The 274,194-nt window shown below is 42.1% G+C and overlaps 1 long non-coding RNA gene across 1 annotated transcript; it reads right to left on the bottom strand.

Moving 5' to 3' along the window:
* Positions 1-97,571: 97,571 nt before the first annotated feature.
* Positions 97,572-249,608, bottom strand: LOC142026883 (uncharacterized). Its single transcript, XR_012648942.1, has 3 exons — positions 249,589-249,608; positions 100,560-100,593; positions 97,572-97,667 (listed from the first exon to the last, which is right to left on the bottom strand). It is a non-coding gene; the product is annotated as an uncharacterized LOC142026883 (long non-coding RNA).
* Positions 249,609-274,194: the final 24,586 nt, after the last annotated feature.

Raw genomic sequence — 274,194 nt, 5'->3', positions numbered from 1 at the left:
ACAATTACTCTCTCTGCATTTTATTATGCCTTTGCTGAAACATCTGGTCCTGGTTACTGTCAAATCCAAGCTGCTGGATGGATAGCTGTTGCCCCAGCCTGGTGTGGGAATTCCTGTGTAAGCGTCTTGCCACTGGGAGAGGAAGAGAGGATGCTGCTTCTCTCATCAGTTTTAATTGATGGTCTGGGAGTCGAAAAGTGGCTGGCTGGGACTTCAGCTGTTGTGCAAATTCCTTGAGTCCCCTAACATCAGGCAGCATCTTATTTTGCTCACCTGTGTTTACAGTAAAACTTCTGGCACTTGAGGAAGGCAAAGGCAGGAAACAGGTGGCCTCTACATTTAGGTATTTTAATTGTAGAAAATATTTAAACTATAGGCCAGTATGGTCTCAGCAGGTGCTCTTTATAACAAGATGTATTATGCACCCCTGAACTCTGTCCATTATTTAGGCATTTCTTAATACTTAGCAGAATTTAAATGCAGCCCCAATGAGACTCAGCCATTTTAGCAGGTTGTGTTTTCAGTCATTGTTAGGCATATATTAATGATTTGTCTTGGTTTTTAATTAGAAAAATAGATTCAGAAGTTCTCCGTTTCACCTTTATTACATTGTTTTGAAGTGGGCTTATTCACAAGGCCTGTTGTTTTTATTTTTAACTCATCCCATATATTGTGTTTTCTTTTTGCCATGCTTCTCAAGGCATCTTGCCTCTGAAGGCTCAAAATCGAATTTAGTCATTCATTTCAATGTTTAAATTAAAGGAGAAGTTGCTGTACCACAAATCTCTGCTGCACCAGGCTGGGCTTTCTCTTTGTTTTTTCGTCCATCATTTAACAAAGGAGGTTTTTTTTTTTACTGTAGTACCTAGACAGCATTTTCTCCTTAACATTGTTGTATGCTAGTGAAGCTGTCATATCTAATGACTTTGACAGATTTTTAAGGGAAACTTGCAAAAAGCTTTTTTTCAGCAAATATGTAAAAATGGTAAAGAAGGAATTATATGAAGGGCTCAAGCTTACAGTGGGCTGGATCCAGAATCTTGGATTTATGCATTCAGTCGTTTACAGAATGAGGCCAGAATAAAGCAAATGCTTCACTTGGCTGCTGTTTTGAGTATTAAGGTAAACAACACAGCTACATTTTGAAGAGATTTTTCACAAAGGTCTTCCATGTAATTTTCAAATGACTAAATTAAATACAGATTAGGCTCTCAGCAAAACTCCCCAAAGATTGTTTACTAAAGTGATTAAAAAAAAAATCTGTTAATGTTTGCCATGTAAGGAACATGAATCATTTTACTTAGAGTGCCCTGTGGGCTGCATTAATTTATATGCCACCCATTTAGGTTAAAAAAGCGAGTAAGATTTTTCACTGCTTCTTAGTCAAGTAGGTGAAAATTCTGTAGTAATATACCATAGTGCTGGTAAAATAATAATCATGGTGGTGTTCATTCAGAGAAAAGCAAAGAGGCTGTGCTGTGGTAAGTAACGTATACAACTTGCTCTGACTGAATTTTGAAAGCAGAGTTGCAGATGAGGCAGTTTTCCTTATGCATTTGATGACAAATGGGGAAATAGCGTGACTGCTCAGATACCTTCTAATGATTATTCTGTTTGAAAAGAATTGCAACCCCAAATTCTTCCCATCCAAAGCCTTCACTGTGCCCAGTTTCTATTAGAGAGGCTCCCTTTGGCAGGATGGTGTGAAACCAGAGTGTTTCATTTCTTCAATATAAAGGAAAAACCTCAAAGGATAACCTTGCTGGCATTAATCTAAAGTGTTCTCATTAATACAATTTGCTCTGCAAAACTGCCTCAGACAATAGACTACTGGGCTTCTTGTAGCAGAGCACCAAAGACTAAGAGGACTGTGGAGGAAGTGTTTTGTGGGCCATGGTGTTGGAATGGTCCAGGTACACCATCTGGGAATGTCAATATTTTTCACTGCCATGTAGTGCAGTGTTGGCAGCAGCTCTGTCCAAGTCAGTTGTTGGCTCCCAAATTCCCAGAGAGCTATGTTTCCTATCCTGGGGATCAGCTATGCAGAAGTTTCTTCCTCTTCTCCTCGCTCGCTCAGGCTCAGGCTCAAGATAAGGATGTGCCCACCCCTCACATGGAAGGACTCTGCCACAGGAGGGTCTGCAGCACCTGCTGAATGCTGAGGCTGGGTCTTGAAATATCCTGGGTGGACACCAGGAGGAGAGAAAAAAAGCATGAAAAAGGCACTCTGGTTATAGAGAAGGCAGGAAGAGTGTCCCCTAACATGGGATGTTTTCTAGGCTCCTTCATGGAACAAGCTTTTTTATTCTGAGAAAAAAAATCAGTAATTATTACACTACTTATTGTTTGTTAGACTGATAATCTGAGAACTGGTTAGATGCCATATTTTTTAAATCCGGTACCAGATGGAGCAAGGATCAGATATTTATGAAAGTGACAGTGAAGCATGCAAGTTGAAACAAAGAATTTCTCCTATGGAGGCTGCTTAACAGACCCAAGGGAACTTTCTTATCAGCTTTCTTTAAAACTGCCAAACTATGCCTACAGGAGTTGTGTAGAGGTGTGACCATTTCACTAACCCAGGTTAACACTGCTAACAGCAAAGCCCTGCACGGATGAACAATCCGATGAATGGAAGACGACTTGTCAAGACCAGCATGAGTCCCCCACCCTCCTATGCAAGTGAACAAATGGGACGCCTGCATTCCCTGTGTTCAGCTCAAGCCGTAGACCTACTTATGCTCCTCTTGAGTAGTGCAAGGAACATGAGACATTGGTGTCACTCTTGGTTAAAGTAATGCCTCCCTTGAAATTAAAATTTTCCTTTTTTCCTACATGCACGTAGTTGTCCTAGCACTGCTGAATAAATGCTCCAACAAGCCATTGTAGGTCAATTATAAACTCATCAAATCAAGCCCAATCCAGATACAAAGGCAGCCAAGAGGACAAAAATAGCTTGAAGAGCGCTGACTGAGCATCTCCTGCTTTCAGTCAGCAGAGAGTAACCATTCTCATCCTCTCGGGTCCCTCTCCAGCTTTTGATGCTATTGACTACGTGCTACTGATGTCCTGTATGTGTAAGAAGCAAGGTTTCAGAGTGATGTACTCAAATTGACAGTGAGAAGGAAAACATCAGAAGGGATGAAATTGCCTCTCTGGTGATGTTGCTTTCCTTTGCAGAGTCCCATGTGACCACATGTGGTCTGATTTTAAACCTGTGTGCAGCCACTAGGTGAACTGACAAGGTGGCATGGACTTCATAAAATTATCTCCAAGTGCCTGATGCTTGATTAATATCAAAACAGCTTGTGTCTCAATGAAGGCTGGACAATATCGATGCTGCAGGCAAAGGAAGGACTTTGAGGATCCAAAGCTAAGGTGTGGCCTCCTTTGAAGCACACATCAAATCAGTCATTCACTTTGAGATCTGGCAATGCCTCTAGGTGCCCTATGGACAGAAAAAGCTGGCATATAGCTGTATCTGTGGGTAAGATTCTCTTCCTTCTTACAGATGGTTTGAAGACTCTGTCACACCATGGAAATGATGTCCTAGCCTCAGCGGATCTTCATATGATATCTAGACTGCAGCCATGCAAAATATTGGGCCAGTAAGTCATGAGACTGTAGGAAATCCTGTTGCTGCTGTTGAACACTATGGAACACGCCTTAAGCATGTCAGACTACCTTCCAGTTGCTGCCCAGGCTTTCTATAGGAAGATTTATCAAGGTAATTTTCTTTAGTTTTAAGTCCTCAGTAAACATCTAGAGCTCCAGACTAGAGGGCATGGTTGATATTTTTCTATGTCTGGCACAGCAGAATTTTTTGCCATCAGGTGAAACTCGGGGATATAGGAGGCAAAGCTTGCTTGTGGCTGATCCACAGACAGGGTTTGAACTCCCTGAGAAACTTCAAGTGCTTGATAATGTTGTAGGTGAGCTACAAGGTGTGTTCCTCCGGATGGCCCTTAACAGGAACAGTGGGTGCGGAGGGAAGGGTTCCGGCTCTGGGGCTAGTACATGGCTGTCAGCTGGATGGTGCTGGCAGCTTGGTAATCCAGAACACCTAGCTGTGGGAGGACCAAGCCATCCGGTGCTGCTGAAGCTCCTGCCACAGGTCGTGCTGGGAGCTGGCTCTGTGTTCAACCCTGCTTTGCCACGCAGTGGAGTGCTGGGGCCCCAGGAGAGCCCATGCACCAGTCAGGTCACCCCTCTGCCTGGCTTTGATCCCTCCAGTACCTATCTTGAAGCTGAATGGTTGCGTGCAGGTTGTGAGAGGTGGCGTACAGCCCTGGGAAACCATTCTTGGCATGTGAAATGAATGGTGAGTGCTGAAGGGTATTTCACAATATGAAGTAATTATTGACAGAGGGTAGGGCGCATCTGCTGTTTTACTGGAAATCTTGGTTTGCACAGCAGAAAGGGTTCCATTTCTAATTCTGACTCCAGCTGTTCTCATTTGATTTACAGCATAATTCTTCAAAGAGATCAGGATAACAACTTCCAAGGGCAATATATCAACATTGCATGAGACCGCCAAAAAAGGGGAAGCAGTTTAATTTATTTGTAAGGGGTTAGTCACTTCTGCTTGTCCCGCAGGCAGGACTGTGTTGGACTCTCATGAACTAAAAACCCCATGAGATGGCTGGGGCTCCAACATGTTTCTTGACTATTCTGAACATGACTAACAGAGCATGGTTTACAGACATCAAACTCAAAATATTCTTCCTTGTGGGAAATTGGCAGCTCAGAACATCTGGGCAATGGAAATTCCCCAGAATACAGTCCTTCCATCTATAATTTCAATTAAATGTAACTCAATTAGTGCTCACCACTTAATTTCCTGATTGCCCTCTGATAAGCAGAAACATTTCCCTAAATGTTGCTCAGATATTTCCAACCTATTATTTCTGCAACTTCTGTCAGTGATGCTGGGGTGATTACAGAGATGGGCCTGAACAAAAAAGAGATCTGAAGGCTGTCAGATATTTGGAACACACAAACCTGAATCCAAGCTTGAAAGACTCAGACAAAATGCTCCACATGATGTTTTTCAAATTCAGATTATGAACTGTCAGACAAAGTGATACAGACTTAAAAATAAGTGATTGGGGAAATAAACAGCATAAGGAATATTGGAAACTGCTTCTTCTGTACATTGTTCAGGCAGTTACTGATGAAAAAATCCATATAGGCATTCTATGAAATCACATTATTATAACAATAATTTGTTATTATTTGATTGGGTTTTGTTAACTGGGCTTTAGTATATAATTAAATTACTGGGTAGCTCTAGTGCTGAAAGTGAAGCTGAATATGATGGACTGGGTTTAATATGGTGTGAGAATTCACTAGCCAGGTCGGAGGAAGGATTATCTCCATCCATGGAAAGGCTTTTCATAGGTCGAGGAGCCACAACGGGCAGAGCAGGTGTGTGAGATTTCATTGTCTGGTCTCGTTGGAGCTGCTAAACTCTCCTGGGGGTGCCAGGTCTTGCCTCTAGGTCCATCACTATGCTGTGATCAACCCCCCCCAGCAGAAAACCAGGATGCTCTGGGCCCTTTCCAGTAGGCATCTGGCCAGGGTTCTTCTCCCCAAGGGTGGAGGTGTGAGCATGCGGGGAGCTGGCCCACAAGTCTGGCCCATGGTGGTGAGGATGGTTTCTCCATGCTTCCAGTGCCTCCTCTATGCTAAAACAGGGATTTCTTCTGTATTGCAGAGTAGCTGTGTAGTACCCATATCAGACAAGCAGTTTCTCATATATTTGGTGCTCTCTGTTATGTTGCCATTTCAGCTACTCTTAAAAGACATTTGACAAGAATATGAAGTAGTGCCTTCTGAAATGCAACGTCTCTGCAAAAATTCAAAATTAATTTAAATTTTTACAAAGCAACAAGGGTCAAGTATGGTTATAAAAACTAACAACTTGTGTGTTGTTAAATCTTCAAAGCAAATTTTACCTTCAGAGGTCCATAATTTACTCAATAAATATTGTTCCTCTTACTTCAAAAAGAAGCAATAATTAGATTATCCCTGACTCAGATTAGCATTTAATTTGTACATGCCTTCAGAGCAACATAGTTATCTGCATACAATAGCAAAATAATTCTTTTCAACTCTGTGCGTATGCTGTCAGTGTTTAAAGTTGTAACTTAATATCCAGAGGAAAGATACGGCAGTGTATGAGATGCAAACACTCAGAGGCTTTCCAAGCCAACGTGCCCTCCATCCACTTGTCACTGGTGCACAGTCATGGCCTGAAGCCGCCTGCTCCTGCCTCCTCCGCACCTGCTGCTATACCCAAATCCTTTCTCGAGTCACTTGTCACTTTTTTCTTCTTACACAGGGCTAATTTGTGGGTTTACAGGATGATAACTGGCGGGTGTGATTCTGGCCCCATGCAGCACCCTGTTCCAGCCCCACCAAGGGAGCCTGGCCTGGAGGTGCGGGGGTCCTCTGCCCACCCCTTCCCACAGCCATCCCTGGGGAAGGGGCTTGCTGGGCACGTGTGAGGTGGAAAACAGCAGGAACAGCTCATGCTTCCCTCTTTGAAGCTGGCCTAAGAGGTTTTATCCAAACAGCCTCCCAGTGCCATGCTGCTTTTGGGAGAGGCTGCACTGGCCATGGGTTGCTCCTGGCCTTTGGCCATCAGGACTGCCTTCGCCGGGGGGCTGAGACGCGCTTTTCATTCCCGGGAAGCGGGGGTCCTGCCACCTGGCTGGCAGAGCAGCCTGACGCCATCGTGGTGGCAACATCCAGTCAGGTGCCTCATTCAATGTAGGTACAGTGTGGCCGAAAACCGAGAATGGGGGCCCCTTGCCCACCCAACAACTGAAATAAGCAGCTCTTCCATTAGCTGTAACAGCCGTTGTTACTCCAGCCTCCATTAAGATTTAAATAATGGGGATCACACCTTGCCAAAATGTGCTTGGAGCCTGAGCCTAAGCTGATAAGATAGCAGGACTAGAGAGGTAGGAAATAAACTGAGAAAATACCTTTTTGCTGTTGATATTTTCATAATTGCCTTTATGGTATGAGTTGCAGGTGCAGCACTGCAAAATATTCCTATTCATTTTCTGAAGGCCCAGAGTTTCTTTTAAACATAAAAAATTGGTAATGGCCTTCTTTCTAGGCTTTGAAAAATAGCGTGTCTGCTTTAATGTGACTTAGCTTGAACACCATTATACATTTTAATGAAGTAATGCATGAAGAGGGGTCAAGTAGAGCAAGGACTCATTCTGTTCCCATCAACACTGACACCACATTGCTAATGCAGAAGTAATTCTGTGGCCATAATTTGAATAAAATATGTAGCGTGAGATACTCTATTGAATATTCCAAGTCAGGGGAGTTTGTTGAGCATCGTTGCCATAGGGACCACAAGAAGGTTGGGTTAATTAAGGCCTGAGCAGATGCTATGGAGTATGTATTGTCATTTGTGCTTTCTGCTTGTAATTAACATGCATTTGTGTAGGGGTGAGAAACAAGGGAAGAGAGAGATACCCACCTTAATTCGTGTGTGACAGCTTTTCAGGTAAACTGAATTATTGGTACATGAAAGGTGATGCCTCTACACATGCTAAAATTACATATTAAAAAAGAAAGAAAAAAGGAATTATCAAAATCAGCATCTAGCTGGTTCATTATGTTTCACATGAAAATGCCGGAATCAAAGACACAAGCTTCCCTCCTTGTTCCTACAAAATTCAGGAATTCAGAAAAGCAGGTTCACCTGTGAAATAGATTAAGATTAAAGAGCAGCATTTAATGTTAACCTAGAAAGCTCAAACATATCATAGCTTTTGGGGACATTTACATGCATACATAAATTTATGCATGCAAAGAGAAAGGGGATAGCTTATACGCATGCATGTGCATGTAAAGTTTATGCCTCCTTGCTGTTTTATTGACGTCTCTTGGGTACTGCTGAGCTCAAAGGAAGCACTGAAACATCTTTTCACACCCCTTTCCTCTCCCTGTGCTCAATGAGCATTTGCTCTATTGCTATAGCAGGGCTTGAGATCTTTAAGACAGCATTGAATTCTTTCCTCTTTGCATAACTGTGAGGGAGTAGTGCCCACTTCTCTACTAGTGCTTCAGCACATGCCCTGAGCTTCACAGTGAAGGTCTTTTTGGACAGAAAGGACCACACATAGGGGCGGCACCCTCCAAAGAGGGAGGTGGACTTGGTGGTGGGAGTCTGCTTTTCCACTGCCACTCCTGTTCTCCCTCCATCTTCACATGGGGAGGTGGGCAGTCCCAAATTTTCAAAGCCTCACCCGAAAACAAGAGGGAGGAAAAAAGTCATAAGCTATCCCATGGAAAAAACATTACCTGAACTCGGTCTTTTGAGTCTTTAGGAAGTGGGAATACAGTACTCTGGAGCAGCTGTGGCTGATTTGTGAATGACTGGTTGCATTGGGACTGCAGCTGCTTGAAGAAGAAATGCAAAAAGTGCTCACAGTGTTTCCTAAGAGCATTTCATTGAAGAGAAATCAGCTTCTCAGAACTGCACACATTTTCTACAGTGAAGGAAAAGTCTGTGCAGTGTTTCTAGGTGAAATTTTGCAAAAGCCCAACAGCTCCATGTTTTAAGAGGACAAGTGTCCAGCATTTCTTGATTAGAAAATGTGTTCCTACGATTCCCAGTAGTAAGACATTTCATCTAAAGAGGTAGACTGCAAGAGCAAGGATATTAGCTTGCTGAATGATATTAAATAAAATATTTCTGTGGCACAATTCACATCCTGGATCATGTTTTTAAAAATTATTTTCTAAGCACTTTTGGCAAAATTTCATACCTGAGTCTGCTGCTCATATAACAATCAGGTACTTGAAATACCATTTTTTTTTTAATAGAATTATTTGTACTGTAAAACTCTCTGAATTGTCTGTGTGGCTGAGGAATGAAAAGCGATGGATGTTTTTTTCCAGATTGCGAGAAATAACAGCCCGTCTAATGAATGCTGAAGTATGTTTCTTTTCCAGGTGCTCAATCCTCTCTTTCTCCAATTTGCCTGCTAAATCTGTTGCATTTTCCGCTCGTTTCTTAATATTCAAGGATTATCTCAGATGCTCTCTTGGGAAATGTGGCTTCCTTAGGTTTATGGAAATAATTAGAAAAGATTACAGCCTGCTTTTTGAATAAGTCTAGATTTATTTCTGTTTTTCTTGTTGCTAATGAGAGGCTTGCTTGTTCTTACTTTGATTTAGAAAACTTTTTTGCAGAAAGAAAAGTACTATCTAATCCACAATGTGAAAAAATAAATCTTTGAGAAAAAGTTGAAAAATCAACAGAAATAGCTGAATGGTTTTGATCAAATGAATGTGCTTAAATTAAACATAGATAACCTTTTAAACAGAAAGGGCTGAAAGACACTAGAAGTATTGATTCAGCTACCGTGTCACTAGGAAATGTCAGAAATTAAATGAACTATCTAGCAGGAGTATCCCCAGATTTGTTATGAAACTTAAGTGAATTTAGTTCAAGTATATTTACTCTTGCCTTTGCCCCAATCCTGAACCTGTAAGCAAATGAAACCTGTACCATTTCTATAAGTACATGTAGACTTGTCTCTTTAGATACGTAGAACAGTTTCATCCAGAGCATACTTTCCTAATATACTAGTCCAGACTTTCCTTATACAAATAGTTTCTGAACACATGTATTCAGTTACCAGATACTTGATTTCAATGGCAATTTAGATGCTTTCTCAGTTTTAGGTAGATTACCAAATACCGTTTTGCCCCTGGTCCCTGCTTCTTGGTTCTGGGGTTTGTATGTTGTTGGCTGATCTTACAGTTATTTGCCATCTTCTTCTGTCAAGAACCATTTTTCCCTTTCATTAGTAATACACAGAGAAATGTTGCTATGTTTTTGTATTTACATGAAAACCTTCCTACAATTCCTTATTAGATCACCTTCGCGTACCATTCTCCCTTCCTGGCCCTCAAATTAATGATTATTTTCACTGAGGTCCTTAATTGTCTTCCTTAATGAAATGATAACTGAATGATAACTGTTGAAATGATCTTTTGTATCTGAAGTTTCTTGGAATACGCCTACACCAACCGACACCATTAAGAGCCTTCAACTACGTATAAATCAACTAGCCGGGACACTAGAAAAAAATGTAGCTGTGATAACCTGAAACCCCACATGTGCTAAACTCCTTGGCAGGGAGAGTGACCTGTAGTGAGTGCCATGCAGGTGTATCTGAAGTATTTGTGGTATCCAAGCTAACTTGCTGAAATAGAGCATGGACATTGTTAAGGTATTTTGCATCTTCCATGTCAAAAAAGCCCAGGGCTTTCTCGGGAGTTGTTTGGTGCTAAAACTATTGAATAGGGCAGGGATAGGCATTCATGTTCTCTATTTATACCTTTATTTCTCTCCCTAGCACTTTACTACTGAATGTATGATTCGACTTCTTTAGCAAGGCTTTTGATACAGCCTTCCCTATCACTCCTGAAACCAAATTGAGCAGGGTATTTGTCAATAATTAAAAAGTCTTGTATCTGTGCTGGAGTAATGCTACACAACAGCAGAGGCTGTAATCTGGGAGATCCAGACCCAAGGGACCTGGAGACCCAGAAAAGGAGTGGTGGGCCCCAGTGGACAAGTTTTGCTGAGTCAGCAATGCATCCTTGCAGTGGGGAAGGCAGAGCTGCAAATTCAGTGCTATTAGCAAAAGCATAGCCAGCAGGTCAAGGCAGGCACTTAATTCACTCCACTGGGTACTTGTGAGGCTCTTTCAAGGATACCATGTCCAGCTTGGGGGCCCAGCACCAGATACTTATTGGAAACTGGAGTTTGGGGGTCCAGAGTAGGATGGAGTGAACGCCATACAAGGAGATTCTAAGGCAATCACGATGGCTTAGTCCATAGAATTGAGAGCTGAGCTGGGATCTTACTGCTGCCTTCACCTGCCTAATGGGCGATATAGAGGAAAAGAAGTCAGACTTCTCTCAGAGTTGCTCAGTGAAAGGGCAGGAGGCAGCAGATGCGAATAGCAGCAAAGGCTGTTCCTACTGCATGTAAAGGAAAAACTCTTCACCATGGCAGGGGACACATGCTGGGACAGGTAGTGCAGAGAGACTGTGGCATCTCCATCCTTGGATATTTTCAAAATATATCTAGCCAAGACCCTGAACAACCTGACTTAACCAGGAGTCAGACCTGCTTTGAGAAGGAGGTTGGACCAGCTACTTCTAGAGATCTCCTTCAACTTAAATTACTCTCTGATTTTGTAAGAATTACTATTAAGTCTATCCTGTCTCATCCCATCTACCAGCATATAAAAGCTTTATTGTCTGCATTGCTCCACTAGAGCCTTGGTGTTTCATTTGGATTTTACCACCTCCTTCATTCTGATTCTGACTTAGAAACCATATAGCAGATACTTACTGCTGTGAACAGGCAAGTTTCTGCTCTTATTTCAAGTTCCACACTCTGCAGTTACACAGAATTATTTTCTATCAATACAATTCTAGTGGTCACCATTCTTTACCCTGGATTTTATTACACACTTGCTGCTCTCTGTAGGGGACAGTATGTAACTGTGTTACCTTAAGTATAGCACTGAAAAGCCGTTTTGCTTCTCTGGATTATTTGTTTTGTTTCACCTTTAGATTAGCTGATCTTCTGCAGGTGGTAGGTTCAGGAGATGGGCTGGAATATTTTTCTTAAAATATTCTTCTTGAACTGAAGAACAACACAAGCCTTGGCTTCACATGCTGTCTAGAAATAATACCTAAGGCTACCAAGGATCTGAAACATAATAAACATCAGTCCACATTGTTTCAGTTGTTTATCAAAGTTACAGAATAAAATCTTAGCTAACATAGAATTTGCTGCTGAAAGCCTGTGATCTTAATAGGTATTTTTGCACAGAAGCTATGATACATACTCAAAGCAATTTGTGTCTCTTTTTTATCATTTAAATCCTACTAATTATTTTTAAAACACAGAGGATTGAATTTCAAGTTCTTTCACTTGCACTGATGCGTAGTTTGAGGTTATGTGGGGTTTTCTTTAAGCTTTTTAAGAAACCCGTTTAAATGAAGGGTAAGACTTGCACTGGCTTTAATGAGCTCAGGACAAATGCCCATGTGAGTGTTTGGGAAAGGTGCCAGCCAGATATGAGGTGTCCCTTTATTTACGAGGGACAGAAGCACTAGTGGTGCAAAAGCCATTGCCACACCACATGGTGTGTCACCCATGGGGGTGACAAAGAGGATAAGGGCATTGGGTCCTCCTTCTACTGACCTCAGTGGGGCTGCCCAGGACTGCCTCCCACAGCCACAGCTCCGGGGGAGGCAAGCAGCTGCCTCCCGGGAGGGGCACGGAGACCCCCAGCTCCCATCCAGAGCTGGCAGAAGGGGATGGAATCGTATTATTTAATGACCAGCTCGCAGAGTGTGAGGCATTTCTTTCTCAAGGAGGTTAAAGCATTCGGCCATCACTGCTGGGGCTGTTTCAGAAAGGCAGAGCCTGAGAGCTGGATCTAGCACCCTGCTGCAAAAGGAATGCCAGATCCTTCATGCTGAGTGTTAAGACAGCTTCTAGGGAGAAATTTTTTAGACTCCTCCTGCCACAGCGTGCACCTTCTACACTGGGAGTTAAGCATTGTGAGATACTGCTGAGGGTCAGGGCATGCCAGCAAAGACTCCAGAATTTGGGTACTGCGCGGTTCATAGCTGATGGTTTAAGGATAGGCTGTAGGAATGGATGCAGCTGATTAGTATATAATTGCAGAGAGGAAATAATAAGCTTTCTGACAGATCGAGAGCAATTAGTAAAATTTCTTGGAAAATCAAATCACCTCTGATACTCCTTGGTACGAAGAGCAGGATGTGAGGGCTGTGGTGACCTGAGATGGTGTACTATTAGATATTTTCAATATGTTTTTTCTCATTGATCATGAAAGTTGGCAGTTTTTTTCAGCCTTGCTAAAGGCGAGAGCAAAGGCCAAGGGGGGGCTTGTCTGGCATCTGTCACATCTGAGGACAATGTACCCAGTTGTTCAGTTTCTTAAATGTCACTGCTTCTTTTGATATTCTAGTATGAGGATCTGAGTGCCTTTCCCTGTTGACAGCCAGGAAAAATTATTTGGAAAACAAAAGCGAACGACAAACTTTAAAGATTCATGGGAGTCTAGCCAACATAGCTGCACACCTTTCTGCTCCAAGCCCAAGTGGATTAAAGATGTGATAAAGGGAGAAAGTTGGGAAACTGGTTTAGTGATGGGGTGTCATTCAACAAACCATGTGCTAGAGGGAAATGAGGGATCTCATGTTTTCAGTCTTCCTGTGGCTGCAGAAGGGCAAGGAAGGGAGGCGTCTGCCTCATTCCTGGCTCATTCTGGCCGTTCCTCATGCGACCCTTCTCCCACCACCAGTGCTCTCTGCCTGCAGGAAATAGGGGGTGTGATCAATCCCCCTTCAGGTTGCAGGGTTACCTGGACATCTTGCTGCAAAGACAAACTGGGTGCAACTGTAGGAGCAAGGGAAGCTCATTTCCATTTTATGGCTGGGAGTTGAGAAAGCACTGATTTACTAAACCAAGCAGTGACAAAATTTCCAGCAGCACCCATGACCGAACTCAGAGGCCTGGTCATATTCATGATATGGCCATGCAGCCAATCCTTCCCAAGTACAGAGGCATTGGGAGGCCATGAATGCTGTATGCTAGAAAAGCAAGTGCCCGGAAAATTTGTAATGGAGTTCCTGAGGCCACTGAAGGGCTAGCAGCCAGGAATTCCTCTGTATGGATTTCCCAAGACTCTCCTATCTGCCTGATCACAGCCTAGCTCTTTGGCATGCCAGACTGCAGCAATTTTTCAGGAAGCACAGAGATAAGGTACTCTCTGGGAAACAATGCATTCAAAGTCCAGACTGAGGAAGTGCAGCTGTGTCCTTTCACAAAACCAGGTGCATTTTACTTATATAGAGGGAATACATATAAACACTGCCCCCCGAATTTGGGGAAAAAAGCAGGCTCACAGCCAACATCAAGCATCCTGTACATCCACCAGCTGCAAGGGTTTTAACCTGCTGTTTGCGGAAGAGGGCTGATGCTTCTGACTCTAAGTGTTCACCTCTCTGCTAATTCAGGTCAGCATTGCACTGGATCAGCTGGACCTGCTGGCAGACAGGGGGCATGAAAATTTAGTTGCATTGCTCTATCTATCTATCAATGTCTAAACACATCTGTATTTGCTTGTCTGACCATATTTCACTGAGCAGCTATGGGACAACTGTCTTGATCATGCTGGTATAAGCCCATAACTGTACCTTTGACCTCAGTGAGTTTATACCCATCTACAGCTCTGGAGTTGAGAGTGAGATTTTTATCCCATTAATTTGCCACTTCTTAAGCTATCTCCTGTCATCCCATGTGGAAGACATGAAATAGTAGACTAGTATTTCTGCCATGCTGCTCTCCCTTAGTAAGATATCGCTTGGGGAATTTATGTCAGGCTGCGGAAAAAAAATTAACAATAATTGTTTCTGTTTCAGCAGTTCTTAGTTTTGTTGCCTTTGAACTGTGTCTGGAAACAAATACCTTTCTTCTTTATTTTCCTCTTGGGACTGTCAGTAGATCTGCTTTCAGGTGCTTTAATGAGAAACAAGCCTGTGTTGACAATGTTTAAAGAACATGAATAATTGCTTGAGTTGAGGGCTGCAGCGTGCCTCCATCTTATACCTAGAAAAGCAGGAGTCAGGGGCAGGACTGTGCCCTTTCAGCAGTGGGGCTGATCCTGCGTGCAAAAAAATCCCAAACATCTCCCCCTACACCATCGCAAACTCTAAGCTGTGGCACTGCAAACAGGCAGCTACTGCCCTTTTCAGATCCCATCCCCACAATCTTCTTTTGCAGATTTGCCACCTGGATGTTTCTTTGTCTTGCAGACTTGGAGCTGCAGCTGCATTCTGAATGTTCAGGGGAGGGTGCACCAGGCACTTTGCAGCAGCCTAGCCTCAGGGAATTGAAAAGCAGCTTAAAAATCCTGTCTGCACAGAGAGAAGACAGGGTCCTTGGTGCTTCCAGCTCAGCTGAAAGGCAGGCGGGGAGGCTCAGATCAAGGGCTATAAGTCTACATGGGTTCAGGGATGAGCTGAGTAAGCTCGTGGTCCTTCCTCACCAAGATGTGAGGCTGTGTTTCTGCTCAGGGCTGGGACCCCCTGGCTGTGGGATCATTTCTGTTTGCTAAAGCAGGGTTTGGCACAGCCCTACAAATAAGTACCATGGCAGCAAAGAAGCCTAGCAGGTTTGCCCTTCTCATCAGGGTAACTTAAGAGACTAAAAAATCCTGGAAAATACTAACTGTAAGTTGATGATCATAGAGCCTTCAGGACATCTCTTCTACTCTTGCTTTGTTGATGCATGATTTTCTTGATTTCCCTGAGGTTGAGGAGATCCTGTGAAAGCCTTAAGAAGGATCCTCAATGATCCAGAGGCCTCTTTCCTCCAGCAATCAACTCCTCTGAATCCATAACAAAGATTTTCCACACACCAGAAGCCAAGTCAAAAGTTCTGGGATGTATTGGCAGGGCTTGAACATTTTCTGACCCATCTCCTCTCAGCACGCATGCCTGCCTTGCACCTTGGCATTTTCTTTCCATATGGGTGAGCACTCTTTAAATCCATTTGTCAGTTTTCCCCGTCTCATGACAACACGACAAAATGGCTTAGTGCTTGTATTTGATTGCTGGCCTAGAAAATGAATGGCTGGTTGTGATGCTGCTGGGTTAAAACAGTGGCCTCAGATTGTCAGCAGAAACTTTGCCACCCATTTCCATAGGGACCAAGTCTTTGCCATTGCCTGAAAGGGAGTGATAAATCCTTGAGCTGGGTCTGATTGGCTTCTGGTTTTGCAAATCAGCTTCCAGTCCCTCAAGCCAGGCCAGGTTTGTTCCAGGCTGGGGAAGTAAATGTCCCTCTCTGTGCTACATTGGGAGCTGGAACTGAATCAGAGCAGCACTTCCCAAGCAAGAGGAACTCCCAAATGAGGTGGATAGATTGAGAAAATTGTAATCCCCCTTGAAAAAAATTGTAGAGAGACAGGTTTAGGGCAAAAATCTCCGTTTAGTGCTCTGCACATGGTTAAGTCATTGTAAGGTACCAGGACACGAGTCTTTACTTTTACCATAACTCTGTTTAGTTTTCTTAGGGCCAGTTGGAAGCAATGTAGTTGTTGTCACCACACATATTCTGCTTCAGGGAAAAAAAAAAGAAGCAATAAGTCTGCAAGGATTTGCTGTTATTCACATTCGAATACTGGATGGACAGCATAATATGGTGTTTAAAATGAATCACCTTGGCCAGCTTGAATTGGGGAAATGTGCTGAAAAAGGGGCTACTCAAAGGGCAATATTTCTCTTTTGCCATGCTGGCACTTACTGCTCTGGAAAAGCAGGGACTGTTATGAGGGAAATGCAAAGGCTGAGAGCTGGCATGAAGTAAGCAGGGGAAAAAAACCCAAGCATTGGGTCTGAGGGAAAGGTGTGGCCAATACACTGTGTGTCTCAGTTATGCTGGATTAATTTACCCTAGTGTCTTATTGCATGGTATTTTAAAATTGGAAATTATATTGCAAATGCTGCTGAAGCAGGCAGTAGGTTGTTTGGAGTCAACTATCAAATTTGCTTCATTCACAGGGCATTCATTAAGACCTAGGCCTGCAGTAGTGCTCCTTAGATACTTATATCTGATTCATTCACCTGATTGTATCACACAGAGTTATTTACACATTTGGGAAGAGAGAATGCTGTCTGTAAAACACGCCACATCAGACTGGTAAGATTTTACATTAATTCTCTTCTTTCATTGCAGATGGACTGCAGAAAGCTCAGAAAACAAATCCATGAATATATATATTATTTCTGTATGAATTATATCCCCTGTAAATGCTATGGCATGCTTACAAAGCTTTGATTACTCACCCCACCCCAAGCTGAGAAACTGCTGATCCCCACAGAAAAAAGGGAAGACTTTGAAGTCTACCAACATTGGCATGTCATGGAGTGAATGAACCTGAAAGAGAAGTGCAAGCCCTTACTTCTGATACAGTAGGAAGCTGGCAAGTTCCTACAGATTTTTACTCCTGGATGACATCAGTTTCTCCCTGGCAACTTGCAGCTTGTCTAGCACTGCAAGGTAAATATAGCCATGCCATGCAGTGCTAGGACAGTGCTCATCATCTCTGAGAGTGTCTTCCCGTTTTCCTGTTCGCAGTCCAGGAAATCAGCAAACTGCAGAGCAGATGATGTATGAACCTGCAAGGGCAGATCTGCAACCAGTGTGCATTGGCGTATCTCCCACATAGTGGAGACAGAATTTATGCTGATTTATACCCTTTGAGACTCTAGCCCGAGGTAATGGTGTGTTCCCTTCTGACTTCAATAGGAGCAGGCGCTGGTGTAGGGAGCAAGGCTTCCTTCCACTAGAGGAAAAACACAGCTGGAGCATGAAGTCCAAGGGAGAGAAACCTCAAAAGATGCCTCAACAGCAGTGGTTAGATTTAAACACTGTGCGCACCTTTAATGTTCCTAAGAGCCAGGTTTCAGATGTGTAAGTGCATTTTTTGTCTGATGCCAAGAAAACAGATGTGAGAGTTATTTCCTAATAGCCACAGGCAGCGTCACATGACTAATTCAGCATCTCTCAAAACTGGGTGCGTGCCTAGGCGTGTGATGAAAAGGTGGGAGGAAATCGTCTGGGTATGTACATTCCTTGCGGTAAAGCAAATTTAGCTCAGCAAAGCCCATGACTAACAAATACCAAGCACTCAAGATCTTAGATTATAAAAGCACAACACCTTGAAACCTGTTGATAAGCTTTTACAAAGCTTATAAAATGTGGATGAAAAGGGAACATTATAGGGCTCAGAAAGAAAATTTCATGTTGGCCATGTTGGCCAATAGGTGTGTACCTTAGATGTTCTGTTTTGGGATTAAGCCATAGAAAAATCTCTCTTAGAAAGTAACTACATTCTGCCATTCTAACTGGTCTAAGTAGTAATGCTAAAAATAAGTAACCAGCTTCTCTCTGCAGGTTATTCTCTGTTTTGTAATTGCCCTGAAACTGATGTGAGAGTATCTGATGGTACCGCCTGCTGGCATGGAACTCCGGGAGGAGATCACACTCAGAACAAACTACCTCATAGACCATTAAACTAAATTTTTTCATTTTAAGAAAATGTCTTAACACTAATGATAGAACTAGAACATATTCCTCTGATTGCCTTGTAATTTGTCATCCCCTAATTACCCAGGGAGGTACATCCTTCAGGGAACGGTCCTAGCTGCCTTGTCAACTTTCTGCAGTACTATGTACAGCTCTGCTGTTGGCTGCCTTCTTGTTTCTCCCTATCTCTTATCTCTGAGAAGTCCTAGCCAGGAACATAAATTTAGCCCTGTCAGCTCTGCAATGTTTCCTGAGCTACGTCTGTGCTGCAGAACCACGACCTTCAGTCCAAGCTAAAATTTTGGCTAGACTTCTTTAAAATTCTTTTTTTCCATGTTGTCCTGCAAAGACACGACAGTTTTTAGGTTGCCAGTGGGCCACAACCAGTGTATGTGATATTGACCAACACTGTCTTCTTGTTTCTCTGTGCCCAGCACCTATTTCAATGTCTCTTGTCTCTTGTTTTTATATTTGGCTTGCCCAGTCTTTGGGATAAGGCTTGCCTGTGCTAGCTTTGCCCAGCAAATGGCTCTTGCTTCAAGATTGCAGCTTATAAGTGCTACAATATTACAAATAGCAAATAACCATAGAGTAATATTAACAATGCAGTTGAAGTGTGTGTATCTAATTTGTATGTCAAACTCACACTGGAAAGTTTGTTGATCTATATTTATGTAAAAGACAATGTACTTTTCACTGAAACTCATTCCTGAAAAGCCTAGTCTATACAAAGTGTTATATTATGCTCACAGGCTTATGGGCAAAAATATCTCACCTTATTGCAAGAGTAAAGTTAAATGCTTTCACTTTGCTTTTTTTCATTGTGCAATAAAAATGAGACATATATTCACAAATCAAAAATACACCTGATATGATCTGGCAGACCCACACAAATAGCTGATAATAACATGGCAGTGGCTTCAGTATTTTTCACTGATAATAGACTAAAAATTCATGTTCCTGTAATGTCTTTCGGTCAGCTAGCTGTTGAACTGCCTGTGGTGTAGAGCTGTGCTATCTTTTTTTTTCTTTTTTTAATTTACCTTTTAGTTATACCAGTTAAGCTATGTAAGTCCCACTCGAGAGGCAAATGGAAAAGGCAGGCTAAGAAGTCCCACCCATGTCTGGAGACTGTGGCTTTTTAGGCAGAGATGCAGTTAATATGCCAGGACTGCTGTGGCAATTTGGGGAGCCCTTTTATACAGCTGGTGGACCCTGACAGGTACAATGAGATTTTTGCCCCAGGAATTGCCGTACTTGTCACTGCATAAGTAACCTGCACAGACAGGCAAGCTGGGCCAGGTCTGCCCCAAGCCAGAGGTGATGGTGTGAACTCTGTCTTTACCTACAGACAGTGAAGGGCTTGGGAACGGTGCTTTTGCCACAGCTGGGGAGAAGCGGCCCTTCCTGTTGTCTGAAGGACTGGAGAAAATTAAAAATTACCAACCTCAAGACAGAGAGAGGCAAACTGAAAAGTATCACTGGGAGGGACACAGGGGAAGCTAAGGACAGAGGCAGGTGTGCCTTGGTGACCATGCAAACTTGGCTTAGGGTATCATTCTAAGCTAGAGAAGTCAGACTGGTAGAGTCCCAGGGATCTCTGAGGAGAGAGTAGCTGGGCTGGGGGATTTTACTCTTAAGGGGTATGCTATTTTTTCTAATGACATCTGATATCTTGTGGTTTATTTTGTAAGGAAACACAACAGTGTCTTTACACCATCTCTGCAAAGGCTATTTATATCTGTATGTCTGCTTGCTCCTCTCTATCCAAGGCTTCATAAAGATACTTTGCAGGATGGAAGATTCAGCCTTTTGGGAGAGGATGTGCTTACACTCAAGAGCCAGGACTGCACCTGAGGAACAGAGCATAGGAAAGGGGCTGCTGGGCAGAATTTGCACTGCGGTCATATTCCAGAGGCCCCAGGGTTAAAAGGCAGGTGCCTAGACATGGGCTACACCCTGGATGCCCACAGATCCCCTGGGAAATGGGTTGGATCTCCTAGTAGTTAGGTGATGAGCATTAAGGACATTTGGACAGATACTATCACAGCTGCCTCATTCCTTGCAAAGCTGAGTTGTTACCAGTCTCATTATAAAAGTGGCTACTTCAGGAGCATGCACAGTTTTATGCCATTTAAATAAGCAAACCATCATTTGAAAGCAATTGTAGCTGCTTGAGTTCTTGCCCTTCCACACCATTGCATATCCAGTTACAACCGTGATGTGGTAATGTGCACAAGTCAAGTGGTCATTTGTGAAGAAACAGACTGTGCTGCTGTTCAGCAGCTGTCATCAGTTAGTTGTATCTTGCAAGAGAGGGGAGACCGAAAAGCAAAGCTTGTCAAAGGAGAGGTGAATGTGGCATTAACATCCTCCATGATTCCCTTTCCTGTCTTTCCTCTTGGGGCCATCTCCTCAGAGCTGTCATGTTAGCATGGACACTCTGCAAAGGAGCATAGGGTGGTCTTCTGTGTCCTTCCCAGCTCATAGCCCTCCATACCCTTCTCGGAGCCCTGACAAGGGAGGCAGCTCTTCTGCAAAATATCCAAATGAGTTAGCTAGCGCCTTCTCTCTTAAGTCCCTTTTAAAATATGTTCATGGGTGATAGAACAATAACTCACACATGTTTGATGTAACCCTGGTGGTCTAAGCAGGGCTTAGGAGAGATAGTACAATGAGGTTGCCTTGTAGGAGACTTTCAAGTGAATAATAATTTTGATTAAACACAGAGATCACATCCCACTGGGTTTTACCAGTAAGTCTGTTTTAATCCTGAAAAAGAATAAATCCATAGAGAAGCCTGTAAGTGTAACCAGTACCATTTGTTGTATCTTGGTCCAGAAGCATGTCATTCTTTTTAAAGGAGATGCCTTTATTTTGGATCAAAACTCAGAGGTTTCTTTTAAAAGTACTGCAGTGCCCTTGTTTAGGTAGCAGTTTTTTCATGCAGTGTGTTTCATCATTTCCATTCTCATGCATCATTTTTCAAATCTTCCCTGATCAAATCACCACAACTGTAGGGGTCCTGAAGAAATGAGAGTAATCACTCACTGTAATTAAATGTTTCATATTTTATTAGACACTGCATGCAATATGCAGCATGGAGATCTCATACGAAGCCTGCCATATCTTTATATATCTCTCGTATACACCTGATTGAATCAGTCCAGGCAAAGGTCTATTTCCCTCACAACTTTTGTGTTGCAGAGATGATGCATTGTATTGTGCTAGGGAGCCTTTGTCATCCAAATTGGCAGCTGCCAAGTATGGCCTCGTCTGCGTCTGAGGATGAGGGAAAGGAAGATAACACAAACCTGTTGTATTAGAAATGGCCATCTCTTCTTACTAAGATGGAGATAATAAAAAAGGACTGAGGAGAGGCCCACAAAAGTGCGGACCTTTGCAGTGCATCCTGCTATGGCCAGCAGTTTTCAGTCGAAGTTCTGAACAGCTCTAAAAGGGAGCTTTTTTTCTTCATCCAGGGCTCAATCAGCCAGGCCAGGCTAAATGATTATAATTGTGCATGTAAGTCTCAGAAAGCTGTCAAGAAGTTAGGAGTTTGGCATTAAATTGTATCACTGGGAGGACTTTGTGGGCTCAGCTTTCAAAGCTGAGGTGTCATTAGTGAACTTATGGGGGTACTTTGGACGGCACTTTTCACTATTGAAACATCAATTATTGAGAAGCCTGAAAGAACTAGCTCAGAAATAAACTGAGTAAGTGCCCACAACCAGCAACTCATAAAGAAAGGAGAGAGAGCGATGCTAGCTATAAACGCCTCATCTCCTCTGTTGATCCTGAAGGACCTGCTCAGGAGTTGCTGGGAAGTGATGCTGTTGCTCCAGAGGGAATGAGGTTCTTTCCCACGTTTACTTATCTCTTTGGGTGTATTCTTTGCTTTCCAGATCTATTTTTCTTTAACTCCTGGGTAGAAAATAAAAATGGAGAAACACTGTAAGAGCCATGTGAGATGTATTTATTGAAACCCTGATCTCCAGAGAGAGATAGAGGAAATGATGCAAGCCTCCCTGCTAAAAAAAAAAAAGAATAATTTAGTAAGTTGCAACAGAGCAGGAAGTTCAACAACAACAAAAAAAAAAAAAAAAAAAAAAAAGGGAGCCACAACTATGAAATTCAGAATGAAAACAAAGAAACCACATGAAATACTTATTCCAGCACCAAAGAAGAAATAAAAAGGGGAAGAAAAACCATAAAGGAGATATATTAAAAATGACCTTAAACATAATGTTGAATCTGTACCACTACACTAGGTTGCTTGGGACCTGTATTTTGAGACATCAGCACATTAAGCTCCGGATATTGCGTTGGAAACCTGAGCTAGCGTTGTGTACTTGGACAACTGTGTCCACGTCATTGCTCCTGAGGTCAGTGTGTGCTAGGAAGAGGGTGAGCTTTTTCCTCCTTGTGCACTGCTGAAGTTCTCGGTCCTTCTTTGCAGCAAAGGAGACAGTCATCGTTTAATTGCAGGGGGCTGCTTGAGTTGCAGGTTGCCAGTATCATTAACAAGCTGGTTTCCCATGATACTAAATAGTGTAGTCCTGAGTACAGGGCTAAACTGGGAAGCAGGGAACCTGCCTGCTCTACCCAGGCATGCTGTTGTCCTGTTGCATGACTATGGGCACATTGTGCCACCTCCTTAACAGGATACATGCTATTATTGTGCTACACATGAAACGCACAGAGACATATATAAATATGTTTATGTGTATGAATGCATGAAGTGTTATATTTTTGGCCTTCTTGATGCTTAAAGCAAGCTGATTGTATTAATGGAAAACCAAATTACGTAGTCAATTTTAATTTTTATTTTAAATTTAGTAGCTCTCTTGAGATGAGCAATACTCAGGAGACACCACACAGCTACAGGACATCTCCTAGATGTTGCAGATCTCAGCAGCCACCAGATCATGCTCTCCTGCAGCTCTGATCCACAGTCCTGCCTGTGCTAGTGCCAGCTGGAGGGGATGCCACGCTCCAGTGAGGCGGCACTGGGGCTCATCCGTGCCACCATGCCGGGGCGCAGAAGAGAACAGAGTGCAGTTACCTCTATTGCTCACTCCCTCACAGGTTTTTCACCCAGAGTGAGCCGTCGAAAAAGTCTTTCCCAAGTAAGAAATCCCATTTCCAAAGCCAGTTCCATAATCAGACAGGGGAAAAAATAATCAGTCGCTTCACAGCCAAGGTGCGCACATGCCGTTGTCACCGCCAGCAAATCCACCCCAGGCAGAGATGAGGACTCGTGTTGGGAAAGTTGCTGGGTCAGCAGGTAGTGACAAAATGCTAGTTTTAACCGTTCATCCTTTTTTGAAGCATTTGAAAAATACATTGTGGGCAGATGTCTCATTTGTGTGAGACTGTTTTAATAAAGTCTACAGCTTTGCAGCTCTCCCTCTCTGCCTTGCTGAGCAGGCTGAGACCCAGTCTGGCACATGTTTCTTTCTGTGAGACAAGCACCTAAACCCAGGATATTGTATTGGAAACCTGAGCTGCCTTATACAGCAAGCCTGTATAATGCTTTCCAGAAGAATAAAAGGGCAGCAATAGTGAGGCTGTACGAATAATATGATGAATGCATGTGCATTTTTCCTCTATGTTGGTATCACAACACATGCACAGACAAGTAACTGTGCTAAAGCACATTATGAAGGTTGCTATATCAATTAATCAAAATGTAGGAAATGCCAGAATGAAGATTGCCTGTACGCTCTTACCTCTGTTGCTCTCATACTTTATGCAGCATGCACAGTTTTAAGAAGATCACATATTAATTTTCTGATATACCTATGCCTCATTAAGTGCACAGGGCAGATGAGTTCCTTTAGTGAGCAATTATTTAGTGCTTTATTCCATCCTTGTGATTTAATATGAGGTTTTATACCTTATTTATTACTCATCCCTATAAATCCTGCTGTGAGGATGAAGTTATTAACTGCTTTATAGGCTTTTCTCTGATACTTACCATTATGAAGCCTGAGTGTTTCACAAACAACATGGAATATATCCTCCCACTAGCTTTGTAGGATGATGGTGAAGAGTTATCTCCATCTTAGAGCTGGCAAGCTGAAGCACAGAATGATTAGGATCAGAAGTATTCCTTAAGTTTAGACACATTTTTGAGTATATGGGATACTAGACTATTTATAGCCAGACTTTTTATATTGTTATTGGAAGAACATTTGTTTCACCCTTGACGTTGGTCTATCTTGCACACTGGATGCTGTTGAAAAAAACAGATTGTGACTATGTACCTGAAGTTTGTATTACACTGTAGTTTCTGCCCAGATGTCAACAGGGTGTTCCTTACAGTCCACTGCTTTTGGGTTAGGTTTCTTTTTGGCCCCCTTAGGTGAAAGATGAAATTTTTTATAGCTAGTAGAGGATGATCAGTGAGCATTTACAGCTTAGGGCTTAGACCCTGAGTCACTCATCCCATCTCCACTTTGGAGGCAGGGCTTTTTCCCCATACTGAAACTCCATTCTCTCCCTTTGAGCTTCTCATGCTGGCTCTGTCTTTGCTCAGTCTACGAATACTGATGCAGCCTACAAACGTAGCCAAGAAAAAATACCTAAGCAAGAAAAACACTGTTAAAAGGCAGCATTGGCATGAGAACAAATAGCTACAAACTTCCCACAAAGACATTCAGGCTGTAATTTAAAGGAAGATGCTTAAACATCAGAGAAATACGCAGTGGTCTCCTACCCAGGGAATGGGCAAAGAAAGGTACTTTTAAGATGCAGGTGAGTGAGATCCCAGATGAGCAAGGATATATGTGGTGCCTCCAAGAGCTGGGGTCCCTTTCACTCCTGTGGACACTTGTCCCTTGCTCCTGCCTCAGCAGCAGCAAGTTCCTTGGTCTGATCAGGTCATTTCCATCCCAAGCAGGGTGAGGGGAGGTGCTGAGGTGCATGTAGCACAGCTGGGTGGAGAACAGCTTTTTCAGCTTGTATCTAGTGTTCTAGGTCCCTGGTCATGGCAGGCAAAAGGGAGAGCTTTTTTCCCCTGCTGGATTTGGTCACTCAGCCACTGAAGGTGGATAAACAGGAGACCCAAGAACTCTGCAGGTGTGAACACACCACGATGTGTACAGGGCAGGTGTTGCTTAAATAGTCATCATGATTTCAATTGATAAAATCAAGGTCACCACTCAGCAGGGGTGATTTTTTAAAGTCACAAGCTGGGCAAATTTGGGAATGATTTCACAGCATGGCAGAAGGCAGATGTGTAGGGTGAAAGCAGTCTTATTCACTTGTGAAATCTTTCCCAAAGGTGACAGGACATATTGAGATGCTCAGAGCAAAGGTGTCAAGAATATTTTTTTAACAAAGGCTAAGCAACATATCTTCCCTTGTTCTGTAATTTTAAGTGCCTGAACTACAACTAACTACAACAATTTCTACAACTGCATAAAGCAATACAGCAGAAAACTGATGCAAACATCTGGCAGACGTAAATGTCAGTCCAGGCAGTCAACATTTGGTATATAAGGAACTGAAAACAGAGTCTTACAGTAGGAAGTGTCTGGTAACCTTAAGAATGGGTGGAGCTACCAGCCCTACCTGTAATATTTAATTTCACTGCTCCGAAGCATGTTGTAAGTGCTCTATGTCCTTGCTGCATGTCCTGTCATGTTGTTACACACCAGGAAGCTCTCTCATTCTCTGTATGATCAAGACACTGAAATGGGGATACACAGCTGTATTTCATTTTTGGGGTGTAGTCTGGCTACCAGGTTCACCAGCTGTGCACTGGAGTGTACCTGTATGTGTACAGAAGGAAATGTGTGTGCATGTGTGTGGATGTAGGTACATGTAAGCATGTGTGTGTATGCATGCATGTGTGCAAGGATGTTGGAGATACCACATGACTGATTTAACTTCAGAACTATGACTGTGTCCTGGCATTCAAGAACAAGTTTCAGAGCAGAGGCTTTCACCCCGCTGCCCTGCTCCCAGTAAGGATATGCCCCTTGCTGCTCGGGGCAGCAGCTCCACGGAGCCCCCCACACCAAAGGTGGAGGCATGGCCTTAGGGTCTAGATATTTCCCCCAGGCAAGGAGGCACTGCATGGCCAAAACAGCAGTGCACTGCATGTGGCAGAGCCCGTCTCCATGCCAGCTACTGTTTAGCCAGTGGACAGAATTGCCAAGGGAGAGGGGCAGCTGGACCACACTTTGGCATCACAACACCTGTATCAGAGATGCTGAGATGTGGAAATCCTGCCCATGGGCTGCAGCAAAGAGAGGCAGGACAGCAGCATCATTCAAAGTGGTGCAGGTTCACTGCCAAGCTGAGGACACGGGTTACGTACATCAATGGGTTCTTGTTTGTCCAGTTGATGGGTGAAGGAGGTGCCCCAGTGCCTGCCTGCAGGGCCCCAGCTTTCATTCGGATCTGGAGGGCAGGAGCAGCCACTCTGTGCAGGTCTGGGGCAGGAGTTGTGGGGTGCAGCAGCCACAGCCCGGTGGGGCTGAGGAGCGGCTGGGCAGGCAGACCATCACCATGTGAGCGAGTCCCTGCAAGGTGGCGGTGCCTCAGGCTTTCAGGCACACTGTAGAAACCATCTGTAAGTGCGATCCCACCTTTAAATGACAAACTTGCTGAGAGCCAACTGGCAGGGACATTCACACAGGAAGGGAGATATTGAATACTTTATTCACAGAGGTATGAACCCTCATTTCCCACATCTCATGAGACTGTCCCAGCTGATGTCCCTATCCTAGGCTATAGGAAAACTGATGGCACCCTCCTCTTCCTTGAAGCTGGTGCTGCTGCAAGGCGAAGACACCGAGCTTCACCTGGTGAGCAAAAGAAGAGCAGCATGGTGAGGACTCAGGGAAAGGAAGATACCAGCCTCTGTTGCCAACATTGCTTCTATGTTTCATCAATGGCTGTTCAATGTAAAATGCCAGAATAATGCAAATTTTGCTTAATTTGTACTTAATTAAACTGCACTTAATTAAACTGCACCCCTAAATGCTTTCACTGGATCTGGCTCTGAGTCATATTGCAGATACTGACCAGGTAGTGACCGGGAGAGGAGTTTTTGACAAAATCCTCTAAATGTCTTTTTAAGATAAAAATCAATTTCTTTCTACAAGCAGAGTAAATTACCGGGCTTTGTTCCTGGCACAGTAAATATAAAAATAACCTGGCCATAGTCTCAATCTATAAACCTAAGGCAAATGAGAAAAAGAATTGCTTTAAAGTAGATTTTTTATAAAGCAGCTACTTGGGATGGCCTGAAATGAAAAGGAATTGCTTTATCTAATCTTGCCAGGAAAAGCATTTCAGCACAGAGGAGTATGAAAGTGAATACTTGACTCTCCTTGGAGGCCAGTTTCTATATGGGGTCAGGCAGAAAGACAGCACCTGATGATGGCTGAAGATAAATCCAGGATGAAACATGGAAGCTGACTGAGAGTTCAGGCTTTGTGGTTTATACTTGAGCCTTATCACCGCTGAAAGAAAATTGAAGTGATTATATAGCACTTTGAACTTAATGGAAAGAAGAAAGATAGTGAATGGTTGATTACCTCTCTTCTTGAAGTCATTCAAGTACAGGCCATTGCCCATTAAACTGTTGCCAGGGCAGCATTAGCTGGCAGCTAGATAGCTCAGGATCCTCTCTCTAGCCTTCCTTGGTAAAGATTAACCATATCATCTCACTTGCCTTCATCCTCAGAGCAGGCCAGAGCAAAAAGAACTGCAGGAGGTTTCAGTGCTTCTCCATTGCCTTCAGCCTGTGTCCAGAGCAGGCTGCAATGAAAACAGTGGGATGCTTGGGCTCCCATGGGGATGGGACGTCCTGATTCACAGGAGCATAAGAACAACTTTCCTACACTTCCGTAAAACAAGTTGCAAGCCGCAACTCCACAAAAGTTCCTTAAGAGTAAAATTACCAAGAATGACTGCTTTTTTTAGGATACTCTCACATAGCATTAAGACCTGACTCATGATTGTGAATGCTCCTCCTTGGCAGAATACAGCATGTAAGGGAACAGCCAGAGACATGTGTGTGCTAGGTGCCCAGGGGTGCTGCAGGAAGGTGTGTGGTTGGGACCTGATGTGAGGACATGGCTAGGAAACGGTGGTGAATTTTAGCCACTGCTAAGAATAAAATAAGTTGTCACACAAGTTACATAGACAACACCAATTCAGACCAAATGGGCTACAAACTTGCCTATGGTGGAACTTTAAAAGTCATAATGAAACTGTAGTAGAGCAGAGACACAGCAGAAAAAGTACTGGGATTATAGTGACATTGTGACTGTGATTAAATTACTGCACCTTCCTTTTGCAGGTTGACCCTGTAGGATCAGCTCAATGCCTAATAATGGCACCTGTCATCAGCATTATTTATGTCACTGCAGAAAATGCTGCAGCTGGTCATGAGGTGTCCTCCATGGCTCTGCAGAAGGATTGTACCTGTCTACAGAAAAATGTTATCCTTCTGGGGGAAAACAAAACTGAAGCTTGTGTTGGACTCCATGTCGCTAAGAGCAAAAGCTCTCAGGGTCCAAATGATGGGGTATAGAATAACTCTGTGCTGAAACAAGCAGAGCACTAGTGCTAAAGGTGATGCCTAGACATGTATCAGAGCTTATCATGAGCAACAACAGTGAAGATTTGAGCCTGTCATTCAGAAAGAGCAAGTATGAATGCACTCACTTTCACACAAGGAACTAAAAAGTAGTTTTGATCTTGCTAACATTGGGTTGTATTGTTTGTAAAAGACTTGACCTGGTGCTGATCTACCAGTCAGCAAAGTCCTTTTGCCTCTTGTTTCAAAAGAAGGGCACAAAAGACACTTGCACTACATTTCATGCCAAAAATAGTTAAAATCAGGGAGCCAGTGAGAACTTTATTATTCTTCCACTGCAGAAATATATCAAAAAGAAAGAGAATGCTGGCCTGTATGTAGGGTAATTCCAAGTTTAGCCACAGGAATCAGGTACTTTTATGCTGATCCAACCAACCAGGAAGATGCAGAAGAGGCAAAATTCCTCTTCATTCAGAAATAGAAAAATCACTTCCAAGTGGTACACTCTTCATCTGCTCCCACTAATACTTAGATAAATGGGTGTTTCTTTGGCAGAATAGTGTCTGGGAACTGTTTAGGTACACTAACACTCTCTTTGTAGGGACCGCGATACCATTTTTTTTGCATGTTTACAATGTGGCTAGGTTGTTGCATGTTTCTTACTGAATTCAATGAGTGGCATATGCTAAAACTTAGTTTCAGCCTATGAGAACAGCCTACTCTTACCTCAGAGCAACACCGCCAGTGTCTCATAGCCATAATCCCCAGAAAGGCTCCAGCTCCTTTCTCTGCCCTCTGCATCCCCCCTAGTCCTCCTTTCTCAACTCCTTGCTGTGTCCCACCAGCAGATAGCTGGGGGGCTTGGAGTTCAGGTGGAATGTGCTGGCTGGTGGAGGAATTGGTGCCCTGAAAGCTTGCATTCACTGAAGAAAGTAATCTCCTCTAAGTAGCTACTGATTTTAGCAAAACTAGGAATTAAGACCTTCTGTCCCTCTGTCAAATGTGATTGCAACTGGCAGTGAGCTCAAAAGCTCAGAGGAAAGATGGCCCAAGAGAAAGGTAGCAAAATCTTTCTTAGGAGATTGGTCGAATAGGGATAAAAATAACCAGTTTTGCCTGCTCTTCAGTTGCGAGCTATCAAATGCAGGCATACATCCTGATTTTTAGTTTTGAAAAGATGGCAGTTCTTTTAAAAAGGTGGAAAAGAAATATATATATGTGCATGTGTATGCATAAGCACATAGGAAAAAATGGTGGAATAACTTCAAAACTGTTTAGACAGTGAAGACAAAGAACAAGCTTTCTGGAGGCAAGCTCAAACTAGTCCTAGTGTCAAGTCCTAGTTAGAATTTTTCTGGACTTTATGGAAAAGATGATGCAGATCTAGATGCACATTCATATGCCCTAATTCAGTAATGAACTCAATGTGGCTCACAGAGCATGACATCCTTGATGTGTAGAAAACCTCATGTTTCACCCCAGACAGAAGCTAAAAGTCACAGCACTAAGACTGTGGCTGCTTTCTCATGTTGACATTCTTGGTCTTACAATCACACTTGCAATTCCAGAAAACATTCACAGATCTTGACTCCTAAAAGCCAATACTTACTATCCCTTCTGAAAAAAATCAGGTGTTTGTGAAACTGCCACAGCCCTGGGCTCCGTTCAGTTAAGCAATGTGTTGTAAATACCGGAGGTGTTTCAGGGTGTTGTTCATGTAGCAAGAGCTTCACCTTGGCACAAGAGTCAGAGGAGGCACAAAAGCTCTGTTGCTTAAAACAAACTCAGAAGTACTGCAGGGTGAAAAGTTGAAGAAGGAGAGGTGAAAGATGCTTCTTCCTTCTCTGATGGCACCTTTGCAATGCCAGGTACATCTGTGCCCACACAGAAAGGATTGTGGCTAATCTCTTCCCATCCTGAGCGCTGGGTCGGACTCCCCACAGTATGAAACCTCTGAAGCTGGTACCAGAATTTCCAGCTTAAGTGCTGCTGAGACTTTGCTATTGCTTTTCCTTATCGAGTGTTTTGAGGTGGTCTTTTTTCAATCAAACTCTGTACTCAAAAGCTCCCTGCTGCCTTGGAAAGTGGCCATGCTTCCCACCCCATCCCATCCCACCCCACCTCAGTGGAAGCCTGCAGAGGCTGCCTGTGTGTAGCTTGTACCAGAGGTGTGCGTAGGCAGTGGAGTCACTTGCTGGGGATGTTTCAGTGCAGTGGTCCCATGTGCCCAAAAGGTTGGTTTTAGCTGCATCTTCCCCAGGACTGCTGCATCTGTGCTGTGTCCAGCACAACCTGGGGCAGCCAGGGCTGCCCTCTGGATGCAGAGTAGGCATAAACCCCCATAATTCTCCCTCTTAGCATTTTCCTTGTTAACATACTTCAGCTCCTTCTAAATTATTGATGTGTCCAACAAGCTCAGAATTATTTGGCAATAAGGAGTTAGCTTGGCTTACCTGCTTCTTTATATTTGACTTATTCCCGGACCTGCAGGACTCTGTTTATCTATACATGCAGAGCCCTGTTACACAAATGCAAACAGGAAAATGAGTAGGTGTGTGGTAAGTGAACTTCTGCACCAAACTGGCATTCCTAATTATTTTATCAAGTCATTTCCCAATGGGAGGATAATGGAAAGCAAAGCATTAAAGTTAATGAAAAAATTCAGGTTGAGAAATCAAGGCTTGAAACAGGAAAGATATTCCTGAAGTGAGTGTTGCCAGCTGTAGAACAATGATAATCTCTGTGGTCTTGCTACAAGTTGATGATAAACACTCTCACAGAAAGTAGAAAGATAAGTGGGATAGAATTCTTTCTACAGTGGGACCTCTGATTTGGAAGATTTCCTGGGATTTCAATGTTCTATTTTTTAATCTTAATAGTAGTTGTTTACTTTTATTTTTCTGCTGTTTTAAGGGAAGAAGGAGGGAAAGGAACATCTGAACTACTTGGCACTTGTAACACATACGTTCCATTGGCTTCATCTGATCACAAAGGTTACAGCCTCCGCCAACTGCGCCAGGAGAGCTTGTAAATTTTCTAGGTTAAATGAAGAGATTAGGCTTGCTGAACATGCAAAAATCTGTCATCTTTGCCAATGGAGCTATTAAACACTTTGATCCACAGCTGTTTGGCCTGAAGTCTCTCACAGGCAAGCTGATCTTAATTCTCCATCCTGCATTTTGCCAGGTACCATTCCCAAAAGCATCTGAAGCCCAGAGGAGCCAAAGTCCCCGTGACTTGGATCTTTGTGTGCTAAGGTCTGTACGGTGGGATTTGTCCCACCTGGTGTTAGCGGTCAGACACAGGGTATTTCATCTGAGCTGGCCGTACAGCTCTCCCTGTAACCAGCAGAGATACTGTGGAGACGGCAGGCTGGTCTGCCTCAGTGTGGGACAGGACCCCAGGCAGGAGTGCTGAACCACCTGTCTCCTTTCACTAATCCTCGGGGCACCTGAAGAACTAGCTTCCACTTGATGCCCCATGTTGATCAGGTGAGATGAATTCCACCCGAAGGGCTAACCCAGATGATGGACAGATAAGCTGCCCAGATGGGCACCCATTTCAACACCTGTGTGTGTCTGGGATTCACTAGCTGTGTGTCTTTACATGTAAGTCCTTTGAGGGATGTGATCCAAGCCTCATTTCACCACATGATCTTATGCATAAGGACGCATGTATTTCTCTCCCAGGTCTTCTAAGGAATTATCATCTGTTTGTAACAAAGATCACACAACAGTTTGCATTCCTGTCTGCAGGAAAGGGCAAACTGTTTACTTTAATTACTATTTATTGCAGTTTCTTGAAGGAACAAGGCTTATGCTGTTTGGTCTGTCTATTTATCTTCCTGTCAGTCAAGTCCTCTTAATAAGCTGCATTCCCTCTTGCTTGCTCCCTCCACAGCCTCACAAATATTAAGTTTTCAGATGCCCAGTGACATGGCTTTAATACAAAAGGTGGACTATGTCCGTACCCCAGACTCACCTAAAACTTATAGGTTAGGATGCTCTCTTATAAAATGTAGAAAAACGTAGAAAAATAAGGGTTTGAGCTTTACAGGGTGAGGAGGGTACTCAAGCCACCTCACCCATTGCCTGGACAAGTACTTTAGACATTGAGCTGTTATGTCAAAAATGCCCTAAAAGTCTCCCTACCTCAGTCTCTTAGAATAAGAAAACACACCCTTGCATCTAGTCCTTAATGTAGGATTCATGCCTCCCTCCTTTAGCCCTCTATAAGACAGGCCTCTCATTACCTGTACCTAGAGGGAAGTTTTAGGTACCTAAATCCAGGTATGATGACAGATTTCAAAGCAACCTCTCTGATTACTGCATCCTTTTATCTTAAGGGTGTCTCTTGATCCCTTCCCAGGTGTGATAGGTGAGGAAGTCCAAACTCAATAGAAAACAGGACATGCCTTACCAGAGATGGAGATAGTCACCATCCTGTATACACCTTCCCTCAGGTTGGTACCATCCCACAGATTTCTGAGGAAACTAGGACTAGAAGATGAGCGCTGATCCCTAGGGAGGCATATGTGCGAGGATACCTGCTTTTTGAACCCAAAATGCACATCGGGCTATAACCTCTACTTAACCAAGACATCAGTATTTCAAGCACACTACTACCCTTGATTTGCTAAGCAAGTCAAACTCTCCCAGTCTCTTGACACAGAGTAGGGTTTTTCATCTTACCCCCTCCATATGAATTTCTCTCTCCTGAATGTGGGTTACCAGTCTTGTTCTCAATATTCCAAGTAACACTGATTAGTGTGCTGTGCAAGGCTGTGAACACTTCGCTACATCTACTGGAAGTGCTTTCCCTAACAAAGCCTAGGATGACATTCGCATTTTGTACAGCTGTATCACCCTGGTGACTCATAGTAACTCCTGTAAGTGAATAAAACTCCCTGTTCTTTCTTCTTCTCTGTTGCCTCCCCGGAGTCCTGCAGAAACATGGTAGTGAATCCCCTGGGTGAATCCCCAGACTACTGCAGAAATCCTCCTGTTAGATACTAAAAGCATGATCTTGAAAAAGGTGTTAAATTTCAAACTACTACTATTATTCCAGACTTGCAGGTTATCTGTTTCTACCTGTACTATGTTCAGATATCTTTCTGTGCCAAGTTGTCTCCTGCAAGCGGCTAATGAGCAAATTTCATTAACATGTACCTACTTTTTCAACAATAGTCCTTGATGGAGACAGCTGAAAAGATCTCGGTTCCCCTGGGAAATGCTACCAGTTCTTCAGCACAACCAGTTGCCATCTCCCTTTGAAGCCATTTCCTACTTTCTTCCTACAGTTTGTGTGCTTTTCCTCTTTTCCCCCTTCATTTTAACCAACGATTTCTCATATCACGAGTGCTTCTCTGACGTTCAGACAGCTTCGCTCAGCTGCAACTACCTTCCTTAAAGCAATCAATCAGCTATCTTGCAAGGGAAGGCATTAGGCTGGCCTGGTACCCTCCAGCTGGCAGGCCCAGACTGTTGTTCTTTCTTTGATTTTTCATTATTCATCACATCATTAATTATTCCTTTCCTTTAGAATTCACCCCGTACTCTTGCATACTATTACAATCAAGCCAATGTGCCTCTAGGTGCAAGTTCACTTTCTTAATTAGAGTTACTATATTTACTGTTCTCAAGTCATGTGGATCCCTCTCCTTCATGGCTTGACAAAATTACTTGGAGTGGTTGCCAGGTCTCTGAGTGTCCTGCAGTGAGGGATCTGCTCCTCACTGGCTGAAGGCATATCCAGCTCTCAGAGTTTTGCTTCTCCCCCAAAGAGGTATTTTCAATTTCCTGACATTCATCCCATATCTGTCCTCCTTTTCTCCAGATTTTAATGTTCTTACAGAAAACCAAAGCTGAGTTTCATTTAGTATTTTCACACACCTACGCCAGCCCTAATCCTCTCAGTATAAAAACATAACTTCTTTTCTCCTCTAAAATCTTTGTGTTTCAATAGCTAAATAACTTTTTACGATTTCCTTTTATTATTACTATTTAATTTCCTCTGCAAACTTCTAACTCGGTTTGACTTTTGGCAATGTTTACCCCAGCCCTGTGCTTCCTGGCCTCCAAAATGAAGTTTTCTTTGCTGATTAGCTCTTTCCTCCTTTCCAAATGGAGGCTGTGCTGGACTTTCTAAGATGGTTCGCCATCCATTTCGGTCTCTTGCCCCTTCCTGCAAGTTTTCATCCTTTCCTTGTGAAATGAATTCCAGACAGCTCCTTGCAGCTTTTATTGAAAATAAATTATAGGTCTCCTTCAGCTGAAGTACCGTATAAGTCTTTGGCCTGACTGGCCTCACTAATCAGCTCACCTTCTAAAATCTGTGCTTTCGAAACTGAAAATCCGACTTGTTTTTGTATATGCCTCCGTTTCATCTAAAATGAATCAGCTCAGTTTGGCTAAAGGCTCAGTTTAGCTCTGAAATTAATGTTAGTCTTTCCACTGGCTCTAGAAACTTGGATCTGTCCTGTTTAAATGTTCTCCAGGGCTGAGGGTGTAAACACAGTATTATGGGCCACAGCTTCAGCTGGTTTAAATTGCTAAAGCTCTGCTGGACTCTGGCCAGTCAAGTGGAGTCTCCCTTGTCTAAGAAGCTGAAGTTTTCATCAAAGTATTTTGGAAGCAACTACAGTCTCTTAAATTACTAAGAAAAGAGATATTTTTGCCATCTTTCCACAGATGAAACTGCAATAAAATCTATGTTCTCACACTGTTTATAGTAGACTCCAAATTAATTTACTGTACCTGTCATAATATATTATCAATGCCTTCCATGTGCATTACCTCATTTGAGAGCCTCTTCTTGTTGTATATAGCAAATGGCAGGGAAAATTTAATGTAATACAAATAACCTTTGGATTGACTTAACTTTGCATGCCCAGACTCTTCTAGTCCTCCTACTTGCACTGACTGCAAGTTAGCATTCAGACAGTGGCAGCAATAATGAGAGTGGGAGAGACCAGTGCCAGTCTTCAAAATCTCCAGTGAGTGAAGCAGAGCAGGCTACAAAGGGGCCAGAGGCTAATTACCATATCAAAGTTTGACTAAGTGGTAGCACACTGAATTGGACAGCAAGATTACACAGTCTGAGAGTGTTAGATCCTCATCACTTCTTCCCCTCCATTATGCTCTACCACATCTGTATCACCGGGCACATCTAAAGACACACCAGAGAGAGAAGAGGAGGACAGAGAAGTCAAAAGAACTGTAGCACAAGTAAAATGTGCCAGTTGCCTCCGAGGGCATTTTGTATCTTAGGGTGAAATAATGTATTTCTGTAAGGTTAAGGGTGAAATTGTTCAATGCAAAGTAGTAATGACAAAGCCCATAATGGCTTTCTGCCACCCACCACCCAACGTTAATATTGCCTGATAGTGTGCTGTTACTCATTCAGTAATAATATAGTGTTAGCTGGTCCTGAATAGCTGCAGACACTTGACATGCTTTGAAGTATTTGCATGGGTAGCTCCTCTGTACCAGGATTTAAACAAAGGGAGGCATGAATTCCAGCATTCAACTTGTCCTTTCCTTCCTGCATCTCCCAACTTATACCTGCTCTAAAATACATATCAACCTTATCACAGGCTGCTCGGTTCATTGCAATAGGTAGGCTAAGAGAGCAAACACAGATTTCAGTGATTACCTGCCCAGTACAGGAACACAGGTCTGCAAAGAGTAGCCTAAGAATAAGCCACTTCATTTTTGGCAGGTATTATAGACTACTGAGGAAAACAAACCAGCCCTCTTTCTATTTTTAACTCTCTGATTGACACAGTGCCCACTTCAAACTGACTGCAAGCCCAACTGTTGGATACTGTGCTGATGGAGAGGGGGAATGCTCGCACCTCTGACTGATGTGGGGCAGGAGGAAGGAAGTGGAGGCAGCAGTGTGGGGAGGAAAACAGAGGCAAAAATACGTCCCTCAAAGGCAGTGGCACCCCTTTCAGTGGTGGATGCCTGCTCAAGCTCTCCGCATGCTTCACAATAACATCACTGTAGCCATGGATGAACTGAGGCTATGCTGAAGAGAAATGCTTGAGTCCGAAAATGTGTCCATTTTGCTTTTTTTAGTTCCCTTCAAATTGTTCCTTTCTAGGTATTGAATCCAGTTCAGTGTTAGGCTAGCGCAACTCAAAACACTTGGACCACTCCAACACTAAGCTAAACTCAGCAGTCGAGTAATTGGTCCATCCCCTCTTAGCATATGCTGTCTCCCTGAGGCACAGATCACACGTAGTTTTCTAAACATTGAAAACTCTCAAAATAATGTCACCAAAACTCAAACACTTGCTGACCTCTGTAGTTTATACTGCACTCACTTCTGACATGGATTGTAGATTATTATTAGCCTTAAAGAGCAAACAAAAAAACTCCTCACCCCCTCTTTCTGTCTAACGTGCAAAGCATTGTTTCCGCTTTGGAGGAAAAAATCAAAGTCCCAGATGCATGCACGCAAAGGCAAAAAAAGTAATTGTAGTTTATATTTGTGCTCTAGCAGTTGTTTTCAGCTGTTGTTTTTTGCTTTTTTTTTTTTTTAGTGAGGGCACAGACAACTATATAGCATATTTTAGCCTGCTGACTTGGTCTTACTTTTCTCCATTGCCTTCTGCAGAGTCTGTAGAGGAATCCCACAGATTCCCTGGAGTCTTTGGGGTCCTGAGTTTAAAAAAAAATACCCACTACACTATGCAGCAACACAGAGCTGTGGCTTCAACGCAGTGTGGTGCTGGACTCTGTAATTGCAGCAATGTTAGAAAGTTGAATTCTAAAACCTCTTTGTGTGGGGGCAACCTTATTTAAAAGCTGAGAAGGCTATTGTAGTTGGAAGTTAAGGTTTCTCCTTTTTTCACCAGGAGACACTGGGGGGAAATAGAGAAAGTGATATCATTAGGGCTTATTGAACCTAGATAATTTAGGATAGTGGAAAAGTCTGACAAAATCTATTGCTTAATGTGTTGGGTTTATGAGCTTGGCTACATGAGGTATTTGGGGGACTGTTAGTGTGTAAAACGTGAAAGTGGGAATTTAAAAGCCTAACAACTATTTCTGTTCTTGTGTTGATCCTGTGTTTCTTCCCTCCTATGCCATGTAATCTGCATATAGTTTAATGCATGTAATATTTATGCATATTCTATAGTATGCATAGAGTTTAATCTGATGATCTGCTGCCATGTAGCTTAATCCGATTTGGAAGGGCCAGCAGAAGAGGCTGGAGCTAGTACTGTGCTGGCTGTCCCCCACCAACTATCATGCATTTTCCCCACTACTTTTCAGCCAGAACAAATACATCAGTTCTGCATTTTCCCACAATGGTGCCAGCTGCGGTGTCAGAGAAACATGCAGCTCTCAAGGAGAACAAGTGCATCTCCAAGGCTGGAGGCCCACCAAGCAACTATGGCTGGACGGTGCTACACTGAAAGCTTTGGGGAAGGGTGTCCCCTCCCACCCACTGTGGGAGGCAGTGAGCCCACGGGGCCTGCCGGCGCTCTCGGCAGAGGCTGGGTCGAGTATGCAGTGAGTCCTGGCTAGCTGACTCCTGTCATCTCCTGCCCATGAGCAACTTCCCAACTGTCCTTTCCCCTCAAACGATTGCTTACAGTTTGCAAAGACATGAAAATGTTGGTTTGCTTCTCACATGGTCAGCAAACAGCCTTCCTTCTTTTACAGTTCACACTCAGAAGTGGAGTGGGAACAAGTCACTGCAGTGTAAGGCAGGGTGTGAGCTTGCAGTGAGTGCATCAGCTGTGCTGGGGAAATGCTGCATGCTTTTGCCTGGTGGGTCTGTAAAATATGGGAGGTAGCTTCTCACACTGAGGAGCAGGGCACTTCTTTGTCTTTGTATGTCATGATGTGGGGACTGGAAAGCTGCCTGCAAGCTCATCTGGCCACAACAGCAGTCTGAAGCCTCGCAATCAGTCTCTGATGTCCTTTATTGTCCTTTTCCTACAGCTTGCTGTGTTGCTGTCATTGCGCTTTTTACACAAATGGTCTCGGTGTGAATTTCATTGTGGAAACTTCCAGCTATCAGGCTTGATCTTGACTGTTGTCTCAAATTGATATGCCAGTGCCTCATTTTAATCAGCATCTATTGCTAGAGGGATTTTTAAAGAATGAACAAGTATTTAGATGCAGGCGTTCACTCACTTGTAGAGTAATTTATCTGATAAAGATTTGGCTTGATATTTTATGTCCTTCTTCCTCATGAGGAAGAGTATTACGACTGTAAAATTTGCCATATGCCTACTCCCAGTGTAGAAAACACAGCATCTGAAAGCAGTAATAAACCAACTTTTCCTATCCATCTCGTTAATGGCCCAGTGTTTATTTTTTTAACAAGCCAATAATAATGCTTAATCAGATCCATAGTTCCCAAGCTGGAAACTGCAGTTAGTATCAGTGATGATTCTTCTCAGACTGTTGTCATGTTTTTGTCCCTCCAGCTCACCACTAGAAATGAGAGCTGATATCACAGCATTGAGGCCAGGTTTAAGATCTGACATGATGTTACTTTTTGCTGTCATTGGGCCTGGCTGGTTAATCCCACTGGTGCTGATGAGATATCAGACACTGCAAAATGAAGGATTCACATATATTCACTGCTGTTAACTCTTCAGTGGGAGTAGAAGAACTCAGTCCTTCTGAGTCCTAATCCTGAAGTGATTATTACTCTGCTGGACCAGTAGCTGTGACTGCCTGAGAGCAGTTTACACTCACTCCTGTTTAAATTGTGTCTGCTTTGAAGTCAAGGAAATTCCATTAGCAGGGAACAAGTGTAAGATCAGAATCAAACACCAAACAGTTGTGATCTTCCTACTGCTAAGAGGCAAGCATAGGGATTTCATTTTTCAGAGGTTGCTGCTGTGCAAGCTCACATGTTTGCTTTGCATAATTATGCTTGACTACAGCCATACCCAGGGAAGGGAGTGGTGAAGTTCAGTGCAGGCACATACATACAAAAGCCGAGGGCAGGCGCCTGCAGAATATTGATAACAGAATAATGCTGGTTGGCAGAAGAGTGAATGTGTAGCAGCAAATCTCTGAATCTCGTTCACATGCACTTTGAAGGCCATTGGCACGGCGGGTTATGGAAAAGCAAAGTATTATTACTTCACGGCTCCCATTTGCTTCCTCCTGGGTTGTTCTTTCAGACCAAACACTGCACATGTTCCAAAGTATCTACCTCAAGAAAAGAAATGCAGCATGAAGGCAGGGGTCACCTTTTCACATTTTATTCATATATGAATTGTGAGAGAAAACGTATTGCATGAGGGTACACAAGGGAGGATCAAAGTCACAGCGGCAAAGCCTGAGACAGCATGGAAAGGTCAGGTACAGTGCTGTCTGAACAGCCCATTTAAAAACCAGCAGCTCTAGGATGGTCAGAAGCCTCCTTACCCATCACCAAGTAGCTAAGCTTGAATCCTCCACCACCTCATTCCAGCCCAAACAGCTCCTGGCAGGTTTTCCTCCTTTATACCCGCTGTGGGAGGCAGGAGCACTTCAGGCCAAGACAGCATATTTTCTGGACATTTTATAACTCTGCTCCAGGGATCCCCAGTTCCTGATTGCTCTTCTCCCTTTCCTTAGCCATCCTGTCAAATTTGACAGCTTGGAGATTTGAGGGAGAGCTTTGTTCTGTCTGCCCATATTTTTTTCTCATTTCTTCTCCCCAGAAACTCAAGAAAACTAAATGCTGAGCTCCTCTGCCTTTTCAGTTGACCAGTGCCAATGCAAACACCAGGTAATGGCTTCCTCAGCTGGAGCTCCTCCATCTCGGCAGAGCTGTGGCTGCTCGCTGATGTTCCCCTGTGGGGAGGGACCTCTCCGTTTGTGGGATGCTGGTAAAGCCGTTAGGAGTACCTCGTGCACCTCACTTTAACTCCCCACAAATAGTTTTTCTGTCAACATGGGCAGTGGATATAGGTTAGATCACCTTCTAGATTCTTCCAGGGCTCAGGCCAAAATAGCCTGTTTCAAGAATCATTTGACTGTAAAGAGCTTTTTAAATACCCTTTTTTTTCCCTGGGCTTTGCTGGGGGGCAGAGACTGTCCTTCAAGCTGAAACACCTGCTCCAGGAATTAAGAATGGAGATCTTTATTTTATCCCAGTAGTGTGATGTAGGATTGAGGTTGTCGTGCTAAAATCGGCTCATTTTTTTCTGAATTATGCTCTAGAGCTCCTTATGTTTTCTCACTGCTAAACCCCCTAGTTGTTCTGACCCCTACAGTGGGCATCCTGCTGGCGTGGGTACATGCCATTGCTGCATCTGGTCCAGCCTTGGTGTCATGGTTTAAGCCCAGCTGGCAACAAAGCACCACGAAGCTGCTCGCTCACTCCTCCCCCCTGGTGGGATGAGAAAAAAGTAGGAAGAAAAGCTCATGGGTCAAGACAAGGACAGGGAGGGATCACTCACCAGTTATGGTCATGGGCAGAAGACAGACTCGACTTGGGGAAAAAAACCAAAATCAATTTAATTTTCTACGAATCAAATAAAAACAAGGATAATGAGAAGTAAACCCAAATCTTAAAACAGTCTTCCCTCCTTCCCAGGCTTAACTCCGCTCCCAATTTTCTCTACCTCTTCCCCCCAGCAGTGAAGGGGGACGGGGAATGGGGGCTGTGGTCAGTTCATCACACATTGTCTGTCTCTGCTGCTCCTTCCTCCTCAGGGGCAGGACTCCTCACTCTTTCCCTGCTCCACCATGGGGTTACTCCCACAGGAGACAGTTCTCTGTGAACTTCTCTGGCATGGGTCCTTTCCATGGGCTGCAGTCCTTCAGTCACAGACTGCTCCAGCGCGGGCTTTCCCGCAGAGTCACAGCCGTCTTGGGGGACATCCCCCTGCTCCATCATGGGGTTCTCCATGGGCTGCAGGTGGGAATCTGCTCCCCCGCTCCCCTCCATGGTCTGGGGGGGACAGCCTGACATCTCCCCACGGGCTGCAGGGGCATCCCCTCCTCCCCTGCTCCTCCTCCCCTCCTTCCTCACTGACCTCGCTGTCTGCAGAGGGGTTTCTCTCACATTCCATTCTCCTCCCCCACTGCACGTTTCCCCTCTTAAATCTGTTCTCCCAGAGGCGTTGCCACCTTCACTGATGGCCTTGGCCTTGGCCAGAGGTGGGTCCGACTTGGTGCCAAGGAAGCTTCGAGCAGCTTCTCACAGGAGCCACCCCTGCAGCCCCTCCCCTGCTACCAAAACCCCGCCACACAGACCCAAACATCTGGGGAGGCTGAGGAAGTCCCAGCACCCACCAGGGCTGGGGGCCCTGTGCCAAGGGCAGCCAACAGCCCTGCAGCTGCCGCCAGTTGTCAGGCTTCTGCCTTCCCCATTTTGCAGCTTTTATAGCCACTGAGAGGCAGCGGCTTGCCTTGCGAAGCGTCAGTAGAAACACTGAAGGGGCTGTAGGATGTTAACAACAGTGTGCGGTGTGAAAAATGAGACCGATAAGCACGCTCCTCACAAACCCTGTGGTGCATCGGTGTCATTTTGACTTTGAAATGGGTGATGCTGCAGAGTGGGCCGTGTGCCCCGAGAGCTGGGGTGAGCATCCCAGCCAGGCACCGGCAGCTCTGCCGCTGTCCTGCCACCCACCAGAGGTGCGGACAGGCCAGGGGACGGCAGGTCTTGGCATGGCCTGCCACGGGGGTCTCACCCATCTGGGCTGGCAGCTTTTCTCTCCCGGCTGCATGCAGCAACTTTTATCAGGGAAAGAGCTGCTGGTACAGTGCTAAGGATCTCCCATTATTTACTGGCCAAGGGCTTTGTTTTGTAGAAGCCACAGTGAGAAAGCAACAGTTCATGTTGAAAGAGAAACTGAACAAAAATGATGGGCTGTATTGAATTTGGCACCAGCTTGCAGTGCTTGTCAGGAGGAGGGATCGCAGGGGTTGGCTGTCATTTTGTCTCATTTTCTTGAAGCATGGTACTGTGTAAATGATTGAAGGAGGAGGTATTGACTTACTCCTGCTGTCACCATCCTAAAATATTAGGCCAGTGAGAGGGCTCTCACTGCAATTTACGATCCCTCAAAAGATGATCAAAAGATGATTAAAAAAACTCCAACAACAAATCAGAAGAAAGGGAAGACTAGCTGCTTGGGAGGCAGGCAGTCTCTTTGTACCCATCTCTCTCCTTACAGTCAGACAAATACCACAATCTGACTGTCACTCCTAGACAAATGGCTATGTTTATCTGCAGAACTCAGCTTTCATTATGCAGGATTTTTGTATTTTTTTCAACCCAGAAAGTTTGCTTTCTATGACCCTAGTGATCTGACACACCGGTGAGAGAGGTTTTGCCTTTAGCAAAAGAGTTTCTTTTGATCAAACTGAAGGTCGTCTGTGTCAGCCCGTTCCCATCCAGCATTTTCACCATCCCACACGCAGCCTTGATGGCAGAAGGAGAGCTTCAGAGTGTCCTGCTTCTCCCAGTTCATCCATTTGCATGGAAGTTCCCAGGGTATCTCACAACTACTTGGTTTTTCAACTGCAAGGAGACTTTCTTGCTAGTATGAGTGATAATGGCAACAACACTGGCACTTTCGCAAATGGAATAACATTGAAAAAGTAAAATCCACTATCCAAACTACCTGCAGTGAAATTGATTTCCTAGAATTAAACCACAAGATGATCTGCAGGCATGCAGATAAAGATGGGATTTTAATGATATCCACTATGATATGCATTAGAGATAATAATGAACTCCTGCTCCTAATGAGTCAGCTACAATTTTCACTTGGTGAAATTATCTTTCCTTTTGTACCCACATTATGAGAAAATGCACAGCAAATGCCATGAGGGACATCTGCTTCCTGTACTGCAGAGATCCCAGGAGGCGTCCTCACACATCAGCGACAGAACAGAGAGAATAAACCCAGCCGTACTTTTGCTTTGTGTTACTGGCTACAGCAGTTTGACATAGATTGTCTTTTCTTTGAACTCTTTCTGAATAAAATCAGATTCTTCCCCCAAACATGAGAGTCAAGTGTCTTCAATACAAGACAGCACAAATTTCAGGACAGTGTCAAATCATAGTATTGTGTGCTTTTATACAGATCAGTGGTTCCCAAAATTTCTGGATGAAGAATCAGAATTCCTCCAAGGTCATGAGACATTTTCATCATTAAACCACCACAGCTGTGGTTCTGTGGACTAGCTGCAGACCACCTGTGTTAATCCTATAGCATGTAAAAATCTTTGTCTCCACTTCCATAATTGAATAAGGGACAATATTTACCTGCTGTACTTCCCTTGTGAGTGTTGTAAAAATTATTCATCCTCACATTGTGCATCACTTTGGAAACTGAGATGCTATGTCCACATAGGAAATACTTGAGTACTACCATTATTTTTTACATAAGACAAATTTGGACAATATTTTTAATGGTAGAGCTTAATATGTGATACAATGGAGAAGGTGAGTTGAGGTTCATGGAAAACAGTGCTGCTTCCTCTAAGGGTTCAGGACCTGAGAGTAGGAACTGTAGAAAAACAGAGTGAGGGAGTACAAATGGTGCAAGTACAGGTCAAGTGTAATCTTCCTTTACAGACACTGTCTGCTGAGGACTACAGTAGGTATTGATTCCCAATCATTATTTTGAGCAGCACAATTTACACTATTTTGTGAAACATTACTTAGATTATAGAACACTTGGAGCAGCAAACACCCTTGTGCTGTACCCGAGAGCGCTGTGGAGCCCAGCAGGGTGCCTTCTCCTTGTTTTGACTCCCTAATGACCACTGCAAGTCAAACACATCAAATTATGATAATCATAATAGGATATGGCAGAAGTAGCAAATCCTGTAAAATTCTTTCTATCATCAGGCTATTTTACTGGAACTCATTTTTAAATCTGCTGTTTAGAGCTGAAAGGCATGAAATATCAATTTCATTCCTTTAATTTGAAGATTTCAAAGGAAAAGTTATTGCAGTGACACCAAGGTTGTAAATACCCAGCATGAACTTTCCTAGAGAGGTTACAACATGTAGGGGAGGCTTCCTTCCAGAAAGTAACATGGCATTTCTCTCTCCCAAATGGGACACAGGGAAGGGTGGATAATTGCTCTCCTAAAGGTTCTAATCACAGTGAGACTGGGACCTAAATATTTACCTTGTGCTTGTCATTTTCCAACAATCAGCTAACCCTGTAGGGTCAGGATTGATTATTTTTTGCATATGTGTGCAGGACGAAGTGAACATGGGGAAGAATTTTGTCCTTGCACTTATATCTGTAAGGTTGCCCACAGCCGCAGCTTTGGTATACCCAAGGCCTGAGCCCTGATGGCCCTTCTAAATACAAAAATCCATGCCATACCCCAGAATTTTTTGCATTGGCTGTAGGATATGCTTAGTGGAAAAGGTAGCATATAAAAGATAGTTCAGAAGCTCATTTAATTCTGCGTTAGTAATATCATTGCTCAATCCTGCAGGAAGGCTACAGATCCTGTGCAAGCTCCTATTTCTATGTAGGCACATGCCTTTAAGGGACAACACCAGTTTTTCATCAAAGGTTTCCATATTTGTAAATACTTATTCTGCTAAAGCCAGTATAAATAAGGTTCCAACCATTAAGTTCTACCTAGAAATTTTCACTTTAAATTGCCATCCTAAATTCTCATACTGGTGTACAAGTGACCAGCCTGGGAAACTGCTGAACAACCAGCAGCTCACATGGGATAACAGCAGTTCACGTGGAATGTGATCTGATCTGTGCTGTGAAATCAATTGCAATCTTGCAGCTGCAGTACCATGTGGAAAACACACAAGGATAAACTACTAGTGGCTCTTCCATTTTGTGTCAGTATTTGGAGAAGTTCAAAAAGGTCATCTTCCTTGTGGTGCTGGAAGTGACAGTATTTCCATCTGGGTTCAGGGGATGGGGTCAGGGGATAGGATCATGAGAAGCAATGGCTCCTAAGTTGCAGTGACATTTCCCTATCCCCAAAGTCAGGTGACTGATACTATTTAAAAGCCAATTTACAGGTGAGCAATGCCATGGTAATGCTTTAGGTACATGGAGAAGTGAGACATGGGTGTGTTTTCCTTTGTTCTATTAATAAACAAGGAATAGCTTTGAATTAAACATTTCCTCATACTGTGAGCAATGCCGTGAAGAAGCTATGCTGCTGGCCAACCTTAAACATCAAAGTGAAGGTGTCTTACCTTAATTGGCAGGTAAAACAGACAGCAGGTGACGAGATGCTGCCTGCTTTGAAGATAAAGATTGAAAATCATAGCTCTTTGTGTCAAGCCAACACCCTTTGCTTTACCTCCTCATGACTCTGGTTGAGATGCCAAAAGAGAAGGGTAGGAGCCTTGTGCTCTGACAGCTACATCTGAAGAACATCCCATCCTTCTGCCTCTAGAAGATGAGGAGGCTGCTGTGCAGTTAATATTGGAACTACATGGAGGCAAGTTCATCTCTCCTGCCTTGGGCTTTGGGTTGCTCTAAAAGCATAAGCTGTTTGTTTCCCCAGGGAGGAAAAACACAGATCACTTTTATGTTTTATGACAGGAGGCTATTCTGTACTTTCTTACGAACACACAGCTTAACTGGGAGGCAACTGGGATGCATTAAACCCAGAGGGAGAGATTTTAAAAATAGGTGAACAAAGCTGACCCCCTACACGCAATTTTCTGAAGAATTAACTATTGATAATGAGTTATGAACATCACTGGCAGAATTAGCCTATTGATACAAAGTGTGTTAACCATGGAAAGCCCGTGCCCCTTATTTACTTTGGATTTAATTTATCTCACCTCCAAAAAATACAATCAAAATTCTTCCTACTCTTTGGGCATTTGATTTCAGCTTTCTGCAACACTGTTATGACTAGCAGTAGATACTGCAGCTTCCAAATAGCCTCACACACATCTGAACTATCATAATCCCTAAGGTGGAAACATTTCAAAGATTAGTAGAAATTATCTTCAAAGGGTAAACAAGGAAAAGGACTGTCTTGAGGCACTGAACAGCACTTTCATTGGAGTAGGATTTTACTGCTCAAGATTGCTTTGAAAAGCAACCCTTTATTTTTTTTAATTCTAGCGGTACTTTACAGAGTAACACAAAACGAAGGTCTTAGATTCGTGTTTTTAGGCATAGTTTGTTCCATATGATGCACTTTTGCTGCAGAGTTATTGGCATCAATTATTGTACAGAAATTTTGGCTGGACATGCTAATGCTTTCCAGTTGCACACATGCCCCATTAAGGATCTGATTCAGTCGTGAGGACAGGGCAAACACTTGCATTAACACCAGTTCAAGTGAAGTGTCTTATACTTAGTTCTTATACTGTCACCCTAAGAACTAGGTAAACATGTGAGTAGATATTCTGGTAGCTTGTTACGTGGAATTTAACACGTGAGAGGTACCTATGTCTATTTTAAAAACAGATCCTGCAGGCAACATGTGGAGTACTTCTGAAAATATTGTCTGATTTTCACTTGTGCAGACCCTCAGATCCCACATGCAGGCTTCTCATGTTAATGCCTTCCACAAGCTCTGGTGTAGAGGTCAGGTTATAAAGGCATGTTGTTAGTTTACTTGCACAGTCTCTGCAGAGCAGCTGAATCTGCATCAGAGCCTGAAATGAGTGATGTAAATGATCACACTGTATCAACTTGTCGTGGTTTAACCCCAGCCAGCAACTAAGCACCACGCAGCTGCTCACTCATTCCCCCCTCATCCAGTGGGATGGGGGAGAAAATCAGGAAAAGAAGTAAAACTCGTGGGTTGAGATAAGAATGGTTTAATAGAACAGAAAAGAAGAAAATAATAATGATAATGATAACACTAATAAAATGACAACAGCAATAATAAAAGGATTGGAATGTACAAATGATGCGCAGAGCAGTTGCTCACCACCCGCAGATCGACACCCAGCCAGTCCCCGAGCGGCGATTCCCTGCCCCCCTTCCCAGTTCCTGAACTAGATGGGACGTCCCATGGTATGGAATATACCCTGTTGGTCAGTTTGGGTCAGGTGCCCTCGTTGTGTCCTGTGCCAACTTCTTGTGCCCCTCCAGCTTTCTCACTGGCTGGGCATGAGAAGCTGAAAAATCCTTGACTTTAGTCTAAACACTACTGAGCAACAAGTGAAAACATCAGTGTTATCAACATTTTTCACGTACTGAACTCAAAACATAGCCCTGTACCAGCTACTAGGAAGACAGTTAACTCTATCCCAGCTGAAACCAGGACACAACTGTGTTGGGAAATTTAAACAAAAGTTTTCTAGAATGAAAAATGTATATTTATTTTGCTTTTTACTTTCCATTACAAATTTGTAGTTATTTGTCAATGCTGTTTATTTTAACTGCTGACTGAGTCCTTGAGACTGAAATATTCTTTGCAAGCCTGGAATAGTGAGAGCAGCAGCACAAACCTAAATCATGACAATGTCCAGTAGTTTACTTGATTTATACAAGCTATGTGGCACTTACAGCACATGTAAGAAGAAGAGGCTTGCTCCGAGGTAACCTAAAGCTGCTGTTGACTTACAGTGGATCTGTGTGATCAGACCAAAGGTTGTTCTATAAAAAGTTACAGAGTAATTCATATTGAAACAAGGGAGAGATGCATACAGGAGGAAAAGACACAGCTGATTAAGAAATCTAATGTCCATGTAATTATGGTTCTTGCCAAACTGAGATGTCCTAAAAGACTATCTTCAGCGATACTTCTTTGCTCATTTACTGGACTAACATAACTAAAAAGCAAAGAAAAGGAAACTAGTAATAGAAAAAACTTAGTGGTTCTTTAGGACTGCACAAGATCTTGCTTTGTCTGGTAATATTAACCTACCTGAAAGTGAGAATGTATGGCTGTCACCCTCATACAACAAGGTTTGGTTTTCAATTTCAGTGAAATGCATCTTATGGTTTCTTACACAAAGTTGAGCCCAGGAGAATTACATATGACTGCTGTACCTGATGGCAGTCCTCCGGGGACTCTTTCACAATTAGATACATTTTCAAATTAACTCAAGCAAAGAAATAAGTTAATTTGCTGATATTCTGCAATGCCCTTCTTGAAATAAATTGAACAGATGCCACTCTAGGGTCTGAGTTTTATTAATTGCTTTATAAAGCATGGTTTTCTTTTAAAAATATACTCTCTGCATTGGCCTGCTGACCCTGGGAATTCAAACCTTATTATTCTAGTTTAAACACTTGCCAGTGCTTAGACAGTTAACAAAGCTAGAGCCTCTCCCAGCTGAACACCAGATTCCCTGGGGAATCCAATCAGGCTACTTTATTCTGGTCTTTTTAAAAGTCAGGTCAAATAGCTGTTTGAATTGTAATGATCTCCATGTGAATTCTGGTTTTGGTAGCAGTTGCTGATATCCTCTTAGCTTCCAGACAGACATACTAATTGCATATCTTCTGTCATACGCAGTGCAATGCTGCTGCTACTGCTGCTGATTTTCTACTCACATCCAAACTTTTAATTGGGTAAACAAAATAAATATGATAACCATGAGCTGTGCTACTTTGGTGAAACTGATACCTAGTCTCCTGCTACATTTACTTGAAATTTTAAGACTTGTGACTGGACAGGTGGTTAAAAGTTGCTGTATATATCCAGAAGCTGCAGTTTGGAAAGATCCAGAAAGAGCTCTTGAGTCTTTTCAGCTGCAATTTCCCTAGGCATGGTGTGAAGAGCAATGTCATGGAAGGATTCCAGTATGACTATAGGAACCTTTAAGAGCCTCTCAACAAAATGTAGGGGTGAGAAAGCTTTTCATTCTTCTTTTTTTTAGTATTAGTTATTTGATTATTTTTTACATCACTCCATCTTACCCCTTCAGTGAGCCAGCATGTAATGGAGGATGAGTGGCAAGAGGGCATTCAGAGTCTGAGAATTTTCACTCACTAGGTCAACATTACAGGCCTGAAAACAGGAACAATCTCTTTAAGTCCCTATAGTTATGCCTGCTCCCAGCAAGGTTAAAATTTGTTCACTTTTAAAAAATTATCTAGCTGTCTCTTACAATATTTCCTTTAGCATTTGTCACCATAGTAACATTCTGCTAGATGGGAGTCTAATCTTCTGCAAACAATAAGAATAGCTGCCTTTCTTTACTCAAAAATTCTGCAATTTAAATATAATTCCAGCAATATAATTCCTTCTGAAAGGGTAAAAATAGATATACTTTTCTCTTTTTGCTTTTTCATTGTACTTCGTCTAAATTTTTTCTGGAATAACTATTCTCTTACCTCTTCAAAGGAGTAATTTCACTAGGCCTGTTTGGTTGATTTTTATCCCAAATCTTTAAAACAATGCCAATACATGTCTGCTTTAAATTAAGTAGCTGCTTATATGCTTCACTGAACCAGGTCCTAAATAAGACTGATCATGATTAAAGACCTACTGGAGGAAAACAGTAGGTGTGTAGTTCTCCTCAGGTAGATTTTGTAAGAGTACATAGAACAGTAAGCTGGAGGGCAGTTGTGCATCCCCAAGAGACCACTCCTCAGCAGAAACTGGCACCTGAAGAGTTAGGTACTGGCTGTTACTGTACTGGGGACATTTATGCTACTAAGATGTTTGCTGTATTCACCTGTTTGGAAGGAAGGATCCAGAGCATTCAATGGTTACTTTAAACAGCTGTGCCTAGTTGCATACCAAGATTTGGAAGGCACTAACTTTACTGGTAATGAAATGCCTCATTTGAGGAACAGTGTTACCATTATCCTCGATGTTCCAGAGAAAACCTCTAGCCAATGACATAGAGACTTACACTGAGACCATTGAGAGTGTTGATAATAAATTTATCTAGGAATGTATATGCTGAGTGTTTTCCTAACTCACGGTGCTGCTATACCTTACTTGGAGTGAATTCAGTGTAATTCAAGAAATGTGGAGACAGAGGGCAAAATATATTGTAATGTTCCATTGTTTCATTTACAGTGACCTCATAGATGTTTAATGTGCTTGAAGGGCCATAAAAGCAAAAGTCTCATACAGGAGCATATCTTGAAGGGCTTTCTAAGACTGAGTTAGTGTCTGTTAAATGTAATTCCTGCTGCCAGGGTACATCAGCACCGGCACAGGAAGACCCCAGTCCTTCCCTCCCAGTGCAGTGCAGCCATACCCTACATCTCCTGTGATGGTTAGTGGGCACTGGCCGATGCCTGCCATTCCTTCAGCCAACACATATACTTGCTACACCTCCCTTTTCAGCCCTGGTGCTGCAGACCATGCTGTTCAGAAAACTCAGAGGTCTTGATTCACTGTAATACATGACCTAAATATAGACAGGGTCATAATCTCAGCTTCTCAGCTGGGGCCATTGCATACTCTATATGTCCCTGTTTCCACCTACCAAAGGTCTGTAGGATCCAGGGGTAGGAGGAGTGCAGTGCACCCTGCCAGCCATCTGTGGTACAAGCTGTGTCTTCTAGGGTTTTACACAAGCGTTCTACTTGTGCCACTGTTAAAAAAGAAAAAAAAAAGAAAAAGAAAAGAAAAAGAAAAAAACAGAGAGAATTAAATAGTTCCTTGTCTTATTACCAGCATACAAATGAATTTTGGCTTCCAAGTTAGCTGGTTTGGGAGCAGCAGAAGAGTCTGGACATTCATTTTAGCAGTCATGGATTTCTGCCCCAAAGATTTTGTTCAAATTAAAGCAACTTACTTCTCACCCAACCGTCTGTGCTGAATAATAGTGGCAGATGGAGAGAGGAAGGATCTGGATTTTTCTGCTTTCAAGGAACCACGAAAGCTAATGAGGTAATGTTAATTGTTCTGTGACTGTAACTGGAAAGAGGTCTCTGCACAGCAAGTATGTTGCTTCCTCTTTCTCTTGAGGGTGAAGAGAATAGGGTATGAAAGAAATGCAACTGAGTCATTATGTTAGGGTGTGATAAATCAGATATTCCTGTGCAAAATTATATACTGGAGTAGGAGGTAAGGAGCAATTCTACTTTTATTTGTTCCTATTAGAATAGTTAGTAGCACTGTAAGTGCTGCTTGAATTATAAAAATGTCTCACATTCAAAGAAAAAAGTTTTTTTTCAGATTACATTAGTACATTTTAGCTCTTTTTAAAAGTAATTAAGACATGTCAGAGTATCGGTGACATAAAATCCAGTTCTCTGCCCAGTTTTCACTTGGAGCAATTTATCTATGCAGTGCAGTATTCTAGCCAAACACAGCAGTGAATGTTATTTCATGACAAAAATCCTCATTTCGGTAACCATTTTGCTGTGCCTGCTTTTTACCATGGGTCTGTGAGATGCAGGCCTTTATCTTCTCTAAGGATCCAACAAAACTCATGATACGATAAATAATTAAGACTGATGGGAATGGGCAAGTAACACTTACTTCTACATTTCATCATTTTCTGATCTCTTTGGAGGCATGGTGTTTTATAATGGATGAAGCTTTCACCATTAATAAGCATTTTCTCTGTTGTTTCCTAAAGAGCCATTCACTAGATTAACAAAACAACAGTTACGAGCTAATAAAGGTTTTCTCAGCTCCACTTGAGAGAAGGACATGTTAATGCCCCCAGGCAAAATGCCATTGAAACTGTAATGTCAGAGCTGGTCACAAAGACTTTGACCTGTAATTGTGTCCAGAGAGTTCAAAAGCCTGAGAGTTTGCAGGGGAGGAGAGGAGAGCAGATTTGCCAGAGCATTCACGGCCTGCAATTAGGGACGGGTTTTCAACAGAGCGAGCAGGCACCCACCAGCTCCTGATTGCTCTCAGTGGGAGCTTCTGAAAAGCCTCCCTCCAAATGCCTTGGCGAGCGAGCGGGCGCTGAAGGTGAATTTTGGAGACCTAAGGCTTGACTGCCATTCTCACGTGTGCCTGTGGTGGCCCCCCACAGCTCCCTAGGGGATACCGGGGAACCAAATTAAGGATGAGAAAAGTAGCTCCTTCCTCTCCGTGTGCAGCCATAAAGAATAATGGCCCAGTGTGTTTCGGTTTCCTCAGTGCTAAAGGTTACACGGCATTTCTTATCACCTGGGGATTTAAATCCTGGGGGTTAAGACCAACGGTTCCCATGGAATAAGCTCTGACTGGAATTTGCATGCAAAATTCAAACCAAATGGAACATTAGTAATATTTTAGCATACATTTAGGCTAATGATCCTGCAGTCCTTTACTATACACAATAATTTCAGCATGAAAATGCAGTCAATTCCTGCATAAAATATGGCACTACAGCAATAGTACAGCTGATTTTAGAAAGAAACGGGCTTAAATACAAAGGCAGAAGGAAGGTTGAGAGAAACTGGTGCTCAGTTATAGTTTAGTTTGAACACTTCTACTTGCACTGCAGCAAACATGCAAAATGACTACAGATAAACAGAGCTTTTGTGCTACTTTTTGTGAAAGCTGACATATCCAAAAGCTGTCTTCACTAGCCCCCATGCAGAGATAATGGTCCAATATAAACCTCAAGAAGAGACACCTATTAAACTACTTCCTGCAGTAAGAAACCTAATGCAACTGGGTCTGTGGTTTGCCACTGTTCCTTTTAAGTGCTACTTATTTTTCTAAGCCTCTGTCCATTTCTCCATCTCTTAAAATTACAGTTGGTACAGACACATTAAACTTCACTTCTCCTACTTGTATTTTCTTTACCTTCCTAGCTGGACTGATGCTTCTTTTGTTGAGGGAGAAGTGCATTGTTAAAACTGCAGATTTTTTTCTTGTGTAAATTGCAGCACTGAAGAAAGGTCTGTTGACTGGTTTCTTTCATTGTGCTGCTTGCTGTCTCTGAGCTTGATGGATAAATCTGGCCTCCCAGCAGCCAGCTCTGGTTGGGATACATTTTTGTCCCATTGCTGTGTATTTTTTATGGCATGCAAGTCTGGAGCAATTGCAGTTCATCTCAACAGCAGACTGCTAGAAGTAGAGGCATTACAAATACAAATAATATTTTGTGGGGTTCCCCATCTGTAATGTTTCCAAGACATGCCTTGAAAAATGTTGTTATTCTCTCTTAGACAGACAGATAAGGCAGGCAACCACCTTCTGATAGGCTTTCGAGGTTTTGGACAGTGCAGTGCCTGTTCTTCATTCACAGATTCATTAATCAGCATTGTGTCTCAGTAGCTACAGTTGGATATTTAGAATTACGATCTACAGCTTAGCAATCTACTAAGAGTGATAGAAAGGGAAGATGCATGTATTAATCTGAAAAAGTTACAGACATTTCTGAGTACAGGATGTTACAAACTTGCAGCAGTCAGTTCAAGGATTTGCATTTACCCACATGTGCTCTAGCTTGTAGCAAAATCCTTTCTGTGGATGTGAATTTTGAGGAAACAAAATGTTGAATCTTGGTGACGATGTGCACTGGAAAACAAAGCCATAAATAAGAACAAGTTTCATATTTTCCAATTCTGTCTTGGGAAGTGGTAAAAGTGGTCATGCTCCAGCATGCTGCAGTGCAGTCCATGGGCAGAAGTCTTGACAATGAAAAGTTTACATAAAACTTCATATTCATAAATATTCTAAGTGCAAACCCAAGCTTGGATGCAGGTTTCATTTTCCCTTTAGATTCTTTCCACTCTGAAAGGCTCTGGAAATTTTTACCCCCATCCTCTGCACCTCCAGTCTCTGCCTCTAACGCACACAAACGACTTTCCTAGGATTTGCCAGTAATGACAACAGAGCGTATTTTCTGTGGTGTGCCAGATGGTGCTTGTGAAGACCAGACATGCAGGAGGTTCCTAATTAAAGCTTTAAACCTAGGGATGAGAAATGGCAGGTGCAGTGTGGTGGGTGCCCAGATAGTAGACACACAGGCAGGCTGCATTACAACCTTTTTGTGAGCACCCTCACACCCATCCTCGGGGAACTCATAATGACAAGAGGCAGTTAATTTAAAGATAATTCAGAAATCTCTATCCAGTCTTCACACAATAAAACAAGGTGCCAGACCTCAGCTGCTGTTTGCACCCTGACAGGAAGAGAATGGCCAGAATGGGGCTGCAAAAGCTGCCACCTCATTCTCACCCCAGGCAAACAAAGCAACCGAACCCTTCAATGTTTATGGTTTCAGCAGCACTTCAGCCCATAAATAAGAACGGCCGAGGGGGAGTGCCTGTGGCTAGGAATAGAAATGAAGCCTGTAACTCTGTAAAGGCTGTTTCTTCAGCAGTAAGACCTCGCAGAGCCAAGGGGCTGAGCGTGTGCAGCGCTCTGAATGGGTGCCCTCCAGGACAGGCTGATGCCAGCCCCCCCTGTAGGTAGGAGGGACCCCTGGAGCCACTCTCTAGGGCACTACGATTCCCTCATCTGCTGAAAGCCTTGGGTTTTATCCTGGCCTTGCTGCCCTCTGACACCTTTCCTAGTTTTTCCATGGCAAAGAGTGCTACATTAAGGACTTCTGCTCCCACTGCTTGATGTTTCAAGGCAGCAGAGGAGAGATACTTGCACTATATAACACACAAAGACCATTAAATCCTGCAAAACCAATGTCAGCCTTTCCACCGTAAAGCCAGTCCCTACACTGAGTGTTACCACAAGGAGCTGGAGGGGAGATACCAGCAGAAAGCACAGTGTCTCTATAGCCAGAAGCACTCAGCTGGTTTTGGCTGCCCAGGCGTTCCTCACGACTGCTGCTTTACCTTGCTGCAGAGCAGGTAGATGGCTGTTGACTGCAGGTCTTGACCTGTATCGCTGACATCTGGGGCAGCTCTTATGACACTAAATATGTTGGTCCTGCTCTTCTACAACACTGCACTCCCGAGCACCAGGAGGGCTCTTGGTCCTCAGCCTCACACCAGGGATCAGTTTACCTCTTCAGTTTGTAGCAGTTGATCCTCTGGAAATCCAAGTTGTCCATGAAAGCCCAGCTGGGACAGGTGGCAGGAATCAAAGGGAAAACAGCTCAGGGACTGGTGCTGAATCCATACCCCTATAAACTGAGATTATGAGCTCCAGGGGGACTCATTGAGGGGAAGGTTGTTTAGAGGCATGTAAATCTTTGCTCGTATCACAGTTTAGTTTATGATCCCATATGTCCTTCCTGGGTCTCTGGTCTGCCAGTGAATTTCTTTCCTTCTTGGCCTTTCCTCAGTTCTGCCCAAAGTCACCATCCCTCACCACTATTTTGAACAAACTTTCACATTTGTTAGAATAGAGTATTCTTAACAGATAGTATGTGTACTAGAAGAATTTCCATATCCTCATGAATTGCTAGTTTCTCAGTCCTGTAGGCAAACACCGATTTGCCTAAAGGCCTCAACCTTCAGGGAGAGGTCGCCCATTGACTCCCAAACACATGGGGAAAATGTGAGGCAAAAGGGACTTTTGTCACAATTTTTGGAACGCATGACAAAATCTGAGCTATGTCTCTGCATTGTGCTATGGAGCACTCACAACTGCTGGACCCTGGGTGTAGCTGAGCTAAATCACCAGCGCTTACTATAGCAGAGAAACTGCTCTGTGTAACTGCTTCCCCTGGCCTGACTGAGGGGGTAGCTCCTTATTAATTAAAGTTGGTTTGAGAGATCCCCACCTTTTCCTGCCTCTGGACGCTCATTCTGATCCCTAAATAACACTTAGCCTCACTCCCTGCTGGGCCAGTGATACTGTGGGACTACGTTTGATGCCAGGTCAGGGATTCAGGCTGAATCTTGCAACCCCCTTTTTGTTTGTTTGTTTTGGAAAACACAACATGGAGCAACACTTTGAGAGCAGGATTTTTCTCTTTCTGGAGAAGCCAAATGTTTCTGACTTGTGTGCAAGTCCCAGCTACTGCACACAGATAAAAGGACTGGAATTGCTCGAGCTCCATCTGCTTTCATTGGCTGCAAAACTGACCCTCTTCTCCCACCAAAGTTATGGTCTGGACACCAAGTGTTTTATGAACTGTGAGGAGTAATCCAAGAAGTAGGTGAATGTACTCCCATCCTCATTTTCCCCAGACCCATTCTTTGGCTAATGCTGCAATATTATAGAATTATGGGTGACCTATAAATACATATTACCACAGATACTCCTGCATAAGTGGACCATAAAATATGCTATAGCAAATTGTAACATGTATTAAATTGAGCAAGAGAGAGGAATAGCTTCATTTCTTGGAAGTTTGGAAATCCTTAAGAACATGATGGAGAGGATTTGCAATGCAAGTAGATTCATAAAATCCCTATTCCTATTCTAACAGAGGAAAGTAAATTAGCCATGAAAGCAATATCACAGACCTGAAAAAGAGCCTGTCTCATCAGAGAGCTGTGGAAATGAACAGCAAACTCATCTGCAGCGTGCAGAAAGTTTGAGATTAGTTCGGCAGAACAGGAAAATTTAATTAAAGACATATACAAACAAAATTGTAAAGCATGTATTATTCTGCTTTTGAAGAGCTTGGGAAAAAACCATTAGCAGAAGGTGGGAAAGAAGGTGTGAGAGTTGGGGAACAGCAAGGACTTCCAGTCAGTGGCAATGCTGAGGGTTGATTGCTCCTCCAGGGAAGGCTGAGATGGCTGAGAAGGGTGGAGGCAGCTTAGCGTGTAAGAGGGCAACCGAGGTAAAGGAGCCTGTTCTTACCTGAATTTTACATTTATCACTATTACTGTAGGGCCAACCCAGGTCTCTCAGGGCTGAAGAAAAGAACCCACAGGGGCATGTAGCAGAAGGCAGCAGAATAGTATTTGGCTCCAAGAACACAAAAAGGTCAAGGGTTATATTTCTTAGTTATAGAAATGCAAGCTTATTTGTTTCAGCCCAGTCAAGAGAAGTATTTGTGCCCTACAGTTCAAGGAACTGATTTGTGCATTCAGAGAACACAAAAATTAGCTGTTAAATTTTCCTGGTCTGCTAGGATCTGGTTGTGCAGTGATTTGCAATCATGTTTTTCTGGACACTAATATTATAACTGCTGTGACTGCATTTCAATGACGTCCATACATGGAATGTGCAGAGGGATCAATCCCTCATTTTGTGCAGTTTTACTAGTAATATTTTAAAATGCTAAATTCAGCAGACATTCATTACTAGAAGCTCAGCTGTTTCCTAAAAGGAATGGCACCTTCAACCCCTCTAGCTACAAGACCCAAAGCAAGCACCCTGCCATTGAATGTTCCTCCAAATTTCTTGTGAGTGAAGGGGCAGCGTGTGCCAGGTCAGCTACATTTCAGGATGCAATCCTTCTTGGCCCCTGCCAGCTTTACTGGTTGTTTAGCAGCAGGAATGGCCCATAGGTCATCGCAATTTTGTCCCTTCCAGAGAGCTGACAGGAACTTGGTGACTGACACTGCTGCCAGTTCTTGCATAGGAAGCAGTGTGTGTGGGGAGCCTCCTTATGCAAAGCCTTCCTTATTCTGCAATGAGTTGCTAGCTAAGATTACTAGTGCAGGTCAAGTCATCCTTCAGGTGTCATTCTCATTCAGGAAGAAAAGAACTATGTAGCTGCTTTATTAGTGAGGAAAGAAAATGCTTGATGGTAGCCAAGATAGAAATCTTTTTGGAGTGAAAACTCACAGCTATTTGTTTGTGTTGTGAAGAACAACCCACCCAGAACAGAAAGCAGAGCATTTAAATGCGATGTCAAGAACACAATGGCTATAGAAAATGAAATGTTGTATACCTGAGTCAAAGTACTGAATGTGAGTGAAGGACTTAATAGCTTACTGATGGGTAAGTTAGCTGTTTTTGTGGTTTGCTGTTGGTTGGTTTTTAGTTTTCCCCCCCTTCCACTCAGGAAGGTAAATTGGCTTTCTGCACGTTTTCATTTTCCAAGTGTGTTGGTCCCCAGTAATTTTAGCTTACCTAATATGTAAAAGATTTTGTTCCCAATCTGTTATGTTATCTTGCTGTCACTGCTTTCAGTTCAATAGATTTTACTTTTTTAAGCCTGGCAGTTCAAAATGGGCTGTGTTTTGTCTGGCTGCTGGAGTTCACCTTAAGTTGATGCTAATAGTTGTTATAAAATTGAGGTGTCTGTGTGTATATGCATGAATGCAAATGAGATCAGGAAGAATAAATATACAGACAGATCAAAAAATGCAGGACCTTTTTGGACACAAGTCAGAGGAAGCTAGGGAGAATTTGAACTGATGATTAACGATTTGAGGAGATGGTGCACCATGTGTCAAGCAGAGGAAATGTGGAAAGGGAGTAAAATTACAGTATCAGTCTCTGTAAGTAGCTGGCACATATTGGAAAGGAGAATAATTTATACCAGCCTTAGTGGGCATGGTCTCCCCAAAGGGCATCAGGAAATGCTGATTTCCTGCTGGGCAAGTCCCAGCTACTCTGCTTAGGGCTGGCATCATGCCCAAGGGCAAACAGCTTCTGCGGGGTTGCAGGAGGAGCAGGAAGGAAGGCAGCAAGCTGGGCATGGAAATACCCACCAAACACTCACTGAAAAAGCATGGTTTGGTGCTCTATTCATCCTCACCATCCTCCTCCTGCTCCTTCTCTTTCATTCTGTTTGACACAATCACCTCCAGCCTCAGGCTCATCTCACACACATCAAAACAGAGTCCTGCTCCAAATGAGTTCAGTTTCAGCAGCTTCATTGTCTTGTGTGCTTGAAGACATTAGAATTTCCTGTCAGTGTGGGTGCTGCCAGAAATCTTCTCTGGCTTTTTTTCTGAACTTTTAATTAAGATGGCATAGAGGTTCTTTGTAAAAAGGCTGTTTTCAAGATTCTCAGCAGATGAACAATGGAAATGGTACAGATGGTGCCCTGCAGACTTTGGTTCTCGCAGTATTCTAGGAATTCAAGACTCCGCACTGTCTATATATGGCCCTTTTTTATTTCCAGATGCTCTTGTGAAACACAAGCAAAAAATTACAATCCTAATAAATACAGATATAGGCTTTTTTTTTGGTAAAATGTTTTCTAACAGTGCAAAATGCATTTCCACTTATTCTGATGTGTCCATTTATTTTTTGTGTGTTGCAGATCAGAACTGACTACTTTCTGATCAGAAGACCTCAACTGAAATATCATACCTTGTGCTACTTTTTGTCCACCATCAGGTAAAAAGATTATTAAGAAGGTCATCACAACACAAACACATAATTAATAAAATCTGCCACTTCCCATCATCAGTGAGATTAAAAAAAATCTATTATGCTGTCATTACAATGAGAAAATAAAACCTGCCTGAAGTTTCACAGCAAAACAGATTCAGAGGGTATTCGGAAATGGCTGAAATAGATGGCTGGAGAGAGAAATTAGAACATTCATGAATATCATAGTAAAAGTCTGTGAGATAGGGTGGAGTAATGTCCTAAAATAGGACTGGAAAACATTTCTGTTCCTCTTCAACATTAGGCAGCATTTGAATGAGACTTTGTGCAAGGTTGGTGTAGCTCAGAGCTCAGATGTGAATTCAGACTAAGGCCTAATCCTGTCAAAATTTCAAAATCTGTGTTGTCATATTTCATCCCAAAATAAAAATGCCAGAGAAATTATTGAATTTGTGAGAACTCTGCCATGTTGAGAAGTGGAAGGCTTCTTATGCTTACTTCCATTTTGGTCTGTATCTAAATGAGAGACATACAAAAGATTAAACTGAAGCCATAAACTCAGGAATTTCTGACGCTGATCCAGGCATATTGTTGTGGCGGTAAACTGTATGGAAAGAGCATTTAAAACCTGGTATATTGGATTTGCTTGCTGAAGAAAACTGGGACAGCTGTGAAGTTCAGAACTGCATCTGGATTTTGTCCAAATTAAACTTTTTCTGGCTGGTGTGGATCAGAACATTCTTTGAGGTTAAAAGAGTTCTTTCTTTTCACAAAATACTATATAGGTACTAAAATGTATATGTCTATGCATATTTATGCATATAAAGAAATAATAACAGACATACAGACATTAATGGCATTTCATATAGGATATTAATTTCAGCCATAATTACTAAATAAATTAAGCCTATTTCTTACACTTTTAAAATATTGCCCTTCCTTATACAGCAACTTAAAAAAAAAAAATTTAACTCCTAGCCCAGGATAGAGCTCGTAACAGTGAACCAAACAACAGTGCTGCTGGGTGCTGCAGAGAAGTACTTAGGGAGGAAGGTCTCAAAAAATTAACGCCAAACTTCACGTGGCTACACAAATATAAGCATTGAGCTGTGACACACAGAGCCTGTTTTGTTACTTATAAAGAAACTCTAGTGTTTTCACACTTTATTTCCCTCAACTTTTGATGTAGGCAGAACAATAACCTCCACACAGCTATATAATTAGTTTCACCAGAAGCTCTGAGGGCAATGTCATCTCTTAATGACACTCAACTATTAGCTCAATAATGTTATCATAAAATTAATTACAATCCCTACGAGATGCCCTTAACATTAATTTTGATGGCTGTCTTATTGATTGGCTATTGAACTCCTCATTGTGCTGGTTCACCAAGGTCTCAGCCTGACTCTATGCAGAGCATTTTTGCCCTAGGCTAGCTGCCAATCTACAAGACAAGGCACCTTGAAAAGGTCAGGGCTACCAAAGGCTGGCCAAGGGTGTACTGCCTTTAACTCAACCGAAACAGGACTTCATTAGGACAAATAATACGTTTGCTGAATTTCTTTTCATGAGGCGGTTATTTAGCTGATGATGAGTAAATTCAGGAGACAGGCTGTCTGTTCTTAGCCCTTGTAGGGATTAACACTGAAATTTCATGGCTTGACACAAAAAAATGTGAGCAAGGGAGCGAGAGGAGTGCTGGCTAGAGGAGGTAAAGGCAGAAAGCATGTTCCCAATCATTGGGCCCCACAACCAGACTTCTCCAAGGAGCACAGTGCTTGCAGCTCCCTTTTTCTTCAATAGCAAGTGGCTCTGAAATGGAAAGGAAAGCACAGGAAAATGGTTTTCAATGTGTCAGGCATGGGGTGCAACCACACTGTGAAATGGAGGATGGATGAAAAGGACCAGCACTGGGGAAGACTGAGTGGGCAGGGAGAATTCTGTGGGAACACAGGACAGCATGGCATGGTGCAGGCTCAGCTGTGCAGGACTGGTGCTCACTAGCTTTGTCGGTCTGGAATTCAGGTAATAAGCCTTAATTTTTGGAAGGCTTTATCAGCTTGGGCCATTGCTGGGCTAACGGCCTCCTCACCTGAGCTGGTGTTGAAGGAAGAGCTCTGGCACCTCCACTTCTGGTGCAGGCATCTGCCTGTCCTCCCGGGCACAGCCTGGCCCCGGTGTCTCAACGCCTGGCCTCTGCCTCCCTGCTGGAAAGCACTGTCTTTTTGTGACTCAGTGGGCAGTGCCTTGGTATCACCTCTGCGTGGGGTTACGTTTACCTCCTCTACACTGGACACTGATACTCAAGGGCAAATAGCAGAGCATTATGTCCAAATTTTTTTTGTCTTCAGGACCACACATTAAGAAGATTAAGCTGTCAGTTAAAAGCTATCCTATGCTTTCTATCTCAGCTCTATATAGTATCTGGGGTGTTTTCCACATTATAATTTCAAGCAGCTTCTTCACACAAAATTCCCGTTCTAGCCACGGCATATCCTATCATCAAGTTGCTTCACAGAATACTCCATATGACCCTCCAACTGTTAAAAACAGGAAAAAAATTTATTTCTTTGTACATAGTCCCTCAGTGCTCTGATTTTCCATTACTACTAGGGGTTGTCTTTCACAGTCTGCTGGAAGTTTCTGAATGACCAGAAGACCACAGCCAGCCTGAAAGCCAAACAGAAGCAGAAGCCTACTTGATTATACATGCTGATGGCTGTCAATAGCCATTTGTCCATGGATTTAGCTATTTAGCTGAGGGACCTTGCAGGGTCATTTGGGCCAAAAGAGTGGGTGCAGAAGGCACCTGAATGAGAGGCTGCAAGGAGAGGGGGAGCAGGGGAGGTGCTGGGGGCTGCCACAGCAGGACAAGGTGCACTGCTCCAGGTGGAGGGGATGTGGCAGAAGAGGGTTTTCTCAGTGCCAGGAAGGAAACAAAGGCTGTGTGTTCATGTGTGGGTGGGTGCAGGGGTGGAAGGGAACAAGTCACACATATCCTGTGCCAGGAAGTAATTTCATCCTTTTCCTGGAGCAGCAAAATTCAAATTTTTCTGTGGTTCAGAGACACTGGAGCCCTCCCTGCTAGTGTAATATAATTCAGCGACAGCAGGCTGAGAGTGAGGTCTAGCTATGACAGCAGGACAGCCAAGTGTCATCTTTCCTTTGTAGGTACTATCGGTATGTCAAAGAAGTTTGACAGCTACTGGTCTCATTTGCAGGAAGGCAAGATGAGAGTTAGGAAGTTATTTTTGTAGCAATCCAAGCAAAACGGAAAAGGACATCTGCTTGGTTGCCCTTCCCTAGTATGCAGTGGTCAAATGAACAGCATGGGTTTTCTATTCATCCCTGCATTTCTGAACTTTGACCTTCATTTCATTCTGTATGGAGAGTCCCTGCAGCCCATTTTTCTCTTTACTATTGTGGCATTTTTTTCCCTAAAATTAGAATATTAATTGAAATCTGAATTAGAATCTGATTGCAATCTAAATTGAATCGGGAGCTGTGACTTTCCAGTTTTCTGCAATCATAAAATGACATGGCTGAGAGAGCTAAATCTAATTGTGTGGGGATTTTTTTTTTTTTTTTTAAATCTCTTCCTGCTTCTGCACTTGGTTTTGTGTTCTAATAAGCCCAAACTCAGGAGGCATTTCTAATCAAAAAGCTAGAATTTCATGTCTGATTATGGATGTATGTTTGTAAGAAGAAATAATCTGGGAAACAACTGGGGTTGGAGAAGCATTTCTAAATGATATGTATCTAATTTCTCCCAGCTGATAACATTTTCAGCATTTCTTGGGTCTATTAGTTTTGTATTTGGTGCACAGTTTCAAACTCCAGTGGCCCGAGAGAATACATTACTGTTCTTACAGCAGAGCAGTAAAAATGTCAGCAGTGGGTTTGATATTTAGTACTATAAACAGTGCTTCGTGAGAAAGCCCCAGTGATACTGGGCTTGTTCCAGGCACCAATTTGGTGAATCCTGCCTGTTTTTAAACACACATGTAGTCCTATTAATTTTATGGAGAAAAATGTACTGGAGAAAATCCATAGGAAGGCCCTCAATAGTGTTAACATGAGGACTCATTTTTAAGCAGCGGCTGCATTTTGTAAGGTGTGAAAGTTACTTTACAAAGCCTCCCTTATGTATGCTTTCAGTTTTGTAGCCTGATCTGGACAGCATGGTGTTGGTGACAAAGTTTCTCTTGATTTCATTGGTAGCAGATGACAGTTTAGGTCCTCATCTGAAGTTCTTGGAAAAAGCTTTTGTTGGCTTCAGCGGGTAGACCAAGACTGATCCTCCTTTGCTTTGGTCTTTTAACTGAGGTGCCTATTTTGGGTGTTTGGTGACTTTCAATTCTCTCTTTGAGCAATAGTGAATGCATCTCTGGAGGCTGCCCGAGCCTGCAGCTGAGATGAATACCCTTCCATCAATAACCTGCTTCTCTTGCCTGGGATGGCCAGGCCAGCTATCTGCCTTACTTAGGTGCCTTGGTTTGTGCACACAACTCCAGGCTGAGTGTGGATCTCACATGGGAATCACCAGCTTCATTTGCTATTGAGTCAGGGAGCCCAGAGACTTTGGCAATTTAAAAGGGATGTACAGAGTCCTCCTGGAAGAAGCCTTGCTTGATTTCTGAAGTGGGTACAATGATGTTTACTCAGAGAGATTCTTCATTATTTTTTGAGCTATAAGCTTGGGAAAAAAATTGCCATTGCCTAATGGCACAGACAATATCTGTGTATCAGGGAAAATTGTCAGTTCCTTGTCACTTGTATGCAAATATGCTGTACTCTTACTTTGCCTCATTAAAAAAAAAATTATTAAAAATAGATCTGTATAAAAATATTCTTGGGGCACTGTCTGCATCAGGTGAGAGTCTCAATTCATGCAGATTACAAAGCCACAGAGCTACCTGCCAGTGGAGGTGGAGTCAAAGTCGTTTCTTTGCTGAGCAAGCCTGCTGGTGGTCACAGGCTTTGTCCTGCACAGTTGCTGTTCAATACGGCTCTAAATTGACTGCTTTAGGCAAAGGTCACATTGTGGTATCAATTACTGGCTACTACCTGGAAAATTTAATTTCATGCCCTGCAGTGGGTCTGCTTTCTTCTCTACTATGATTGGCAACTGTTTCCCTGTTGGTAACTAGAATAGCTCATTTACTTGAAGTGATTAAAACCCAGAAGCTCACTGATTTGGAAGGGCAGCTTTGGGTTGCTAGAATAACCCAGAGAGCTCTTGCACAAATGCATTCACATGAATAGAACAAAAGCTACTTCTTGCCCTTTACAAGGCCTCTTAAGAAATTGTATTGTTCGTGATTTGTGTCATGCCAATCCATTCCTTGTCGTCCAGTTGATGTTTAGCTAACGCACTGGGTGTGTTTCCTGCGGGTTAATTGTACTAAATGAAAACCAGAGGAAATTAGTGAACTAAGAAGTGCCCAATTTTAGATAACAAGACATCAAAGTCTTATTAATGTTACTTATTTTTTAACCTAAACACTTTTGCTTGAAGATCAATTATCAAATCTTTTCTGTCTTTTAGAAGCCTCTGAGGAGCTTCTTAAGCAGCTGGTTTGCATTTTAACAGATCTTAGTGCTATTTCCAAGATCCGGAAAACTGGGCCTTCATTTATTCTCAGAAATTGTTTCCTTCCCAAAGGATGTTATGTCATTGATTTTAAAGTGGAACTAGTAATTAAAGGTTTTCTGCTAGAAAATTTTTTATGTCATATAGGCAGTGGCAGGGATTAAAAATAGGCGCACAGGAGTGAATTTGATCCTTCTCCATGTGTCTAGAAGATAGAATCACAGAATCATAGAATGGTTTGGGTTGCAAGGGACCTTAAAGATCATCTAATTCCAACCCCCTCCGCCAGGGCAGGGACACCTTCCAGTAGCCCAGGTTGCTCAAGGCCCCATCCAGCTTGGCCTTGAAGACTTCCAGGGATGGGGCACCCGCAATTTCTCTGGGCAACCTGTTCCAGTGCCTCAGACCCTCACAGTGAAGAACTTCTTCCTGACTTCTAATCTAAACCTACACTGTTTCAGTTTAAATTCATTACCTCTTGTCCTATCACTACAAGTCCTTGTAAAAAGTCCCTCTCTGGCTTTCTTATAGGCCCTCTTTAGGTACTGGAAGGCTGCTATAAGGTGTCCCCAGAGCCTTCTCTTCTCCAGGCTGTAGAGCCTTAACTCTCTCAGCCTGTCTTCACAGGAGAGGTGCTCCAGCCCTCTGATCATCTTTGTGGCCCTCCTCTGGACTCACTCCAACAGGTCCATGTCCTTCTCATGTTGGATTTATGTTTTTACTTATGTGTTTACTTGAGATATGAAGAGCTGTTCCAGCTTCATGAGGAGCAAGGATTTAAAAGAAAATATCTGTGAAGAATATAAGGAATTACTAACTATTATTTAGGTGAAGAGAGGCCTATTTTAAAATAATTAGTGGTTACTATGACAATGGAGTTTTGCTACTCCAAGTACTCCAGGACTCTCACAGTTCAGATTAAAGACAGTTCAAACAACTATAGCATGGTTGGACTGGCAGCTGGCAGTCTGGAGGGGCACTGCAGAGGCCTTCTTCAGAGGACACGTATTTTAGTATAACATGAAAAAACTAAACATTGTTTGAAAAGTATTTATGCTGGATACAAACAATCCTGTGGTGGCAGCAGGATCAGAAACTTTTGATGAGGCAGCAAGCTGAGTTTGGCTAACTAAAGGATACAAGACACTAGGTTGTGGGACCCAGTGTTTCTTTACTAGCTGCCAAGAGGTTCTGCTTGTCTTTGAATTCAGATCAAGTTGTCTAATCACTTCCCATGCACTTTTTCATCCTAGTTGCCTGCAGTACTGCTGGAGTGGTCAGTGTTGCACCACAGGTAGAGTTTACTAAGTAGGGAATGTATACCTACCCCAGGAACTTTACAATACAGAGATCTGGACATCACTAAAACTCTTTAAGAAGGCCTGGGAGATCCACACTAGAATTTCTTTTAAAAACGTTTTCAGTACAAAGTACCACAGAGAAAGGAATGAACAAGGAATCCAACTCTACACATGATCTCTTTTCTTAGAAGTGTACTGCTTCAAAGGGTAACTCAGCTGCTAGCACCAGATCCTGAAGCTCTCCAGTGGCATGGTGGAGGCTAGTGATGATCACCTTCTGTTTCATAAGCCTGCACACTTGTCCATAGTAAGTCTCCAGAGGAAGCAGTAACACCTAGGTCTCCACAGTCCTTTGGATACTTGTTTTGGTGCCTACCCATATAGGGCTTAACTTTGGGCTTTTAGTTTTGTAAGCCTGGCCCAGAATCATCACCCTCAGTAGCAGCCATGAAGCAGCTCCAAGGCAAGGAATGATGAGAGTAGATCGAGTTTTACATTTCCTCCTCTGCCTGTAGGTTACACTGAGCAGGTAGACTCCATACTGGCCATGTGCCAGCAAGGCTGTGCTCTGCCTGCGGCCCTCTCCAGCCTTGCTTCCAGAGGCAGGGGATGCAGGCGTGCATACTGTCAGCCTTCACATGGCAGAAGTTATGGAGCTTACTGCCTACTCAGGTTCTCTCCAAGACAGAAGATTTTAGGGCAGATGACCAAGCATTTTTACACTCGAGATAAAAACAACAACTGTAAGTCAAGTGGTAGCCTAAATGCTAATATGAAGGACATATGTTTGTCCTTTAAAAAAAAAAGAGATTTTTCACATTTGAAAGTACATATGCATGTATGTGCTTTGTTGGATGGCAGCCGAAATCCACCTTTTGCCTTATTTGTTTTTTTTAACTTCTTAATGAGATTGGAAATATGTCTGGCACACACCTGTTACAAATAGTTTTACTTAGGATAATAAGTTAATATTGGTTACTAAAGCACTGAGCTGCCAGAGCCAGCCTTTGCTGGTAGGAATGTAATGAGTTGCTAGTGGTTTGGCATTGCAGGATCATAGACAACCTGGAAGAAATTTGCAGGTCTCAGAGAAATGCCATAGCTCTGGCCCCAAGAAGGTGAGGTAATTCTCCCTTCTTATTCCTTTTGGGGAGGCCACCCTTCTGTCATTTCCAGGAGTTGTTCTCATCCAGTAATGCTTGCCATTTTGTGTTACTTTGCAGTCAGTGTACAGCTGGAAGGTATCTACTCTGGCAAAGCCAGAGCACTACTGCTCACAAAGCAATTTGGCAGTTTCACCACTGATGGTTACTCACTTCCAAACTGTGAAGCATCCCTAGAGCTACCTAAACTGCACACTGCCGGTGTGCAGTGACTGAGATACACTGCCTCAAAAAAATAACAGGATGAATAACAATATAATTTAAGTACAATGCATTAAACTGCATTTATTTACTGTAGATGGTCAAAGAACAGAGATTAAAGCAGGTCCCAAAGTGTATTTAGCTTTTAAATCCTTGGTGCAGCATGTGCCACATCTCATTAAAGATTTAAAGAAACAGATGCTTTTCGTTTTCTCCGTAGGATGAAATGACTTAGACTTCCTGCAAAGTGTGGGCTGATACTTTGGGAACACTCAGCTTCTCTAACACTTCATAAATGTCACCAAAGCAAATATCTGTAAACCTGTGGGCACCTGCCAATCACTCCCTGATGTTTCTCCTCATCTTAACTTTTATATGGATTAATAGGGAAACCTCCAACAAAATTCTAGCACGTAAACCTTTTTGAAAGAATCCAAACATGAACTATAAATTCAGTACTTTGCTGCTGTTGAGAATTTCTAGTATCATAAATCCAGCTTCACATCTGGAAATGGGTTCTTCAAAGTTCATTGGTTATTCATCTAAGGAGAGGTCTCCAGTGGCACAGAGGGGATTTAGGCACTGGGTAGGAAGTAAGTACCCAATTCCCTTTTGTGTCTTTGAAAACTTTTTCCCACTGATGCCTCTGATGAAAAGAATTGGAATAGCAGGCCTTACCACATGCACTCTGTTAGGATACTCCAGGCACTCCCCATATTTTTAACATCCTAGGAAGAACTTCAGGTGGAAGAGGAATTCTTGGATTGTGTGTCCTAAATATTTAGAGAAGAACAAGGATTGTGTTTATTTCCAGGGGGAGGCAGTACAATACTTTAACAATTTCTTTCAATTCTAGTCCTGTTCAGAGTCTCCTAACTCAAGAGTAGGTATTGACAGGCATCCTGCAGTTTTATTTTTTCCAGTCCTTACTTTGCCTTGTCTTTCTCCCCCCTCTGAAAGTCAAGACCCACAGCTGGAGGAAATAAAATGGCTATATTGCAGTGCTTTAAAATTAGCATGGTTCAATTTCAGCTCAGAACTAATAGACCTCTCTGCAGAAGGCATTGAAGCTTTTGCTCTGTGCATCTGTCTCTCTTATAATGGAAAGAACATAAGCAGCTGCCCTATTGAAAAAAATCAGAAAAATCCACCACCTACCTCTTCCCTGCACTCAGCAGCTAGTGTTCTTCCTAGGTTGGTAATGAAAGGTGATTCCATACCCTCAGCATCACATTATCAAGTAGCTTCAGGTTGTCCTTAATCACCTTATTATTTTTCTCTTTCAAAGTTTAGATTAAATGATTTAACAATGCCCATATGATTTCCCTATAAAGACTACGGAATTGGTGGCCATATGCTGAAAGTTAGGACACACCATAATGGGAAAGTTGAACATACTCATTCCACTGCAGCAGTAACAACCATCTCCCTTCCCTCCCCCCTTTGCTCTGCCCTTTGCCAAATCCTCTTCTCCAAAACCACATAACCATATGGCCACGGTTATAAAACATCAAGGCCTCAGTCACAATAGCAATCCCAATAAAAAAGCCAAGGTAGAAGCCTTCACAAGGCTTAACCTTCGTTTACAGCTGATCCCTGGAGTGTCTAGCTCTGCAGCTTTTAAACACTGCTCATATCCCCCATAAAAAATGTTTCCTATTTAAATAATAAAAGATTTACTACATGAACATCCTTCTCCCACACCCCTGGATTACACCTCTCTAGGGACAAAACACCAGTTGGGCTGGGTAAAACACCTGCCTTATTAATACCGTTCATCAAGAAACAGTGCTGAAGAGCCTGACAGCATGCAAAAACCTGGCCCCTCTTTATAGCTGAAAGAGTCCCTGCTGGGCCAAGCAGACTTTAGCTAGGAGGAGCAGGTGCCTCTCCCCCAGACAACGCTTTTTTGCCTTAGGATAGCACAAGAAGCCAGGGGAGCTGCACTGCTGAGAGCCGGTATCCCCCCTCACACCCGGCTGGTGCCAGCAATGCCAGCTGAAAGCATCACCAGCTCTGAGAAAGTCCCTAGAGCTCTGTCTGATGGGGCAACATGGGCTCATCCTCCCAGTCCAGATGGTCCGGATTAAGGAGGCTCCTTAGCATCCTGCAGCCGCACTGCCCTCTATCCCAGGCAGGGCAGCAGCCCTCCTCAGGCAGGCCAGAGTGGCACTGCTGACTTACTCTGTTAAGGCTAGGCCATATGTCTGGTCTGCACTAAGCCTGGCTAAGCATATGCTATGTCTGTGTTAGAGGGTGTTTCGGGCCAGCCAGCATTTTCTTCTGCCATGGGCTCCCTCTGTTACTGGTACACCGATGGAGTTCAATATTACAGTGCTTAAGACGCCCATGTGGTTTATATGGCACAAATCCTTGTTCCAGGCTGCCTGCAGAGAAAGGCAGACAATTATATTTTCAAGGTGTGCTTTGTATCAGCTTGGGCTAGAAATGGATATTATATCCTAAACACTATTGAAAGCTAAAATTAGGCCATTGTGCATCTGAAGGAGCTGGGGTCCTGTGAAGAGCATTTACAGCACCTTTACTTTAATCCAGGTCTAAGCACAAAGAGGGACCTCCAAAAGTATCAGGAGGACTGTAGAAAATCTGTGGTTTTAGATGTCAGCATGAAACTGTGTCTCTACTGAGGCTTACTCACTCCTGCTTTAGAAGACTAGTTGTCCATTAAAAATACATTTTAATGATCCAGTGTCTTTTTTCATTGTATTGATGATTATATTGTTCAGTCTACAAAATCCTCTGGAAATATGTGTCATGATTCAGTAAAAATCTAGCTGTAGTTGCAGACCTATTTTGAAAACTTCCAGCAATGAAGCTCACCAGTACAGCTATAATCTTCCCCCTCATTCCCTTTACTGTAGGCAGCTTCTGCTATTTCTGCACCGCAGTAGCATTTGCTGACATTTCCATGGGGATGTCATATATTAGGTAGCACTCCAGGCTTTGGTTAGCAATACATGATACATCTTGAAGCAGTTAAATTCCTCATGCCATTTTGGAGTTAAAACGCTGTTTCATTTAAAAGCTGGACTCCTGGCTGGTAACTTGTCTGGAATAGTGGGTGGCAGGTCAGTGCAATTTGAAATGGCCAGCACAGAGTAGGAAACCATGAAAAATGGAGCAATTACACTGCAGGTCAAGGTTTGTTGTAGGGTGGCATGGTTTCAATTTGGCACTGAAGCATGGCAACAAAGCTACTAGGCATGTTCATGCATTTTTGTTATCTGCCATTTGCAAGCAATATTTAAGGATGGGGAAGGGGGGGAATGTAGGAGGCCAATACAGCTATGTTGAAGGGCTAGCTGCTTACAAGGCCTTTTTTTTTTTTTTTTAAGGAAACCATTGTTAACCTGAAGGTCAGAATAAAAACATCCATATGAAACTCAGAGAATTGTGAGCTGTTTGCCAAACTACAGATCAAAGGTGCTTGAACGGATTGATACAATTTTTTTTGAAAATAAAAAATGCACATCTGGCCTGAGCGTTGGTCTGCCAAGTTTTAGCCTAATGAACTTTGAAACCAGCCTCCTACTAGCAATCCTCTAGACCAAGGTTTCTAGTAGAGTTGCTGGACAGTCATTTATAGCCAAAAGGCACTTGTATAATGACAATGTTCTGTGCTAGCACCTAATTGACAGACTCTTGATGCAGTGTTGTTTCGTGCTAATGAAACCGGTTTTAATTTGTCCCCCATCATTTATCAGCTGGCACATGAAGCCTGAATGTTAAAATTTTATCACATCAGAACAAGTTAATGTGGCTGTAAGTCCAGCTGTGGAACACACATCAACAGCAATCTGTTTACACAGCACAGCTCTTCACATATTGTACCATTCATTTTGCTTTATGATCCAGACCCAAAATTGGTTGAAAACTTAAAAAAAGTTTTTGCTGAAGCTGGTGTTTGTTGAAAACACCCTTTTGTTCTGCACTTTCCTGATTGCCAGATGGGAGGAACTCTGACAGTCTGAAAGAAATGAAAGATTCTTGCTACACTCAGCCCACAGAGCCAGACCCTCATGAAGAAAGAATTATTTCCTGCCATGACTAAAGTGCAAAGCTTATTAAATAAACCCATTTAAAAAATCATTCACCGTTTGAATCTCCTCTTGAAACTAGATTTCATGATGAGATGTAGTGGCAGTCATGACAAAAGAAGTTTGGAAAAAACTGTTGTTACTAGCTGACACTTGTGAAAGTTCAACCATAAATGGAGCATTTATGTGCACAAAGTTTCTTTACCACCAAGCAGTTGAATATGTGGACGTCCAATAATCCATTTGGCAAATGTCCCTTGTGTGGACCAGCAAAGCTTCTTTGGAAATGTATTTAACTCAAAACCACTTATCTGAACTCTGGCAAACTTCAAGTGAGAAGGTAATTAAGCCTCAGCACCATTTGTTTTGGACCCAGAGGGTTGATAACACACACTGAATCTCTATCATTAAATGATTTCTCTTATTGCTTCCCCACCATTATTAAGGCTGGAAACATCTTCCTCCTGGCTCATTTGATACTAGAACTCTGTATACTCCTAGCTAATCATATTCCTGAATTCAGAGAAGTTAAAATTATCCTGATTCAATTTAGACACTTAGTTTAAGACAAGATGACAAGCACTTAAGACTCCATCAGTTGTACTTTCCAGATTTCCACTGACTCTAAAGACCAGACCCCCTCAGTCAGATTCCCTGATGGATCCCAGGTCAGGTGCAGATCTTTGTATCTGGAGACATTGGTATGAATGAATTGCACCCAAAGGATTCTCATCCACTGTCACTGGTAGATGATCCCCACAGTGCGTGGTCCTTGTGTTGACAGGCAGGATGCACCTCTGATAAACAGAATCCTTGAGTACATCCACCCTTCTCAGAGCTCCAGCACTGTAGTAATTAATTCCCTCAGAGATTCACACCTTACCCTCCATTGATATACCTATATCTTAGGGTTTAAGTGTTCACAGACAGAAGGATTGGGGAACGGGATAATGCTGTGTTCTCCTAGAAGAACTGTGCACTGAAATCATTGCACTTTTTTCCTGCCAACTATTTAGAGCTTGTTGATAGCGTAACATGATGCTGAGTCTGTGCAAGAGAAAAGCCAGGATGTAAGTACTATAAAGGAAGCTAAAGTACTGCATCCTGGTATGCGAAATGTAGGCACGCCGTTCATGTTTTACAGCCACAGCCTTTGCAAAGCGCTGGGTATCTAAGTGGATCACAGACCTTTATACTGGCACTGGCACTACAGTGTACTCTGGCTAGGGGCCTGCTGGCCAGATCCTGTTCAGGTGGTGTTTTCATCCAATGTACTACCTTTTCATGAGAGAAAACAGAAAACAAATATCCAGACAGCAAATGCATGTGGGTGGAAATGTTGAGGGGAGTCATCCCTCTTTCTCAGTGTAGATAACACAGCAGAGAATGGCTCAGAGGTGCTGTTTCTACTTTTTTAACCCAAAAGGAGAAAGGAAGAGAAAAGGAGTATTAGGAAACGGGTCAAAAATCTGTTATAGTTATACTGTCCTGACTACAGTAAAGAATTTATGATAGTGATTTCCAGGTTTTAAAAGATTTCAGCAGAACTGATTCAATTAAACAAATAGTGTAACTTAAGCCAATGGCATTCTTGTACAACCCCCTTTTGTTAATCAATTTTTTTCTTTTCTGAAATGCTGTTGCCCTGATTCAGGGTTTGTGCACGCCAGTGCTAACATCCACATTTTAATATTTATGCTCTTGCCTTTAAATCAATTTTAAAACGAGCAACACAACTGAGCTCCCTGGGCAGAGCCCTATGGGAATGAATTTTCCAAATCTCAGTATGGGAGGTAGATGCACAAATCTTGTTTACAGGTAATAGGATTTGTGCTCTCTCTGTTATACACAAAGAACTATGCCTGGCAAACCACATTTCTGTTGAGGCAAAATAAATGAGTTTCATGATCAGTTGAAGTGACAGTGATGCAATAGCAGGCTATGGTCAGAATAATTCAAGCCCTTTACATCTGTCTCCAGAGAATTGTATTAAAAATAAAAATATTTATCTCCTTTTATCAAAGTTATAAAGTTGTGTGGGTACCAGATGACCAAATACATGTGAAAAGAAAAAAAAATATTAAAAGTTGTCCTAAAGAGATAAAGAATACAGTCCTGCTGCAGGCATGTCCATCTTAGAATAGCTAACATATTAGCATCAGACAGCAGTGTTTCCTTCTCTGTACTGGTGCTCACTGTGCTGAATGGTAATCTCTGTTATTCGCTATCACTTTGAGTATTGCTAACCGCAAGATACTCCTGGGCAAGACAGTGGGTGCAAATGGAAAACAACCTGTTCACATCAGGTATAAAATCTTCCTTGTTCTATAAGGATCTACAACAATGGGCTCCTTTCAGCATCAGTCGCTCAACAGATTTTACATTTAGATTACAGAGATATATGTATATATATTGCAATAGAAATCACAGAAATCTGAATGGCCATCTCTTGCTATATATTGGAGAGTATAACCTACAGTTTCAATTGAGTCTACACGCCACCATGAATACCAAAAATCTGTGGAAATTCCTCAAAGAACTTACTGTTGCCCAACAGATAAGAGAGGCAGATCCTCTGTAGGTGCAGACTAGAGGGAAATGGAGCAATGATGATCTGAAAATCTGCCTAGACAATTTTTCTAACCATTATAAAAAAGAATGATAGCAAAATGAGGGCTGGCAAGAGTGGTTTCATTTTTGGAAACACTTATGGACAGCTGTAGCAAGAAGCAACAACATATTCTTCAAGGGAAAACTGTTCCTATCTTTCAACAAATATTATATCTGAATGCATTGAAATCAAGCAACTGCAACAACTGTGACCATAATTTTCCAACTAGTGCTGAACTAGTTCATGCCCACAAAGCACTGACCTGTTTAAAATCATCTCCATTTAAACTTCTACTCAAAATGTCTCCTGAGAATGTAGAAAACCAGCAGATGCAAGAAGGGTATTGAATGATCTCTCACTCTTCCAGTCCTCACCTTCTCCAGCCCTCACTCTCAACTGGGTCATTCCCAACCCTTGCTGTGTTGTGTCTGATCCAGATTGGAAGCCACCTATGGTCCAGACCTGCTATTTTTTAATTATCTGTAAAGCAACTTGCAAACCTCTGGCTTTTTATCAAGAACAATTAGACAGTTGCATAAACTGACCACCTGGTATTTTAAGGAGTAGCAAGAGATTTAGAATTGGAAGTATACCATTTGCTTTTAGGCAGTCTCCTGCCTGTACTGCTGCTGATATCAACCTTAAAATTTATAGTGACACTGTTCACAGCAGAAGGCAGTTATCAATGCTTTCTAAAGCTTTAGGAGGAATTGCACCAGCCTGTCTTGGAGACACAGACCTCCCTTAATGAATGTGTTGAGGCTCTGGAATCCCCTGCCTCAGGATTGACTCTACAGAGGTGTTGTCCATCCCTTGCTAGCAAGGACCCCCACAGTTTCCTGGTGTGGAGAGGAAGGAACTACATTTCCACCTCCTTCTTGCCTAATTTTGGGAACCTGTCTAGTACAAGATGCATGTGTGGGTGGTGGCTGGGGGTGCAGCATGGGTGGGGACAAAGGGTACATCTCAGCTTTCTCCTCTCTCACCTACAGAGCATGGTGTCATTCCTTCATGTTTCAAGTGTCTTTGAAAAAGCTGGTGAGATAGAAGTGTTTGCTACTCTGCAAGGATGTACATGGTACTGGAAATACCTGCTTCAGGAAATTCCACCTTGTGTCTATAAAATGAGCATCTCCCCAGATGAACTCCCCATTAATATCTGGAAAATGTCACCATCAACTTACACTTAAGTCAAGACGTGAACCTTGGCTGACCTACTTGTGTAGTTCCCTGTAATCCCTCACTTCCTCACAAAGCTGGGTGAATGCTCTGAGAAACCCATGGACCTCTTGGTTAATCATAAATCCACTGGGCTGTTAGTTTGGGGGATTTGAGGAACAGATTTCAGGAAGTAGTGAGGAATAATGATGCTCTGGGATGTTTCAAAAGAGTTTACACATGTTGTCTGTGACTTCCCCAGTGGATTTGAATTTCCTCCTTGGAAGGAACTGACCTCTCTCAGTGTTTAATTTTTGAGTGATATTAATCAAAATTGTATTTTAAATGATAGTGCTCCATAATGTGAGAAATACCATATCTCCAATAAGGAAATAGGCTGTCCATACAAATAAAAGTCAGATCTACTTAAGAAGTAGGCCAGTAGATCTATATTCTTGTCTGCAACATTATTATACCCTTTCATTTTGTCTTCTGACACATTCTTTTCTATACTTCCAAGCTGCAAATGGCTGGCTTGATGTGAAGCATGTGGGAAATCCAGAAAGATATACAAGGATGGACGCACTGTGACACTGCACACATTGGTGTCAGAAGTGTTCACACATTTAGCCCATTGTTACCTGTTGTTTGCAACCATCTCAGGGCTCTGGGTACTCTGGTTGTTAAAGGACCCAGCTGAACAGCTTTGAAAGTTTGTTAACATGCTGTGGCACTTTCAGGCATGTATTGATCAAAACACAGACAGGGAGAGTGTGAGAGCGTGTCTTTTCAAAAGATATCTAGACAGGAAGAGAAAGACAGTGCAGAGAGTCTGAGGTGGCTTTAAATTAACTGGTTAGAAGCTGATAATAGCCTTGTCACAGCAGCTCAGAGCTCAGCTCAGCATAGTTTACTCTGTTAAAGAGCAATAATAATAATAATAATAATAATAATAATAATAATAATGATAATAATAATCTGAAATTGTATTCACCTCCCCAAAGGCTCTCTGAATTATTTGCATCTGATTCAGTATAATTTTGGTCAATAGACGCTTTCTCACCACCTTCCAGAGAGCAGGGTCCAGCAGTGCAATGGCAACACTGGGGAAGGACTTCTCCCTTTAGCATTCACAGCTAATTAGAAAGGATCTGCTGCAACATTTCATCCCTGCGCTGAGGCAGGATTATTTCTGGGGAACAGCAACTGAGTGGTCCTGCCAAAATCACACATCTGCGGTGCTAGAATTGTCTGGGGCCTCCTCTAGAGCTCAGGAGAGGGTAACACATACAATAAATGATGTGGAGAATAACAGATAGATGACAACTGACTACAGAAACACAAAGGGATGTGCTAAAGGAATATCTATCATGCTTCTCACTTAATGAGGTTATAACAAGAAGCAATGGATTTAAGATGCAGCTGGGAAAATCTGTCATTATTATTGGCCAGCATTTACAAAGCTCAGTGGCTAATGCTAAGCTCCTAAATCCACTTTCAGGTATTTAGAGAAAAATTGTTCAGGTTTTCAAAGGTGGTGAAAAGTTGCCTTTCCAGCCCTCCTTTTCTACTGCATCAAGCACAAATCAGCCTAATCAGAAAACTTTCGAAACCATCAAAACCTTCATCTCCTACAGACATTTCTCTCCTTTACACTGGTAATACGCTTCTTGTTCTGTCAACGTTGTCTCATTAAAGGAAACACCTGGGCCAAATCTTTTCTTGGACAGCTCCTGCTTGCTTCCTCAGTGCTCTCCGAAGCAGGAGCATAGGCACGTGGTGACACAACTGGCTCTGCTCTACCATTAAATTGCACTATGAGACACACTAAACCCAAGGGCTGCAAAACTCCCTCCTTTATAAAACCATATCCTATAACCATGTGTATACAATTAGTGTGTGCTGCCAGGTTGTTAGGAACACTAAGCAAACGGAGAGGAAAGTTGCATTTTGGACCCAGCCAGGAGGAGAGTAAGATCCATGGGTGTATAAATTAAAAAGACATTCTGAGGTAACAAAACCCCACACAAGCATAAATCCGGTGTTTTTTTCCGATGTAAACACTGCTGGGCAGCCTTGGCTCGAGGTCACATTGAGCAGGGAGGCCTGTAAATAAAGAGCTGCTTTTTTTTGCAAAGGGTGGATGAATCTTCTTCTCAGGCTGCATCCTGACATGGCAGCCAGGTGGGTACATGCTTGAATGTGAGGGAAGAACACTTCTCGACTGAAAGAACCCTCTTGTCCCATTGATATGTGGCCCAAATCTAGATTATAACACACATGAAGAATTTGATACTACCATCCAGTAAAAGTGATGAGATTTATTCATAGCATAAGCTACAAGGGGGACTTATTTGCAGAACTGGTAAACTAGAGGGCACTGCTTTCATCTGCTGGGATGAACAGTCCCACCCCTGGTATTACAAATGGCTCTTCAGCCCTTTGTCGTGTCCCAAGATTGGAGTGACTCAGGTTTGTGGATTTCCTTTGTCAGAATTGAGGTGAAACAACACCAGGGGAGTTCAACAACAATCAACATTTATTCAACCAAGCTAACCTTGCCCAACTACAAGTGAACTTATCAATATGAACCTTGCATCATCTCATTAAGCTGCCACTTGAAAGGAGAAGGGACATTTAGAAAAAGAAACAGGAAAAAGGATCGTGAAACTACATCAGTAAACTGTACAACATGTGCTAACTGTACGTAAGCCTTACTTATTTGGGGATCAATTCAGAGAAGAAAATAAGGAGACACCTCCCATTGAGTCATGAGATTCAGAGTAGACCGCCTTGCTTTCTAGACTCCTTCTCAAAGAGAAGCCCAGAAGCGGCTAGATCCACTCCTAGTCCAAGACTTGGCCAGTGGTTTATGTTCAAAAGGATGAGGTGTAGGGACTGTGGGAAAAAGAGAGAGAGGGCGCGGGGGGCGGGGGAGGGAGCAGGGGGGAGCCGAGTGGGGAGAAAGAGAGAAGAAAAGGATTTCATCAGTCCTGGGTCCAGCATTGGTTCAGCCAGTCTAGAGATCCAGTTCTGGAGGGTGTGCACTGAGAACTCGTCCTCCCTTCTTTTATACTTAAAGGGTCTGCCCCCGTAGGTGGGGATTTGCTGTTATTGAGAAGCGCAGTGTGAGCTCAGGAACTTTCCAGACATTAGTTGGTGGTCTCGACATGCACAGTTCCCATTCCCGGGATTCTCTGGAAATGGGTCAGTGGGCTTGGGTGGTCATCGGGGAGTTGCTTCTCCCTCCCTGCAAGCATGACCGCTATCTGTCCTTTCCTTCCAGCGCATACATTGTGCTTCTTCTCATGGTCACTTAAGATAAGGAACTGCAGCTTTGGAGAAGTGTGGTCCCACCCCCTGTGGGGCCTTCTCCTCCGGCCACATTTTCCTGTTCAAACAACTCGAGCACTTTTACAGAGGCTGTCTTGTCCACCAGAGTTCGTTAATGAATGTTTGAAACATCAGCTATAATTTGTCAAACTGTCACACCCTTGTGGCCTCCACTAATGCCAGGAAAGGTGCCCACTGCTTCTTTATGGCCTCTGGGTGAAGAGGTCAAGGACCTGTACCCTTGTGCTGCTCTCTTCAGCTGGCTTGCTTTTGTCTGCCTCTACCTGAGAGGTCATAACCCTCATTCGAGGCCTAGGTGATGCCCAGGAAATGGCAAAGGCCGTTTTCCTTTCCTACCCCCAGACCAAACCCCAAACCTGATGGCTCACTGCTGCCTGGGATGAGGGCTGCCCCAGGGCAGAAGAGAGGCAGCCCTTGGGAAGGCCCCACGGCATGGGGGATGGCCACATGCTGGAGTCTGAGGCAAAAACGCAGGGTGGGAGTGGTTCGCACAGCCCTGGTGCTTGCCAGGAAACCAGGCTGAAAAAAGCCACAACCAACAACTCTCACATCTCCCCTCCAGGGTAAATCCAATTGCTTTTAATTTTTTCAGATGCCTGTGCCCAGTGCCTGTCCTTCCTTCCCGCTGTTTTAAATGGGGCCTGTTGTTTTCCACAGCTTCTGGGCTGCTGGGGTCAGAGGGGAAGCAGCATTTTCCAGACGCAGCAGGAGCTGGAGGTCCTGGGGAGGTGACATGTCCTCTCCTCCCTTGACTCCCCTGCCAAGATTGTCCCACTGGTAGCACTTGGGTTTCCTCCCAACAGTGTGTGCATCCCCGCTACCGCTTCTGCTCTCCCTTTTGGGGAGGAGCTGAAAGGGAGCACACCCTGTGTCCTGAGTCATACCTCACTGGCAGAGTGTTGTGTACGTGGAGAAAATGCTGGATATCGGGAGCTCATGAGATTGAGGTTATATTCCTTGTTCAGTTTCTCATGAGACTCTGGGCCAGATAGTGATGGTCTGAAGGCTTTTATGAGCTTGAAGATACTCATCTACACTGAGAAAAATGCCTGGCTAGGGACCTCTGGATAATCTCACCAGGAAACTATCAGCCACTTTAGGGGCTGAAATGCCTTTTAAATGCCAGTCTTTAAGTCTCTGTGCTTCAGCGCCTTTTACAAGGATGATTGCAGCAATGGTTGTAAAACCCTCAGATGCTCCGTAATGAAAGCCATGTAAATGGAGCAGTCTAACTTTGTTCCCTTACATTGCCCAATGTAAGGAAGGTAGGAAGCTTTTTTTTTTCTTAATTTTGGACAAGTTGAGTTTCCTTGCTGTAAAAGGGCTGATTTATATGAAAGGCTCTGGGTACCAAACAGAGCTGGAGAAAGGTCCCAGATCCCAAACCTGTGGTGCTTCTGCAGACCCCATGCCCAAACAAGTGAACCAAACAATGTGCAAGTTATGTTGTCTCCACCCATCTGACCATCCATCACTCTTCCAGAGCCAGGCATAAGAGCAAGGTGCTCCCATGCTGGGAATTTCCCACCTTGCCTATTGGGAATTACTCCATAATCTGCTGACAGAAACCCCATCATCTTCCTCCCTCTGTCCACACAGAGCATAACAGCCTGCAGCTGCTGGCAGCTGCTGGCAGAAGTCAATGCTGAAGATCAAGGCAATCGGTGTGAGCTCAAACACTACATATGTATCTGTGAGAAATCTATGTGTATTGGCCGGCTACCTTGAGTGATTCCTTCTTTTAGGTAATTTTCTTTGCAGTCGTGACGTTTAGCGCCTACTAGATAGGTACAAGGAAAATCTGTGAGATAATTGTGAAGTGTTGCAGTGACTTTATGTAACAAAACAAATGTAAAAGCAGTTTTTCTCATAGAATGAAATTATATTTTATTATTTATAATCACATTTTTATTGAAGGAACAAATACCTGGCTTTAGTATCCTGTTCAGTCTAGCCTTTCATTTTACCAGCCTCATTAATTGATTTTAATAAGGGTGCTGTGAAAAAGGAAAATTCTGTTTATAGAGATGAATATAAACACAGAAAGATAGGAAAACATATACCTACTTTGGTCTTGAAGTATGAAAATGTACTATCTTAAGCAACATATTTACTACAAGCAGACAAAGGACAAGCAAGTGTTTATTGCTTCTATCAGCACTGACGCAGGGTCCTTTTGGTTATTTCTTTAATCCAAACAGCTTCCTGGTAGATCCAAGATGTGAGGCCCTTCTGTAATGACTTGGCAAGAGAAAGCGTCCAGAACTTCTCTGCAAACACAATTAAGTTGTCAAAGACAAGTCCCATATTTGAATTAAAACTATAAATCTTTCATCTGCACCTACTCTACTTCAAATAGCAGGAAAGGAGGCCCTCCCATGTAACAGTCTTAATTACCAGAGCACTGCAGCCTTTGAGCATGACAGAGCCAATGATAGCTGACCTTGTGCTCCAGCCCCAGAACGGGATCAATGTGATGAATGGGAATCCCTGCCTGAAATATCACAGCAAAAGGAACAGCCTCAGATGGCAAATTAAGTGCCTAACACATTGTTGGGGCTACACAAATATATAATAATGCCCTTTGCTTTGATCCGCTTATACTGGAATGAGCAGTATGTTGAAGGATTCAGTGTAAACATGTCAAGCTTTGCCTAGTAATGATGAGCCCTTGCCACCTCCTTTCCCACACAAACACATGGCAGGGCAGTGGCTTTTCCCCTCTCAGATGCCACTGCTAGTTCTGTTGTACTTGGAGTAGGAGAGATAGCCGCTGTGAGTTTGTTAGGGTTTTCATTAATACTCCCACGTAATTCCCCATGGCCCATAGTAGGCAAGATAACTGGGGATCTCCAGGGAGAACAGGAGTTGTAAGGCTTCATTTTCCTTTTCACAGTACTTGAGTAGCAGGTGAGTCAAATGTCATGGCAGTTGGGTGTTCGGTTACCTCAGAGCAGCAGTGCCCATGCTGTGTAGTATGGGTGGTGAGTGGCCCTTGAGGTCCACAGTGGGGTTTTCTCTTAAATTTTGAATGTTTTCAGCTCAAGGTTTGTGAAGAAGAGCCATGGAAGTCCATGGCAAATGCTTACAGTAGTTTGTTGGCCCAAAACTTGGCAAATGAGTACCTCAAGGCAGGGCCACATTTTCTGGGGTCATCTCTGAAACAACTACATTTTAGGATGGGGCTGTGTTGTGGTTTAACCCCAGCCAGTGACTAAGCACCACGCAGCCACTCACTCACTCCCCCTGCCCCCCCAGTGGGATGGGGGAGAGAATCAGGAAAAAAATGGTAAAACTTGTGGGTTGAGATAAGAACAGTTTAATAGAACAGAAAGGAAGAAACTAATAATGATAATAATAACAATAATAAAACAACAATGATAATAATAAAAGGATTGAAATATACAAGTGATGCACAATGCAATTGCTCACCAGTCGCCAAATGATGCCCAGTTAGTTCCCAAGCGGCGATTCCTCCCAGCCCCACTCCCCCCACTTTATATACTGGACATGACGTCACATGGTATGGAATACCCTTCTGGCCAGTTTGGGTCAGCTGCCCTGGCTGTGTCCCCTCCCAACTTCTTGTGCCCCTCCAGCCTTCTTGCTGGCTGGGCATGAAAAGCTGAAAAATCCTTGATTTCGTCTAAACGTTGGTTAGGAACAACTGAAAACGTCAGTGTGCTGCTAACATTCTTGTCATACTGAACCTAAAACATAGCACTATACCAGCTACTAGGAAGATGATTAACTCTATCCAAGCTGAAACTAGGACAGGCTGTCACATCTTCTGGTGTACTGATGCAACCTTTTTGTCCTTCTGAGACATTTCTGAAACTCCTTGTCTCTAATTGCTATATTGACTGCTACTGAACATTTCCTTCCTGACCTTACTTTTATTTTATATCTTAAGGCTTCACAGTGTATTCCCTCCACTAATGGGTCTTGCTAGCTCAGTTATTAACTCTTACATGCAGAAGATACCTTGCTGTTTGACTAGTAGTATCAGTTATGAAGGAGGAGCTGCATATACACTGTAGAAGAACACATCTCAGGTACAGCATATCAGATATAAAGCATAAAATGTTTTAATTGAAAATACATAGAAATGCCCTTTTCTTTTTTTCCTTTTTTCTGCAAAAACCCTTCACAGGAAAGGTATCATGAATTTGCACTTCTGGTGTCATAAAGCTACAAAAATCTGCTTGTGAAAAGGTTCTGTAGCAAATATTTTACCTGGTAGTGAATTCTTCAAACAGTGTTTTCCAGAGCAAAGTCCAGAGTGTCAACAAAAACATTTCTTAGCACAGAATGTATTTGTGCAGGTAAATCAGCTACTCTTATATATTACAATCTTATTGTGTTAGGTTTCTGTGATAAAGAGAATACACTATCTTGTATTATATAAAAACATATCTGTGTGTATATATGTATGCATATATGTGCTTGTCTTTCTATATTTATATCTGTTACATTTCACAAAGAAATAAGTCTGCATTTAGTCTTATGCACGGTAGTGATTATGCTTGCCACAAAACCATTTGAAATCCCCAACAAATGCACATTAAAGCAATAAGGAAAATAAAGAACATTAACCCTGGAGAAAAATTATTTGAGGCATATTTTGAATCTGCAAGGCTGCCAGGTTACACCCACAGGCACTACCCCTATGTCAAAGGGGAACTATTCAGCCTAAGAGCAGACAGGAGAAAAAAAAAAAAAAAAAAAAAAGCAATGGTGAAGTCTGTGCTGTCAGAACTGCATCCTTCACATGTTCCTTGGGAGGTGCTCTGTTCACCTGCTATGTGTTTAGGCAGTGGTGGGTAGGGGGTTGTTGGTTGCTCCAGAGCTGTCCTGGAGGGAGGCATCTCATGATGGATGTTGCATGTCTATAGCCAGAGGTTAAAAGTGCAGGAGAGACTGTGAGATTCAAAGGGTATAGCCAGACCTACTTGCTTTGAGGAAAAATGATGTGACTGTGTTTTAGGGTTATAGACAGACCAGGCTTTCCCCTCCAGTGCAATTAGTGGACATGCTTCATTAGCTTGACAAGCAGAAGGGTGTGGTGGGAATGCAAAAACCCTGATGGGAACTTAGCCTTCCTGAATGCCTGGGAGGCCTGCCACTGACTTTATCACAGGCTGGATTTCTCCCTGTAAGCTTGTATTCTCTTGATACAGAATATGAATAATAAGGATGGGAATGGAGTATACATAACCACATATTGCCAAAAAGGGACACAATCCTATTAAAAGCAATCCACTTCTGGCAGGAGAACAGTTACTATGGAATTTAAAACAGGAAGTTGTATAATTAACTGCACATTTCAGAGCAATATCATGCTAAATACAATAAAAATACAGCATGAAATAAGTGGCCCAGATCCTCAGGATATAAATGAGTAGAAACCCAATTTACTCTAATGCCCCAATGGAACAATGTACATTCATATTAACTCAAGTGATTGCTGTATGCCCTACCCATGCAGCATTTGCAGGACATAAAAGTTGCCCTGCTAGGCACAGCTTCACTCTCATCTGTATTGTGAAGGATATTTTATACTTTGTCTTTCTATAGGCTTTCCCCAATATTTAAGATTTAAGGGCTGAAACAACAGAAGAAGAGTAACTCTACTTTGAAAGCAACTGGCAAAGAAATCCTTAGAGAGAATGAGTGTGACTGAAACTGTAGAGCATAAACAGTCTTCTAGCATCCCTCAAAATCTGTGTATGGACATGTTTTTCTTGCACTTCTTGTCCACACTGCCTCTGTACACAGGTTAGCAAGGTCTGCCTGTTGTGCATGGACGTGATGAACATTGAATTTGTATATGTTAAATGATATTGCTTGTGTACACAAACAGTTTCTAAGTGGAAACTGAACTCTCTGGGGAGATCATCCCCAAATCTGTGTGCACTCAGTTATGAAGAGAGTTGAGATATCAGTCAGCCCCAGTGGAACTTTTGTGCAGCATATTTACCCAGGACTCTTCGATGACAGGTGCATTAGGAGTATTTCTAGGGTTATGAATATGCATGTGTCTGTATTTGCGAATTTTGGAGCTGCCATGTATATAAATCATCCGCATTATGTACATTTCATGAGGATGAAAGTGTTCTCCAACATAAAGGAAATTTCTCTCCCAGCTGTAGCTCTGAGCTTTCTTATGTATTTTGCACAGTATATAGAATTCTTCCACACAAATTGCCAGTGAGCTGCCATCCTTGTTTTCTGTTTGCCTTAGGAAAAAATACTCGAGTAGCTGTAATTATTAAAGGTTATAATTGTTCCACAGGGTATGAAAAATGGTAGTGGTGAGGCTGGACACTGAAAAGTTACAGAGAGGATGTGAGATAAGGAAATCTGAGAGGACTGTACCAAGAGGGACGGGCACTCATAAAAGGGCAGGCTTCGCTGCTATTTAACCACAGTCTGCACTCCTCTTTAGTTTCCATGCGAAAGGGTATTATTAACAAAGAAACTGGAGAAGCGTTAATTTGTTTGTTATTTAAACCCTCCCCTATGCAAGTCCACACATGCTAAGTGTTTGAACAGGGGCCAAGACTCTAATGCAGGCACCCGTCCCTGGGCAGCACGGGACAAGCAGGAGGCCATGCTCGTGGGGCAGCAGACCTTGGTTCCCTTCTTCTCCTCCCCTCCTTGGAGCAGCCCACCAGGCTGCAGATGCCAGCTCTGCCTCCAGTCACAACGATGTGCAAGTAGCAGGCTTGTGCTAATCCAGCTTGCATGGGCTGAAATGTTGAGGGACAACCTAACACTATCAGCTTGCTGGATGGGTGTCAGGGGCCAGGAGCTTCCAGCTGCCACAGGTAGCAGCAACCAGCAGGCAGGAATGGGAGCTGGGGTCAGGTTGTAGAAAGAGGATGTGCAACCACAGATGGGATGAACACCTCTGAGGAGTTCAAAGCCCTCTGCTAGAGTATTGAAACAGTATTTACTAAAATAATGTATCACAAAGCCAAGATGTAGCAAGGCTGCAGTTCAGGCTGCCTAAAAAGCCTTCGTAAAGGCAGGAAGAGGGTACTCTGTCTTGTGTGAACAGCAGACACACAGCATGGAGACCCAGTCATCAGCAGTCATGGCAGACAGAGCATGAACTCCAGCAAATATGGGGTCTGGCCTATGCTGAAGTCTCCTATTCCCTAGGAGTGAAAAGACTGGAACAAACATAAAAGCAGTGATTTTCACAAAGCTCCAACCAAAATTCTTTGGAGGTGGGGAGTAGGAGGGAGAGGGGTTAAAAAATAATCCCATTTTAGTTATCTTTTTCTTAAAACTGGCTATGACTGAAATTGGAAACCCAGACGTACCATCACAAGGCTATTACTATGATGTTTCCATTTGCAACAGAAGGTAGACGCCTTATAGAGGTAGGATTGTGTGCACGCAATTTTCAGCCTATTCTGTATGCTCAAGAGATACTTACAATTTGGCTGCACATCAGAAAAGCAGTCAAGCTGTACAAGAAAACCTTTTAAGTATCACTCAGCACTGTATACTGTTGCATTCAGTGCCCTGGGTAGAGGTTTTATTAGAGCTACATACTTTGTGAAGCAAAGTTTGCCTCGCCTCTTGTCTTTCACTGTGTTTGTAGTGGAAAAGTCAATGGGCAGCCAGCAGAAGCTCTGCCCTCCTGTGCTCCTGGGGACACGTTCTTCTCCCGGTTCCCCAAGTCTCAGCTGTTAAGGATCAAGTCTGAGCAGGAAACTGTGAATTCAACACTGAAAGGCCTTTCACTGCAAGCATTTCTTGGGCTTCTCTTTGACATCTGATGGAGTTCACATTTTCAAAAGGATATTGTCTGTAGATTAGAAAATGGGTAAGGCTTACTCAGTTACTCTTAGTCACTCCAGCTTCCACAGCCAGACCAAGCAACTGCAGAAACCATGCTGGCTGACAGAAAACTTAGTGAGTAAAGGAAAAATGAAAAGTTACCTGGCTCTGTATTAAAAAAGATGAGTTATACTGGCAGCCTGCTTTGGCTCTGTTCTTAGTGAGACCCATCTGTTCTGAGGAAGCTGAGAGTGTTTCAAGTAAAAGCACTTGTAATCTCAAAAACTCCTTTACACTTTTAGGGCAAAATGTCAGATCTTACTTCAACAGATCTCTGTCTCTAGAGTCAAAACGTGAGTCTATCTACAGGACATTAGTCATTTCATACCAAATGCCCATAACTCAGCAATTTCCACCCAAAACAATTGATTAGATGCAATTGGATCCAGGTGGAATGGGCAGATCACCTGTGATTTCCTTTTTCCATTACTTTTTGCTTATTGAATCTCTTTTAGAAAATAAAACACTGTTTGGTACCTAAACAAACCTTCAGCTACAGCTGGTAGTTAGATTTGGGAACAGATGATAAAAATGTGATATGGTCCCTGTTTCAGTTGACAGTGTTTGAAAACTATTCAAAGAGATATGGATTTGTATTCTGATGTTATGTTAATATGACTTACAGTGTTATATTTCTAACAGCAATTGGATCTTGGGTGCCATCTAAGCAATTAGATACTATCTAATCAGAGCATGGTAGTCTCAACACTCATGGCAGTATGTGAAGAAGGAGTCTTGTCTGGTCTGCAAGAGTAAGTTCAGTAGATGGTTGCTCCAAGGTTTTCCATCAGGACATGAAGAGTAAGGATTCTTCTTTTTCTTCCTTAAGCAAAGAAGGAAGAAATCAATATGGGAAAGTTATAAAAGAAGAAAAGGAAATACTTCATAAAAAGTGGAAGATAAGAAAATTGGAAATTACTAAACTTGCCTCCTGGCCATTCCCACCAAAGTGTCAGAATGGCATCTGCTGGTCTTGCTGGAGCTGAGTCCAATCTCACTCTGCTCAGGGCTACAGTAGTGAAGCTCTACAGCAGCTGAGCTTGTAACACAAGAAACAGCCTTTAATACTAGTAGGAATTGAAACAGAGGAGCTAAAGCAAGCTGAAGGGCTTTTGCTAAAAATACAAGGTGTAGGCCCATGAATGAGTCATTGCAGGGTGAATTAGAAGGTGAATTTACAGCGTATCTGCTGATCCACTGTAATTGCTTGTGTACCAGCGCTTAGTCCTCAAACATGACGGAGGCATGCTTCTCTTCAGCTGAAAGATAAGCAACCTGCAATTATCTTTCACTGTGGAATAAAAGCCCACATGCTGGCAGTTAATGGGGGTCATTCTGATGCTCTGTTCATGCAGTCTCATTTTACCCCTACAAACTGTGAACGTGTCTGTACCCATAATCTGGCCATATCCCTGTGCTGAGCCTTCAAGATATTCTAGTCTTTTATACTGCAAAGTTACAGTTCCCAGCCTGTTATGTCCCCTCAGCTTGTTCTGAATTAACTAATCCATTAACTGTGCATTAAGGGAGCAGGGAAAGCCTAGGGGTGCTCATTAAAGTAGCCCCTTTATAAACAGTGTCCCACTAGGCACCACAAAACACTGACCATTTCCCAGGCAAATTTGTTTCAGCTCCCCAGAGGACAGAAGGTAGAGCCCTTTGAACAGAGTAACCTTCTTTCTCAACAGGCCAAGAGCTTCCATGGCCTGGGAGAGAGGGTGAGGTGGGAGCTGTGCTTTTGGCAGACCCTTTCAGGCTTCATCCCTTAGATTTCTGCTAAGCAATGCTGGCTGGCAGGGAAGCAGGATGAAAGCAAAGAGCGCTCTCTGCACCTACCACAAGCCACTCTACAGCTTCTGTGAGTATGTCCCCAACTCTTGCTGCCCAGATGCTCTCTTACCTGTTTTGGTTTTTTTCCCTCTGGCTGCAAAACAGATGGAAAATAAGAGCAACTCTTTCCCTGTGAGTGAATGCTATGTAGTGAAACACAGGCCCTTCCTCCTTTGCTGAACAATGGCTAAATTCACAGCTTCTCTGCAGCTAAAAATGTATCCCGAAGGAGATTTTTACTTTTTCACTTGAAGCAAAGGTCATATGTTAAACCAAAGTGACATAATCCAAACACAGAAAGATTTATTTCCAATAAGTCTCGAGTCTCAGGAACTTGTTTGTAGCAGGCTATCAAATGCAGGACACAAGGTGGGCTCATTATATCAGCACAGGACACTTGAAATGGACTGATGTGAAACCCAAAAATTGGTAGTGAAGGACTTTTACCCAGAAATATCTCATGTGTTTAGATTCCCTCTTCAAAATGTGTCACATGCACTACAAAAGCTCAGTAGGTCCTAAAAACAACATTCAATCATTAGACAGAAAATTTATTCTTCTTTAAAACAAGAACATTGATTAGAGAGACCAAGCAGCTTGCTAAAAGACAAAACATCGCCCTTGCCCAAACAACTTTTTCCTCTATGCACTGTGAGCCAAATCATGAGCTTCTTTCCTGGACCCTGCAGAAGTCCTTCCTGAAAACCCATGCCAGGATTAATTCAATCACTTGCACAATTAATACTGTTAAATCCCAAAGAAAATTAATATTAACTTTCCAAAATACAGCCACTATGCTTTTCAGAGAGTGACGGGTTCTCTATTCCTACAAAGGACTTGCTTTTCTCAGTGTCTGCATAAAAAGTCAGGGTTTGGCAGTTTTAGAGTATACAAGGGCTCAATTGCTCACTGTTGTTCTGAACTTAAACACTGTAGTAGGTGCATAAATCTGCCTGAAGCATCACACTAGTCTGAGTGTCTTCACACCTTGACCTTTTTGTTACACAGCTACCTCAACTGAGACAGATAACAGAATATCTAAACTGACTCCTAGTCAGCTTAGAAAAGTTTCCCCTTTCCTTCTGAGCAAAAGCCTGTTCTTATTTGACAGTGTTGCATTGCTGACAATGCACTTTCTGAGAAGTGTTTTCTATTTTGAGTGAAGATGTCAGGCTTATTTCCAACAGATTTTTTTTTTTTCTACTCTCTCTCTCTTTCTGACTGTTCTAATTCTGTGAATCTGTCTGGTTTAGTCATACCTCTTAGTGGGAAGACCTCTGAGGAGCTGAGCCTCTGGCTTGGGAGTTCCTACCCCCCCAGCTTATTATCCCACCAAAACTCTGTGAAGATTGTGCTGTACTCTGTTGTTTACCGCAGGAGAACAGAGCTTGTTGCTTAATTACTGCTTCCAGGAAAAAGTCTTTCATTACTGTTTAATTACAATAACATTTCTGTGACAGAGCTCCTACAATCATAGAATATGCAATATGAACAAAAGGATAATAAAAACCAAGCACTAAATTCCCACCTGAAATGCAAAGTAACTTCTGCATCACACTGACATTCATGCCTACCACAACAAGCTGGAAAATGGAGACCAGAGTCTCTGGCTCTCCTGCTGTGATGTTGTTGTGGCAGGACTGCCTGACAGAATAAAATAAAGAACTGAAAATTCACATCTCATATAAAACCATGCCATTACTTATCATTCTGCATTTCAACATATTGCCTTGCCTGAGTGTGAAGGAACAGGTATATAATGCAGGAAAGGGTTATATACATGTGTATTCTTACAGGCCTATGGAAAGATATGATTATCCAGATGTATAGGCATGGATAAGTAATTTGCCTAGAAGCAAAGTAATTTAAAAATGATGGACATAGTAGGATTCAAAATAGGCACACACATGGATTAGAGCGCTAGATTTTTTCCACATGAACAGTAAGGAAATATTGTTTATTCTCCATCTTTTGAAAGAGATGAACTTTCACTGGAGTCTGAAGCTGAGATTTGGGAACTTGTGGTCATTAAGAGTCTCATGGTGATCTATCACATGCAAAGCCTGGCTGAGCCAAAAGCCTGCTATCAGCTTGAGTAATTCACTTTGGACTAACTAAAATTCCCACTGCAACTTCAAATGGAGGTCTTGGATATCCTCCTCTCACATCAGTATGAATGCTCACCATGTTAGGCAAGAATGAAGATAATTTTTTTTTTTAAATTTTATTCTAGGTATGACTGGCTACATGAAGTCAAGAGTCCTGGTTTTAGTTATGTTTTTTTTTTGTAAAAGCAGACTGCAAAACAGGGAAATGTCAGAGCTGGATTTCACTATGAGCAGTGAATGAAAGTTCAGAGTGGCTCAGATACAACGTTTTATCTTTATAACATAGTGTGCAAACCAGTGTGGTAGCTTTGAAAAAAAATAGTGCCCTAGCAATCTTGGAATTAGAAATAATTCAGATCTTGATCCTTTTTAATCCAAATCATCAAAGCTTGAGGCAACAAATGGGACATTTTAAAGAACAGCAAGGACTTCGGACATGGTAAACCTGTAAGTGGTATTAAAGACAGTAAGATCAGAGTACAACACAGGGAAGAAAAAGTTATCTGAAATTCAGGAAGTGTTTCTTCAGGTTCAGATGCAGTGCCACAAACTTTAAAATATGCTTGCTCCTTATGTCCAGTAAATTAAGAAATTATGATAGTCCATTTCATACCATAACTACCTCTGGTCATAACTAGCAAGTGCCAAGATACGTAACAATGAAAAAAAAGTGGTAACAATTTTCAGAGATCTGCTTCAGCTCTTCAGGAAACTTCAGTTTTATTTTGAGATAGAGACGAAAAAATGGAAAACAGTCTTACCTGAACTTCATCCCAGCATACAGGCCTCATTTAAAGAGCACTCTACTGCAAAATGGCTGCCCACCACAGTTTATTGTTTGGGCTCAAAAAGAAAATCTGAAACACTGAAATAATAACTAGGCCCTGAGATGGTTGGTCCTTTAATGAGTCTAAAAAAGCCAGGGATGGCAGAACAATAGTCTGTTTGGTCAAAACTGAAAGCTGTAATATCTCTACAGCTCTTTCTAGGTGCCCATCTCCTTCATGGCAAGCTCATGTGCTGTTGACAGCAGTCTGTTTCCAAACAAGTTATAACCAACACCTTTGAGGGACAGCCTGTATCTGAAGAAGAAATGGAGATCAATTTGCAATGCATAAATATGAAGTTCAAAATAATCAGTAATCTGAAGCTGCCAACCAAGTATTTAAGTCATTAAGCTCATCCGAAGAACTGTTCCCTCTTTTTAAGGGAATGTAGTGTTAAAACAGAGAAGTAATCTGAAACTGAGAGTCTTTGTTGATGAAGTAGAAACTTAGATTTTGGAAGGTAAACTATTTTTCTTTTTGAAAGAAGGCCAACAGGTTTTTGTTCACCTAAAGCATTTAATGTCAGGGGCATTGCACTTTCCAAGGCCTTACAGGGTAATATTTATCTTGTCTGATAGGATTGAATTACTTAAAATGTATGTTTTGGAACTGAACACTACAGTAACACAGTACTGTCATGCTATGTTCATCCATATGTCCAGCATATAATGTGAATTTACCTAATCTGAGGTTTTTAATATAAAATTCAGGAAGTTTGAGTACACATACACAGATTTAACTAGATTCAATGTAAATTGTGCCATATGTTACACATCAGAGTCAAATTCATGAGAATAGGGTGAGAGTGGAAAAGCCATTTTATTGAACTGTTTCTTTGAATATCTGTGCTGAAAGAAGCTTATGTTATCAATGATCCAGCAGCTAGGGCACCCAACAGAAATAAGTCCATTTTTCCATGAGTAAATACCTTTTTATAAGAACAGAACCATTGCAACAGAAAAGGTGAGGGGTTCACCCCCTCCTGTCCCCAGTGGCCCAAGGCATGGCCTCCTGACTAACAGGAGACCTGGACCCTGGTCCTGAGTGGGTTCTTTGACTCAGAGGTCTCTTACACTCCAGCTAGAGAGCTGAAGCTGAAGCTTGAAGCTGGCACGTAAAAAAAAAAAAAAAAAAAGGGTCAAGTCTAATCAAAGAGTCCCTTCATCTGTCTTAGAGTTTTCTCAGTTATACAGTGTCTAATTTGTGCTTATGCCTGTTATATTAATTTACTACTCCCATTCTTTTTCTAACCAATTTGTGTGTTAAACTAAAACAACACAGACTTTATATACAGGAAGGCCCTTTAATTTACATAAGATTAGCCAGAATGTAAGCCAATCTGAAATGTGGTCCAGTGTCTTTTATAGCACTTCTTACAAGGCTTCCTGAATTTTTGTGAAATTCTAGTAGGCCATGCATTTACTTATGTAGATGGCATGGAGGATATCAAAGGAATGTATTAGTCACACTGACTCTGGCCTAAACAGGAGTGAAAACACAGGATAAAACCAGAAAAGCAACTGGTACGACACAGAAATAATGACTAACTTGGCCAAGGACCCCATCCTTCCAAGTTCACCTTCCTTTATTCTTTTAAGCTCTGAAACCTCATGAGTTGGAGTATTTACTAGCATTACTTCTAATCTTGTACACTTAAAGGTTTGCAAGACATTGAATATCAATTAAGTTTATGTACAGGTGTAACACCTTTGCTCATTGCTTCCACTTGAATCCTTCAGTTCCCAGAAACCACAAAATGCATGTATCTAGTTTATTTGCATATTATTTTAATCACAGTAATGTCAGGATCTGGACCCAGTTTTCACAGAAACTGCTTATATGCTTTTGTCAAGCAATCACTTCTCTAAACAGCTCATAGTACAGATAAGCAACACAACATGTTTTTCACATTCTTGATATCTTTTTTTTCTTTTGCAGTGAACTGTTCATACAAAGTTTGCATAGATAAATCAATTTGCCAAAAGTAGTGTGTACAATTTAAAAAAAATGGCTGAATTTGATATGGCTTACAAATAGTTTATGGACAGAAAGGAAGGTGAAATACACTTTTGTGGAATCATTTTTGCATTCAGCTCCTCTTCATACAGACTTGCATGGCTGCTGGCAGAGATTCAGCACCAAATGTTAATTTCTAACTACCATAAATTACTTTGAAGATGTTTTTCTAAAAGATTGTGTGCTATCACGTTTACTGTATTTCCTATTTCTCACTAGGCTGACTTAATTTTACTTGCAGTGAGCTTCAAGCTGTGGTTTATGTTGCCTTCAGACTTAGGAAACCAATTGCCTGAAACTGAATTATCTAAAAACAAAGTATTGTAAATACCAAGTGAACATTTGCAATTGTTTTCTTTTTATTAGCTGCACAAACCTGTTATTCCCCTGGCACTCAAATAGTTTGTAATGGGCTGCTGGATGTACTTGTTAATGCATTCACTCTCAGGTTAAGCAATGTTCTTCAGCAAATCCAATAGATGAAACATTAAAAATAAACAGAAAAGGCCTTCGATAGCATTGACTTGGGGCTCATATAAAAACAATTTGGATACTTCAGGCTGGAAACAAGCATTTTGTTACAGAAGCTGATCGTTCCCTGCTGTAACTCATGCTAGCAATTTCTTTCAGATGTGTTCTCACTTGAACATTCTCCTCAATCATATTGCAACTCCATGGAGCCCGTATTTCCTCCTGAAAGGTGTCTCTTTGACACACTGTCATGCATTAGGTATCAGGAAAGTAGTCAAAATCATGTGGTTTACATATGCTTGTAATGATATGCCCCAAGTGTGTCAGCTGGTACCATCTGCAGTGCCTGGAGCAGTGTCTGGGAGATTCTGACAACTCAATTGCAGGCTGGAGGTTTTGAAAAACAGTGGATAATTACTATTCCCGCTTAGGACTCCTATGTGCAGCATTACAGAGGCCACATCTGTTACAACTATTACTAAGTGTCTGCCGATCATCAATATTACAATAAAAATAGTCATCAATCTGGATAAAAATCACCATTTCTCTTCAGTTCCAGCCCACTGATCTGATCAAGTTGTAACTAATAAATTGATGCTCTGTCATCCTTTCCTTTTTTGTGATTTTCTTTGCACTCTGATTGTTTTTGGAAGCCAGGCAGAATCTTGCCCCAAACAAATACCTGGCAGTAAAATAAGAGGGCAAGAAAGAGAGCTGCAGTTACTCTTGCAGAGAGGAGTGGTTATTTGAGAAAAATATTGAAATCTGAAATCCTAGTTCAAGAATTTTCCGTTAAGCCATTGCTTGCAACTAAGCCTCTTTTTTACTTTTCATGAGTAAGATCTTGGCTCTTAATTATCAGGCTGATAATGGCTAGTTTGCATTTTTAGAACAAGTATAGGTTGTTACCTAACTTAAAATGGAGAAAAATATTGCAGGAGCTTTTGCTCAGATGAGTTGCCTGTGTTTTGACTGTGCAAACTCAAGGCTGATTTTAATCAGCTTCATTTTATCCTAACCTAAGACCTTACTGACCATTCACACCTCTGGGGTCTTTCTTAGTGCTAAGCATGAGATTTGACAAACTGTGTCATTCTTCACACTTTTTGTGCAGTACTAGTATGTGCAGTATCCGCATACTGGATATGTGGATATATACATAACAAGTATATATCACTTGATACTGTGAGTACCAGAAAACAAACCCCAAATATTCTTACTGTGAAAATTTAAATATTGGATGTGATACGGATTTCTTCCCAGCTGGTTAGCTGGTCCTGCATTTTATGTTAGGCCCACCAGAAATAACATGACAAAGCTAAGTTTCCAATCAGCAGAAATGAAATCTGAGCTCTTGGGACCATGAAAGAAGGTGCATCTTGAAATGGCCAGTGATGGAAAACATGCAAGGGAACTTCTTACATGATATGATTCTGCCTTGCCTCAAAACTGGTAATTCCTGAAGGAAAGTCTTCAGTGCCATATCAGATATCTTAAAACAATGGTTGCTGCAGTGTTCCAAGTTTTGTTTTCTTCGTACAGTCTAACAACAGACATAACAACAGATAAATATCAAGACAAATTTGTTAATATTGCGTTATTGGCAGACAAAAAAAGATCACTTTACATTGGAATGCTGAGCTCCTGCCAACCGCCAACAAGTGGATAGCTCTGTTTTAGAACTTACTGCTAATGGGAAAAAATATGTGCTACACAAAAATAGAAATAGTCTGAAGGCATTTGAAAAGGTTTAGGTTCCGTTCTAAGAGTCCTCGAAAATCAGCCCTGCTGACAGAATTTGAAAAATACAGCTTGTGTAAAGGCAGTGACATTTAATTTTTTTGTAGTCCTTTACATCTGTGCAGTGCTCTATGAAAAGGAACCACATGAAGCTGGTAAATATTAGTCTAACTTGGAGATGGAGAAGCAATTTCATACAAAAAAGGAGTGGCTTGCCCAATGCCACCCAGAAGATGGTCAGATATGAAAAATTATGGGTTCGGAAGAGACAACATAAAGTAGCAGGGCTGGTTTGAGAAGTATAAGGGTCTGAGATGGAAGATTAGTTTCAATGTATATAATTAAAGGCTGAAAACTATTTAGATATGCCTTTATAGATGAAAAATGTTACAACAATATATTTTTTATGTTGTTGCAAATATTTTTGGGCACTGAATAGGAGGCCTTAAATGCAGAGAAACTCTTAATACTGTGTGGATCAGATAAGGGCTGAGATTTATGCTCACGATGCGTCCAAGAAGCCTGACCCTGTCAGGTTGCTGATGGTGGTCAGGCAGACAACAGACTTGGGCTTTGTGGACCTCTGTTTAAGCAAGGATCTAGGAGGTTTGCTGAATTTATGCAAGACTGATGTTGGAAAGGGAAGAAGGACTCTGGAAAGGCTGTGTTATTGCCCCCTCCCCACAGGGGTCCATTTCTCTGTTTAGGGAAGGAGACTGTCCACCTTCCAGCTCACAACATGCTTTTTACAGCATGTCCACTGAATTTCAGTCCTTGTGTGATGATGGCCTTCATGGAAGGGGTGCCATGATTAAACACAGCACTTCATGTGCTTCTTGCTCTAGGCTTCCCTTCATTTCCTTAAGTTGGTTTTCTGTATCAACTCATAGACAGGCCTGTGGGTTAGGTGCACTCACCATAAAGATGATGATCACACACCTAATGCAGGTGCCTGCATGTACAAACAGGAATAAGTTCATTTCCCTGCCTTTGTGAGGTCACTGGTAAGACTGTGACATGGGTACCTTATAAATGCTTTTCTGTACGAGCCTTTTCCATGGCATGCATGCACACACAGAGAGAGAGAGAAAATTGGTGAAATAGACGCATTTTACAGCAACAAATGTATGGATTGAATCATGAAGGCCCTGAGCCCACCTCTTCCTTGGGTTCTTCAGCCAGGAGACTGGAACAGCTCTCAGAGTGATCTCATCATATAGAGTGAATAAGAATACATCTTATAAATTATTAGGTTTTGACTGCTTTTTTGTTTTGTTTTCTTCAAGCCACTGAGGTGGAAATAAGGAAACAAAAGGCAGATTTTGATTGATCTGGTAAATATGGATGTGGTTGGAGCCAGGAAGAATACATTAGAGAAGTGATTAATGGCCTTGATTATGGTGAGTGTAGTGAGAACACTGGCTTTCACTGTGGCTGTAGACTGCAGCTCACTATTCCCCCACTGTCTGGTACAGCTTGTGTTTTTTTTCTAAACAAGGCTGCAGAGACAAATAACAATAGAATTGTGATCATACTGATTTTGCTAATGGTCAGTTGGCATTTGCACTGTCAAATTCTTCTGTCAAAGACCTATCTTTACTGGAGTTCAACATACTCACATGGTGGATCCAAACGGCAATGCTGATTTGACCATATCTGTTTTTTTAAATTGCTGCAGAAAAAAAGACAAGATAAATTTCTATGGATACAAAGGAAGACATTTTCCCATCCACTGTTATTACAAAATTTGATTTGTTTTAGATTTGCCTGCTTTACCATTTCCTTTGGGTTTTCAGCTAACAGGACTCTAATACAATAGTTTAAAAGAACCTCCTGCGTGTATCTGGACATGTCTCACCATAATCAAAATGCTTGTCTAATGCTGGAGCTCTGTGCCATAGGAGAGTATTGCTGCATGACAGGAATTCTCCCACAGGAGTCTTAGGCCAGTGAATGAAGCAGACTGGAGAATACTGTCTATCTCAGACAAATGAATATGTCTAGCATATACACAGCAAGTGAAGGTCCCAGGCAGGCAGACTAGATGGGGAAAAGAAAGCACAAAGGTGACAGTAACAAGAATAGCAATAGGAAGGCTTATGGATGGCTCTTTTCATTGTTTTTCTTCACTCCCTTGAATGCCAAAAGTGCCAGAAGGAGGTGGCCGTAGGAGCAGCTTTGGTGAGGACAGGGAAAGAGGAGATGGAGGCTTTTGTAGAACAAGGCAGCTAACCAGCGTGACTGAGTAGAACTGACAGGATAGAGAAACTAGGTTAAATTTAGCAAGAGGAGCTGCACAGCAGAAGATCTTCAAGACCAGGACATTAGATCTTTTTAGAGAGCACTGAGGAAAAAGGCCAATGTGCAGAAAGGCAGATGCCACAGCCAGAATAAGAAAGATGGCTTTGGCAGCAATGTCCTGATAGCCCAGAAAAGGGAGAAAGCAGTCCTGTGAGGAAGACTGCAGTGCTGAAGGGTAAAGTGATTAGGTGTGTCTGAGTGGTTTGGCTACAGGGATGGAAAGGCAAGGCTAGATGGCTAAAATGCTGTAGCAGGTGTGGCTTATTTACTCCATCCTCTCACAGGAGGTGGGTTGGGAACCCACAGAAAAGGATTGAAGCTCAGTGGGGCAAGGACAGTCAAACAGACTGCAGGAGGTTTACACCAGATATTGTGTTGTGCTGTTTCTTTTGCTGCCTGTGAAGGACACCCACAGGGAAGGAGTCATCTGGGAAATTTATCAAACTGAGAGCACTACGTCAAAGACTTTGTAGAGACTCAGCTAATTCACTAGGCTTGTCCACCTTCTTCATCCTGTTCATGCAATGTCACATTCACTACATTGTTGTGCAGAATAAGCTCCTCATTATTTGTGCAGAACATGTACAAGTTAACCCTGCAGTGGCGTAGTAGGTATCTGACATTTGCACCTAATTGCTGTGACCTGATACTTGTGTAACTAGAGGATAAAAATGCTTTGCTTTATCTGAAGTGGATTTTCCATGTAATGACCATGTAACTAAATTAGAGATGGCTAAACTTGCTGAGATTTAATATGAGCTCATAGCAAAAAAATGTGTTTAAATAAACTTTATGTTCAGATAGGCCTTGACAACCAGCAAAAATGCTATTTCTCATTCTTTGCTAAGATATGATCTCATTACACGTGAACAATCACTGCAACACATGCAGAAAATGGCATAAGAAACCCCCCTTTCTGATATTATCTCTGGTTGTCAAGTGTTAGATGCAAGGCTAATGAGCTTTGATCCAAGTGCCAACCAATTTAATTCTCCCCATTATCTTGGCTGAATAGGGATATTTATTAGGTTTCCCCACACGTGCTTGCTGTGGCACAAAGGCAGTGAATCATTCTTATGCCACAATAACAAAGCTAGGCTTGACTCTATCCACCAAGGAGCAAAGCTCTGATTCTTGCTCTGCAGGAAAAGCTCAGAACATAGCATTGATCCCAAAAGCAGGTGTCCAGGGAGGACCACACCCAACGGTCCACATGGCATTCTGGTTTACAAAGGGAAAGAAACTTGACTTACTGAGGCTACTAGCATTGCTGCTACGAGTCTGATTTTGTTCTGGTGAGAAGGAAGGTGAAGCGAAAACCAACCTTACCTTTGGATCATGATTTTTTTTTTCCTAGGTATGGAACTAACACCTTAGGCAAGGCTGCCCTGTGATCTGTGCTGCAGATTCATTACCTCTAGCAGCAGTTTCTTTTGCACTGTGCTGATGATGTGCACAGACCTATCACTTATGGGAAATCGAAGCAGGTGGTGCAATCCAAGTCCAAAGGGAGGAAAAAAGGGGAGAAGACACTGTTACCCAGGGCCACCCAGAAAGAAGAGCCAGAAATGGCTTGTGTGCCCCAAGACCTTCTTCTGAGAGATTGGAGAGGATCTCAGCTCAGGAGGTTATGAACCATCCTAATTAATACAGAGTATCAAGCTCAGTTGATCTGCCTCAGGCCTCCCCAAATACTTGTGCCTGCTGAAAATTAGTATCTGCAGTGCACGGGTTCATGGGGATACAGGAGCAGGTTCATGGCTGAAGTAAGAATCTCAGAATGCAGTTCTTAGTAACTGGTGCAGGTGCTAACTTGTACTCAGCTGGCTTGTAATTTTGGTTTTATAAAAGTGGGCATGGTGAGAGTGGGAGTCCAGGACACAAAAAATAAAGAAACTGACCGTCCCTTACTTGAAACTCTGTGTTTTTGTTATTCTTCACAGAGTGATGGGATGTCTTGGGGATGGAATGCCAACATTGAATGTCTCTTCTTTTCTCAGCTTCTGTCAACTGTGTTTCCTTAACGTTATTTCAAGATCATTTAGGTATTTAATTCATTAGATTGCAAAATCCTGCTAGTATAGCGGGGCATTTCCCAAGCCATTAGACATGTCTGTGTATAAGTTCACACCCACCTGATGTACCAGCTACAATTCACAATGATAGAGGTTTATTGGAGACTTTTCAAATATATTCCATTAATCAGATTCAAGGCACAATCTTTCTCAGCCTGTCTCAAATAGACTTTACAAACAGCACGTACCATGCAGCACTGTTCTTCACCAGGTAGGACACATCTGATATAAAAAAAAAGCTCAACATTAAACCATGCTTTCACAAATGTTCCTCCACTATACTGAAGAGATAAAAAGCAGACTGTGGGGTTTTCAGAACCAGCCCATCCCAGGTTACAGTCTCTAGCCTCCACATTTTCACAGTATTTCATGAAGTTTTATCAGTACACTATGACTTAATCAATCTGACCTTTAGTAAGAGGCATAAAGCTAAAAGCCTGTCTAATTCTTCAACAATTAATCAGAGCAAATCAAAGGAAAGGACTTTTCAAAAAGAAAGAGACAGAATAACAAATTGTAACAGGCCAAATATAGAAGAATCAGATAATTTTTCACCTGTGAAATTCCCCTGGAGGAGGCAGGTTAAAGAATTACCCAGCCACTGAGGGAAAGGCACCATATCTTTCCACATACCTAAGATCTTTCTAAGACCACAGACTAGACACCTTTTTAACATCCTAAGCTTGCCAACAGGTCTAATGTCTTCAATACTGAAATATTGTTTTAGAAAAACAAAACAGAAACAACAACAACAAAAAACAAAAGCAGAGGATTCTACAGCTTGCTCATTAATTTCATGAGACTTGTCACTTTCCAATTGCTTAGGCTTTTGTATGGAGGCAGGGAGGAGACTCAATCGTCTCTCATCCATCCTTATCAGACTGTAGGCAAACCTGCCAAGTTTTGGTCACTGAAAGGAGTCAGATTTGAAAAACGCACTCTCTGAGTGATGGTTCAAATTTTCCATTTAAATGTACTGTGAATCTTCAGAGTTTTATGTGAGACTGCTTCAGATTGCAGGAAACTCAAGCCAAAAATGGGGAGACACACTGAAACTCAGTGAGACTTGGCAGTGCATTGACTCTGCTGGGGCAGGAACAAAGGCTCTGCTAAGAGCATATGCTATCTATTAAACTTTGTTCTTTGTGTGTGTAGACAGAGAGCAGGAGAGAGTGACAGAGGTAAGAACTCTCTTCTTGATTTCAGACAAAGCTTTTGCCCAGATTATCTGATAGCTAAAGGAGTCTGGAGAGAGCTAGACATTTTGGGGAACCATTTCACAAAGCAAAATTCTAATTGGGTGTTCCCTCAGCTTTACAGGAAACTTATTCATTGACCACAATCTAAACAAATTCATTACAGCATACATGAAAGCAGGCAATTGTCTGCTTTGTTATTGATGAAGAAACCTCATTTTTTTAAGCCAGGAAATCTTTTATTGTTAGGAGACAGAAGATGTTTCCAATTAAGCAGTTCACCTGCATCCTAGAAATGTATGGGTAACCTAAATGGGAATTACAATGATTCCTCAGATCCTCCATGAAAATTATAATGTGTATGCAAAGCCCTGGAAAAAAAGCCATTGAGCTCAACAGTACTACAGCCAAGGATGTCCAACAAGAAAGGGGATTTGACCCAGTGTTCTTTTCTCAGGGATTAAAGTCCTCTCTCCAACTGTCAAACAAAAAAAAGTTTAAGATACATGTGACAAAAGTGAAAAAGCAAGCATCATTTTGAAAAGAAAACCTTAAAGCCTGACCTAGTAGGAGGTAATGGTAAAACCGCCTCTGATTTCAGTATCACCAAGATTTCACCCTTAGTTTCAGAGGGTTACAGCTTAAACAGTGGGGTAGTAAGGCTGATCTTAGCCTGCCTGGTCAGTCCCTGAAAAGCCTTTTCCTCACCTTTGTCCCCTGGCCTTTTGAGAAGCATTACAGACACCAGTATAGCTGCAAGAAAACTGGAAGGAGTGGTTGATACACCAGAGGGTTGTGCTGCCATCCAGAGGGACCTTGACAGGCTGGAGAAATGACCTGACAGGAACCTCATAAGGTTCACCATGGGGAAGTGCGAAGTACTGCACCTGAGGAAGAATAACCCCATGTACCAGTACATGCTGGGGACCCAGTATCTGGAAAGCAGCTGTGTAGAAATGTCCTGGGGATTCTGGTGGACAATAAGTTGCCCACTAGCCACTAATGCACCCTTGCAGCAGAGAAGACCAACAGCATCCTGGGCTGCATTAGGAGAAGGATTGCCACCAGGTCAAGGGAGGTCATCCTTCCATTCTACTCAGCACTGGTGAGACATATCTGGAGTACTGTGTTGGGTGCTGGGCTCCCCAGGATGAGAGAGGCATGGAACTACTGAAGCAAGTCCAGTAAAGGGCCACTAAGACTAGGGTTAAGGGACTGGAGCATCTAATATACAAAGGAAGGCTGGGAGAGCTAGGAATGTTCTGCCTGGAGAAGAAAAGGCTCAGGAGGTGCCTTATCGATATCAATAAACATCTGATAAGGGGAGTAAAGAAGATGGAGCAGACTCTTATCAGTGGTGCCCTGTAACAAGATAAGACGCAGGAAAATCTATTTTAACAGAAGAAAAATGCTACTCTGAGGTAGTCAAACACTGGAACAGGTTTCCCAGAAAGGCTGTGAGTTTCCATCTTTAGAGGTATTAAAAAATTGACTTAGAATCATGGAATCATAGAGTCATAGAATGGCTTGTGTTGGAAGCGACTGTTAAAGGTCATACACAGTGTTTCACACTCCTCATAGTAAAAAATTTCTTCCTTATACCTACTCTGAATCTACCCTCTTTTAGTTTAAAACCATTACCCCTTGTCCTATTGCAACAGGCTGTACTAAAAATTCTTGACATGGTCCTGGGCAACCTGCTTTCAGTTGCCCTGCTTTAGCACAGGGGTTGGACTAGATGATCTCCAAAGGTCCTTTCCGATCTCAACCATTTTATGAACACTTGCCAATTCAGTAGCTGCATCACTACTACCACATGCAGGCATCTCTGGGCTTGCTTATTGAAGAGGCTGAGCAAGTGACTCATGAGTTTTTCTTGTAAAAGGCTGACTTTTGGGAGAAGAGTTCTGCCAGGTGGTAAATTGTGTAGACCAGACAGGAAGAAGTTCAGTATAGCTATTGAGCTGTGCAGTAAATTGTGACAGGTAGTCCAGAGTGCCTGTAGAACTATTGTCCTATTTCTCTGGCAAAATTTGTGATTTTTGAAATATGATTTCCATACTGAAGTGAAAATGAAACTGCTGACTGTGTGCACAGGCATTCTGCGGTACTGTGAGCTACTGGGGACATGGGAGATGATACCCCTTGATTTGTGTTGGAATTAGAATGAAATGCTGCATCTCAGGCAGATCAAGGACTTGGACTTGGCCTCCTGTAGACCATAGCAATACTCTGGAGAACCCAGGTAGAAAGCATTTAATATGGCATTTTATAAATTTTCCAGACAGAAGTTTTATGGAAACATTTCCCAAAATATCATTTTGTTGGGGAAAAAAATTCCAAGCAGTTCCAGTTAACATATAATTGTACCTCAGAAAAGGAGATGATAAGATTGACAAGCAGCTGTTTAACTTCCTCTCTGGAGCAAGACAAAAGATAGACATCATCTCCAGTTATTGAACAAAATTACTCCACCAGCACATCATCAAGAAATGCTTCTAGGTTTTTAATATAAACAAGTGTGTGTAGTTTATACAAGGACATCAGACATGGTAAAGTGATCTTGAACAATTACTTGCTGCACTACATCTGCTAGAAATTTTTGTCCTTACTCACTTAGAAAACTCTGAGGATGCATCTCCACAGATGTCTGCTCTCAGTAGAGTACTTCAGCCCACATAACTCTCTATGCAGCCAAGTCTAGATAAGGCTACCATGCATCCAGCTTTTCCAGATGTGTCTCTCTTTTCTATTCAGAAATTATGTTTTTCCCTTTTTTTTTTGGATGCCTGGTTGGATCAGAGAGGCTACCATAGAGCTGAAAATCCTGGAAACTGAGCCTACTGCCTATGCTGCAGAGATAGCCTATCAGTTACTTCCCCAAGCGGGACAGGCACACTGAGACCAATGCCTCTAGACAGCACGGGACTCACCATGCACATCCACAGGTGTTTCTGCCATGGGAATCCCAGATTCCTTGGCACCTCAGTTTCTTCCAGTGCCTTAGTTATGTTGCTTATAAGGCGCAAGTCTCACTATTCTCCACCACAGCATGTAGGGGGAACACAGCTGCCTTCAATGTGGGAGCTGATATGGCCTATTCATTATGGTACCCTGCTTCAAAGCATGCCTAAATTCTTCTCAGAAAAATTACTTATAGAGGATGTTAAGGCTATAACCTGCCCTTAGGGGTAAATTTCTCCTTAACACTGTCATTTGGTTTATGCCTCATATCACACAGATGTAAGCTCTTTCCTATTTCTTCAACAAAATCTTCCCGTTCCCATTGCTCATGTAGATGTCTAACTCATCCATTATACATTATATAAATGGGGTTGTTTTATTGGTTGTAAATGTCTTGTTATTCAGTTTCATGTCCCCATGCTTTTGTTTTGTGGGAAAGGTAATCTTCCTTACGGCAGTAATTATTTTGTACACTTCTGTCATGCTGTCACTTCTTTTTCCTCTCTAATCTAAGCATCTCTACATTTTCCACACTTTCTTTACATAAAAAAAACGCCCAAAAACCAAACCCAAACACATTTCTATTCCTCTAACCATTTTTTGTCATATATTTTCCTGGACCATTCCTATTTCTGCAGTATTATTTTCAGGCTGGGTGACCAGGAAGGAATAGAGAGGACATGTCACTGGTTTATATAATTATATTATATTATTTTCAATATTGTTTTCTATGCCTTTCCTGCTACAGTCTATCAGTTTGCCAACACTTTTGCTACACACACAGCATATGGTTTGGCTAAGATGTGTGCTGTGACACTTTTTCTTCTGTATGGTTGTGATTAATTTAGAGCCAAGAAATATGTCATTCTGATTTTTCCTTCCAACTTGCATTAATTTGCCTTTGTCTGCAAGGAATTTAATCTACCGTCAAGCCACTTAGCTTCGTCTACTCCAGCAGAAGTTCCTCGCAGACTTGTCTCACTTGGACTATCTTATCTATGTCAATGTCATTTCCAAAACTTTCCTCCTTACTGTGTCGCTTGTTTTCTAAAATCATTCCTAGTGAGGCTCTTTTCTTTCTTGAAAAGCAGAAATTTTGTCCCTATTTCACAGTTTCTTTGAAATTTTCGGAATTAGCAGAAGCACCCCATGCAGTGCCACAGATAGAGTAACTTGGTGTGACAGCCTTTTTCCCTGAAGATAGAATGAAAGAGAAACAACAGTCAGCACAAATTAAGCAATTGTGTTACATTAACAAACCTTATCTTGCTTCAGCCCCTGGAGTTTTAGACTGTGGTGCTGGTTTTCTCATGAGGATGAGAATTTTCCCACCCTGTTCCTCAAAACACAGGGGAAGATCTTGTTCCCCCAGCAGGAGAGAAACTGCAGGGTCTGGAAACAAGCTCACAGAGGATTGCCAGGAAGGATGTCACTCTCAGAGCTACAAAGTCTATGGGATTATTGTGAATGTGGCAGTATTAAATCCAAAGAGACTAGTGTTTTATATTGTGGACACACAGAAACTCAGAGGCCGATTGTGGAGATGCAGAAACAAAAGACAAAGCCATACGTGGTGATGAGCAAGGGCGAGAGTGGTGAGAGAGGAAGGGAAGCTACTGATCACTTGCATTTCACAGGTCCATCTGGGCTTGCTCCCTTCTGATACATGCAGCTGGAGTCTCTCTGTATTTCCTTGATTTTGATTTGCCTAAATGAGAAGAGATAAGATGGCTTTGTCCCTCCCAGCGTGAGCAGTCCATCCTACAGCTCAGTCACGTAGCCTAGAAGGTGAGAGGGGAGGCGATCCCAAAGCAAGCTGCAGCTCCCAGCACTGCTCCAACTACCCCGAGCTCCTCTCCAGGCTCTGACTGTTCACACTAGCCTTTGTCTCTGTCTGTCAAGAGTTCAGGTACTGCTCCAGGTGGGTATTCCCAAATAGGACTGGCCAGATGGCAACAGGGCTAGTTAAGGAACAAGTCTTTGCATGGGTGTGGTAAGGAGCAGCACAGACCTGATCTTTTTATTCTGTGTGATGAATAAAATATACATTGCCATTCAGGTCTCCAGGATAATAGCTCATTTCAGTGAAGTCTTGGTTAGGATTTTTCAAATTACATGCTATAACTTGTCATTGGAGTAAATTCTGAAAAGCTTTTAGAATTCAGCAAAGTTGCTTATCGCTGAACGTTATGATAATCTACCCATTGCAAACATTATTGCTAGAAGTTCAGTCATATCATTCCTTAATTCCTTTAAATTTCTGGATGTCTCCAGCCTCACCCTGGAGACTTTACTGCTATTTCACATTTCCTCCATTTTAATCTCTCAGACTCTGGCATATATTGTAACTTTGTTACTTGGAAAATAGTAGGTATTTCCCTTGTATATCAGTGATTGACTTTAGCAAATTTTTTATCAGAGTTAGCATGAAAACAGAAAAACTGCAGTATCCAAATACTGTGATCAGTTGCCTCTGCTCAAACCACTTTAGCATCTGCGAGTAAAATATGTCTCTGTGTAATCTGTTTCCCATTGTGGTTTTAAAGGTCTGCAACATTTTTATAGGCTCAAGGACCAAAGTAACTCAAGACTAAACTGTGTTGGCTCACCCTGGGGTAACCCCTATAAATGACAAACAAATCAGCATTTCACAGTTAAAAAACAACACCAAGTGTTCTACAAAATCCCCCCCGAAGTTTACTGCAGTGATGCTAACAATGCTAGACATTAAGGCAAGGAATTTCCTTTTTGCATTTCAAGAGAAAAAACACCACAGCTGTTTCTCAGTGGATTCCCAGCCAAGTTGAAAAGGTCACTGACCCAGCCATGATGTAACACCAAATACTGTAAATGGTGAGTCCCCCAACCAACATTTCTCCAGAGCACTATCCAACAATAATTTTCACCCCACAAAGTATTTATCTAGAGCACCTCTTGCACTAAAACCTTACCTAAAAAGGGTGGCAAGAGTCTTTGCTATTCTACTAGTTGAACTGTCTGCCGCAAATGTTTGTTAACAGACAGGTAGGAATAGGGAAAATCTGTTCCTGAAAATGATATGCATTGCCTTTAAGTCCTAGGAAGTATGAATGGTTAATGAAAATACTATCTCAGCCTCAGCACTCATTGTATAATCTGTGGTGTGCTTGATTAGAAACTGCAAGGGTAGTACTTTCATATTCCCAGCAAAACATCGAAGATGCTACATAGCCTAAACAGGAAAGGCACAAGCCAGGGGCCAGAGGAGCTTTGATGCTGTGACTCACATGATAGGGCAGTAATGGAGGCCCCATAAGTGAATGCATGGACAAAAACCTGTGTGCAGGTCACCCTCTCGCTTCCAGTGGGGTGGGAGCTGCACTGGGTGGCCCAGGCAGCATTCTCATTTGCAAGATGCTGGGCAAAACTGGAGGCCAGGGAGGGTTCAAGCAGCAGGGGAAAGGTTACTGGGACAGCCGACCCCATTTGCACAGGCATCACCCGATCTGCACTGGACTGGCACCAGAAAGAACCCATGGAGAAGTAGCTTACCGGGAGGGGAAGCACCTGGGAAGCAGTGCTGGGGGCTGACGGGAGGGGACGACCAGGGTGACCAGGAATGCCTCCTTCAACAGGACAGTGAAGAAAGGCAGTCATGTGCAGATATTTGCCCTTGTTTACTAGGAAGTGAGAAAATATGACTCTATTGTTCACAGAATGAACGTTTCCCAACAGATTTTCTCTTTTTAGTGTGTATTCGTTTATACAGCTGGCATTTTGAAAGGTTAAATTATTGCATCCCTGGGTGGGCATCTACAGCCATGCATAAGATTACCTGAGACCTGCTCTTAGCTGTATGGCTAGATTCAAGCTGTTCAAGCCATTTAACCTTACCTCATGCTTATCCTTAACTATTGTGTGTGATAGTTTCTACTTCTGCAGCACTGCTCCTCCACATACCCAGGCAGAGCAATTTTTGGGGTGCAGCAGCAGGTGGGTGAGCAGGCATGCTTCAGAACTCACTGCAATATGCCAGCATGCATAGAAGAGGGAGAAAACAGCCACCTTCATAAAAGAACGGCTGGTTCTGGAAAGGATAGTGCCTAACTGACCATGTTGTCATTGATAGTAGCAAAGCAAAACAGACATTATAATGTCCACATTTGCACATAGGGAGGAAGGCAAAATGTAAACCAAACTATATTTGCTGTCTTGAAGGGTTATTTCCAAATGTTCCCTCTCTGCTGCAAGCTAAACAAACTTTGTTTACCTTTGCACTTACTTCTTTTATTTCAAGTACATTCACATTGACTCTCCTTCCTTACTCAAATTACAAAAGATTTTGAGGAGCAAGTGTGTGTTGGTAAACAGAACATCAAAAGCAAAAAGAAAAGAAGTACTTCTGTTGCACTTAATCTGCCCTTCCTCTGTGTCTGAAGCACCTAGCTTGCCCAGAACACAGCTTTACAGGGCAGATGGCATTTTTTATCATCCTTCTTATTTATGATGAATGAAGAAAGTCAGAAAGGAGTTTGCAAAATTTTTGGATTAGAAACCCACACCTTCTTTTCCTGTGTAAACACTATAGAGGTGGAAAGTCAGTGAGGGCACACTATAAAGGCAGAATTGAAAAAAAGATCTAGAGAGATGTTTAAAGGGAAAAATGCCTTTAATATTTAGCTGGCTGTGAATCTTAATCTTATTTTTGACTGAATTTGGGAATTCAGAACCTGTTTACACTGCCCACTGCAGTGCTGAGCAGACATGCCAAAATAGGTATTAGCAGCCTGTCTGGGTACCAGTTGTGATAAAGCTCTGCTGACATGACACAAACACAGCTATGGGGATCTTCTCAGACCAATGCAGGGTAGAGGCAGAAGGCTTTGCACCTGTGCATGCCTGCATGCGTAAAGACAACCCAAGTCACTCAAGTGCTTCGGACACGATATCCTTGATTTCTGGAAAGTACTATATATAGATATATGCATATACACAGGGAATGTCCAGTAACTCACAAAGCTCTGCAGAAAGAGGATAATTTTTAATATTTAGGTCACCCACTTGTTAACTCAGGTAGAAAACTATGGAATAAAAACCATCCACATGAAAATAAAAGTTAAAACCAAACTGAAATACACTTTCAGGCCCTTATTATGTATGTCAGAAAAAACAACACACAATTCCAGTGGGGGAAAAAAAAATCAATTTCATGTCATTTAAGTGACTAACTTGTCACTTCATTGTGAAATTGGATTTTTTTTCTGTTTGCTAGCTGCCCTCCTTTCTCAGGTACTTAACTTTTCTAAAGTTTACCTTTCCCACAGTTTGTCCATTAATAAACCTTGCTTAGTGACTGATTAGGAGCCACTTTGTCGTCATTCATGTTTCTGGATTTGAAGCTGGGAATCTAAAAGGAATCAACACAGATAATCCCCATCACATTTTGCTCCATTCTAATAACCAATTTAAGAAGGAAAGACCACTAGATTTTCCTTCTTTTTTTTTAAATTTTGCATGCTATAGAAAATAACAATGGAATAGAAATACGTCACATTCTGAGAAATAGCAAGATCAATTGTTTCTTCTTTCAGATGGAATAAAATTTTGGAATAAACACAGTCACTTTTCAAAAATATCCCTGCTTCACAGGGAAAATAAGTTTTGTGATTAGCAGTCTCACTTCAAACACTGATATTTGATCTTATTAGCATCAAGGAAGTGTGGTGGGATGGCTCCCTTGACTGGAGTGTTTGAATGGAAGGATACAGGCTCTTTAGGAAGGACAGGCAGGGGAGATGAGGAGGGGGTGTCCTCCTCTGTCAGTGACCAGCTGGAGTGCATGGAGCTCTGCCTGGGGATGGATGAGGAGCTGACCAAGACCATATGGGTCAGGATTAAAGGGAGGGCAGGGACAAGTGACATTATAGTGGGGGTCTGCTACAGACCACCCAACCAGGAAGATGGAGTGGATGAGGTCCTCTATGGACACATAGGAGCAGCCTCACGTTCACAAACCCTGGTCCTCATGGGGGAATTCAATCACCCTGATATTTGTTGGAGGGACAACACAGCAGGGCATAAGCAGTTCAGGGGGTTCCTGGGATGTGTTGATGATAACTTCCTTCTCCAAGTGATGGAGGAGCAAACAAGGAGAGGTGCTGTGCTGGACCTTGTTCTCACCAATAAGGAGGGGCTGCTAGGGAACGTGAAGCTCAAGGGCAGCCTTGGCTGCAGTGACCATGAAATGGTGGAGTTCAAGATCCTTAGGGCATCGAGGAGGGCACACAGCAAGCATGCTGCCCTGGACTTCAGGAGAGCAGACTTTGGCCTCTTCAGGGATCAGCTTGGTAGAGAACCATGGGATAAAGCCCTGGAGGAAAGAGGGGCCCAAGAAAGCTGGTTAATATTCAAGGGTCACCTCCTCCAAGTTCGGGAGTGATGCATCCCAACAAAGAGGAAGTTGAGCAAACACACCAGGAGGCCTGCATGGATGAAGAATATGCTCCTGGACAAACTCAAACACAAAAAGGAAGCCTACAAAGGGTGGAAACAAGGACAGGTAGCCTGGAAGGAATACAGAGAAATTGTCTGAGCAACCAGGCATCAGGTTAGGAAAGCTAACGCCCTGACAGAATTAAATCTGGTCAGGCACATCAAGGGCAACAAGAAATGCTTCTATAGGTATGTTGGTGATAAGAGGAAGACTAGGGAAAATGTGGGCACTCTCCCGAAGGAAATGGGAGACCTGGTTACTTGGGACATGGAGAAGGCTGAGGTACACTATGACTTTTTTGCCTCAGTCTTCACTGGCAAGTGCTCCAGCCACACCACCTAAGTCACAGAAGGCAAAGGCAGGGACTGGGAGAGTGAAGAACCACCCACTGCAGGAGAAGATCAGGTTTGAGAACATCTAAGGAACCTGAAGGTGCACAAGTCCATGGGACCTGAAAGAGATGCATCTGCGGGTCCTGAGGGAACTGACAGATGAAGTGGCTAAGCCACTATCCACCATATTTGAGAAGTCATGGCAGTCTGGGGAAGTTCACACTGACTGGAAAAGGGGAAACATAACCCCCATTTTTGAAAAAAGGAAGACCCAGAGCACAACAGGCCAGTCAGTCTCACTTCTGTAACTGGCAACATCATGAAGCAGATCCTCCTGGAAACTATACTAAGGCACATGGAAAATAAGGACATTGGTGACAGCCAACATGGCTTCAGTAGGGGCAAATCATGCCTGACAAATTGGGTGGTCTTCTACGGTGGGGTTACAGCATTGGTAGATAAGGGAAGAGCAACTGATGTCATCTACCTGGACTTGTGCAAAGCATTTGACGCTATCCCACATGACATCCTTGTCTCTAAATTGGAGAGGATGGATGGACCACTTGGTGGGTAAGGAATTGGCTGGATGGTCACACTCAAAGGGTTGCTGTCAACGGCTCGATGCCCAAGTGGAGAGTAGTGACAAGTAGCATTCCTGAGGGGTCGGTATTGGGACTGGCACTGTTTAACATCTTTGTCAGAGACGTAGACAGTGGGATTGAGTGCACCCTCAGCAAGTTCGCCGGCAACACCAAGCTGTGTGGTACAGTTGACACACTGGTGGGAAAGGATGCCATCCAAAGGGACCTTGACAGGCTAGAAAGGTGGGCCTGTGTGAACCTCGTGAAGTTCAACATGGCCAAGTGCAAGTTCCTGCACCTGGGTTGGTGCAATCCCAAGCACAAATTCAGGATGGGTGATGAGTGGATTGAGAGCAGCCCTGCAAAGAAGGACTTTGGGGTGCTGCTTGACAAGAAACTCAACATGTGCATTTGCAGCCCAGAAGGCCAACCGTATCCTGGGCTGCATCAAAAGAAGTGTGACCAGTAGGTTGAGGGAGGTGATTCTCCCCCTCTACTCCACTCTGGTGAGACCCCACCTGGAGTACTGTGTTCAGCCCCCAACATAAGAAGGACATGGACCTGTTGGAGTGAGTACAGAGGAGGGCCACAAAGATGATCAGAGGGCTGGAGCACCTCTCCTGTGAAGACAGGCTGAGACAGTTGAGGTTCTTCAAGAGAAGGCTCTGTGGGACACCTTATAGCAGCTTTCCAATGGCTTTAAACTGAAAAGAGGGTAGATTTAGATTAGATGTCAGAAAGAAGTTCTTCACTGTGAGGGTGGTGAGGCACTGGAACAGGTTGCCCAGAGAAGCTGTAGATGCCCCATCCCTGGAAGTCTTCAAGGCCAAGTTGGATTGGACTTTGAGCAACGTGGTCTAGTGGAAGGTGTCCCTGCCCATGGCAGGAGTTTTGGAACTAGACGATCTTTAAGATCCTTTCCAACCCAAACCATTCTATGATTCTATTTACAATTAATGCATTTTTGTAAGCTGTAGGAATGCAGTTGTCCTTTTTCTGCTTCCTGGGCTTAAAATGACTGAAAAGACTTTGAAAGACCCCACCTCTGTTCCAACATTTCTGGTGGTAGAGGAGAGGCAAGCCTAGAGACATCAGTGGAGTTCCCTAGGGCTTTAAAAGGAGCTGACTGGCCTCGCTCTGGCAGTGCATACTGTCACTCAGCCCTGTGAAAAGAGAAAGTCAAAGAAAACTGGTCAGAATTTTTGACAAAGTAGGTTTTTGTGAGAAAAGGCAGCTCCAATAGACTTCCAGCAAGCCCCCAGCAGGTTTCAGGTTTCACCTCTTGAAGCTTATGTCTGTGCAGCATGTGTGCTGCAGAGCAACTCCACCATTATGGTCGTGTAAAATGCCATGATACCCAAGCTAGCTGGAAAGACAATAGCTCTGATAATCAAAGCAGGCAGCCTGCAGCAGCATCTGGGTTATTAACTGTCCAGCTTGGAGCTCTGTGCTACCATCCACCATGTGACCACTGCTCTAAAGGTTCTAGTGAGCCTGAGCATCTGTGCAGCAGGTGAAGGACATTTCAGGGCTTCCAGGGGCTGCAGCTCTGAAATAACCTTGCTATGGGAGCTATTGAAAGCTGGGATCAATAAGACTCCTAAAACTTCCACGTTTCTTGTTTGGAGCCATCAGATCAGAAACCTTCTAATGTCTGGGAATCATGGCTGAGCTGGAACATTTGACCCTAGGGAATTCCAAGTTAACGCTCCTTTTGAAAAGAGACCTTTAGGTGATTTTAAAAATAATTTTTGTGGGAAACGTTCCTTCCCGCATTCACTTTTTAAGCTAACAATGAATATTTTCCCCCAAGAATTTCCATAAAATGGAAACTTTCAACCAAAATTAGTGAAATGTTACCAAATCCATTTTTTGATACTATTTACTGTACACAAATTAAAGTCACTGTCAAAGGTTAAGGCTGAGGAACATCCAGTCTTTCTTGCAAAAGTATTTTCTTTGTTTCCAACACTTTGTATCTCAAAACCACTACCAGGAAAAAGCATTCGTGCCATTTTGGATGCATAATGCCTCTGCGCTATGCAGAGTACTGAGTGCCAAGAGGCTCCAGAACCAGCCTACCAGGACACGGGAGCCTGAACAGTAGAGAAGTATGAGGAAGATTTGAGACCTTTTATGCTTTTATTTCCTCATTTGCTTTTCAAGCCTCAATCTTTTCAACAACTGCAACAAAACCAACTCATGCCCACATGCCAACTTTTGCCCTGCATGAAGCTGGAAAAACCCTTCTTGCAATTGTCTCAGTTTCACCCCACTCCTGGAAGACACCTGATGGAAAACCCTGCAGTAGACAAGCTTGCCCATGGCCCAGTGCAGGTCCGTGGGGTGCTTCTGCCCATCTGCAAAGTCAGTGAGGCCCCATCCAGCCCCGCTCTGGAGGCAGTGCAGCTGGACATGCCTGGCACTGTCCTTAACGTCAATACTTCTTACTCTGTATTAGCATGGCTATTGTTTCTAAATATATCTGAAAATGAAATTTCCAGCTCAGATGAATGGCTGACTGTAGCTGGCCATATCATCACGTCTTCTAAATTTTTCAGCCTCAGACCCCCAAAGCAAAGATTTGACAATGACATCCTTTATACCTGCAGGGATTCTAGCAGGCTGAAAGCTTCAGGTACTGCATGAGAACAGGTAGGAAGCCATCTCCAGTTTGAAACATGGCAGCGATTTAAGGATACACAGCAGTAGCACAGAATAATTTGGCAAAGGAGGGTGGAAGAAATGCTGCATCCAATTGAAATGGCAGGAACATTTGCAGGTGGGAAGAATGCAATTATCCAAGCTGGAAGCAGGCCAGGATGCCATTCATACTGCAGACTTGGCATTTCTCAAAATGAAATAACAGATGTTTTTGTGAACTTCTGTCAGGCATATGTTTTATTAATTAAATCTGTAAGAACTACTCTGCCTTTAGCTTTCTTTTTTTCCTGCAAATAAATGCAAGAAACCCGAAATGTCATCATATATAGATAGATAGATGCATATATATGTATATATACATGTATTTATACACATCCATCTTTTGGTTCAGAGCAGATTAATTTTCTGAAGTAGATGAAAGGGGAAAAAGTTGGTCTCTGGGGCCTCACGATCATCTCTAGCCTCCAGTTGCAAGAGAGACCCCAGACAGACAAAACATGAGAAGATATGCTGGAGGCAGCAATTTAGATGGACAGGGTGATAGACTAGGTGATCATACAGATTTTGCTACTTTCAACTTCTCAAAGGCAGTGAAATAGCTACAAGGAGGAGGATGTTGTAGGAAAGACAGACAGGAGGAGAAATGTAACTACTACACTGAGCAGAAGCAGGTGTACAGCCCTGCAAAGAGACAAAACTTGTTTCCTTACTCTGCAGCTGACTTCTGCAAGATGTACCTGATGAATGGAGGTTGCTGGCTGGGGACTTTGTAACAGGTAACACACACACACAAAAACTCGCTCCCTGTTCAAAATTCCTCTACCACCCACTTCTTTTAAAAGCCCTGACAATGGAAAATAGGGGGAAACAGACTTGCTGCACTGCCAGAAAACAAAACAAAACAAAACAACACAGGGAGGTTTTTTATATACTAATTCTTTTGGCAAGAAGTGGCTAGAAACCACCTACATAGTAGAATATTGGCTTTGTTAGACACTAAGCAACAGAGCTGACCTGTTTCCTGTCCCCAGCAGTAGTACGTTTGTGAGAGATTGAAGTGCTGTGAGACACTACAGGAACAGAAAACTGAAGTCAAATGTCTCGGTATAAGTCTCCGTTCAGGTCTCAGTGACTCAGATAACTACACCAATTGTGTTGTGGTTTAACCCCAGCCAGCAACTAAGCACCACACAGCCACTCAGTCACTCCCCCCCACCCAGTGGGATGGGGGACAAAATCGGGAAAAGAAGTAAAACTCGTGGGTTGAGATAAGAATGGTTTAATAGAACAGAAAAGAAGAAACTAATAATGATAATGATAACACTAATAAAATGACAACAGTAGTAATAAAAGGATTGGAATGTACAAATGATGTGCAGGGCAATTGCTCATCACCCGATGACTGACACCCAGCCAGTCCCCGAGCGGCGATTCCCCACCCCCCCTTCCCAGTTCCTGTACTGGATGGGACGTCCCATGGTATGGAATATACCCTGTTGGCCAGTTTGGGTCAGGTGCCCTGGCTGTGTCCTGTGCCAACTTCTTGTGCCCCTCCAGCTTTCTCGCTGGCTGGGCTTGGGAAGCTGAAAAATCCTTGACTTTAGTCTAAACACTACTGAGCAACAAGTGAAAACATCAGTGTTATCAACATTCTTTGCATACTGAACTCAAAACATAGCACTGTACCAGCTACTAGGAAGACAATTAACTCTATCCCAGCTGAAACCAGGACAAATTGGTCTTCCTCCAGTGACATGGGTAATTCAAGTCACTCTCTGCCATCCAACAGTTCAGTCCCTTCCGCTGATCATAACAGATGATGCACTTTCTCCTTTGTGATGCTGTGGTGTTTGGGATGAAAGCAAGCTCTGAGGGCAGTAATTCTTTCCACTTGAAAAGAGAATTCTTCAAGCAACACTAAAAGGGAAAGTTGCTACAGAAGATGTGATGTCTCTGACCTTGCCTCTCCAATTAAGATTTCCGGATTTCTAGAGCAAACTAAAACACTCATTTACTTTTTTTCTCAATGAAGAATGACCTTTTTTTAGCAGAACAAATGAAGCTAGAACATCTGTCTTTTTCTCAAGTCTTATTTATACACGCGTAGAAATTGGGTGAGTTCTTTGGTAAATAAAAATAAGTGAATTAAATAGCAATAATAGTCTTATTCTTTCAGCCAGGTTCATTAGTTTGATTAGGCTGAATAGGAACATAGGGAAAAAACAGATATTTTATGTCTAAGCCACTCAAGCTAGCCCAGTTACTGTTGTAACTTGACATGAACAAATGCAGTAGTATGTCCAAATCCAGTGTTCTCTCTTAAAATTGATGTTGAAAAATGGGAAATAGTTCAAAAGAGCTACATGACTCAGTGAATGAATGATCCATAAAACATGCCTGCTGGTGGGAAACTCGATACATTCAATCTGTCTGCTTTATCTGAAAGCAAATCAACAGGGAAAAGTCTGATGATAGCAGATGATTCTTTAGTGAAGTATAAGGCGGCAGAACATAATTTCAAGGTGGGAATTTGATCATGGTTGCAAAAGATAAAAAATAAACATTTTTGACAGTAAGGGTGATTAGCACTGAAACACCCCTCTGAGGACAGGCTTAGCTGGTTCAGTGCAGAGCCTGTTAGTCATTCCCAGGAGAGCTCCATGCACACTGGCTCATTTATATATCTCAGTGCCAGGCCAGGATGCTCCCTCAGCTGCTGCAGTGCATTGACATGACACTGGACTGAGGTTCAGTAGCCTGGTTTCTCCTGGCTCTTGCTGTTTTTCTGCCCCTGCTGCTAAGCCTGGCTGGTCCTCAAGGATTGAAGCCTCTCTGCTCACCTCTGCTTTGCCCTGTGCAGGCATAGCATGAAGTCTTCAGGCCAAGATGGATCCTCTTTGAAATGGTACCCATACACAAGCCAGGCTGGGGTTTGCGCTGAAGTAGTTTTCAGTTCAGGTTCAATATGAAAAACAATGGTTCAAATTAGGTTTTGGTTCAAGCTCGGTCAAGTTTTCTCATGAATGCAGAGGCTCTGACTCACCAGCTTTGCTGGATTTAACTGAGGATTTAACTGGAGATTATCTAACCCATCTGCAACTGGCAGTGTCTCTGTAGCAGCGGCAGCGTGGCAGGGGCTTCAAAGGGCCCCTTGGCTACACAATGAGGGACAGTTCCCCCTCTTCATCCTTCTCCCACAGCCTTGTAACACAGGAAAATCAAATAGGGCCCCCAGCACTATGCTGATTTCTATTTGGTTCCTTCCCAAGGCAGTGAGAACTATTTGGGTCCACCATCAAAAATTAATGCAATCTCCAGCTGCTTGGTGGGCGGAGGCCTTGTATCTAAACAGGAAGAAAACTTGTTTGGAAACTGTTGCGAAACCTAGTTATTTGCCCCAGGAAGCCAGGAGGTAGCCTGGCTGAGGGGACAGTGCACGTTCCAACAGATGTGGGAGATTTGCAAGATTAACTACAGACTAAATTCTGTGTATACATCTCAGAGTATATAACTAGACTGAAATCATCCATTCATGTTTGTTTTCATCTAAGCAGAGTCAACAGGTTAAAATACTCCTAATTGCTAAAGAGTCAGTGCTGGGTTCTGGGCTCTCTCTACTCTGAGATCGGACATGGACCTAGTGGTTGTATGAAATGTTTCTCTCCCAAACATGCAGTTTCCTTGGAAACAGAACTGAAAACAGACTGCTTCAGATGCACAACCATTAATAAGAAGAATTTGTTCAGTTAGGTAAATGCCTGGGACAGATTACGAACCACAGAACCATTGAGGTTGGCAAGGACCTCTGGAGATAATCTCATCCAACCCCCCCATGCTCACAGGAGGATCAATTAGACCAGATTGCTCATGGCCATGTGCAGTTGGGTTTTGACTGTCTCTAAGGACTGAGATGCCACAACCTCTCTGGACAACCATTTTCAGTGTTTGACAACTCTCACAGTTAAAAAAAGGTTGTTTTTTTGTCTTATACTGAAGTGGCATTTTCTGTATTTCAGTTAGTGCCTGTTGCTCTCACCCTTTCACTGGATTCCATTGAGAAGGGTCTGCTTCTAATCAAAGTCAGTAAGGAGACCACCACCTGAAGTATCATCTGGTTTGGAGCAGTACTGCAGTAGGCTGGGTACAGCAGCAGCATGGAAGGACACAGCACTCAGGGCACCTGCCTTTTCCCCTCACTGACTTGGTGGACATCCACTCCACCCTCTCTTGCAAAGCAGTGTTAGACCTGTCCAGTGCCTGTTATACATTATTGTCAGAAAGCACGAAAGGTGTATTCAAAATAGAATAAAGGCACCAAGGTGTTATTAATAGAAAACAATATGTTTGATCAGACTTGGAAGAACTAATTCTGGTTCAGTCCCATGGGCAACCTGAGTCTTCTAGTGCAATGCCTGTCCTTGTGAATACTGATATATAGCATTTTTGTCTTTGGTGGCTGAGTGAGACTCAGAGTGCTAGAGGGATGGTAGAACTAGTTTACTTTGACTGTTATGAAATGTAAGATGGAAATCAACACAGAACACTGACATAGTTTTTAGTCTTATTTGACATTGACTGTATTCCTCTGTTCTAGTTATATGAAATTGTATCTTAGGTCTGTGTGTTATGCTGGCCCGGTCCTATAGTTCCTGTTCAGGTAAATGGTATTGATGTCAATGGAAATTTTGTCTGAACTTTATCTTGAAGCAGAAAGGCTTTGATTCTGAATATATGCAACCTAATGCAAGATCACCCACAGTTGATCAGATGTCAGATTAAATTTCAGTCACGATACATTCATTGGCATGATAACAGAATTTCCTGTTGATATCAGCACAAATCTTCTTCAGATCTGAAGCGCTGGTATTAAGGAGAGTTCAAGCTTAAGAAGAAACATATGTATCTGAAAGAAGGTGATTCCAGAATCCTATGGTGACTAAGTTTATTCTTTCTTTCTTTAATTTAACCCTGTTTCTTCATACACCTCTTCTGGTCAGAGTTAAGCCCAGAAGTGAGCCATGCCTGTTATGTATCCCTCACTAATTTAGATCAACAAATGGACCCGTCAGCAGAAAACTGTTCAGTCATGTTTGTCTTTGCTAACAAACACATCACAAGATATACCCTAAACGCAATTTCAGTCAGTTCAGTGAGATGAACCAAGTATGGTGTTGACCCTGGCTTATAGCCTAGAGACACACTATATGGATCTCAGAATGTTTTGTCCAGCTCAGAGAAGCAGGCGAAGTACAAATTTCTTCAGACTTTGTCATAATTTACATATTTGCAAATTGGGTTAGAAATCTCAGGAGAGCTAGTTTGCATTAATATGTTTTGGCAGCAGTCTGGAATAAATATAGGAAGAGAATTGTCTCCCATGGGGCAGTTCAGCATTTCCACTTCCCATCTCCAAAATGTCAAAGATGCCCAGAGATGCTAAAATGGAGCAGCTGACCTCAGTTCTCTGAGTTACGAGAGGTGCGCAAAATAAGATCTGCCTGTCTCATTTTAAACAGGCAAGACACCCCATTGAACTCAAGACATTATTTACATAAAAGCTGTTTACAAGACTGAAGCATAAATGCCTGATCTTATCAATTGTTCCTCCAGGCCTGAACATCTTAACTTCAATCAGTCGGGAGCAAAGATTTGACTGCTGGGGTTCAGACTTCTGAGTTTAAACAGAATATAGCCTATCTCATAATCATGACCAGGAATTTCAGACACTGGAGGACAAGTTAACAAAATAGAGAGAAATTATTACAATAACCCAAGCGAGATACAGTATTATACCTACTAAAGGAGCCTGGCTTCTGCAGATTGGTGTTTATTCCCAAGTCACTTATCATTTGCAGACTTCTCAGGCTTCAATTAGAAGACTCACCCCCACATAAACAAAGACATAAGGGGGCAGCCCCAGAGGTCAGGGAGCTCCTAAGCCAAGCAGGACATAGCAAGGTGAGGAACAGAGCCCGACACCAATGCCTCAAAAGCAATCGGTACCTGACCCCTACCATTTGGATTCAGAGCCATGAGCTGTGGCTGGAGCCCAAACCAGGCTGGTCCTTTTCAGCAGACAAACACAAGAAAAGCCTTGGCTGGAGTCCCTCTCCTGCTGCCAGCTTTCCTAGTGGCTTAATGCTTTTGCTCTGGGGAACTTGGTTGAAATCCCACCCTGCCTACATGAAGTGGGAATATAGACCCTGCTTTCTCTCTCCCACTCTTAGCTGTATTTTGTGTTCTGCACGAGCAGCGTGGCCTGGTTATTTTGTGCAAAAGCCAGTTTAGTAGGCAAGTTTCAAAGACACTGACCAAGGCAAGGAGGATGTCTGGCAGGCAGGACACACTGTGGGCTACCCTGCAGGACTGACTGATTGCACGAATACCCAGTGTGTGGCAAACATGTAAGCACCCTTGGAGATTTTACTGGGACAAATAAAAGAGCAGAGGACGTTTGGCTTCTTCTCAAGTTAGGCAGCAGCTGAACAGGAGGCTGAAGGATGAAAATTTTGGACACAGACAATTAAAGTGTCAGTCTCTGTGAATGTAGCTACTGGTGCCTAGAAAGAGATTAATTTAAATCTGCATATCAGATGTACACTAGAAGAAAGGTGCTTTCAGTTCAGAGTAGGATTTAGCAATTGAGTAGTCAAAGAAATGTTAACAGACTGCAAATATTTTTTGAATTACATTTTAATTATACTGGTGATGCTACTGTAGGTATTAATGAAAATGCAACGCATATGGTTTAGAGCAAGAATAAAAAAGGCATGTCTTGTGAGTGAGACAGGGTCATGTTCTATCAGTAAAAGTACAAATATGGGTGTTTTTGGAGAGTCAGAAAAAGCTTGCATACTTGACACTGAGGAAGAATCTACCTTGCATTAAAATGCAGCTTGGGCAAAAGACATAACATTTTTTACATATTTTATACTCTTTCTGTGAGCAGATTACCATATAATGAACCTCTTAATAGTTTTAAGATAAACTAATTTTTAAGTTATTTTTTACATTTTGCACATGATGCTAATCATGCTTGTAGCTTTATGGTGCTGAGTACAATGACTTTTTTATTTCTTGAATTCAAGTAGTGCTTTTATAAACTTGTCTAATGCTTGTTTTTTTATAAAGCTGCACAGAAAGGTCAAAGAAAGGGTTGTCTTTTATATTATGACAGCCCCCAGTGGGTTAAAGAATAAAAGTGGTTTATAAATAAAAGCCTCTTTCATCTGTGCTTTGATCCCCCCCATAACAAAACCTCCTTGCAAGTATTTTGCTTGACATAGTCATCATTTCTTATTAGTTTCAAAATATCTGCAAGACAATGTCTTGATCTTCAGTTATGGGTACACTCCGCTGGGAAAAGAGAAAAGGGTTTATTGTGCAGGGAGGGAAGATGCCATACACTATTCCTGACCATAATTTTTGGCTCCCTGACCCTTGATAAACTGGGCTGGTGATTAGGCCCCACTCATTTCAGGGTAAGTCCATAGCTGTACCAGCTGGAATTACCTCCAAAAGTTACATATCTTAGACAGATCCTTCATCCCCAACTGAGCTTTCAGTGTGACTCTGTGCCAAGAGCTGTGAAAATAAAAGTTCTTCAGGGCAACCCTGGACATTCATGCCAGGTGATTTAAGAAGTTTGTGCCACCAGCTGTCCTCCCAGGCTCGCAGGCAGAAGGAACAGGAGGTATCTCACATCTACGCCTCTGCCTCCATACTCCCCTGCTCTGTTTTTGATCTGGCCTGAAACCTATGGTGTGGCATTATGCCCCATAGAGAATGGCAGCAGGTTGAGAAGCTAACCCACAGACCATTCCCAAACTCCAGCAGGGATGTGGGATGTTTGGCCAAAGAGGGGAACATTCCACATCAGGCTTTGTGGGTCCCTGACACACAGGCAGAGTGTGGGTCCAAGGGTAGAGCTAACAGTTTCAGCCTCTCATTTCCACGGGCTGGGAATAAAAGGGCCTAAGAAATGAAGAGAAACCCCTCTCTTTTAGAACTCTAACTGGGCCACACAAAAGAGAAATAATTAATCTCACACACTGAAATAGATGAGAATATTTTAAAAGGACCATCTTTAATTCTGTCAGTAAATTATTTTTCATATTTATCATCTGAAATTTTAACCTGCTGGTAGCTTGTTGCTTACCCTCAAACTATGTGGGGTTTGTTTAGTCCCTTTTCTCTTATAAAATTAAAGTTTACAAATGTATCGTTAATATTCATTTATTAAAAACAGTTTTCTGCATAAAAGTAATTCCAGCTGATCATTAAAAACATATTTTAAGAGGCAAAGAAAATATATTGATTGTATAGAATTTTAATGGCAAGAAATATGTTTTTAATTATTGTTATTTTATTAACAGACAAGCACTATCTTATTAAATCTAAATTGGATGTGCACCGATGAACACTAATGCAAACCATTCCAAAGACAAAAATTAAATACACGTTGGTACATAATAAAGCCCTCATGTACAACAGAGGTGGTTTACAAAAAGATCTTTCAACTTTTGAACAGACCAGCATTCAAGTATTTTGCCATCTGAGTTCATGGTAAGGTCCCTAGCATAAAGTATATTGCTTAAAAGAGCCTGATCCTTTTTTCTGTTGGGATCATATGTTTGTGTAGCTCCATTAACTTCCAGGCTACTGCTTCCAATTTGTAACAGTTCAAAACAACATTTGGGCTGGAAAAGCTGAAACCATCCAGCTAAAAAGTAGTAGGGCAGACATAAACTATCAAATATTGACCCCAAAATTGCATTTCAATGCAATTAAATTCCTAGGTACAGCAGAAAGCCACTCGTCTGGATTCCCCTTTCCTCCCCTTCCCAGGCAGCCATTCGGTCATCGTCGGGAGTCAGAGCAGCTGGAAATGGTTGTGGTTAGCATTATCGACCAAAGTTCTCCCTCTCAACCCTGCTGGTGTTTGACTGCAACCTGGGTTTCCAGTACACAAAAAACATTTCTTCCTCTTAAATTTATTTTTGGTCCAACAACATAATAGGCCGATTGGAAACAGCCCAACCCTATTCCAGCTGTTTCTTCTGATTCTCTCACGCCAATAAGCAGACTCTCTAATCCTGTCTTTCACCAAAATACCTAGAAAAGCCACAATGCCCACATATGTGTTGCAGGTTCCTTTGTTTTGAGCAGGGACAGTTGCTTGGGCTTTTAGTGTAACTCTGCTGTTGCTTCACTCATCTGGTTCCAGAAAAAAAAACAAGCTTATTTGGTTATTTTTTAATGAAGGGAGGTTATTAGATCATTGCTCTGAGCACAAATACCTCAACCCACAGCAGCAGTGGGTTTGTCCTAGACATATCAGAATACCAAAAAGGAATTTCCTGTATTTACTTGGAATAAACTATTTTCTGCAACAAGTCTTAAGAATATGAACACTGTTTAGAGTGAGAAGTTGAAGGCACGTAGACACAACAAAGCTGATTTTTTTGTTCAGAAGGGAAGTTAATGACTTCCAGTTGTTCAGTGTTTCACAACCAGCTCCCTCAAAACTCTTAGCTGGAGGTTCAGCTTTTCTGATGCTGGGGATCAGATGCCAACATCAGGGCACTTGTGTGGTCTAGTGGGAAGACCAGTTAAAATTCTCCTAGCATCCTATTGGCCATGGGGATATAGATAATTCACTGGAAAGTAAAGTACTTGCATTTGGCTCATGGATGAGACGGTTCAGGGGTGTGTGCCCAGGTCCTACTGGCTTGTCATCTAGATGACAGTGTGCAGTGGTGAAAGCTGCTATGGCATGGAAAGGAAGGGGAGATGGTAGCAGCTCTTCACAGCTCAGCAAACCTGCTCTGTCACCCCTTAGGCAACTTTTTCTCTTGCTGCTTGGGAAGCTGAGGAGACAGGTGGGCAGAAGGGAGTTATTGCTGTGGTGGACCTTTGCTGTTGTAGACTTTTGCTGTGGTAGACCTTTGCCATAGCACATTTTGACATCCTTGGGAGGGCAAGACAGGTGACAGTGTGTTCCCTCAACTCCTTTGCCACAGTGCCAAATCTGATTCGTGTGCTGGAAACTGGATGACGCTGCATAATGTACTGGAAAATTTCCTAATTCTGATCCATAGCCTACATTTTCCAAGACATTTAGAGAATTATTTTTTTTTAGTACCTTCTTTCTTTAGGTATATTTGAGAAAAAAACAATTATTACACAAAATAAGCCAAATAATGATGATTTCATGCTGGAAAGCATACTGTGAAATCAGTGAGAGCTTTTCACAAGTGAAGGCCCAGAGGATTTTGCCTTAAAATAGAGAAAGAGGAGGGTTAAGTAACAAACCTTCCAAAATGCCAGTTGACTGGCTAAGGCAACACAATAAGCAAATTGTCTCTAGAGTTTCTCTACCTATCTTCAAAAGAGTCCAGCTGGTTAATAATTCAGAAGAGTTCCAGTAGCCTGTATGATACTTGCATACAATTGACTTTTCTATCTATCTGAGAAAAACAAATATCTTTTCATAACCAATGACCAACAAAAACTCAATTTAAAGATGAGTATGCTAAAATGATCAACACTGAGGAAACCAAGTAATTTCATTGTTGCTGGCCTTCACACCATACCTGAACAATATGCCAAGCACATATGACACTCTATAACAAGTCTGAATCCCCAAAGACTATACCTTGAGCTGTCTTGGACTACCTGCCTCAATTGAAGGCACTGAACTGAAGTTCTTTGTAGAAGGTATTCTACCAGTAATTACAGAACATAGTTTAGCTACTGAGGTTAAAACTGATAAAGTTTTAGGACTTTGCCTAAAAATGCTTATTATTAATACAGATTTAGACTCCTTTGCCATTAGCTTACAAAAACCCTCCCTGACCTACAATGTTCTGGTCTTACAGAACAAGCATTTTCAAGTATCAAGAACACTTTTTTAGCTAAGAGAAAACAGCTTTTCAAACTTTGTTTGTATTTTGCTATGTTGGCCGTGCAGATCAGTCCAGAACTTACCATGCTCAGAAAAGAAAAGCAGAGACGCAAGAGATCAGGTCTGCATGTAAGTAAATGTATGTCCATTTGAATTTCATGAAACCACTACTATCAACAAGTGAACTACTATTATGAACGTTATTAGAGTCCTAAGATGGGTTTACGCTAGGATGAAGTAGCTACACAGTGAAGCTATGTAGCTAAACTTCTCTAGCATATGTATCCTTGAAACCTTCTCAGAAGAGCTGGTTAAACAGATTACTGTTATGCAAAGGCCAGTGTCAGGGTCTTGAAATCTCATTTTGAACCAAGTATCTGTCTGTCAGGCTCCACACGAACAAGGAATGAAGCACAGTCCCAGAGGCTGAGCAAGGTAAAGAAACCCTGGGGAGAAGACTGAGCTGGTAAAAGACCCGCCAGAGTTCAAGATGCAGACACACAGGAGGCTATTTCAAGCCACGGGCTCTTCATTCTGCATGTTCACTAGCTTAACAAAGCTTAACAAATCAGCACACCACAGCTGAGCTGTGGTAACCAACAGCTCCTGGGAAGCACACAGTAAGCACAGAAATCTCCACCTTGGTACATGCATCTGCAGGTGACGGGTGGCAGCCAAGAGAAAGGCAGCTGGCCAATACCTTTATTGTTGGAAACAGTGATGGCCAGAGCACATGATGCTTTCAATATTGGTTTCAGGCAGAAAAAGGCAACTATGAAACTGTCATCCAGAAATGTCAGAAGTATTGAAGTGAAATAGAGGAACACATTGTTTTTAAACAGAAGCACAGAAGTTGCCTGAGGTCAAAAAAGCACAAAAGACTGTGAGATCACAGAGCCAATCTTGCAAATCTAGGGCTGTATCCCTAGATGCAGGGCTAGATTTCGGGGCTAGGTTTCCCTGGGTTTCATGGCTGCATCCCTGAAAAGAGACTAGCTGGAGATTGGTAACAGGGCTGACAATTCGAGTCAAAGCTCCTAGGGGACTCAGGCTTGGCATTTGGTAACACAACAGAAGACCATGATCACAGGCATTGAGCAGCTTTGGAGAGATTTGGTGCTGTGAGGCTAAAGCTAAACAAATGCAGATGATAAGAGGGTGTCATGCAAAGGGTGTGGATGGGAGAGAAGGGAACCCAGCAAAGATCATAATAATGCTATGGCTATCACTGCATAATTGCTTGAACAGAGGGGTGTGATGATTTCTTGGAACTGTGCTTTATGTAGAGAAATTTATGACTAACGTAGTTGTCTGAACCAGCAGCCTTAAAGCATGACTGCTCAAAAACATTCAAAGAACAACAGATGTAAACCTTAAGAGAGTGCTTGAGAAACTGAAGGATTTAATTAAAGAGGCCCCAGTCCTGAAATACTATGACAATAAGCACAAAAGTAACTTGTTCATGGATGCATCCTAGGCGAGTATTGGCACAATACTCTTTCAATAACACAGTTGAAGCTGGAGACAAGTGGCTAATGCATCATGGCCACTAACAAAAACTGAATGTAAATATGCCGAAAGAATGAAGGAGGCTTTGGCCTTAAGCCATGGCTGTAAAAAAAATTCCTTTATTTATGGGACACCACTGTTAGCTGAAACTGACCATAAACCATGTACTGCTACTGCCAGGATAGGCCTGATAAATACCTCCTGGAGAATACAGAGATTGTTTTTTCAGCTACAAATGTATGTTTTACAAATTGAGTAAACCTGAGTGAGATTTGGTGTTTGCAGGCACACTCCACATCATTTTACAAAACTTCCAGACATTGATCATGAATGTGCCAAGCCTCCTAAAAAATAAAAGAAAACCCTCTCCACTTGCAGGTAAAATGTGGATTCTGACTGCCAGAATCACTAATGAGTTTGAGATAACAGGAAAGGTAATTCAGGCTTTGGCACTAAGCTGCCAGTGCAGTACTGTAGCCCCTTATTGTACCTTGGCAGTGGGGCCTGAATAGTACATGTGGATTTTTGAAGAAGCTTGAATGAAGAAGCTTGAATGAAGAATCCTGAATGTATTAAAAAGAGCTACATGAAAGCCATTAAGGGATGAGAATTCTAAGAGAAAGACCAGAGGCTGTTGAGAAATCAATGGTGACATTAAAGCAATTCCATATTATTTTAAAAGTTTGCTTATGCCAGCAATACAGGACAACTCTCTCCAAAAGAACCCATGAAGATAGCAAAAGAAAGAGAAGTATTTGTAAATCTTCTTGTAATTTTTATGTATTACATGAATAATAATTAAAATGTATTATTATTGTTGGTGGTGTTGTTTTTATTGTTACTATTATTTCCCCAACATGGTCTTCCTAGAAGTTACTCCAGCCAAACAGATGACCGTATACTCCATATTCATTTTAACTAAACATGACATACCAAGCATGGTAACATCTGACAACAGGCTACAATGCAGTGGGTATCACCAAAAGTAATTTGCACTGAAATACAGATTTAGGTTTATCACCACTAATCCCTGGTACTTTCAAACTTTCAAGGCTAATAGAAAACTGTCAGAAGAAGACAATGCTGTCTGTAAAATAGAAGACTGGGGGAGTGATACTGATCCCCATTTAGCACCTGTGTAGGTAGCTGCGTGGAACTGGTCTCTTGTAAGGGCAAGGTGGAGTGTGCTGTGTTGCAGAGAGGCTCTTGCTGCGCTGGGCTGGTGGTTCACACTCAGGGCAGTGGCTAACAGAGTTCCAAACTCCCTGCTTATCAGTGATCCCCAAATACTTACCATATCTGTACTCTTATGGACACATGCACATTACTGGTGTGATTGCCAAAAAACAAATATAAGCATGCTACAGAGTATCAGAAGAATATTTTATGACAGCTTTATCTGCAACTACACAGGAGTATTTGCTGAGATGGAAAAACTGTTTAAAATCTTGCTGAAAATTTCTACATCAGGACCCACGCCTAGTGAAGACAGTCCTTAAGGGATACTTTCTGAAGATGTCAGTTAATTCCTGTTAGCAAACCTAATGATTTTTACCATTGTTGCTTCTAAAGTCCTGTCATTACTCAAACATCTGTTTCCACATTTAAAATGGAATTTTAAGCCTCACAGAAGAAAAATTTGAAAACATTAGGCCCAATGGCAAATGCAAGGAATACCCAGTGCACCATCTTTTTAACCTCTTTGGGGATGGCAAAGGGTCATGGTTCTTCTTTTTTTTTTTCCTTAAAATACATAACTGCCATTTCACAATTCTAAATTAACAGAAATCAGGAGCAAACTCCCTCTGAGCCTCAGTGGAAACGTTGCAGGGTTCATTTAAAGCCTGAACCCAAGCACCCTGTTGTGGAGGGGGAAGTGTGGAGCAACCTCAGCAGCTGCACAGGGAGACCTCAGTGCAGGCTTGGGGCTGGTTCGGCTGGTGGTTGAGCACATCCTTCTCCCATCAGTGGGTGTCTGGAGCTGTATCATAGGCTATCAGCAGGTCATTATCCATGATAAGGATGCCATCATACACAGTGGAAGCTCTTGAAAAGAAGCTACCTGTCTAGTGAAGGGTGGATGAATATGTCCTCAGGGAGAACTGGGTGCTCTCCCTCACTTTGTTTTTGTGACTGTGAAGGAAAGGAAGTGTTTAAGATATGAAGTTAGCTATTTGTTTTGTTATCATGAAGCTGCAAAATGCTTCGGCAAGTTTTATTTCATGCTGAAAGTTAAGCTTAGAGGATTTTTTATTTTTGGAAGGCCCTGATGGTTTAAGCCTACAGGAGGTAAAACAGACTCCATTTGTTGCATTTCCTTTCTCTGGAGTTTTATTATTTCCTCTGTATTTATCATGCTACCTCTTCTTCAATATAGATGCCTTTTTTTCCTAAAGTACTTTTTAGAGGTAACCAATTAAAAAACCACAATGTGCATTCATTACACTAATTGATAAAAATACAATTGTGTTTTCTATTATGCAGCTCATCTGGAAAGAGTAATTTCTGAATTTTCTTCTAGAAAGGACCGTGGAGAATGGATGTACTATCCTTACACTTCCTGCCATTCTGCACTTAGTTTATTCATAGGTATAGATTTTGACCTAAAATAACATTGGGCATTGCAGTCATTCATTGACATGTGAATATCTGAGACTAGCAGACAAAACTAATTGCAAAACAGAGCAAGCTTTGTAGAAATCTCACAAGTCTCTCTGGTCTCATATTAATAGTTGAGGAAAATGGACTTCTGGCCATCTGCAGGAAATAGCAATAAAATGAAAGTTAGCAACTCTTGTACATCAGAGGTATGCAGGAGGCTTAAGACAGCTTCAGCCCTGAGCAGGTGAGAAGAATGCCAAGCTGCACTGCAGCACAGCAATAAGCAAATTGTGTGTACACGGTTGCACCTTGAATCCTCCACTTCACTGCTGTGAAGAAATGGGAAAATGTTAAAAGGAGATGCAAGTTTTGTTTGCGTTTACCATGGGCCAAATTTGTATCACATGCAACTTGAGAACACTGTGGAGTTTTGCTTCGTTGGTACTGTTGAGACATAAAATCAGAAAAGATTTTCATTAGTATTTCCTTGGGAAGAATTTATCTGCTGGCAACAATTCAAAAGTTAAGGAAGATTTATACACTACAGTCCCATTTTGTATTCCTTGGGTAGAATTCCAAATTCCCTCCACTTTCACCTCCAAGGAGTCATTAGCATTTATCAGGTAAATACTCTGTAAAAGGCAGATTATACCCCTATAAATCCATTATAATTACATTGATTTCAGAAATGTTACTGAAGATTTATGCCTATGTAACTGAGCTCAGAGCTGGTAAGCTTTCTAAGGAAGACTCTAAACATTTCCTCAAGAGAAAACAGCCCTTACCACGCGCTATTTTTTTCTGTTCTATATGTCCTCACCTTCCATCATAATGAAGTATTTTATATAAATACAACACGAGGTAATGACACTAACTGAGAAGGAAAATAAATTCACACTAGAATATCAAGCTGAAGTCTTCCCACCTGCTTTTATTAACACAGACTACCATCTTAACATTTTTTAGCACCATATTCTTATTTAATTCAGCCCATCTATACCCTCCTTACCTTGCCTACTTGACAAAACCCTTTCTTCTCATTGCATTTTAATATCGGGCATATAAGTTCCAACCGGCATCTTCACAGACTCCTCAGACTAAATTCTCTTAGCAAAAGTGCATTCATTAGCTATTTTCTGTTACATATCCAGACACTAATGCACATTTCTGTGCTGATGAACTATTTTGAAGTGTCAGCTCAGCCTTCACTAAAGCTAGGCTGAAGCCTGTGATGTACTCTGAATACTGCTTTGGAGATGCTCACAGGAGTCCCAGTCGCTGACCCTGGAGCCCTTTTGTACCACTGCTCTACAGACAACATCAAATCCATTATTCCTTGCACAAAACATATGCATTTAATGCATTGTAACAACATGAATATTTTAAATTAATGGAGATTGCAAAAGACATCTATTTACTTGTTGATACAGAAGATCTAACGATCCTAGGCATCTACACAGTCAGTCTCAGAAATGTCTTGAAGTGTTATTGTGTCAATTATAAAGTTACCTCTTCTAAGACTGTGTTTGCAAAAAGGCAAAGAATTAGTGATCATTAGTGTGTTTATTCATGAGAATGAACATCATTGTGACTTTTGTGGGAGGAAGTGGAATCACATAGCCTCCAAGTTGTTATAATTCTGGTTGTTTATTCACATAATGGAGGCATGTATAGAAGCTGTGCTCCAGACCAGGAGCCCAGAGGTGTGGGAAGTCTGCAACACCACAGGAAGCATGAGTGGATGCTCTGTAGGAGCCCTATTACTGGGGATCATGCCATGAACCTCAGATCAGCAGCCTCACTTAAAGTGCCAAATTACTTAAAAGTATAAGTGAAGAAAAAAACCCCACATCATCTTAGGGAAAAGTAAATGGTTGGAGGAGAAGGATAACAGAAAGAAAAGCACATGATCAGGTATAACAAACACCTGCACAACCAGATGGTTCCAGACCATGATCAGCTGTTTATTATGTAAATATACATATTTATTTTTCCTCTTCTTATATCTCAGTTAAAGTATCATTAGCTAGTAATTTTCTCATATATGTCACAGTTTTTAAAAAGATCTCCTTTTTATTTCAACAAAGTAGGTGGGGTAAAAACATTGACAAAAATGTTACCATCTTTGACAAGACTCCCTGCTGGCAACGACAGATCCCAAGACAGTGAGTAGAGGGCACTGCATGTCCCTGTCATCCTGATCAATCAGGTATAAAACTGGTTACAGCCCATATCACTGATGGATCTCAGGGGCAAGTGCCACCTGGGAGAATAAGGGCAGACAGTCCCCAGAGGATTAGGAGAGATGGTGTGATCAATGGTTGTAACAAGATGGCTGTTGCCCAAAGCAACCTCTAGCCCTTCTTCTCATAAGGCAGCAGGTTTATGAATTAGTGTAGAATCACAGAATCATTTAGGTTGGAAAAGATCTTTAAGATCGAGTCCAACCATTAACCTAGCACTGTCAAGTCCACCACTAAACTATGTTCCTAAGCACCACATCTACACGTCTTTTAAATACCTCCAGGGATGGTGACTCAACCACTTCTCTGGCCAGCCTGTTCCAATGCTTGATAACCACTTTGTTAAAAAAATTTTTCCTAATATCCAATCTAAACCTCCCCTGGTGCAACTTCAGGCCATTTCCTTTTGTCCTGTCACTTGTTACTTGAGACAAGAGATCAACACCCACCTCGCTACAACCCCGCTTCAGGTAGTTGTACAGAGCGATAAGGTCTCTTCCCCTCAGCCTCTTCTCTAGACTAAACAGCCCCAGTTCCCTCAGCCGCTCCTCCTGAGACTTGTGCTCCAGGCCCCTCACCAACTTGGTTGCCCTTCTCTGGACACGCTCCAGCACCTCCATGTCTTTCCTGCAGTGAGGGGCCCAAAACTGAACACAGGACTCGAGGTGCGGCCTCACCAGTGCCCAGTACAGGGGGACGATCACCTCCCTGCTCCTGCTGGCCACACCATTTCTGATACAGGCCAGGATGCCGTTGGCCTTCTTGGCCACCTGGGCACACTGCTGGCTCATATTCAGCCGGCTGTCAACCAGCACCCCCAGGTCTTTTTCCACCCGGCAGCTTTCCAGCCACTCTTCCTTCCCAAGCCTGTAGCGCTGCACGGGGTTGTTGTGACCCAAGTGCAGGACCCGGCACTTGGCCTTGTTGAACGTCATACAGTTGGCCTCAGCCCATCAATCCAGCCTGTCCAGATCTCTTTGTAGAACCTTCCTACCCTTGAGCAGATCAACCCTCCCTCCCAACCTGGTGATGTCAGCAAACTTGCTGAGGGTGCACTCAATCCCCTCATCTAGATCACTGATAAAGATATTAACAGAACTGGCCCCAATACTGAGCCCTGGGGAACACCACTTGTGACCAGCTGCCAGCTGGATTTAACACCATTCACCACCACTCTTTGGGCCCGGCCATCCAGCCAGTTTTTTACCCAGCAAGGAGTACACCTGTCCAGGCCATGAGCAGCCATTTTCTCCAGGAGAATGCTGTGGGAAACGGTGTCAAAAAATCATCTCCTTTAGATTCTGCTCTACAGCACAGGGATGGGTTTGTATGAATGTTCTCCTTTAAATCATCTCACAGTCAACCTAGAGTACACCCAGCCTCAACATGTTTCTTTCCTCACTCATCCCACATAATAATTTCCCATCTTCTCTTGCAAACGTAAATGTAATCTCTCATTTACTAGGAAGAAATGCAAACACTGGGCTCCCAGTGCCTGTTAATGCCTCCAGATGTTCTCCTATTTGCACTGCAGGGCGATATGGCAAGAAGGCTAAGTGTGACTAGTTGTACTTCTCTTCTCACACAGACCTCATTTCTCAAATTCCAGCTTGGTTCCCACAGGAAAACTTCCCGAAAAAAACTTTCTGAAAGGCTTCTCAGCTCCTTGCTAGCTCATCTTTAAAACTACTCAGTCTTTTTTAAAAACATTGGGTTCATATCCCAGACACTTCACTTTTTGAACTTGCAGATGTTAGTAAGTGGACCCAGGGTGTTGTTATTATCTTGGGGTTTGCTACAGAGACTCTTTTCTGTGCAGGTGTCCCAGAGGACTAGCTGAAGTATGACAAAGAAGGAGCTTTTGTACTTTGGCTGCCATTCTTATCTGGAAGCTCATACAAGTGAAATTATTCAAAGTTATTAACAGATATTCAGTTACAGGATCATGGTCTAGATGAAGAATAAGACCCATTTCAGCAGCAAAACTTATGGTCATGAACCTGCACACACCTGCACAATAACAAGACATACTGGTTTTAGGGTGACTCCAGCTCTGGTTTTGGAATGTTAATCAATCTGTGCAGTGCTATAATTTTTGGATTTGCTTCATAGCACTTTCTAATTATCTACACTCTGTTTTTCTCCAGTTGCCTATAATGTACCTCTCTCCAACACAGTGAGGGACATTTGGTCTGTGCAACGTACTGGCTACAGCATGAGTCAGCTGCGCTGTGGTAACTGTGCTACAGCAACTACTAAAACACCTCAAAAGTTTACGAAGTAAATGCAAGGGAATAAAGTATAGATACAACCAACAGTAGCACATCTGGGGCATGGAGCTCTTTAACACTGCTGCTGTTAGCAATAGTTGTTCACGTTTCTGTAGATTATGCTCCCATGGTTCTCAAAGCTTGGCATAAAGTACATATGTACAAAGTGCCATGAAAATGCAGCTGCCTCTGCTCCATTGGGTAGTGACCAACTAGAACAAAATAGAAGAGAGAGTGGGAAGACTCACCTAAAATGCTTATGACTATCAAAACGCAAAGTGGTCTCAGATCTTTCTGATGATGCCCTGATTTCAGCGGATGTGATGCTGGCTCTGGAAACCCCTGACAGACCAGCACTGTGATTTCTCCAAGAGGCTGCTAAGAGTGTGAGGCAGCTGGGACCGTGCTGATACAGCATCTCACAGCTCCAGCTTTCATCTCTGAGTCTTCAACTTTGTAGTTAAAACCAGCCTTTCGTCTCCTATTGAAAACAGATTGCATCGTTCCTGGTTTATTTTGCATTCTCTCCCTGAGTTCTCATGATTTTTTTTAAGATATGCACACTTTTCAGGGACTGTTTGACTGATAAAGCTGCACTGATGCACTAAATAATCATGAAAATATTCCAAGACAACAGTATTATCCTTGTTCTATATATTCATGTAAGTTTGTTGGTGATTTTATTCCTGTCATGTAAGTTTATTTGTGATTTTATTCCTGGTAAACAGACAAGATAAAGCTTCACGTAGGAATTGAAGGCACTGGCGGGTACTTAATTTAGGTCCCTAATAACAACGTTTTTGAAGTTATACCCTCTGGCAAAGCTCACACAGTCTGGTTTTGCCTTGTTCAAAAGGTTTAACGAGACATGGGTCTTGTGTATGTGTTTATGGAAAGAGAAAGAAAGAAGGGCTGTCAAGCGCTGGGACGCATGAGACTGTGAGAAACAAAATAGGCTTTGTGGGCTGACCTCGGGTATCCCTCTCCTACCTCGGTCTCCACATGGGAAATACGTGGTGCCAGAAGGTGGCAAATATGCGGAAAGCTCCAATAAGCTCCAAGCTTGTCTGTTTTCTGTGACCAAAAAGCACTACCTCTCGTAACTAACTTTGCCCTCCTTGTAAGTGTTTTGTTATTTTGATCCAGCCTTGAAAGATTTTGTTCAGAGCAAATTGTACTCTGTTTTCCAGCAGTGGCTGGGGTGCTGGCCTTACTGATCCTTAGAGATCAGACCTGCAAGTGCTTAAAAGGGACGCATAGTTTGCAGAAGCAGTTGCTGGGGGCAGCAGGGCTCTGCAGTGGAGGGGCTTTGTTTTGGCAGAGAATCCCATGGGAAAAGAAGCTGGTGGGTAAGGGGGCAAGACCTAGCTGAGGTGCCCACAAAAAGTCCTATATCCCAGAGAAATTAAATTAATTCAAGAACTGTGAGGGCTTCAGTGTGTTGATTTTTAAGTTACCCATGTATGGAATGAATTTAAGGAGTATATTGTAATCCTAATTAATAATACCTTGCCTCAGACTTTGCTCAGCCATCTAGCCAGTTCCCTCTCTATTGCATTTCCACTTTTAGATAGATTTTTCCAATTCCTGTTCCATTTCATAGTCAAATAACAGTGAGTACCTGTAAAAGCAAAGAACAGTGACTCAACAGGGCCATTACTGAGTAACCACATCTCTCCTAATACTGATATACTTCTTTAGTTGTGGTATTGCAGGCGACCACATACTGAGCCAATGCCTAGTGCTGCCTCTGCCAGTAACAAATCTGTTCCTCCTCTGGATTTGCAGACATTTCTTCCTTGCCATTGAATAGGTTACAGAAACTTTTTTCTACCAATTCCAAGCAGCCAACTGAAGTATGTTAAAAAATTGTTTTCCTTCCAAGTCATAAATATGAGGTTACCTTTTGTTTCACTAAGCTGTTGTAACAAAGGTTGCAGATCCTATGCTACAAATACTAAGGAGATATCCCCAGAGTCCCGGAAAAGGGATTCATCTCAGTGATACCAGCTCAGCTTAGAAATTCATGACCCCAAGATAGATGTAGCAGAAGACTGCAGATACTACTGCTTTAAGCCTGACTGTTATAGCTCCAACTGAAGCAGCAAGGCAACTTGGATATTTACTTTGCATAATTCATTACCAGGGATCTTGCAATTTCCAGAGCTGGACAAGTAACTAATAATGTGATTTTAAAATTCTCTTCTAATCACAGTCTTCTAGAATTTAGTCACTGCTTGAAAGTACTTTCAGAACAATTCTGTAAGGCAAATCTCATCCTACAGGCTGTGAGCAAACCATTAAATATGAACATTGAATATATACAGCACTCAGTTTCCTAAGCCACATTTTTTGTTTCTGTGCTCTGACTGGATAAATAGAACTTTTCCAATGAGCTTTCTTCTGCAGATACTCATAATCCTGAATTGGATCTCTACTTTGTACCTTAAGTGTACAATGCTTGCTTAAATTTTGCTGTTCTGGCAAATAGTTTTGAAACTACTTTTATCAGCTACAAGAGGCACTGCAAATGGAAACAAAAGTGATATAAAACCATTTTGAACAACTGAAAAAATGTGAATAATTCCTCTTAGATAATCTTAACAGTATGTTTTCATATTATTGTTTCAGTGAAAAGTAAGGGAAACTAGGCTTGTAAAAACTCTGAAATAAATAGGCCCCTTTGGACATATCGAATAGTTTGTTTCTACCTTAAAATTTCTTGCGAGATGATATATTTGGGAGCAGTATTATTGCAAAACCTGCAATAATTAGCACAATAATTTCCAGTATTTATTTTCTGTAAATCTACTGAGATTGTCATCACTTGACAAAACACGTGCTAAAAACTTCTCACATTCTTCAAAAAGCTACCCCCAGTTATGCAGTAAATACTGCAAATAGCATATATTTTAAAAGAATAATGAGGATTTCCAGCTTTGCTTGAGAATGAAAGCTGCTAGTGCATGAATCATAGAATATTTCTCTGGAAATATCTTCGAATTCTTCCTCTGGTGTTTTGATCCTTACCATCCAGCAGGTGCATTTTCTTCATGATACCAAGGCCTGATACCTCCTTCCCCCAAACTAGATTCTTTTTTTGCATTATCTTGCTTACAAATATGCAATGAAGCACCCCTAGCCAGCTTGCCTTCAAATTTCCAGCAACTCTGCTCTACCTGTTAAAAGCTCCATCGTCTATTCAGGGGATTTACTTAATTTATTTTACTGCTCACATCATGGTTTGTTCCCTGTTTCCTTGGAGCCAAGGAGCCCTAGGTCTTCTACACTTACTTTAATCATGTTCTTCTTAATGGGGACCAGAAAGCTGAGGCTTCTGCTGAGGCACCTCTACCCCTCCCTACCCCAGGGTCTCATTTTGAAAATGATTATTTGAACTCCACAGTAAGGAGAGGTTGCACATACACAGTGCAGCAGAGAAGCTCTTCCAATCACAATATGTGGCCACTCAACCTGAAAAGGTTCAACCCGATTTAGAGGTGGATCAGGAGGAAAAATAGTTTTAGAGGACAATGTTTTCCCTCCACTGTAGTGTAGTGAGAAATCTGTATGCTACTAGCACATGGCAACTTCACGTCCAATATATTGCATATTTCTCTACTTGTGGGCAAAGCTTGCTATGTGTTTGCAAATGCTTACTCCTTGTTTCAACAACATTCCTTTTTTCCATTAATTACAACACTTAAAACACTGTCATAACTGGCTTAATAACTCATCCTGGAGATACATAGGAAAGGTGACAAGAGAAAAAAGTGCTGCCTCCCTGCAAATTAAAGAATGTATTCTCTTACCTTTACTGAACCAGACAAAAATGCCACATCCTACAGACATTCCTACAGGGGCAGGTGCCTCACAGCTGAATACCCATGCTGTGAAATACTATTTAACACACATGAGCTTTAAGTCCCCACTCACCCTCACTCTCTTTTACCGCTTTTGCATTCTGCCAGGACACAGCAGCACAGATTTCCTTTCCCTTTCTCTTTCCCTAACAGTGTCCTGTAAGCAACATACATTTTCCTGTTGTTCCTACCTAGCAGCAGAAGTGCAGAAAGAAAGATGTATCAGTGTGCAGGTCTTAAAAAATCATGCAGTTCTTTACCCACAATTGATTTCCTATATCTATACCTTGTACAAAGCAGCATAGAAAAAAAATATATACACATATATTTCTATAAAATAGGAGATCGCAAGCACATCCTTTACCTGGGGAGTGGGTTAACTGAGATGTTTATTAACAGAGGTGACCCAAGCATTGGTTAACAGGCAGCAGCAGATCTCTTTGAAGCATTTCAGCACTCAGACCTGATCAACACTGAAGTAGGGAATACAATTTAACTACTAAGAAAAGACCTGCCTCAATTCTTAGATCACCTCTCAATCAGCTGCTTCAGAGCTAATCTAAAGGCATTTTTCATTTGCAGATTTCCTGCCCTGTTTATAGTGAGACATATTATGCAGTATCTAAAAATAACTTGCACCATAGCCCTCGATTTTGCAGCTGTTCCACAGGAGAACAGAGCCAGGGTTACAAGTTTTTGCCTCAAGCAAAAAAGATAATTGTGAGAAAGGCTGGAAGAGCTGCCAGTGTCTCTTTCTAATAATTGGGCAAGTGGGAAAAAGCTGCAGGCACAATGCCCTGCTAGCTCCATTAGGTGAGCTAATAGCAAATGTCAGCAGCTTTCATGATAAAGGGGTTATGTTTTGTTTCATTAGGTCTTTACTGAAGCTGGTAGAATAGAAAATACTTGCTGTCCAATATAATGGAATCTGGTGCTCTGTATCACATTGGTGGATCTGTCAACTGGAGAGGAAAAAAAAAAAAAAGCCCTTATTACACTCCTTATCCATTTTCACAGACTTCAAGGATTTCAGGCCAGGAAAAAACACGATTATCCTGCTTGACTTGTGCAACAGAGTCCAAGGATATTTACTTGTAATTCCTCTGTCAAGTCCATATCTTGTGGCTGAAATGCAATGTAATTTCTGCAATACCACACATTCTTCAATTAATGGCTTTGAATTAGCCGAGAATCCCTCATGTCCCCATATAAACAGGACTGGCAGTCAGCCACTCTCATTGGTATCTCTGTGAATTTATCCAGCAGCAGCCACCTACCATTGAATCTTATTATGTCTTTGTCTACTAGATTAAACACCTCTCTCTCTCTTCTATCAGAAAATTGTTTTTTTATGTAGGTATGCATCAACTGCAATAAGTCAACTCTTAATCTACTCCCTCTGCTTGATAAGCTAAGTAGACCTGCCTATGTTTTTCACCATAAGGCAGGCCTGACAGACCTTAGGGCATCCTGTTGATCATTTGTGGTCCCTTCTTAAATTTCCAGTGGTGTCATGAAATGCAGCCATCAGATTGGACACAGTTTTATGTTCTGTAGAAAAGTAACATCATCTCCACAGTCCTGCTTAATACACCCATGCTTAGATATGCCCTGTTCTTCTAGCAAAGCACCAGGGAGGAACTGATGCTGGCTCCAGTACAAGCCCAGGTAGAGAGCAGGTGTTTTCTGCAGCACAGCCCTCTGCCTGGCAGGCTGGTCTCCAGGTTCGGCTACTCCATCTCCTTGCCTGTCTGCATGAACAATAACATGGAACAAGCAGCAGTTTGTCCCTGATGTTCACATATAAATTGGTAAATTTACATCTAATTTACATTTACTAAATTTCTGCTCTGCACATCAGTATAGTAAGGCTCATTTAAAAATTGATATTAAAGCAAAAAAACTCAGGCCCTAATCTCTGCAAACACAAGAACAGACAAAAGCCCCAGGCCTGAATACTTCTCCCTGTGGGAAGACTCTCATCATTTTCTATAGCACGTGTTAAGGCCCATGGAGGTCTGCCCATAAAAAGCATTTGTAGAACAGCTTTACCTGGTAGTTGAACCATTAAAATCAATTAAACTTTTAACACAGATGGAATTATCCACATGCATAATGTTTGCAGTATCAAAGTCCACAGTACTTACCCTAGGCAAGTACAGAAAAGTACAGGAAAATCCCTGATGGTTTTCCTAGCGTGCAAATCGCTTTTTTTCATCAGTAGAATTGTTGTTGCAAAGGTCTGCCTACACAAAGCCAATTAGGGGATTGAAACAGAAGCCAACAAACTAAATCAGAATCTAAAGACAGGTAATCCTCCTTTCCAGTGCAGGGCCATGTTTGTGACCGAAGTTGGACTGGCACAGGGAGACAAAGGGCTGCAAAGGAGAATTGCCACTGCGACACATAAGAGCCACTACAAGGAGAAAATGCCATCTGGGCAGGAGTGCAAAGCCTACTGACATTAAAAAAAGCAACACAGATTCTTTCCATTGACCTCAGCAAGCTTCAGGCCAGACCCTGAGTTACACCTCTGATTAATTTCAACCTGAAAAAGTCAAAGTGATACCATTCTTTGAAAGACTGATGTAATGCAGTGGGATATGAATTTCATGACAGTGCTAGGATTGTTTTGCAGATCCTCACAAGTGCCTTTCAACACTTGAAAAATATTTTCTTCTGTAGAGGAGCCCTTGAAGTCCCATATCGTGTTTTACCATGGGAGAATGATCACAGTATGCCTCACTCAGGGGCCTGGTGGGGCATCAGAGGCCATCAATGCAGCCAAATCCCAGCGGTTGCACTGCACAGCTGGGAATGTATTTGGAAGGACACAATAGAGTAGTACCATATGGAAATAGCTGTCATTTCAGTAGCATATGCTTCCATTATAAGAAAAGACACTTGTAAGGAGTCTGTCACAAAAGTCATGGAGGCTTTTATGTATAGGATAAATACACCATCCCATACACAACATTTTTTGAATCATGGATTACTCTTCCGTGAAAGAAATGAGTCTAGCTGAAGTACACAAGGCCTTTGGCCTGCTTATACCCTGTAGATCGCTGTAGGCTGTTCAGCAGTGCACTGAGAGGCTCTCCCTGACGCTGGGGCTGTTCAGGTTGGGTTCTGAACACAAGACTCCTCATTGAGGCTATTCCCAAGTAGACCTGTCTGCATCCCTCCACTACATATTTCACTGTAGGAAATTCCTGTGATAAGGGAGTAACATACCACAGCTGCTACACAACATCTATTTCAAGCTTTTATGAATTGCTGCAAAGAAAATTATTCTTTGCTGAAACAATTAGTGTCATCCAGCTCTAAAATGAAAATTGCTGCCTATCCCACTCAGACTTCACAGGCTTGGAATTTCCTTCTAGCACCAAAGATTTTGAAAGTCCTGCTGCTCTGACAACACACTTCCTTCTGCTATTCACACATCAGGACTTCATGGTAGTGACTTGTGAAATCATTATTGTAGCACTCAGGGCATGTAAAAATGTTGGTGCCTACCTAGAAGGCAGCATATATGGTATACAAATGTCACCTCCCAAATTCCTGCTTCTGTGTTTCTAGGACAGGGACTCACAGAAATCTTAAATATGATCAGGACCGCTTTGGGCTGGCTGCTTTACAGGGAAACACATGAGAACCCTTTTCCTCAAAAGGATACACACAGAAAAGACACAGCAAGCAGGGAATCTGACAGTTTTGTAAGAAGTCAAGCATAAAGTCAGCAGCAGACCCAGGCCTACAATCCCCTGATATAACTCAAAAGTTCCCTTGCCTTTTCATAGCACATATTTTTGATGCCTTCAGCAAGACCCTGCTGTCAAGGACCCTCAGCTTCCTCATCATCTCAACTGTTAAATACAGCTCAGGACCCAAACCCTTCCCAAAGTGAGAAATTTAGTGTGGCACAGCAACTGCTCATACCACTGACTACTAGCTCTGAGGCATCCCTGTTTCCATATATTAGTGTGGCAAGGCACGGGGCAGGAAAGCAGAAGGGATTTATCACCCTCAAAACCACCCAGGCTGCACAGGTTACTGATCAAAACTGCGAAGAGAAGAGAAAACCCAAGCATTATATTAGTTTTGCTGCTGTGAAAACGGATCAGTGAGCAGTAACTGCCTGTTATTTCTCTCCCCTTGCAGCCATCCCTATCAGTGTTCAGACTCAGGCATTCCCTGTAAAAAGATGCATCTCAGCAGGCTGATATTGCAGGTTCACAGCCAACAACGAGGCCCATACCTCTGCACCATTGCTTGTGAGTATGCTGTGTAGAAGCAAGTACCTCACCTAGTTGATGTTCTGCCCTGCCAGCATCCATACCCCTGCCAGACAGTGCTCAGGACCTTCCCCATGGTTCATGCAGATGCTGTGCAGCACACAGCAGATAATTTTCTTCTAAGGCAAGATCAAATCACCTCTCGTAGGCCTTTTGCTACATGAGCTTTCAGTCTCTCAAATGTAAATCTCACAGTCATCTTCAAGTCACTTATTCACTAATTAGACAGTATTTTTCCAAGTGTCCTGGGATATATGCCTCACTACCCATGGCAGTAGGAGATATGTAATGTCATCATAGGATAATGATAAAAGGATGAAAGCTAACACCATCTTTATCTACATTAGCTATACCACAAAAAAGCTATTATGGGAAAGAACATGGGTGAAAACTGTAACACAGCAGGTTTTCTTTCCACAGTACTCTGCCTCAGCATTAAGAAACCTACCACAATGTGGGACAAATGATGTGGGTTACATTTACCAGGCCTTGGAGCACACCAGGTAAGTAATACTTCCTAACAATGAACTCTGAGGCCAGGTGCAGGGCATTAGTGATAAGAATGTCATTTATGCCTATACAAACACAGAGCAGCAGACACTGAAAGCCATCATTATCCACTGGAGTTTTAATGAGTTACACACCAAACAACAGAACTTCTGAAATAGTTACAACACCACATGGAGCATGGCAGGAGTGTAAGGAAGGTCTTCTGTCCTCATTGCTCAGCAAAGTCCTTGGAAGAAATTGCATTTGAGCAATGCCTGGGAGTAAAATGAAAGCCACCTCTTCGTTCAGATGGATTTGGACTGATGAAGTGACATTGCAAGGTGTTTTTAATGCAGTTTAACTTCCCTTGTGTGACAAGCTTAAAAGAGAATGGGACACAGGAGGAGGAGTAAGTGATAGAGCACTTGTGAGACTAATCACAATTGCTGAGGTCCAAATTCACAAGTTTGTTCCTGAAGCAGCTCTGCAGCTTAGATTTTTTTTCTAGTGGAAACATATCCTTTCAAAATATTAAGTACATAATGATCTACTTCATTAAAATAGTCCCTTTTACCTGCAGATACTCAGTGAGCCATGACCTGGAAGTAAATTTGCTCGGAGTGAATTGGCAAAGTTTTATTACCCCTACTGAGAAGGCATTAGGTGTGCAGGGCAGGAAGCACTACAGTGGCTAGAAAGGTGGGTCCTGCTCACACAACCTATTGCCACTGTGATCCAGAGGAGAATTGGGTCAGTTGTGTTGCTGCCATCACCCTCAAGAGTGCCATTAAAATTAGTTGCTACTTTTCTGAGTCATTAAAGCATGTGTTATTTTTGGAAAAAGTCCTAATATTGATCAAGGTACCCAACAAGCCTTGCCGACCTGGGGCAGACTAGCTTAGAATCATGTCCCCAGCCTGTCAGCACAGAGGAAAGCACCACTATGGGCCACTCAGTTAGGTGCATTTTTTCTCTTTCTCTTTTTTATAAAACTTTGATTATCCCTAAAAAGTCAGGAAATTCAAATGTTTATTATCAACACTTAAATTTATACTACAGTTATTTTAAAATAGAATGTGCTTTTCAGAATTATTTTTAAAATGCAGTAGAAGGCACTACGCAAAAGTCCTATAGTTGGCAATCTCTCTCCTACCACCCTGTGCATGTGTGGCATGTTTTAAAGCTTTAGTCTGCACTTGGACCCATTCACCTAGATCATGGGCTGAAGCCCATTAAAACATCAGGCTATAGGACCACTGACTTGGAGTTGGGACAGGGTCCTCCTTCAAAGGGGGTCATGTATCAACTTGAATGATGTCCACATATTAAATCAACGGACCTAAGATTAATTGCAGTCCCTTTCAGAAATTAACCTCACCTTGCTGGTACGCCTGTGTTGGAGAATGCATTAGATTTGGAAGTCCTCTGGGGCTATTTTTTTCGTTTAAGATCTTTTACCCTGTCAGGCTACAGCAACCTAAACATTGCACACCATATTCTTGAGTTAGCATTTTGAAAGTTTCTCCTTCTTTGTGGCTACACATCTTGACCTTTGACATCTTCATATGGAAGAGAACAATGGGTGAAGAAGCAGTAATTTCTTAACTGCTTTAGGCAGAGGTCAGGCAGGGCGATAAACTGAGAATCAAGGTAACAATGCAGCGGACTGTCCCATTGTGGGCGCTTTGTGTGTCAGTGAACTTGATTCATACTTAGTGTGAATAGAGGAACTCTCAGCTATTTCAGGAATGTCAGCAATTTTGTCTAAAGCAACTTTGATCTTGCTCCAATTTCCCAGGCTCATTCATTAGCTGAGATGTGGAGGGTAAGATAGGCTCTCTCTTCTGGGAGACTGACTGCCTGCTACTTAAATAAATCACCTACTTTTTCTCCCTGTCCTTCTCGTAATAAAACAATCCCTCACAGGTCCTCTAGCCATACGATGAAACTTTTGACTCCAAGGAAATCTCTCTCTGATGCATGAGCTAAGAGGAATGCCTTTGATTTTTGAAACTGAGGGTCAGTTTCTATAAACATACCACCCCCAAGCTGATCAGTCCCCATCTCCCTGCAAAGTAACATGAGACATGCTGGTGACCTTTCAAGACTTCTGACAATGTGGAAGTTGAGGAAGTTTCTAGCCTTCAAAAAAAAGGGGTCTTGTCTTTGTCCTGCCAGCTCTGAGTGTTTTGAAGTGTGGAGCACTCTGTTCTTTCTCCCTGGACAGGCTTTCTTGCACCAGGACTGTTGGGGTAGTCTCTCAGCATCGCCCAGCAGCATGAGCACCAGCTGGGCTAAACTTTCACATGCTGTTTGCTCGGTCACCCTCTCCACAGGGGTAGAAGCATGTGCAGAGGAATATCTCTCTGGGCAGGGTTTGGAGCAAGGGGCTTTTTTCTCTATTCTGATTTGGGACAAAAATTAGTGTTCTAAGCTATCTTGCATTTGCATTGGTATTATAATAATATTTTAAAAACCAGGACACTTTTCTCTAAGGATCTTATTTTTTTTCTTCCCCAAATAATTAAAGCTCATTTCCCACCTCTTTTTCTCTCCTGCCCATGCTGTGAAGCAGGAAGTCACCTTTTAAAAAAATGTTAAGTGAAGTAGAGAGAAACTAATTGATTCATCCAAAGGTCAGAGGGTGCCAGCAGCGGAAAGAGAAAATGAAGCAGAGCATCCCAAGTCTCCTGTGCTAGCCTTCAGAAAATATGCTCTGCCTCAGGTTTCCCCTATGGCACTACCTACGTTTTTCAATTCCTCTCAGTTCATTTAATCTCAGATCCCAGTTTTTCACTGTCCCAGAGTTCCTGGCTTTGCAAGCAACTTGTTCATGTTCTCAAACAAACAACACTCAAACTCACCAGCACAGTTGTTAAGTCTCCTAATCTTCCACGTACTTACTTTAGGAAAAGAAATCACAAGCACACTTGTTCAAATAAACTTTGTGCCAGCTTTCCCCACATTTTAATCTCATAAAAATGTTTCAACTACACAAAGGGATTCAGAAACATGTTTATGAACATTTTACAAACATTTTTTAAGATTAAAGTTAAAGCATTGTAATTGCCAAGTGATGAGATTTTGGAAGCTGTGGGGGCAAGAGTATCCTATGGCTCCGTCTTCTCATAGCCCACTCTCTGAATCTCCCCTCCTTTCAGCAAAGGCTTGGAGGTGAAAGCTGTGTGAAGCACAGCTCCTGGGTCTGCTAGGCATTTTATAAGTGCCAGTGCTGACTGGATGCAGAACATGCAACAGGGTCATCATAAGCCCACTCTGCTAGGATGTGGTGAAGGCTGGCTGTACAATTATCCAACTACGTGCATGATGGGTCAGTACCTAATGGGAGAGAAAACTATCTTTTCCACTTACCTCCTTGAGTAAAATAATCTCTGCAGATGCCAGAGGCATTATCTTTTGTTCTCATTTTTATAGCCCTGCAGTGAAAACCATGATATCTTTTACTTGCTTTCAAGTCCAAAATGGTGTAGTATCAGAAGCAGAAATCATACTTCATGCTCCTAAAAACAGCCTCTCCCAGTGCTTTGTGTGTGTAAAGAGAGGTGCTGCAGGGAGGAACAAGGTTCTCTTCTTATATGCATTGTTGCTTTTAGAACTACTTAGCATGCAGCTTCCTTGGACAATGAATGTATTTTCCCCTGTGAGGCAGGGGGATCTGCTACAGTCTTGCTCTGCTGCACAATAATCAAACTGTTCACGTATGCTATAATAAAAATACTTGCTTTGAAGTACAACCTTAAATGTCTATTTTCCTAGTGGTAACAATGATGCCTTATCATGTTTTGTTTTTTTTTCCTTCAGCCTGTTTTTTCTGTCCAGTTGTTTTGTTAACATGTGTGGCTGTCTAACGACTGGATTTTGGATTCCAGATGTTTTGGCAAGAGAAAGCACTAAACGGCCATATACATCCCAGAAACCTCATACCACCCAAGTAGCTGTTATGTCAACTGGCTAGCGTAAGCATACCCAGATAATTCCCCCCCTCTCTCCCCCTAGATGGCTGCTAACCCTTTAGTCATCAATACAAAATGACAGAAATTCTTTTCCATGGCTACTATTACAGAAACATCCAGAGCGGGGGATATAAAGCCACATGCAAATAAGATACATGTGGTTTTGATGGAAAAAAAAGGTATTTTAATTAAATAATGAGCTCAGGCTCTTTCCTGGTGAACACAGTGATCAGCTCAATGATTAAAGGTATAGTTACACACACAGACACGCATACATGAATGCATGCACACATATGCATGCAAAAGTACCTCTTTTGCAGGCTATTTATGATGCTACTGGTTTTGATCTGAGGTTTTTCCTGCAGGAAAACGGAAGTAGCAAGAAGAGGCAGGCACTAATTTTATGTATGTGTTGATGGGAGAGGTGTGTTCTTTGAAGAGGAGAAGGCTATGATTTACCGGTTACTGCACAATACCATTACCACTTGGTATGGACTTTACTAAGGCATTCCTTCACTGCTGGTGGTCATGAGTTAAAAGAGCAATAAATTGAAAGATCCTAAATTGCACCCCAATAGAGATTAAGCTCTGGAGCCAGCCATTTTTAATGGAAGCAAGAAAGGTGCCTAAGAAGTCAGAGAAGTAAAGCATTACAGATTAAACAATTTTCTGTGTCTCTTCTCTCAGGGGAAATACTGATGTGTAAATTACTGGCCTATTTCCATGCCTCCTACTACATTTTCTCCCACTCTGAAAACCTTATCATATGTTGCAGTAATTTTCTTTTCTTTTTAGTACCGAAGAGTTGTGGTCCCATCACAGCCCCAGTGCTTTGGATGAAATTGGTCTCACCATAGCCAGATGAAGAATCTATAAGTTTTACTCTGGATGGTACTCACAAAGGAAAAGTCAAAGGTGCTAACTCCTGAAAAGAGTTGAACATTGCCCTGGTTTCAGCTGGGATAGAGTTAATTGTCTTCCTAGTAGCATAATGGATTGTCAGTTCTGCCATTGCCTGTGATGATCAGCAAAGGCAAATTTCTTTCTCTCACTTGGCTGGGTGATGCCAAGCTCTTGGAGACCCTAGTGGCAGATGAAATGCTGGGTCTTGGGATTCAGTGAGTGGGAGAGAAAGGATGACTTCGTTGCCATTAATTACTGATAGTGTAGGGCTTTATGGGGGAAGACATGATCAAAAGATGGATTGAAACAGGCAGAAGAACAGTGGAGTAGGAGATGGGTAACAGAAGCTGAGACTGGGCAGCAATCTTGGAAGTGACAGGTATAATCTGAAAACTGACCCAGGAGATGCCAATTCAAAGAGAAATGACTAGGTAAAAGTCACAGGCAAAGAAAACTATTTTGGCCATTGTATTTTTAATGGAGTAGAAGAGAATAAGACTGACATCATCTGCAGAAAAGGAAAATGCATTATGAGAGGAGAGAAGCAGCAGAAACTATGGACAAACACTTAACCAGAGAGACAGGAGGGAGAGAGACAGATGTTGGAAGAAAGGGTTGGTTTTGGTGTAGAACAGTCTAGGTTGGAGTCTGCCAGCCCGGTACTTGTGCACAGCCTCCTGCCTTCTGTCCATCTGAATCTGGAGACTTCCTTAGCCCAAATGCCATGGTCCCCTAAACTTCATACCCCTCAACTATGTCATGGAGATGTTAGAGCCTTCCAAGAAGAATTCCCCCAAATCATCTAATAAGGCAACTGATTAGACAATACTGAAAAAAGAGACATAACTGAAAGAAAGAGACATATAAAGCACTGCAAGTGACATTGCTATTATTTAAACTACCGAAAAAAAATAGAAAGTGTGTTTTCACAGGCCTTTTCTTTACCAAGATGATCACCACAGACTGCCTGCATCACAAAAGATATCATACAGACAATCTGTGAGCAGTAGGCTGAATGAATTTTATCCAGTTGCAATGGTGACTGTCTCCCGAAGACTCAAACTATTTATTGTTAATCTTTTTGGCTCAACTCAAATAATATTTAAAGTCAAATTCACCATTGTGAATTCCAGCTGCACATAGGATCCAAAACGTGATCTGGAATTCAGCTGCACTTACACAATTTAAAGCTTAAATCTGTATCTACACAAGAACATGAATGTGAATATGAATATGAATCTCTCTTGTTAAGAAAATCTAGGACCATGAATATGAATGGTGAGTAAAGTGGCATTGTCAGTGCCATAACTGTAAGTCTAGCAGATATCTGTCATGTCTAAGGCTAGAAAGACATCTCCTCTGCCTGATGGAAACTGTGTACAGGGGTATATTCTTAAGGTCAAATTCTCCTTTGAGTCTTTTTAACCATTTGCTGAACTCTTACCACAGTGAGGGGTGTTGAAATAAATGCCTTCAGCTTTATGCATTGCAGACCCTAGGACATAGCTTGAGGGCTAACGTTTAACAGTAACCCTTCAAGGTCCTGCTTTAGCTCCCCAGTGCCAAATGCATAAATCTACTTTCCTCAGAGCATTAAAAAAAAAAAAAATCTCCTTCAGTTTCATTCTCTTTTTCTGGAAGATTTTAGAATTCCTGTAGTTGAAACTCTAGTATTTCTTTAGCCAGGGAGATTGACATGAGCAGAATGGGTATCTGAAGTTCATTAAAAGCAAGTCATGTGAATAAGAACCTACAAAGAAAGCTATTAATTATGCCTGAGAAACCAACAGGGCTTCAGAATCTGGCCAACTTGTACAGCTTTTGCATTAAATCATAAAATACCAAGCCTCCTGAAAGAAGGCCAATTCCAGGGAGATGAATGATGGTAAAGGATGGGCTGTTACCTCATTATTCCTATTCCATTTTGTACAGATGCCAGCCCATTTGTTTTAAACTGATAGGGGCTGATATAGAGTGATCACAAACCAAAAGGGAGGACTGTTATTTTATTTTAAGTAAAATAAAACAGTGTCAGTTTTCTTGAGGAAACCAAGGTGATACTGTCAGGGTAAATTGTATTTTTTCATGTCAAGAATTACAGAAGTAACATAGCTAGCAATTTCTAACCATCCAAACTTAGCTGCTAGTGTACTGCACATCACACATCCACTGAGATGCCATCTTTTTTTTCTTCAAAGAGAAAAGGCTGATATTTCAGTCAGGTTAAAATCTCAAAACCAAATCTAGGTTTTGTTTATTATTACACTGCTCCTGAATAGTAAAATACTAAAAATTGCAAGCCAAAAGAGAACATTCTCTAACTGTTTATATGTGTAAGCATACATGTGTGTATGTATGTATGTATACATATATATTCAGATAAGTATATAATTTAACTTAATTTATTCAAGAAGTCCATTCACGTTATTCAGTTTTAAAATGTTACAAAAATGAACTGTCAAAAGTTGATTGGAAGGTTTAACACAAATATTAGTGCAAGTTTTAAATAGTCCTTTTTTTCAATTTGTCAATAGCTGTAATAAATAATGATGGTGTATTCCATATGGAAAATATTCCATTTTATTCACCACACTCAAAACCCCAGTCTTGACCTTCTCCATAAAATCCATCAACAGATTATTTGCACAACTGAAAATGACAAGAAAACAGAGGTTCCAATTGTCAAGACACCTGGGCAGAAGCTCAGACGCCAGCTTGTTTCCTCTCTTATTCTGAAACAGAAGAATATGCCCACTGGGACCAAGGGGGGCCCAAAATTTCCCCTCAAAGGAAGAAAACTGGAGCAAAACAGTGTAAACAGGCAGTTAAATGGCTGTGAAGGCCAAGAATATGGAGGAAGTCTCTGAGCCGCCAGCTGCTGGAAGCTGGGGGAATGAGTCAGGGGAAGGTTTAACCTGTACATGCCTTTTGCATATACTGTGCATCTGTAACTGACCACTGTCAGCAGAGATGAGATGCTGGATAAGAGAGAGCTTTGTTCAAGCCCACTATGTCACATTTACATTCTTGTGCCAAGTGAAAGTGGAGCTATTTTAAGGCAAAAAAAGAACAGCATGATAAAAATATTTTATTAAATAAAAGGTACCTGCCATTCTTCTTGTCAATATTTGTCTCCAAATCCACCTGAAACTACTCTGAAGTGAAGAAAATATTGGTGATGGCATCACTTATTGTGAATCTTCCTTCATTGTAATAGTCAGTCAAAGGCAAGATGGTTGGCTTTAGCTTTGTTCCATGATTGTCCACCTGCCACTGCCACCACAATAACTGCCAGATCCCCATGTGTTTCTTTGTTTGCTCCATGTGTCCTCCCTCACTTTTCTACCTGCCTCACTAAAATTATTTACTGACGCAGTGAAATTTGATCCTATGAATAAAAGCTTAGGTGCAGAAACGTAAGAGAGAGAAAGATGTAATTGCCTCAACCAAGGCCTGAAGTGGACTAAATGCATAGATATATACATACACATGTACGATATATGTACCTTCCCTTTTCCACATCCATTCTCTGTTTGAAATAAATATTGGGATCGAGTGTGGATAGATCACAGTGGGCCCAGATCTGAAACTTGGTAGGTGTCTACCTCCCATTTAGGATCCTAAACTGAGAGTCACTAGGGATTTAGATACTTAAATGCTTGTTTGGATGTGGTCATGCAGAAAACAAGACAATCCACTCACGTGAGAAGTATTTGTCTTTGTTGGGACCTACTGAAGATATCTTTATTTCATGACACTTGACAGAAGATATGCCACTACTTAAGGTCTCTTGTTAACCCTCCCTGTGTTGGACGTCAAAGTTCCCTAACTCTTCTGCTGCTCTGGGTGCAACATTTTTCTCACTTTATCTAAAGTAAAATGGATGTCTGCTTTACCCTGATTTTTTAAGTTTATTTTGCTTCAGAGGAACATTAGGAAACTCTGATTGCCATTTTAAACAATGTGGTTTCAACTCCATCTCCAATCTGTTGCCTACAAATCAAAATATTTTAAGTGTCACTACTCATTTTCCACTCTTCCCCCAGCCTGCTAAAAACAACATCATTAACTTGTTACTCTAATTAGCTGGCTACATACATTGCCAAACCAGATTGCTATGAGCTATGTCCTCTTAAATGGTTTGCTTATTAGCAGAACTTATTTGCAGCAAAATATAAACAGCGAAGAGATTACCAGTTACTCCAGAGCTGTCAGGATATTTGTAGGATGATTACTGTAATGTCCATGTCACTAGCAAGTGATAATCCAGGCATGTGACCACTGATGTTTATACCTACCAGATAAAGGATGGCTTTGTCTATTTGAGTAAGAGTTATACTGGAGAGTTTCTTTGAAAAACTCATGGGACTTAAATGCAATCACCTTTCAGACAGAAACCAAAATAGTTGGAGAGCATTGGCAGACGACTCTTTCTATTTTATATAGAACATCAGTATGAGATTTAAGCAGTAACTACATCTCCTAGTTGGTATAATAATTAGCAAAATGAGAAGAAGAAAAAAAAAAGACAAGGCAGAACTCCCCTCCTTCATGACTCCACTCCATCTTTTAGCTTGTCCATACAAGTCAAAGAGATTGCAAAATTTCTTGTGGCTCTGACTGGAACTATGGTATCCTTCTGCTTTTGAAATAAACACAATATAGATTTCCTATTAAATGGTAGCTTGCTTTCTTCCTGCTTCTAGCATCATCCAATGTGTTCTAAGTTCTCAGTGTCTAAATAACACAGCCTGGTTTCCTTTCCTACTTCTTTGTTTTTTGTGGTGATTCGTGGCCTGCACTACCAACAGCTCTACAAGATACAAATCTGCCTTCTATAATAAGACAAAGTGAAGTTCAGAATCTCTCCTGGATTTCGAGGACATGATCTGAACAGCTTAAAGAGCCAAAAATATTAGGAAAATTCAGTCAAGGAAGGCTTTTACTGAGGTATTAATCACTACAGTGTCAACCCAAAGATGAAAAAAACCCACATTTCTAGAAAAGAAGCACACAGAAGAAGATGATGGAAGTATTTTGGCCCATGGAAGCTTGCTGTAGAAGTAAAGTTTAGAGTGAGTGCCAACAAATGTCAGAAAGACCACTGAAGATTAAGTCTAAATCCAGTAGGATAGTTTTAGAAAGCACTGTGCAAGGATTCAGCTGCCTGACTCCTACTACAGTCAAAGGAAATCATAAGGCTAAAAGGATTGCAAAGTATCTTCAAGATAGTTAGCACCTCTGGTATTCCTTTTTCTCCACCATCCAATCTCATCAAAAATTCTATATTGGGTGTTTTTCTTTTACAGTTTAAGTAACAGCTAGTCTCCTATTGAGTTTCCAGCATATAAATTATAGTTTGTGTTTGTTTTTCTTCTGGTGTTATCAAATGGTAGTGGGGAGACCAGCACAACAAACGGCAAGGTGAGTTCATCTCTGCTGCAAGTCCACTGATTTGAGAAGCCGTAGAACCAGTGCAGTTAGGATTCAAGCACAAGCCATCTTAACTGAACAGTGGATTATATCATGGGCATGGCTGATCCCTTCCTCATCTTTTTGGCATGCTTTGGAAGAACTCATGAGTTTCCCATGCTGCTAGTTTGATGATCACAGGGCTTTTTTCTTGGGAACTGTGGGTTGGTGAATAATATGGGCCAGCAGCAGCATAAGCACAAAGGTGAGGTCAGCATCCTGTTGGACATCAATGGCAGCCCAGCTGATGTAATCTTTCACCCTTTGTCCTAATGTAAACCTTCACAGTTCAGCTCAAATTCATGCATTTTTACTGGAGTGCCTGGAGCTCCATCTCTACACAACTGGCTGATTTCTCATAGTTCTTACAGTCCCTGTAATAAGAATGAAACACAGTCTCTGAAGACTAAAATGCTGTTCTGCAGTCTGAATGCACTTAATTGGAAAACTCTTTGCATGACAACGCAGTGCAGCTGGATGAACGGCTCCCTTTCCATTCGAGGACAAGCAGAAACAGGAGAATAATGCGATGCCTTCTCCAGCCAGAACGTGCCTTGTACAGAAGCCTCATTGTATTCAGGTGCCTTTGTAACTCTGGGCCCTGACAGAAAGTCACAAAGGAGGTACAAGCTGCTCCTTACAATGGCCTGATGCATCAGCTGTATGTACAGAGCTGTTGGCTGGGCGATGCTTGGAGCAGTCTACAACAGTGCTCTTCTCAGCTTTGGTGTGAGTAACATGCCTACTAATGATCTCACAGGGCAAGCCATGGGTGGTCTGTATGTCATAAAAATTCAAATGGCCCAGAAGCTCAAAAGACACGCTGTCTGATCTAGAGAGCTGGAAGGGGAGTGGGGGTCCTTCAGGGACAGACAACAGCTCCCATTGCAAGCGCAGGGCTAGGCTGGATAAGCAGGTAAGACCTGAGGTTCACTTCCCAAGTCCTCTAGGCTCAAGCCTACCACAACTCTGGCACAGCAAAAGGAAGGGCACCACAACAGCTTGCAAGCAGCCCATGGCCACCTCAGCACAGCACTCCTTCCACCAGGCTAAACACCGCTCCCTCACTCACCTAGCTCTGGAGCAGATGACACTCTGCTCCATTAGATGAAGTGCTTGGCTACATAAGGTGATTCACACAGCCCAATGCTGTTGTATAAAACATAAGCACCTGCTAAAAATCTCCGCAGAACCATGTACGGGTATATGTATCCAGAAGCACCACAATGGAAAGGAAATGAAAACATGCTGCTATGGGATACAGTGAGAAACTTTAACTCCTCAGAGAGGAAATTAGCAAAGCTGGCGTTATTTTGCTTGACAGTGAGCTGGCTCTATCTAAAATAGATGTGGACCTTGGATCAGAAAGCAGAAGCTGGTTATTTTGTTCCACATCCTATGGAGATCTCAACTCTCCTGCTTCTTATTTTAATTCTTCCACATTAAACTTGGTTTCATTAACTGCAGATGAAATTCTGCTGGCTTGCCCTTTAACACAAGCTACAGTAATGCCAAACAAAGTGTTGTTGCCACACCTTGATGGTAGGAAAGCTTGAATGGCTGGCTGCCTGAGGGAAAGGTGATCTCATGAGGAGGGGACAAAGTCTGCATGAGTGATTTCTGGCTTTGCACTGAGGTGCTGGACCTTCCACCATGTCACTAATCGCTGGGTAGAACTACCCAACTAGGTGATGATTCTGGATGAGATGGACACCAACACATCAGCAGAAATCCAGGAGCACAGTGAGAGCCCTCCTCTGACACTGATGGGGAGAATCCCCAAACAGAAAGAGCCAAAAACATAAGGGAAAATTTGGTAACAGGAGAGAGGAATGTATCTAATTCTGCAGAAAAGTATCCCAGAAAAAGAGCGACCCCCACATCCTCTGTCCCTCACTCAATCTTATGCCAACCCGGTATGCTTTAATTTGAGTTGAAATGTTTCATGGATGAATTTCAACAGCCAGCCTCCCTCTGTCACCATCCTAAAATGAGTAGGGGTAGAAAAAAAGCTTTGCCTTTCTGTTGGTGGTGTTGGGGACTGTTAACCCTCAGGCTGACTTTGAATCATTTAAGCAAAGGGTCCTCATACTGCTCCTCGTGATGGCAGGCCTATCAGTCTAAATGAAACTACCTGGCTTTTGTTCTGGAAATTAAACTAATATTGGAAGTTTCACATTGAAACCTTACTGAAACAAAGACGGATCAAGTACTCAATACCCAGACACTGCAGACAGGCATCTGCTTGTATACAAAGCAGGAGTGGCTCTATGCATATTGATCTGATCTAAAAATGACAGATGATCAAAATGATCAAAGTTTAAGTCATTAAAAATACAACTGGAAACAGCAGTTTCTGAGAAAAGTAGATTCCTGTATGACACCTCCCCACCCCCAAATAAAACCTAAATAAAACCCCACATAACAACAAAACATTGAGTTTGCGGTGCTGTCTTTCACTTTAATACCCATATGCAAGTACCTAAAGGTAAGACTAGCACTTCATATGCAAAACAGAAAAAGAAGTCCTTTTTTTTTAATGTAGTCTATAAACATGCTCCAGGGCTTAAATAATGAGGCAAACTTTGAACTGTCTTTGTTGTTCTGTAGGAATCCGAAGGGGAAAAAATTTGGCCTTTGAGGTTTAGGAAGTGTTGCTTTACATTCTCCTGCAAAACCCATAATTCAATTATAAAAATGCTCTGGGCTTCAGAACAATTCAAAGGTGAGAAATGAGACAGAAGTTGTATTCCAGTGAAATCCTGAGATATGGCAGACTTTCCTAGGAAATCTAATTCACACAGCTGTGGCTTTATAAGAATTAGACACACCTAAAAGATCAAAACCAGATGCCAAGAAAATGTTCCCAGGACTGAAATGATAAACATGCTGACATCATAGTCATTGATTTGTTTTTAAAATGCAAAGGCCTGCACACAAAGATTATGCTCTGGTAAAAATCCCATCATTTGAAACATATAGCTGTTTCTATAGATTGCTTCTCAGAGCAGCTGGAAAAACATGATTTACTAAAGATAAAACTGTTCCTACAAACACAGCAAAAAGGACTACAGGGAATGAATTATAAGACATCTGAATTTAGAAGAAGATGTCATTAGTTATAGTAGTAAGAGAATGTTGTTCCATCCCAATCAAAGACAGTGTGCACAAGTTATAAGTATAAGATAGATCTGTGTGCTTGTTTTGGCTGGGGCAAAGTGGATTTTCTTCATAGTAGCTAGTGTGGGGCTAAGTTCTTGATTTGTGCTGGAAACAGTGTTGATAATACAGGGATGTTTCAGTTATTGCTGAGCAGTGCTTACCCAGCGTCAAGGCGTTTTCTGCTTCTCACCCCACCCCACCAGTGAGCAGGCTGGGGGGGCACAAGAATTTGGGAGGAGACACAGCCGGGACAGCTGACCCCAACTGACCAAAGGGATATCCCAGACCATATGACGTCATGCTCAGCATATACCTCTGGGGGAAGGAGAATGATGGGGGGAACGTTTGGAGTGATGGCATTTGTCTTCCCAAGTTACTGTTACGGGTGACGGAGCCCTGCTTTCCTGGAGATGGCTGAACACCTGCCTGCCGATGGGAAGTGGTGAATGAATTCCTTGTTTTGCTTTGCTTGTGTGCATGGCTTTTGCTATACCTATTGAACTGTCTTTATCTCAACCCACGTGTTTTCTCACTTTTACTCTTCCGACTCTCTCCCCCATCCCATTGGGGCGGGAGTGAGCGAGTGGTTGTGTGGTGCTTAGGTGCTGGCTGGGATTAAACCATGACAATCTGAAACAAAACACTGGATGTGAATTATCTTGAATGTTTCTCTTTCAGGGGCTCTCTCGAATTCAGAACCAGGTTTGACTTCAGATTTCACATATCGCTTTTGACTAAATAAAATACAGTATGTGAACATCCACACAGTATGAAATTTAGATCCACTGAGAAGCAGAAACATTTTCTTATCAGGATCAGCTGTATGGTCTATAAGCTTGAGGAGAACAACACGCCACAGTGATGTTTTTACAAAAATTAGTAAGATGTGTTTTCTTTTTAGGGAAAAACTTCTTAGACAGAAGCTTCCATTAATTTCCTTCCCCCCACTAAGAGCTAGGTTCACACCAAGGCACTGGCACACCGATTAGAACAAACTTTGATAAATCTTGAAACATTTTTTGGGGAGGATACTGAAATCCTTTAGCTCTTTCTATAAAATTAGGCCACTTTTCAGTCCCAAGGTGACCAACTGTTCTCATTTCAAAGAGCAGAATTCTTCATCACAGGTTTTTGTGTAAACTTTAAGTGCATCAAATCAATCAAAATTAAAAATAAAGTACAACTTTAAGTGTACTCTACTTTTTGATCATTGATTTATGAGTGATAAAAATATCTGCACACTGCAATAAATAAATAAGGGATAATGGTTACAGTATATTATAATAGTATATGTTGAAAGGTCAATTAAGAAGCACTATATTTATATAGAGTATAAATATTGTATGTGAGGAAACAGGAAGAGAGTGTCTCAAGGTCATTGGATGAGCTTTCCAATTGCATTAGTACAAAAGTGGCAATAGAGAAGATACGACATTTTAGCTAAACAAGTACTTTGTATGAGCCCAGTTGAATAAACTGTTTTGCAAAGGGTACTTCAATTGGATAATGCTGTGGTAATAAAGAAGGGCAATAACTTTTTTACAATATACAGAGCTCCATTATCTACTCTGCAAGTGCTCCTGCTCTCTCTCTTTTTCCCAGAGGGTAAGGGGTGTGTAGTAGATTCATCCTAAAGAAGAGGCTCATAAAATTTAAAGAGATTATTTGGCATTAATTCATAGTAAAGAATTACAATGACTGACAGCCAACAGAAGGGAAATGAGCTCAGAATCCATTTCTTGAACAATACTCAACCTTACCATTGTTGGTCAAATAGCTGTCTTGCAGTGAAACCCCCAAAGTCATTTTACCAGGGGAATTAGCACAAACAGAAGAAAGCTTGTCACTGGGATTACAAAATAAAGTGACCGGATTTGATCATATATTTATGAATCACTAAGCTTTAACTATATGAACAAAACTCCTTCCAAACAACATTTGTCAAAATATTTACTCCCCAGTCATCTCAACTTACATCTTTGAAGTAAAAAGGGAATTTGATTTCCTCCTCTAGTACTCACAAACACAGGCTCCCAGAGATATATTATGTTGGGGCTCTGGCCCATTTTGCAGACATCAGAAACTTCCCCTCCTCATCTCACACTCGCAAGCAGCCAGTCCAGACCTGTTCTCATGCCCACACAATTACTGACATAAATAACCAAATGGATGTAATTAAAAAATTAGTCAATCTGCTAATGATTTATATACAGCATGACTCCAAATTTGCAACATGGCCCACCCAACCCCCTCCTGTTAGCCTATGGCCTGCTGCAAGTGGTTTGGGAACTGCTGCTGAATCATAGAACCATAGATTGGCTTGGGTAGGAAGGGACCTACAAAGGTCATCTAGTCCAACACCCCCTGCAAAGACATGGGACATCTTCAACTCGATCAGGTTGCTCTGAGCCCCGTCCAACCTGACCTTGAGTGTTTCCAGAGGCGGGGCATCTACCACCTCTCTGGGCAACCTGTTCCAGTGTTTCACCACCCTCATCATAAGAAATCTCTTCCTTGCACCTAGTCTGCATCTACCCTCCTTTAGTTTAAAACCATTATCCCTTGTCCTATCACTACAGGCTAAACAACCCCAACTCTCTCAGCCTTTCCTCACAGGAGAGGTGTTCCATTCCTCTGATCATCTTTGTGGCCCTCCTCTGGACCCACTCCAACAGGTCCATGTCTTTCCTGTGCTGAGGACTCCAGACCTGGATGCAGTACTCCAGGTGGGAGCCACCTGGATGCAGTACTCCAGATGAATAGCCATTATCAAACTGTGGGTCTCATTGCCACAGGAGATCAAAATTACAGATGGGTTCAAAAAGTAATCACACATATTTATGCAAAAAATCAGTCAGGAGCTAGTAGGTACATAACAGTTGGTAGACCCTCTGACTCAGGAAGTCCCTAAACCACAGACTGCAGTAAGTTTGGACAATGCAAAAAGGGCAGCATTCCTCAGTGCCCACTCCTTGGTTTACTTTTTTTCCTAAGCATCTGCTATTTCCCACTTCCAGTGGTAGGAAAGTTTGCCAAACAGATCTTTGGCTTTACCTGGCACAGCTTTGCAGGTAAGCAAGTACACAGAGGCTAGGTCTAGTGAAATCAAGAATATAAGCCTTCATTTCCAGCTACAGAAATAAAGGACAGAGCAGATGCCAGGTAAACAGTGTTTGCACTTTGGGAAATCCCAGGATTTATTTTCTTACTGTGTTATTTTACTTACTTTATTGTTATGTTTTCTAAATACTTAAAGAGGAACAACATATAAAATTTTTGAGATCCATCTCCTATGTGTTTCTTTATTTCACTTACTGAAAACTGCTTTTTGACAATGTGTTCAAACTGTCTCTCAAGCCAAGATAAATCAGGAGTAGCACCACTGATGTTAATGAGCTAGATCCACAAACTGATTACAATAACAGATTTCAAAAGTTACTGTGACATTTTACAGCCTCAGAGTGCTGAGCCTAATAGCATGTTCCTATTGAAATATTCAGTAACTGAAGAGAACACTTTGCATACAGGTACCTCAGACAAAATAAATCAGAAAAGATGCAAGCTTATTTTTATCACTAAACCCACAGTTTTTAAAATCTTTGAACAATGCAAGTTAAAGCTACTGGGAAAACTAGATTTATTTTTCAGAGAAATGTCTATTATACTTCCCTCAGCAGAGAAGGGCAAGGCACCCCCACACTGATGATCAGAAATGGCCAGTTCTATTTTGCAGCAGCTCTTCAGCTTTGAGATTTGGTTTCTTTTACTCTAAGTGAAAAGAAAAGCTTTCTGAGCACAATCAGACAATGGGACTGGCTAATGACTTTTGCCCTGTCATTTGACTTAAAAGTTTACCTTTTTATTTTACCTCCTCTGACTCTATGAGTGAGCAGTGAGACAGCCCTAGATCTCAGAAATTCTCTTATCGATATTGCAGCAGTTCTGAGAAAGAGTTTGTTTCAGCAGAGCAGCATAGTTCCAAGAAATGTGTATGTTCTGAACGTGCCCAGGACAGCTCTACTGAGTATAATTTCTTATATAAATCAACTGGAGAGCCTGCACCTGCCAGCACTTCATTTTGCTTTGACAATCATTTGTTCCAAATAACTCTAATGAACATTTTGAGAATGAGCCCCCTTGTCCCCTCCCTGCCCCTCAGGCCTCTCTGCCCTGTAAAATTAAATTTGCTCATTTCGGATGTGCTGAAGAAAGACCTAACTGCTATAAATAAATAAACAAACAGATAATATGACACAAACAAAACCAGAGGCTGCCAAGTCCCAACAAGTCAAGGAGATGACATTGTTTGTACATGCTTGAAACTTGGAGCAGTGAGTGATTCCAACCCAAAGCAAACATGCCATACCAGCACAAACAAAATCGTTATGTCCACATTTCTGATATGCTTCATCTACACAGTTCTATACCTGGCCACCATGGAAATTTACTTGGCATGTGGTTCAGGTGCTTGATCAAATGATTGAAAATTGACTCCATAATGAGGCTAAGAAGGGTGTGGGTTCAAGACAAGATCTTTTATTAGGTGGACTGATTCTTTGTAGTTCTCTGCAAATTATGCCTTTGCATTGCTAAACACACTTTCTTGTTGTGTAATATCAGGGACATTTTGTGCCCAGAGCATGATGCAGATGGTCACTGTGAATAGACACAACATGAGCTCTCCTCAAGACCCTGTTTCAAAACTCTTCAAGATCTGTTGAAATTGTTCCACTGACTTCAGTCAGTGTGCATCATGACAGCAAATCTGAACCTTGTCATCTTTCCATTTTGCTCAAAATGAAAGGTCTGCCTGAAAATACATTTGGTTAGTCTATGCATTGGAGAAAGAGCTTCTCAGGGAAAATAGGAACCAACCTTGCGTGAAAATTTTCTGTGATTTTCTGCTACCTTTGTAATGAAATCATTTTATAGGTGCCTCAGTGATTTTATTGACATCTCAAATATATAGTTTCCTGCTGTCTTAAGGAAATGCTAAGTCCTGTGATACCTACTGAGAAGTCACTGCAGTAGGTAAGATAATTCCCATTTAAGTCTCTGTGAGCTTCTGCAGAAAGGAAGAGACTTGTGATTCAGCAGATAGTCTTTTGCTCTACCATCCTTGTTGTTTACTATTTAACTGACTGGGTTTTATAAAGGAAGAGGAATCTGCTTCTGACATAAAGTGAAGAGAAAGGTTATTACATTAGCAGGAACAAAGGAGGGAGTTCCCAAAATGAACTCATGCAAAAGCATGAGCACCTAGAATTGCAAAAAGCTGGTGTAAAGGACAGAGCACTCTGGTTTCTAAAGCTGTTGTTACTATTCTGTGTGACTTTTATGGAAAGCTGAAAGTGAATTAGAGACACCATACTTGGTACAATTCATGTCCAGTGAGAAATTTTTATGATACACATTGCCTTATAATTATGTTCCTGGGATACTTCTTGCCTTATACACCACTAACATTTTGAAAGTGCCAGATCAGCAGGAAGGCTTTTTCAACAAGAAGGAAACACATTTGTTTTAAGTACAATCATTTAATTTATGAAGCTGTATTGTATAAAAGCCGCTGTGCAAGCCCAAATCCCTATTTCTGTTAATAAAGAAAACAAAGAGAGTTTTGAATCCAAAACTGGGGGTTGGGGTGGGGTGGAGGGGTGGGGGTGGGGCAGGGGGAAAGCAAGATCTGGATCTGCCTTCAAGGAAAGGAGAGAAAAGAATTCTCAGAGGGCTCTGCAGGGCAGGCGGTGGTCAGATCACAATCTGAAGCTGAAGGTCAGCTCTGAGAAGAGGCATTCAGGAGGCCACTGCTGCTCAGTCAATCCCCTGGCTCGTCAGCTGAGACATGCAATGACACCAAGAAAATCAAATAAACAGAAATCCTGTGTGTTAAACACTCTTTTCTTCTAAGCTGGTTTGCAATTGTATGTTAACATTTTGTCTGGTCAAGATAACCTTGTTTTCTTCCATGTCAGGATTGACAAACTTGTCAACTCTACGAATCTTGTGATCACAGACTCAAAACCAGTGAATGCCTATGAAATGGTCCATGCAGGCAAAGCACAGAGAGAACCTCACCAGTAAGGAAAAGGTCAGCCAAAAGACTGGCATTATCAGGTGCCAAGCCTCAGAATGAATGGACACCAATACCAGGACACCAGGAATGAAGAGATCAGTGTAGTGACTCCTGACAGTGGGCAATCCCAAATCATCAAAGGCAGTAACTGCTAAAACTGGCAGATAGACATTTCCTCAGTGCTGGCTGACAAGGTGCAATCTGGATGTTTCCCAGGAAAACAGGTTGCTGTTGTTCCAGTACAAGATGCTATTACACGTAATTTGAAGATAAAAATGCAAGTGCTGTTTACCCATACAGAATGGCCATGGGATTCTTGAGTGGCTCTTTCTTTCAACACTCCTAATTAATACTTGTGAAAAGCCTAATGAGAAAAAACCAAAACACACCTACAGGGCTATTTTTAGACACAGTCTTTTCTTTGACACTGGATTTATATTTGGCCCAATTGAAATAGAAACATAATTAGAAGAGGGTATAAACATACTGCTAAGATGACTAACCATAAGGATCCTATTCGGAAATCAGCTCCAGGTATCCCAGGGCACCTGAAACTTCACAAATACCTGTTATTTGTTGAAAGTATTTGTTTCACCTCTGAAAGATAAAACCAGAACCTTTCACTTTTTCTTTTATCTTCCTTTGGTTATCACTTTCTTTACATAGGTCTTTTCTTACCAGTTTAGTGTCACCACAAGGCCTAAACAAAAAGGGAGAAGCATATATGAAGAATGTGAGCCAGAACTTGTGATAAATAGTAGCAACACCCAGGTCATCAAGCAGGATATTAAATCCTGTGCATCCTCCTGACCTGATAGGATTACTCTCTCCAGGGGCCAGAAAGTGATTCAGTCTCAATACTCACTGAATAACTGACCATTCTGAGAGACTTGGAGAGAGTCACCAAGGTGACAGCTACAGTGTATAAGCACAGTCTGGCTTGGATTCACTCTTATTTGGTGATTTTTAACTGCCTGGGACTGAAATTCTAATTTCAGATAAACCCACCTGTCCTGCTGACATCTCTTTATATTACTCCTGGTTTGAAAGCCCAACCAAAACTTAACCTGAAATTTGCTTGTCCAACTGACAGGTATCGAGAGGGTACAAAAATGAGGGTCTGTTCTGGCAAAAAAAGTGCAAAAGAATCAGTTGGAAATATAGCATTTATGGATAAAACCAATAGTCATTTCAGTCCAAAAGTTATTTGGTCAATATAGGCTAAATGTCTCTAAATTAATCTCTTTAATTATGTAGTAGCCTTTTAAAATGTCTGTTGTTGGTCTCAGCTGTGCTGCTAGTGGAAACAACAACTGCTAGGGTCAGTAGGAAGGCTTCTTGGATGTGAAGGCCAGAACCGCCCATTCTCTACAGCACAGTTGTCCTCACTGTTGGAAAAGAGAGCACTCACTGGGGAGAAAAGGAAAGGTTCTAGTATTACTTCCCAGCACGAGTGCAAACAATATCATTGTCATTCATATCTCTCTGAAGTTTTACTTCTCAGTTTCCTAAAAATACAACTCAAAACCCTTCTGCACCCATATTCATTGGTCCAGGAAGCACTTCTCAGTGAGAAACCTTAGCCAGATTATTTCCTTTTTAGCATTATTAACCCCAATTCAACAGTTGGTCTTCTTTCAGCCAGTTTGGTCCTCCTTTCTCCACCACACCTCCATCAAGGGCCTTTGTAATCACTGCTTGTGCATCTTATCCTATCCTACAAGGTGTTACTCCATGTTGTGAACATGGGTACATGCAATCTTGTTACATGGGAGAAACACTTCTATTGGAGAGAAGTCAGCATAGATTCACATGGTTGAACTGATTGGCAGAGAACTCTGTGAATCAGCCTCTAGATTTCTCTACCTGAAGTTGGTTGTGGCCAGGCCTGGAACCGTACGTCTATAGCCACACAGACCAAGTGTGGAACACCGGCTTACCAAACGTACAGCATGCACTGAAAATCTTACTGAATGCAACAGTCTGCAACTGATGTTGTGGTTTTGCAGAACTCCAAGGATGCAAGAACAAGAGTTTTTCTCTGTGTGCTTTCCTAGAGGGCAGGCAGAGAACATTTCTGTTTGGAGGAACAGACTGGATGCCAGATGGTTCCATCCCAGCTGCTTTGAATACTCTGAACCTACCCTCTGGGAAGGCCTTAAAGGGCAAAACCAGCCACTGTCACAGGTAATGCCATTTGAGTCACCCTAGGATGAAGGAAGTGACATGAGCTTTCACTGAACTCTGCTCAGGCAAAAACCAGGGACAGGGGATTGTCTCTGTCAGTGGATGAGCTCAGGTGAAGAAATGGCTGAAAGAAGAACATCTACCTGATAGAGTGAAGCAGCTGAAGGATGGATCTCTCTCCTACTGGCTCCACCACTGTAATGGCAGAAAAAAATTGTACATCTTTTATTACAGTTGTATTTACACTGGGGATTTTGGGCTGGAAGGTCTCAACATGGCCCTGCTAAACTCACGCACCTGAGCAGCTTTGATAGGAAATATTTTGCAAATCACCAAAACTATCATTATTGCCACACAAAGCATTTATCAGGATCTACCAGGATCTGTGTGCAGGATCCAGTAAGTGCACACCTGCCAAGATATTCACAGGTAAGCAAGTTCATAGAATCATAGAATAGTTTGTGTTGGAAGGGTCCTTCAAAGGTCATCTAGTCCAACACCCCCTGCAAAGACATGGGACATCTTCAACTCGATCAGGTTGCTCTGAGCCCCGTCCAACCTGACCTTGAGTGTTTCCAGAGGCGGGGCATCTACCACCTCTCTGGGCAACCTGTTCCAGTGCTTCACCACCCTCATCATAAGAAATCTCTTCCTTGCACCTAGTCTGCATCTACCCTCCTTTAGTTTAAAACCATTATCCCTTGTCCTATCACTACAGGCTAAACAACCCCAACTCTCTCAGCCTTTCCTCACAGGAGAGGTGTTCCATTCCTCTGATCATCTTTATGGCCCTCCTCTGGACCCACTCCAACAGGTCCATGTCTTTCCTGTGCTGAGGACTCCAGACCTGGATGCAATACTCCAGGTGGGGTCTCACCAGAGTAGAGTAGAGGGGCAGAATCACTTCCCTTGGCCTGCTGGCCACTGTTCTTTTGATGCAGCCCAGGCTGTGGTTGGCTTTCTGGACTGCAAGAACACATTGCCAGCTCACATCCAGCTTTTCAGCCCCTCAAGTCCTTCTCTGCAGGGCTGCTCTCAATCCCTTCATCCCCCAGCCTGTATTGACACCGGGGGTTGCCCCGACACATGTGCAGGACCTTGTACTTGGCCTTGTTGAAACTCATGACGTTCACATGGGCCCACTTCTCGAGCTTGTCCACGTCGCTCTGAATGGCATCCCATCCCTCAGGCATATCAACTGCACCACTCAGCTTGATGTCACCTGCAAATTTTCTGAGGGTACACTCAATCCCACTGTGTATGCCATTGATGAAGATATTAAACAGTACTGGTCCCAATATGGACTCCTGAGGGACACCACATCTGGACATTGAGCAATTGACCACTACTAAGTTAACCACTTCTGACTTTATGAAGCAGTTAAGCTTAAAAAAGAATTAAGAATTTGTAGGTGGTATTTACTCATATCTTGCAATCAACTGTATAGTTAATATCTATCTAGCCAATTACATGATGAATGTGCCTGCATGCAACTGATGAACCAGCATCATTTGCCAAGACTGGACATTGATGAACAGCATTGACTTTTGCAGAAGCAGATCTGGGTCTTCCCAGAGCTCTGCTTTGTTGCTGAGGCTTTCTGATCTCTCATTCCATGGCAGCTCATGCGGTGTTCAAAGATGAAACTGTCACAAGATGAGACTGCTCCAAACAGTGAGAATAACTGGAAGTGCCTTCCCCATGCTGTTAGGGAAATGTCTGGATGTGGAAATTCAAAGGCACATTGAACCACAAGGAATTGCCAGGATAACAAGCCGCTGAGAAGCAGGAAATATTTCAGTTAAAAGTAATCACAAATACCACCAGAGTAAATTCCCAAATCAATATCCACTCATCAAAAGTCACCTTTATGGCACGTTTTGTCTCTTTGATTAGATTACTTACAGCCCAGGAGCACAGCCTTGATTTATAATTCAGTCCACTTGTCATCAATAGCAGGTCTGAAAATACATTTCCAGAGTGAAAGAGTCAATCAGATACAGAAGGCAAGCTGCCAAAAGGCAGCCAGTTACTAATTCTGAGCAGAATTTGGTGTGATTTGATATTAAACAAGCTGACTCACTAGTTTCCAAGGATGCAAAGAAGGTAGAAAATAATCATATTTGAATCAGAGAATGATGAAAGTATTTTTGTACCCTAATTCTGTTCCATGGTATTTATCAAAGCTTCATCCATCTGGGACAACTGTTATTCATCATGGGATTTAAAAGCGGCTCTTAACATCAACTTGCAGAAGATTATGTGTAATCATAATTTCTTTTTACTAGCCATTAGGGACTCCCAGGGGTACATTTCTCTAAGGCAGTCATGCAATTTTAGGACATCTACTGTAAGCAACAGAAAGATAGGGCAGAGATTCTTGAACTAGCAGCAGTCTCTACCTGGAAAGCACGTGGGATAAAGCCTGTGGATGTTACACGTTTCATCCAGAAACAATACGAGGTTAGACTTCATCAGACATTAGGAACTAAAACATTTTAACCACTTTCTTGAAATCACCAGTGACTGGATTATTTGGGGTCCTTCCCCTGCAGATTCACCTTGGTGTGTATCACAGTGGATCCTACCCCATAGGCTTTTTCAGCTGTTCTGTCTCCATAAATAGGTGCAACTTTACTACCAGTCATATTGGCACAATTGATAGCCTCACTGTGAACTCCACCCCAGACTTTCATCTTAGAATCAGGCCCTTCTCAGCAAGATTAATTGTGACAACCTGAATTTAAACACTTGGCTAATTGTTGTCTGGAACCCTGCTGAGTTTCAATTTTCCTATTTGTCTTAAATTTAATTCCTTTTTTGTAAGAGTGTCAAATTCAATCAGATTAGTCTTTTCCAGTACAAGCTTGGCAAAACCCAAAAAGTAGCTCCAGTGCCACCTAGGCTTTTGGCAGTACAAAGAAAAAGTACATTTGAAGTCACGTATTTATACATGCAAATTGGATCCCAATCACAGCCTTTTTTGTTTAAAGTGTCAGATTCAATCCCTGAACAATTTAGAACAGCTAATGTTTGTATTGTCTCTCTAAGCCACATGCAGATTTCATTGCCACCTGTGAGGGGAGATAATACATTTGGCATTTTTTCCACCCTAAGAAGTGCAACTAAATAAGGACTTATGACTGTATTTTTCTTAAAAATGTATTGGGTTTTTTTTAAGTGAACATATTCTCCTATGATTTGAAAAACCTGGACTTCTTGCTCTAAAGAAACAGTTTAAAGATATAGCCAGAAGCAACCAGAGGCACAGTATGTTTTCATCCTAAGAAACCTGAGAGAAACAGAAGATTGACAGTATTGAAAAACACCATTAAAGATTAAAAAGAAACAAATCCCATTCCTGAGACCGCTGCCTAAGCACATACTACAATGATAATGGAGACATGATAAACAAAAACTGACCAGCATTTACTTCGTGAGTGGTGTTTTTCTCTTCCCTGTTTCTCTTTTCTCATCACTCATTTTCATTCCATCTCTCATGCTCTCCTTTGCTATCTCTTCCTCTGTCATCCGTTTTTCTTATGCCTTCCTGCACAATGCTCTCTTCCTCTTTCTTGCCATCTGGGTGTTTTTTTTATTCTCTGCAGAGCCACAACCTTGCATTTGTGCTGTGCCACCTTCTTCCTTCTCTTTCTTCCCTTAAATACCTCCAAACAACCACAACCCAACTACGGGCTTTTCTCTCCTAGCAGTGGTTTTCTCTGCAGCTTCTCACACTTTTCCATTCCAACTATTTCCCCCCACTGTTTCCCAGCTGGCTTCCACTTTCTTTCCTCTTACTTTCACCTTATTTCTCCTATTCTCTTCTTTTCTTTCCTTAGGTACCTCAGATTTTCCTTTCTCTCACTTCTATAATTATCACTTGTCTTCTCCTTTTTCCTGCTTCTTTCAAATCTCTCTGTTCTTCAAGATCCACAATCTTCTTAATTTCAGATATCCTTCCAGTACCTTCTTCCATCTCTCCTTCTTCTGTATTTCTTTCCAAATCCCCTTTCCCTCTTCTTTGCTTTCTCTCTACACCACCTCACTCTGTTCAGGTTCTGTTTCAGCATTGATGTTATATTGCTTGTACAGCCACCCTGGCAGACTACACCATAGGAAGGGAGGGAGCATGGCTGTCCATGGCAAAGAGCCAGAGTAACTCTTCACCTCAAAACTCAACAGCTGAACAACAAAATTAGTTGAAGGTCCCTTGTTTGAGAACTTCCTCCAAGTCCTTACACAGTGCAGAGAGACATGGCTTCCCCAAGCTCCCACCGTGTGCATAGCCCTTTGGACTGTGGCTTATTTCAATGACCTGTGTAGCTCATGGGGACCATGTGCTCAGATGGCTTCCTGGGCTTTTTTTTCTGGCCCATACTGAGGATTTACAGAGAATCAAAGAACACTGCAGGGCACTTTACAAACCAGGGCTAGCCTCAATGCCGGATCAGGCTGCTTGGTGCCCCATTTGGATACTCTTATTCCACAGTAAGGCTGCCACACTGAGCACTATACTATGCAGATAATCCTCTGCCTTGCCACATCCCCACTTGTAGCACTTTCACTCCTTTCTCAAACGTTTGTACCTCTGTTAGTCAGAGGTGTGCCTGCCCATGATATGGAGAGATGGGGTTTCTTCCCACATCTCATCTCTGACAGAACTTGAAGGGTACAAGAAAGCCAAGCTCTGCCCAGTGCCAGCCCATGGGAGACCCAGAATTAGTTGTCTTCCTACACTGGTGCTGAACTGCATGGTGAACACTTCGCAGGGCAGCAGACTTATTCTCTGCCACCCTACTATTCCCACTGCTCAACAGCGCTGGTGTGAAATGGGTGGTTGTTGCTTACCCCCTTATACCTCTTGTAGCCACCAACCAGGCTGAAGTTTATTGCTGCTACTGGGGTAACTGAACTGCTGGTTCAGTATGGATGGTCTTCAAGGCTGTCTCCACTGCTCCCTTTATGGGACCATGGAGATGGCATATGAAAGAGCCAGAACACAAAGAACAGGGTCGTTTCCATAGCCATGGTGACAGCTGGTCCTGCTCAGTGATTAGTGAAGCCAAAAGAAACCTAATCTTTATCAAAAAGGGAAATCTCTAACATGCTTTTAATGTCATTTTTTTCAGTTTAGCTCTTTTAATGCTTTTCTTGCAGCTGCTGTTGAGTGATGGTGTTTGTGGAAGATGAGCGCAAACAGTGCTGGACTGTGGATGCAGGGGGCTAAATCAGTTTGCCTTTGGTCACTCCCTGGATGGAGAGAGACAAATTCCCATGCATGGTCAACCCTCTCTAGCTAGCCAATAAGTGGTATTTCTGACAGCTAAACAAGCAACTTCTTCTCTCTCTTCCTAGCTACAGCATAAAAGCTAAGAAATAGTCATGTGCTAATGAGGAAGAAAACAAGGGATTAAAAATGATCATTTGTTTTTTGTAGGATAAATGACTCCTCTGAATGAATTAATTCTGTTGACTTTTTCCTTACTGCGATATTGCTTCCCATGCATGGTAACCTTCCCTTAGGCTTTAAAGCTAACGACTAAAAATTATGTTCAAAAACCTCAATGTATATAAGTATCTGCTTCTGAATTCTGCCTCCCCAGCTGATTTTGCCCAGCCAGGGGAAAGAGAAAATGAGCTATTTATTGGCTCCCTGTCTGCTTATCCAGGAGTACTGTGTAATTATCAGGATCCAAATTCTAACTTGTCTATAATTTGAGGCTGCTCCTTTCCGAGGCTCAGTTTTGATTCGGACTGCACGCCAGTCCAAAGGGAGGGGAGCTGCCCATGTGCACATGGAGCCAGAATGATGCTGAACTTCTCATGAGCAGGTATTTGGGGGCCTACAGAGTTTCAGCCTAAGGCAAAGTAGCACAGATTCAACTTCAGAGACAAAATTACGGCAAGAAGAAACATCAGTTCTTTTGTCCACTGCTCCCAGGAGCCTGCCCTTCAACCACTTGCAGAATAAAGTACTACTCACTGACACTAGCTGCGTCAGTAGTGGACTCATAGAAAAAGTATAGGGGTTTTTTGGTTTTGCAGATGGGGAATTGTATTCCTCATCGCACCCTCATGATAGCGCTCCTGACAGCTATTTGTAATGAACCCTCCTCAGTGACAGGAACCCATAGGAAAGGGCATTTGATTCTGTGCTAACATTTCCATTAAGAAGATGCTTATCAAAACCAATGATTTTGTTAAAGCTGCTGAAGTGGTGTGCAGGTGGCTCTTCCCTGCCTATCCTTTAACAGCAAGTCACAGCAAAGCTGCCTGCAGTTTAATTGACTGCCTTCTATACCAACACTGTGTGCCTTCAGCACACACATAAAGCCAGGCAGCAGACTCATCAGTCTTTGCCATTTGAACAGCACAGAAGAGCTACAGCCAACTGCATTTGGGGAGGGGAGGATAGTGTCCCAAGATATCCTCAGAGCCTGAAAGATGTTGGATCTTTGTGCAGCAGATTTCTATGGGTATCAGCTATTTCCTTAACTGTTTTTCTCTGCAGAGGAGGACAGTGATCACAGGCAGCAGATCTGGGGATCCACACGCTGCAAGAAGGTATCAATAAGGGATGAAATATTTGGTATATTTGCAAGACATAGTAGGATTGCTGCCACCATTCTCCATCCTCAGCAGGTCTGACAAAATTGGATGAGCAGTCAAGATGCAGGAGGGCAGGGCTACCTTTCAAGCCAGAAGAATGGGCCAAAAGGGTTACTGTGAAGTTTAACTAAGAAATGTGAAATCCTGCATGTGGGAAGAAGCAACCCCACATTTTGGCACAGGCTGGAGGCCCTCTAGCACTGCAGCTCTGCAGAGAAGGATCTGAGAGTCCTGGCGGGCAACAAGTTGAATATGAATCAGCAGTAAGCTCTTGCAGCAATGCAAGAGTATCACCAGTAGGTCAAGGGAAACAATGATTCACTTCTATTTGGCACTCATGAGGCTGCATCTGGAGTAGTGTTCAGTTTGGGGACTGAATCCAGAGGGAGGCCACTGAGATGGTTAGGTGTTGAAGCATATGATGTTTGAGATGCTAATGGAAGTACGAAGAAAAGAAAAGGACTCTAATAACTGTCTTCAGCTACCTCATGAGGGGTATAGAGAAAAGGGTTGTAGAGAAGACATACCTTGTCTCTTCTCAGAGATGTACAAAGGACAATGGATAGTGATGACAGTTTGCAGTGAAAGAAATTCCAACTCCATAGAGAAAATGTTCTTCACCATGAGAGTGGTTAAGCACTGGGACAGGCTGCCCAGAGACATCATGGGATCTCCATTCTCCATCCTTAGACATTTTCAAAATTTGACAGGAAAATACCTAGCAACTTGATATAATGTTGAAGTTTGCCCGGCTTTCAGCCTGGGTATGGACTAGAGACATCCAGACATCACTTCCAACCTAGAGTATTCCATGGTATGTATAAAATGGCAGCATCCAGAGTGCTACTACAGGGCACCAGAGATGGGAGGGGTTGAGGCACGGGGATGTCAGGTACTTTTAAGAGCTGGAAGAACCTGGATCCTGTTACTTTGGTGAAAAGGGCAAACCTTTGAATGGTATCCATGATGTGAACTGTCCTCTTCAGGATCCTCTTAAAAAATGGATGACATATTATATTTATAAATGCAGGTTTGCAATGACTTCATAGGAGGATTACTCCTAGAGATAAAGCACTGCAGTCTATAGATCTCTCCTCGTCAAGTCTTTTCTCATGGGTACATTTAGTAACTTTCTTAAAGGAAAACAGTCTGGCAAATGTTATCATGAAAGACAACTGATTTCCTGGGAGACAAGTAAAAGACCTCAGAACATTTTAAAAACAAAAGGAGTGTTGGGATTTTCAAGCTGGTCTCATGATTTTTCAAAGCCTGGCTTGTGGTTGTGCAATGCCTGTAGTCAGCCATACTGTACAGAGAATACACTTGAACAAAAGTAATTTCGGAAATGTATTGCTGGAGTCCTTCCCATCTCTACAGCATGAGGAACCGAACTCCCACAGCTGTGGGAACCAAAGTCTAAGGCAAAGTCCAGAAGAACATCAGTAAATGCAGCCTCACCTCTAACTCTTAGGAGCCCTGTGTTTCCATCAAAGCAGCCAATGCACCTCAGAAAGGTCACTTGAGATTTAACGAAACTGGAAATACAGCAAGAATCACTGCTTTCTGCTTGTGAGAGCAAGGGCCTCTACGGCACTGCTCATTTGTGCAGTGCAGGCAGAAGCTGCTGTCCTGAGAATTTTGTTCCTAGCACAGAGTGCTTCAGCAGTTAGATGAGAGGGGTGGGAGGACAGCATGTAATAAAACTGCTGTAGAGAAAAAATTGAGCTGATGAAACACTTCCTGTTTCACTTTCTGGAGGTGGAAGGACCATCTCCCACTGCCTGCTTTTTTCCCTGTGATATTAAAAAAAGGGGGGGCTTCCTGAGCACTCTGGAGATTAGTACAGTATTTAAACCCATTTAATTACTGTGATGAATTACACGCCTGCCATTGATCTCCTTGTTCTTATTTGCCCTAAAGTACTAATAGGCTGTTCATTTTGCCTTTTAAAAGAACAAAGTTTGAAGCGGGTTTCTGTTTACTTACGTTAATCGCTAATCACAAGAATCAAAATGAGCTGTACATGACTAATTGACCAGTTTGTTTCACTGTCCTCCATGCCAATGCTGATAAGCTTTTCTGACAGCATGCAAATCAAGCTGCTATCAGCAAGAGAGCCCTTCCCTGTAAAAAAGCAAGAGGAGCAGACAAGCTGCAGTTATTAGTTAGGAAAGATAGCAGCTGCTTGAGGACAGGGAGCTGCCTTTAGTTGGAAATAGCAGACCAGAGAGGGGGATGGGATTTAATGAGCTGTGAGGACAAGAGACCTGCAGTGTAATTTACTCCCAGAAGATCTCACTGAGCATTCAGGAGAACCCTCACTCAGCAGTCCTTCCACCTTCATTGGAATTGAAGTTTAATTTGGTGTCAAAGGGCAGAGGAAAGACCTGCATTATCAAGCGTGGAAATCAATGAACCGTGTGAAGGAAAAGGTCACACCCCCACTTTTGCAGCCCAAAAGGTCTGAAGGAAAAGCTGAAGATACAAAACTGCTCAGCACTTACTCATCACTGCTCCGAGTGGGAGAGATGGATGTTTCACCCCAGAGGCTTGTCACTACCTTTCTTTCAATAAAAGAATCCCCATTTCCACGGAAGAGGGCAATGAAGGGTTCAGGAAGGGTTTTTCCTCTGTACTAGTGGCCATCATTATTGTTTCTAAAGCCTAAAGTGTTGTTGCAGAACTTTTTACCTGGTTTAACGCAAGTATCTAACAGACAGGTGAAGTGAGCACTTCCATCCGCAGTGGCCTTAAACGTTTCAAGACATCTTAGCTCAGTGTATTTTCCTGGTGTTACTGGGCCATGTATCCACCCTGCTATACCCATAAATAAAAATTCTAGCTACTGTCAGATTCCCAATTGCTATATGGCAAGTTGAATAATTTTCTGTGCAGAATCCTGAGTAACAGCTAGCAACCTAAATTGATGTAGGTCACGAGTAGCATTCAGGTAGGAGCAAGACCAGCAGATAACAGGAAAGTGCTTCCCACTTTCAACTGCACGCATGTTGTCTGAACCCCAGGCTTTCCCCAGCATGGTGGAGCCCTCTCCCTGGGGAGGCACCGCACTGAGAACGGTGGAAACTCACCTCAGCAAACCCCTCTGCAAGTTGGTCGCTTGCCTCTGCTGGGTAACACCATCCTTCTAGTGAAGCAACCTTTGCCCTTCCTCTTCCATTCCCTGTCAGGCACCCATCAGCTCCCATCCCGTGCTGTATCTGCTGCAGAGACCTTGGATACTGTCCTACTACCTGCTATTTTCTGAATAGAGTGTAGCATGTGTGGGGACACTATAGCATTATCACTACCACAGTGCTTGGAAATTAAAAAGGATTTACATTCATCTTCAGAGTAAATGGAGTATCAACAGAAGGACAAACCCATGTAAAACAAGTAAGCACACTTACTGTCCCCAGTACTTGGCCCCATAGGCAGGTAGCTATGACACTGTCTCTAGCCACACAGTGCAACAACTTAGGTAATGCCTGGTGTGGAGTTACTTCACAGATTACCTCACACGAGGTTGAGTGGTCAACACTCCAGTTTCCATACAAGTAAAAGGTGGCCTTGAAATCAATTAAGCTGTAAGCTCTCACTTCTTGTTTTGCTGACACAAAGAAACACTTGCTGGCAAAAAAAAAAAAGTTTGGTTCATCCTGCAAATCAACTAAGTGCTATTTCTGCATGTGTGCAGAGTGCAGAAAGTACAGCTTGTCATTTATTTCAAGGAATACCTTGTAATCTTTTTGGAGCACAAAGGTTTCCTGAAATGTCTTTACTTTTCAATTTCCAAGTCCTTTGTCATGCCCAGGGAAAAGTGGCCATCCCAAAAGAGAAAGCTTGCCTCCATGTACAGAGATTTTGCTGAGCTGAAATTCACAGCCTCAGCAGACCATAGACTAGTTTGCAGGCTGCCTGCAGCTCGTCTTTCAACTTTGGCTGTACTTGCAGCTATTTACACTTGGACTCCATCTTCACTAGTCCAGTTCATTGGCCTTTCCCTTCACACTTGCATTACAGTTTCCACCATGCCAATCTTTTTGGAGCCACAACTGAGCTTACTTGGTCAGCGCTGAGCTTTAGCAGGCATTCTTCTTCCCTCTGCCAGATCATATGGATCCTCCGTGCAACAGAACTTGGGCCATGGCTGGTTTACACACCCAATGAAACTTTTACATTAGATGTCCAAATCACAGCCCATAACTTTTCCTGCCCATCCGTCATAAAATACAGTCGATGCTGTGCTAATTTTAAGACCAAGCTGTACGCATCACCCCAGTAAGTTGTGCACCCCATGTATTTCTATAATAGAGAGCTGAAGTAACTCTTACGTCAGCCTGCCCAATCACCCCAGCTCAGACCTGGATGGTTCCATCTGATGAAACCGAGCTTTACTGTAAGACTGCAGCAGAGCAAGCCCACACCTTTTCAATTGCAGCTAATCACAGTTCATCAGCCAGACCCTTGAAGAAACAGTGGAAACCCATCTGAATTGCTTTCAGAATTAAGTCATTAGTTTCCATCCATCCGAGCAGTAAACTGGGAATTAGCCCCACAAAAGCAATCTAATCCTGCTACAACTTCTACATACTAAAAAAAAATCTTAGGAGCTCTTGACACATGGTTGTAATGCATTTCACATTACTTCAGTGTAGATAAGGCCTTCATAATCACTTCATTGTAGACAAGCTAATGTTTTTTTAAAATGTTATTTCAACACTTCCATCCTTATTCAGATTAATTCTTCCAGTGACAAAAATGTAAAAGCTGAAAGATCAGCATCCATTCTCAAATCTTTGAACAATGATCATTTCACACTGGGAGCCATCAGCTTACAAAAAATCCCTGCTACTGCTTCAACTTCCTTGCAAAATCCTTCCTACAAATTTCACTACACTGAAGGGAATTTCAGTCTTGTATGAAATCTTTTGTGAATAAGCCACAGATCAATAACAGAAATAGTCTCCAACCTCCAAACATATTTGTCCATCAGAAATGTGTCTTCATTTTTTTTACAAAAGCTGGAGAAAAATAGTAACTTTCCAGTTCAATACGCAGTCTGTGCCAGTAGGTTTCCATAAACTTACAGAATAAATTAATTTGGATACATGAAGAATTTAGCCAACAGCAACAAATCACATGGCTAAGTTTCAAAAGTGTCTATTTCACAAAATAACGGAAGTTTTAAAGATGTTTCTGTTTGACAGGTCTGTATAACTGCTCTTCTGTTGAATGTGGCTAAAGTGTGAATTAGAGTTAAAATTGTAATAAAAAGAGACACTTTCATTAACATTCATCCAAACTGCCTGTGTTACCACAAGTTTGCTTTGATGGTTTTCATTATCTTCTCTGTTTGCTTTCTTCGCTCTTTAGACTAGCAAGAGCTAATTCACAAGAATATTTCCAGAAAGGCTCATGAGTTAGCTCGGGTTATAAATGTTTGCAGAGTCACCTCCACAGCAGAGTTCTGGTTACAGAGGCAGGCAGTCCATCTGCAAAAATGGTACCATGTGCCTTCAGTGTCCAACACTGACTATGAACAACACAGAACAGCCTTGGCCAATTGCCTGTAAACAGCTAAATGAACCTGTATCAAACACTCACTGTGTGTTTTGGAGTATGAAATTTTTCAAAGTCTTTATACAGATATTTTGCAAGCAGAAAAATGGGTGAAATTCAAATGAAGGGGAAAAGAACATTTTAGGCCACCATGGGTGGACTAAGAGCATGTGGGTGGCCAGCTGCAGTGGCAGAGGATGGTACAGCACATCTCAGTTACATCCTATCATCTGCCCATGCCCACACTATTTGCTGGAAATATTGCATTCATTATCGATCCATTTAGTCTGTAAAAACTCAAGCCAGAGCTTCCTCTAGTTTTGAATTTTTCTACAGTGAAATTTGATCTTCTGGGGTGCTGAATTGCTCCTGCATAATGTTCAATGGACCAAAGCCCTCCAAGCCTCGCAGGACAGAGAAGACTACTGTTTTGCTCCACTCTCAAGAGGATCTTGCACTAGGGAAAACTGATTTGAATGACAATGCAAAAGTCTGCTGAGGACAGGAACAGAAGCTTCTGCAACCAAGTATTAATCTTAGCTTGAAGCTAAAGGCAGAAGCACAGCCAAAATAGCCTCTGTCCTCAGAGGGGAAGGCTAACATCCCCACTATGCTCCAGCCAGCCCAGCCAGCTACCACAGCACCCTCATGGGCCCTCTGGGTCCCTTCTTTGCCCCTGTGTCTTTTCTCAGGACACAGTATTTCTTATAAGCAAGCGTTTGGTATATCCACAGAGAAAGGAGGCACATACAAGCGTTACTGATGCAATATGTTCCTCCACAGAAAGTAGGGCATAAGGACCCCACAATTCTACTGGTGGATGAGTGCTGCCTGCTGAGTCTCCCTGTTACCCTGAGCAAGTGAGAAGAGTTAAGGCAAGATGTAATATCAGCCCTGTGAAGAGGCACCACCTGTGCTGGGGAAGTTCCCAGCTGGAGAAATCTGACCTCTGGCAGGAGGGAGCTAGAAGCTGCCTGGAGTGGGGATAGTAGTTCTTGACATCACAAATGCATTTCCTTGCATTTTTCCCAACATACAAATAGTTTGCATAGAAATTGCTGACGTCAAAGCTGGTCAAAGCCAAGTGAATCCCTGTTCGCGGAGTATAAACCTTCTGGAGTGCTATAAAACAAATAAGACTCTGCTGTTTGCAAAGATCAGCTACAGAACCTGGTCAGCTGCAGCACCCATCAGTCCCATATCCTAAGCCCTGTATGAAAAAGAGCACTGGCTGCACAGCATCAGTCTTCAGTCATCAGCATTGTTATGCCAAGATAAACGGTCTAGTGCTAATTGTCCATGTAGTTGACGAAACTATGTACTTCCTAGAAGGGTGGATTTCTCTGTTCATAGACAAGTATCTAACCACTAACAAGGAGCAAGTAGTTCATTGCTTATAAGGACCAACAATTAATGGAAGAGGTAATGCCTTGAGAAACTTATGTCTGGAGAAGGAAACTGGGGAGAAATCTCAGACTACACCATGGAAAGAGAAACCTGGAGGAAACTGTGTGAGCTAAATTTTTTACAATAAATTACATATAGACACAACCCAAAACTTTGTCCCCCAGAGTCCACTACATTGACACTCTATTAAAATGCCCTCCACAGCCAAGTCAGATTCACCGATGCAAGGAACTTGTAGCAACAATTGAAAAACTGCAGCCTCTTGCTCCCTCCCACTAGCTCAGATAAAATTAGTAATGTAGGACCTGATACAAAGTCCACACAAGTCAGTCAGGGTCTTTCTACGCACTTCAGTGGATGAGTCCCTCAATAGCAAGCACAGCATGAAGTGGATTCTGTCCCTAGGATGAATGAAGGAGACAGTCAACTACTTCCACCCAAGCAGGTGCTGCGAAGAGAGGCACACCGAGCATCACAACAAGCACACTGTTATTCTGTTTATTCCCTGCATGGGAAAGAAGGCTCCACAGATATGCTACAAGCTGTGCGGTGAAACACCTACACAAAATCCTGCAGACTCAGGCTAAACACAGTTGCTGACTGAGAAATAACAGAATCCCAGACAACTTGAGACACATCTTCAGGGCCTGCCACAGGGATGCACCATCAGTAAGACCTTTTGTTTATTTATGGACTTTCTTATCCTATCTGCTGAACGCCGTTTGAGACACACACACCACAAAGCAAGACAAACTAGTGCTGCGAGATCACTGGGAGCACTGCTGATGTCAGATATCTTTAGTTTCTTGTAATTTCCAGGCATCAGAAGTGGTGTGCAGCAGAGCTGGGGTGCAGGTTGGGAGACAGCATTATCTCTCTGTGGAGATAACCACTGCCTTTCTTGCATCGAGTCATATGCATCTATATGATGTAAATGCTGAACTGGTCAATAGCCTAAGGAAAATCAGCTCCTAGGTGTAAAATAGTTTCAGCACAGACCTTGTGGTATACACACTTTACAATGGAGCAGTCAGGATTAAGCACTGGCCTTAATAAACAAACAAGCTCCAAATTTATCTGTTTGTTCCATGTTGCAGATATTTCCATTTCAAGAAATGCTTTCATGGCTTCAAGGAAAACTGGTTTCTAAGTGAAAACATCTTTGTCAGTAATTATCACAGCCATCCCGAGAAGTTCTTAGAATCTGGAGTCATTAGTGTAACCGGGTAAAACAGGATAAGCCCTGGCCGTAACAGAACTGTTAATGCATAAAGGATAAGACTTAGTTTTGTTATCTGAAGACTATGTTACTTATTATGGTTGGAAGTAGGTCAAGTGCCCTCAGGAAATAGCTATTTGGTTCTCACAGAGAAGTAATCTGATACTCACACATCTCCAGCTTTATTAAAACCTCAGTATGAAGCAAAGTCAAGGATATCAGCTTAATTTCTTGTTACATTGAATGGACAAGGGGTGATGTTTGAAAGGAAAGGGTTTATTATTTTTAATCAGACACTCATGCAAATCACACTGTCACTGAATCACATGCAGAGCTGTTTAGTTTTCCAGCAGCCCACACAAGACCCATAATGGGAGGAAACAACAGAGCAGCTAGAGAGTTGATCTTGCAAGGTGGTATGCACTGCAAAGCCATGCAAGAGCTTAAGTGTGTGCTTAATTTAAAGGCCATGAGCAATCCTCACCATTATTTTTTCAATAGAAGCACTTGCTTACATGGTTGTCTGAGAATGGGATGAGACAGAGGATATAAGGAGAAACATCCCTGCATGCTAATAAGGAAGGTGACTACCATGGAAGGATTTTTATGGATAGCTGTGTGTCAGGCCATCAATTTTTCTTCTCCAGCTGGAACTGATGCAATCTAACAAGCACATGCTCTGTCCTGAGCCATGTTTTTATTATTATTAATCTTTACTTCTTCAATGTTTGCTTTTCTTTGAGAAGAGGCAATGAGGACCCAAAATGGGATGAGTGGAGTTAGAGGAATTATGTAACTGTGGTGTGTGTTTCATGAGAGGTTTGAAAACTAGGCCAAGTGAGCTCCCTGCCATAGGTTTTTTCTTTACTTGCCAAAGGGAATAAAGTGATGCAGCCTCTATTCATCCACTTTCAAAAGAAGGCAAAACTCCCCACTTTACTTTCAGATTTGACACAAAATTCATGTGATGCTTATGGGAAAACAAATTCCTGCAAGACAAACAACATGAAGCATCTCCTAAAGATTTATTCAAATTTTAATTATTTCAGAACATAAATATTGTACTAAAACTTAGAAGGTCATGGGGGGGGGGCAGGTGAACAGAGTAAAGAGCCATTGCTTCAGAGGGCAGCTGTGGTAGAAATTCTCACTTTCTTATAGCACTTTGCTACCTTGCCTTGCCCCACTTGTCTTGCTCTGAATGTCTTCTCTGATCCCTTTTGAGAAATCCAGAGTCCTGTTCTTTGGCCATTCAGGCTCCGATACGCTAGTTGAAGGCTGCCATGAGGATGCTACAAGACATTCATAGTTGAGGTCTTGTATCTCATCTCACCCATTCAAACTGGGCCCCCTGTCCTCTCCAGAGGATGAAGGTCTCCATGGATGGCAGATGGAGTAAGCCAGTGGGGATTGCAAGGACAAGTAGCTCTAATGTAGCACATCCTAAATATAAACTGATCTGCACATTTTTTGCACAGCCCCAGCAACTAACTCAAACCAAAAGTGAGGACAAGGGAGCATCCCCATAGCATATGGTGGGGAGTTGCTACCTGCCCTGCCCTAGAGATTTGCAAGTGCAGACCTCCTCACAGGCACACTCAGGCTGATGACTGCACCGTGTCTCTGCAAGTGAGGAAAGCACATCCATTATTCAAGCCTAGCTCATTAAGTATGATTATTCCCATTGTACAGCCCCATTATGGAAGATTCTCATGTTGAATCAGAGGGATGTGCCAACACCAGAGAGGGTATTAGTGCCAGAGTACAGGCATAGAGTTCCTGGCTCCCACCCTGTCCCCTGACTGCACCTCTTTTTTGTGCAAGGGCTGTTTTTTGTCAACTGATATCTGAGGGGAAAATGAGAAACAACAAAAAACCCAACAGGTTTCAAAATAGCTTGCACTGCCTGTCAAAGCCTTGTACATGTCCCCAAGTGCCAAGCCAAGAAACTCTCCTTAGCAGCTTTTGTTGGAAACAATTAACATTTCAACTTTATCTTTTCTCTTCTTTCAGACAGCTATGAAAAGATTGTCAAAAATAACAATACCAGCATTCATTGGGGCTGGCTCAGTCCTGCTCTGTCTGAGCTGTCGCCAGCACATGCCTCTGCTGGGAAAGGGCAGCCTGAAAAGTTTGAGGAATCTTTTTCCCTTAAGTTTGATACTCCTAATGTCAGGAGGAAAATACACCAGTGAGACAAAAGCAGGCCAGAGCAGGAACAGGAGCAATGGAGCTGCACAGTTAATGCACAGAGACTAGGAAACAACCTAAATGGCTCTCAAATGGCACATTAAGCCTGATTTCCAGCAATAATGCTTTTTCCCATATTAATACAAAATGCTTTCAGATAGGTGTCAGCTCTGTCTGCAGCTGGCATACTACAATACTCCCGGGGCATCTGGTGAATTGGTGAGGCTGTTGTTCTTCAGCTGGGGTCAAAAAGTATGAAAAGAAGAGGGGAGGTGCCTAGCTCAGTACTTGACCTCATACAGCTCTTGAAATGTGTGAACAGGGAAACTGTATTCCTTTCACTGGTCAGGAGCAGAGTCTCTTCATCCTAGTGATAGTACTAATCAGTATTTTCAACTGAGTTACACCAACAGGATGGGGGAGTCAGAGATTCTGCTTTGTCTTTATGTTCCTTAGATTATTTATGTCCTGAAGAAATGAACAGAGCGCACAATCTGTTGTTAACCCCTGGCTTAAAATCAGGCCCACAAAGTCAATCACAACTGGAAGATAAGTATCAGATTCTCACTAGGCCAGTATTACTCAGGAATAAATTAAAGCACAAAAAACTGTGACACAACTCTTTTCTTAAGAGCCTGAAAATTTATGTCTATAATAATAGCAGGCTATGGCTCTTAAAAAACTTATGTGGTATTCAGAGTGCCACTGATGTCCAGATAAACAATTAGCAGTCTTTAGGGAGCTCTATAAGTGCCTACTGCCATGTAGATTTGCAGTCACTTGTAAAATTAATGTCTATTTTGCCTGCTGAAGTAGAACTTATACTTGGTTTGCGTGCATGAAAATGCTGATTCTCAAAGCCAGCCTTTGTTCTGTTTGACTTAGCTATGGTGATGGGTGTCAGGCTCATCTCCATAAGACCAGGTCCCCACCACTGTAGATTGTCAGAGACAGCATGCCTTTGTGCTTGTGAATCCAGTGTCATGTCCATTGTGTTGTGATTGCCTGGTGTAGACTATCATCATTTCAGGGGGACACTTAGCAGCTGCAGCACCCTGCAATGAGTGACAATGCTCTTAGTTACTGTATCTGGAGAGTGTGCTTCTGCAAGTGTCTAATTTCTGTAGTCCCCATCATTGCAATAGTTCGGCATGGTCTTACAATGGGAAAGAAATTGATGCAAATTCTGAGCTCTGGGGTCCAATGACCTACCAAATGGAACAAATGGCAAAACTGCGACTTTCATCTAAGACCATGCTGCCATCAATCCACAAGAATTCAGATTTGGGGACGGGGTGAAAATATCCAGCAGGCAAGAGGATATGAGAAAAAGATGCCTGTCTCTAATAGTGGGACATCAGTAAACTGTGCATCTCATCACCCACTAGTTTAATCAAAGTTTATATGGTGGTTGCTACTCCAGGCACATGTTCTTCACAGATACAGAGATTTTGGTGCTTTTACCTGAAAATCAGTATTTTGAAAAATGGGTTAAACCAGCAGTTCTAAAACATGTAAACTGAACACAAACACTTGCAGCAGAACCGGCCACAAGAACAGCAGAGGCACCAGTTTCATCAGCACTCAGCTAAGTCACTCTGGTTAGCAACTTCCTCTGCAATACAATGAGCTGCTCTGGAAAGCAAAGAGGAAGCCAGTACAGAAACTTCGATTATGGTATGAGATGCACATAGTAGCCTATGCCACTCAGGAGGGTGGCAGAGAGTTGTGCCAGAGCTGCAGCTGCTCGGTGGACTTCCCTAGAGGAGGCAGCAATATTACTGCTCCTGTCAAAGTGATGAGATCATGAAAAAGTTCAGAAGTGTTGCCCTTGAGAGTAATGGCTAAAACCTTTGGGCTAGATGCATGCATTAAATGAGAGTCTGAGAGCAGCTGTGGATGCAGCAAGATCCCCAGGCTGTGATCTATTCTGGTGACTGGCAATGTGCATTGGAGTAAGAAGAGTTATATTATATGAAGACCTGTGAGTATACACGCTTATGGCTGCTTGGATTGAAGCAAACAGGTTAGCTTCACTCCTTTGGGAAAAAAAATTAATGCAACCAACTTATAGCAGGCAAAGTCATTAGCATGCAAATAGATTTTAGTGCAGCAAAGACATCTACTGAAAGGTATTAAATAATGTTGAACACAGTAGAGTTATGCAAAGCTCCCATTTATTTTACTGAACTAAAAGGACTTATTTGAAGTACTGCCTATTAGCTGAAATAGAATGAAAAGCTACATATTAAGAAAAAGAAATGCTAAGCTTTGTTAAAAACAATTACAATGGCAAATTTTATGGGAAGTGACATTGATAAGGAAACTTACTGAATGGTGGTATGGGTAGTCATAATATTATCAAAAGCCTAGTACCAGTAAGCCAATAAAGAATTGTGTCCCAGTTTCATAAAGGTTTAAATAAATAGCTGGGATCTCGGTTTGGCAGTCAAATCAGAAAAAGAAGTTACAGATCAGTCCAGGTGGAATTTAAATGTTTTAAGGTTTAGTTCAATGAATAAAAAGTAAAACAACAAAACAGATCCTATTCAAGGCATCTAGCAAAAAGCAATGAAAATGAAGGAGTAGTCTTAGGCCTCATCTACTAAACCAGTGAGATGGAATAAGTCTATCTAATTAATCAATAACCCAGAGGGCAGGGAATTCACTTCTGGCTATTCCCTGAAAAATGTTTTATACTGTATTCAGGAGGGAAGGCAACATGATATATATATATATGGAATTGCTCTCAATTTATCCTACTGGTGTTCCACTTTGCTATAAAATACTTAAATACTCAGAAACCAAAGGGAAAGATATGAAGTTCCATGTTAATTTCAAGTAACATTTTCTATAGAGTGAAAAAACTTGCACAGAGGAGACTGGAAGCGAAACAGAAGAAGTTTGAATAAAGACCCTGCATCCAGGGGTGAGGGCACCCTTTTAAATGTGACGGAACATGAAGATTTGAATTCCAGGTTCCCATACCACAGACAAGAATGCTGACTGCTATCTGTTGAATAGAAAGAGGGATCAAAACCTCCCCTACTTCATGAGTGCAGCCAGGAAAAAAAGTTCAGCCTGAAATATTTAACTCGAATCCATAAATAGAGTTTCCCATGAAGCTAACAGATTTGCACCGGCACAAAACTGATTAGTCACACTGGAAAATGAGGCCTTCCATATACTAAAGAGATTTTACAGCTGAGGTTGACATGCTCTTGGAGCCATGCTGTTTCTCCATTCTCTCCTGATTGAATCTCCTGGGTTATACAGTGTGAAGATTTGCCCTTCCACTATTCTGTCTGACATTCACTGACTCTCTAGTTCAACAGTAAATACTTGGTCACCTCTGAGGACTGGACTATCAGTCTGGAAGCACAATTATACAAACTCTCATACTTTATTGTGGAGGAGAAAATAACCACAGGATGTAGCTCAGTGATCCTTCTCTTGGGACAGGCTGCAATGTAGGATTAACTAAATAAAACAGTGACATGAAGGTATTTGTCAGTACTAGCATACCAAAGGCTAACAAATAAGCATATTAAACACATCATTTTTCCTCACATTGAAAAAAAAATGTGGAGCGATGCAAAGATTCCTTTGCACAGTATATATCTTGATTAGTCAAAGGATTAATACATACTAAGGCTATTTTTACAGTATGGACACCACTTGATAGCCAGATGGCAGCTGAATTCCTTGGAAAATTGGGCCCTCACTGATTTTGTTTAGCTTTTATGACTGTGTTCAAACTCAGAGGAGGTTCAGGTATTGGGTAAAATCACAAGATTTTGAATAGCATCACCCTGAGTATAGTGAAGTAGAAGGGGTGCTCCAGCCTGCATCTGAGGTGAGGCCTGTTACGTGAGTACTCTTATCTCCTCTCCAAGCTACAGTCAATTCACTGATTAATTTGTGATCTCATTAAATCACAAGTGTGGATCTGAAACATCTTCCCAATTCTTTTCCTGCTGTCTCTGGCAAGAAGCACGATTTCCTGCAATATGAGCAGGACAGAAGCACAAAGACTATCCACATCATGCCCCGTGTAAACCTGTATATCATCAGCATGCGCTTGGGACTTCCAAAGTCAAGAGACACCCTCCTTTTACCCTTTTCTTCCTTTAACTTCTTCAGTCACTATTTTAACCTATTTACTCTCTTCGCCTCCACAGATCCCTGTAAAAACCAATTCCATAATGTAATTATGTGTGGTGTGAAAAAGTACTTCTTTTGTTTGTTATAAACCACTTGCGCAAAAGTTATTTTTCTCTTCAGCAGTACTTCATGTGTTCAGCATGGGATTTCATCTGTCACTTTACTGTCTGGTTACTCAGATACCTCAGATCCTTCCATGGTTCTTTACAATACAATTCCTTTTCAGCTAATCTGAACACTTTTGTATTACCTTCTAATTTTGTCACCTCAGTGTTTGCCCTCCTTTCAGATCATATGAGCATAGTGAATAGCACAGATCTCATCATGGACCCTGTAGAATTCCTTTGTGACTTCCATTTCCATTGGGAAAAATAGCCTTTTTTCCACCTGTATTTTGATCAATCATTTAATCCTGAAAGGACCCTTTGGTTTGGGGCTTGGTTTTTTTTCTGCCATGGCAGTTTAGGAACATTGAGCTTTTAAGAATTCACTTGGTTTTGAAATTCCATGTATTCAATATTATGGGCTTGCTGACTCCAAAGAACCCTAGTGGCTTGCAAAGCATGCCTTTCCTTTGTAAAAGTGATACTGACTCTTCTTATATATTTCATGTCCTCCTGATTATATTCTTCATTATACTATCTACTTTGTTCAGAATTCAAGTCAGGTTTACTTACTTACTGACAATTATGGTTGCCTAGATTCTCCCTGGTAACCCTGTTTAAAAGTTAGTGCTATATTCAGTTAGCCTCTGATCATCTGACACAAAGCTAGTGTAAGGTTACAGGCTCCAGGTAGTATAAAAATTCCATATCCAAGCACTTGCAAAATGCAGTACAATACAGTCTTTTCCTCGTGGTTTGCCAGTCTTGACCTTTTTGTTTTATTATCTAATTTGCATTGTTTATCACCTCTAATGTCACAGTCAGGATCAAGCTGAAGAGACTCAGGCTTTCCAATATAAAATCTACAAGTTCAGCCACTGGTGTTGAGCTAGACAGGAGTGGTGAAAACACACACTTCGAACGTCACTTTAGGCCACTCACTTAAAGACTCTGTTCATGAGTTTCCTACTTATTAAAGGGAATAATAATAGTTCCTTGTTCACGCTCCTGGTCATCTTAGATCATCCAGCATGGAGGTGTCTGCAAAAATGCTTTGCACACAATGAGGTTCTACCCTTGGTGAGGGTATCTCAGCCATTCGGTAACACCAGACATAAATAATTCCAGTAAAGCAACACTGTTACTTCAGCCAAAGGTGACCCGGCATCCCTTTTTGGCTGGAACAGGCCAGGACTATTGGGACTGTCCTGATATCCTGTCAAAAGTCTTTTTTGGATGTTATTTCATCCTGGATTTTTGCCTGACGGGATTTTTTCCTGTCTCCATCCCAAGCCAGGGCTCTGGAAAAAGGCCTAAAGCAATTACACTGAAATCTTTTCATCCTGTTCACAGCCCAGTCTGCAGTTAGCAAAAAGGTTGCATCTATTGGGAAAGTTTGGCTTTACTGGGGAATTTAGGGACCTGCCACCTCTGGCTCAGGAAGAAGCCTCTAAGCGAGGCAGAAGGTCTCTCACAGGGCACCAATACCCACTACAGTCCACACATCACTACCTCCCAGTTTTCTCTTTACACAAAGCTGGTGACTGTAAAGGAGCCCAAATTATTTCCTTGAGCATTGTTTGCAGGGAGAGTTTACTGTAACGGCAGTGTGCTCCCTGTGCATTGCACATACACACCCAGGGCTTGCTGCCTGGATGCCTGTGACAGCAGTGCTCGTAACACTGGCATCCTATAGGTGCAGTAACTCCAAGTGGGAACAATGTACATTACTTATTGCCTGTGCATAAAACAGCCTGCATTTGGTAAAGTTGGAGCATATTGAGCTAAAATTGCTCTTAAAAGCATGTTGAAGAATAACTGTGCTTAGTCTTCTGAAACAGGATTACTTTAAAGACCTTTTGGTTTCAGCTGGAATCAGCAGGTCTGCTTAGAGAACGACAGCCTGCATGATGTAACAGAGCTGAACTCTTGAGTTGCCGACAGAGGCCTCCCAAAAGTTAAACCCACAGGAAAATAGACTTCAGCTTGTGTTTACAAATGGGCAGGGAGTACACATGAATGTGCAAAGCATCAGCAAGCCATGCATCAAAAGGGTGGTACCTGAAAGCGTGGGAAATGTAGTTCCTACTGACTAAGGGTGTACGTTGCCACTGTTGGGACTAAATGACTTTCAAAAGTAGCATTATGTGTTTGCAGCCAGATTTGCCAAACTTCTACATGCATCTGCAGCCTAAAAAGTTTTTCACTTAATGAGGTGCCTATTTCCATAAAAATACAGGCGCTGCAGAAATGCAAAACAAGAAGGTTATTAGGCTGGATAAGAGCATGCCTGTTGCTTCAACACATACACCAACAGAGCCTGAAGGGACATTGCAGGGCTGTCACTGGTGAACTGGCTGCAGGGAAACTGAAAGAATTAGCAGGGCAGCCGCAGCACACTGCAGTACATGTTTTCATTACAACACCAACAGCAGCATTCACGCTCACTGAAACAGCTGGATCAGAAGGGCGGTGGCAAGAAGCTCAAGAAGCTGAGACATGTCTGTGATACACAAGTACAGGTCACTGCGAATGAGAAGCTGGCCAAACACGTGTCAGCCTGGCAGGTCCTTGCAGTCTCCAAATTTCTCAGGTGCATTTTCACAAACTGCTTCAGGTTTACCTGCATTAGCCTTAAATGGAGAAAAGGAAAAGGAGAAAATCCACAGAGCAGTTAGAGAAAATAACCAAATGCACGTCAGCCTGAACTCTGGGCCTTTCCTATATCCAGTGGGTCAATAGTTTTTTCCCCAGCACACTGGTGGTTTTGCTGCTAGCAGGAATGCAGCGAAAAGAGTAACTGTTTTCTGTGCTGAGGAAACCCAGAGGCCAGGAATACCCAGGCGATTAATGCTGTGCTGGGATTGCTGTTTACTAGACATGGTAGGAAAGCAATTTAAGGAATTTCCAAGTGATATAAACAGGCAGGGCCAGATCCAGGCCCTTCTCAGGGCAAGATCCAACACTAGTGACACAGGCTCCGACTGGTTGCATAGGGAATCGGCCCCTTTTTCTCCATCACCTAAATCATGAACACCACCAAATTCTGTCATATTTCCCAGGGTGATGTGAGAATGTGAGAACAGGGTAAGACCGTGTGTGTTTGAGATTCCTAAACAAATCTGTGCTCTTTTGTGGCAAGTGAAAACTAGCAAGGGGTGGTCCCCCTTCCCACAATGTAAATCAAGAATAAAGTGGAACTATGTTTATTTTCTTACATCTGAGATTCATTCTGGAGGCACGAAGAGCGCTATAGCTATCTTTGTCTTTCTAAAAACCATCAGCTCTGCCCACATACTGAGGCAACATTCATTGGGACAATTTTCTGCCAAGCAACATGGAATTTTTATGGCCCAGACATAAGTGCAAGTTGCTAAAGCAGAGGCACATGGATAGTGCTGTAACTATGGCTATTTATTAACAGTCTTGAGAGCTGAAACATGCCATTTTTAAAGCACTTTAATGCCTAGGGGGAAAAAAAGGTCTCAACATAGCAATTCCTCTTTTAACTAACACTTTTCTTACTTTATGTACTTCCTTGCTTCCACTATACACCCCACGACAGCTCGCTGCTTAATCCAGCCTCTCCTTGTGCTCTCCTTGGTCTCTGTCCCTCCTTTAACGCCTGTCATTTCACTTTCTCTTCCCAGTAGACCTCCAAGGTATACTATAAAAGCAGCAGACTGTGGACATCCTCCAGATGGGCTGTCAGCATGCAGAGCAGAGGGAGACACCCTGCCCTGCCGTGCCTGGAGGGACGTTCTCAGTGATGGAAAGGTCCCAAGAGGCACTTTGCCTCCACAGCCTTGTGAAACAGCTCTAGGCTGGCCACTGGGCCCAACCTGGTGCCCCTGCTGCTTGTGACAAGCACCTTAATGGCACCTTCACGCCATGCAGGCAGATCTTTTGGTCATGCAGGAGTCCAACCATGAATAAGCACAGGGCAGCACCAGTTGCAAACCCCTTGGGTTAGAGAACATGCTCTTCCCTTCCCCAAGGGCAGTAGGGAGGGAGGGAGAACAATGTGCTGATCACGAGGTTCAGGGTTTTCTTCAGGCTTTTATGAAATATCTGGCATTTTTCAAAAACCTCCTCGGGATCTCCCTTTCCTGCTGCTTGCCCACACAGATGTTCTCATGCGATTGTGTTTACTGTCACCCTCCCATTCCCAGAGCCCTGGAAGTACAGCACTGTGCAAGAATGCCTGAGCAGGCATCTGGCAGCATTGCAGCAATTCCTCAGCTTCCCAAACCCTCTGCTCCACAGAGAAAAACACCCTGCAGGGGATACAGACCCACTCTTCTGTTACCCTAGCTGACAGCAAGTTTATTCTGCACTCTGCGAACCTAATGCAAAGAGGAAGGTGGGTGAAAAGTATTTTGAGCCCATTGCTCACCTTTCCCTGTCGGAAATCAAGAATCACAGAAGTCAAGGAACTAACAACTGCTACTCCCACCTCATGCTGTGTGGCACAGTTTAGAGCCCTCTTTCCGGCAGCATTTAGTTACACACTGGTAAGCTCTTGCATGTCACCAAGGTCTTTCTCATCCTCTTTATAGCCCTATGGTTGCCTGTGTTATACGTGACAACAAACTGCAATTTTGCATGCCATATCAGCAACGTTTTGCTTTGCAAAGCCTTCTCTTGTTCTGTCTAACAAACTGTACTCCATTTCTACCCCTCAGGAAAGGCATTTTTCCCTTCTGCAGCAAGAGGAGCTTCTTTTTAAAACCTCAGCTCTTATAGCAGCTCTCTACACTATGCCTGCACGTATTAAATTAAATCAGCACAGATAAGTTATTTTTTTACTTCTGCAGAGAAATGTGACAAAAGGAATATATTGTTGGGAAAAGCAATAGTTGTTTTGTTTGAGTTTTTTTAAGAAAAAGTAAACACAAAGCTATCCATGTTCAGGTGAAAGTCAGAAGTGCGTGGCTGGTTCTTCAACAACAGCATGCATTTTCCACAACCAAGTATACTTTTCTGTGAAATTTATTTTCAGCTGAGAACCAATTTCACTGATAGAAAGCCTTCTCCTTTTCTATAAAAGACCAGATTATGGATCAGCCCTGAGCAATATTCTTATTTCAGTCTAGGATGGATCATTTTTGTTTAGTTTAAATTCCATTCCTTATTACCTTAAATTAAATCAATAAAGCCCATTTAAAATGAAATTAGGGTGTCATAAATTATATCAGTTTGAAGTAAATTGTTTCTGCTTCTCTCTTTTTTTTTAATTAAAACTGATGAACCCAAATACTTCAAAATTTTCATATACACAGGTTCTCAAATACATACACCCAAGTATGTGCACAGGATACTATTGGTCCACATTTGCATGTGCATATACAGATGCTTATGCCTGGAAATAAGCACTTAAATTCCTACACTTCCTGCAAAGAGGTTTTTTACGCTGGGAGTTCAATTGGTTTGTGTGACAATGAATTCCTGTACCAAAGGTTATTTCTGTGGAAAAAGGGGCATTTCTGAGAATCTGAGACAATACTGGATCAGATACTATTGTCCAGGTAATATTTTGAAAGTTTTCATTATATTCTGTCTGTTTCTTCCCACTTTCTACACTAAAGCTTTGCATTGCCCTTAACTGAATTTGGAGACAAAGCAATAGTTTGTCTTTCTAGGAGTGCAAGATTTGTGCAGTTACATCGCCTATGTGCTCTCCTAGATGAATAACTTGCAAGCCCTGTGACCAGTTTCTGACAATACCTCTGACAATAGCAAAGCTCTCACAAATATTGAGTCTCTAAGTTTCATGAAAATAGGTGATTTGCTTTCCATATGGTACAGCTGTCCCATGACTGCAGTTTGCTTCCACTCTCATTACATTTGTTCACTTGCTTGCAACTGCTGTCTTGGGAAGAGGATGGTCAGGAAAAGGGAATTGGGGAGCACAAATTGAAGGCAGCGGGCTAGAAAGCAAAGGGTGCGGCTAGCAATCAAAAATGTGTACACACACTGCTCAGTCCATGGCTTCCATCCACCTTACATCCATAATCTCCCCTGACAGATCTGACATAGCACACAATGCAGTCACTGGCACAGGAGGTACACAAACAGATGCAGCAATGTGTTAACAAAGGGACTGATGAAGGAACAACAGATGAAAAAACCCTCTTACGTGTTGGCATTAAAAAATATTGCTCCCAGGAAATTTAGAGGCTTTATACAGCACAAGCTTGGCTGGACACATGTAGTTCACTTTAACAGTTCAACTGGATCTAGATTCAGACACTTCTGTTTTATGCCACTCAGAACCAGACATTTAATGCAATCTTCCAGCTGTACAATTGAAGCCGTATTTTACTATCCCATGTGATGATCTGCTACCCCTGAATTGACATGCTGCACAAATAGCCACTCTGCAAACAGATGCTTTTTCATTGCTAAAATACAAGATTGTCTAGCTTTGTTGCTTCTGGAAAAGAGGCAAAATTAATACACAGATTTTTAAAAAACTGGAGGACATCACACTTGGTCCAGCCAAAACCATGGCCACTCATCAGGCCAGAACTAGAAGTAGATTTTACATGAATCACTTTTCTAAGTTTGCATCATTAAGTTTATTCCCCTTAAAATACACACGCCAAAGTTGTGCTTGAAAAAAAGGTGATCTTAGGTGATTGGAGTAAAGTAAGTAAACAGTATTGTCCAGACTTGTATTGTTCTTTTTCTCTGTATTTCAATCCTGTTTTTAAGGCTGGTAGACTACTGACAGCCTTGTGTGAGCAGTCATAGCTCAGACATGAAAAATCATTGTGCCATGGACTCCTGACTCAAGGTGCAAAGATACAGATCAAGAAATAATCTATCATCACACAAGCAAATCTCTGATTGCTTGGACTGTGTTTAAATACACACCACCAGGGCTCTGGCTGCCTATCCCCTCACCCCATAGTCCCAAAGAAATTGTCTGGGTCCCTACTGTCCCAGAGTGCCCAAAGAGAAATACAGGTACATAAAAAGAAACCACAGCTCACATATCAATCTTAGATCCAATCATTTCTATACTGTAGTCTTTTTATGGAGGTTCAAAACAGTCCTTGCAAGCACCTACAGTGGTGCAACTGACAGCACCTACATTTTAGATATTTCATTCTTAGTATTGTTTGAGAGAGAGAGAGCTGCATCCACAGATACCTTCCCATCTCCATTGCTGGTTTCTGAGCATCCTGCTGCTGCTAAAGCACTAAACATTTTGGAAAATGCCAGGTGCGCTCAGTTTCCTTTTACCTCAACAACATGCTCAGCATCTGGCAGCATGCAGCCCCAAAGCTCATTTCTGGCCAGCCTTGGCAAGTTTCCATCTAAACTTTGCAACCAGGGCCTAGACACACGTGAAATTATTGTTCCTCTTTCATTGGTATAAACTTCAGGTAAAATCTGAGCTGAGAAAAGGCCTTACAGCAGAATATATTTCTGACAGCTTATGGTTAAAAGAACTGAGAAGCACAATTTGAAATTGCTGCTTATGTAACAAGAGCCTGAGAACTGCACTAATATTTAATTGAGGGAAAAGTAACTGAAGGAGAATTGCTTGGAGACCTGCCAGAAGGATTTTAACAGCTGGAAGTTGAAACGTGATTAATTTTGACAGCAATAAATGCTCCGTGTTCATAAGTAATTATGTTTAGATTTCCGAGCTATTTGAATTCTTTTCTGTGTACTATTAACATTTTATTATCCAGATAGGAATTTGGATTATCTTTATTTAGAAAATTTACGAAAAACCACTTTTTCCCTAGCAGGTACTGACTTATCTTGGGAAAAGAAAAGTGAATGCAGCCTGGAATGAACATTCAGCAGAACTGGTCTCAGTGGAAAATGACCACACTTATACCATCTCTTGAGGGAAGACAAGGGACAACTGCCAGGACAATCTCAAGAAAAGAGAGAAACACAGGGTGAGAAGGCTCTAGCAGGCAGTAGCTCCAAGAGGCTGTGATCTGCCTGCTAGCCAGTTTGTTTTACAACCGCTACCAAAGCCATAATAGTTACAGAACATAGTGTCCTTTGAACAGATACAAGCATGACCCTGACTACATCAAAGGAGAAGGCAAGGGCAGTAAGGGTAAGCTACAGTAATTTCTCAAGAGTACCACATAATCAAAACACCAGCATTGGTGTGGTCAAAGTGAAGTACATTGGCTGGACTTCATGGCTTTGTGCTGGAACTTGAAGATGCAATGGGAACAAGCGATGGGGAATGAGAGGTCTAAACAAGTAGGTTTGGGAGTTATCAGTTGAGGGCAGGGCATCCTCAACCTTGAAACAGCCTACAGACATTAGTGTGTGGACGATGTGGTATGGTCCAAGCCATACAGAACATTTAACCACAAAGCAAAGCCTTCCTGGGCACACTCTGCCTTAAGCACAGTCCAGTACAAACCTCCAGCCAGCCAGGAAGGGTAACCAGCCCCATTAGTTGCAGATACAGAGATTAAGGCATTCAGCCCTCCAGTTGTAGATTACCATCCTCTGAAACTCACCTGTTTTGGGTCTGTGGCGGGATTTTGGTAGTGGGGAGGGGCTGCAGGGGTGGCTCCTGTGAGAAGCTGCTAGAAGCTTCCATGGCACCAAGTCAGACCTGCCTCTGGCCGAGGCTGACCCCATCAGCGATAGTGGCAGTGCCTCTGGGATAACAGATTTAAGAAAGGAAACCTGCAGTGGAGAGGGGAGTGGGATGTGAGAGGAACGCCTCTGCAGACAGCGAGGTCAGTGAGGAAGGAGGGGACGAGATGCATCGGAGGAGGAGATGCCCCCACTGCCCGTGGTGAGACGTCAGGCTGTCCCCCCCCAGCCCATGGAGGGGAGCAGGGGAGCAGATGCCCACCTGCAGCCTGGGGAGGAGCCCACGACGGAGCAGGGGGATGCCCCCCAAGACGGCTGTGACTCCATGGGAAAGCCCATGCTGGATCAGTCCGTGGCTGAAGATCAGCCCACAGAAAGGACCCATGCCAGAGAAGTTTGTGAAGGACTGTCTCCCGTGGGAGGCACCCCACACTGGAGCAGGGGAAGAGTGAGGAGTCCTCCCCCTGAGGAGGAAGGAGCAGCAGAGACAACGTGTGATGAACTGACCCCAGCCCCCATTCCATGTTTCCCTGCACTGCTGGGGGGAGGAGGTAGGGAAAATCAGGAGTGGCGTTGAGCTGGGAAAGATGGAGGGGTGGGGGAAAGGTGTTTTAAGATTTGCTTTTACTTCTCATTATCCTTGTTTTTATTTGATTGGTAATAAATTAAATTTATTTTGGTTTTTCCCAAGTTGAGTTTGCTTTTTGCCCATGACCATAATTGGTGAGTGATCCCTCCCTGTCCTTGTCTCGACCCACAAGCTTGTCTTTATATTTTCTCCTCTTCATCCCACCTGGGGGAGGGAGGAGTGAGCAAGCAGCTTTGTGGTACTTTGTTACCAGCTGGACTGAAACCACGACAGCACCCTTGAAAAAAGACAAGGTACCGTTGATGTGCACAAGTGGAAGACATGAACAAAGCCAACTCTGACCCTTTAACTGTGTCTGGAAGAACTCATCCAGGTGGCTGAAGATAAGAAAGCCCAGAGGAAACAGAGAAAACAACCTCACTTAGGAAAGAGCTTGGCTGGGAATTATTTTCTTGCAAGTGTTATGGTTACGACCATAAGAAAACTCTCCACAATTAACAGTGAGGGAAGGCCATTTGCTGCAACAGCCAGCTCTGAGGGACTGCCGATTCTGTCACACAAACCTCTGAGGAGCTCAAGATGTAACACCACCTTCTGAACATGCACGTATCACCTATGCAAGACAAAAGCAGCAGGCTCAGTTTTGCAGTGGATTTCACAGGACACACCCTGTACTGATAAGGCAAACATCAACCCTCATGTCTGTCATCAGTGGAGGCTCACCTCTCCTTCTGCGAGGCCAAACAGAGCAAGTCATGGTGCAGCCCCCTGTTCAGGCTGGGAAGCACCAGCTCACAGAGCAGGAGGCACAAGATGCAATGCTGGCATAGCAAATCATTGATAGGCACATAGCAGCCATTAGATGAACACATACGTGATCTCAGTGTGGAGGGGGAGAATATTTCATCAACGCCTTCTCTCTCTGCTGCAGATCACCCAGCCTGTACAATGCTTAATAGAGGCTGATTTGTTGCAGTGTACTAGCATGGGAGATTCCCAGGTTCGTATATAATCTCCTGGCTTTCTCCCTCATTACAAGAGGCATTTAAAATATTTGCCGAGCCCTTGGCATAGCTTTTGAAACAAAGAACTGGTAAAACAAGGAGAAAAATGCAGTTGCAGGAGGGCAGCTACATTTAGGAGGTGGCACGTGGGAATTCTCTTGTGCTCCCTTTATCCAGACTTTTGATTGATATTTACACTGGTCTCTTTTAAAGCCAGTGATTAACTTAGACTAGATATACAGCTTTCAGATGGCTTCACTCCAAGCAAATGAGTTAGCTCACAGGCTCTTTTGTAGACTAGGTTGTAACTTGGTGTGTTTCCTAGACCATTGATCCAAGAGGAGGATCATCGCCATCTTTCCCCTACTACCTGATCCCAGGCTCAGACATAACCATACAAAGAAAGGAGGGCAAGGTGAAGAAGAGAAGGAAATGGCAGGTAAAGCGTGGGATTTGTGGGGGCACACTTTATTTTCCAGGTGGGTCTGTTGAAATCAGGCACAGATCTAACACTGCCTATCATTGGGTTTTTCCTTCATGGGAAAAATTACCTGGCCCCTGCTAGCTGTTAGAGACCTTTCACAGCAGCTGGAAGTGAAAACAAGAGCATCAGGCCCAAATGTGGAAAGCCCAACTCCAATGACCTCTGCACTGAACCAGAAGGCTTGCTGGGTGAACCTCCAGACTGTTCCAGTGTCAAAATTAATCTTTACTCAAATGAGGCATCTGAGAAGCTGCCAAGAAGGAATGGACATTTCCTTCTCTGTAACCTCCCGGGGTTTTATTTCAGGAAGGGCTGAGCAGGGTCTTGGCATTTATCCCCAGGAAGCATCATACTTATCCAGTCCCTTCCTACTTACCACATTGCTGATGTTAAGTAGCTTCAACAGCAAAATAAAGCAGTATGACTGCTATCACTTGTGTCACTTCCACTCAGCCATGCATTTAGCTGCTTGCTTTATATGCATGGAATATCTCATTTAATATTTCACTAAGTTACTTCAATCTTAGAAAAAGAGAGCTTCAGGAAGATGGTTAAAATAAGCATCATGTGATATTAAGTGTTTTTGATGTTTAACATTATGGCACGTATAACAGCACTGCAAATTGGATTAGATTCAGAAACAGTCTTCTTTAGACTGGACTAGCGCATGTTTATTAAGCCTCCCTCTAGTCAGTGTAAACCAGAAAATTCCTTCCAAAATGGCTTACTTCCACCCTGTTTTGCTCATTCTATCATCAGCCTTTTCCATCAGATGACAGAGCAGAGGGAGAACAGTTAAAGGGAGGAATGATTCATAAGAAGAATGAACAACTGTTAAACTGGAAAACCCTGTCAAACTCTCTGGCCGAAGACCCCCTTTTAAAAACCTTCTTTTCCCTGTGCATTTAGGGGAACACAGCCACAAAGAGGGCATTACTGTGAAGGAGGGAAGATCCTGGGTCTCCTACTTGGGCAAAATGGATTGGGGTATTATTTAGGCATGCCCCAGTTTGCCCAAATAAGTGCAACAATTTACCATTTCTCCAGTATCAAACTTGAAGGATTCTTAAACATGACACAGTAAGAAAACAGAATCGCAGTCCTGACATTTTTGGTTTGCATTGATAAAACATACAAAACATGCACCTCATCTCTGGCAACATTTCCTCTCTTCCTCCTTATTACACTGAGTTTTGTTATTGTAACCCTTGGCTATCAGCAAACTACTTTGAGAGCCACTGCAAAATGCAGCTGTAGATTTGCCCTGCAGAAAGTGCAGAAAGGCATGATTTGTTACCACATTGCATGGAATTGCACCGCTTTTCTCACTGGCTCTTAGTCATCTAAGATGCTATCCTACTGCTAGCTAGTTGGAAAGCTAGCTCAAATACTAGTTGTACTAAGTGGGAATTTTGACATGGCCTTCAACAGGACCAAAATCTCAGGTAAGCTGCAAACATAGATGCTGCAGCATGTTCAATATCTGTTCTTCTCACTTGAGAATTGAGAACATTTCAAGTCTGATAAGAGCAAAAGATCTTTGGTGTGTCACACCTTTAACAGGACCCATGTACCTGAAAAACCTGTGGTCAGTTTGGCACTTGTTCCTGACCCCCTGCCTCTACAGAGGCAGCGAGACAGCATCCATTCACGTGAGATTAATGGCCATGAGCATTTGTGATGAACCCCAATAATCTGTAAAATAGGCTATCACTGGGGAGTCCTCCATCTTCTTTCTAATGTTGTCTCTCAGGATACAGCAGTGTCTCCAATATCTCATGCTCTGCAACCCTGTTCCATCTTTATTACTGTAGAGATGTTTTGGTTTTCTCCATGGAGGCAGTTAATAAAATTTATTGTTAGCTACAAACTCTGCAAATCCAGTCCCTGGAAGATAAGCCAATGCAATATGCTGGCTTCAAAGCTGGCAGGATCAAACTGAGCAGGATCATTTGGTGGGATTTTTCCCCATAAGGGAGCTGAATGCCAGGTCATGCAGGGTTACCAAAGGCAAGTTATTTATTTTGTATTGCAAAGCAAGGGTGACTTTGACTGAGATCCTGTCCTGATTTCAGCTGGGATAGAGTTAATTTTCTTCCTAGTTCCTGGTATAGTGCTGTGTTTTGGATTCAGGATGAGAATAATATCGATAATACACTGATGTTTTAGTTGTTGCTAAGCAGTGTTTACACTAAGTCAAAGCCTTTTCCGCTTCTCACACATACCCCACCAGCGAGGAAGCTGGGGGGCGCAAGAAGTTGGGAGGAGACACAGCCAGGACAGCTGACCTAAACTGGCCAAAGGGATATTCCATACCATATATCATCATGCTCAGTATATAAACTAGGGGGAAAGCTGTCTGGGGACTGCTGCTCAGGAAGTGGCTGAGCATCGGTCAGCAGGTGGTGAGCAATTGCATTGTGCATCACTTGTTTTGTATATTCTAGTTCTATTATTATTATTATTATTATTATCATTATTATTATTATTATTATCCCTTACTTTTCTGTCCTACTAAATTGTCTTTATTTCAACCCATGAATTGGGGTGGGGGGAGTGAGCAAGCCGCTGTGTGGTGTTTAGCTGTCTGCTGGGTTAAACCATGACAGATCCCCTTTAGTCTTTGGATCTCCCAAGGTGAGGATGGGGTTAAAAGAAAGGATTTCCTAAATCCGACTCTGTTCCAAAAAGGTTAGGGATAAAACTAGCAGCAATTATGTACTGTTATTAAAATAGCACCTAGAGGTGCATGCCAAGAACCTCACTAAATACACAGAGATGATTCCTGCACCAAGGAATTTTCAGTATGAACAGACAAGACAAAGGAGTACTGTTATTCTCATTTTGCAGACACTGAACCAAGACACAGAGGCTAAGTCACCACAGCACAGAGATTAGGTCACTTGCCAAGGTCATATGAGGGATCTGTGCTACAGCCAGGACCCGAGTCTGTTGCATGACTCAGTCATAGTCCTGTGCTTCATAACAGCAGCCCCCTTACTCATCCTGAGTTTCCAGAATTGTGTTGGTCCAGTTTTTATTTTCAGAACCAAAAGTCAAAGATACTTTATCTCAGAATCCCACTGCCCCCAATCCCCCTAGCAAAAAAGTTTGAATGCAAGAAGAACGTGTAAGCCAAGCCAAGTTATTCATGGGCCTGCATCTTGAAGAGCCTCTTATTCAGTCAGACCTATGTTGCCACCCTGCCCACTGTTTATGCAAGCAAAATCCCAGCAACGGGCCATCTAATTGCTTGCTTGCTGTGTGAAAATGCCCATTTTTTACTACTTGCAAAAGAGTGGGAAGGAATCCTACCTAACCACAGCCTTGAGTATTGGGCCTGGTTAAATTTTTTTTAAGTTATTTATTCCACCATTTTCTGAAGATTATTTTAATGGAAGTCTTACTTTAAACCAAACCCAAACCCAAATCTTTATGTTCAATACCTCCATTCCAAGGTTCAAAGTAATGAAGGGGAGATTTCAAAGAAAGAATATCAGTATTTAATTCTCACTTGCTTTCAAGGACATTAGGCACTTGATGGCTCTTTGTGTCCCTATAAAACTTCAAATTTTCTGGGTCTTACTGCTGTACTTGGGCTATCAGGAATTACTGAGAAGTCCTTCACTTCCAAAACTCAAACTGTGATATTTTATGTGCATGCTATAATAAGACATTTCTATTGTTCTGAAACAGATTGCTTCTCTCTTCTGGCTAATACTGTCTTCTCCCCTAAGCATTTTACAGGAAATGAATGGGGAAGAGAGAAATGTAGCTCTTCTTTCTGATGTAATTTCTGATGAGACTCTTATGTCTTGTTGACATGTCATTTGTTACTATAAAGAGGGCAAAACAATTTATATAACCATATTTTGCAAACATTATTTCAGGTGAATCTTTGATCTCCACTACCTCCTTCACCACTGTCTCTTTACTTAGAGATCAAACTTATTGGTTAGGTTATTTCCCATTAAAATTGATAGCTCTTTTCTGATTATTCAAGCTAGTAAGAGTAATAAAAAATTCCTGCTTTTCCTCTGGCACTCACCCATACCTATAGATAAAACTGCACTACCTTCATCAGGGATTGTGTGCCTCTAGTTCATGGAAACATTCCCTGAAAAACATTTATTTCTGCCAGAGACTCTGCCCATTGAAAGCAAATGTGAGATTTCAATAGATTCTGATGATGTGGGAGCCAAATCCCTTTTGCCCCTAGTTCTGAGCCCCAGTGCTAAATTCACCTCTTAAATTCCGTAGAAAGATGTAAACAGGAAGGAGGAAGTTATTTCTGGAAGTATCTTGTTGCTGTTACAGATATACTGGGTCAGATTCATGTCTCAAAAAAAAAAAAACCCCAAACCCATAATTAAGTAATCATGTATTTCTCATTATTTATCCTACAGTTCAGCCTGTGGACCAATGATTTCCAACATGACTGAGAAGAGTCTGCAAGGAAGTCCAACTTACAAGCAGGAAGGCCTAAGTCCAACTCACCAAGATAATAATGGACATTCTAGCATCTTCAAAGATATCTCGCAAAGAAACTGAGTGGACTTGTTTTCTCACTAGGTAATTCTGTCTTTACAGATAGCATCAAACTACTACACAACTAATGCTGCTTTTACAAATACAGCGTTTCATCACTGATTCATATAGAAGCTCAATAAAAACAGAAGGGTTGTGTTCACTTTGAGGAATGCTAACAGAATACTTAGCTGTGAATTAGAATATCAGATAAGCTAGTCCTTATTGACAAATTAATTATTTCTATCATCCATTGCTGGTTTTTTTTTTTAATCAAAAACTCATTAAGTCAGTGGATGAGCTGTTCAGAGGAAGAATAATCAAAAGATAATCACAACAGATTTGAATAATTTTATCACAGCTTATCCACTTCAGGCTTCTCTAGTGATCTAAAGGGTGAGATTTGAACTTCATTACGAACTGATTATAAATATAATTCAGATGGATGGGAAAGTAATTTGAAGAATTTTTAGCATGGTAATGAGTTCCCTTTGAAGCTTGTGAGCTGGTTGTTGGACAAATGTGTAAACAATTATTGCTTGTCTACAAGGAACTGGGACATTGAAGAAGTTCTTGATTTTATTAATTAAATTAGTTTCTAAGCAGAGAATGAAGAACACTGCCATATAACTTTCTCTTTTGTCTCATTAAGTATGCCTTCCACTTCTCTGACAGCTGAAAGTTTTTAAGGACACCATCACGGAGCTTGAGATGATGTCCATTTTTTTTTCAAGCTACAGCCTCTGGTCTAATAAAGGAGATGCTTTCCTCTTACATCCATTACATAATTTATATCTTAGATACTCAAAGCAACTTCATCACTATTCCTTTGAGAATCTGCTCAGGCAGCATGTGCTGAACCAACTCTTTCACAAGGGCTGTGTGATCGCAGATCATATTACCAGCATTATTCAGCTGCCTTAAAAGACACAAAAAACTAACCTGGTAGGTGGTGCATCACGATCCCTAGGAAGCAATGGCTACATATCATATGTGCAGTATCAGATTCATTACCATTACCACCTGCTCATCTCATTTACCTCATACAGAAAGAGTTTTGCACTACATGCTCCCAGGAGCAGGGATGGTGGTACAAGTACATCTCTGTACAGAATGACCCACAGCAGGCCCTGAGGAACTGCCTCTGTGCAATGACAAGTAGACACCTTTATAGGCAATCCTCTGAGTCTATCCCAGGACCGTGCTTTGCATTACTGTTGCAAGACAGAAAGGTTTCTGTAATACATGCACACACACTGACCTACCCCTCTTGGGGTACTCTCATCAAGGTCTGCAGGTAAGGACAAAGAACACCCCCAGACCTTTTTCAATAACCCTATTTCCCCTGCAGCTGGCTTCTCAGTACCCCACAGCCATGCTGTAGGAACTGCAAACCTTAGGACTGTTCTTGGACATGCTCCCTGTGCCAGACCATACCGTGCAGAGGTATGAGGCTAGCAGCCTTCTGCTCAGACCAGTGCAATGCAGGTTGGATTCAACCTAGTGGTCAGTACCTACAAGAAATGGGTCTGAACCTCCAAGCACCTCCAAACTTTGGTAGGGCCTGAGTGTGGAAAACTGCATGTTTTAGATAGCTATAGCTGTAAAGGCACCAATTCAGTAGCTGAGTTTAAAGACACATTCCAGTGTGTCATATTAAGCCTCTAACAGCCCTCAGGAGGCTGTCTCAAAATGTCGTAATGCTACTCCCATGGTCATACACCTGGCAGAATAAGTGCTCCCTTCAATTAAAAATGTCTTTAGCTCTAGGAATGCTAAGATAAGAAAGAGGTACATAGTGCTCATTTGTATGCTGGTATCTACAATATTCAGCCTCCCAGATTATCAAGCAGACACAAAGATAGGAGCAAACACAAAATATACCTATTAATAATAAATTTATTTTCCTCTACGTGCCTGAAAACATTTTCTCACTGAAGACCCATTACCATTAGTACTTCACAGACGTAAAATCTAAAAGGACTGTGGAATTAAGCCTGCCCAGATAGCATGTTTGAGTACAACCATTCTTGTCCATGCTGAGGGCAACATCTTGTTAACACGTGTCTTAGCAGTTTTTAACATAATGCATTAACTCATTATAGATAAGCCCTGCGCATAAGAAGTCTGGGTTATCTAAGTGAGAGAAAGAATAGTGCCTTTCAAAAGGGTGAACTGACAGAACAAGAAGTGGAAATTTAACTTCAGAGCAGACTGTCTCAGCAGCAGCTCCTATAACACAAGTCACAAAAACTTCAAATGCTTACTGGTTTTCCCTGATTTTCCCTCACCTTGCTGTTCCTAGGGGTAGCGGTGGCTCAGACAAATTGTTTAGGCTTGGAATTGGGAACATACAAAGGAACCATTTCAAATCTTATTTATTTACTTAAGTTCTACCTTAAAAACATTTAGGGGCTTTTTTTAACCTCTAACAGTTCGCTTGAACAGACCATTGCTAAAACCGGCTTAACTTCTAGCCTAAGCCCATTAAACCAGGACAATTAGGATTCATGAAATTCCGCATCCACAGAAATTAATAACAAAATTCCCACAGCCCTCAGTAGGACACATATTGCTCCTTCAGACTCGCAGTATATTAATATCAATTTGCCTAAGTGTTAAGCCAGAAAGAAACATTTGAAATAAGACTGCCCAATACTGCACCCAAGATGCGTTACAGAAATGTTAGTAGCATTTATATTTCTGAGTTTCTGCAGAGATGTACATCAAAGTCACAGTATTGGGCAGCTTTATTGCTCACTCATGCTGGGAAGAGTTATTATTCATTGCTCCAAATTCCTCACTTTTAAAAGCACTATATACATTGTCAACATGTAAAATAATCAGTGCTTTCTAAAATATTTATTACCTCCTGTTACAAAAGAGAGCTATAAACAAAAAGGATGTTAGGGCAGCATTCTAAAGACATTAAAAATGGTGAATGCATCATTCTTTCTTGCAATTTTTAGTTGTCAAACAAGAGGGACATGCTTTTGCAAAGGCAACATGCTTTTTTTGTGCTTAGAGCTGAGCATTTTGTACAATTCACAAGTCAACCAAATATAGCCTTGAGTCTATGGGATGCTGAAAACTTTCACCCCTCTCCCACTACTTGCTGAGATCACTTATCATTTTACATGATCTTCTCTTTGTTTCAAAGCATTTGGTAACTTGTTGCCTCATCTCAGTGAGCAGCTTGCTCCATGTCCTTTTTATGGAGTGCTCTGTACCTTGAGATTGCTTGTGCATCATGCAAGGCAAAGGGAGATTGTTTCTCCAAACAGAATTGCCTAGATTTCTGGTGACATTTATAATACTGCAACTTTAATCCTTTTAAAGAAGCTTGTACATTTTATTGCTCTGAAAACATACTGCAGAAACAGCCCTGACATCAGAAGTCCCTTATTTATAGCCATACTGGTACCTTTTGGCAGTCACAGAAGCAACACTGTGCAGCCCATGCTGATAGAAGTCCCCTGTTACTGAACCAGACCACTGCTGGGGTATGTCTGCAGAGTCAGGTAAGCAGCTGCGTGTAAGAATGCTCTCTGCCACCCACATCAGAGAGGCCGAAGTCCACCCAACCCTGCCTGTAACTGGAATGACAACGTGCGTTTGCCTGCCTGCATGCATGCGGACGTGCCTTTTATCTTGTCGTGATACAGCCAACACTTGGCGGTTCTCCGAAGGTTTAGGTTTTGATGAGACACCCTCTAATGTGTCATGTTTGGTGAGAGGTAAGGAGAAGGTTTCTTGCTACTCTGGGACAGACATTTATTGATTCTGCTGACTGCAAAGGGAACCCAGGATGGCTAGCTGAGATGAAGACAACTATACTGTAGGCATCTAGAACTGGGCAAACTAAGACTCACTTTAGTTGACAGGTTGGAGTTTCATACTTCAGAAAAAGAAAATTTCACACTGAACCATTGGGGAAATCATCCATTGCTCATTTACAGTGTACACTTTTCCACAGAGGAGAAAAATCTTTTAACTGGGTACTGCATTTGTTAACAGGAGCAGCACTCTAACAACCATTAACATGTGCATTTCAATCCTTAATTTTTAGTTGTGATTATTCACATTCCATTAGAGTTCATTTTAATTCTCACTACATATTCCATACCTATGATTAAACTTATATGTAGAAAAACGTTTTGTCTTTGCTTCCTCTGTAAAACATTAAGAAATTAAAAAGCCCATATTTGTGCATTTCAGATTCTCTGCAAACAGGTCACAGATCTATGCAGATGAGAAAGAATCGCTTTCGATAGCAAGTGTCTGCCATAAAGAAATCTGAATACCACAACCCATACCATTGCTTCTGTCAGTTGGTACCATGACTCTACATATATTAACGCAGTGCCTCCTCCAGAAACCCAGCTCTCTGAAGTCAGGTATTTACTGTTGCCTGATTCTCTAAAGTACCTCTGGTTCCACTGGCAACAGCGTAAAGTCAGATGAACAAGGATCAGGTCTTTAAACATACTTCGGAGCCCAGCAGAGCAGATTGTAAGACTTTTAAACCCTGCCATAAACATGTTCTGTTCATACTTCACCCATTGCTACCTAAACCAAGCTTAGCCTCCAGATCTCAGGCAGTGCCATCTGTTACGGTACTGCCACACTATCTAAATGTTAAACCAGACAAGTGTAAGATTTAGCTATTTTTTTAAAAAGCAGATTTGAAAACTGTGTCCTGTCTGGTACTGGTCTGAAGGCTCCAAGCGAAAGTAGAAAGTCCCTAATGAAGTGGGCAGAATGAAGCAATCGTTTCCCTTTCTGACTGGCTGCTGTCAGTGACAGCAGGGGAGAGCAGCCGGTGAGGCTCAGCACCGCCGGCAGCCACCGCGGGAAGCGGCTGGCTGGTCTGCAGCTACCACCATGCTGACGTTCGGCAGGTTGGAAAGGGGTCCCTAATTAATAGGCCTTGGCGTAGGTTCAGATGTTGTCATGCCTGTGACTTGATAGGTTTAGAGGAAATATATATCTGAATGGAAGAGCTGTCCAGAATGATTGAGTTATACTGCAGTTAAGAGCAGAACAGATGTATAAGCAGAAGTGATGGTGTCGCTGAGAATCAGTTACATATCCCACGGGAAAACCTTCATTTGTTGGATAAGGACAATGTGCTACACTGCACACATTTCCTCCTATAAATGTAATCCATTTTTCCTGCTCTGAAAGCATGTGTGACAGCTGTTCTGCCCAGAAGCAAAACGACATTTTATATCAAAAGAATTATTGATTTTTTCTTCTTAACTGATTTTGGTAAAGCATTAAAAGGAAAGGTTAATATACAATACAAATCTACAGAAATTGTCAGTCAGCCTTGGAATTGGAAAGGTTTTGGCATTTTCTGCCAACTCTTCACACTTCACACCCTTCTGCATTTCTGGTTCTGTCAGAAGAAAAAGCTTCACATCTGGCTCATCCAGAGAAAAGTTGGACAAATCCTGAGAAAAGCCTGCTTGGGCAAAACTCACAGACAAAAGAGGTGCGGTTAGTTGATTTCAGACATGCGTCTAGGACAGCAACGAGCTGCAAGAGGATGCAGGTAGCTGAGGTTGTAAGCCAGTGTCCTGGCTGCAGGACCAAAGGACTCCCAAGCACCCACTGGAGTGTGGTACCTTTGCTGCAGGACTTGAATGCCGCTTAAAAGCAGGTGAGGATCAGTTCCACATGAAATCTGTGACCTGCTCCCTGCAGGACAGTGTCTTCTCCCACCCCCCACCTCCTGAGGGATGGTAGTCCCAGGCCATCTGCCTGGAAATAATGGGCCTTCACTCTAATCCCCTTCTCTTTGGACATTGCTCCCTGAACTTGGGCAGCCCTTGTATCTCATCAGGGCTAACTTTATGTCTCTATGCTTACCATATGGTCTAGGATTACTCTGTCCAGCTGGTAGGATAAACCACACCACAGATAGGGCACAGGTGACTCTTAAAAGAAAGATGGTACCTCATTAGCTTCTCAGAGAAATCCTACATGCATGCTGTGGGTTCCTGCTACAAACTGCTGAAAGGCATGTCATCACGGTGTCTCAGCCATCAGCTTAATGCTCTACAGTTAAATTTTGAATGCTTGTGAAATGGTTCCCATGTCCTCTGGCAGAGACTCAGCAAATGAACACTATGAAGAAGTCAAATTTTCCTGCTTCCTTTGGAAAGAAGGCAAGACTGTTGAAAGCAGTTTGTGGGGTTTTTTAGAAAGGAGATGGCATTCACTGGACCAGGGAAAATTACTTGACAGGAGTCATATGGATTGAGAGAGATCAAGTCCCCTATCCAGAATAACTGCATTTATACAAAATGGAACACCTCTAGCAGGGGCTACAGCAAGAACACCACCACCAAATACATTGTAGCCCTGTAATCAAGCCTCTTCTATGGGTTGTGGGAGAAGGAGGTTCAGGTGCCATGTGGACATGAGAAAAATGCATTTCTCTTACAGAAAAATTGCCTGTCAACAGAGGAATATAACCTCACACAAAGTTTTGGTCTCAACAAAACATTTTTTGATTAAAAAAAAAATATAGGGAAATTCCCAAACAGTTCAATTTCTAATATTTATCTCCTGGGAATTCATTTACCAGGTGCAGTCATGCTTTAACCCCATCCAGCAACGAAGCATCACACAGCTGCTCGCTCACTCCCACCCCAATGAGATGGGGGAGAGAATCAGAAGAGTAAAAGTGAGAAAACTTGTGGGTTGAGATGAAGACAATTTAATAAGTAAAGCCAAAGCCATGCAACGTAAGCAAAGCAAAACAAGGAATTCATTCACTACTTCCCATCGACAGGCAGGTGTTCAGCCATCTCCAGGAAACCAGGGCTCCATCACCCGTAACAGTAACTTGGGAAGACAAACACCATCACTCCCAACGGCCCCCCCCTTCCTTCTTTTTCCAGCCCAGCTGTATATGCTGAGCCTGACATCATATGGTCTGGGATATCCCTTTGGTCAGTTGGGGTCAGCTGTCCCGGCTGTGTCCCCTCCCAAATTCTTGTGCCCCCCCAGCCTGCTCGCTGGTGGGGTGGGGTGAGAAGCAGAAAACGCCTTGACGCTGGGTAAGCACTGTTCAGCAGTAACTAAAGCATTCCTATATTATCAACTCTGTTTCCAGCACAAATCAAAAACCCAGCCCCACACTGGCTACTATGAAGAAAATTAACTCCATCCCAGCCAAAACCAGCACAGATGCCCACAAGAACTGGGAACATTTCCTTTTTGGCCAGCTCCCCTCACTTGTGCTGGCTGCAAGCCACGCAGGTGAGCCTCAGCTGCTGTTATCTAAGCTATGAAACACTTCAGAAAAAGAAAGAAAGAAAGATAGAATGATATCCCTATGATCAACGAGCCAAAGTTAGAAGTTTCAGCTGTAGGTATCAGCAGGGAAAATGTAATGATGTTTTCAAGACTTGCATTTATAGACTTTGTTTAGCTACAGTAGTCCTTGCTGAAGGGTAGCTTTGCAGTAGGTATTATATTTATCACGATGACACTTCCCCATTTGGCGAGAAATACTGTTTTGTATGATAACACACACTTTTTATCTATTTATTGATCAAAAAAGAGATTCTTAATGCAAATAAGCAATGAAGAAGCCCATTGGCTTTTCTAATCTGGTAGGTGAGCTTAAGCCCAGCAGCAAATGAAATATGCAGCTGAAAGACATATGTGATGGAGCTTCAATTCAACCTTGAAAGCTATGGAAGCTGTGACTGACTCATACTTTTCACTGGTATGCTCTGTCTCAACTGTAAAAATATTCCACCAAAACCTGCTGGGAGATCTCTTTCTGGCAAACTGGCTGCTTTCCATTTCATCTTTAGTTGTAGTAGATTTTCTGTTTTAAGTTTTGTCATCAACAAATTCATTTTACATGAGAAACTTGCCTTTGTCATCATGAATGATGTGCAATGGTCTCCAAAACTCAATTCCCAGTTTACTGCAGAGATACTCCTTGCTCAGAATGTATTGCTGACCTCTGTGCAATTTCACAGATGCTACCAGTTTTGTTCTGAAATCAGTCATTGTCATCAAGTCCAGATTAACAAAGATATTAAATCTAATGAACACAAAGAGTTCTTGGCAAACATTCGTTATGTTACATGATTAAATTCTGGATCATCAGTCCCATAAGCTCTTTCACCTGTTTTGTTGCTTTGGGTTTAGGTGAATTCATAAGAATTTCAGTCATTAAGAGCTTTGGTAAGCTTGATTTCTGTACTGAAATCAGAAGGGATTCTGTTACCCACCATATTACTGAAGCATTTCACACTTACACTTTTGCACATAGCATGTTGCACCAACCAGCCCTCCACACTTTGTCTTTTCTGTTTTAATTCAAATTGAAGAGGTATCCCATCTCACGCAGATAATCCTCTTGCAACCTCTCCCAGTGACTTTGGGGTCGTTTCTTTCTTGTCAGATACATTGCTGCTTTGCATTTTTGACACAATACCATTTATGGTCCTTCATAGTGAACATCCCAAGGCCTTCTGCTGAATTTGAAGTTTTTAGGCCCACCCAGAAGGGGAAGATGCAGATCTAGGCAGTCAGAAGGATACTCCTTGACTCCCTGTCCTGAAATGACATTACTTGTGTGAACGTGTACAACTTCCCTGACCATTTTGGAGGGTGTTCACCGCCTCTTTCTTTTCCCTGTGCGTCTCAGTAGACATAACACTTCTGCTTTAAAACTAAATATAATCTAAAAGCTTGTATGATAGGACACACGGAAATTTATCAGTACCACATAAATAAGAGCAGCACTGACAGTTGTAGAAACAAAACTGATGTGATGGCATTCAGTTTTCATTCTAGCAACCCTCTCACAAAACTGACACATGCAAAAAGGGGGTCTATATTTGAAAAGACCATTAAATAACATAAATAGGCCCATCTGATTCCGATTTCACCAGTAGCCACCTCTCTCAGGGACTCTGCTTTCAGGTTTCATGTAGCACACCTTGGCATATGACACAGATGGGTATTAATTTATACAGTAGGGCACCTTGCTACTTGGGCGCTAGCTTAAGTTAGTGATCAGCATGATTTTTCAAGGGGTGAAGTTCAGTTTGAGACAGACCATACCATAAGGCCATCTATCTCTAGTTAGACACCAAATTAACACACATTTTTATTTCCTCCCTTTAATTTCAGAGGAACTCCTTGTGTATCTTAAGTCCTAAATTCAACCAGTGTCTAAAATTTGACATAATAGATCCCATCAAAGATGACAAAATGATTGGACAGCTGCTTTGAAAATAAAAGAAATAAAAGGATTTCATGTGAAGATTTCTGTAGCATGTTAAAGTCTGACATTGTGAGCTTTGAATATGGATTTCAGACCCAGTGGTGTAAGCACCTTATCAAAAACTCTGGTCTGATTTTCGAAGATATTTTGTACTGAGATCACTTACTAAAACCTGAAATGGCTAATACCTGCTCTTCCCATCAGAGTGAAGTGTGGGTGGCTCACACATTCTAGTCAAACCATCCATCTGTATTCGGTGGCCTCAAGGCAAGCTTGGGGTTGAACTTTAGAAACAGTGATCAGGATTCAGTCACCTAAAAGCACCCAAGGCTGCTTGAAATATCTAAGACATATATATGGATGAAGTGATCGTCCGTTTGTACTGAGCACTGGTGAGGCCACACTTTGAATACTGTGTTCCATTTTGGGCCCCTCATTACAAGAAAGACACTGAGGTGCTGGAGTGTGTCCAAAGAAGAGCAATGAAGCTGGTGAAGGGTCTAGAGCATAAGTCTTATGAGGAGCGGCTGAGGGAACTGGAGTTGTTTAGTCTGGAGAAAAGGAGGCTGAGGGGAGACCTTATTGCTCCCTACAACTACCTGAAAGGAGGCTGTAGTGAGGTGGGTGTTGGTCTCTTCTCCTAAGTAACAAGCAATAGGACAAGAGGAAATAGCCTGAAGTTGTGCCAGGAGGGGGTTAGATTGGACTTTAGGAAAACTTTGTTCACCAGAAAATTTGTCAAGCATTGGAACAGGCTGCCCAGGAACGTGGTTGTGTCACCATGCCTGGAGGTATTTGAAAGACGTGTAGATGTGTGCTTAGAGACATGGTTTAGTGGTGGACTTGGCAGTGTTAGGTTTACGGTTGGACTCAATGATCTTAAGGGTCTTTTCCAAGATAAATGGTTCTATGATTCTATGGTCTTGGTGGAGATGATACAGGAAACCTAAAGGAGACCCATGTCTTCTGGAGTGGTACAAGCCAGCGAGTTGAGATGCAGTCTCAAATGTCTCAAAAGGCACTGGCTACATAACACATGGATGACTGAAACCCAGCAGGTCAGTACCACTTCTGCTGTTGGGTATGAGCTGTTTCCATCAGCTTGTTCCCTTGGAACCAAGAAGGGAGGTCTCCCTCCTTCTATCTTCTCGGCCATCCAGCAGAAAACCTAGGATTTTATAGAAATAACTCTCTGTCCAGAAGTGTTCCATCCCGATACACCCAATACACAGTGCGAAATATATTTGCCTGCATGTTCCTACAGACATGTGAGCATTCGATTCTCCATTATTTAGTGCCCCAGCAGAGGAAGGCAAATGTCAGCTAGAGAGGAGAGTTAGAAGTGGTCAAAATGTGCAGTGACTGCATTTCCTCCACTTTCCTATCTAAACTTATAAATATTTTTTCCATTCAAAATAAAAATATACAAGCCAACAGTAGCCACATTCCTTTTCAAGATGAGCAAATTCGTTTAGAACAAGCCTAAGTGACCAAACCTTAACATACGCCCTGAAATAAACTTTAAGAAACCCTGACGTGACCAGGGACTATAAGGGATTCAGACAGTGCAGTAGTCCTGCAATCAGTCAAAAATGGGTCTCTGCTTGTATGACCAGACAGTAAACACTGGAGTTTTTGTTTCTGAGACAGTAGTTAACCATGTACTGAGGACACTTTCAGAAATTAAACTCTATGAAGTCTCCACTTCCCCATGGTATAAGTGAGCTTTTGTCATGCCTCTCCCTGCATGAAATCTTTCAGTAATCTCACCTGATTTTAAAGAAGTCTTGAAGTCTTTCCCATCACTTTACATTTTTTTTTTTTTTTTTTTTTTTTAAGAAGATGGAACCAAAGATTAGATTCATGCAGCCAGTGGCAGCCAGTCACTCTGTTGCTCAGATGCCTTTAGAAATTGCAAACAAATGTGTTTCCGGTGCTAAAAAAAGAAAACCTAAACAAGCAAAAACCTCTCCACCAGAGCATCTGTCCTAGTCTGTGACTTATACCTCCTCCATGCAGTCAGTTTTCTAAACAATGACCCAAGTGTCCTTGTTTTATAGGAAATTCTCTCATCAGGAACTCCCTCCTGCAAATCCAGACATGCAGAAGTTCAGCACAGGAAGTCAGGCTGTCATGGCTCCAAGCATTGTTAATCATTTTTAAATGATCATTAAAAAGCAGCAGCAGTAAAAGGATGCAGCTCTGGTGAGGTCAGATAACAAAAATGCCTTTTTTGGGGGGCGGGAGGGTAAAACAAAAACACATTTTGCAGACTGAGTTTTAAAACACTCTATTCAACATCTTGGAGCTTAGGACAGGAAAAGAAAAATACAGTACTGGGCTGACAGTTTCTGAGGTAATTCCTACTCTGCTTCCTGTGGCCCCCCACTTCCAACAGACAGACCCACACTCCCTCTGTCTCTCTTTGTGCAACCACAGAGACTTTGCTATACCCAATGCTGCCTCGGGTCTAATACCTCAGGTCTCCAAGACCTGCCAATGCTCAAAGTGCTGTACGTTGCAATAATACTGTTCACTCCACAGTTTCTGGGTGCTGTGCCCTGCCTTGAAAAGTTTTAAAACCTTTGACTTGTTAAAGGATTTGGGTTTTAAACCTTTAAAATTCAGATCCAATTTACGTCTTGTGATGCAGCCCAATTTTTGCAGTCTGTGTGTGCTGTACTTATGCTTTGCCATCATTAATTATGCCTGCCCATGACTTTGGTGTCATTTGTGCCATCAACTAATGCTGACATAAATGTCATTGACCCTATTGTTATGAGAAATGAATGGCGCAATGTATTTCTTCTCCCCTTCTGAACCTTTCCTATACACTACCATATGGTTTCCGTACCAAGGGCGCTCCACCATCTGGATTATAGAGCCTAATGCCCTGAGGAAGACATTGATATAAACCAATTTATGTTAAGACCCAGACCCCAGACATACGGTATCAGTGTGGCCATACAGCTGTCCCCAGCAGATGAGAAGGGATTACTGAGTCCCCAATAGCTTTCCCATTTCCTCCCTCCATCAGTGGTCCGGGTTCTTGGCTGTGGCAGGCATGTCCGTGTGACCCCTGTGGCCCAGCACGGTTAGAGACATTGCCCACCCTGCCAGCAGGCTCCTGCCGTGGCCCCTCGCAGGCAGTAAAAGGTCTGATTGCCCACCCTGAAGCCACCTAACCTGTCCTCGTGGCACTGCCTCAGCCAGGCAAGAGTGGTCTCGACAGAGGTATCAGAATCAAACCAGTGACCAGCAACCCTTTTTCTTTTATACCCTTGTTGTTTTTGTGAACTCTCTCAGTTTAATCCTGTAGTGTCTCAGCCCCAGATACACTCCTGCCTTTCCCTCCCCAGATCTTGGTCACCACCGCGCCTCCAGGGACTGAGCCCTGCATCATCTCCTTCCCACACTTGCCCAAAAAATAACCTCTGTTCCAATCAGGAGGAGAGGATAGATATAGACAAAAACCTTTTCCCCACAGATAAAGGCAGGACCTTTACCTCCAGCCCATTTTTGTTAGTGTCCATGATGTAAATGCTGCCCATCACCAGTACACAGAGAAAACATCAATAACCTCTGGTGCCACCTCCAGCCTGTGCTGCCTGGGCCAGCATCTCAGGGGGGTGCTCTGTGTCCCAGCTCTCTCACTTTCAGTTTGCCACCCCTGCCCCTATAGGTGAAGCTCACAGCCCAACAGCACCACTGCACCAGCCAGCACAACCCTGCACCCACTGCCAGGAGACCACAGTGAAGCTTTCAATCATAAATACATGTATTTTAAGAAAAGCAGAGAAAAACTAATGGCCGATGACCTTACAAAACAAACAACAAACGCTTGCTTATCAGTCCACACTTAACTTCACAATTCAGTCTTTCACCTTTTTTTTCGTTTTTTTTTTTAAATATTTTTTTTTCAGCTTGCTTCCTTGCAAAGCATTGAACCAGGCTCCTTGGGAACTACTTCACAGCTGTAGTTGCTAAGGAACCACCAAAGAAAGTAGATTAGTCTCCAGTAACCTGTTTCATTGTCAGAGATGTGTATTTTACATAAAGGCAATAACTGTACACAAAGGGGTTTATTGAATTTGGATGGGCAAGCAAATTATGCAGCATTATTTTTCCTTCCAATAACTTTCTCTGCTGTCACAAAGCTCCACACAAAGATTTGAACTTTTCCTCAGGGAGCAGGATTTATTTATTCAAACTTGTGCACTCCATCCCAGGGCAAAACTGGAGGATGTCGGCTTGCAAGCTGCGCTCCGGTTTCCCTGAGGAGACATGCATGAGGGGTATCTGTGTCCTCTGCCCTTTCTCTCCAGGCGTGCTCACCTGCCAGCCACAACACCAGCCCCTGCCCTGCCGCAGAGGTAGCAGCCAGGGAGGTCACAACAGGCTGCCAACTGACACGAGCCCCACATTGCGCTGTACTGCCAGCAGCGGGGTCATTCAGCATAGCTCATTTTTCCTGGCTCAGCTGCTGGTTGCCCCATCTACACAGCAGGGCAGGGTGGACTGCACTTACAAGGCAGGCAGCAGAGCCTCCCCTGGCTGTGCCGACACGCTGCCCACAGTGTCCTCTCTGCCCTCCGGCTCTGCTGCACTGCAAGTCACCTCCACACACCTCTGCTGGCTACAGCTGCCAGAGCAGCACTGAAAGAAACCTCTTCCAAACACTCTGCCTTCAACAAGGAGCAAATGCCTTATCAGCCACTTACCCCAAAGAAGGAGCCTGACTACGTCCCTCTATTTTTCCTGGGGACCCAGTTCCTCCAGTGGTCTTGCTCCAGCACATTTTCCTGCACCCAGAGCCTTGTTTGTTGGTAAAATTTCTGATATTTCTTCAAATGGTGTTTGGACATCAATAGAAAAAAAGGGATGACCTGTTCAAGGATTACAGCAACTAGGGATCTGGAGATAAAGAACAAAAATTAATGCAAGAGGTAGTAAGGACTACTGCAGTCCTCCTCAGAGCTCCCAGGTAACACTGCCCATACCACCTCATCCACTAACTCTGCTCTACCCTAACACTGGCTGCTGACATAAGCACAGATTTGCAGACTTTTGTGCACAGACTTCTGGATATCCATGAACCACTTCTAGGAGGCCTTACAAAGTTAAGCAATAAAAATAAACCTATCATCAGTAAGCATAAATTCTTCACCACCTCTCCACTGGCAAAATGTTCAGGGATCTGCAGCTCAAAAAGAGAAAACCAGAAGAAAGCCAGAAACCCAATGTCTATATCCTTTACAGAGTCACTCAGATCTCCAATCCAAGATGTGAAGTGGTGAAGAACTCCTCAGTCCATTGATGCACTACCCTAGTAAGTAATTTCACTTTTTTTATTTTTTTAAAAAAGCAAGTCTTAAGATGACAAAAGGAGAAAGGTTTCCAACCATGAAATCTAGTGCTGGTTACTATACTGATTGGTTCTAAAATGAAAATTGCAGAAATTTCCTATGCAGGGTGAATTTAAGTTCCACAGGCAGTCACAATGTGGCAGGTGGGAGTACACAACACCAAATAAAATGCACACATTCTTCAGTGAACAGCAAAACTAATAAAAGTTGGGTTTCCTACAGATTCATGTCCTCTTCTGCCTGCCCAGTGTAGTAACCTCAGTTACTCTATTCTTTCAAGTCACCAATGTGCCATGGCCAGTCATCTTCTACATGCATGAAGACTGGCTGACTGCTACCAAACAGATTGTCAAACAGCTGAGTTATGCCTGCCTTTTTCTCTGATGCACTAATTCAGGTCTCTTTCCTCTCTCCAGCTATTGATTTTCAAAAAACCCATTGGGACATATTTCATGTTAAGATTTCTATCACCTCCTTCAAACTCAGTTAAATTTGGCCAGCAGGTTGCAGAGTTAGCCAGGGAGAGGAAACGAATACCCAACTGGAGAGACAGGCTGTGTTACCACAGAAACCTCACTTCCCTAGGAAACCCAGCTAAAAGTTGATATACAAGCATTACAATTACTGAAAAGAAACAAAGCTCTTGGAAAATTAGGCAATACACAGTTAAATCTTAAAGGAAAAATGATAAATGAAAAGTTACTGTATAATATTTACAGCAATTCTGATGTAGGCACCAGTACAGGAATTTCTAGGAAAGGGCTTCTAGACAATCTATTTCAGGTGCCTTGAGTCAGCAGGAAAGCTGTCATTGTAGGTTTAATAGAGAGAACTGTGCACTTAAATTTTTTGAAAACTGACAAGACACACATCATCTCACAGCAAGTTTTGGGGGGCTGCGTATTTATTACTCTAGTGAGCAATGCTAGATTCTTCCCACCAGCACAAGATTACGATGTCAACATGGTACAGCTACTCAGGTGCTAGCATGGGAATTAAATTCACAGCTATACAGCCATAAGTTGAAATGCTACTATATAGACAGATGACATTCAACAAAACATGGTGCCATCAATCTTTCTTCTCTGTTCCCTTCTTCTCCCCAGGAGACCCCTAACTGGGGATGTCTGTGTTATACTACCTTATGTTACAGTGTCTGGAGGCTCATGTAACTTTTTCAACATGCTGCAAAATCCAGCTGATAACCAGTCCTAGGGCATTTCCTTAATTTACCATTGATTAATGAGCAATCCAGCTGTTGCAAAATTTTCCCAATAGAGCAATTTGTTAGGTCAAGGAGAGGGGGAAACCCACCACCACCATTTAAATTAGAGATGTTTTGTAGAAGCTTCTACAAAATAAGTGTTACAAACACTAAATTCTCCATGTCCAAGTTGTGAAACAATGGCTTGTGTTATATTCCCATGGCCATTTTCTTTGAAAAAGAGAGACGGCTGTAATTCCCTTCTCTGTTTTCAAAGTATGATCTCACTCTCCAGATCTAGTTAAGGACAGAAGCAGCCTAAGATTGTAAGGACAAGAACAGGAAGGGCATCTGTGTACTCTTTTCAATAGTCAATGAAAGACTTTTCACACAAGTCTACACAATAACCTGGTGTGATGGTCCAAAGCAAAACTCTGACCACTGTCATGTAGCAAGATGTGTAAGAAGAGATTCCAAAAAGAATCAAATAAAATGTGTGGATCATGTCACCAAAACATATCATTGTCATCCCTTTGGTCTGCTTGGAATATTGTACTTTAGGAACTTTATACAGCCTTTTAAGGAAACTATGGCATTTATTACCAGTGGTATAACTACGTACGAAAAAAGTAATTGCTGGTTTAAAATTATGTAGAAAGGATATTATACTCAGTTAACGGGGGGACGGAAATCAGAACAATAATAAATTACTTTTTAAAATTCTGTAGAATCAAAACCTGTTTGAAACATGCTGAATTTCAAATATGCCCGAAGGTGTCAAAGAAATCAGGAAGCATACTTACATATTCTAAAAGTTTGAAAGTTGTTCCTATGAGATTTCTGGCTAGCTTGTATTGGTTTATTTACAAGCTTTTCTGGAGAAGTTAGGAACTTAAAACAAGTCTTTGATCTCAGATCTAATTTCCTATACTTTATCCCACAGTCTGAACATACAGAAAGAAAAATCTTGGCCAAACACCAAGCTGGATCTTCATTGTGTGCTTACATATGTCAATTCTGATGGGGCACGCATCACTTCCACAGTTTATCACTCAGGAGAGCAACGCTAGAATCTTTTCTATACAAGACTATGATGTCAACATGACATTGGTAACATTCAAGATCAAGAAAAGAGAGAAGGGGGGGTATTAGTGCTTTGTTGCAACAAGACAAAAAGAAGGATGAGTCTTTGGTCATTTTTGGATAATGGACTGCAGAGGGAGGGTAGCTGGTATCACTAATGGGGGTAGGGACAGGACAGGGGAATAGTACATGAAAGGATAAGGATTTTCCATTTTCTTCTCAGGCAGGTAAGTAGCAGAGAGGAGCCATTATAAATGTCTAAACCTCCTTTCCTTTTGCTGTGTCTCTGAGGCACTTCTTTGGCTTCCGTGCCTAGATTGAATCACTTGTGATTCAGAGCAGAAGTGAATGCCAAAATACTTGTGTCAAAGAGCAGCTAATTCAGACATTGGACCCCAAATGTCTCTTCTACAAGTAAAGTTGCTTAGACTTCTTTATACAAAAAGATGAGTGCAAGGATGAGCTCTACTGCAAAACAAATCAAAGCAGTAGCCCTTAAAATACACTTCAGCCAAGTGCCAGCTTTCTCCTGGAATCAAAGTAAAGCAGTCTATCTAGCTGTGTGTAAAAATAATTTTAAAATACAAGATCCATTATCTCAATGTGGATGCCTATTTTCCACAAGAGTAATTCTGCTGAACTGGGTAGAGGGACTTCACCGAATATACTCTATTGTGAAAGGAATGCAATTAAGCATGAAACTTTAGTATTTCTTTGGATAAGGGAATAAGTCATTGCTGCTGCTGCTGCCAATCAACCAGAAGCAAAGCCTGGCCATAAACAATTCACAATCAAATAAATGCTGGCAGAACAGAAAGTTGTTACTTTTGGCTGTTGCTCTTGGCATGGTCTGATAACACACACATGGAAAGATGTGGTTCAAATTTTGCATGCTGCATATCAAAATTAGATAGCAAAGAAAGGATACAATTTCCTTTGAAGTGTCTCAAGGGTATCTTATTTTGCTTTAGTGCATGAATAACTAAAATAATTGACTGTGAAGACAAAGCACCTCATTAGAGTCCCAGATTTTAAGAACTACTGTAATCATCCAACCTGACTTTGTGCAAAAACACAGACCATAGTATGTCATTAAACAGCTCTTTTGTCAAGTCAAGTGCCTCCTGGTAGTGTTAGAGTATTGTTCTGCAGGAAAATATCCAGCCCTGATTTGAAATCATCAAGTGATACAAAACCCACAGCACCTCTAAATGCATTGTTCACTGGATAATCATAGTCAATTCTAATCTAGCCTCAGCGTCTGAATGAATATCTTATCTGCTAGATTAAAGAGTCCTCTGCAATTACAAAGACTCCCTTCCGTGGTTTCAGATCTCATGGGCTGAGTTTCCCTGCTGCAGCAAGCTGCACAGGCAACCTCTGGCTATAGGCACCACCTGGCTGAATGCACAGGATATAGAATCAGCAATGCAGAGTGACTCTGGACTGTATTGGCTTTACTGAGTGCTCAAAATCTGCAGGTGTGCCAGAGGTGTCACCTTCTGCCCTCACCTAAGGGGAAGAAATGCAAGGAGGCTGTGGCTGCTAAACAGCTTGTCTGCCTGCAGCTGGATGATAGTGGATAGAGAGTCTGAGAATGGTCTGTGGCCCAAATGAAGAGTGCTCACAGGCCATGGGAGATAGTTTGGGTACTGTTGTTTCAGACTAAGTCATCTCATCAGTTCAATAATGATGCAGCCATTCAGCGCACATAGGCAAAAGCCCTCACAAGGCAAAAGCCTTTACAAAACACTATTATTCATGGAGTTCATTTCCAATTGTCTGCCTAGTTTTTAAACGGATTGGACAGAACACTTTCCAAATGCCCTGACTAATGACATATACAAGGTCTGTTCAGCTTCCTTCTTCCTACTTTGTCATTCTGATCACACATTCAAGGAACAAGCTCCCATCCACACACCCTCACATTGTAAGTTCATGCTATGTTGATTATCCACCATAACGCTCAAGCCTGTCAGAATCAATGCTCTCCAAAATGCAATCTCAGGGCTGTATGCTATGAGTAGGATGTACATTCCTTGCCCCTTGATGGATGATGTTGTACTGGATGTTAAAAGGTTAACAAAAACAAGCAACTACAAAACTATTTGTCAGCATTAGGACATAGCCTTCGGTAAGGGGAATACTTTTATTTAATTTACTCAAGTATTGCTTCAAATTACAGTTAAATGTCTGCTGCAAAGCCTCATAGCAAATATTATTAGACAGTCATGCCACATATGTTACGTGTCTTTATAAGATTAGACCTCACCAGGGTCACTAGAGTGAACAAAGCCATTCCAAAATGTTCTGTCTAAAATTACCATCAATAGGGCTCCAAATGCCACTCTAAGACAGGTATTGAGACATTTACAATGTTCACCAGAGCAGGATTCTGGCCTCCAGAAAGACTTCATCAGGGGATAAGCGTAGAAAAATGGAGATGAAAAAAATATATGATGAAAAATTACCTTCTCCTTTAGCATGGCAAAAAAAGCATTGCAAGAAAACGAAAGGTTTTCCATAAAACCAGAACGCTCCAAAAGTGAAATTATAGGGACAAATCAACACCCAATAGATTTTTAGATTTTAAAACATGAATCCAGTGCTTTGTGGGCACGACTGTGAAGGCACCTCTCGGGGACAGCCCCTCAGCCAGGGCTCCTTGTCTGCAATGCCCTACAGCTACACAGCTATCAGAGCACACCATGTCCCTCTCTTGTGCCTTCGCACATAAGACAGACCTCTGAGCTGCCCTGCCGGGAAGGGAATTCCTTCCTTCTCTGTAGTATACACCAGTCTGCAGTCTCAAAATCAGATTCAGCATAAATTCAAGGTCGTGACACAGAGAAGATGCCAAAACCTCTCTCTCAGCCAGTGTGCCTTTTCCAAAAGTGGCCAGTAGCAGATGCTACAACATGTAGAGTACGATGTGTGCCAGCATACCTTTCCATCATAAGTCTATTAGCTACACAGGAGTAAACAGAGTCAGAGACAGGATCCACACCTCTGGATTTAAGAGCAAGACAAGCCCATCCTCCAAAACTTCTATAGACCTTTTTGTGACTCCATTGGCACTTTTGGTAACCACCATGTCCCATGCCAATGAGATCTTCCTCTGTCTTACTCTTGAAGTGAAAAATCTCCAACGTCTCTGAATATACACCCTGCTAACTTCCTCAGGTGTTGATTAATTTTTGCTTTGTGAGGAAAAAAAAAAAAAAGAATAACAATTCCATAGGTATCTTACATTTCTCTTCAAATTTTCTCAGGCCATATTCCTCCAAACTGCAGGCTTCTCTTTAGTCTTTGCCTGTATTTGAGACCATTTTGTTGGCATTGCTTCCCTTGCCTGTGACGTTTCTTGTCCTACTTGTTTTTCTAGGGGTGAAGTGACCAAAACTGCCCACAGTGTCCAAAAAGGGATATGCTAGAGATTTATGTCACATACTAATGACATTTTCTGGCTTGTTCCTTACAACTCCCACAAGGATTAGAAGTGCTCTTTTTGCCCCTCTGACCACATCCAATTGTCGGGCTGACATTTTCAGGACTTTTTACGATGTCTATATACATATGTAAATAATGCCCTCTTTCTCCATCTGCCCTCTTTTCCCCTCTATCTTACATGCATGTCTTCTGTGCTTAGTATACTGTATTTTATGTGCCAGTTCATAATTCAGTATCATATGATCACCTTGCAACTCTCCAGAGTCATTCCAAAATGCTGCATCCTTTAAAACATGCTAATAGAAATTTGTTATAAAAATACCAGACTTAGCTGCCTTTACTGAAAAATCAGCCCTTTCTCAGATTTGCCTGTCTTGGAGAGAAAAAAAAAAAACCAACAAAAAAATTCAGTGAGATACCCTATTGGCTACAAAACATGTGCTGTGTCCCTCATTACCTCTGACTTGTAGAAATTTCTTGTAGAATTTGTAGAATTTTTATAGCTCCCAAAACTTTAAAGGGGCATTCTCATTCTGAACAATCCCTGCTCCAAGTCTTTTCTCCAGTTGATCAACCTGGTTTTCCCCAACCTTATAAAATCCAGGTCAAAGCAAACTCAAGGAACAGAAAGATATCCTAGAATGAGACAGTCCACTCCAAAGAGAAAAACAATCTTTCATCTGTTATCAGAAAAATCTTAACATGACACCACAGACAGACAGCAAAACCATATTGCTGGGGCAGTAAGGACCATGGAAACTAGTTCCAACAAACATGGTGTATAATGTGGTACTGGCAAATTCTGTTGGAGGACCTAGGAGACTGTATCATCTCCTCAACAATGAGAAAGGGAAAACACTGTGCAACAAAGATAACTGACAAGCCAGAAGAGACAAGTGCAGCAGCTGAAATGTACTTGCAAGATGGTCTCTTTGGGACTGTGGGTTTTGACCTCTAACAAATCTGAAAGGCTGATTCCAGATCCCAGAGGAGGACCTGGGAAAAGTTAGCAGGAACAAGGAGTGCCACCTGGGAGAGAACCCATGTCTGCACTGTGCATAGGCCACCAGGCCTCCCGTGGATACCATAGAAAATTACAGTACTTTGAAATCCCAAATTAATCTACAAACACTGAATTATCACCTACCCTCATAAAGTCTGTAGGATCTTCCCACTTCACTCCCTGGGGCCAGTTTTCACCTATCATAGCTAAAGAAGGGCTTATAACCTTTATTTTCCCACACCCAGGTCCCTGTCACTGGGCTTAGAGAAGCAAGGATCTTTTGGATAGCCAAATCACCCATGGGAACAGACAGATGAGTCACATCAGCACATGTTCCAAGCACATGGTACATATTCCATCAGCAGAGCCAGGCTGGTGGTACACATGTGCTACAGCATCCCACTTCTATCATAAGGGTGTGTTATCAGCTGTAGCTGAAAGCAGATATAAAAAGTGTAAATAAGTGGGAGGAGGGATTATAATTTATTCTCATCTCATGCGGTTACAGTAAGTTTTGAAACAGCTTTGATGGGTGGGGTCTAACAAAAATTTACTTAGAAGTAAATAATTTTCAGATTACGATTAAGAGCTGTAGGAAAGTCTTGGAGAAAAGAGAAAAAATCATTCTGTTGGAAAAATGAGCCACAAATGCATATTTCTCTTATTTATATTTTACTATATTTCATAAACTGGGTAAAAACCCCAACCCAAATGCCAAAACGCTAACTTTACATTACCTGTTCCCAAATCATCTGTTCAGGTAGTAAAAGTCAGTGGAGTTATGTTGATCTATAAACCCTGAGGATCTATCATCCACATTTTTTTAAGTACTGGAGTTCACCACCAATGTGGCATTTTTTCAGGTGCCTCAACAACATCTTGACATCGACAAAGATGAAATGAAAACATCCAGTAAAAAGACACACAGGGAGGAATGGTAGCAAAAAATATGTCTGTAGATGGTCTAAGAACATTGTGCCAGAGGGTATTTTATGTTGTTTTTAACTAAATAAAGAGAAATAGGAGATGAGTTTTCCACCTTATAGCCCCATAACAGGAAAAACATGATCACTTGAGAAGAAGGTAAGGTGTAATGGGAAGATTATAAAACCACAGAGATGAAACAAGTACAGATATCCTTTAGAAGAGAGCCTGGGAGTGTTGAAATAGCATTGTGGATCCCGGCTTGCAGCTTGTTTGAGGTGGCCCCACTGAAACCAGTGAATAAATCTCCCAGATTTGAATGCATACAAATCCTGACCTACTCCAAACTTAAAATCCCTGCACAAGATACACAAGAATTTGCATTATTATACATAGGACTCAACCATGAAAGGCATTTCTAGCTCCCTACACTGCAAATGCTTGTCTATTGAATAAACAATGGTCTGCATATCCCAATAAAAGTGTACTGTCCACAGATACTGCTATATTTCTTTCCAACCTACCCACCAAGGCAGATTTCCTCCTGACTCATGTAGAAAATCCATGGTGCCAAACGATGGGATAAGCCTGCGGCGAGGCAGGAGGTGCTGTTGGCACAGCCTAGCATAGCAGGAAACAGCATGGCAGAGGTTGCTTCCCCCGGATTTTGCACGAGTCCCAGGGATTTTCCCAGGAGACTGCAAGGCTTAAATATGGCTCTGTGTTTTTTTTCTCCTAAGATAAAAGAGCTAGAATTCCTAATTTTTTAAACCTAAAACCCCATTTTAAAGGCTCAGAGTAATTTGGCAAAAAGACAAAGGCTCAGAAATATGGAAATTATTTTCTGATACTAAATATACACATACTAGTAATTGTAAGTCCACAATGTATAACATCTTTTATTTGAGTGTTAAATATTCTAGTTTTTCTGTAGAAACTCAAGAAATTGCTGCCATATCAAACATCCTTCTAAACTGATTTAGCTTTGGGTAATAAAACAGAACTGCTGATACACCATAATTTCCAGAAAGACTGAGGACACAGATGGCAGGAGAAAATGGAGCTGTCAGAAACTATGAGCATTCATGTAGACTGTCACACTATCTATCCTGATGCTTTTCTCCCAGTACTGTGTTTCTGCAAAGTGCAATGCCTGAAAACTATTGGCCTTCAAAATGGAACAATGTGCCTGGGTTTCCACATACACAAGTGATTTGGAAGCCACAGAAGAAACTGTAAAAAGCTGTATTTAAAGTATTATTCAAGATAAAGGTGACAGATTTTTTAAAATTGCCTCCTGCAGTCAAGGACAGTAATGAGAAATACCATGACATCTGCTCTGTAACTCTTCAAGAAGTTAAAAATCTTCAAATTTAGGAGTGCAGGTCTATCGCCAAGAGCTGTTTTTGGCAATAGATTCATATCTGTTCCTTTTTCCCCATTTTAAGTTCAGCACTGTATTTATAGCCATCAAGCTGTTTTACAGAGTAAGAAATTTACTTACTTATGATTTTCTTTACTGAGATTAAACCCCTAAGAAATTTAAAAAGAGAAAGAGGTCTTTAAACCATTCCCTCAGAGCAGCAGAGGAGATCTGCTACAGCATCACTGCCAGAAGCCAGATTTCCGTCACAGTCTTGGTCTTTAGCCAAAAGAACATCTTTTTACTTAAGATATTTTTAAAAATGTCTTAAGGTATAAAAAGAGAAAGAAAAACAGGAAAAAGCTGTAACTTACAAGAGGTTGTTATCATACTATCTGAAATCAACCAACAGGCTGATACAACCCCATATTTTCCATATATGCCTTCAGTGACTTTCTCTGATCCAGCTGGAATCTGAATGCCAATAACAAGTCTTTGTGTCAACCTGGTTCTCACCACAGCAGGAGTGAGCCAAATTCAGTGACCTTCAAGAGAGTTAGAAACACGTAAAGATGGGAAAGCCCTTCCAGGCAGTGTAAATGAGTGAGGTAGTGATCTCACGTTGAAGAGACAATGAAGCAAAAAAGCAACAGGAAAGAGAGAAGGGTCCAAATACAAAGAAAACAATCAACAGGCTGTTTGTTGAAGACTTCATAATAGTTTTCATGAGTGTTGTTTCCAGGTTTATTACAATCAACAGGCTGTTTGATGAAGACTTCATAATAGTTTTCATGAGTGTTGTTTCCAGGTTTATTCTCATTTAACTGAGAAGACTGAAGAGAGCCAGAAAAGATGAGTATGAATCTCACATTGATCCATGATTTGATAAACACAATTACATCAGTACCTGTTTTCAGAGCAGTTCAGAAAGAAACAGAAATTTAAGTGAACATGAAAAATTTTGTTGTAATTATATATGAGTTTAAAAAAAGAGACAATTAATGTTACAGGTTAGAATATTTCTTTTGATCCAAAATGAAACACTGCTTCTCTTGAAGGTCTTCATTTAAAAAAAAATAAAATAAAGACATTTTCATTTAAATATACCTATATTTTAAAGTGTCAAAACAAGGCATGTGTGCTTTTCTTCCAGAATAAATAACTTTTTTTCCATATTTGAGAGATTGTTCTGAAATTATATATATTTTGATCAAAACAAATCTGGAACTGTTGCTCTTGTTTAAATAATTCAGAGTGTATGGGCAAGGTGAAACATTAGGTCACTTCTAGCAATAAACCCAAAATAAAGTGAAAGCCGTTGCAGAATTTGGAATTACATGTCCAAGAACTTCAGTCACCATATTTCGATTGGTCAAAATATGCCCTCCCCCACCCCCTTCCCAAACACAGGTAGTACTTTTCTCTAAATGCTAGACAGCATCTACTTTATAGAATCCCATTTGTTCAGCTGAGCAGATTATTAATTTATGGACACTATAATTTTATAGAAGCATCTTGTATTAGGAAGCTGATTTCCTTAGCTGCATATGTCCTATTTCAATCTTAATGTGTCTCTTCTCCAGTGTAAAGGAGAAAAAAAATATGTAGATTTAGAGCTTAATAAAATACCATTTAAGGACAGACAGAAGAAACATTTGTAATATGATTGCACTTGAGAGCATCTCATTAACTGGATCCACCCTTCTCCACACAAACAGTAATTCCTATGGGCAATAAATCTTCCTAGATTCTGTGTAATTATTTCCTCCCACTACATTTATTTGTATCTGACACATATTTACTGGGGACAAATAAGGACATAGAAGCCTGATCAAGTTTTAAAAAGATTTTTCAAACTGTTGGTAATGGTGGTATTTCAGACTTGCTCCCACCCATTTTAAAAGCAGGGCCAGTCATTTTTTTTTTCAGGACATAAGGATGGCATGACAGGAAGGAGTCCAAAAGCAGAGCAGCTTTGCCCTAGATGTAACATTTTCTCTCCAGTCTTTGCAGCCCTGCCTTCCCATCCAAACCTGTGCCTACCTCCCTTGAAAGTCACCTGGGAACTTGCGAGTTCACCCCAATTTAGCAAGCAGCTGATAGACACCAGTGTAACCCTCCAGCATGCCAGAGAAGTGTTTTGGAGACACAAAGACTGTGTTTCCAGACAGAAAATACAGCGTGTATTTGCCCTTCTGATTCATACATTCGGATGAGACTCTGAGAACACCTCCGAAGGGCAAGGAATGAATGAATGGCTGCTTTGTTTCACTGTCCTCTCTCCCAGCCACCTGCAGGACACCCGGACATCGCACCACAGGCCAGCTGGCTCACGGCGCCAGCGCAAGCCTGGTACCACCGGCTGGGTTTGCAGCTGATGCTTCTCCACCGGCAGCAGCGGAGGTCTGCGAGCACAGACCTTCTCTCTCTCTCTCTCACTAGAAGGAGGTCCCAAGCACATCCAGTCCTCCTTTATACCTTGTTCTCCTTTTATCCATCACTGTTCAGGGCATTTCCCTTCTTTTCCTTCCCACTTTGTCACACACACTAAAAGCCAGCAGTGGTTTTGGTAATGAGATGCTAACACTGGGTCCAGGCCAGCCTTGCCAACTTGTGCTTTAGGCTCTTCCACACATTTCATATACATTTCATACATTTTCAGGTACATTGAAAATACAGTTCCTTGAGGTTACTGTTACTGTTCGCTCTGGTAATTCATCAACACATGCTTACCAAGAGAGTGACTCTGGGTTTCTATACTAGGTCACCTCTGGTCTCAGTATACAGTCTTTGAAAGCAAATAGATACTAGCTTTCTAAAACATCTTTGCAAAATTAAAATCAAGTAATATAAAGCAAAAGAGAGAGTTTCTCCAAAGGATGATGCTAGTAAATCCATGCTCATTGACTGAAACACCCTGTTAGACCACAAACAGGAGGCGAAGGCATTCAAACTTATTATGACACATAATGTCTCCCCTTTAGCACCCTCCTGTATGCTTTGCAGAATGTAAAAACAAAACAAAACAAAGTGGGTTTGCATGTCTGCAACAACAATGTTGCTCTTTGCAATATGAAATATGCATAGAAAAAGACCCAGCACACACTTTCTATAGGTAACGTGCTTCTGAGTTGTATGTCTTGCCTATGTTTGTTTAACTGGTTTTTGATCACAGTTTTCTTAGAATACATGCTACTGCCTCAGGACAACCTGGAGACAGCCGAGAAACACCACCTCCTTCCACACAGGAATTTCCATACTGGGTGGGGAAGGTATTGCTGGAGTTTGCATACTCCAGCCTTAGCAGATAACAGCAAGTTCAGATTCAGAGTTTCGTGCTCCAAGGTCTTCCAGAGGTCCCTTATATATGAGTTTTTTAAGCTCCCTTGGGAAATCCATTCTGTGGATGATAAAAGTCTTTCTAACTCCAGGAGAATAATTCCTTCTCAGGTCTGGTAGTGGAAGGACAGTGAGACGCCCTGTCTGACCTGCACTGTTACCGGCATTATGTCACTGACAACAAAAAAGAGCTATGGGAATGGTGCAGCAAATCCCTCAAGTTTTTCATCTATGTATTGACCCCTAGATTGTGCTCCACTCTCAGGACTAATATGTATGTATGTATGTGTATACATTATATATACACACACACATATATATATAGTACATGGGCAAAGAAAGAAAAATTCTTAGGTCCTACTTGAGGTGGAGACATAAGGAGCACTGACCAGAGCAATCAAGGCATCTCAGCCCCTGATGGACAGAAACCCTCTGACTATTTTGCCCCTTGCAGGACTCTGGAGAGCCAGATGTGCTGAGGCCAGAGGGCATGTGGTGGAGACCACCACGGCGGGGTTGGAGGCAAAGAAATGAGACATTCCTGAGGGAACTTGCTGCCCCTATGCACAGGTTAGAGGAGAAATGATGACTGGCTGTCTTGGTGTCCTGGGCCCATCACACTACATCCGTCTGCAGAGGAGCCCAGGAGGGTAAGCAGGTTGCAGTCACAGGGAGTGGAGGGGAAAGCAGGAAAAACTATAGCTGAAGAGAGAGGGGTGGAAAGACTCTGGGAAGTAACAGATTTTAGGATTAGCTCAGATGAGGGAAGGCTTGGTGAGAGAGAGACAGGAGACATCACTGTCCCCCACCCCTCCCAGCCTCCCACTGACTTTTCCTTATTCCTCCTCTTCAGCCATAGTCCTTTTTACTTCATTCCCCATTTCAGCCCTCAGCCTGGTCCCTCCCACAAAAGATCCAGTCATTGCCACCACTAAAGAGTTTTGCTCCTCCAAAGACAGGGACAGAATAAGGCATGCTGTCTCCACTGCTGGAAGCTCATGGTATTCTGAGCCTGGTGAAAAGACTCAGACACCCAGCAGACTCTGGTTGAGCCCGTGAACAGCTGGGATAAATCCAAGAGCTGCCATGGACTTGCTTTTATTTATTTCAAGGCCTAATCTGTCCCTGGCCAGCAGCAACAGAGAGCAAGTATGATTTACAACCACCTTTTCTAGTGCAGCCAAAGACTATTCTTCTTCCAGGCCAGAGATATTTAGTCTGTCCCAAAACAATATTTTTTTTCTCTCTTTTTTTACAATGCATTTTTTGCCTCTGCTCTTTGATGTCAATGCCAAAACTCCCATTTTTTTCATCAAGTGTAGGATTTGTCAGTGTGAGATATGGGGAAAACCAGCAGGCTCCTGGTTTGACATGCATGGGCAGGACATTTCACTATGTGACTAAACCAGTCTCCATCTTTTCTAACTGAACCTGGTAGTACAGTAGCCACAGTGCACGAAACAACCCTGCACAGCGTGCAATTTAATGGGCACTGTAGCACTGGGGTGGCAGCATGGCATGTACCACACCACCAGTGAAGCTGAAGGCATGCCAGCAGCTGCGGTGGGTTGGTTGTCACATCACATCAGCTAACCATCCTCACTAGGCAAGGGAGTTACACACCTGATTTTTTGGTAGGCTTTGCCACGTGTCACAGAGTGCTACATTTTCCCTTCACATTCTTGCAAGCAGTTTCCTTTGTGTCCTCTCTGGTAGCAGAGACATTCATTCAATGCAAAACGACTCCTAGACACACAAGGAGCATCAGCTTTTGACACTAGCTGACCCATGACTTCATACTACCCTGCACTGAAGTACCCGGGGCAAGCTGAGCTTCCAGCACAGCTACCTGGCAATGACAGCCCCATCTACCCTGTGATTTAGGGTGCTGCTCTTTCAGGGCCTTACCGCCATAGCTGCAGAGAAAACACTAGAGAAATTCAGATACCAGCTTTTACCAAATAATTAACAATATCTTTTCAGACCAAGACATGAGAGGTAAAAAAGCTATTCAGTAAGTTATCCAAGCGACTCCCGGCTTTCCATATCAAACTGCTGAAAAGCATTTTCTAAGTGAACAGGGCATTTCACTGGTAACAAGCCATGAACTTCCATCGACTCTAGTTACTCAGACATGATTTGCATGCTTTGACCGAAAAAATAAAGCTGTTCCAATGTACTTCTCATAAGCAACCTGTAGTAGGCATTGAATAGTGAATTCCTTGAGCACATAAAGGAAAGTTACATCATAATCTCTTCTGTCTAATGGCATTCATTTTGTGTTACAAGAGGGACACTATTATGACCCAGAACACTGCGTGCTTCACCAAATTAGCTATTTTCTTGTCCAACAAACTGGAAAACAAGATAAGACAGAGTTTTGATTGCTTATAACACTGAATTATTTTTCATTTAAGTATGCTTTGGAATGTGAAGCTCTAAGCAACAGGTTATACCATATCATGCCAGATAACACAGAAGAGATGGCAGAAGGGATCTATCAACAGCCCAGATAATTTCTAAACCAAAATAATCCTCTGCATTAAAAAAAAAAACACTTTTTTCCCACCTTGTTTATTTGATTGTGTGGCAACCTGTTGTTATTTCAGGTGTGTAGTCTCCACCATAAGTACCTAAAATCAGCTCCATACACAGCCACCTCCCTGGTTGCTGTGGTAAGAGGATGCATGTGAAGCAGAGCAAAACATGAGTGGTTCAGGGGTCACAGCAATGTCACGTGGTGACAGGCATGGAAAAGTGTAATCAACAGGCAAAACAAGCTACATTTAAATCAACATTTCAGACAAAAATACCATCCCATGAAACCAGGACATACTGACAAGCAACTGAGGCCAAATCTTGTTGTAACTCCTGTATCTCAGTGCTCATGACATTTCATTTCTAGAAGCTGGATGTTGCTGGAGCATGGTTACTTGCAGGACAAAGGCATGTTGGAAGACTTCACAGTACGTCACACCAGCACAAAAAAATTTGTTAAAATGAGACAGTCACTAAAGAGAAGCTACATTTCCAACAGAAACTGTCATAAATAAATAACAACTTGGCATGCTCTCTAGCTCCTGTAAGCTTTTCAGTGACATTCTTGTGTCCTAATTTAATCCAACCACATACCCCTATTTCTCCACACACAAGAGTAAACTCCAGCTTTAATGATACTGCATGTGTCTGGCGATGACAAAAGTGGGTTAGAGGCAGGAACAGCACCTTTTGAACCTCAGTATGGTGAATGTACTGTAAAGCCTTTCAGATACCTGGTTTAAATCTATAATGTCTCTTTCAGGCAGTAGATCAGTCGCCATGCTGAAATCCAGGATGGCCTGGGCTCCAGTGGATGCTGCGGCAGGGCCCTCATCTTTCTGACAGGGCTCAGAAAGGAAAAGATCTCTCCATCCAAGCAGAGACTAGACTTCTATCAGAGGTAGAGATGGGATTTCCAGACCAATGCCTTAATTCGGCTGGTTTTGAAATCAGTAAGCATAATTCCCAGTGGCAGCAGAGTTCGGCCAATGAGATTCAAGTGAAACTGAAAATTAACGATGCCTGTAAGTGCAAGACAGTCCTCAGGATACACAACAGTCCCTGCTCAGCTTTTGTCACTGTTTTCCATTGACAGGTTTGCATATTTTCTTTGAGCAAAAGTCAGATGCTCATTGTTCATGCAAGATGCCAGAGGCCAATTACTTGTTACTATTTATATAGTTTGTTGGCTCTGTACAGGTTTATTGAAAAAGTGATCCTGCAGAAAGACCTTTGAAATATAAATGAATATGAATGAAATATAAAGCCATTTTGTTCCCTCTTCACATCTGTCCTTGAAATTTCTTCTGGGTGGAAGCGTTGCTAGACAAAGGCTTAACTGCTGGAACATGATGCCTGTCATAAGAACTGAAGCACACCATGAGAAGGAAAGCTGGGAATTGTTCCACGCTTTTTCCTTTTCTTTGTCCCATACTTTCTTTCATTTTCTTTTTCATGCACACTAATGTACTTTTTTGTGATCAGTGAGATTTCCTCTTAATGCACAGATCTACTCTGCAAAATTGCATTACATATTCCATTTTTCATAACCTTCAGTGACCCCATATTAAACTAGTCCCTCCTAACTGCCAGTCAAACACATCTTTAGATTCAGAGTTAATATCTTTTGAAAGGGATGAAAGGACTTCCCGTTTGTTGGATCATCAGCAACAAAAGCTCCCAAATTCCATAACATAACTAAGCCTTTGCCACATCTACTTTAAACCAGTAGAACAGTTTCTTCTTATAGCAATATACATCTCAAGGATAACTTCCCCATCAGTGAAACTCTACCTACTGAAAAAATTACCATTTACAGAAGTAATCTCCTCCATCATTTGAAACAGTTCTCCATGACACAGAGGCAGCACCAGACTTCAGGGTACTTTGCACTGGACCCCAGACAGCAGACTGGGACAGGAGTGTGCCTGCAGAGAGCCTGCAAGAAGATGAGTAATTCAGCTCACTCTCATGTGCTGTGCCTCATAGGAAAGCAAGAAAGATTTTGTGCAGAAATTCCTGGCTATGACTCTGAGCAGACAGAGACAGGTCAATAGAATAAAAATGAGCCTTTTTAGTAGTCTAACTTTGTAGTCTTCTGCCACATTTCAAATATTTTCTGACTTTGGATGCTTGCCCATCTTTTCTGTAATACTAATTTGCACAGCTCTAATGGGTTTATTGGTTTGTTGGGGTTATTTTTGTTTGTAATGATGAAAATATAAGTATCAAACTACATGCTATGCTCTGATCAAGGAAAAATGTCCTGTGTATCAGCAGACATAAAATGGCTCCAGCAGAGATTGTCGCTGCTGGATATAGCACCCATTATTCATGTAAAACACACTGCTGCCACTGATCATTATTCCTAATAGCAGTAATCCTCCCTGAATGGGTTTATTAAAGTGTCCTCAGCATCGCTGTGGGCTGTTAATGATCTGCTGGTAACAGCCCATTTTGCTGTGTCTACTGCTTAACCCACATCTATTTCTGCTGGTTTCACCTCCTTAATCATCCACTGAAAACATTTTTTATGTTCTTTCTTGCAGCACAGCTAGAGAAAGACTTCTGATAGTCATTCTGAATCTGCTTATTCTGGATCTTCTGCATAAATATACTTGTAAAATCAGCAGTTTCATGTACCTCTTACCTCCCAGTCCTGCTCCAGAAACAACTGCAGTGGTGGCCTCTCCCAGTCTTGCTAAGAGGGGACCACATTCTGCCTTCCACCTCAGAGTCTCAGCCTGTACCTACACTCCCTGCCCAGATACACCACAGCACATTGTAGCACCCTGCTTCCTTGGCTGTCTGGAGAGGGTCCCCTTTTGCAGCGTACCAGGCTCCAGCCTGAAGCACCTCCACATACTCCTATAGAAACTACATTGCTGGAGAAGGGGGATGAGGATGCATGCTGATGTGTGCTGGGTCAGATCCATGCACCCTGATGCATCCTGATGCATCCAGATGCGTTCTGGGTCTCACTCTGATAGGGCTGGGGAAAAAACCTGAGCATCAAAATGGGTCCAGACACCTGGAAATTATCTCATCTTCTCAAGTCTACGTAAAACCCCAGAATCCCCCACGCATTGTATAACACAACAGAAGTTCACTGTATATTTTTCTCCATTTTAGCTTTATCTAAATTTTCAATTTTGCAGGAAGTATCAATGGCCCCAGCCAGTCAGCTTTCCAAAGGGCTTGGACCTCTTTTGATGGAAAAAAAGTTTAAAAGTCCTCAATTTTGTAATCCCCAACTTTCAGTTACTTACCTTTCACAGCAACAAAAATAATTCCACTAGAATATCTAAGTATGAAAATTAATGCAGTTAATCCTGCTGTTGGATTCCTGCCATCTTAGCTTAGGAGATCAATTGATGTTTTGCAGAGATACAGCACAAAAATCCTAGCATTCATTTTCTTAATAACTTTGCCACTGGTTGGTGTTGAATACTGTTAATATCTGGGCCCAAAAATGTGATTCAATTACGCAAAGAAAATGCACACAATATTCCCTATAATTGTTTTGCTGAGTTAGCTTTTGGATTTGTATAGACGAAAATGTAATTAAAAACAAAATTTGGAGTACTATTCTAAAAGGCAGTAGGGTTAACGATATTCTTCATAAGGAGTGATGTTGTTTGACACCTCACAGGAAAAGCAGACCCTTTTTTGGGGAAAAAAAGAAAAAAAAGATCTGTTGAATTACCCCTTAGACAGTACTAGAAGACTTCTTTGACTTACTTATTACAAACACTACCAGACTTCTATAGGGCTGCTCTCCTTTTTATTAAACCTTCTGACATCTCTTTGCAACTTGCCTCTTTACCTTACTTCAAGGCCACAAGAAAAGCAAATGCATCCTTCTCAGTCCCATGCATCCATTACACAATATTTTAAAAAGCAAAGATGCAGAAGCTGCATTAACCAGCAAAGAGAAAATTTCACATAAATCCAACTCAGAATAGACACTCTCTTCAGCATTTCAGCAGAGTTAGCCTTTAAAGGGGTACTATCCATTTAGATAATTGACATTAAAAAGAGATATCAGTTAATCTAGCCTGGGTATCAATTCAACAGCCAGCTTCAATTTACTACCCTGCAATTGTTCACCATATATCATATTTTTGTCTTAAAGTACAGTTCTTATTCAGAAGCTTGGAAAACAAATCAATGTCCAAGGAAGTCCTGGGAAGTAAATTGACTATGAACATCTTTGACAGAAATCCCCAGGTGCATGGGTTTCTTTTGCCTTGTCTAGCTGTCTCTGATGTTCTTGGACTCATTTGTTTATGAACTTGTGCCACTGTCTTGGAGAATCTTTAAGGTCAAAAGTAATGGAAAGAAAGGAGATTTCAAAGTGTGCCTGGAAGACATCAAATTCTCTTGTAATCAATCAAATTACAATATAGTTAGATACATCACCTTCCTGAGGTAACTGTCTGTCCAAGAATATAGTTTTTCTTCCAATGACAAAAGATAAAAAAAATTGATTGGAAAGCCAACAACTCCTATAAAAGACTCTACAAGAATAAAAGGTATGTATTCCTATTTTATGCATACAAAAGACCCATAGCAAAGACCTAAGTCTCTGAAGATCCCCATACAATCAAGAGTTGAATATGAATCCAAATATCTCAGCACTCATGTTCTGTTAAATTTTTAAGTTGTGACTGACTCTCTATGCCAATGCATTTTAGAGTTTATTTCTTTTTTGCAGTTGTTAAACTGACATTGTATGAATACGCTGAAACTTCAGTTGCCTCTCTCTTCCTTACTGTTTTCATTTGAGCTGGAAACTGTCTATTGAAAGCACAGTTTTATTTTTAAATTTTCAATAAAATCAAAGCACAGAGACAAAGAAAGAAAAAAAAAAACCAACAACACCCCATCACACACACATAGTATCTTTGGCCCTTCAGAGAAGACTTTGTTGTACTAAGCTCAAAGGGCTGGCTTTCACCTTTCACCACTGCAATGATTTTAGTCATGAGTAAGGTTAGATGCCTTTAATATGTTTATGTTAAGCAAAGCAGTATTTTGAAACATGGATAAGAATCATCAAGCCCACATTAAGAAGCCAGGTTCCTGTAAGCAGGGATATACAGACTTTTATTTGGAGCTATCATAAGAAAGAGCAAATCATGCTTTAGGCTGCCACACACCCCTTCGCAGTCATTACAGAGCAAGAGCAGTGAAATGCCATAAAAGAAAGCAATGGTTTCATTTACGGGCTTCACATTCAATACCCCAAACTCACTTCATTAGGACCAGATCTTGAGGCCACAGAAAAAGCCACTTACCCAACAAAGTTAGAGACAGCATTCAGAATGATGAATAAATACTTTTGACTAATTGTGGTAAATCCCCAAATTGCATAGAGTTTTGGCGGGCATTTTATCAAAAGGTGTTAATGTCCTGTGGCATTAGGAGTGCCAGGGTTTTTTCCCCCAAGGGGAATAAAGGGTACTAGAGGGGTGTCAAGGGTTTCCCAGGCTCTTAGGGAAGCACCACCTGTGATGTTTTAGAAAGACTTGTTGTCTGTGGTTTCACTTGGTGCTCTGAAAGGCTCCATTGATATGCACGTTCAGAGCACAGTGACGTTAGTCTAGTTATTTGTCCTTTTTATTGGTCTTCCCACAAGTGGTTTTGCATATATACATCTCACTATGAAGGGAAGCCTGTTTTTAAATAGAAACTCCCAGTTTTGCTGGTGATAAGTCAATGAAGCATGGAAGGAAAGTTAGGCATTGGTGAGAGTCTCTCCGGACCACCCTCAGTATTTCAAAGCCATGCTGTGCTGCACACACCCAATTTTCAGTAGTATTTTCCATAACCACGCAGCCACCTGGTCTCTTTTAAGAGCAAAAGAATGGGGACTTTTCTTCTAATGCTCTGCTCTTCTTATATGATCTTCAGCAAGTCAAGAGCCTACATCCAAGAAAAACCTCTGTCCTCATGATGACTTAAGAACCAAGGATGCCATTTTAAAATCATAGCTGTGTGTGCAATAGTAAATAACTTCATAGACTGAGAAAAACCTGGGAAGCCACAGACAAGCGAATGCCTCTGCATTTTCAACAGTGTTATTTAGCTCATTACACAGGTTTATTACCAGTCTGAATGCAGCTTACACAGTTCTTACCACTAACATTCTAACAGTGATTAAGACAAGGTGTGTATATGAAATAATAGTTGAAATAGCTGGATGGTATTTCTTGTAGGAGAAACAGCAGTTACAATCCACATTCCAAATTTTTGCTTTATAGTGATGCCAGTACCAAAGCCAGACTGAAGTTATATCTTCAGAAAACTTCTTCCAGCTACACCTAAAAGAAGCTGATACAGCAGGGTCATGTAGCTGTTCACTGCAACAGCTTGGGTTTGATTTAATTAGTAGAAGGAACTGTTCATATTTTACTTCTAACTGAAATGTTTTGGAAGCAATGCTCACATGGCATTGTTCTATAATAGGGAATTAACTCAAATGAAGCAAATGAAACTGGACAAATAATCAGAAAATTGAACTATACAAACTTTTACAAGACACTCAGACACTCCTTGCATGGCCTCAGGCTGCTGTTTGCTAGCATCCAGCTCCCCTGTAATTTGGGAGCAGCCGGACCCCCTTGCCTCTGTGACAAAAGAAAAGCACCCTGAGACACCTGAGTGTTTTGAAAACATCCAGGATAAATACAGGTAGAAAAAAGTGGATTTGGTGTGCCACTGCAACATAATCTGGGACTCCAGTGCCCTTGTATGGATTTATTGTGTTTAACTGTCCAGTTTAAAGCTGCACAGACGACACATGAAGTATATCCACTAGTACAGCCTAGGGCTTGAAACGCTTGCAGTGGGGCAGCTGTGTAGATTTTGGTCCCTTAAAGTCTTATCAGCCTGTGGAGTTCAGCAAAATGAAAGTTTTAAAATAGAAAAAGTAAGTAACTAAAACTGCTTCAGACAGCTGCTATATGAAGTAGCAAGTGGTGAACTTACCCAGAGGCCCCAAGAAATACTAGTATTTAAAAGGTCTTACATTTCACTAACTTCAGATGAGTGCATGGCACTGTTGCCTTAAAGGACCGGAAGCCATAGGAATCAGAATTAATGAATTAGAGAAGGGCTTTCAGCTTCTCTGAAATGGTGCTCTCACAGCACTTCCCCAGACCTGTTCTCCATCCCCATCAGCTCATAAGCACACTGGGCTGATACCCCACTGGGCTCCTGGTAGCCTCCCCTGCCACCAGCCTTTGTCCAGGTCACAGCAAGCCAGACACGTTTAGGTAAGTACTGTGCAATATAAAAAGTGCGTAAAGCTCAACTCTGTCATGGTTGCTGCTTGTGCATGAGGCTAGCATGGCAATTTTTGGAGTTCGCTGTCATCTGTCACAACAGTTTCACCTGTAACAGCCTACAGTTCTCACGGAGCTGTGTGTCTGTAGCCACTGCAATATTTTTTTGTTGCATGATGCAATTCTTTGCTGTTCTGGGCATTGCTTATAGCTAGAGAGCATTATGCTACTCTGAAGTCCACATAAACTCTATTGTCAAGACAAAGTTTGGCAATTAAAAAAACAATACTTCAGTTTTGCTTTTTACCACCTAATGTTACATTGCTATTTTTAGAATTAAATATACATCCCCACCCAATTCAGGTAAACGCGCATACAATGGTATCTTAATATCAAATCTCCCAGTCTTCTAGGTTTACAAGCTCATCTTTTTTTGGCAGGAAAAGAAGAGATACCTTGTGGTTGTTTTTTACTGTTGAAGCTAGTCAGGTGCTGCATTGATGGGAATAATGTTTATTAACCTGCTGCTCAAAAAGATGTCGAAAGATTAATTATAAAGTTTAGTTCACTGTGCTATAAATCACCATGCTTAAAAATCCAACTGGCTACATGAGTTATGTTATTCTAGGGAAACATTCAGCATTTTAGATGAAACAATTTTTTAGAGCAAAAAAATAAGTATCTTCCTTAGGGAAAGCATTAGTAAGTTTCACTGTTTCATAACTGAAATACTTCAGATCTGCAGACTGCACAAGATACAGGATTTTATTTTTATCCAGGAGTAGAAAATGGCATTTTTAATTATATGGGAAATTACAAACAGTTCTAATTATACTTGCACTGATATCTTAAACACAAAGGTATATGCAATAAATTGTATACTATATAATATGATATAAAAACCACTGTAAAACGAAAATGTTATGGTATGAGTTTGAAATGTCATTAGCAATAACGAGGATGCCACTGTTGAGCTAAGCAGTGTTGAGACCTGTATTGCTACCAGGCTTTACATTCTTTTACCTGCCAAGTCACTGTCTTAAAGAATACTTTAAGTATTCTTTACTTACAGAAAGTGCTGTTTGCAACAGTATCTGACATTTTTCTTGAAAGCAGATTCCTGGAGTCTTGCAATTATGTAAGTCTAATTTCCGTCTGGCCACCAGTACTTAAAAACCCATCAGGTTTTGGGTTGAAGGCAAGGGGAGGAGGGTGTTTCGTTTGTCTGTTTGTTTTTTTTTATAACGTCAGTTCCAGCAGGATCAATTCTGATGCATTTAAACATAAAACATGGCAATATTAGCACATTTCAAAGTTACTCCAAAACCAGCCTGACATATGGTTTGTGCAGAACAACATATTGTCACAAAACTAGTCTAGCAGCTTAGTACAACTTAAAGGTAGTACAGGATATGTTTCTGTCTCCATGAAGATCACATCCCTCCAAGAATGCAGGCATTCAGTTTTTGTCCTTGCAGATAATGAAATCTATTACTTATTACTTAGTAGGTGGGCAAAAAAAACCCACCAACCAACCAATTGAAGGAAAAAAGAGAGATCTTGAGAGTAGATTTCAGTGTGCATTCACTGCAAGAAGCTGTTAGAGGTCTGGAAGGCTAGCTGAAGTCATTGGGAACCTCTCTGGTATAGGCATAGGTGGTCTGTTGTGAGTGAAATTTTTATTATCCAGCTACAGCTGCATATTGCATATACAGGCAGGACTAGGCTGCCCAGGTTAAGTGTGAAACCATATCTTCAGCTGATATTTACCTTGATTTCAAGTTTGACTTGCTGCAGTTCAGCCCAATAGACATAGGCAGATGCAATTCAGGGCAGGGCAGGGATTCGATCTGCTGCACAAAATTATCACCTTGGGGAAAGACTGAAAAGACAGGAATGAGCCAGAAACTCCAGAGAAAAGGAGCAGCTGCAGAAGCCACAGGGCCTTTCTGCTTCAGGTCTCTTCTTGCCAAATTTTGGCTTCTCAGTCAAGTCTGATGTTCAAGCACCTTCAGGGTTAGGCAGTGCCTTTTGCCGAGGCAAATGCCAGTTGCTTTAACTGCTCCAGGATCAAGCAGAACTTCCCTGGTCTGCAGTGTGCCATGGAGGATGTCACCCAAACACTCAGACTAGCTGCAATAGCCTGGGAGGCCACAGTAATTGCCCAGTGTCATGATGACACACCAATACAGCTTTTGGGATCAGAATTAATGTGCCTGTATGTGCTGCACCATAACAAGCCGCTCTACCACACACCTCACTGTACAACTATGCCTTATCTTTCATTATCTTTTCTGCAGCCTATCTAAAGTCATATTTCTTAAATTTCATGTAGGAAAAAACACAGTTCTCAAGTTTCTCCAGTAACGCAAAAGACATAAATTGGAGAAAGTAACCAAGAATTTTTTGAAATGTCCAACCACCTCTCTTTTTGCCAGCATCCATGACTTGCGAGCTCAGAGAAGAGCACTCTGTGATTTCCACATTCTCTGGCATGACCCTGTAGCACTCCTTGAACAGCATTTGACACAGCTGGAGTCCACCCTTCACTGGCCCATCCCACGCCCATCATGACTTTAATGGCCTTCAGTAACAAGTAGTTGAAGGAACACACACAAGTATGTTTCAGCTCCTTCACTCCACTGTTTCCTGCAGAAGTGAGACCTATTCAGCCCCTCTAATTGTCCATCTGTCTGTCTCTCTCCTTCACCTATAACAGCTTCCTCAATTTTGTCCATCTTTTACCTGTCTGTCAAATGTGGTTGAAGGCTCAGAAATAAAAATGTCCAAGAAACACTGTGAGAATTCATATCTGGATAGAAGACTGATTAAATCACCTTTTGAGGGGATGAATTAAAGCCACCTTTCCTTTATCAAACCAGAGAAGCTTCATCCAGTTGGCCCATAAGCACACAAGTGCTGGCCAGGTGATCTGCACATGCCCAGCTTCCAGTCAGCAGTAATGTACACCAGTACTCATCTGCACCAGTGTGAGGGGAACTGGGATGGGGGAATTGCACTGCAGAGAGCAACATCAAGGCTATGGGAAGAAGAGGAGGTGCTACAAAGGGAGGGTTAGTAGTGTTTAGGGCACACACAACACAAGTCCTTTGGGAAATCAGGCTTCATTAGTTTCGAGGATTATGGTATGACACATACAAACATAGACAGTGGGGAGGAACCCAAATACACACTTTGTGGTACACTGATGCAATAGAAATACATTTTAACTCTGTGCCATATTAAAAAGAAGTGACACTATGAATACTGATCAAAGCTCAAAGCCATGTCGTCCTATGGAAATAGTCTTGGTCTAGACAGTCTGAGCAGACTTAGCTCATTAAAGAAGACACCACCCTCAGCCAAGAATTTAATAAGGAATTTCACAAAACCCAGGCAAACTTTGTAAGTGGAACATTCAAATGTCTGAGTTGATAGTGAAGAGTGCTCCATTCTCTGCAACTGGAAGTCAGTATTATCTTCAAAATTAGCAAGAACTCAGATCTCTGGATCATGAACTCTTAACAAAACTTTCTCCTAAATTTTGAGCTCTCAATCACTGTAGTTTTGTTGACTAGAGAAGATTCACACTGAATGCCAAGTGAACAGCACCACTGACCTCAGTCAGTTTAGAAGCTGAACAGCAATCTAGAGCAGTTAAACTTTTTAAATCAAAATTTGCTCATCCAGAAGCCAACCATCAGAGCAGCCAAGCACTGTGTGCCATCAGTAGCCTACTGTTGATCCCCTACAGACTGCTAAGAAATGGAGGATCTCCACAGATACAGTAGACAATACCATGTCAATGTCCAAACAAAGTTTATCCCTGGTCTGAATTGTAGATTAGAGTCCATCATTCCAGCAGCCTTATTCTAGACAGGTTTGCAAAGGAAAGCTTTCGTGTATATAGAAGAGTTAAAAGTTCGGTACCTCCTCCACACCACCAAACTTTCAGACATTCCCTAAGCTTTAAAATAACATTCCCCCCACTGCCTATAAGTACCCCGTCCAAGAGAATTTTATGTTTTTCTCTTTCAAGATATTTAGTTTGGGGAATATGTAACCACTGTCAAAAAATGTCAGGCAAACTATGGATAATAACCTAAAATTTTATGGAATGCCAAATACTAGCATAGATCTATTAAAACTAACTTCTGTGAAGCTTGCTGCTTCTACTTGGCATAACTGGCATAATTCAAAATACTACTGTCTCCTGAAATCTGGACAAACTCCTATCTGCATCATTTCTGCATTTTCTGCAGTGAGACAAGACCTGGCAACCTTGGAAAACCTCTTTCTGAATCCAAACTTTGCATCCAACTTCAGTTTTCAGAGGAAAGCCATCATCCTGACCAGGTTTTGCTGAGAATGGTTTGGCTTGATATGTTTCGATAATGTTTTGAACAAAGCAGCTGTATTTATGTGCTGTTAGAGAATACCCATGCCTGTCAGCATTTGGTCAAAGCCTAAGTTACATTCAGGAATACTGTAGAACTGTACTCCAGCATTTTGGAAACATACTGCTAAAAATCCAAATGGTCCCTTGTTAAAGAAAATCTTTACACTGCTGCATTCTGAACTAGCTCTCCCTTTGCCATTGGGTGCAAGGGCTGTCTGGAATATTTTTGATTCAGGTGATGAGATGATTGAAAAGACCAAGTAGTATCTTGTCTGCTCGCTACAAAAAAACAATGTGTAATAACACTGTTGCGGTTTAACCCAGCAGGCAACTAAACACCACACAGCCATTCACTCACTCCTCCCCAGTGGGATGGGGGAGATAATCAGAAAAAAAGGTAACACTCATGGGTTGAGATGAAGACAGTTCAATTAGGACACAAAAGGAAGGGAAAATAATAGTTACCACCCGCTGACTGATGCCCAGCCAGTCCTCGAGCAGTGGGCTACCACCCCCTGGACAACTTTCCCTGGTTTTATTGTTCAGCATGGCATCGTATGGTATAGAATATCCCTTTGGCCAGTTTGGGTGAGCTGTCCTGGTTGTGTCCCCTCCCAGCTTCTGGTGCACTTCCAGCCTCCTCACTTGCAGGGCAGTATGAGAAGCTGAAAAATCCTTGTCTTAGTTGCTGAGAGTACTGCTCAGCAACAACTAAAACATCAGTGTGTTATCAACATTATTGTCATCCTAAATCCAAACCACAGCACTATACCAGCTACTAGAAAGAAAATTAACTCTATCCCAGCCAAAACCAGGTTGAACACAAATAATAGAATGAAGTCATAGTACAGACAACTTAGAGTCTACAGAGCCAAGATATAATCTAATACACACAGGCAAGCCAAATGAAAGCACTGAGTACCTGGCTTCTACCCTGAGCAATGTAAATATAAGCATCATGGAAGGTGATAAGGGGGGAAACATTTTATTCCAGGGTTCACAGTGAGCATTTGCAATTCCACTGCTGCAAAGAGGGACCCCCTCTTCCCATAGGCAGATTTCTGACTCCCAGAGCTGTTTCCAGCACCTTGTCCATCGAGCCTAATTTGAATAGGTTTAAAGGATTAAAGGGACTGGTTCGGAGGACTAAAAGGAGTAGTTATTCTCTTGCTTATAATACAAACCCAACATGGCCAATTCTAGCAGAGCTGAGTTACTGTTAGCAATAAAAAGCAGCAGTAAAGGCGAAAGCTGTCCAGTGACTCAGGGATCTGCCCAGGACTTGGAAGAATCAGGTTCACCACCTAAAACCACCATGGACGACCCTGGGGAAGTCACTGACTCCTTGCCCCTTGGCTACATGGGAAAAAATAAGCATCATGCTACCCTACAGAAATATAAAGATAGATTGAGAAAGGCAATGGGAGTTGTATGTATACTTAAGTCATTTTTCTTGATGAAATCTTTGCTAGTTAAGGACCCAATAGCTATTCAAAAAAAAGCAAGATAAATGTACCCATGTATAGTATGAAAGTATATGTTAAAACTACAAGCTATGTAAGACAGAAGCTCTTCAGGACAAGACAACTTGAGCCATGTATGAAGGCCGTTTAGGTTCCAAGAAATTGTTCTGGTCACTCTTTTACAAAGATACTTGCAAACATTAGTACTAACTGATAGCCTAAACATCGCGTGCCATGAGATTTGATAGGGACATAAATCAGAGATTACTATTATCTTCCAATTTTGTAAAGCCACAGATGAAGTGAAATCATTTCCAGGATGAAGAATTCTGGGAGGTGTCACTCACACTGCCTTTGGCTGGCACCAAGTAGAGTTGGGCTCTGGAAGAGTACATAAACTGATTAGGGAAGTAAAGCTGGCTTGTAATTTACAGGCATGCTGTTCCATAAACATGCTCACAGTAAACCCATCCCTCCCATCATTCTTTCAAATACTGTATTTCTTTGTCCTGACCGGCAATTTCGAGCATACCACACTTTTGGCATCTTCCTTCCTGAGACAGACTGACCCTCTACTGCCTGTGCCTCATCTGTGCATCATAGGGAGACATGCCAACCACTAGCTTCCAACAGTGCCAGGCAGTGTGAGCCAAAAAACTTCTTCATAAACTAAAGAGTGGTTTTTTCAGTGGGAAATAGCTGTACTGATAAATTGCAGATTTTAAACTTAAGAATAAATACATGCAGGAACCAATAGCATTCAGAATGTATTCCTGGTATTCATTGACTTGCAAGCTGAGAAGATTTCTGATGGTTCAAAATATACACAAATGCATCTAAACTGCAGTTCAACTGAGCCCCTAAATTAGGAAGTAGTCCAATCCATCTGTTCATGCCTTTCTTACACACTGAACAAAATAAAGCATAGCATGGCAATCTTGAGAAAAGCACCTTTCCCCAGGGCAGTTAAACGGGTCTTAATAGTCAAAGTTTTGGGATGGTCCTCTGTTCACTCAAAACTGACAGCTTCTTTGATAGGCAAGATTTGCTTTGTGGCAAATCTGTTTCTTCTAGTTCAAATCAAATAACGAAAACACTAAACCTAAGTATATTGCTCCAAACAATGCTTCAAAAATAATGTTTATATTTGATATTGTAATAATCTTATATTCCTAAAACAAATAATTTATGAAGAAAAGTCCAGCAAGATTCATAAGAAGCAGCAATAACATATTAGCCTAACTGCTACTGTTGGGGGAAGAAAAGGGGCAAACATTAAACAAAAATAATTTTTCAGGTCTGAAACAGAAGTGGTAAAACATCAAGATAAACACAGAAAAAAAACATTTCCCAGTTTCAGCTTATGTTAATCAAATAAAGACTGGTCAGGTTGTATTAATTCAAAAGAAGAGCATAACCCCCAGAGCAAGTCTCAACTCTGAATGTTGTAGCACCAAATGACTGCAAAGGCAGTAGGCTTGCAAAAGACTGATGGATTGTTTTCATTAGTGGAATATGTATTTTTATTCCCTTAAAGAAATCAATAAAAAGTACTAGGAGTAGTTGCATAGTCCATGTTCTTTAGCTATTTTTGCTATTTGGCCTCAGTAAATAACTTCCTAAACTATGCCATATTTGAGTTTAGACTAAAACAAGATTACAGCCTGCTTCACATAAGAGATTTGTCCCAGACTGTTGAGTGTTTTCTTTGACATTTCTTTTTAAAAACAAGTTTTAAACCAAATAATAAGACTGAGCTCATAGAAAGTCTATATCTTATTAAAACATTTGAGACTACTACACTAATTTTCTTCAGACCTGGCTTTTCTCCATTAAAGCTCAATGAAATACTGTCAGCCAGCTGCCTGCTTTGTAAGATCATGAACCAATTGCACAGAGATTGCTTTACAAAGTGAAGAAAGCTTTTATTAAAACTCTGCAATACACAGCTCTTTCAGCATCAGTAGGCAAGTAATCCCTCAGCTGGCCAGGCTGAGAGCAAGATTTGTAAGCTGTACGCCCAGTGGTATTGTTTGTTTGTACTGCAGTAACACTTAAAGGTACCATCTAGGGAATAGGACTTGTTTGTCTAAATACTACATTTTCTCATGCATGGGAAAGACAAGTCTTTTAAAAACAAACTGGAATCTACAGCCGCACATCTTACTGTAGTAGAAGCTAGAAGCAGAGATCAATAAACATTAAGATTCTCACACTTTTTCTACGTTGTCTGTGTAGCTCCACAATGTCAATAACAATTGCAGAACTAAAACTGAAACAGAACGACAATACTGCTAATTGCAAAATTCCTTTTCCCAAGTAAGGTATTTTGCTTGGAAAATCCTAACAGGCTATTTCAGTTTCCTCCTCATCCCTCTAGCCTAATGTACTACCATCAGCATAGACTTTATAAGTCCCACTTTTTTTCCTATCATCAGAGGACTGAACTGTAGCTTGCAATGACCTGTTGCAACTAGGACTGAAGCCTACAACAGAAAGGCTAAGAAAGAATGTGATGGTCAGGTTTATCATGCTCTTTGGTTAATGCTCCTCTTGATTCACAATTTATACATTAGTATAGTCAAAACAGGAAGTGAATACTAATTGAACATCAACCAGTAAATTGCTATAATGCAAATTGAGGACAGGACACCACAGGGACTGTGTGCAGTAAAAGAAGTTAAATCTGATAACATGGTACAAGAGGTGTTAAACACCCTAAAGACATGTATTAGCACACTGTGATTTATGCTTGCCTTAATGAGATGGCCTCGTCATCTAAATGCCTTTCAGAACAAATTTCCAGTAAATAAATCCAGAATAATATAGAAGTTATTTGTAGAATAACTTCTGTTAATGAAGAAGTACAAAGTCCACCAAGTTAATCACTTCCACAGACCTCAAGTTGAGGTTTTGTTTCAAAAGTACACCATATAGCTGTCATTTTGTGCCTTATATTTGTATTTTCATTTCCACCTAGCCAATTCCACAATGAATATGTTTCGTACTGGTCCTACTGATACACAAATATAATGCTTCAGACTCCAGGCAGAAAATAAAGGCCACAACAAGCCAGCCCATTTATTGATAAACTAAGACATAAAAAGGAACCGCACACTGCTGTGTTAACAGTTCTCAGATGTGAGTTGCTTTGTAGCTCAGAGAAAGGTTCATGAACATCCTAAACTACTGCCCACCAATGCATTTCCCATAACCCACTGTATTATTTCTCACATTCAGAAAGCTTTAGAACTTAGACGATGTAATTAATCCCATTTAAAGACTAGTCTAGTTAATTAATGAAACTGGGCTTCATGAGAACAGCTCTGACTAAGGCAAGATTATAGCTCTGAGCTCCCCACTCCTGTAGGTTGAGTCACACAAGAGTCCTTCCACCCATACCCCAATATGGGTCCTGTTGGGCAAGGACAGGGATCCAGAAATGAGTCAGGTATCTGCCAATGAGAACATTAAATGTAAAAGTGAACTAAAACCAAAACAAAACAGGGGTTGGTTATTTAAATGAAAAGAACCAGAGCTTCAGGTGCCTGATTTGGAACTCCTTAAATGAGTAGCCACTACCTCAAAGTCTGAGCCTTTTAAATAGCTTCAAGGTTTGGGAGCACAAATCATCAAAATTCGTATATTTTCGTGCGCCTGGTTGGCAAAGACTACTTATGCTTTTTAATTCTTTTATAATCTGTTTTCCATTTCGTTTTTCCTTGGGCCTTGTTAGTCTTATCTGAATTGAAGCCATGCTTGAATTCAAGCCATGCTGCCTGTTTTAAAAAAAACAAAAACAAACAAAAAAAACAAACACACACCTTTACCCCTGCTTTGATATCATAACTAACAAGTGAGTTTTGTTCTAGTATTATGCTGGTACATAGAACTTCAAACTAAAGAAGTCACATATTAATGCATTATTTGGTCGATTTGATGTACAAACTGGAAGGTGTGTGTCAAACATGATAACCTAATTATATAGGATTTCTTTTGCATTTTCTAGGCCAGAAATTAAGAGTTCAGTAGTGCGTTTCATTCAACTGCACCTTTTCACTTTCCTGGTCTGGATATTTGTTCTATCTGATGTCTAAGTTGTATAAAAATGATGTATTAAAAAGGAAAAGAAATCTTGACAGTTTGTTACCCAACATTCAAGATAAACGAAATCTCTTTTCACAAAGTACTTTCAGCGCTAAGCTTATCAGATCACTACTGGCTGAACACTTGCAAGACTGAGGGCCTCCGGCTACAAAACAAAGTGTTTCCTGAAGTGATTAATGTCAGCCTGAGAGGAGAGAACACAGTGTAGCACTTAAAATTAGAATAGAAAATAACAAAATTAAGCTCAGTTAGCTGCACTAATGCCAATGATGATGAATGTATGAGATACCCTGAAGACAACAATAGTATGTCATACTGCAGAAAAACTAGACCCTGGAAAGCTAACCATTTATGCCAAGTTGGTAAGCAGACTATATCATTGTATTCTTATGATATTGTTCTAGACCAAAAAAAAAAAAAACAACCAAACAAACACACTGAGGCATATACGAAAATTGCTGATCCAAATGTATCTGCTGTGCAAGCAGTGAAGTCCAGAGAGCTATAACCAAGAATGACCAGCCTACACGCTGATTGTAGTAGCTTCAAATTCTTGTGTGATGCCCTCATTTTCTTCTTTGAGGACTTTAAAAAGAAAAGGAGAATATGCCTGTAATGACTATAAATAAGGTTCTTCTACTGAAACTCCTTTAACAGGAGGTCCCTTTTGACTTCTGGCTCATCAGCCAGCCCATACTGTGATTCAAGTCATGGCAAAGAATTCCACTGTGTTCTGTCAGGGATTGTATAGTTATATCAATATGCAGTATTGCACAGTAACATGGCAGTTGATCTAGATTCTTAAGACAATTCATCAGCTTTGCTGCAGGCTTCCCAGCTGACTGAGAAGCTCTCTCAGAGCTGTATTTCAGTTCCTTGTATTTAAAGTGATGATTAAACTCAATTTTGCCTCCACTCAGTCTCATTTATCTGTTGGGATCCAAGCCTGGAGACCTTCTTACATGTGGTTAGTTACCATGTACTACAACAAATCCCAAACGTTGCCTGAAGTTTGTAGGAGCAAATATTAATCTTCCACTGCCATGATCTACATACTTTGCAAAACAGACCCAGGGCTCCTGGCAGTCTCCAAAACAAGGCATTATAATTCATCAGGAAGAGAAAGCAGTTTTATTTTAACCATGTATTCTGGTGCTCATTTTCAAAGTTACATCATCATCAAGAGAAGAGAGTGCCTACATTAGCATTTTACTTTGGATGAGAGACACACTTCTGAAACCAATCTCATGATAGTCCCTACTACCAGTATTTTGATTTGCACTACAGGTGGTCTCAGAGCATAAAACCATATTCCTTTTGGGTGAAACTAAACCAGAGGATACACCCCGAGAGCACACCTAGTACTCTTTAAGCACCAATGGACTTTCAGCTCACAGGACCAGACTGGAGTTTCTCAAAAGTGTAAAATATATATATATATATTTACACACACATATAGATTGATATACACAGATTAGTCACAAAATGCACATAGTGTGGATGCTGGGTCTTCAACACCAAATGTTTCAGTGCCTCTAGATTTCAGAAGTGATCTTGTGATTATGTTTTAAAATATTTGAACGTTACTTGGCCATACTCATTATTTAAATAAAAGAAGCAGTACGATTTTTAGCAAAGTTAAAATTCCATAGAGAAGGCGGCCTTAGCCACATGCAAGGACCTCAGCAGAACATACCAGCCTATCCCCTGGAGAGCCACCACCTCCAGCAAGCATCTGGTAAAAGAGCTCAAATACCTATGTACAACAAGTTCAGCCTCTACAAAATCCCATTGTGTTTCAATGGCTATAGTCACCTTACCTGTTTTCATCTTACACAGCCACCAGCAACCATGTCTGCAGATGCATGTCTCTGGCTGAGACCTTCCTGGTACCAACTTCTGAAATAAAACATAATTGAAATCAGAGTTGGACCCTGTCCTGTTGCTCAGCATGTGTGCTTCTCAGAAGCACTCATCAGGACTCTCCAACAGCTGTCCCAGTTGAGTGAATCCCAGCACCCTCTGTCAGCCCAATGTCTCCTCCTTCCTTCTCCCACTCCCTCAGCACATGTTAAAGTCCTTCCTGAGCTGATTCACCTTGCTAACCCAGTGGAAAACTGTTTTCTGTTTTCTTTCTGAGGTAGGCAAGGGATGACTAAGCTCACGTTCTGCAGGATGAGTGAATTAAACCAACTCACGGGGAATGTAAGGGGCAAAAACGAAGTGAGGACAGAAAGTACATAGCTACATAAAGAGGAAGAAGTCCTCTCCTTCAGTAGCTCTCACACTGGGTCACCTGTAACACTCAGTTTCAGCCCTGTTACCTCCAACTCCCATACCTTTCAGAGCATTTCACAACTGGAAACTTTATCTCACAGCACCAACAAGCAAGGTATTGTGAACAAGATTCCTGTGCTCCAGGACTATGTTGCCACAGAGAGGTTCTGGTAAACCACAGACTGCCTCAACTTCTCCATACCAGTTTCTCACAGCAGCAGCCTGAGGGTGACCTATCCCCCATCTCAATCTACCCGCAGCTGAGCTGCATTCACACCTCATTTATTGGCTTTTGGTGACCCTTCCCTGGCCAGCACAGGTTTTGTACACACTATACCTTTAGATGCTATAACCTCTCTATCATGTATGCTTTATAATCATTCCCCTTGGGACACCATGGGGATCAAAACCTTCTCAGTTCAGTTAATGGATCAATTGACATTACAAAGTACAGGAGCCTATGCATTTATCCATCTAATACATAGCCTATGAATTTATACAAGCCTATGCCTTGTATATTTCTAGTACTAAGAAAACTTTATATACAGTTTGCTGACACAATTGCTGTCAAAACCAGATTGATTGTGTTATTTCAGAGAGACTTTTGTGTTTCCTCCAATTCCAAAATGAATATTTTGCTGTATTTCTCCATGTCTAAACTATTAAGAAAATAGAATGAAGAACTGATCGTCAGCTCTGGTGGTTGTTTTCCAGCAGCTATTGTAAAACTACTCAGTTGACTTGTCTACCCTGGAAATTTGTATCAATGTAAGCTGAATTTTAATACAGACTGACGCAGTCTCCTGCTGGACAACCCTATTATCATACAAACATCTTTTTTCTAGTTTTAGTTTGTATTATTTTAGAAATATAATATCCCTCCAATAATATAAATAATTTTGGGGACAGAGTGAACTACTCCTTAAACCCATATGACTACAGAAATTTAACCAACACAGTGTAATCAGTAAGACTTCCCAGTGTGTACAAAGCCTAAGCTGCCCTAACAGGTTTCTCTTCTGGTACCAAGCAGAAACCCCTGGGTGAATGTGCCTGAACCCTGAGGAAATTTAGACTAATAAAGGTGACAAATTTTTGCCTTCTTAAAACTAACAGCACTTTGCAATCACACAAGCCTTTCGTGCAGAGGTATCTAAGTATCCAGGTTATTTCAATACTACAAAAATGTCTCAATGTTGAAGCCCTGTTTATTTCTCTGTGAAATTGGAGAAAAGAAGTCTTATTTTGATCTTGCTTAACTCACCATCGTCTGACCTCTGACAGTCCCTGGTTCACCAGGCAGCAATTGGGATAGGAAGGAGGAGGGTGTTCAAACCCCCAGCTTTCAGCACTGAGGTAATCTCAAGTGCCAAACGTACAAACTTTCAGAAGTAAATAGGTTTTGCTTACTTTAAGAGCTAACAGCTTTATTGCAATCCTATGAACAGGGGCTAGTAAATATATGATTTTTTTTAAAGAAGCAATTTTCCTTGAGTATGAAGTGCTGCTGAGAACAGTGTCTGTGTTCTACTGTCTGTTTTTAAGGGGATGTTGGAAAACTGGAGGAGAGACAGCAAAGAATCACAAAAGTAGTAAGAAAAAAAAAAAGCACAATTGTGAACATCTCAGAGCGAGTAGTGCTGGATGCTAAAACACTTCTTCACCTAGTGGGAAAGGGACAGCAAGAAGCAATAGGTAAAAGGTGAAGCCAGAAACGCTCAAAATAGTCTAACAACGTAGTTTGCTAACCTCTGGAACAAGCTACCAAAGGAAGGGTAGATTCTCCTCTCCCCATGTTTTTGAATCAAGTTTGAATGCCTTTCTGAGGTGAACTCTGAAAGACATTCACCCCAGCCAAGCACCAGTATGCAAGTAAAATTCAGTGGCCTGAGTGAGATTAGTTTAGAAATCCAGTGATCTGTCCCAAACTCCACAGCACTGTGACTGACACCAACTAAATTAGAAGCAGGATCAGGCTGCATAAGTTCATTAACTTAGTGAAAAGAGAGCTAATGAATAAGTAACTCCACAAACACCCAGGACAATAATTTCTATTTGCACCCTCAAAGGCTCCTCACTCCAGCTGCTTGTCAGGCAGAGGAAGCCTGTCATTCACTCCTTTGTAACTCTACCCATTGTCCAAACCCCTTTTCTTCTGTGGAGAAACCCCTTATTTTGTGCTTATGGAGAAACCTTTAAGAGCTGAGAGAGGGAAAGGGAGCCTTTAGCTCAAAACAAAGGGAAATAGAGCTTCTGTCAGCAGGAGGCTAACAAGCAAATGACAATTTCTATATCTCTGGGGTCTGAGCACAATCTCTGCAGGCAGTGTCAAGCCCTGTGTCAGCTTGCTGCCCTGCCAGCCTTTCACAATGGGTCAGGATGTCTGCTTGGGAGAACAAAACCTTCCTCCTCCGGGAAACCGGCTCGGCCAGCTCCCAGGCACAATGTTCCCTGGCAGGGGCTGTTCGCCATGGTACCCCTCCCCATCCCTGAGGCTGGCTGATGGCCTAAATAACGGCGAATTACAGCTGGGTTTAAACAATCAAGTACTAATAATGGCAGAAGCAGAGCATGAGGACATGCCGTGTGGACTCTGTTTATCATTTAATGTTCTGTATTAGCAGCCATTATATTGTAAAATAATGTAACGCCTGTGCCAGATGAAAACATGACTTGAATTTGCACAGCGCAATACAACCCAAGAGAAGACCAGGGAGTTGGATGGCTGAACTAAATCATTTGGCATCAGAAACTGAGCCAGCTGCAGAGGGCTCTTTCTCTCAGCTTTCTAGGCAACTCCTCTTGATTGACAGGGAGGAGAGGGGAGAAATCATTTCTCTGCAAAGCAGATTTATTAAATCCATCTCAGCAAAGGCCAGAAGGAATCTTCTCCCATTGAAAACACAGAAAAAGACAGAAAAAAGAAAAGAGCTAACTCAATCATAACGTGGAAGAAAGCAATTCTAACACATGGGCCCTCGGGCACCCTATGGATGCATCACATGAGAGAAAAGACGATATGGAAGTGAATGTGCTGCAGTTGATACAACATACCAAGACCTTGTTCAGAAGCACAGAGGAAGGTCACAGCGCCTGTGACTCAGCAGCTATGGCATTCAGGACTCTTTTCTGAGAAACCATAATTCAGAGTCGTTCTAAGTTGTCTACTTTTAGCATTTTTCGAATTACTTTTTTTTTTTCTGCCTGCTCCCTTTAATTTTTTGAATTCCTGGACAACCACATTTGTAACAGAAGAGAATGGTCACAGAATGAACAATGAGGTAAGTCTGTCTCAACTACTGCATATAAAATGCTGTTCTAGATGAAGCTTGAGTTCTGTGATAATACATTGCTGATAAGTAATCTCCAGTGATTAATACTACTGGTTTCAAGGGAAGCATGAATTTTGCCCAACTCATGTAAGAAGGAACCTCCCATCAACTTCCAAGGGGACTGCAAGCTTTTATACTCAGACCTCAGAGGGAAAAAAGAAAAAAAGAAGGAAAAAAAGAGCCATCAAGAGATGCTACAGTCAAATTCATCAAAGTGAACCAAACGAGTTCCTCCTTTACGTGTTCCAACAAACATACTCTTTATTTTTACATGGTCTTTTAAGACACGCTTCATAATCATTCTTTGATACAAATAATTCCCTTCCCGCCTCTGCAAGGCAGTAAATAAAAGAATAGCCCTTTTTGTGATAAGAGCATCTAAAAAACTAAGAAGTGTTCTTTTTTATGGAACTGACCTCTTAATGAGTAAAAACAAAAAGATCATTTATTATAAGTGATCCTCTGCCAACAGCCCCCATGCCTGTTACCAATTTCAAAAACTTTATGTTCCCCCTCCAGAAAGGCTTTGTACTCTTTCCCACTCATTAGAAGATGGCTATTGTAAATAGCACTTCCAGCATTAATATAAAATATGGAAAGAAATATGTTCAAACCAGGTTATGGCTGTAAGGCAAACTGACAAAAGCCAGGAAATTCATAAGTTAAATCCACCCCTTAACTCACGCTGTTGTGAAAACAAACATGTGGGAGTTAGCGAGGTGCCCAGGGTCAGTGCAAAAGTGTGCACTTCCTGGCTTTTGTCAGACGGTGTCAAAACATCAACCTGACCTAAACACCAGATTTGCTGTGTTTAAAATCGGACATGCACGCAGGGAAGAGGGAAAGGCACACCCACCTTCCCCCTGTGGCTCCCCCAGCCTTGGGGAGGGATGGCGCATGGCCACAGTGCCCACGCCAGCTCCCAGGGATGGAAAGCATGTCCCAGTAGTGACCCACCACCTCCTGGGGTGGAGACCTCCCAGCACACCCACCGAGAGATGTCCCATGGGTAGGGAATGGTCTCATTTGTTCGGCTTGTCCTGATGGAAAAAAAAATCAAGAGCTTTATGGCAGGCATGCCAAAATTCCCCTCGCCTTCACCTCATGAGCATCACGAGCATTTTGGGGTGGGAGGTGGGTGTACAGGCGGGGGTTGAAGGACCATACTGCTGTACTGCCCAAGGGAGAAGAGGCTTGACGGGGCAGATGGGCTGCCGGGGCTGGCGTCTGGCATTCACACACCCCTTTTAGACACACCGGCGCTTCACAACAGAAAAAAACCCACGTTCTTCCCTAGCAGGAGGGACTTGGGCACACACCATCCCACACGCTGGAGCACAGCTCTTCGGCTCGGCAGCAGCCTTGTTGCACCCCCGCAGGCTCGGGAAGCCTGTCCTTGGCCAGCCAGGGACACCCACCCGGCCCTGCAACAGCCCTGGCAGTGTGCCGGTAGCTCAAGGAGGCAGACACAGGGTGAACAGCCTGAAAAATGTTCATTTCATTCTAAAAGTTAAGTTGCTTTGATGAACGCTGACTTGACAGTCGATATTGTAGTAGATTTTCCCAGCAGGCAAAAAGACAAAAGGGGGGGTGATGGGGAGGGAGTGAGAGAGGGGAAGTTACCTAGAAATATTTTTGCTTTTGTAGGAATAGTTTTTCTTGTTCCCATATGGATGTTACACGTGTGAAATCAGTGGGCTCTGGTAGACCACTTGTAGACCAAGAAGGTGGCAGCCAATCCCTGCATTGCCCATGAGAGGGGAGGAAAAATATCTTGGCCTAAATCCTTTTCTTTTAACCAACATGTTGGGAAAAAAAAGTTACAGTATCATAACTAGTATCTTACTTAAACTAGGTTAATTAAATAGCTTCAAACCTCCTGTCATTAAAAACACACTGTACATAGTTGCATTTGTACTAACTCCTGTCAGTTTAAGTTAAATTGAAAAGAGGCTGAATCAAGCTGTGCTCAGGCTGTCGGTGCATCTTTTTGGACCAGTTCAGCTAACACACACCTTCTCCTAACCCAGTGCAGATCTCACCCAGAATACCCTCAGGACACAATAAATATTTAACTGTATGACAAATATTTTATCTGCCTCAGGAGGCTGACAGGAATACAGGTGGTCAGCTGAGTGCAAGCTGAGAGAAAACAGGTGAGTCAACCCCATACTGAAGTGTTAGCTTATTATTCCATGACACTCAGTCTTTGAAGGAATACATCTTTTATAACCTAGGAGAATAAGGAGGAGGCTGCTTATGGAATTAAATGTTCCCAGCTTCTAATTAGAGGGAGGGTAATTGCAGTGTCATTTATAGACACCTTAATAATTTATTTCATTTTCAGGACAGGTACATTTATGCTGTATAATTTTCATTCATATGTCAACCAAAACAGGACACTTTTCTTTTGTTTGCACAACACATTTTCCTTCATTTTAACCCTTTATTTAAAAGTGTATTTTGGCAAATTTCAAGCTTGGAAAAAAATAAATAACAAAGAAATATTAGGCTTTGAAAGTGTCAGAATGGAAAATTTGAAATTTTTGAAATTTTGCTTCTCTTTTGTTAGGTTGGGTTTTTTTTTCTCCTTACAAAACCCATTATTCTTTGAAGCAATGCAAACTTACGGCTTCTTCAGCAGTCATTTACCCATTTCATTGGTGCTTTTCAGCAAAAATAAAGACATAAAACAACGAATGATTCGTTCAGAAAACCACTAAAACACTGTAACTGTTTACTCATGGCCTAGAGACCTTTTTCGGTATTTTAGGTAAGAAAAAGAAAGTCCCCTGTACTTTAGGCTCGAAGTCTAAATTAGAGACAATATCATCTAAGCGCACACTACATCAAAGCCGAGGCTTCAATTAATTCCAGAGTTATTTATTTAAATGCAAGTTTCTCACTGGCAAACTATCACTGAAGGGCCTCAAGAGGAACACGGAGGCAACGAGGGGAATTCCATTATTCCCACCCTCCAACCTCCTCTCCTGGGCACAGGACCAACACCAAGAAAATAAAACAGTCACCAAATATAGCACAATGGGCTTTTTCCTCCTTAATTACCTTTAAAATTCCCAGCCGAGCACAGAGACCCCACACAGGCTTTCTATGCCACGTATTAGCACCGGTTCGGCTGAGTGATGAACCTCAGAAAATAAAAGCTTCATAATGGGGCTGCTGACACAGCAAAGAGCAGCCCCGTATAACGAAAGGGTTTCAGAGCAGCCGATTCACTCCATCATTTTGAGGAGAGGCGTTTCTCCCTTTGAAAGCCTGCCTTTTGTGTTGCTCACACTCCTACAGGCTGCTCCCTGCCAGACTGTTTGCTATTCTTTGGAGGCTTCTGCTGCTTCCTACATCAGATGGAATTTACCTCCATGTAATTATTTGTTCTGGGAGCTTTGATCTCCACTTCCCTTGTAACTGCAATGTAGTCACACTTTGAACTACAAGAAAGTACCAATTTAAGGCTCTTGCTGCAAACATCATAATGGTTAATCCTAACAAAAAGGTGTTAATTGGTCTCCTGGTGATTCTAAGCCGCAGTCACAATAGGTTCTTATATTTGTTTACCACCGCTGTATTTCCTCCTCATCCCAGTAAAAGTGCATTAGATCTGATAACCTTTTAGGCAGGCTTCTCGTTTTTCAGCTCACGTTACGATTTAGGGCAAAACCAAGTATCTATCAATGTCGGAGGAGCGGTTCTGTCCCAATGCGACGTGATTACAGACTGCTAGCTTCACAACGAGCCGTCTGAGGCTGTGTACTCATGGGTAAGAAGTAAAAATTTAGATGACTCCAAAAGTCTTTCTGAAGCACAATAGAGCCTCTGTACAAGATGAAAGCTGTTTCTTCGTATAATACATTCACTCAAACCTTTGGCCTTGCCAGAGATTTCATAGAGCTGGGCAGGAGCATTACTCTGTTTCATTTTTGGATCCACCTCCTGCTCAGCAGTCCAAGAAATTCAAACTGAAGAAAATGGCTAAGCTTAAGTAGCTCAAACTAATGAAAACGTCTCATCATCCTGGACCATGCCGTCGGGTTTTCAAGAGCTTTTTTACTGTTAAAACGGTTGTTTTTATAACAAAGCCCTGTCAGAAAATACTTTCCCAGCAGAAAACAAAACTACAGTCCCTACTCCTCGAGGTGGGGCAGTGTATTTTATTTGTTTATGCAGAACATGGTGTGCTTTTAAGCATTCACTGTGCAAACACGTCTATGGCATTACCCAATGGAAAATTAAAGCTTGTTTGCTTTTTGTCTTACACAAACAGGGTCCTGACTTTTAACATAACCACCGAATTCTGGCCACAGCCAGATACACCGTATCCATCTCTCTCTCTCTCTCTCTTTCAAAAAAAAAAAAAAAAAAAAAAAAGTGACATTTTTGAGTGAAGACACTGGAACTGATTTTGTCAGGCCCTCAGGCTGTTTCTCAGTGCAATGACAAAAGGACCAGACAGAACTGTAATTTCGGTGCTCAGCTTGCATATTCCTGGAGTGCAGAGGAGCCCGCTGTTCAACAAAAGATTACTCAAAAGATAAACATGGAAATGGCACAGGACATCAACATCCCACCTCCCTCTTCTGACTTCCTAGGGACTTTTCAGCAGTCTCAATGACATGCAGACTGCCAGCTCTCCCTCCCACTTTTCCGTTTGGTATTCTCACAGGCAATTAAAATATTTTTGTTTACTTCTGCTAGGCCAGCCCTTCCCACTGACGAGCTCTCCCGAGGTGAGGTTTGCTGTGGTCCTCTTCCTGTGATTAGAGCACTTCATAGTCAAACACTTCAAAAGTCCTGCTGAAAACGCCAGCGGAGCCCCAGCTGACTGAGGACAGCTCTTGAACCCTGACTGAACTCCCCATCCGCCCCGGTGGATAAGGCTGTATATTTACTGCAGCACGATCGCAGTCAAGGTACATCCTTTCGAAGAGTGCTCCTGAAGACCCGCACAGCCTCCCCGCAGAGAGCCTGTCCTCCCTCCTAGCCGCACGAGGAGGGGGCTCTGTCCCCAAGACCAGCCCTTCTTCCCCCCAGCCAAGGGCTGCCCTTCCTCTCTCTCCTCTAGAGAAGCAAGGTAGATCTGTGTTCCCCAAACTATCTCTGTAGACGGTCCATGCTACACAATGCCTCCCCAGTGCTCTCCTGCATGCAAAATACCTCTAAGCCTGTTGATGAGCAGCCAAAATTATATCATCATGACCCACTTCAAACTGCCTCATAAGCCCGTGAATTCAGAAAGAGAATATTGGTTATGAGAGAGGAAGCAGCGTCCAGCAAGCTGGATGGGAAGAGGATGACCTATGTACAGGATCCAGGCTGGAGGAAAGGCAATGCTTTTTTCTTGCTCAGCCTCAAGGAAGGAGCTCGCTCCCCGGGTGCTCTCCATACCCTAACCAGGAGCACTTAGTGACGCTTTCCTATCAGTAAAGGCTTTAGTGAGTTGCTACACAAATGCATGCACACTGCATTTTGCAGGAGTTGCAAGCTCCTACCCCAGGGTTATAGCAAGATGTCAGCCCTTTAATGAAAACACCGCTATGAGGGTTTATGCTGGAAATACATTTGTTTTTCTTTTTCACGTTTGTTTTGCATGACTTCCTACAATCTCCTGAATATAATCCAGACCTTTGGCAGCTGCAAGCCAGGGTGTGAGGCGTTGATAAATTTGTTTTGCAAAATATCTGCAGTATTCTCATTTCATCATGGTGCCCCCTGTGAGCGAGGGGAAGGGGCGAAGAACCATCTGATTTCCCAGCAATGTTACAATTTAGACCCTATACATTTCACATCTGGGGAAGCTAACAGTCACTCTGAAAACTTTTTTGTTCTCACAGTTAAAACTTGAATCTGTGCCTTCTTTTTCTGGCTCCTGCAGGCTGTTTTGAGCTCAGGGGTTTTGGGTTGGGGTTTGGGGGTTTTGTTTGTTTGTTTGGTTGGTTGGTTTTTTATCTACTGCCATTAGGTAACTAGACATTACATGGGATTTTGTTATGCGACAGTTGTTGGGGGTTTTGTTGGGGTGGGGTGGGGTGGTGTTATTTCTTCTAATTGGCTTTGAAATGAAAAAGCTTTTAGAACAAATTATGCAATATCATCCCAGTTCTCCTGTTCCCAGGACATTTACAGCCCCACCTTCCTAGGAAAACAAGGGGATTTACAACAGCAACTTGATACAATAAATCTAATCATAATCATAAATCACACTTAAAAGTTACATTTCAGGATTATGTAGGTTTAGCAACGAGTCTGGGTGTTAAAAAAGAGTAAAAAATCTTGCTATGACAGATGACAAGCCAAAGTTTAACACTTTGGATTTCAAAGTGCAATTCTTAGCTGGGAGAACAGGTCCCTACTGTATCTTGCATAAACATCCCCTTGCAAGTTAAGTGTCTGCAAAAAGTCAATCACAGCATTTTTTTCTCACCTGAGCACTTCACAGTACATGCTTGAAGTCCGCAGCTCATATTACAGCACGAACATGCAAGGAGGGGAATTAAAATTACGTGATTACCTGGAGTAGAGTGGAAGAGACTGAGACAAGTTTTCTGCTGTTGTAATTCTGCCAGAGTCAAAGTAAGCAGAGAATTTCAGTCATGTCTGGGGCTTGGGACCAAGGGGTTTTCTTTGCTGAAGAACAGTGCTTCTGGTAGCAATGCTCCATCCTCAGCTTCTTTGCTTGATTTACCCTGCTTGATAAAAAATAATCCAAGGGAATCATATGTTTTATGGTTGCTGGTAGCATAGTAGAGAACTTGACAGCCTTCGGTAGGCTCATCCTCCTAGGACGTGTACAAAGGTAGGAATTTGAGGCAGGAAACTAAGGCTTAGAGAGAGTAAACAATAGTTTAGTGTCATTCACAAAGGTTGTGGGAAAACAGTCCTTGTGGGGGGTCTGTTCAGCATCAAACACGCACTTGAATCAGACCCATTCTCACCCTTCTTTGCAGAACTTTCAGTCTTAACCAGCTGATGCTTCTCTGTAGAAAAACATTTTTCCTAACCTTAGTTTTAATTACTGATGTCTCATATTCTAAGTCAATCCGGAGCAAAACTCCTGATCAAAGCCAGCAGTCAGCAGTAAACAAGGGCATAACTAGTTACAAAGGCGGTGGCAATGCATTCAAATTCCTTCCAGTGCTGTTGCACTACATGTCGCTTAGACACCACAGTAGCAGGCATGGCAGATATCTCAGGAAACTATTCCTCCATGTTCTTCTAGTCGCTGTTCCATTCCTCAACTGAAGAAGCAACACTGTCTCTCAAGCCACGCTTCCTCAGAAAGTACTAACATAACTAAAATTACTAAATATTAAAAAATAATCACCTAGTGTTCATGTTTTCAGGGAGATATGCACAGAAATCTGTTGTGTCTGCAGTTGAAAATCTGTAAGGACAGGCTCTCTCGTTTCAAGTGTCCTGGTACTTCCAGCTGCCAGTATGGGAATTGAGCATTTCTGATAAAGCACAAATGAAGAGAATGGAGTTGGGAGTTGGAGGCTCTACCATTGTGGTAAATTAAAACAAATCTTTGAAAATTAAATGATAATTCGTTTAGTTCTGCCTGGCATACTTTACTCTTTCTCTGAAAGCCTGTGGTTTGTGCCGTGGCTATTTTTAATCTGCATACTGTTAATTCAGAATGAGGAAAGAAATCCTACTGTATTCTAGAGACAGCATCCAGTGCAAAGCTGGATATAGTCTGTATGGACAATGCTCAAAGAATCCCCAATTCAAGGTAAGGAGTAGGCCATGAAGGGTCTTATTTCCCAACATGTGATTCTTTCTATAATACGTGCTTTTCCCTCCGTATCTCCTACAGTCCACAAGGTTCCCATATCCTTCATCACCACCTCCCCATCTTTTTATATACATCTTGCACATGTCCCTTCCCTCTGTTGCAATGTCCTTGGTTTAACAAATTTTCCTATGCAATACCATAGATCTTAAATATAGGTCACTACTCAGCCAACCTCCCTCACCTACATCCCTGCTGCAGCACCCCAGGATCGCCCACCTTCCCTACCTAGACCACACCATAACCCCCTCAGTTCCTCTCCACTGCCTTCTGCAGCCACAGCCTCAGCTATCCCTCTCTCTCCTGTGCTCCCTACAGTGTCTCCAAGATGCTTCCCCATTATCTTCCTACAACAGCAACACCAACCCCAGTTCCCCAATGACATTTGCTAAGGATTGGTGTGTATGCACCATAGCTGGTGTGGAGACAAGCCCACACTAGCTGGTACACATGGGGCAATGGGCCCGACCACCCAGGAATTCAGGAATGGAAACAAGGTATGCACCAACAAGCCTGCCAGCTGCTGCCCCTCAGGCAGCCAGGGTGACACGCTGCCTACCAGATGCCTGGCAGGTCAACAAATGGCTTCAAGGATGGCATCTGGTCCCCAGGCCTCTGCTGCTCCCACCAAGTCCCGTTTAGCTCACTGGGAGTTTTGCCAGTTGTTTGCATGAAAGTGGGATCAGATCCTGAAGAACAGAACAGGCACCAGCTTCCCTCTCCCATGATGTTACCTCCCCATAGCATCTTTATAACCTGATAGCAGCCTTATAACAAACACCTCCCCTCTTTCCTCTGGTGCCCTTGCTCTTGGAAGATGCCCCGTGCACAGCCACAGAGCTCCTTCTTCATTCTCTTTGGAGGAGTCTTCCTTGTCAAGGTGCAAACAAGAATCTCAACCTGGGGATTAGGATGCAGAGGGTCCAAGTCCCCTGTCTCTCATTCCGTGTGTGCTTCCACAAGATCCCCATTGTGTGTATTTGTTCATCGGTATGCCTCTGCTGGCTGTCAAACATACAGACTGCACAGACTTTTTGGGGACAAGGGCTGCCTTTTCATCCTGTTCTTGTAGAGCATCAAACATAGTGAGATCCTGATCTGCTCAAGATCACAGCCATCAAAATAGTTTAGTTAACAATCTAATAAAGTTTTACAAGACATTCACTTTAAAAACAGATGAGTGCCTGAAATTAGAAAGGAGAGGCTTTGCCATCATACACTTAACTGGAAATCTGTGGATTTACGCTTCCTTTGAGTTAATTGGTTACGAGGAAGAAAGGCCATTCAGTGAGGATGGGGAGTGAGCCCTTTTTCCGACTGTTGACAGGAAGTCTTGATTCAAAATTTCCACAAAGCATGTAGGGAACCCCTATCTCCTTAGCGGTGATTTCATGCTGCCCCTGCCAAAATGAGGTGGCTTTTTTATTTCCTGTTATCATCTTCTGCACTTCTAAATCCCCAGGAACGGTCTGCAGGCACATTCCAGAGGGGATACTGAATATTTTATTGACAGGCAAGTACTAAAGAACTGGTTCCCATAGTCACTATCTGCAGAAGTCTTTCCCTTGGGGCTTACTCAAGGAGGGGAGCGGTGTCCCTTCCTACACTGTCCCTGCTGAGAACAATGCCATGCTGGGGAAACCCACCACTTCCAATGAGGCTCATAAATCTCTTTGTTGATCCCTGACAGTTTTGCTTGTCTTGGAGAAGGAACAAATACACATGCTTGAGATGAGCATTCCTAACTCATTACCAGGCCTTTAGAAAGGTGCCAGCTGCATTATCTAAAAATAGCTCAGGTACCATGAGAAAAGAGTTACCTGCCAAACTCTGAGTAAGCTGGAGAGGCTATTGCCCAATATGCCTCTAACAGCTAGTCTGAGAGGCAAGCACTCTCACACCTCAGAGGTTTGCATATGAACTCTCTGAAGAGGAGGCATTTGAAGTGAATTCATTAGGGTAAATACTTTATTACTGGGATAGCCATCGGTGCACAGTTCTCTTTAATCTTTTCATCTTCAAGGCTCTCTGTGGCCCATCACATCTGCACTGGATCTTGCATCTTACCGAGCAAATATTTCAGGATCATGATGGTCTTCAGTACAGCACCTGTCATACAGCAAGTCTCATTTGGACTAGTTAATGCTGCCTGATTGACTGCAACAGCTCTCTTATCCCTCCAATCATGCCAATTCACTGACTCCTTTCAATCCTTCTACCATGACTCTTTATGTATAGGCAAGACACCAGACATGGCTTTCTAGTGAATCAAATTGCTCCCAAATACTCCTTTTCTCACATAAATCTCAAGCCCTAGCGATGCCAAACAAACAGGTAACTAGTCAGTGTTCTGCCTTGCCATCTTCTCCAAGTCCATATGCAACTTGCTTCATTTCTGTTGTCTGTTCAAAACGTCTCTCTTGTATACTGCACACTTCTTGGACAAACCTGTCTTTTTTCATGGCTCGTGCAAACATGTACACATGGGAATGCCTGTATTAGCAATGCTGAAGGATGTAGTTCATAGCACATTTTCTTCTTGGCAAAGCTGGTTTAGAAGTCCTCGTTCATCCCTCCCAAGAGCTGCCCATTTCTCTGCTCTGCCAGAGCCTTGTGTGCCCTCAGTCATGCCATACATTCCTGTCTGCAACCTGGTTTGCAACGTGTCCCATAAGCACTTCTATTAGCACCACTGAAAGGGTGGTGGCTGCAGAGCAGGGTGGGAAAGAATGAGTGAATGAATGGCTGAGGAGGAAGACAGTTTTCTCAAGTTGACTTTGTTGATGAAGAAAATATATGGAACAACATCCTCAGATGGGAAAGATTTTTCTTATCTGCCCTCCTGCCGATTATCACCCCTCCCATATCCATAACATGAGCCAGCGCAGCTACACAAACATGTAGGAGGTCACAGAATAATGGTTTAACTGCTGCTAGAGGCCATAGATCAGATCAGTTCTTAGGAAATCTGTTTGGTAAGAGGGAAGATTATACAGCTTTTTCCAGACTACCGTTGCCAAGCATGTAGTTTGAACACTGACTTTTTGAGACAAAGGGCTTTTACATCTACATTCAAGCTGTACTATAAAGTCACACTCAGATGATACACCAGCTGTGTTCTGTACAAAGAAATGACACCAATACAACAAAACCCACTCAGGTGCTATCACCAGATTAATTCAGAATTGGCTAATAGCAACCTAAAAAGAGGTTGAAAACCAGGCATAGCCCCTCTGACAAGAACCCCTGCATGCTCCTCAGCCCCAGCAGAACACCATGTCTTTCACAGCCAATGACCTGAAGCCCCACATGAAAGTCCATTTGAACATGCAGTTTGTATACATAGACTGTGCAGAACATCCAGAAGGCATTGGGCCTTTAGCAGATGTATTAAACAGTGCATTTGGGCATGCACAGAAATCCCACTTCCTAAATACATCAAAGTTCTTATGCTTGCAATAACCAACTGTGCAGAGCATGTGCAATACCAACAGCAGTCTCAGGTGGCACAGTGCCCCTGTCTGGGGCTACAGCATGGAAATACAGAAGTCCCATATAAGTGCTTCTGCCTCAGATTCCCCTCAGCCCTCTCCTATACATAACAGTCATGTCCACTGCTAAAGAAAAAACAGCTGAAAGGCACAAACTGTTCAACTTAAGTGCAACCACATAATTGGCTGCCTCTGTTTGACCACATCCATTTGTTTCACTAGTCCTGGGCAGGATAGTCTGGTTGTCTCTAGATGGCTTCGTATTTTCTAGGAGAGCAAAAGATGCAAGTTAAGAACATGGGCCAGCAGGGGACTGTGGTGATTGCAAAGTCCACATGAATTAGTGTTGCTTTGTAAGTAGTGTGATCTCTTTATCTGATTACCAGGGGAAGCAAAATATATAGGAAGAGAATGAAACTTTTTTTGTCATTCTTTAGGCAGAAATGGCATAAGAGAAGAGCTGTATTTTGATCACTAGAATACCTCCTTAAGTAGATAGCTCAGTTAATTCCAGGGAATCAGTGCCAAAACTGCTGTTGATTCTAATGGAGCACGGATGTAACCCAATCATCAAAACCAGACTCTGTTTTGACCAAAAGTTATGTGACCCAAAAGGTATGGGACAGACAAGCTAAAGACAGAGCAGAATTAAACAGAAAACATTCTAAACTGAATAACTCTCCAAGTAATAGTGCTTTTCTGTGCATGTAATCAATGCATTACAAAACTTACATCGTTAAAAGAATTGTATATCAGAAAACCAGAACAAAATTATCATTCAGGGTAAACTTCCTTTTCTTTTACTTGCATAGCCCATAACCCTGCTGAATCACATTTTTAGTGGCAGGTAATATATGAGTTGTAAGTATGAAAAAGCTGCATTGAAAAAATCAAACCAAACCAAACCCCAAAAAACCTCCACTATGTAAAAAACTCCCAGTTAGACTCCTGTGTTGTGGCAGGAATTGATGGGGACATTCCAACAGATTTCTTTGACATCAGAAGGAGCTGAGATAGCACAGTGATATAAATGCCAGAGCACAATTGTCACCAAACTTTGGTTCTCAATTAGCCCTTTGTAGAACCAAGATTATTAGGGATTAATGCATGAGTCTGCCTGCATACACACAGAACTGCACAAACAAGAAAAAGAGCATCTCAAGATACAAGGCATTTACCAGATCAGTATAAGAAAGGAAGGTACTCACATTTAAATGATAAAACATAGTAGGAGGCAATATAGACAGAACAAGTTTTTCCAAGAAAGTTGCAGGGGAAGCAATCATGTGGATAAAATAAATATTAGGGAAATAATCTCACTCAATGGACAATGAAGTGACAGGGCCAGAAGAGGAACAAAGGACCTGTGGAACATAAGTTTTATATCAACTCACTCTGAATACAGCATAGCCAGGAGTCCTTTCCAAAGTAAGCAACCCTTATACTAACACTAAAGAGGCAAGATACAGTAAAATAAAAATATATGGTAATGGAAAGAGTATAGAAATAGAAACATGACTGAAGGTAATGACTGCTGAGCAGATAAGCCACTTGCAGGAAATGTTTTAAAAGATCCCAGTGGCAGCTTTACAATATTCCATGGATAAAATATTGCAAAGTCTGTCATATGTAAAAGGTGAGGAAAAATGGGGAGCAAAATGCTTTTAAAAAAAACCACCAAAGCTCTTTTGTTCTACCTTCGCTATTTCAAGGCACTTTGAATCATAAACAAAGTGTTCTACCACAAGAAAAACAAAGATCTTCAATGTGAATATTAACAAATAGCAAGAGATGTTTAATCATTTGCTTCAGTAGGCTTGTGAACTGACTTTTGGGCAAATTTTGGAAGAATGAATACCATTAAATGAAACTTCCAATTCCTCTCTGACTAGCCCAACTGCAATAATAATTGACCCTGCATATGAGAAAACCCTCTCTCTAGTGCCCTTTTCTGCATTTGTATACTCATATTAAGAGATGTTTCCTTCTCTTAGGGAAGCCAGATATCCACTAATAGGGAAGCCAGATATCCACTAATACAAGCGAGAGCCTTCTGGAGCACTGCCTACGTAGCCCAGGAGAGGGAGGGAAGTCCAGTTTGGGCACACCATGGGTCACTAGAAGTCAGAGGACAAGCAGAGAGTGATCATGTAGGTTGTGGGATGCTCCTCCCCAGGATTACCCTTGTGAGCTGCAGTTATTAGAGTCCATCTGAGATTAGGAAAATACCATCCCCTTAGCTCTGTGCTTTTGATTGACCCTTTCTTATTGTGTCAGCTGATGACTACGGGTTTATGTATCTCCCTCGGGTTTTGTTCCCATCGTGCACTTAGGAAATCTGCAGGGATGGCTCCTCTACATTCACCTCACAGCTCCCCCCTCATTCATTTCCCAGTGAACAAAGCCAGACAGCAGCCAAGAGCAACTTGTGCCTTGTATGATCACTCACTTCTGCATCCCTGGAGCTGCGAGAAGACAAGGCTTTTCAGCAGTCGGCAGGCTGGGTTCTCTGAAACGGAGATGGTTTCCTGCTGCTTTTTACTAGTAAGACATTATTTGGACTTTCTCTGAAACGATGCACAAACAAATCTGAAGAGAACAAATAAAAAGTCCAGCAATCTACAGGTTCTTCCAGACAGTAGGTTTCCATTTTGAAGGTAGGATGATCTCAGCTGCAATGTGATAAGTGCAGTCAGATGCCTCACAGGGTATCTCACTGGGGGCAAGCAGGGTATCTCTGCAATACACAAAGAAGTTGGGTCCCTATGCTGAAGTTGTTTTAATTCTTAGTCTCCATTTTTCCTTGGTGTTTCTAAAGGGCAGAAGGATACTTGCCCAGGGTTTGGCCTGTAACTGATTGAAATATAGGCCCTGTGTTCATTTCATTTTTAAGCACCTAGCTGAAAATAGGCGTGGGATGATTGATATGAGGATAGTGCTGGAGAAAGTCATATTACAACTTAAAGCATAACAGATTTCACTTGGCGCTATTCAGTGGGAAACTGAAATCAAATACAGTAGCAGAGCAATCTGTCAAAGAAAACTTGTTTCACTGAGCAGCAGAACCCACTTAAAAGTACATAACTCACCAGCATATGAAACAAATGACATTTTCATTTCTTTCATTCCTCATGTCTTAAGGATATGGCATCTAATGCATAAGATCCATTATTATAAATCAGAAAAACCATAAGAGGCAATGTCTATAGGTTACTCTGTGCGTTTAAGATTGTTCTGCAACTTTACTTTCTTCCCCAAGGCTTATGTCTCAGCCACATCTGTCTTAGTAAGAATGACATAATGGGAAATTGTTACAGGTTTGAAGAATTTGTAGAAGAATGACTGACTAAAGCATTAGTCATTGTGCTTCCTGCATTCCACCAGTAATGACAAGGTGCTATCTTTGTCACTAAAAATAAATTTTCAGGGTGGCATATTAAACTATATCAGGTGATTTGGAAGAAACGGCAGGCTGTGTAACATACTTGCTTTTCACAAAAACAACAGCAATAGTTTGTCATTCAAAGTCACTTCTGATGCCTCTACAGCGCGAGTCTTGCAGGAGAGTCTGTGAGTAAGTAATTTGGATTGGAATTTCTCAAGTTTACCTGTGCAGAATAAAATAGACAGTTCAGAAGTGTGTAGACCTCCAGTGTGCCAATGTTGATTACTTGAGGGCATGAGAAAAATGATAGAATTCTACTTATCTTTTTGATTAGAAAAGGGGTATCTTTAAATTTTTTTTTTGAAGTCTGAGGATGTTAGCCTTTTGCTTGCATTTCCTGCTGGTTTCAATGGCAGTAGCGGAGACAGGTTAAACCCCCCACTGTCTGTGAGCCCTCACTCAAATTTTACCACTTTAGAAGAGGCAGATGATCACACAAATTGCCCAAAAACTTGAACCCAAGTGGACAGTAGTTTAAATTAGTAGGCAGGGCTGTGCAATGTGGTACTGTTTGGCAAGAGGGTGGTTGGAAAGGCAAGGACAGTAATCTCCTTAGCCTTTGCAACCAAAGCAGACAGGAACCAGGCTCAGAGACCTTAGCAGGTAATTTCCTTTTCTCCTACCCCACATCACCCCCTTCCATCCATATTCTATTCCCACTCTGATTTGGACCCAACGTGGCAAATATAATTTGTGGGCCTTAACTTGGGGTTAAATTCCTAACCTTGTCATATTAAATAACCAAAGTGCCATGGCCAACATCAGCTCCCTCAATCCTGTTTTAACTCCCCTCTCTAGGCCTGCAATGCTCTGACAAGCCATCCATATGGTATGAACATGTATATCACACATAAGATCTCTCACACAAGAACTTGCATTTCTCATGGCTTTTCTTGTATTGCTGGCCCTGTGTTTTCCTCGTGACACTTTGCCTGTCAGTTTATGTTAAACCTGAGTATTACATTTCTGAGTATGGGAGAAGTCTCCTCGCTGACAAAAATATTTTATCAAGAAGAGAAACGTGCAGAAACATGTCAAGGGTACCTTTGACTGTAACCTTTCCTGTTACAGATTTTTATTGTATTATTTGATATCAGAAAAAAAAAATTCACTTGGGGACTATAATCATCATCCATATTGTGTTTCAAGGTGTCACTCTAAAGCCATCTAGAAATCAAGGACATACTGATCCATGCTGTTGCATGATTAGCAACGCATCACTTTTCAGTTTTGCACTCCAAACTGTTTTTCCACTGCTGAACACACACCAGATTTTAGTGCAAGTTAGCAAAAAAAAAAAAACAAAAACAAATTGCTAGCTAGGATGGAAAAAAGGGATTCCTTTTTTCTTGTTGTGGCCTTCTTTATATAAAATGCAGCACAAAAGTATTAACGTGGAAAATATTTACTCAAAGATATCAGAAAAGTAGCCCACCATAGTAAAATGATATCACTGTAATTTCATATGAATTCTCTGTTCCAAAATCTTTGGTTTCTTGCCATCACACCCAGCATACATCACCAGGCCAATGAAATGTCTTCTCTGAACCCCTGAGGAAGGGACTGGACTCTGAGATGGGAAACAGACAGTTTGGTGGGCCAGCACCAAGACATAGGTAGCAACACAAGTGGACTCTCCTCAGAGCTTGGAAAAGAAATCCAGATTTCCCAGTCCTAGTATGTTCCCATTTATCAAAGAGCTGTGCAACTCATTTGCCCAGACTGTGAGAGATGTTGCTCTTAACATTTGCCCGTTATTAATAGGTACTATTTTCTTACCCAGGTAGATCACACTGCTGCACTGCCTTTGTATCAAAGGCGCTAATAGTCTCTTTTGATACGGTACCACCACACCCAAGAGCAATGAGGAAGAGATTTATCAGATGATCTGATGGGAAGAGCAAAGAGGGAGATGGTGGAGACAGCACTGCTGTACAAAGGTCCCTGCCACCAGAGTGGGAAAGATAATTCTGACTCTACTGCTGACTGCAGACAGCGTGTGACAGCAGTGGTGGAACAAGCCCAGAACTGGTCAGAGCATGCAAATCCTGCTTCCTGGGAAACTGCATGGGTTTGGAAAATGTTTTCTTTTTAAATCAGAATGAACATTTGATGAAAGTCTAGAGCTGGACATGCACACTTGCCAGTGACACTCTTCAGGGCACTCACCTCCTGGGGAGCCCAGACTGCAGCTTTTGTTATACCTGATCTGAGGCTGGACTTGGGACCTGTAGAGAGAGTCCTCACCACTGGGCTGCTGTCTGGCTTGAATGTGCTCAACTTCCCTCTCTTCCCATCGACTTTCACTGGGGACTATGCAAAGGATCACCATATACATCCTCTGTTCTTAAAGTCTTTCCATGGGAATCTAGTTCCAACCTGGCAGAAAATAGGATCTTTGGTGTGATCCAGTAGACTCAAATGTATGTGTTCCCCCATTTCATCCTCCCCCTTTTCTCTGGTACCGACTCCTGAAGTCCCAGGCCTCTGTGAGAAGCTTTCCTAGCCATAGCTTCAAAAGAGCTGATATGTTTCTCAGGAAAGTTTCCTTTCCAACAAATCAGCATTTTACAGTAATGTTTCTCATGACAAGAAAATTTTCCAACTCAGCCTTAGTAAGAACTTTCTCTGAGACAGGCAGAAGTTTATCCTTACAGTTTGCTGATACCATTTATCTTGTCATGCAAATAAAGTTTCATTGACTGTATGTGCGAGCTCTTGAAGTTAAAGCCGTGGCTTTTTTCCTATGTAGCAGCACTCTGTCTCAGGCAGCAATATTCTTGGCATCCCACCAAAGTCCATGGAAAGATTGCTATATGTTTCAGCAGGCTTTGGTTTAGACTGTCTCTGCATAACCAGCAGGCTAGGCCAGTACAAGATATACCTTCCTGAATTAAAAAAATCATAGCATACTAAAATTCAAAACAAAAAGGTACCTAGTGATTATCCGACTTTGACACTTGTGTGGCTCTCTTGAAGAGATCCAGCTTATTTCAAGAGTATTCCTAAGAAGATCCAGCCCTTGATACAACATTGAAAACAAAATAGATTTGTTCCTCAAGGGAACTAGATGTGGTGGTCTGTGCACTTATAAGGAGAGGGTGGATAAAGGTGGCAACTGTTCTGTCATCCTCTGATCCTGGAGTTGGCTCGAGAACTGCAACCGTAAGTCTGGACAGCACTGGGCAGACTGCTGCCCACAGCACCCTGTCGCAGCATGTCCCCAGTTCAGAACAGAGTGGAAAGATAGGGTTGAGCTGTCATAGCTGAGACTCCTCCAGGCTTTTAGTGCAATGGACCATCACAAAAGGGCCACAGATGCTTTAGGATCCCATGGCCCTGAAACACTCCCTAGAAACTAACTGGTTTTCAGTGACCCAGATAGCCAAACCTGAAAAGATCAATTAATTACTTTGCTACATTCTCCAGCGACCCAGAACCACGACCCTAGAAACTTGGTCTGCTTGAACCTCGCAACCAGTGAGTCCTGGAATAACCACAGCAGGCAATTTTGCAGTATGTGGAGTTGTTATTCTGACCCTAGGCTCCTAACAGCTCTAGTAAAGCCGACTGCCTTTTTCCTTACGAGCTGTCAGGAATGACTGCGCTGAAGGCAGTAACCACACTGAATGAACCTCCTGCCAGAACAGCATCGAGTGCCGAGTCCCACAGTGCACCCAAACCCGTATGGCTTACTGGTGCTCAGGGAATTCAGGGTCTTATGCCACACTGAACATGTGAATTGCTCTGCACAAATTGGACACTGACTGCATTCCAGTAAGGAGGTGGAGGATTGTATAAAATAGGGCTGGAAGGGACTGCAAGGGGTCACCTCATCTGTCCCCCTGCCCCAAGGCAAGCTCAGTTCTACCTAAACCATTCCTGACAGATGTTTGTCTAACCTGTTCTGAAAAACATCCAATGACAGGCATCCCACAGCCTCCTTAGGCAGTAAAAATAACTTTTTCTGATCTTTCAGAACTCAGCTCAACACATGTACCAACTTACTTAAAGTAGAAAGATGAGGGGAACGTCAACTTTTAAGTGTGCAAATGGGATTTTACGTCTCGATTTTAAGGAAAGCCCTCATGTATACCAGGGTGACAGCACAGTATCTCACACACATTTATGGTGCAGGAGAAGGAGGCCTTCCAGAGCAGCCAACAAAGGAGTGTAGGCCAGCAGCTGATCTGCTCTGAGGTAACAGCAATAACGCTGGACTATGCTATTCCCTCTACACCAACACTGCTGCAGGCACTTAGAAAGTACCTGTGATCCATCTGAGTGTACACAAGTGCATCAGCCCCTTTGTGCTTGGCAGAGCAGTCCTCACCCTCAATGCCAGCAAGGCTTACAGCCTCAGTGCCTGGTAGGATTGGTCTTGAGGGAGGTCCCCAGGGCGGTCACAGTGTGACATTCCTACATACTCTTGCTTGGGAAGTCACCAGGAGCAATTGGTGTAGATGGGTGCTGGCATTTCCATGGGATCTTCCCTTCTCTGGGAGACAGGAGGGAGACCATTACCCCACAGTCAGATAATGGTTGCTTTAAATGATAGTGGAGGAGAAAACAGAATAAGAGTATGACTTTGTATGACAGTATTTCCCCATTCAGTATGGACATGTATGTATATGCATTTGTATGCATGTCTTCAAAAAAGTGAAGAAGAGACAAGTTTCATAAAGGTTAACTCCCAGTTTCAGCCTTTTCAATAACTCCTGACTTCCATGCTGCTAGCTGGAGTGGAAAAGACCCTAAAACATAGGTCCTATTTGATTTCAAGACAGTTTTCTGGAGAAAAATAAATAAATTAAAAGAAGGGTTTATTCCTGGATATCCTTGGCCAAAAAGGGGTAACATGTTTATTCTTTCATGTGGCCTTTCTCTCCACCAGTAGATTGTCTCTACACTGGTAGTATTGAACACAATTATAGTTTTACCCTCCATCCCTCAAAGTCAACATGTCTTGAATTTGTCCACAAAATGTCCCTGAGGCAATTACAACATTTTTTGGAAGCCTGCAGGATAGACATTAATACACCAGTTAGGAGAATAGCTGATTGATTTTAGTATAATTAGACAAGCCATTCTTAGAAAGAAGGGGAAAGATAGGATGACTAAAAAGCAAATAGTTGAGTTTATAATGGTGAACACAGCAGAGTGGGAGAGAAGCTCCTCTGTAACCAGTGGATTGATTGGCCTCATCCAGATAACACACATGAGGAGTCTGCATCACTGCTCTTCTCCCCAGAAAGGCACGGTTAGGTGAGACATAGCTATGAGTTACTCCCAGGCAGAACTGTAATTCCTGAGCCACATGACTGCCCTGAATTCATCATGTAGCACTAGCTGCACAACACTGGATGCCCCAAAGCTTCCCTCTCACACATGGCTGCGAGTTGCTTTTGCAATATCAGTGACCTGAATATATGAGAGCAAAACTCTCAGAGAGAATTAGATTCAAGAGGCTTGAAGCTTCCCAGGAATCTGAAAGAGCTGGCATTTAGGTCTTCATGGCCCACTAGAGCCAGTTAAAAGGTCAGAAATAAAAGGTTATTGACCTGTAGATTTTCTTGAGACTCAGAGGGCACCATGACTTCAGCCCTTGAGTTCTTCTCACAACACAGGGATCATAAAGGGGTTTGCAGGTCACCGACCCCACGGCATATGAAATCAGGAAAATAACTGGTAAATTTACTCTGCATTTTACGTGATTGCCATTGAATTTAAATAAATTACTAAGCAATTATCACTAATCAGGAAAGCTCATGAAGGACACTAGTAATTTTCACTGCAAGAAATACTAAATGACATTCTGTGGCCTAAATTATACAGCCAGTCAAATGATGAGATCATAAAGTCCTATCTGACCTTGCAGTCTATGAATCTCTGTTGTTTCCCTGTAGCAAAGCTAAGTCTTTCTGTGTCTGATTTTAGTTTTCCCTGTATTCCTTAAACTGTATCCCTCAAGACCTTCCTAAAATCTATGCAGTTACCCTTTCTTCAAACAAATACCATCCATGAAACTAATCATATTATTATATATTATGCACAAGAAGGGTTTGTTCTTG

This window comes from Buteo buteo, chromosome Z, assembly GCF_964188355.1.
Source record: "Buteo buteo chromosome Z, bButBut1.hap1.1, whole genome shotgun sequence".
NCBI classification, from domain to species: domain Eukaryota; kingdom Metazoa; phylum Chordata; class Aves; order Accipitriformes; family Accipitridae; genus Buteo; species Buteo buteo.
Note: the sequence above shows the minus strand (reverse complement) of the source record. Positions and strands in the feature narration are given on the sequence as shown.